This window comes from Panthera leo, chromosome D2, assembly GCF_018350215.1.
Source record: "Panthera leo isolate Ple1 chromosome D2, P.leo_Ple1_pat1.1, whole genome shotgun sequence".
Taxonomy (NCBI): domain Eukaryota; kingdom Metazoa; phylum Chordata; class Mammalia; order Carnivora; family Felidae; genus Panthera; species Panthera leo.
In genome coordinates this window covers 51,017,121-51,305,478 of record NC_056689.1, presented here as the reverse complement: position 1 = coordinate 51,305,478, position 288,358 = coordinate 51,017,121, and the positions used below count along the sequence as shown (strand labels likewise).

General features: G+C 41.6%; 1 protein-coding gene and 1 pseudogene across 8 annotated transcripts; one reads left to right on the top strand and one right to left on the bottom strand.

Moving 5' to 3' along the window:
• Nucleotides 1–70,007: 70,007 nt before the first annotated feature.
• On the bottom strand, nt 70,008–193,594 carry PCGF5 (polycomb group ring finger 5). Of its 8 annotated transcripts, XR_006194744.1 has the most exons (11): nt 142,119–142,344; nt 139,770–140,063; nt 122,039–122,135; nt 113,733–113,788; nt 113,559–113,618; nt 110,920–111,068; nt 91,910–92,008; nt 88,953–89,042; nt 81,592–81,651; nt 75,637–75,758; nt 72,877–72,963 (listed from the first exon to the last, which is right to left on the bottom strand). XR_006194744.1 is itself a non-coding variant. In XM_042909005.1 (10 exons), exons 2-10 carry the CDS (start codon nt 139,879–139,881, stop codon nt 75,711–75,713), a joined length of 771 nt encoding a protein of 256 aa, XP_042764939.1. In that variant the 5' UTR covers nt 139,882–140,063; nt 142,119–142,344; the 3' UTR covers nt 72,946–75,710. The 8 variants fall into 8 exon arrangements, 7 of the variants coding, with proteins under 7 accessions (XP_042764938.1, XP_042764939.1, XP_042764941.1 ...); XM_042909005.1 differs by having other exon boundaries at nt 72,946–75,758; XM_042909002.1 differs by lacking the exons at nt 72,877–72,963; nt 75,637–75,758; nt 142,119–142,344 and adding exons at nt 80,755–81,220; nt 193,524–193,594.
• An 8,080-nt stretch (nt 193,595–201,674) lies between these two features.
• Nucleotides 201,675–202,735, top strand: LOC122201823 (annotated as a pseudogene).
• The last annotated feature ends 85,623 nt before the right edge of the window (nt 202,736–288,358 follow it).

Below are 288,358 nucleotides of genomic sequence, written 5' to 3'. Positions count from 1 at the left end.
CATTCTCAAGATTTTATGTGCTCTTATATGCTGGAAAATCTGTGTATTTATAGCTCCACCAGATCCTATGTTATTATTTGGGAGGACTTCTCAATTCCTCTGATAGTCTGTAATTTCTACCAAAAGGTTGATGTTGTATTTTGAAACATTTCAGGTTACCTACATTTTATATATAAGTGAGTTGTTTCTGGGAAGAAGTATGTGGGAAATAAATGAGTTACTGAGGAAAGAATAGCTTTGAAAAAAAATTCAACTGAATTCATTTATAATTCTGCTTTATATTGTTTCTCTTTATTTTCAAAGTAATTCTGTATCATCATCAATGCTTTCTTATATTCTACTAGAATGTAAATTCTATGAAAGTAGGGTGTGTTTTTTTTTTTTGTTTTATTCATAGATAGACTCCTGTACTTCTAATGGTGCCTAACATAGTTAGGGAATTCGTTAAGTATTTGTAGAATAAAGTGAATATTTCTCATCACCATCTTGGATTTCAAAAATTCTCAAGTTGCTCTTTTTTAGCTTCTCAGAATATCTTATTTTAGATTTCATCAAAATGTAACTGTCTTTGCCCCAATTTCTCTTTTTGCTGATAATGGCTTGGCCAGTAATCCTTTGTATTAATATATTGTAAGAGTTGATTAAGAGTAGTGATTACCAGAATTAGTCAAGAATTGACTAATAATTATTTGGGGAGCCTTGGGTAAGTCACTTAAATTTTCTGGATCTCCATTGGTTCATCTGTAAAAGGTGGTTTAATGATGCCTTTATCTTTCAGACTTTGGTTTGGATCTAATAGCATAGCAAAGAGTTTAATGGTTAAAAGCAAGAACTCTGAATCTAGACTCAAATCCTAACTTTTCTACTTTCTAATTGTATGACCTTAGGCAAGACATTTAATCTTTTTATACTTTAGTTTCTTCATATGCAAAATGGAGATATTTATAGTACCTTTCTTTTAGAATTATTATATAGATAAAAATAGTCAAAATATGCAAAACACTTAAAATAGTGCCTGCCATATACAGAGTAACTCATAATAAATGTTAGGTTTTATTATTAAAGGTAAATCACATTTGGAAAATTGTGAATGGCTGTACAAATGCAAGGTAATTAGATCTCCATTTTAACACTGATGGTTCAAATTAAAATAAATGACTAGGGCGCTTGGGTGGCTAAGTTGGTTAAATATCCAACTTTGGCTTGAGTTTGAGCCCCACATTAGGCTCTGTGCTGACAGCTCAGAGCCTGGAGCCTGCTTTGGATTCTGTGTGTGTGTCTCTCTCTCTCTGTCCCTCCCCTGCTCATGCTCTGTCTGTCTCTGTCTCTCAAAAATGAATAAACATTAAAAAATTTTTAAATAAAATTTAAAAAAAATGAATGACTAATACTGACATTTTACACTCTGTGATAAGTTAGGGGGTGAATGATTTGGCATTTCTTAAATTACAATTTATAGTTGGCTATGATTTCCATCCATTTGCAGGGCTGGCCTGAGGTACCTATGTATCAGGGCATAAGTTGCAAATTTACTCACAATGATTTTGCCTTTCTGAGTTCTGTCATCATCTACTGATGTGATTTTGGACAAGTCAATGAACTTATTTAACTCATAGTTTTCTCCTTTGTAAAATGGGAGTGATAACAGCTTATTGCCTTTTTCAGAGATTACTGAGAGGTCCAATTGAGATATTCATTATTCAAATATGAGGTAGTATTATCCTTTTGTTTATTCTCCTTGAGATTTTGATAGACCATTAACTCTCTTATTCTACACAAATAGTAGGCTGTTGGAGGCTGTGCAACTTTAGGTGTATCCTTTTATAGACTCAGATATATTTTATTTTTCTATCTAGACTCCTCCATTATACAAAGTTTAAACAGACCCGATTAGCCATCCAATAAGCTAAGGTTCAAATTCAAATGTACAATATGAGCAATGGTGGTAGAGGAGGGCTTTTGACTAGTCAGTTATTCAGCCTTAATGGCCAATCTCAAAGCAGCTCAGTGTTTGCAAATGGTCAAGTTGGTTTCATTGGTTGTTCTCTAAGTTTAATATATTAAGCTTCTTAATGGATTAAAGAACTTATATTCACGTTATGGGCCATAAAAATGAATATTATAAAGTTGGAAAACTGGATGTAAAATATGCAAAGAAATTCAGAAAACATTTTCATTTTTGGTCTGGTTTAAGTCCTGGCTAGCTTTTGCTTTTAGCTATAAAGGAATGACTGGTATTGGATTATGCCTCCTGTGGTAAACAATCATAAAACTGGAAAAAATATATGCAACAACTATTGTTAAACATTGGAAAACGGGCATTGCAAAGGATGAGGTAAGCCTCACCTCGATGCAATTTTTTTCCCCGGGGATGTGTTCCCAAACATGGTATGAAAAGCTAGGATCTGAGAAGAGCACAGTCATAGTGTTGAGGAAACATAGATCTGAGTCTGGGGTATCTGAAGCAACTGGAATCTGCAAAGCAGGGCACCAGAGAGAAGCTGTACAGAGTAGGTAAGAGGTTTGGGAAGGAGTTCTCCCTGAATTCTTGGCCAAGTACTGCACTGTATATACGCAGGGCAAGACTACACAAGGCTCACCAGAGAATTGCTGCACAATTGCTGTTCCAATTATGGAGCAGAAATAATAAAGGTTGAGCGGGACTGGGGGATGTTGGAGATCCTACACAGAGTCGAGAGACACCATTAACATCTTGTTAATACCTCAAGCATCCAGCTTTGAGACAAGAAAGGCCACATCTTAGAAGTACCACACCTTAGAATAAAGCCTAGTTTCTCAACCTTATCTAAAAAACAAAACAAAACACCTAATACCAATCCTCCACAAGACCAAGTTGAGGGTTTTTTTCACAGATCCAATCCAGTACAGTGAAAAGCCAACCTACACAAGTTCAAGGTGATCAGCCAGTAGCACTGCCTACTAGATCTGCCTCCTAGCACAAAAATAAACACGCTTTTAAGAAAGATAACAAAATCTAGAATCTCTATCATGAACAATACCCAATATATGGTAAAAAAATTCCCAGATATGCAAGGAAACAGGAAAACATGGCCCATAGTTAAGAACAAAAGAACTTAATAATTACCAACTCCAAGATGACTCAGATGTGGGATTCACCAGACAAAACTTTAGAGCAGGTATTATAAATATCTTGAGAGAAAAAGTGAAACTATGGAAAAGTTAAAGAAAATTATGTCTTAATGAGTAAATAGCTAGGGAATTACAGCAGAGAAAAGGATATCTATCTATCTATCTATCTACCTATCATCTATCTATCTACCTCCAAATAGAAATTCTAGAATTGAAAAGTAAATAACTTCTCTAATCTGAAGCGCAGAAAGACAAATTTATGTGAATAAAAAAGATCCTTAGGAAGGTGCCTGGGTGGCTTAGTTGGTTAAGCCTCTGACTCTTGATTTTGGCTCAGGTCATGATCTCATAGTTTGTGAGTTTGAGCCCCCCATATCTGGCTCTGTGCTGAGAGTGAGGAGCCTGCTTGGGATTCTCTCTCTCTCCCTCTCTCTCTGCCCCTCCTGCATGTACTCTCTCTGTGTCTCAAAATAAATAAATTTGAAAAATAAAAGATCCTTAGGGAACTGTGGGACAAATGGTCTAATATACATGTAATAGAAATATCAGAAGAAGACATAAAGAAAGGCACAGAAAAATTTTTGAGTAAATAGTGACCAAAAATTCCTGAAACTTAATGACAATTACTGACTTAAAGATCTAGGAAAGAGGCAAACTTCCAGAAATGTAAATATAAGACAAATCACACTTAGACATATTGAACTGCTGAAAATCAAAGGTAAAACATCTTGAAAGCAACCAGAAACAAAAAGTATATTACATAAAATAGAATATAATAGAATGGCATGTTTAAACAAACAAAAAGGAAACAAAGAAAAAGCCCGTCAACCCACAATTCAATATCCAGTGAAAGTAGTTTGCAATAAAAGAGGATGAAATAAAAACATTTTCAGATAAATAAAACCTTAGAGAATCTATCACCAGCAGACCTACTCTGTGAGAAATCCTAAGGGATGTTCTGTAGGCTAACAGGAAATGATATAGAAGGAAACTCAGATCTGAAGGAGGAAAAAAGAGCCACAGGAATAGTAAATAAAAGGATACATTTATTTTTTTAAGTTTATTTACTTATTTAGAGAGAGAGAGAGAAAGAGAGACAGAGCACATATGTGTGAGCAGAAAAGGGACAAAAATAGAGGGAGAGAGAGAGAGAATCCCAAGCAGGTTCGGTGCTTGCAGCATGGACCCCAATGCAGGGCTTGAACTCACAAACCATGAGTTCATGACCTGAGCTGAAATCAAGAGGGAGATGCTTAACCAACTGAGCCACCCAGGCACCCCAATAAGACGATACATTTAAATGACAATATTATTTTTTTCCATAATCCTTAAAAGCAAAATTAATGTTGTAAGGGGATTTTATAGCATTTGTAGAAGCAAAAGATATGACAGCATTAGCACAAAGGACAAGGGTGGATGAATAAGTGGAATCATATCTGTGTACATTTGGGAAGTTTATGTAATGTTTATTACATTTGGGAAGTGAAAAGTGGGAAATGAAAGGTATCAGGTGTAAATTAGGAAAGATAAAGTAGGAAATGCAAAGGTCAGATATGAAGTGTGAAGTTTGAAGTACAGTATGGACTTTAAATAGACTTTGTTAAGGATGCACATTGTTAGCTTTGGAGCAACCACTAAAAATTCAAAATAAAAGAGATATAACTAAGAGCCCAATGGACAAAATACTAAAAATATTCAATTAGTCCCAAAGAAGACAGAAAATAAGCAACAGAGGGACAAAAACCAGAAGGGGCCAGTGAAAAACAACTAGAAAGAAGATATGTTAAAATCTCATGGATCATTTCATTAAATGTAAATGAGCTAAACTCCAATTAAAAGGCAGAAATTTTCTTGTTGGATAAAAAAAACACAACCCAGTATATGGTATCTATAAGAGACATACTCTGAATATAATGATATGAATAGAACAGAAAGAAATAAACCATGCAAACAGTAAGAATAAAAAACTGGCATTAATATATTAATATCGGATAAATTAGACTTCAAGACAAAAAGAGAAGAGAGAAAGAGGAGTAACTCATCAAAAAGTCAAGTGTGTATGCATCTAATAATAACTTCAAAACCCATAAAGTAAAAACTGAAAAACCAAAAGACAAAAACCAAATACACAAACCCACAATCATAGTTGGTGATTATAATATCCCTCATTCAGTAATAGAATATAGATAAAAATTAGTAAGCGACACTATCAATCAAAGGTACTTAATTGACATTTACCAAGCACTACACCCCCAAATTACAAAATACTCATGCTTCTCAAGTGCACGTGGAACATTTACTAAAATACCCATCTAGCGACCCATAAAGTAAATCTTAAGAGAAATTTAGAAGAATTGAAATCATATACAGTCTCAAGCAACAGTGAAATTAGAAATCAATCATAATAAGCTACTAGAAAACTCCCAAATATTTGGATTTTGAAAAAGCACATTTATCAATAATTAATAGCTCAGTGAAAAAAGCACAAGGGAAATTAGAAAATATTTTGAACTTAATGGTAATGAAAATATAATTATCTGAATCTGAAGCAGCCTCCAGGCTCTGAGCTGTCAGCACAGTGCCAGATGAGGAGCTCGAACTCATGAACTGTGAGATCATGACCTGGGCTGAAGTCAGACGCTCAAGCAACTGAGCCACCTAGGTGCCCCAAACTCTATTTCTTAATAGATAATTGTTTACACTATCTACGTATTTTCTATTATGGTACAGCAGGATTTAACACACATAATTTACTCTGCCCCATGCTTCCTCTCCTCCTTCCAGTAGAAACATGTCACAAGTTTGTTTTTTTTTTAAAGAATATTGAGTATTTTTAGTGTTATGACCAAAATATCATTTCCTGCTGAAACATAATCAGAGTATACCATGGTTTTGTTTCTTTCTTTCACAACTTTTTATTAGCTCTGGCATTAATAATTGTCCAATTCTTATCATCTGTTTCATTTTCTCTGTATCTATTGCTAATGCTTCCCACTTGCTCCACCAGCCTCTCATAATAATTTTCTACATGGTAAACTTCTCCCCTGGAGCTTCTATTCGTTTGCAACTCCTGCTCTTTAGAATGCTGCATTCACTATTGCATTCTGGGGTTTCTCTTTCCCATCATCCAGAGAATTCCTCTCCCCTGTCTTGTGCGTTGGATCCTAGGAAATTTTGAACCTCATATAATACTCTTCTTCAGTTGCTTTGTTGTTTTGCTGGTGAGGACATTAAAGAAGCTTCCTGAGAAAGAATGGATCATAAGTAATTTTGTTCGTGTTGCATATATCTGTAAATTTTATTTCATTTTCTTGATTTATTGATGAACAGGATATAGAATTTTAGTTGGAAATCATTTTAATTTGGACTTTTGATAACATTTATCTATTGTATTCTAGTCTCTAGCATTGCTGTGAGAAGTCCCAAACCCTTCTAATTTTCATCCTGTTTGTATCTTTGAGTTTTTTGAAATCTCCATTTTTTGCAATATCTATTTTAAAAAAAACAGCTTTATTGAAGTATAATTGACATGCAATGAACTGTAAAAGTTTAAAGTGTAGAAATTGATAAGTATTCCTTATGTATGCTCATGACACTATGACCACAATCAAGAACATGTCTATCGATTTGGATACATCAGATTGGAACATTTGAAGTTTTCTTGTGCCCTTGTATCATCTCTCATTTTTGCCTCTTTGCTACCTCCCTTCCATGACTCATATCCAGAAAACCACTCACCCGCTTTCTATCAGTATAGATTCTTTTGCATTTTCTAGGATTTTATATATAATGGATTCAAAGAGTATGTATTCTTTTTTGCTTGGTTTTTCTCACTCAGAATAATTATTTAGAATCACCCATGTTCTCACATGTATCAATATTTCATTCCTTTTTATTATTCAGAAGTTTTTTTTATCGTGCACAGCTAATTCTAGACTTTATATGGAAATGCAAGTGAGCTGAAATAGTCCATTTGTTTTAGACAAAGAGCAATGTTGGAGGACTTATACTATTCGATTTCAAGACTTATTTACAAAACTGCAGTGATCAAGAGAACATGGTATTGGCATAAAGGTAAACAATTTGATAAATGGAATAGAATCAAGATTCCAGAAACAGACCCACACATATATTGATTTTCAGTAAAGGTAAGAAAAGAATATTCTTTCAACAAATGATACTGAAACAATTGGGATATTCATATGGACAAAAACGAACCTCTACTGTCACTTCATACCACACACACATATTTATTTTAAATGGGTCATTTATCTATATATAAAAGCTAATGTAACTTCTCACAGAAAACGGAGGAGACTATCTTCCTTATCAGGGTATAGGCAAAGATTTCTTAGATAGGATATGAAAAGAATAAATAGTAACATTAAAAAAAATCTTATATATACATACACACACACACACACACACACACACACACACACACATATATATATATTGGATTTCATCAAAAATTAAAAATTTTTCCCTTTGAAAGATTCCATTAAGATGACAAAAAGGCAAGTCACAGACTGGGAGAAAAAATTCATAATACATATATCTGATAAAGGATTATATCCAGAATATAGAAAGAACTCTTACAGGTCAATAAGAAGAAGACAACCCAATAAAAAATAAGCAAAAGATTTGGATACTTCCCAAAAGAAGGTATACAAATAAGCCCGTAAGCACATGGGAACTTGCTCAAAATCTTCCATCATGAGGGAAATGCAGAGCACAGCTACAGTGAGATCCTTTTACAAATGTACCAGCATGATTGTAATTAAGAAGACTGACAACAGCAACTGTTGGTGACGATCTAGAGCAACTGGAATTCTCATGCATTGCTGGTGAGACTCGAAAATGACACAACCTCCTTGGGAAACAGTTTGGAGGTTTCTCATAAAGTTATTCATCCACTTACCAGCAATTCCTCTTGTAGGTATTTACCCAACAGAACTGAAAGCCTATGTCCACATAGAGCTGTACACATTCGTTTTAGCAACTTTATTTCGAAGAGCCAAAAACTGGATATATAATTCATATGTCTATCAAGAGGTGAATGGATAAACAAATTATGGTGTATCCATATCATAGAATCCTTTGCAGCAATAAAAAAGAACAAGTATCGATACTTGGAAAAACATGGGTGGTCTCAAAAACTTAGGATGAGCTAAAGAAGCCAGGCACAAAAGATATATCATGTAGAGTCCATCTATATGACATCGTAGAGGAGGCACATTTCATCTCTGCTGTTGGATCAGTGTTTTGCTGGGGCCAGGGAAGGGAGAGGTGATTGCTAAGAGACATAAGACAACTTTTAGGGATGATGAAAATATCCTATATCTGTCTTGATCAGGGTGGAGATTACAGAAGTGTATACATTTATCAAATCTCATTGAGATGTGCCCTTAATATGAGAGCAGTTTACGTTATGTAAGTTACAGCTCAATAAAGTTGATTTAACAATTGATATGGTCACTGTATGGTGGGTTGCTGTCAGGTGGCATTTCTACTCTCGCATAATTTCTCTAGTTCATGTCACCCACAAATCCAGGCAAAGGGGAAGGGGAAGCAACATGACAAAGGAAAAAGAAAAAAAGAGAAACTAAAGTTAGTCGTTTCTAAATGCCCACTAGCTTAAAAATACAATACTATGTTTCGTAATTTTTGAAGGGTAGGAAACGGCCATTGAATGGTGATGAAGTTAGTTTATTCAAGTGAATTTAAGAAAACTCATTCTGGAAATGGAAAAACTAGCATCTGATCCTGGTTTGTACCATCACACAAAAAGCAATAAAAACGTGGATTGTCAATTTTCTGAAAATTAGAAGGCATCTAAATGCATTCAATGCTAAAAATCTGTTAATTAGAGTTGGCTCTTGATAGCTTACCAGGCTGTCCTCCCCTGGGCTATCATTTTATACACATGGTTCTGGCAAAGAACTCAGAGATGAATATCAGAGGTTAACAGATTTCCTGTTTATAGAATGTGAAATACGTGGGGATTTAAAGCAGTTGTGTTTTATTTACTTTTTATTTTTATTTTTTTAATAGCAGTTAATTTCTTTTTAAAAATTTTTTAAATGTTTATTTATTTTTGAGAGAAACAGACAGAATGTGAGTGGGTTAGGGGCAGAGGGAGAGGGAGACACAGAATCCAAAGCAGGCTCCAGGCTCCGAGCTGTCAGCACAGAGCCCGACGCGGGGCTCAAACTCACAAACCGTGAGATCATGACCTGAGCCGAAGTCAGACACTCAACTGACTGAGCCACCCAGGCGCCCCAATTTCTTTTTTTTTTTTTTAATGTTTATTTTGTTTTTGAGAGAGAGAGAGAGAGAACATGAGCAGGGTAGGGGCAGAGAGAAAGGGAGACAGAGCATCCAAAGCAGGCTCTGTGCTGATAGCAGATAGTCTGATGCGGGGCTCAAATTCATGAGCAGTGAGATCACGACCTGAGCCGAAGTTGGATGCTTACCCCACTGAGCCACCCAGGTGCCCCAGTGCAGTTGTGTTTTAAAGGAGGCCTTTTAGAAGTATAAGGGAGTGAGTCTAATGGAGGAGATTTCAGAAATGATGGGGGACAGCGAGATGGGACAAGTTTTCTATCACCCTTGTCACCATATCACCTGAAACAAGATTTCTCCCCTACGCAGGCCTGAAGCTATTTTTCTCAGCTGACATACAAGTTGAAACAAACAATGCATATTTTCTTGGGAAGATTCAGTTGTAAAGAGGTCTTAGATCTTACTTTGCTACACTAAAAAAAGGTGTGGGGGGGACTTACAAATGAAAAGAATTATCAGACAAATCAACCAATTAAAACGCATGACCCTAATTATTTGGACCTGATTAGAAAAAACAAAATGTAAAAACAAAAAATTATGGGACAGAGCAATTGTGGATAATTAGATAGTGAATGATATTAAGAAATCATTAAAGGGGTGTCTGGGTGGGTCATTTGGTGAAGCGTCCGACTTCAGCTCAGCTCATGATCTTGCGGTTCGTGAATTCAAACCCCACGTCAGGCTCTGTGCCGACAGCTCAGACCCTGGAGCCTGCTTCGGATTCTGTGTCTCCCTCTCTCTCTGTCCCTCCCCTGCTCATGCTCTCTCTCTTTCTCAAAAGTAAACATTAAAAAAAAAATTTAATAAAAAAAAGAAACCATTAAAAACATTTTAAGCACAATGATGGAATCTGGTTTTGTGTTTAAATGCATCCTGACATTAATAGATGAGAGGACAAGACATCAGTATTACAGCTTTTGGAGCGTGTCCTAAACAAGCCCACCAAAAGAGGATTAAGAGCCCCTACAGCTTTTTACTCTTCAGTTTGGGAATTGCCTTATGTCCTCCTCCCTTTTCCTTCCCTGCGTGATTTTCACAGCTTGGATCTTACTTGGCCTTCTACCTGATTCCCTCTTTGGTGCTGAATCCAGGTGGATTTGGTTAAACTCTGGTGCTTCCTTGGCATGTTGTTTTCAGTATGGACTCCTACATGTCTCCACACACCACGACCACAGGTAAGTGGCACTATGTCCCCCAATCTTGCTAAGCCTCATGGGTGTAACACTTTGAAAGGAGTGCCCAGAGACCCTGTGGGAGGGGGTAGAAAGAGTCTGATTTAATTATGCAGTTTTTACAGCTGATCATCAGAATTGGAAAAGTGAGAAATTACGGGCACATTAAATGCCACCAAAGCAATGGATGAGCAATATTACTGATCCCACAGAAAAAAAAAATCCTGAAAAATGCTAATTCAATTCACTTTCTAGTTACAGTTTGTATTTCAGCAGAATGCTATAAATTGTCATTCTTTAAACCACAGTTTAAGTAATACGATATTTTTAAGCTGCAGGTCATGTCCCTTTAATGTATTGTGAAATTAGCTTAATGGGCAGAAAAATGCACTTATAATAGACTAGACCAGGTCTGAATGGAATACAATAGAATGAAAATACGAAAATGAATCACCTATAGTAAAAGTGAATTTTTTTGTAGAACTTTTTTTTTTGCATATGTGTGTGCACACGTGTGTGTGTGTGTGTGTGCACACGTGTATGTGCTGTGTCAACAATGTAAAAATCAGTTTCTTACTGTGGTCGTTGCTTAAAAAGTTTGAAAACCCCTAGGTCATGAAATTTGTACATAAAATATATAAATTAAAAAAAAAACCTCAAGGGGAGGAAAACAAGATAACTCAATGAAAATTTCTTTCCAACCAATTTCCGATAACCGGTCACCTGAATCAGGTAACTAAAGCTATACCGAGCCAGCCAGTCAGAAATCAGAAATAACCAGACAGAAGGAAGAGGATACTAGGTGTCACGTGATCTGTTGTTCTTCTTGTGTGGTTTTGCTTATTATGCTTTTCCATGGATTTTTAAGGGCCCTATGCACTTTTGTTACTTGATAACTGCCATTTCCAGCCTGGAATTTGTCTGTCTCTGGATGTAGCTATTGTGACACAGCCGAGTGGAAAGATGAATAAGGCCACACAACTTTGCAGTCGGTCCACCCAGGGCCCAAATGGAGAATTCCGTCCCCCCCCTTCCCTCCCCCACCCAACAGTTTAGGTCATGATATGAACGACGTGAGAGGACATTAGTCACTCAATCACACACGGAAGCAGCAACAACCAAGGCTCCTACAAGGCTGGCTTATGTGGCAAGGCCATATTTGGCCAAAGAATGTGTGCCCTTTGAAATCCCAGCAGGCACATACCTACAGATTCTCAGCTGATGAAAGGTGTGTCTATTCCTGCAGCCCCAGGATGGAGCAAACAATCTTCACCTTGCCAAATTTTTCAAATACAAAGCTTCTAGTAAGAGCTACAAGATTTCATAATGCCTACACACCTAGAATTTTTTTAATTTTTAATGTTTATTTTTGAGAGAGAGTGTGGGAGCAGGAAAGGGGCAGAGAGAGAGGGAGACACGGAATCCAAAGCAGGCTCCAGGCTCTGAGCTGTCAGCAAAGAGCCTGATGCGGGGCTTGAACCCACAAACCGTGACATCATGACCTGAGCTGAAGTTGGCCACTTAACCTACTGAGCCACCCAGGCGCCCCATACACACCTAGAATTTTTTAATTCAAATACTCTAAAGGTTTGTGGTACTAGCAGCCTCTCACTCTTGTCTCAGAGCCTCTGCAGGCTGGATTTGCATGTTTCCATCCCAGAAGAAGTAAGTCCTATTACAATAAAGAGCCCCACTGATAAAGGGGTGACTTCCCCAATGGAAAGGCATGTTGAGAGGGCATAATTAAGTCAGAGACTCTCTCTAAGGATGAGATGATCCTTTGGGAAATGAAATGTTCACACTTTGACTGAGGGGGTCAGGAGGGACCACATTCAGATAGAAATGATAAGAAATTTAAAATGTATTTATAAGATGTTTCACAATGGGATCTAACCGGTGGTGCATTCCTGGGCATGGAAGAAGCCAGGCCTACCATACTGAAAGCGGAATGAAGGGGAGCTTGGAATGGCTCTCCGAGCAGTCACCAGTGATTCATCTGGAAGCACAGGTGGGACCCAGAGCAGAAGGCAGAGGATGCAGTCCGTGTGAGCACCGTGTGTTCCCAAGACCACAGGTAGCCCCAGGTCCAACCCAACTCTGATGCACACCGGGACTTTGCCAAGCTATCTTTTCTCAGAGAACAGAGTCTGCTCAGGTTTATGTTCTTACCTCATTGCAAATTTCAGACGAGGTGACAAGAATGGTGTCTGGAGCTTTTCCTGGCAGAGAGAGTATTTCTCCCCTCCACTCTCCCAGACCTTGTTTTCCCTTTTTACCTCTCTCTGCTCCTGTTTCCCAGGGTAGGAGCCTGGCAACGGGGAGAGACTGAACTATGTTCCAATCCAGCCTCCCTATTTGCTTGCTAGGTAGCAAATCATTGAACTTCTCAAAGCCTCAGTTTCCTCAGCAATAAAATGGAGAGATAATACCCCTTTAACTTATAGGGTTGTGTGAGGATTGAGATAGTGTACGTAAAATGCCTTGCAAACATTCAACACTCAAGGTCAGGGGTTCTCAACCTCAGCACTTTTGACACTTTGGCCAGATAAGTGTTTGTTGTGGGGGGCTCTCTTGTGCATTTTAGGATGTTTAGCAGCACCCCTCGTATCTGCAAATGAGATGTCAGTAGTACCCCACCCCTTTGGTTGACTTCCATCCTGTTCTCCTTTCTCTCTGTCTCTCACTTCCTCTCCTCTACCTTCCTTTACTCCCCCAACCCTCCATTTTGGGAAAGCAAACTTCCCCGTTAGGAATAGCCCAGATGGCATGGAACTAATTAATGTCTCCAGCAAATAGCCAGAGAGAACCTGAGGCCAGCCTGAAGCCAAGTGAGTGAACTTGGAAGAGGAAACTGTTGCCCTAGGCAATACCTTGATCACAGCTTTGTGAGTCATCCTGAGTCAGAGGCACCCCGCTAAGCCATGGCCAGATTCCTGCTCCACGGAAACCCAAGATACTAAATGTGATTCTTTGAAGCTGCTACATGTTGTGATAATGTGTTAGGCAGTGATAGATCACTAACACAAGGACCAACAGTGTATCAAGTAATATACTGGTTGCTGCATTGGGAGCAGATGAAAGAGATGGGAGTCTCTGTTCACCCAGAGGTGGCTCCACAGGGCAGGCGTCCATGGCATCATTTCATTGCATTGCATTGCATTGCATTGCATCTTTCTTCTCCTCTCCTCTCCTCTCCTCCCTTCTCTTCTCTTTTCCACATACACATCCATTGCATTAGGTCCATTCAATATGTATTGCTTGTTTGTCCTGAACACATTCAGTGCTCTCTCTATATATGATCTTAGAATTCACAATCTCTTTACCTTTTTGTAGGGCTGAGGTTTACCTTTTAAAACGTGTATTAGGGAGACACCTGGGTGGCTCAGTGGGTTAAGCATCTGACTTTTGATTTTGGCTCAGGTCTTGATCTCACGGTCGTGAGATCAAGTCCCACATTGGGCTCTATCCTGGGTGTGGAGCCTGCTTAATATTCTCTCTCTCTCTTTCTCTGTCTCTCTCTGTCTCTCTCTGTCTCTCTGTCTCTCTCTCTCTGTCTCTCTGTCTCCCTCTGCCTCCCCCCAACTTGCACTCTCTCAAAAAAAAAAATTCAAACAACTCTCCACGGAAGGGGGGGCAAAGAGAATGTTAAGCTAAATGTCCATTGTTCTAAATTTATCTCCCAATTTTATTCAATATATATTTGTACATTTTTCTTGGTTATCATCAGTGCTATACTATTTTGTGTTCTCCTTTTCCTTAATGTGTTTTATTGCAAAAGTAACAAATAATTGATATAAAGAAATTAAAATAATACAAGAAGACATAAAGAAAAAGTATGCCATTTACCAGAATTAATGACTGTTACCAAGTTTACATGTATCTTTCTAGATAGTTTCCATGGAATATAATATACCACACAAATAGATATATTTTTTTATTGCTGAAATTCTTTGGTTTCAAAGGATAAGAACAAAAGCAAACTGACTTAAGCAAAAGGAGAGACCTAACTGGCTCAGAAACCCCAAATTTTGGGGGAGTAGGATTGGGATACTTACTTCTGGGATGGAGTAGAATTGGCCTTCATAATGATTGAAACCAGGACTAGAACATCATCAGGAATCACTTTTTTGTCTTTCATCTCTATGTCTGTTTGCATGTTAGCTTCAATGTCCTACCTTGAGTTCTCAATGAGTCAGGAGATAGGACCATCAGTAGCTCCCAGTTCTGAGCCTTAAAACTTTGTGACCAAAGAGGAAAGAACATTGTTCTTTTGACTTGAAAAATCCCAGGGCATGTTTCTACCTGGTTCACTCTGTTGGTTAATCAATCACTCTAGATAGGGACATGAGATATCACAAGTGGCTCAGCTGGAGTCACATGCCCAACCCATTGCTGAGGAAAGTGTCTGTTACTAGAAAAGGCAAGGGAAGGATGCTCGGCAGCCAAGAACAATAGATATTCATCCCATTTTTTTAATCCAAGTAGGATCATAACATGAATATTATTCTCGTATGTGTTTTAGTCAGTAAATTATGTATCCTGTGTCTCTTTCCAAACCAACATATATTATGATAAACTTATCAAACAAGATATATTCAATAGAACAGAATTATGAAACTGCTTTGGTTTTCTCTCCAATCATGTCTTTCCATCATATTGCATGAAATCTCTCTGACATTTCTGACCCTCAATGATATCTTGAACAGATCTTATAGCTTTCTGACCACTTTCTATTACTAAAATGTCTAGAGTAGTCTAAAACTAAATTTCACATCCAATTTTTAAAAAATTAAAAATAATTTTTTTCCTCATCCCATATAATGTTTGTTTTCTTCCTCAAACCCACCAGGTACAGGGCAGACCTCAGGGAGAGGATGTGAAGTAGAGTGTGGGTCACCTTTCACTTTTTATGCCCTCCTATTTCTTTCATTGGGATGAGAAGGAGGGAGAATCAGAGAGACAAATGTCTCTTATTTATAGGATTGTTACAGGCTGAATTGTGTCCCTTTTCAAATCATTTGTTGAAGTCCTAACTTCAGAATGTGACTGTATTTGGGAACAAGGCCATGAAAGAGATGGTTAGGTTAAAATGAGGACATTAGGGTGGGCCCTAATCTAGTCTCACTGGTATCCTTATAAGAAGAGGAAATTTGGGGCACCTGGGTGGTTCAGTCAGTTGAGCGTCTGACTTTGGCTCAGGTCATGATCTCATGGTGTGTGAGTTCAAGCCCCACTTCGAGATCTCTGCTGTCAGCATGAACCCGCTTCAGATCCTCTGTGTCCCCCTTTCTCTGCACCTCCCCCACTCATGCTCTCTCTCTCAAAAATAAATAAACATTTAAAAAAAAGAGAAGAGGAAATTTGGACACACAGAGACACCAGTGGCTCATGTGCATAGAGGGATGATGATGTAAAGTCAAGGAGAGAGGTCTCAGAGAAACCAATCCTATAGGCTCCTTGATCTTACACTTCCTGCCTCCAGAACTATGAGAATATAAATTTCTGTTGTTTAAGCCACTTGGTCTGTGGTATTTTGTTATGGCAGCCCAAGCAGAGGAATACAGTGATGATTGTTGGGGTGTTCAGATGCTACTCATTGTATTCTAAAGGCTGCCTTGTTCATAGGTCACATATGTGGCTTCTTCAGTGGGCTCCCAGAAAGTTCTCCTCAGGGCACAGTTCTTTGGTATAGAAAATATTCTGGAGTTCAACTTTTTGCAATTCCCTCTCAGTTCCCACCCAGGATAGTTCATGCTGCAGTCTCATGTTTGAAGAGGGGGAAAGGGGAGATGGGGGGAGAGCAGTTCTCTCCTGGTGACCAAGCCTCTTGTAAAGGGTACCCAGTAAGGTGTCTGGAGTCCAGCTACATTCCAAAGATCGTTTCACTCTCAGGAAGCCCACATGTCCTTGTCACGCCCAAGAGTGGATAGGCAGACTGCTCCGTAGCTGTGGTCTCCTTGCCCAGCTCAGTCTCCTTTTATTTCCTGCTCTGATAGACACAGAGGACAAATGAGCAGCTCTACTGAATAAGCAGCTATGCAAACAGAAAGTAAAGTGTGATGACCCCTCTCTTGCCTGCACCTCTAATCTCTATGTGTTTCCCCTTACTTAATTCTTTTGAGGGACAGTCCCCTCACGAGGAAAGAAAGAGAAACCATACCACTTTCCACAAGCCTGACATCTGAAGACTGAAAATTCTCCTTGAATTTGTTTCCCAAAGTGGTTTGCATATATATGTATAGGTTAGAGGCAATTATGTGCCAACAGTTGAATAGCTGAGCCAATCTAGCTGTTTCTTATCTGCTCTGAAGAGGTACCTGACCTCTAATTACTTCAGACACCCTTTAGACAGCCCAATCTCTAGCCAATTCTGAAAAACAGCCTATTACTTGTCAGTTTCCTTTAAGTTTATTTTAATGACTTGCATGCATTAAAACATAATTTATTTAACTCATCCTCTGCTGATAAACATTTGGGTAGGGCCCAGATTCTTGCTATTGCTTCAGTGAGTATACTCATTATTTTTGTGAACATGTGAGTGTGGGTATGGATATGTTTCCATGGGCTAAATTCCTAGAGTTAAAACTGTTGGGTGAAAATAGATGAGCACAATTTTTTTTCCATACATTATACACTAAGCTCTTACATTATTGTAAAGTAAAATTGATGTTTTTATTTTGGCATACAGTTCTATGAATTTTTAACACATGAAGAGATTCATGTAGCCACTGCTATAATCAGGATTAAGGACTTGAACTCCCAAACCATGAAATCATGACCTGAGCTGAAACCAAGAGTCAGACTCTGAACCCACTGAGCCAACCAGGTGCCCCCCATGTTTTTTATTAAACAGTTATGAACTAAATCATATAGTGGAATAATGTGTAAGCACAGTGCAAATAAGAATAATAAAACCTATACCCTTATATCTGTTCCCCAATTTAAGGTCTAGAATAGTATATGCCCTTGATACCTTGTGTTCTCATCTCTTAATGATATCCCCTCTTCCTAGGCTTGAGGGTGCCTCTTCAAACCAAAATTCTTTAAATGTTGTTTAATATTGATTTGGGAGAGGGATAGAATTGTTTCTCTGTACTGAAAACTGAATTACTCAGTGGTGCACAGATTAATGCCCCCCCCCCCCCCCAGAGACATTCTAACCTCTAGGATTTGTGACAAGAGGAATTTTGTAGATGTGATTAAGGACCTGAGATGGAGAAATTATCCTGGACTATCTGGATAGGGTGGGGGGCTCAATATAATCACAAAAGGTTTTTAGAAGAAGGAAACAGCACCAGTGTCGGGAAAGGAGACATGATGATGAAAACAGAGGATGGGATCATGTGGAATGATGTGGAATGCAGGCAGCCTCTAGAAGCCAGACAGGCCTGTCATTTACTAATGATAAACTAGTGTTGTTTCAAGCCACTAAGTTTGTGGTACTTTGTTACAATAGGAAAATAATAGGAAAGCAATACACTCTTTATCTATCTTTTTAAAAATGTTTGTTTGTTTGTTTAGAGAGCATGCATGTAGTGTCGGGGGGGTGGGTAAGGGGACGGGAAGGGGCAGAGAAAGCGGGAGAGAGAGACAGCCTACAGGGGTCTGATCCCAGGAATTGTGAGATCATGATCTGACCCAGAATCAAGAGCCAGACTCCTAACCCAGATGACCCACTTTATCTATGTTTTTAAAAAGATTTATTAAATTCTCTAAATATGACATTTAAACATTTTAATTTTAATACAATTTCAAGTTTACACAGGAGTCAAAAGAATAGTATAGGAAACACCTTTATTCCCTTTACCTAGATTCACCAATTGTTAATATTTTGCTCCGTTTGTTTATTATTTGCTCTCATTCTTTCCCTCTCTATTTTTTTTTAAATTTGAAAATACTTTACAGACATTATGATTCTCTATCCATAAGTTCTTTTCTGTGTATTTCCTAAAAGCAGGAACTTCTCTTCTGTAACCACAACACAATGATCAAAATCATAAACTGTAGCTTTGATGTAATACTATAACCTAAAATTCCTATCTATATTGCTCCCAGGGCCCCAGTACTGTTTCTATAGTGATTACTTTCCTTGACCAAGGATCCAATCCACGAGCATGTGTTGCATTTAGCTGTCATGTCTCTTTGGTCTCTTGTAATCTGGAATCGTTTCTTCATCTTCCCTTATCTTTCATGTTTTTGACAATTGTGAAGAGGACAAGCTAGTTATTTATAGGAGATTTTTATATTTTACTTTGTCTGACATTTCCTTGAGATTCAATTTGGGTTATGCATTTTTTTGGCAGAAACCCCACAAATGTGATATTGTGTCCTCCTCTGTGCATCACCTCAGGAGGCACGCAGTCAGCTTGTCCCATTATTGATGATGTTAATCCTCTGTACAGTTACTGTTTCCCCCTGTGTAATTAATAAGTAACCTGTAAGGGGATACTGTGAGTGAGATTACCTTCTCAACCTTATGAACCACCATGTTGATTCTAGCCTTCCTTATTTCCATTTTTTAACTCCCTTCTTTAAACATTGAGAAATCTGGATTCCATGGGCTAATATGATATTTTAACCTATTTGAGATGGTCTCTCATCTCACTATTTTCCCATTACTTACAACTCAGGGTCATAAGTCATTCATAGTCCTTATGAAAGGACATAATTTATGCACATGCAGTCACAGATCCTGTTCAAATTATGTTTAAAGTTTCTTTTTTGGACTTTTGTGTTGCCAAAAATTTTTCCATTTTTCTATAATGTTACTTTCACTTTTACTTTTTTATTTTTTGGGGGGCAACTTATTGAAATAGAAAAGGTTTATATTGTATATAGAAGGTTTATAATTTAAGTAATAAAATAAACCACCTTTTAGTTTAAGAATTTCAGCTGACCTACAGTCATTATTACCCGGCAGGTCCCATGGTTGGTGGCACAACTGATTATTCAAGTTCCAGAGAATATCTCAAACATAACCAACACAGGTAACTCTCTGTGTGGTAAATGTTTTTCTTTTTTCCACATGAGGGCACTTTGACTTCAGTGGCAAACATGACACAGACTTCTGATTGATTCTAGAGATGTCTTAATGACTATTAGTGATTGCTCTCGGGAAACTGACTGGCCTGCACTTCTCCCTAATTCGGGTTCAGGTTGGGTCAGCCTTGGGCAGAACTGAGTTTTCTAAAGAATCATCTAAACTGATCGGTAGTTTTGCACTTTCTGGAGATGATCAATTTAAGATCAGAATCCACTATTTAGTATTCTAGCTTGACATGATCAAGGACAGAAGGGCCAGGGAAGACAGTGGTCATGATAACATTTGATTAATGATGATAACATTTGATTAATGAAGAGTCTCTCAACTATGGGAAGAGTTGTTTTGATAAGAACATTCTGTGCAGGAGAGGATAGCCAAGAAGAAATATCAATGTACCATGAACCCAAGAAACATCAGAAAAAGTTCATAAAAGTATCTGACATGCATTCCCAGAAAAAGCAGAGTGGTTATACAGATGGGGTTGGCCCTAGACAGACTTTGGTTTGAGTCCTGGTTTATTGAATGACTTTCAATGATTTGTTTATTAAATGACTGGCTAAGCTGCTTAACCTTTTTTAAGATTTAGTTTCCTTCTCTATAAAATTGGGATAATAAAGGTGCTTATATTACATGATTATTGTGAGGATTTATTAATATGTGTGCCAAGCTCAGTACATGTCAGCTGGCTATAACTGTACAGAGTCTATCCAATAAAGTGTTTAATTTGTCAATTCTTAGTTATTTGAGTATCAAGAGAAAGGGTCAAAAGTGATTGCTCTTTAAATGGCAAGGTAGTCTTTAAAACAACAGGATCATGACTAGCAACCATGTGGGTAGAGAGAATATGTGAACATCCTAGTGGTGATGGTGGTAGCTGAAGAAATTTTGTCACCTCAGTATAGCACAATGGACTTACTATGATGTCGTATATTGTGTGGACATATCCCAGAACACAGTGAGCAATACCCATTATGGCATAATTAGGTGAATATTAATCACAGGTCTTTTTTTTTTTTTGCAATAGTTGGTGGAACTGTGATGTCTCCAATATGTAATTACATAGGGAAATGATTAGGAAATGATGGTAAAAGGGAAAAATCAGGATCCTATGGCTGACACCCTTAATCACTATCAGTAATTAGAAGGCACATAAATTCAGGTCAGAGACCCTGCCTACATCCCAATAAAGTACAACCCATGGGCACTGAGCCTGTAGACCTGGTGTCTGTCCAGTACTTTAAATCTGGGGACTGTTCTTGTTTTTGGCCACGGTGGTCATGTTTCCTCCCAGCTTAGTCCCTGAGCTTGGTCTCTGCTATATATTCTCAACACTGACTTCTCTAGTGTCTACAGGTGGCATCCACCATTGGTCTCTGAAGCCCGATGCTCCATGCTTTAGGTCTAGGACATCAGACATGTTGAAAGGGTATCTGGGATTTGTAACTTCTCCAGGGGATATCGAGAAAGGATGGCTTGTGGAGAGAGACTTCTGGATCAACAGGATCACCTCAGGCCTTGCCCAAGATGCAAGATGGGTCCAGATCACTGGACTGAGGGATGGCCATACTCTAGGACTTGACTGGAATCTAGGACCCAGGGCCATAACTCAATATGTCTTCTTTGGTTGCCTGCTACCTGGATTTTAACTTTCTAGCCAGATCAGTCAGTTATACAAAGCAGATTCAGCTCCAGCCCACATCTGAATAACAGACATTATCATGTACGCTTGGCAAAAACAGAAGCGTGAAATGTGAGTCAGTTGTTTTATTCCACTTCCTGGTGGAGAGAGACAGTTTCTCATCCCGTGTGAATCGAGTCATTCAGGAAGAAACTCTATTCCAGAAAATTATTCAGACAGCGATTGTGGCTGCTCCCAATTAGACACAGGCTGACTCAGGAGGCAGGGTCCTGACATGGTGGGAAGGGGGTGTTACCCAGCTGTTCCTGACCATCATGCCAGGCTGGTCTCTTACTCAGTCTCCTCGCACCTGTATTTCTTCCTGTAGCTAATTATTCCAATTATAATTACTGCCTATTTTAGAGTAGCACAACCAGTTTTTGCTGTTATGTACACCCTACCCGAACACACATGCTCTCTTTTAAGGAGGTGGATTCCAGCCAATGGAGGGCATTTTCTTTGCTGTGCCCGGATATGATGCCAGTGAGAGAGGCTGGAGGCAAACTCAGAAGCAGAGCTGAATTGCTCACTGTGATGGGGGTGGGTGTGGGGGGCAGAAAAGAAAGTTCCGGAGTAGGAGAACATACAGGAAGATGGAGACACAAGACAGCAAGGTCCAGAACTGCTTCACAAAGGACAGAGAAAAATGCAGGTTGGAGATCAGACACATCCTGAGAGAATCTGGAGTATTCCCTGAGGTGCGTAACCACAGAAACCAAACCCCTTCCTTCATCTCCTATACAGAATCTTGGTCAACACTTAACATCGCTCATTAATGCTTTCGGTGCATCGAGGATTTTCTATTTACTTACTAGAAAGAAGACTGATGCTGTGTCCAGTGTCAAGGTTAGCAGGAGTCCAAAAAAAGAGAAGCTGTTTGCAGGGACAGTGACATTGGAGTTACTTGTATAATTACAGTATCTTTTCAATGCCTGTTTCCCTGACTAATCTATAAGCTCCAAGAAGATAGGACTTACATCTCCTCTTGACACAACCCCAGTGCCTAGCACAGCATTGGCCAGTCAGAGGTGTTCCAATATTTGTTGGATGAATATACAAATGGATGACTCCACTCGATGGCTCCATACAGCTTCTGATCCCCAGCTGAACTGAAGTCTACAAGACAACGTTGCTTTGTCCCTTTGCCCAAGTTCTGCAGGGCATCAGATCGATGCTTTGATGGATGGTGGCTCTTAGCAGCTTTCAGGGCAGTGCTTTTAGAAAGTCGTGCCTCCATCCTATTAGGTGGTGCTGTTGGCCGACAGCATAACTGAACACTACATGTGGGAAATAATACAAGCCATCAAGACACCCACTTTATTTACAGTGGAGGAGGCCAATCTGATTTCCATAAGTATTAAAGTCACAACACTGCTCTGGGATTTTGCACGCTGACTTATAAGGAAAAAAGAAAAAAGAAAAAGGAAGGTCTGCTTGAAGAATTGCCTAAGTTCTTTCCCTGTGATGCTCTGGGAACTCCCATTGTGAAGAGGAGTTGAACTCTCAGTTGTACCCAATCACGACACTTAAGAGGGAATATAAAGTATATGGAGTTGCAATAACCTTCCATTTTTTTTCCTTAGGCTAAAACAAAACGTATCCAATTGAGAAGGAAACTCTACAGTCTGCAAAGCGTCACTAAAAAAGAATGGTATTTTGAGTCAGAAGATGTGGGCGGAAAGCCCAGCTCAACCACTCACCAGCTACACAAGTTTGGAGAAGTCAATCTGAATGCTTGGAGCTTCAGTTTACTCATCTATCCGATAGGAACATCACTATGATGTGTGTACATGACATGTTGACTCAACAGTTTTGATGTGGCTGCTTTGGCTTAGCCATTTTCATGTGGCCTAAAAAATAACAAATCTTTTACACTTTACTTTTTTTTTTTAAGTTTTAAATCAATGTGTTTATGAGAACCTTTATCCCATTCCTGCGTTCCACTCCAAGCCTGGCCCAGCACAGAAAATTGGGAGTCAAAAGTGAATCAAAAGACTATGATATGTGCTACATACAGAACTTGAAAATTAAGGGGGAAAATGATTGTTTCCGGGGGAAAAACTGCTACTTATTACAAGAAACCAACAGCAGCAACTTCCATCTACATGAGTAGTGACATAATTTGTATGAGGGGAGCTTTGTTTAGGAAAATACATTGAAGCTCCCTTTGGGAGTGGGTTTGGTCTGAAAGGAAGGGGAGACAGAGAGAGAGAGAGAGAGAGAGAGAGGGGCAGGAGGCTGAATTTCTTTGCAAAATAAATTAAGGAAATTGTGGGGTTTCTCGGGAGCAGTCTCAGAGACGGAAAACAAATGTAGGGAGAGAAGGGAAGAGACCCAAGACGGTGGCAAACTAAATCCTAAAGAGGAATTGCCTGTGACAGAGAAGGGCAATTAGTCTAGAGGTGTTCCAAATCTTCTTATTTTAGTAACTGATTTTGTTCAGAAAGCAATTAATAGAAAGTATAATTTTAACTGTATAAAACCAGTAATACCAGAAATGTGGGAAGATGAAAAATGACTCTCTTGTTTATCTGCCTCTTTAAAATTCCAGGCCCCCTTCCTTTTCACAAGATGTTCCCCATCAGTGAACATTCATTTATCACAATATCCTATTTAAAGTCATCTCCCAAATTCTCTGGTTCACTTTGTTCTTGGTATATTATGTATATGTAGGATTCATGTTCTTACTTATCTCTCCGTATTTCTATTTCTATTTTGTAATTGTCACCTTTTTATCTCTCTGTGCTGCATTGTTAGTAATTTGTTTAAATGTATCCACTAGTTCACTTATTCTCTCTACAATGCCTAGTCTGGTATTTAAACAGTTTTTCACTTTTAAGAGTTCTATTTATTCTCTTTCTCTCTCTTTGCCTATTCTTTTCATATCCTATTGTGTTCTTTCATTATGATGTCTTTATTTGTTTTAAGAATACTTCTGTTTTAGCCTTATAGATGGCTCTACAGGTGGTTCCCACTGAAGATGGTTTGCCTTAATGATTTTTTGACTTTATGATGGCACAAAATGTTATGCGTTCAGTAGAAACTGTACTTCGAATTTTGAATTTGGATCTTTTCCTGGGCTGGTGCGCTGCTATATGATTCTGTCTTGTGATGCTGGGTAGGGGCAGTGAACTTGGCTCCCAGTCAGCCTTTCAATCATGAGGATAAACAACTGATACACTTAGAAAGATTCTACATCCATACAGCCATTCTGTTTATCACTTTCAGCATAGAATTCAGTAAATTACATGAGATACCCAACACTTTATTATAAAATAGGCTTTGTGTTAGATGCCTTTGCCCAACTGTAGGCCAATGTATGTGTTCTGAGCATGCTGAAGGTAGGCTCAGCTAAGCTATGATGTTTGGTCGGTGAGGTGTATTAAATGAGCTCATGACTTTGGATACTTCCAACTTATGATTGGTTTATTGGGATATAACCCATCATGAGTTGAGGAAGATCTGTACTTTCTCCAGATCTTGAAAATGCTGCTTCTCCTGTTTGTTGCTTCTGCCAGTTCTCCCTCGTGGTAGATTGTCCACTTGTATCATTTGTGATGTCTTTACTCTGAAGTTATCTTAGTTTGTTTAGAGGTGCTGATTCCTCTGTGCTCTGAATTATACACATATTCCTTCAGAACCAGTTTGAGTTTGCTTATGCTTCAGTCCCAGTGGTTTTACAAATCCTAGACCAACTGTAATGTTAATTTATCACTTTGTTTTCCTGCAATCTAAGGGTAGTAAAACTTTGGGTCTTATACCCTTAGGTATGTGTATGAGCTTTGATTTCTCATGGCTTATGTAAATGTTTTCCACCCAGTGTTCTGGTTACCCTCAAGACTCATGGACACTTTCCCAGGATAGTGGATGGCGGTTTTTCTAGCTGCATTTTCATGATAGTTTTTCAAATTTCTCAGCTTGTTTTGCTAGAGACATGTTACCAGTTCCTTCTTCACTTGAGCTGCTCACACACATAGGCTTTTAAAATTATTTCTTAATAAAAACAAAAGATAAACAAACAAAACTTAGAGATATGTTCCCGTAAGGCTTAATTTGCCTGTAGTCTTCCATGGGTCTCTATACAATTTCCACCATTCTCCTGTTGTCATAATATGGAACGAATGCAGATAAACCTAAATTTCCAACCTTGATTTCCATGGTAAAGCCTTCTTCTATTAACTGAGTTTTAAGAGGTGCTGGCCCAGTTGTAGTCAGTAGTCGCGAGAGCAAACTGAAATTTTCTAATGTTAAGCAGTGGAGGAAGAACATCCATGTGGGGAAGGAATTTGGAAGCTTATAATTAAAGTCCCAAGAGATTCCCCTTCCTTTTGCTAATTACTGTTGCTACCACCCTCCTGACTTAGCAGGTGGCTGCTGTCCTTCATGCGTCTCTAGGTCGTTTAAAATGACCTTCACTTAAAATGGAAGGGAAAAGAAATCAGGGACATAAAATGGAGCTAGGAATGAGGTTTTTACAAGAATGCATACAAAGAAGTCCTCACGCTCTTGCTATGGGAGGGACCTAAATTTGTCTCTAAGCTAGCCAATTCAAAGAGGGAAACATACTTGGTTACGCATTTCATAGTGACTAAGAGATAAAAGCAAATAAGGTGGCCAACTGAAGCTTGGGGTACCAATATATAAGGAGAGCTAATGTGAGGGGGAAGTTGAAAGAAGTATTTTGATATGTGTCTTAGTCAGCTTGAGTGGTTATAACAAAATACCATAGACTGGGTGGCATAAATGACATTTATTTCTCACTGTTCTGGAGGCTGAGAAGTCCAAGATCAAGGTGCCAACAGATGCAGCTCTTGGTGAAGACTCACTTTCTGGCTTGTAGATGGCCACTTTCTCCCTATATCTTCACATGGTGGAGAGAGAAAACTCTGGTGTCTTTTCCTCTTATAAGGGCACTAATCCCATCATGAGGGCTTCACTGCCATGATGTCATCTACACCTAATTATCTCCCAAAGATCCTACCTCCTAATGGCCTCACACTGGGAAGTTGGCACTTGAACATATGAATTTGGCAGGGTTGGGGGACACAAACATTCAGTCCATAACAATACACTACTTGGAGTGAGGAATATGAGACCCCAAAATTTATGCTTGGGAAAGAATAAATACCACACTGCTTTTAAAGGAGAATGGGTCTTAACAGATATTTTGTTTTGTTAACTTAGAGTTTGCAAGTTTGGGGCCAGAGCTGAAGAGACACTAAGAGCTACTCCTGTGGTCTTTTCCTGCCTTTCTCCCATATTTTACTTATTCTTCTCTCTAAATGAAAGTAGTGTTTGCAGTGGCACCAAGTTTTATTTATTTATTTATTTATTTTTAATTTTTTTTTTTTTTTTTTTTTTTTTAGGCTGTATGGAGAATCCACATTATTTCCATCTAGGTTTGTTTTGACATGAAATTTCTCCCGGCACAGGCCCTTTCCTGTGTTCCTCGCTAATCCTTTTATTATGTCCATATTTGCTTTTCTCTTCTATTTTTTATTTCTGAGTCTCTCAAACCTTCCATGTTCACATTACTCCTTCTTGTCACCCCATACATAGGGTTGAATAAACAATTCTTTTCATGAGTGGGACAGCTTCACAAGAATGCCATGAATCAAGGGCAGGGCTGTCAAGAAGTGGGTGATGTGGTCTTGGGAATTCTAGCCCAAGGCAGAATTTTCTCCGGTCATAAGGAGCAATTAGGTTGAGTAAGAAATAATTTACTTTCCTTCTTCAATCTTCATTTTCATACCTGAAAAAAAAAAAAGACTTGAAATAGATGTAAACTTTCTAAAATGCTGTCTTCCAAAGAAACTTTAAAAGGTAACCTAATAGATAAAAAGAGAGTTGCTATATCCAAGTGGAGGTTGTGGTTGTGGTAATGGCAGGTGCTGTCTTCTTCCCTTCATTCCCCATGAAACCCCAGAGCACCACTGCAGATTGCTCCAACTTTAAAGAACAAAGTTGGGAAAGTGGCCTGGGTCAGAGATCAGCAAATTTTTTTCTATAAAGGGCCATGTAGTAAATATGTCTGCTTTGGGTACCATATCATCTTTTTTTGCAAACACTCAACTCTGTCATTATAGCATTCAAAGGCCATGGACAACACTTAAACAAATGAGAGTGACTGGATCTGGTTCACAGGTCATAGTTTGCCAACTCTTGGTTTGCAAAATCCCTTGATGACTTTTGAGGTTGTTCCAAATATGTGTATACACATCATAGATTTCAACACAGATATATGCATTTTGATTTATCCAAGGGGGAAACAACATGCATACAATTAGTCAGTTTTCAGAGGACATGGGTAAGTCTTCTTCTCATCCTACTTTGTCTCCATTGAGGCTGCCAGTTTAATGAGCCTGGGTATCATCTTCAGTAGAATTTCTTCCTGAGTCTTCCAGCAGAGGGCAAAAGGAGATTTTTTTTTCCATCTGTTTTATCTCAGCAAATTCACACTAGCCTGGATTTGGGGCTAAACTTTTGGGTAATGTAGGCACTGTGAAATGACATAGAAATGGCACATGTGATAGAATTAGTAGACAAGAACATTTAAACACTTATAACTGTATTCCATCTGTTGAAAAAATTAGAGGAAATATTGAACATAAGCAAGAAAGGAAGGATAAAAAAGATGCCCAAATCAAGATTTTAGACATGAAAATTATAATGGCTGAGGTGAAAAAATGCACTGGCCAGTAATAATGGCAGATTAGACATAGACTATTGGACCTGAGGACACAGCAATAGACATAGTCAAAATGAAACACAGAGAAAGATTAATAAAATTGAGAAAATGAGTGAAATATCCGACCAAATAAAGCGGTTGAATATTTGTGGAATTGTAGTCTCTGGAGGAAGGAAGACAGAAAAGTATTTGAAGTAATGGCTGAAAATTTTCCAAATTTGATGAACCAGTAAACCCTTACATCCAAGAAGTTCAACCAACCCCAAGTACAAGAAACGTAAAGAAAAATACACTAAAAGCACAGTAGAATCGTAGTGCTTAAAACCAGTGATAAGGAAGAAATCTCAAAAAGCATTACGAGATGTTTTTAAAAAGATTCATAGACAGAGGAACATAGATAAGGATGCCAATACATTTCTTGTTAAAAAATGAATGCGATAAAACAATGGAGCAATATCCTCAAGTGCTTTAAGAAGAAAAGCTTTGAAAGTAGAGTTCTTTGTTCAGGGAAAATACCTTCCATGAAGGAAAAATAAAAACTTTTCAGGCACACAAAAGCTGAAAGAATTCATCACCAGCAGACTTGCACTATATAAAGTGTTAAAAGTAATCCTTTAGGCAGAAGGGAAATGATACCAGTTTGAAATCTGGATCTGAAAAAAAGGAATGCAAAGCTCTGGAAATAACTACATTAGTAAATGTAAAGACTTTTTTTATTATTATTCAAAATAATTAGGAAATAGTCTACTGTTTAAAGCAAAAATAATAACAATGTATCATGGAATTTATAACACAAAGAAGTAAAATGTAAGACAATAATAGCACAAAGGCTGAGAGCGGAGAAAGTATACTGTTATAAAGTTTTTATACTATACATAAAGTCATATAATATCACTTAAAGATAGACTTAACAAGTTAAATATTTTTTTTTCCTGTAAGACCTAAAGCAACTACTAAAAACACAACAAAGAATTATAGCTAAAACACATTTTACAAACACATTATTACAAACACACACAGGACAAATAGAAAACAAATAACAACATGGTAGGTTTTATCCCATCTATAGCCATAATTACATTAAATGTAAATGGCTTTAATACTCCCAATTAGAAGTCAAAGATTATCAGACTGTATAAAAAAGCAAGACCTAGCCATATGCTGTCTATAAGAAACCCACTTTAAATATAGACACCTGAGGGGAGCCAGGATGGCTCAGTCAGTTAGGCACTTGACTCTTGATTTTGGCTCAGGTCATGATCTTGGGGTTTATGAGTTCAAGCCCGGTGTGGGGCTCTGTGCTGGCAGTGCAGAGCCTGCTTCAGATTCTCTCTCTCCCTCTCTCTCTGCCCCTCCCCTCCTTGTGCTCTCTCTCTCAAAGTAAAGAAAATAAACATTAAAAAAAATATATAAAAAAAGATAAGCTCTTGAATAGGTTAAAAATAAAATGATAAAAAAGATATATAATTCTAGCATTAACAAAAAGAAAGCTGAAGTAGTTATATATGTATCTGACAGAGAAGATTTTAGAGCAAATTATATTACCAGGGATAAAAAGTGTCTTTTCATAATGACAAATGTCAAGGGACATATGCTAATGAACCTGGTAACAGAGCTTCAAAACCCATAAAGCAAAAATTTATAAATTCTGGCCAGTACACTAGCCAAAAACAATACACAAAAGGAAAACATTATCCAGAGGATTTTCCAATATTTATTTTCCAATATTTTCCAAAGGAAAAATATCCAGATTGGAAGGAAGAAATAAAATTTTCTTCACAGAGGACATTATTGTCTCTGTACAAAATCCAACGGAATATACAAAAATCCTACTAGAATTAATAAGTGAGTTCAGCAAGATCAATAAGCAAAAGTCAATGGTATTTCTATATCCTAGCAGCAACTGGAAATTGACGTGATAAAACAATACCATTTACAATAGCATAAAACATAAAAATGTCTGACAAAGGATACTCAAGACGTATAAAATAAAAAATGCAAAACTTCTTGAGAGAAATTAAAGAAGATCTAAATAAATTGAGAGATATATCATGTTCATGGGTTAGAAGACTCAATATTGATAAGGATTCAGTTCTCCCCAAATTGATCCAGAGATTCAGTGTAATTGAAATAAAAATCTCAGCAGTCTTTTTGGTGCAAATTGACAAGCTGCCTATGGCAATTCTGCCTTTGGAAGGTGGGGAGAGTGGAAAAGAATGACAACAGGGCACGAGAAAACATTTGGAGGGTGATGGATACTATATACATTATCCTGATTCTGATGATGGTATCACAGCCTGCAAATTTAAACATTTATCAAATTGTACATTTTAAAGATGTATAGTTTGTTGCATGTCAATTATACCTCAATAAAACTGTTAAATGTCATAGTATTTGGAGAATTACTAGGAATTCGTTAAGTGTCACAGAAGAGTCATTGCAATCAATTCTTTTTATTGAATCTATAAACTCTCAGTTCTAGAATTCAATTTAAACTGCAGTAATTTTTTGGGGCGCCTGGGTGGCTCAGTCGGTTAAGCGTCTGACTTTGGCTCAGGTCACGATCGCACGGTCCGTGAGTTCGAGCCCCGTGCTGGGCTCTGTGCTGACGGCTCAGAGCCTGGAGCCTGTTTCGGATTCTGTGTCTCCCTCTCTCTCTGACCCTTCCCCGTTCATGCTCTGTCTCTCTCTGTCTCAAAAATAAATAAACGTTAAAAAAATTTTTTTTTTTAATAAATAAACTGCAGTAATTTTCAACAGGGCACAGACCCTTGGGATGGAATGATGCAGTTAGCTTCCATTGTCTGTATGTGTCCAATGTCACTTCTTCCCTTTTTCTGTTAACAGCATCCCCTCCTCCTTTGGAGAATCTTCCTCTTTACGGTTACCCATCTATGAGCTTGTGGTAATACTACCAATCACATTGCCTTAGCCATAGGGGTCGTGTCAACCAAAGCTAGCCAGTTGTGGTGCCCTATCACTTTTCATAGTCAGTGGTCAAAGAGGTTGATACAAGACTCAAGAAACACAAACCCATCCTTAGGAGATTTAGATATAGATTTGGATATGAATAGACAGAGATATCAAGATATACTGAAGACAGATGACAGAAGCTTCCCTTGCTTTTCAGGTCAATAGCTTGATTTTATAATCCAAGATTCAACTGTGGGAAGCTGTATGGAGGAAGCATGATGACATTAGGAAAGAACTTATATATTCACTATCTCATTGTACGTATATTTTGTTACATCCTTACTATATGCCAGTTACTGGCCTAGGTGTTGGGAATATAGTGGTGAACAAGCAGAGAGCAGCACACTTGATGATGAATAAAGAAAAGGAAAGTCTAGGTGGCACTGAGATCTTAGGTCTAGTCCTACCTGAGATCATATCCATTTTGCTCTTCCCAATCACATAAAGTCATTAGATTTTCTCTTTTGCTAAGATGGAATTTGTTTCTGTTTCTTGCATGTATAAGACTCTGATCAATGTAGAGGGTGAAAAAATACCTTGGCAAGAGTATAAAAAGGGCAAGTACAGTTTGAAATGGTATATTAAATATATGTACTTTTTTTTGTAATTCAAAACACAGAAAGTGGAGCTTAAAAAAAGATCTCAGCCAGTGGGCTGAGATACATATAATGGAGAGTGAGAGCATAATGTAAACCATTGTTTTTTATTTTTGTGTGTTTTTAGACATAGTATTTAAAAAAATTTTTTTTAACGTTTATTTATTATTGAGAGACAGAGAGAGAGAGAGCATGAGCATGAGTGGGTGGGAGGGCAGGCAGAGAGAGGAGGAGACACAGAATCGAAACGGGCTCCAGGCTCTGAGCTGCCAGCACAGAGCCCGATGCAGGGCTCGAGCCCATGAACTGCGAGATCATGACTTGAACCGAAGTCGGACGCTTTACCGACTGAGCCACCCAGGTGCCCCCACATCATCTCTTTCAATCCTCAAAACTACTTCAAGGGAGGTAGTAATAGGTTAGGATCTTGACAATGTCAAATAAATAGCACCTGTCTTCTTTACCTAAGTTTTAAATAACCTGGGAAGTAAGAAAAAGCATATAGAAGACAAATATCACTTTTCTTACTGTAAAAGACAAAGTCAGATAATTTTAGATTCATAGGAGAGACAAATGCCTCCTTCGCTGAACCCATCTAGTCACTTGGAGGCTGGACCAGTGCAGACCTCCCAACATGGGAGCTGTGCAAAAAAGACTTACAGCACAGAAGTGTTCATTCCTAAGAAGGAAAATGGTGAATCTGAGCTATTTATTCTTACTAAATTTACTCAGATAAATCATTCACCTCCCCCTTAGAGAAAGGCCAAACACATCCCTGCTTGAGCTCCCCCAACTAGGAAGAAAACTTTGAGATTGGGGAAGTGTTTCTGAAACATAGTTCAATTTTACAGATGAGGAAAATGAGGCTCAGAAATGCCAAACAGTTTGGCCAAGAGCACACATTTAATAAGTGACAGAACCAGAAATCAAGGTCCAGTTGACCACTGAGTCCATTTCTTTCCAATACACTCTTGACTCTTTGTTGTACTTTAAAATGTTTGTGTGCAATTCCACTTCTAGGAATTTAGCCATACACCATCATAAGTGCACAAAGATTTCTCTAGAATATTTGCTGCAGGATTTTTCAGTGAAAAAAAGTAAAAGCAACTCAAATGACCTTCAACAGGGGAATCATTAAATCAATTATGGCACATCCACAGAGTAGAATGCTTTAGAGCAATTTAAAAAAAAAAAACCAAGGACAATCATCTCTGTATTAAAAGGGGAGAAACCTAAGCTATATTTAAGCAAAAAGGCACATGACAACAGTGTGTGTAGTGTGGTCCTCTTTGGCTAAGTTTCAGAAGTATATACTTACCTATACATAAAACATTTGTGTAGAAATAGAAACGTAATAATGGTTACCACTGGGTGGTGGAAGGAGTAGTGGTCAGAGTGCATTGTTTTCCACTTTATATATTTTTTATAGGTATTTTCCTCTTTTCTTTTTTTGAGATATATTTCATATACCATAAACATCACACATTTACAGTGTACGATTCAGTAGGTTTTAGCATATTTACAGGATTGCAAAACCATTATCACTTATTTAATGTTAATTCCAGAATATTTCATCACTCCAAAAAGGGCATACCCATTAGCACTCATTCCTTGCTTCCTCACATCCCCAACCCTAGCAACCACTGATTTACTTTTTGTCTAAAAGAATTTTTATAATATAGACATTTTATATAAATGAAATCATAAAATGTGTGGGCTTTTGTGTTTGGCTTCTTTCACTTAGTGTAATATTTTCAAGGTTCATCCATATTGTAGTATTGACAGTATTTCCTTCCTTTTTATAGGTGAATAATATTCCATTGTATGTGTATATACCATATTTTATTTATGCATTCATCGGTAAATGGATCTTTGAGTTATTTCCATTCCTTATTGGTTATAAACAATGCTACTATGGACATTTGTGCACAAATTTTTGTGTGGACATATATTTTCAATCCTCTTGCGTATCCAGGAATGGAATTGCTGCGCCATATAATAACTCCACGTTGAACTTTTCGAGGAACTGCCAAACTGTTTTCCAAAGCAGGTGACCAATTTTATATTCTCTCATTTTTGGAGGATCATTTTGTTGGGTATAAAATTCTTGGTTAACAGACTTTTTCAGCACTTTGAAAATATCATGCGACTGCCTTTTGATCTCCATGGCTTCTGATAAGAAGTCATTATTAGTATCTCCTGTGTGTGTTGCATCACTTCCCTCTTGCTGCTTTCAAGATTCTCTTTTTGTCTTTCAACAATTTGATTATGATATATTTAGGTATAGATCTCTTTGAGTTTATCCTACTTGTAATTCGTTTAGTTTCTTGGATATATAGGTTAATATTTTCCATTGAATTTAGGAAGTGCTTCTTTGAAATATTCTTTCACTCTTTCTTTTCTCTCCTTTTGGGACTTCCATTATATATATGGTGTTATGCTTGATGTTGTCACACAGGTATGAGGCTCTTGGGTTTTGTTTTTCTTTTTCACTGTTTTCTTTCTGTTCCTAAGACTGCATCATCCCAATAAGCCTATTTTCACATTTGCTTATTTTTTCTCCTAACAGCTCAAATTTGTTGTTAAGCCTCTCTAATGAATTTTTCATTTCAGTTATTGTACTTTCCAATGCCAGAATATCTCTGTGTTTCTTTTAAATAATTTCTATATCTTTAATTAGTGTTCTCTATTTTTATTGATATTTAGTAAAATATACTTATCATCTGTTCCTTTAGTTCTTTAAACATAATTTCATTTAATTTTTTTGGACATATTTTAAATAGCTAAATTAAAACCTTTGTCGACAGGTTCCAACATCTAGCTTTCTTTAGCAACAGTTTATCTTGAATGCTTTCCCCTTCTGTGTATGGGCCAATGTGTCTTTGCATGTCTGATAATTTGTCTGCCTGAAACTGGACATTTAAAATAATGTAACATGACACTTGAAATCATATTTTATCCTTCCCCAGGGCTTGTTGTTGTAGCTGTTTGCTTGTATAGTAACTTTCTTGAATTAATCCTGTAAAGTCTGTATTCTTCATCATCTTTGGGCAATGACATCTCCCCTTGGTTAGTGAATGATTAACCAGAAGTTTCTCTACCTGGCTGGAACCAATAAGTCTCCCAACTTTTGCCAGTGGGGTCTGTGTGTGTTTTAAGGAACAATTTTAATGCTCAGGCAAGTAGTTTACAGTTCTGCCTTAGTCTTTACTTCCTGCTTACAAAGATCTTCAAGATCAACTAGTGATGAAAGCTTAGGCTGGGGCCTTCTTAGGTTTATCCTGGGCATATGCAAGGCCCTGGCGTATGTGCAACTTTACACATGTACATGGCTTTCTTGATTCCCAAGAATGTGTTGGAGCTTTTCAAAGCTCCCAATGGACATCTCATTCCCCACCTTTTCCTTTTAATTTTTTTTTATCAGCTTCTTGTTAGCTCCAATTGCTATTACTGTCTTAGGCAACTGTATTGTTAAACAACTGTGACTGATTGCTATCAACACACACTCCCAGGAAAAAGGCTGTTTGAAATGAGAGAGGTCTGAGTCATGTCAAAAAAAAAAAAAAAAAAAAAAAAAGACAAGCCTTGGAAATTTGGAACTGAGCATTTCTAAGGAAATGAATGACAGTTTTCTAAGAAAGGTGTTTTTGGGGAGCCAAACCCATTCTGCCTCTTCTAGGAATTGGTTTAGCTGCTGGTTTTCACCATGTTTGGGGGAGATCTTTCTCTTCAAGTCTTCTAAGAGTTTTGCAGGGGAGAATGAGATAGGGCAAATTAAAATACCACACATCTTGCTGTTCTTTCTGAGATTCAGCCATTTATCTTGAAAGAACGCTTTTTGGATTGTTGACAGTCTTGGGTTAATTTCTAGAGTTTTGAAAATGTTGATTGTGATAATTTTTTTTGCCAGTGTTCTTTGAGCTTTTATGAAGGAGCAAATTTTTGGATGTTCTTACCCTACCATTCCTGCTGATGTTGTCCTCGGTGGTATCTAAACTTTTTAAAAATCCATAAACATGTATAAATTTAAAATCAAAACAAATAATACATCAAATAAACAAAAATATCAAATAAATGTTGGCAAGGTTCTAGAATATTATAAATACTGTTTCTCTTTCTATGTAAGTTGGGAGTAGACAACAAACTCTAATGCTTGGAAGGTAGTTGTAGATTCATGTGCCTCAAACATAGAGTTTCCAGTTAGAATATAGGATTCCCAGTTAGAATTGAATTTCGGATAAAGCAAATAATATTCTAGTACAAGTATGTCCCAAATACTGAATGGGATATAATTATACCAAGATTTCATTAGTTACTTATCTGTAATTCAAATACAACTGAGAATTCTGGGTCTTGTTTTCTTTTGCTAAATCTTGCCACCCTACTCACAAATAATACAAGTTCTGGGATTGCAGAGAATAGGAAATTCTTCCGGGCTCATGTGTGGGTCTCTGGGAAAGTTCTCAGAGCGTGTCTCAGTTGTCAGCTAAAGCCACTGTGGCGTTAAGAGAGCCACTGATTGAACATTGGCCTGAGGACAGGTGATTTTCCAGCTGTGGGGAAAAGGAGGAATAATGAGACCAAGAGTAAAGGTGGGGGGGGGAGAGAGAGAGAGAGAGAGAGAGAAAGAGAAAGACAGAGAGGAGAGAGACAATTATCTGGGAAGCTTTCACTATCTATTTTAAAATTTTCTGTGCTACTTGACTATCTTACAGGTGAGCATTCCTATGAATTGTTTTAAAAATTAAACTTTTTTTTTAAATTAAAGTTTGCATTGAAATACAACATATGTAGAAAAGTGCACAAATCATTAGCATGTTACATCTCAATAAAGTCTCATAAATGAATTCTTCAATTTGTGTTATTTAAAACTATACTCATGTTTTAACCAGATTTGAGACGGAGCATGTGGAGTTTGAAACCCATTTTCCTCTTGTGCCTTTCCAAGGATCCTTACCTCTCCTCTTAGAGATCTAGCTGCCTCCCCAGCCCCCAGGATTTCACTAATCTAAGTCACTAGAGTATTGTTTTTCCTTTCCTATTATATATCAACTATCAAATGCTGGTTTGACTCATGATCTATCTTGATATGGATGTGCCCTGTCTCCTTAATTTTATTGTGATTTCCTTGTAGGAACCAAGTGTGTTTATCTTTACACCCCCACACCCCAGCATTGTGCTCAACAGTTTACTGAGATTTGAATGATAATGGTGATGACTGGCATTGATGCATAATATATAGAATTAACTCCTTAGGTAGTCTTTGGATTGTCCAAGCTTGATTCTAGTTGAATCAGAGAATTCTTCCTGAGTTCCTTTTAGCCCTAGGATTGTTTTCTATTCTTGTGGGACATGAGGCAGAGCCATGGGTTTGAGCTGCTCCTAAAATACTTCCTACATTGTTGCCAATGCCAACCTCCCATCTTCCCCCAACCTCACATGGGAAGATTGTTTGTGATGAAGCAATAGGCAATTTCCAAATACTTGAGGCTTATTCAGAAAGCTTTGTATCCAGAGAACTAAAAGCTCCGGACCAGTTGAACCCTTAGATAATGAGGGTTCCAACTCTTGTTTGATTTTCAATTTAAAATGATTTCAGTAGGCTTTCTTACCACAGCGTCCCTGTGCCTTTAGAAGATAAATAGCCCTAATGAAAATGCACTAAGAGATTTTTGTCTTTTTTTTTTTTTTAAATGGAGAGGGATATTTGTCCTGAAACTTCTGAAATTTTGTCTTGAACTTTTAAGATGGTTCTTTTTAGTTTTGTTTTATTTTCATATAAATTTACCCCAAGTTTTATTCTGTTCTTATTCTCAGATCCCTCACTGCTATCAGTATAAAGAATACTGGGAATTGTGTTATCTCTGGGAATTGCCCCTCAGATATTTTGCATTTATTGAAACCAGAGGTTTACCTCAACCCTGACTGTATAGAATACCTTTCCAGCTAAGAACTGGGGAAGAAGCTCAGGGATGGGGCATTTTCAGCACAGTAATGCAGAGGCTGTGCTTTGCTGTTGTTCATAACCCATTATATGCACACACCCCCCAAACACACACACAGGAGAATTTTTCTTTCACAGGGCTCCTTGTCTGGACACATCTTTCCGATCAGGTTTATTCCATAAATCAGGGGTGGGGGGCCTTTGCTTCCAGTGATAAGGAAGAAAGTCTTTCATAGAGTTGTATTGTTGGCTAAACGCTTCTAACTCCAGTGGAAACCGGCGTGGCTTTTCTATAGAAACACCCAAGTTATATTCGTTTCAATCTTTTTAAGAGCAACAATACTTCCTACATATTCCTACAACCTCAGGAATCAGGCTCTCTGGATCCAAGAACATCTCTGGAATTTAGCAACTCTGTGTCCTTGTGGTGAGTCTCTTAATCTCTTCTGTTTCCTCCTCTATAAAAAGGGGACGATACAGAACCAATTGCATAGAATTGTGGTGAGGGCCAAAAGGAATACTGAAGTGAAACACTTAGCACCCTCCAGGGCACACAATGAATTAGAAGGTCAACAGATGGTAACTATTGTTTTCACCCTATTTGCATTCCTGTTCATGACCGTGGAGTTTTCAAAGTTAAAGAAGTTCAGAGAAATTCCATAGTTACAGAGAACTATCACCAAATCTTTGAAACCTCTGTCCTTTGCAATACTCGTATTTCTGTTCAGGCCTTACCGTTTTACCAAATAGACTGCAGTTACGTTTTCCCACTCGTATCCCACAAATAAGACCCTTCTCCATTTCTTGTCGTCAAATATGGTAAAACCCTTCCAGCAGAAAGCTAGGAAGAAGGGTTGGAAGGGAACAAGACCAAAATAAACAACCTTTGTCTCCTTTCCAAGTATTTCTGGCAACTCAAGACCAGTGTTAATACTAGTTAAACTGAGTGTATTCAGAGAGATACAGGGAAATGCTTATCTTCACACTGAGTTGAAATTTTCATCTCAGTAGGGAGTACACACATGAAACACTGTGACATTAGGGTGAGCTGCTGGTGCTCTCCCAAGATTGGCCTTCATGTTAAAAGAGACCGAGGAGTTATTGTAAAAGCTTTTTTTTTTTTTTAATCTGCATAAATTCCAGGCAAGATACACCCTGGGGGTGAATAGAAATAGTCTGAGTCAGGGGGCAGAGAGTATCTTTGTATGACCACAGAAGTTAAATGTACCAACTAATATCACTAACAATAACTAATAAGCACCCCTGGAAAATTTTCCCAAAGGTTACCCAGACAACAAATATGTAACAAGGCTTATGACATATGGCCCAGCAGGTGCGTGAAGTCTGTCACATCCTAGGGCAATCATCCCAGATGAAGAAACCAATGGCAACCCGCAGCTCTTACATATTCGAGTTTCTCATGCAATGAGCAGTGTTGTCCATTTTGATTCTAATGGTTTTAGTCCGTCCTTCATTTTGTAGAAAAATTACTTGTTAAGGGATAGCCAAGATTGACTCTGATGAATTTTCTCTTTGGATACTTTTCCAGTGGATACTTGGCTCTTCACTTGCCATCTTACAAAATTGTGAGAAATCAATGAAATTGTTGACCGTGACCTGTGAAGGCTTCTGGATTTATGGTTAGAAGGCACATCAAAATGCATAATAAATGGTATTGCCCACAGTTGTGCAGTGAACAACGTATGCAGCTGTACATGATGGCCCTGGGTGATTTATCTGTTAGTGAGTTTGAGAGAACTGAGTATGTGTAACTCAGCCCCTTTCTCCTACTTAGTTGGGATCTGCCTTTCTGTAGAGAAATCCTCTATGTTGTAAATTGTACAAGGGTGACCTCCTTTCACCAGAGGCCTGCAGATTTCCATCTCTACCTGTGATTGAGTCAGTAAGTTTAATTCTGGGATACAAAATTAGAAAGCCCTCTTTTGCCACAGAGCTAAACCTCATTCTCTGAACAACTTGCTCCTTTTGGCCTTTATCTGGCTGATTCTCATGTCTTTTCTCAGTTGACTCAGAAAAGAGGTAGAGAAAAAGACAGTAATATTTACCGACCCTTTAAAGCCCCAACCTTCATCATTTATTGAACAACTGCCATGTGCCAGTCTCTCTGATCACATCACCTTAGTCCGTCCTCACTATGCCTGTGAATTTGGCATCGTTATCACCATTTTACAGAAGAGTTAAGGTCAGAGACATTCCGTGTCTGTAAGGGGTAGAGCTGGGATTTAGGCCCATAGCCCTCCGATTCCAGAATGCACCTTCTTTCTACTCTGCTGTGGTTTCCAAATAATTTTTAAGGGTAGCACTTTTTTTCCCCCTAAAACGGAACTATTTCAAGCCAAATAAGTGAGACAGAAAAACGGAGGCGCTCTGGCTGTCCTGTGGATGGGGGCTCAGAGCCACACCCAGCTCCGTCTCCCCCCCCTCCGCCGGTCGTCTCCCTGGGTCGTCCAACGCTGCCTTTCCGAGTAGTCGGCAGACAGCCGCCTCTCTGGATTGCTAAGGGATCTTGGCGAGGAGGTTGCTCAAGCCGGGCGGCCGGAGGGGGCTGCTGCCAAGAAGGGGGTTACACTTCTGAGTTGTCAGGCCCAGGGACACCCACAGGGAGATGCCCACCGATCAGGAGTCTTGCTGGGAACCAACCTCCTGCCTCCTGTGCCCTGCGCGCTGGACCGCCAGGCTGTGAGCACAGCTCAGCTCTCCTTTAGGTGACCCTCAGGTCAGGCTGCGCCAACCCCCGCACCCCTCCCCCCCCCCACCCAAACGTGGGGTGTCCTGAAGGGCCCACAGCAGAAAGGCGCCCAAGCTTCAGAAAGCCTCCTCCTCAGCCACAGGTGGATGGCAAGGGGAACGAAGCAAGGAGGAGCAAACGGTCCCGCGGGTGCTGCGTCCCTTTTGAGCGAGTCAAAGCTCTGAGTTACGAACCCTGCCAACCCGTGGAAAGATCTGGCGGTGGGGAAAGGTTTCCCACCACGGCCTTGGCTGGAGGGAGTATTAGGAAGTTTGGACTCATTGTCGCGAGATCAGTCGCGGGGACGCTGGAGGGGGTGAAGTCAGCTCTGCGTCCCCGCCTGGGGGCAGAACTGGCTTCAATCACAAGATATTTCTGTGAATTTTTTTTTTTTTTTTTCCTTCCGTTCCTTTCAGAGGAGAATAATTTCGGAGCCTTTCTAGTAACCAAGTCTTTGTTCAGTAACTGAGAAACATCACTTCCCGGAAGCCTCGAATAATCACCCTAACAGACTCTCCTCTTAGTTTTTGCATTTCTTAATTAAGGAGCGACTGCTTCCATTCCAGAAGTCCTTTGTGATTTTAATTTACATGTTGATGGGTGCTACGTTTGCAAGCTCTGAAGCTGCTCTTACTTCTGGGCTGAGACAGTCGCCGATAAATGGTGCGCTTGTATGTCCTCGTGCATGCTTGGTCTGAACGTCGACAGAGGGCTCAGCTGCCCCCTTCAGGAATGGGAGGAAATTTCTGGGGTTTTCTACAGTCGGAATCCTCGATGTGGAGCAAACTGTCCCCACATTTAGTGGTTTAAAACGATCGCGATATTTTGGTCGTGATTTTGTGAGTCAGATGGAGAAATGTTCTTCAGAGTAGCCCTTGCTGGGGTCTTTGGAGTGGTTGCCATCAGAGGTCCGCAGGGGTCAGTCGTCCCAAGGCTCCGGTGAGCCAGATGTCCCAGGCGGCTCCCACACAGGGCTGACAATGGACTCTGGCTGTTGACGGGGAACTCAGCCGGGGCTGCCCAGAGGCCCACAGGTGGCTTCTCCAGCACGGTGGTCCCACCTTGTCGGGCTTTTACGTGGTGGCAGGGGCAGGCTGCCCCGGGGTGAGCCTCCTAAGAGAACCAGGTGCAAGCAGCAGAGACTTTTCTGGCTTAGCCTCGCTAGTGATTTTCTATCACTTCCATTGCCTCCTATTGCTTACAACCAAGTCACCAAGAGAGGCCCAGGTTCAAGGGGAAGGAACGTAGTAGACCCCCGTGTCTTGGGTGTCTTGCTAAGAAGAGCGTCAAGAGCTTTTCACGTACTGAATACATTCTCTAGAATAACAGCCCGAGGAGAATTAGACTCCTCTTCCCTTTCATTGGTTTTCCACCGAATTAAGTCCTGAATTTCCCCTTACTTTTGTCCCTTTGTGCCATACAAAAGAAAGACATTTTCTCGGGCTTTCCTTTTTGGCCTTTAAATTCTCAGTTCACAGAGAGGAAAACAATGTATCTCCGCTATTTATTTATATATTTATTTATTCATTCATTTATTTATTTCTTCTTTCACGTGGCAAAGGATGCGCTCAGCACTGTACCGGTCGGTAGAACGACAAACGGGCGCCGCCCACAAGGAAGGCCTGATCCGGCGAAGCAAGAAACAGCTGTGTGTTTTCAGTCATTTTACAGTCATGGGCGTGCGACTCTCAGTAATAACGACTCTTCCAGCGGTGAGGACAAAGTCGTGGGAATTGGGAGGCAGCAGTTACTTCTGAGATTGAGGGAAGAAGGAAGGAGAGGCAGGGTTTAAGGAGTCTCGTTGGGGCCAATCATCGTGGCTGTTTCAGGCCGAGACCTCACAGCCACCTGGCTCAGAATCAGGAATTTAGGGTGGAGAAAGAAAAATGTAGAAAGAGATTCATTCTGGATTTTTTTTTTTTTTTTTTTTTTTTTACTTTCTGCTCTCTGCCTGCAGGTCTGCCTGGGAGGGAATGGATGTGAATAGACAATATCTGACAAGAAATGCAAGACTCCAAGTCTGATGAAGCTATAAAAGATTTCAGATATACAAAAATCTGGCTTTGCCACGTCCCGCTCCTCTTTGCATTGTTAGTAAACTGCAAACAACTCAGTGTGACCAGTGAAATGTCTGAATGGGCATGTCTCTTTCCTTTCCTTTTTTTTTTTTTTTTTTATTGTTTAATCCTTTATATTGAGTGAGGCAGAGAGAGGGAAAGCGCTGGGGAGGGGCGGAGAGAGAACCCCAAGCAGACTCCACACTGTCAGTGAAGAGACCAACGCGGGGCTCGAACTCACGAACTGAGAGATCATGACCTGAGCTGAAACCAAAAGTCAGATGCTTAACTGACTGAGCCACCCAGGTGCCCCCACATGTCTCTTTTCAGCTAGTCATCGACACAGTAAGTACTGTTGAGCCCCTGCCATGTGCCAGGGACATGCCAACCATGAGGGATGAACTGGCGAACATGATATACTGTAGCCACCTTGCTTTTGGCACATGGCTGTATTTTGGATAAATGTGCTGAACTTGTATAAAGTAGTAGAACTGATTAACATTCAATTCAAAACCGGATAGGAGTATGCACTTTGGGTAGGGAATTTGACTGGGTTTGAATAATGTCAAAAACTGTCAAACCCATGTGTGATGAAAATTATGCCACTAGAACCATGTGGTGAGTCCCAGGATGCTGGTGTTAATGCTGGGAACACTGAGACTTTCCAGTCCCGTAGGATTCAGTGTGCCTTCCCTGTACGCATAACATGTTTCCGGGTTAGATGCTGGCTTTGATAAGAGTGCTGAAAGCAGAAAGTTCCATGGGGCACCGGCACCAATCTTTCTCCCAGGGCTCATGGAGGAAAATGAACTGGCCATTAGTGGAACACTGATGAGCACAAGCATCCTTCTTTAAAAAAACAACAACAACAAAGTTTTTTCTTTATTTTAAGAGAGAGAGAGATTGAGAAGGGGGGAGGGTCAGAGAGAGGGAGAGAGAGAATCCCAAGAAACCTCAATACTATCAGCACAGAGCCCGATGCGGGGCTTGCTCCCACAAACTGTGACATCATGACCTGAGCCCAAATCAAGAGCCAGATGCTCAACCGACTAAGCCACCCAGGTGCCCCAGACAAGCATCCTTCTTAAAACAAAAGCTAACTGGGGCGCCTGGGTGGCTTGGTCGGTTGGGCGTCCGACTTCGGCTCAGGTCATGATCTCACGGTCCGTGAGTTCGAGCCCCGCATCGGGCTCTGTGCTGACAGCTCAGAGCCTGGAGCCTGTTTCAGATTCTGTGTCTCCCTCTCTCTCTGCCCCTCCCCTGTTCATGCTCTGTCTCTCTCTGTCTCAAAAATAAATAAATGTTAAAAAAAAATTAAAAAAAAAAAAGCTAACTTAGACTTTGTGTCGTATTTTCTAAAAGAGAAAAATCCCAGTGAACAAAGAAACCCTGTTATAGTCCCCTTCCTTCTTCGGCTCAAAAGAATGATTCCCCTCTTTTATTGTAGGAAGTGTATCTTAATCTGTTTTCAGATGTATATTTTCCATTGTTTGCTGTGACTCACCTTGTTTTCAGAATGTGGATTCAAATCCTTTTTCAGAAGGGTGGCTTTTCAGAAAAGCCTCCCTTTGCTGTAGATTCTGAAAGAATATCTGGAAACGTGGAGTGGGCAGAGAAAACTGGAGTTCATTCATGCATAAAGAGGAAAAATAAAGCTGGTATTTCAAGAACTGAGGTTTGGTAGTACGTGGCTACCGCTGGTGGTCAGCTCCTTGACTTCTTCCTATATGAAGCATTTATACATTTTGTAACGGCAAAAGGCATATTTCAGAATTTCTGAGTCTGAGGTCTTTTGACCCAATTGTCACTTGTTGGACCTCAGGCTCCTGATCATCTGCTTGTAGAGAGTATAGGATTAGAGGTAATGGTAGGAAATTTGGGGATATTGGCATGTGTTGTCTATTTCTTGCAGGCTTCCAGAAAGAGAAGTCTTGGGGAAAAATTAGATGAACAGAGGCTTGCTTGAATGCAAAAAGGGAAGAAAATAGAGTTTTCTTTTTTTGATATTTTTACAATTTACATCCATGTTAGCATATAGTGCAACAATTTCTAATATAGACTCTTTCGGCTTGTAACCTGCAATCTAAGTTGACTTTAAAGTTAGAAATTCCAATTTGGTCCAAAATTGATCTGCCTTCTCTCCCAAAAAAAGGTAGGGAAGAAAGAAATGTAGAAGGAAATAAAACTGAAAGGGTTGAGACCAAAGCAAATGTGATTCCCCACACCTCCCCTTAATAGCCCTGCTCACATCTTCATAAGAAAAGAGGCACAATGTGGCTGAGATGTGCCTGGGAGGGCTGGGATTCCGGTGCTGCCTCCTCTCCCCACCTCTGCCCTGCTCCCCCAACCAGCACTGGGTGATTGTATCAACAGTCTCAAAGTGAAGGCCATGCAGCTTTGGGCTTGAGGTGGGAAAGCACAGAGAAGCATTGTGAGGAGACAGGGGTTGTGGGACACAGAGACCTCATTCAGACAATATCATTGGCTAGTACTGATCCCTAGAGTGAACCAGAAGTTATTTCCAAACTCGGTTGATGAAAGTCTGGGACATTCAAGCCCTAAGGTGGTCCTGAGGCTATAGGATTTGTACCTGTAAGAAGTGGGCTGCTAAATCCAGCAGATTCAGGAGAACATCTTCTTCAGTGATTATCTCAGAGGTGGCCATAAAGGCCAAGGAGGCAGGGGAAGTCCTCCAGGAGAGCAGAACCAGGGATGGTGGGATTGGCTTGGTCATGGGAATTATATTTGCTGTATCTGTCCTGCGGGAAATAATATATGCCTTAGACCAGTGGTGACAGTTTTTATTGGATTTACCTTGTTTGTTCTCAATGAGATTAGGTTATGTTTACTTATGGAGGGACTCTTTGTATTTCGTGGTAGTATGAGCATGTTTTGAATGATGCGTTGAACATGGGGTATGTATAGATGTTGGAAAGCCAAAGGGGTGGACTGTGGAAGACAATAGTTGGGTTGCTGGCAGACCAGTGATCTTCTCCTTTCCTTTGTTGCCAGCAGGACCATTGTTTGCTTGAAAGTGACTCAGGCAAGAGGACTCTATTCCTAGTTTTAGGGATAACACTGCTGTTATAGGCTAAGTGTAGTAATCCCATTCCCTCTGACTTCTGCCATTGGTTAGTTTTACCAATGGGTCTGAATGTAATTCTAGCTGATGAGTGAAAGGGCCGGGCTATGCCGGCCAACTCCATCTTGTTCTGTGTCCTTCACCTTGACCACGCCTCCTCCCCTTGAGTAACTGCCCCCCCCCTCACCTGCCTAACAGGACTCGGACCTTTCCCCAGCCAATCGGCTGAGGCCACAGCCATTACCTCACCAACTGCCCCTAGGCCCCAATAAAACCTTTGTCCTTTTGAAACTCGCTCTCTCTCCCTGGTATCTCACCACTGCCTCAGTGCAGGTAGGGGATTGAGCTCGAGCTAGCTCGAATAAAGGCTCTTTTGCTTTTACATCGGACTCGGCTCCCTGGCGGTCTTTGGGGATCATGAATTCTGGGCATAACAATGAGGAGTGGTAGGTTTCTGAGGAAGGTTTCTTCAGAGACAAAGAGAGAGGGAGGACGGCAGAGAACACAGCTTCTTTTGCTGCTGGAAGTTGTTTCTGGACATAATTCCTGGAATAGCCTCAGTCTCCTTGGATCTGTGGGGTGCTCTCCTTTGGACAGTCTGATTCAGAAAGAACCCAGGTCCCTATCAGTTTCATTGAGTCTACTTAACCTAGTTCCATATTTCTTGGGATGGAAAATAATAAATTTTTCAAGTTGAAAAAATTTTTTTTTATTTGAGAGAGAGAGCACAAGTGGGAGAGGAAGAGAGAGAGAGAATCTTAAGCAGAGCCTGACGCAGGGCTGCATCCCACGTGCCTGGGACCATGACCTGAGCCAAAATCAAGAGTTGGATGCTCACCTGACCGAACCACCCAGGAGCCCCTAAATTTTTCCTAGTTTTAAAACCAGCTGAAGTAGGGCTTGTAATTGTTTGCATTCTAATTCCCATGGAGCATAAGGATGGAAAACTACAGGACTGATGGCAATTATATTCAGAATCTGTAACTCAGGGCCGGTGAAGGAAGGGCTGACAGAAGGGCCCTGTGGATAAACTACTGTTTCCTTGCTTGGTAAAAATGAGGATACTGTTGTCTTCCAGAAATTACGACACAAATTGCAGTAAAGGGTTATTTGTCTTGAGAGTCACCATACTCTATTTCTGAAATAAACAATATGCAGTCTGATTAGGCTTTTGGAAGGGTCACTTCCAAGGAGAGCTATGCCATGTTTTTCTTTTAGAAGCTCTTTTCCAACCAAGGAGGATAGGAGCCAGGTCATTTGTTGTTTTCTCCTCCTTCATAAAAAGGAAGCAGCCCACGTCCTCACCTGAGCTGAGGGGGATAATAATCTCAATAAAATTTTCAACTTCTCAAGACCAGTTTCTCTCTGCTGCGAAGTTCCAGGCAGCTTGCCTGACATAGCTCTTTCGCCATCGCAATCCACATGTCATCGGGAGAACAAACAGCCACTTCTGCTAAATGACCCCATATAATATCTGGTTTCTTTATGTACGTAAAAATCAGATTTAAAATTCAAAGCTGGGGGTACTACTCAGCAAAGAATGGACTACCTCACATGCATGGATGTGTCTCACGAGTGAGACAGAAACCAGACATGAAAGAGAACATGGTGTGTGATTCCTTAAAGTACCAATGCAGGCAAAACTAATCTCTGAGGTCAGAAGTCAGAAGAGTGGCTGGCTATCTTGGGAGGGGGTATCCTGCTGGTAGTGGGGTACAAGGGGGCCTTCTGGGTCACTGGAAAGGTTCTGATTCCTGATCAGGGTGTTAGTTACATGGGTGGATATATTTTGTGAGAAGTCGTGATTGCACAGTACTTTGGTGTGTGTGTGTGTGTGTGTGTGTGTGTGTGTGTTATAATTCAATTAAAAAAATTGCTTAAAAAAATTACAAAACTCACCCTTCGAGGATATCTACTGAAATCCATATGTTTAAAATTAAGAAAAACATGAGGCAGCAGAAAATGAGAAGTTAGAGCTACGGCTTGATTTCTGTTTTGTATTCATTTTACTCACCCGAAAGCTGCTCAAACATCTGCTTTGGTCAGAGCTGTTGTAAAAGTGATGGAATCAAAATTCCAATCAGCTTTATTTCAAAGGGGATTTGACGGAATCACACAGTCTAAGGAAATGTTGAAAAACCACATCTGGGAAAGAGCAGGGATGCAGACCAGTCTCAGGAATGACCAAAGTCAGGTTCTCAAAGAGCAGGAGGACACTCTCCCTCGTCTCTGCTGCTCTGTCTGTAGGTTGTCAGTTTCCTTCTCTTTGCTTGCAGACTGGATAATTGCACGTGGCCAGGAAAAGTGTCCAACTTTGTGCTGTGTACCTTCCAGCTTTGGTCACCAGAGGGAGACTGTCAGCGTGGAGTCCAAAAATTCCCAAGCATGGGAGTTAATAGCCCACTTTGGATTGAGTGTCAACTCTTGTACAAATGAACTGTGATTACTTTTGGTGGGTCATGTAAACACACACACACACACACACACACACACACACACACACACAGTAGCTCCCACGAGAGACATGGATGGGGTGAGTGGCAGTTTCTAACAGAACAAGTATGGGCAGGCAGTCCTACAGATCTTCAGTATATTGGTTTCCACAATAAAATGGCACTTCTATAAAGAATAACTAAGAACTAGATTAATTATCGAACATGCAAATATTGTTTCATACTTGTAAATATTTTCCATTCTTTTTAGCAAATTTGTTGAGAAGGCAGGCACGGTGTAGAGGTGGTTGTGATTTTCCTCTTGGTTGTTGTGCCAGAGGGAGCCTTGTTGTTCGGGATTCCTAAGGATGAGAGCCTCTCTTAGATGCCGAAGGCGGGACAGAGCAGACACGAAGCCTGATTCCTGTGCACCAGGAAGAATGGCTGAGGATTCTTTAAGCTGGCATTTCTGATCCTCTTCTACGCTCCAAGCCCTCTGCAGGTGAAAGGGTATGAAAATTCAACACCTGGTTTCCTCTGGTTTTCTTAGTCTAACCGGAAGCTGTTTGAATCCTGCCATTGTCTCAACCCATTTGCACAAACCCCAGGAAAGTTTCTTTTTTTAGCATTGGCTGGGAAATGTCCACCAAGTCTCTCTTATACCCTCTGCCTGTTACAAATAGCACATGTAGCGACATGATTGCCAGGATTGAAGGTCCGACCTGCTAACTGTGTCCCCTAACAATGGAGTCACTCTTTGTAACCCTGTCTCCTCATCTATAAAAGAGGAGTGATACTAGCACGTAAGTCTCAGTTTGTTGTGAGGATTAAGTGAGGTTTTGTGAGGATTTACACCACCAGCCCTCTGCGCTTGACCTGGCCTAGAGGGCACTCAGTCAATGTTAGCTATCATGTGATCTTAGCATTGCTGTGTCTCTCTGAAGTCCCTGGTATTCTGCCTTTTTGTTTGTATGTGTGTCTTGTGCCTATTAGACCATTTGCTCCTTGGGGCAGGGGCTGAGATTTACCTGTCCTTGTTTTTTGGTTTTTTTTTTTAATGTTTTATTATTTATGTATTTACTTTGAGAGGGAGAGCACATGAGCGGGGGAGGTGCAGAGAGAGAGGGGGACAGAGGATCCGAAGTAGACTCCATGCTGACAGCAGACAGCCCTAGGCAGAGCTCCAAGTCACAAACCGTGAGATCATGACCTGAGCTGAAGTCAGATGCTCAACCAACTGAGCCACCGGGGCGCCCCAAGATTTACCTGCCTTTCTAATACCCTTAGCAGGAGCCTGATGTCTCAGTGAACATTTGTGCAATTATTACTTGGTACTTTATAACTTGTGCAATTATGACTTGCAATTATTAATTGGCTGTGTGTGTGTGTGTGTGTGTGTGTGTGTGTGTGTGTGTGTATGACCCCTAGTGACCTCTGCTTCATCCTCTCATTCCAGAAGCCAGCAGCTCTGCAGAAGGACTTTGCATACAAATGCCGTCAGAGTCACCCAAGCTGTGCCACCGCAGGGCACATGGGCATCTGCACACTGGAAGACAGGAAACTGATACCTTCCTTTCGTGGGCTTGTCTAGTTAATGGAGGTGATGGTGATGGTGATGGTGGATGTGGAAGCCGTGGAGACGTGGCAGTCAAGAGCACGGAGTCTCGAACTTGCGTGCATTAGAGTCACCTGGAGGGCTTGGTAGAACACAGATCGCTGGGTCCCGCGTTAGTAGGTCTGGGGTGGGCCTGAGAACCTGCATTTCTAACAAGGGTCCAGGTGATGCTGATGTTGTTGGCCATGACCACACTTCGAGAACCACAAGGCAATCAGAACAGTGGTTCTCAAGCCTAGCGCTACATGAGAATCCCCAGGGAACCCCACCAGAGACATATCAGAATCTCTGGGAAGTGGGTCCCAGGCTGTATTTCAGCCTTCCAGATGATTCCACTGTACATCCAGAGTTACGACCTGTACATGACATCAAGCAAGACAAATGGAAAATTTAAGGGGCAGAGATAGGGGCCTGGAGAGAACCTTGCACCTAGGGAGTATAGACTGAAATTCCTGTATGTCAAAGAGTCCGTCGTGATGGGTACTGACTGCCAAATAGCGAAAGAAGCCCCCCCCCCCCCCCACGTATCTGTGGGGGCTCAGGTGTTGAGAGTAAGGAAATTGTTCAATGAGGTAGTTTCCAAATAGGTGCTGGGCACACGCAGCTGTGGGGGACGCCACCAGTGAAAACACTTCGGCCTAAGTGGGAAGATCTGCGCCGGCCGCAGTTACCGCTGAACGTGGTAAAGACAGAGAGAGCTCTGGTCGGGCCCGGGTCACTCTGCCCGGACTTTGCTAACGCAGACAGGGCTCCAGCTCGGAGACCGGAAGGATTGGCCCGAAGTCTCCGCACAGGCCTGTATTCTGGCTGCTGTCTGAAAAGGTAGCAACTTTGGTACCGGTAAGTTTTCTTTTTTCTGTTGTTAAGTTTCTAAATGTACTTCTTTGATGGAAATGTATCTTTAGTGGATTAACAATCATCTACGTTTATGGTGCACTTACATACGTTGAGGTGCTTTTCATGCGTTATTTTACTTAACCCTTCTGAAAGCCTGTGAATGAGGTACTCTTATTATTACAGTTTTACAGGAAACTGTAAAGGTCACGTATTTAGCAAGTAGCACAACCAAGATTCAAACGCAAGTTCAGGAGTCAGGGGTGTTCCTGACATCAGCAGTGCTCACAATGGTGTGGTCTGGGGGCCTCTGGGGTCTTAGACCCTTATGGGGGGAGGGGGATCAATGAGATCAAAACTTTCATCATAAGACTAAGGAGTTATTATATGTCAGTTTCCTTCTTACAGAGGAATTTTCCACAGAATATGTAATGGATGATGAGAGTTTTGCATGTGTAGTTATGTATTCCTGTTTTAAATTTTTCTCAGCTTTAATTCGATAACTTTTGACTTCCCAAATCGCAAATCAAATTTGAAAAATTCTCAAATTTAATACGATAGCTATTGACAGATATAACCCGCAGACACAAAAACTCCTTGGAGTTCTTGATACTTTTAAGAGTTGTGATGAAGTGTCAAGAGCAAAATGTCTGAGAACTGGTCCCGCTTCCGTGGTGAGTGAGATCCCCCGCCTGAAGTGCCGCCCTGGGGGGACTTTGGGTACCATCCAGCCCAGCTCCGTCATTTTACAGATGGGGAAACTGAGGCCCATATTCACGTGGCTTGTCCAGAGATCACACAAAGGGCAACGGCAGAACTAGCACTGGACCAGCTTCTATACTTTTTGATTCTATTAAAAGACCCATTCACTGAGGCATAGTCAACATTTTAAGAGCAAAAAACTGATTTGGAACAAGCAGCATCCAATCCGGCAGAGAAAAAGGAGCTCTGAGGAGCTGTACGCAGTAAATGACTTGCATAGACAGAAAGGAGCAGGACAAGGTAGTTATATCGGGCCAAAAAGCGGTTGTTTATTGCAAGGCTACTTGCCTTTAGGGGATGGCAGGAGTCTATCAGGCAGGTTTCCTAAGTAGTGTTGATAGGCAAGTCCTGATGGACTGGTTTAAGATTCCATTTCTGGGAGGGCTGAAACTAATTGGGTGCCTTCGGTTTGGTGCGTGGGAACTAGCATAAGGGACTCCAGTTTGGGCCTGTTGGCTTGTCTTTTAACAATTTACACCCGTGGGCTTGTGACAAGGAGACGATGTAAAGCCTTTGTTACAGGGGTTCTTAAATTACTAGAGGCTGCTGGAAACACTCTCATGCTTTCCGTGGCACATTCTCGCTCCACATTCTCGCTCGGTAAGGAGCCTGACCTCCTAGTGGTTTTGGAATCTCTCCGTAATGTTCATTGTGTTCACCCGCATTTCTCCTTTCAAGTAACGGTCCTTTTCTCAGAACATTTCAAATGGAATCAACACGCATCAATCAGTGCGGAGTGGCAATCAGCAATCAGCCCTCTATTCATTCAGGCTGGTGACCCAGAGGCTCCCTGTAAAAGCAGCTGGGCGGCAGGGACACCGTGTGGGAGGCCTGGCCTCACTGCTACCTGCTGTAACCGGCTTTCAGAGTTCTTTCCCTTGGGGATACAGATGCCTGAGATAGAGAGGATGAGGTTTCTCATTCTTTCCAAAGTAAACGGGGCCCACAAATTACAGCCATGATGAAAGAACTTGGGTCTGATGAGATGGACATGTTTATCACCGCTAGAGTTAACGAGCAGGAAATCAGGTGCTCCCCTCCTAGTAAGCACCTCTTTCTTGCACGCCCCACCCCTAAAGCTGGTGAGGTAGGGGTGGGGGGGGGGGAGAGGTGCATCCTCTTAGTCTTCACCCTCCGGATCCACCGGCTTCCTCCCAACTTGCCCCCAAGGCAACACTACTATTGCGGGCTGATGGCGCCCCCTGGAGGCCAGTGCGGGGAATCGTGTGACCGGGCGTGGCAACCACCAAGGCCTTACCCCGCCTCCCAGGTCAGAAACTTGGCCTGTTCTGTCTCTTCCCGAGTATATTACACACGTTCTCCCTTCCCCACGTGTGCACCAGTTATTTCGGGTGTGTGTGTGTGTGTGTGTGTGTGTGTGTGTGTGTGTGTGTGTGTGTGTAAATTCCATCTCCCTTTTTCATTCCATTTGTGTTGCCCAAATTTCACTCTAATCATCTCTGACAAGACTCACAGGAGCGTTAGTGAGATTACCAAAGGAAAGAAAGTACTGGCTTTGAAGTAAAATTGGGTGCAGACAAGAGCTAATCCCACAGGGCTTGATCTGGGTGCCGCCGCGCAGGCACCCGGGTGAACAGCCGTCTCGGTGCACAGGACTGAGGGGTCTCCTCGGCTGCGGGGCTTTACGTGCTAACACTGGGCAGTTCTGGGAAAGCTGGGACCTTGGTCACTGTACTCCCAGGATTCCGGGGCAGTGCTGGGCCTTCTGCAGAAAGGAGAGGCAGAAGGGCTCTGAGAGAGGCCGGAAAAGAGAAAACAAGCAACTCCTGTAAATTCTGGGAGTTTGGGGGACACCCATGCTCCCACAGTCAGGAAGGTGTGGCCTTGACTTACATTTACGCTGGCCTAGTACTGACTCCCTTTTCGAATCTCTCATAGTCAAATTCCTTAGACAACATAAAAGCAACTCAGAATTTTTGCCAAAGAAACATGAATACTTTTTATTTATGTGCGTTTTGTGTCATTCCTTATGACTCTAAATAGCTTATGCATCTCATAAAGCTAAAAAAAAAAAGGAATGGCTACTTTTTTGTTGGGAAATAATTGACATATAACATTAGTTTCAGGTGCACAACATAATTCAATATGTGTATATATGCGAAGTGACCACCACAATAAGTCTGGTTAACACCCATTACCGTGCGTCGTTACACATTTTTTTCCTTGTGATAACATTTTTTAAGACTGGCTCTCTTAGCAACTCTGAGATACGCAGTGAGGTATTGTTAACTACGGTCACCATGCTGTGCATTACATCCCTAAGACTTATTTATTTTATAACTAGGAGTTTGTGCTTTTAGACTACCTTCACCCATTTTACCCACCCCTCCCCCTGGCCCACCAATCTATTCTCTGTATCTATGAACTTTTTTTAAAATTTTAATTTTAATTTATTTTTAGACTTCATATATAAGAAAGATCATGCAGTATTTGGCTTTCTATGTCGGACTTATTTCGCTCAGCATAATGCTCTCAAGGTCCATCCATGTTGTAAAATGGCAAAATTTCCCTTCTTTTTATGGCTGAGTAATATTCCATTTTGTGTGTGTGTGTGTGTGTGTATGTATGTATGTGTATATACATATGTATATATATGTATACATATATGTGTGTGTATACACACACACGCACACACACACATATACACACCACAGCTTCTTTATTCATTCATCCATTGATGGATACTTAGGTTCTTTCATGTCTTGGCTATTGTAAATAGGGCTGCAGTGAACATGAGGGTGCAGATATCCTTTTGAGTTATTTTCATTTTCTTCAGATAAATACCCAGAAATAGAATTACTAGATAATATGGTAGTTCTATTTTTAATTTTTTGAGGAACCCCCATCTGTTTCCATAGTGGCTGTACCAAATTATATTCCCACCAACAATGCACAAGGATTCCCTTTCTCCACATCCTCACCAGCATTGTTGTCTCTAGTCTTTTTGGTAATATCCATTCTAACAGGTGTGAGGTGACACCACATTGTGGTTTTAATTTGCATTTCCCTGGTGATTAGTAGTGTTGAGGCTTTTTTCATGTACCTGTTGGTCAACTGTGTGTCATTAGAGAAATGTTTATTCAGATCCTCTGCCCATTTTTAATTGCGTTATTTCTGTGCTATTAAGTTGTATGACTTTATTTCTTTGCTATTAAGTTGTATGGCTTCCGGGGTGCCTGGGTGGCTCAGTTGGTTGAGCGTCCGACTTTAGCTCAGGTCATGATCTCACAGTTGATGAGTTCAAGCCCCGTGTCGGGCTGTGCTGACAGCTCAGAGCCTGGAGCCTGCTTCGGATTCTGTGTCTCCCTCTCTCTTCCTCCCCCACTCATGCTGTGTCTCTCTCTCTCTCTGTCAAAAATAAACATTAAAAATTTTTTTTTAAAGTTGTATGGCTTCCATATGTATTTTGGATATTAACACTTTATCAGATATGATTTGCAAATATTTTCTCCCATTTGGTAGGTTGTCGTTTCATTTTGTTGATGGTTTCCTTTGCTGTGCCTTTACTTTTAGTGTTAAATCGAAAAAAAAAAAGATCATCGCCAAGACCAACGTCAAAGAGCTTACTGCCTATATTGTCTTCTAGGAGTTTTATGGTCTCAGATGTTACATTCAGTCTTTAATCCATTTTGACTTAATTTGGGGGTGTGGTATAATGGTCCAGTTTATTCTTTTGCATGTGGCTGTCCAGTTTTCCCAACACCATTTATTGAAGAGATTGTCCTTTCCCCGTTGTATATCCTTGGTTTATTATTCAAGAATATATAATTATAAGTTACAATTATAAATCCGAATTGTATGTTCAATGTGTTTTCTCTGTCATTAATTTACTGTATGTGCATGGGTTTATTTCTTGGCTCTCTCTATTCTGTTCTCTCTCTCTGTTTTTAATGCCAATACCAAACTGTTTTGCTTACTATAGCTTTGTAATATAGTTTGAAATCAGGGAGCGTAATGCCTCCTGCTTTGTTCTTCTTTCTAAAGATTGCTTTGGTTAGTTAGGGTCTTTTGTGGAGTCATACAAATTTTAGAATTTTTTTATTCCAATTTTGTGAAAAAGTGCCATTGGAATTTTTGATAGAGATTACACTGGACCTGTAGATAGCTTTGGGTTAATGGCTACCTTTTTACTGAACACTTGGATGTACTCCTTAGAAAAACACTGACTTTTTATTATACCTAATTGATAGGTAAGAAAACTGAGTCTTGGGCAGATAATTTGCCCAAAGCAAGGGGCAGGGAAACATTTGCACCCAGGTCTCTCTGACCACCAAGCTTGTGTTCTTAACCACACATATTCTCCTATCAAAATAACATACTGCTTGAAATTGTATAAATATCTCCCTCTGCTCTCATCCCAGTACTTTTTCCATAGTCTACAGTTCATTGCCCTCCAGTTTCTTGCCTGTGGCTTAAAGTTTTGCTCTCTGATCAGTGCAAATATCCCTTGTAAGTTACCCAGTCTGCCCAGAGAGATCAGACTTGAGCCGAGTGTTAGGGAGGCCTTTGGAGAGAAGCCATATATGCTGGCTGGTGCTGATGGGGCAGGGGAATGATGTCTTGGGAAAGGACTCCAAGTACCTTATGGGGCAATGTTAGCTATAGCACTTGGAGAAAATTACAGATTTTATCCGATCTGAATTCACTTTTTATTCCTTTATGTTTGCTATGTGTTTCCTGGTCCTTGACACAAATTCAAATAACATAGAACAGAATGAAGCTAAAGGTGGAAATTTCTCTCTTGCTTTCTCCCCACCTCAAATCACACACCTCATTTAATTTTCCTGTAAATATTTCCCTTAAAATAAAATTCCTTCACATCCTTTTCTACTTCTAGGACTTATTCTTATAAGCTTACTTTGTAAAGAATATTTAACTTTCACCCATATGGGAGGAGGTTGCATTGAGCTGCTGCTGCTGCAGGGAAGGGACAAGGGAAAGACAACAGTTTTCTCTTTTATAAAGAAAAACAATCAGAGATTGAGTTGGAAATTCTTTAAGCTGTTAGCATTTTATTTCCAGTAGGTTCTAGAAGTTAAATTAGCAAATTACCTTTTTCTGTAGTTCTAAATGGGAAATAAGTGTGTTTATATTCTTCCATTAAGAATTCATTGAGTATCTTCCTGGTTGGCCATAGCCAGACTGTGTACTGACCTCTCCAGTAGCCTGTCGACACAGGAAGGAAAAAATCAAAAACACAGCAGTCATGGGTTCTTTGAATGTCATGTGCGAGACCCAAAACTATTAGGTCCAGGTGATATGGACAAACAACCTCATTTCTCCTCCCTGCTTGTCAAAAGGTAGATCCACAGTGAGTTTTCGGGTACCGTGACCTGACCAATTTCTCTCTCTATGCTGTGGCCCCCAAATGTTAGGAGTGCCTCTGTGGAGAAAAGGGGAGAGAGCCCATGTGTCCCGAGATCATGCTTCTCCTTTGCCCTGCTGTATGTTCTGCAGTAAAGCAAAAGGCAGGTTGAAAAGAAACTCTAACCCCAGAACACTGTTCAGGGCATATTTTTGCAGATTTCCTCCTAAGCTATAATCTGTTATACTTCTGTGGGTTTTTTTTTTTTTTTTTTTAATTCTTCTAACTAGCTTGGTGGTGAAGCAGCTGTGACCTTTGAATGACTGAGCTTGTAACATGACAACACATTCTTTGTTACTCAGTGTGTTCTTTTTTTTTTAGCTCTTATTTTTTGAACGGATCAACTTTGTTCCAATATCAATGTTTCTCTTAAAACTACTCATTCTTGGTTACTTTGAAGTGTCCTCACTTGAAAACTCTGAGCGTGTCAGGGTTTTCCACACTTGTAACTGGGGGGACGTTGTGGGTTTTCAACTCATTCGTGGGGAAGAGGCCAACCTTGATTCCGGACCTATCGCAGGGGTGCAGAGAATTTCAGATTTCTCAGGACCTGATCAGTTTCACAGGTAAAGACACCCAGCAGGAAAATACATGGAAGGCCGCTTTTGTGAAAATGCAATTTTCTTTTTTAAAAATAGATTTTTCATTCATAAAGAATGGGTATCGAGTACTTACCATGCATCAGGTACCATTCTAGGCATGGGGGTGGGGGGTACTACACTGAAAAAAGATGGACAACGTTGCTGACCACGTGTGGTTTACTTATTAGCAAGGACAGATGATAAACAAATAAATATGTTATTTATATTGTTGGAGTTCTAAAGGTAGAAGGGTAACATGTTTTTGTCACAAATTCAGATAATGCAGAGTAGTATAAAGCAAGAAATGAGGTCTCCTTCCCAAGCTTCCTCCAACTTCTTCCTGACACGTAACCACCGTTGTGCTTTAATGTGTGTCCTTCCAGATTTTTCTCAAGTTCAGACAAGCACCTACTCATATATTTATTGTGGGTGAGGGATCATGATGTACATATTGTGCTTTAACTTTGTTCCTCCTTGTCAAGATATTCTATGCAACTCTCCTCATCAGGACCTATTGTGTTCTTCATGGATTTATTAATCCATTCCTCTATTGGTGGTATTTATATTGTTTGCATTTTCCTGCCATTACAAAAAATGCTGCACTGAATACCCTTTTGTATTATATCATTTGCAGTGGTAATAGTATTTCTATAAGCTAGGATCCTTCAAACCAGCATGTCTGGATCAAAGGCCATGCATATTAGGTTGATTTTTCTGATGGTGAAGTCATTTGAAAGTCACCTAGGAGAGAGAAAGGAAAGGATAGGTGAAGAGTCATAAGAACAGAATATCTGGAAAAGCATCTCTTGGTGAAGAAGAGGAGAGTGTAATTAACCACAGAATGTAATTGTCCAATCTTCTCTCATGAATTTCTCATAAATTCCACAGTTGGACCAAATTATCCGATCTGAACACCATGAAATTACGGTTGACCCTTGAATAACACAGAGGTTAGGGGCACCAGTCCCCCACACAGTCAAAAATCTGCTTGTAACTTTTGACTCCCCCTAAAATAAGTAACAGCCTACTGTTGACCAGAAGCCTTACCAGTAACCTAAACTGTTGATTAACACATATTTCTGTATACTGTATACACATATGTATGGTATACCGTATTCTTCCCATAATACCTAAATTTTCTTAATTTTTTTGGATGTTTATAAGCTATGTGGTTCTGCAAGTTTTTTCAAATTGTTGCACCTGTCCAAAATTTTTCTAGTGCATTTATTGCAAAAAATCTGTGTATCAGTGATCTCTGCAGGGCGGCCCATGGTGTTCAGGAATCAACTGTGGTATCAGATGGTTCTTATTTGCCCTCACTCAGACAGCAGCTGACCCTCGAACGACATGGGTTTCAACTGCACGGGTCCGCTTCATACGCGGATTTTTTTATATAGTTGTGTAAATATATTTTCCTTATGATTTCCTTTTTGAAATTATAAAGTATTTGAACTTTTTTAACGTTTATTTTTGAGAGAGAGAGTGTGCATGCAAGCGTGAGTTGGGGGTGAGGCAGAGAGGGAGACCCAGAATCCGAAGAAGGCTCCAGGCTCTGAGTTGTCAGCACAGAGCCCAATGCGGGGCTCGAACTCACGAACTGCGAGATCGTGACCTGAGCTGAGGTTGGATGCTTAACCGACTGAGCCACCCAGGCGCCCCCAAATTATAAAATATTTTAATATTATAGAAAATTATGGTGCATACTAAACCCAACATTTGTTTTGCTATTGTCCTGTTTTATCAATTCTGATAAATCTTCCACATTTTCTTCAGAACATGTTTACAAAATAAAATAGTGCTGAAATGGTTGAAAACTTTGCATCCCAACTTTGCTTGCAAGAAGTAGTTATCACCTTAAATTTGTGTTTTATTACATTTATACAAAAGTACATATCTCATCACAGGTCTGTGTATTCCAAAATGAAAGTATAAAGTTATGCAAAACAACATGACATAATTTTCATTTTTGCGAATACTTCTCTGTAATGCTTCTTTTAAAGTTTTATTTTGAGTGGGTGAGTGAGCATGAGTGGAGGAGGGCAGAGAGAGAGGGAGAGAGAATCCCAAGCACCCCTGTAATGCTTTAAAAATTTTTTTTGAGTATTGTTAGCACACAGAGTTATATTAGTTCCCGGGATACAATATAGTGATTCAACAAGTTTATACATTATGCTGTGTCCACAAGTGCAGTTACCATCTATCACCGTAGGGTATTTCCTTACGATTGTCTTAATAATGTCATCTTTTCTCCAGCCACTTTATTGTAAGAATATAGTATATAATACATATAGCATACAAAATATGTCCATCATCTGTTTGTATTATGGGTAAGGCCTCTAGTCAATAGTAGACTGTTAGTAGTTAACTTTTGGGAGAGTCAAAAGGTGTACACAGATTTCTGACCCTGGGGTGTTAGTGCCCCTAACCCCTGTGTTGCTCAAGGGTCCACTTGATATGTTTTATGGAAGCCCAGTAAACACTGATAAATTCAAACCGTCAAACATGTATTGAATTCTACCGTCCATAACACTGAATTTATTTCATTCAAGCATTCAGTAAATATTCCTGGAGTGCCTTCTGTGTGTCAGGCACTGTGCTGAGCCCTGGAGATGCCACAGGGGATCCATCAGATAATATCACACTTAACAGGCTAGCATGGGAGAGAGCTATTAAACTCATCCCGCAAACATTAAGTTGCCCCCATTACATAAGGTATCTGATACCTACCGGAGCTGGGAAGAGCCCAGCCGTGGAAGTCAGGAAAGATTTCCCTGAAGTAGGTTCTCCCGAGTGGAACTGGGAAGGGTTGGTTCATTAGGTAATGATGACTAAGCTGAGCGAAGTGTTGTTGGGAGTTACTTAGGTCAAGGGAAGGGGAGATGTGAGCAAAACCTCAGTGATGGGGAGAAACTAGCAAGGCTAAGGGGCCAGGTATGTCTGGATTGACCTTGTAGATCGTGACTGTGATATTGCAATTTATGTGTTTGGTCTTCATCCCTGTTTTTGGCACAGAGCCCCCCTCCCCCAAAATTATTGGAATTTCCTAAACGATAGGAATGATAAGAGAGTCTTAATATTCATAACCCCTTTCAACCACATCTGAGTTTGTTAATAAGGTGACTTTTGGAAAGCACCTGAATATGGTGGTTGAAGCACCACCATGTGGTTGAAGGGTTGAAACTTTCAGTCCTACCCTCCAGAGAAAGGGGCAGGAGGTTGAACTGATAACCGATGGCCAATGATTTAATCCGCCGTGCCTATGTAAGGAAGCCCCAGCAAAGCCCCGAAAGGTGGGGTTCAGAGAGCTCCCAGGTTGGTGAACCTGGAGAGATCTGGGGAGAGGGACATGCTCAGAGAGGGCATGGAAGCTCTATGTCTGTCCCAATACTGTGCCTTTGCAACTCCTCTCTCTGGTGGTTTCTGAGTTAATTCCTTTTATGATAAACTGGCGATTTAGTAAGTAAAATAGTTCTCTGAGTTCTGAGTCACTCAATCAGATTAATTGACCCCAAGGAGGAAGTTGTTGAAACCTCCAGTCTCTGGCCAGTCTGTCGGAAGCACAGGTGACACTCTGGACTTGTGGTTGGCATCTGAGGTGGGGGGTAATCTTCTAGGACTGAACTCTTCACCTGCAGGATTTGACACTATCTCCAGGTAGAAACCTCACAGTTGAACTGAATTGTAGGACACCCGGCTCACGTCAGAGAATTTGTTGGTGCGTGGGACTCCCCTCCACCCACATGCACATTGGAATTGGATTAAGAATCATTAATGACCAAGTGGAGGCACAATGAGGCTGGAGAGGTAGGCAGAGCTCAGAATATGTAGGTCCTCAGAGGCCATGTTAAAGGATTTTGATTCTCCTAAGACCAATGAGAAGCCTTTAAAAGGCTCTCAGCAAAAGTGGGGTAGGTGTGGAGGATAGGGAAACATAGTCAGATTTGCAATTTGTAAATAGTGTTGTGAAAACCGAGCATGGGCACGGGACGGGGTGTTGGTGAGAGCCACTATGGGGAGCCGGAAGAAAAGGCTTTTACAGCTATTCAGTTGAGAGAACATGGCGGATTAGACTATGGTGACGGCGGACTAGATGTGCACCACATTGAAGAGATATTAAGGAGGTAGACCTTCTGGGGTTTGTGGATTTGATGGAAGAGGATTGTGTCTAGGATGACCCCAAGGTTTCAGGTATGGGGGACTTGATAGATGGTGGGAACATTGACTGAGTCTGTGAGTACTGGAAAAGGTGGTTTGGGGAGAGGGGACTTTACATTTTACTTTGAGAATGTTTAGTTTGAGATGTCTTCGAAACAACCAAGAGGGACTCCCGGGTAGGCTATTGGATATTTGGCTCAGGAGCTCAGAGGAATGATGGGGTTTGCATGTCCTTGGAGCGGATGGGGTCAGCGAAGCCGTGGGCCCGGGTGAAATCACCCAGGGAAGCAAGTTAGGCTGACCGGAAGAGAGAACCCAGGCCCAGTCTGGACGTCTGTCGGTTAATTAAAGACACAGTAGAAGAGGGAGGCATTTGCAGGACCCTGAGAGTAAGCGTCTCCGTAAATATTGCAGCCTAGACATTCCACCTGTCTCCCCTTAGTCCCTTTCCTGCTGGCCAGAGAGGAAGAGAGAAAATCAGGAGAGTTGCAAGGGAAAGCCAGGAGAAGAGAAATTGTTTTCAAGAAGGAAGCAATGGTCACCGTTGTTTCATTGTGCTAAGGGGACAGATCATCCAGGCACTGAAAAAAAAGTTAGCCTTTACCTGTGTGCCTAGGCACTGTGTCCTGTGTGAGATGGAGGGGTGAAGATGTTGAAGGTCACCTCACCTTGGCTCCGTCCTCTTTTATAGATGCCCCTGGTGCCCTTCTCTTTCCTCACCATTCCCCGCTGAGCAGTCCTAATGGCCCATATCTCTCCTAGCACGGCCTCCCCCCAGCCTCCCACCTTAGTCATCTTATCTCCCTTTTCGTGAGGGGGGCTCTTCCTCCGTCACAGATTACCCTCCTACTGTGGTTGAAGTTGCTGGATAGATCTTAGCAGCTAAGCGTGTGCTGTAAGGTCTCCCCTTTGGAATAGAGAACGCCTGGCAGATCCTTTTGTGTGCATGGCCCAGCACGGTGCTGGGCACACAGACGGTGCACGAGCCACGGTGGTTAAAGACATAGGCTCTGGAATGTGACAGACCTGGGTTCAAATCCCAGCTCTGTCACTAGCTTTGTGATATTAGGCAAATCACTTAACCTCTCTGAGTCAGAGTTTCCTCCTCTGCCAAATGAGGGCCATCACCACACCCCGAACAGTCACTATGAGGATTAAATGAGCTAACCCGTGGAAGGGGTCTAGCGCAGTGCCTGGCCCAGGTTCCACTCTGAAGAATCACAGCAGCAGTTTTTGCTGCTGTTGTTACTATTTTTATTTGATTTTTTTTTTTTTTTTTTTTTTTTTTTTGGGGGGGCTGCTTCTAGCTTTTCCAGGAAGCACTTGGATTCCAGATTGGCAGTCTAATTTGTTCTCGACCTGTCGGCTAGGGAGGCACTTAAGTCTAAAATAACCTGACCCCTTCCTGCATTAGACGCTTTTCTCCATGCTCTCCCTGTGGCCTCTATGCATCTCTATCCCTGCTCTGGGCACACAACATTATAATCTACTTATCCACGTGTCTGTCAACTTCACCGGACATTGAGATCTTTGAAGGACCTGGTACTAACACAGTACCTAGCACATAAGGAGTGATGGCTCCTGACTAATTAACCCTGAGCGTTGAGCAACCACACAGACACAGCCCTAAATTTGCAGGGTTTGAAGCCAGAGTGCAAATGGAGGCCACAAGGCATGTGCCAAAATATCTTAGTTATTTATAGCGTCTTACCACCCAAGCCAGCCTCTGTTCTCACTCAGGACCCTGCAGACGGATCCCCAGAGGATAGAAGAGGCATTGTTCCCCCACGCAGTCCTGCTCTCTGTGAGCTTGAGTGGTTTCATGGGTCCCCTGGGGCAGGGGGGGCAGAAGCTGGGTACTGGCCCGGGCTCCCACGTTCTCTGGACCCACTGGAACCCGCCTGAACCCAGGATGGAGACTGACTTGTCAGGATCCCCAGGGAGCCAGGGCCTCCCAAAACTATTCGACCCCAGCAGAGGCGAGGGAGAGGACGCCGCTGTCCGCCGGGACACTCACTTGGGGGTGATCTGGGGCCTGTGACTTTAACCAGGCAGCACCCCCCTTCCGTAGTTCCCAGGACAGAGACCATGACCCTTCCCCCCAGCATCCTGTGGCCGGAGAGACCAAATCAGATGGCATGTTCCTCTCCGCTAATTCCTGTTCACTCATTTGGTCCTTGAACCTTCAACAAAGTTTCCTGAAAGACCAAAAAAAAAAAGAAGAAAAAAACCTCCAAAACGTGTTGTGGAGCTTGTGATGTGCAGGGCTTGCTAAAAGGCAGGCACGGAGCAGGCCCCTTCTTGCCCCAGTGTAGGAGAGCCAGTGGGAAGGCACCTCCTTCATCTCCACTAAGAGCAGCCTGTGTGAGTTCAAAGTGTGGGGGAGTCCCCGCCATTCTCCAGCTGTGCCGGGGGCTGGGCCACAGGGCAGAGCCACATAGACTGGCTTGTCTGCTCAGGGAGCTTGTGGCCCGCCTGCGGAGACAGATGCTGCACAGGTCACTGTAGCTGAGATGTGTTCCAGGAAGGGAGGCCCAGGGCAACGGAGCCACGGCAGAGACCAGAGAGGCCAGGTGGCTTGCCTGAGGTCACACAGCTAGTGAGTGCCGAGCTAGAAATGAAGTCTTCCTTCGTTATACTTCTGGATCCCTTCTCATTTCCTTGTCAGCACCCCACTCAAGCCCAGAGCTCTGGGGCTGCCTCAGGTGCAACCCCCCCCCCCCCCAGTGGCAGCTCTGAGATGTACCTTCAGTGTGTACATTTTTTTTTTAAGAAAACAGTTTGTTTATTTTGAGAGGGGCAGAGAGAAGGAGAGAGAGCATCCCAAGCAGGCTCCATGCTGTCAGCACGGAGCCCGGTGCGGGGCTTCATCTCGTGAACCAAGAGATCATGACCTGAGCCGAAATCAAGAGTCAGACTCTTAACCGACTGAGCCCCCCAGGCGCCCCTCAGTGTGCACATTTTTAAGAATCAGCAGGCAATCCTGTCCTTGGGCTGTTTCCATCTCCCTTCTTGATCAGCACCCTCGGGAAAACTTCGCAGAACAGCCCTGCCCTTTGGCTTTTCACCCAACTGCTTCTACGTGGGGAGTTGAGAAGTAAAGGCAGTTTGAAGCCAGTAGATTGTATCGACCAGCCCAGAACAGCTGGCACCGAGTCCACAGTCAGGGAGCAGAGCCCTCTGCATTGTGGGGAATCAGCACAACCTAATGCAGGACTTGCTTGTTCCGACCTGGTCCCCGGGTGGGTCACTGCTCTCAGTGACCAGGTCAGCCATCTTGGACTCTGGTGGTTCAGGTGGGATTCGGCTTTCCCTTCCTTCGGCCGTGCCCTCTGCTCTCAGGGGGCCGCTGTTGGAGAGCCTGGCCTGGGCTGGCACCAGGGCTCAGTCCCTCAGTCTGGGGGGGTGCACTGCAAGGCGGGGTGCAGGTGGGTCTCTTTCGATCTGCTGGTGCCATTCAGAGCTATATTATGGCTGGACAAGATGACCAGGAGCAAGCTGTGTTCTCTTGGGAGCCTGGAGAGCCTCTGTTCCTTGGGACATGAAGGGCATCAAGTAGAGGGAAAGCAGAGGGAGGAGTCTGCTTGTACCCAGTGACCATAAACTGGCCAAGGCTTCTGGTTACCAGGTGGGCCATCCTTCACCGGCTGCAGGAGTCAAAAGATTTAGGCAGAGGTCTTCTGGGGAGTGAGCTGGGCTGTGAACTCCATTCCTCAGGGCAGAAAGGTGGTGGGCGCTGGGCCCTGCCCCCAGGTCTGGTGAGGGTGGGACAGCAATAGCACCCCATGGAGGCTTGTTGTGTGTACTGTGGCTGTGGGGACATTTTGCCTGGAACTGACACACACAGAGGAATCTAGAGGCCAGAGGCTGTGACTCTCAGTCCTGAGGCATCTAGACTGGGGAGAGAGGGGAAGAGAGAGGGAGGGAGGGAGAGTTACTGCCAGGCTGGTAAGAAACAGAGTTGTCTTTGACAGTGGGGTGGTGTTGCAGGGCTGTTCAGGACCCCCTGAGGGATATCAGCTATGAATATCAGCCAGGAGCCATTAACGAGGGATCCCGCACTAGATGGCAGCCTGTGAGAGGAGAAAACTGCCCGGAATAGAAGGTGAAGGCCACCAGGAGCAGCCCACTGAAATCAAGGCATGGCCCCTGGCAAAGCGAGTGGTGGCTGAAAGGTCCAAGAGGGATCCTCCAAAGAACCCAGAGAGATGGCCGGGAGAGGGAGCTTTAAATGTCAGGCCCGGGTGGCGTGGAGCTGGCTCACAGCCCGATCTGTTGTGCTGTTTCCCACTCCCAAACCAGAGAGGGCAAGAGGAGGAGGGAAATCGACCGCCCTCTATTTCTGGAAGGAAGGTGACTTTTCCAGGTCTCGGTGAGGAACAGAGAAGGGTCATCTTGCAAAGAATGTTGAAGCATTGATTAATATACTTAAGTGGACATTCTGGTTTCTGACTTAAGACAGGGTTTTGGGATTTAAAATGCACCAAGAAAGGTGTGGGGACTGCTGATGTTTATCCAGTGGAAGGGGACTGGAGAGACACAAGTAAGTTGGTTGCAGTTACATCGTGTGAGTTCCGCTAGTGGAAGGTCACATTTGCATCAGGGCCTCGGGCACCTCTGAGAAGAGACGCTGCCATTTACCCTCTTGCAGCTCCTCAGTGGGACCCAAGCGGGCATCGGGCTGTGTCCCTCCAACCCCTGTGACAGGACAGGGTTCCATAAGGGCTGGGGTGGAGGGCAGGCGAGACCGCCCCCAGAGAGGGAGGTTGGGTGATGGCTCCTGGAGAAGCATCTCCGCAGGTGCTGGAGGCTGGGCCTCGAGGGCTGAGTAGGGGCCTCACTGGACAAGTCTGGGCGCTTGGCTGGGAGCAGGTCCCGTGAGAGTCCTGGTGGCAGGCCCTGGACTGGGCTGGTAGAGAAGGCTTTTCGGGATCCTTTCTGTCCTTGCAAACAGGACCGACCTACCTCCCTGCTCCCGTCCTCTGCCCACCCCAGGTTTCCTAAGGAAGAGTGGGAGCTCGGACGTGGCCGATGCTCTCGGGTTCCAAGGTTTCTCCCCATCCTCTTGTTCTGAATCCCCCACCCCCATCCAGAGCTTCACCCAAGACCTGAAAACTTAGGTTACAATGAACCTGGGCCCCTGGGATGGGGCGGATGTGTGTAAAGAAATCTGCTTTTTGGGGCACCTGAGTGGCTCAGTCAGTTGAGGGTCTGATTCGTGACTTTTGGCTTAGGTCATGATCTCATGGTTTGTGGGATCGAGTCCCACATCAGGCTCCATGCTGTGAGTGCAGAGCCTCCTTGGGATTCTCTCTCTCTCTCTCTCTCTCTCTCTCTCTCTCTCTGCCTCTCTCTGACCTTCCCCTGCTCGCATGTACTTGTTCACTGTTCATTCTGTCTCTGTCTCTCTCTCTCAAAGAAAAAGAAAAAAAGAAAAAAGAAACCAGCATTTCTTCTGGCCACTTAAGTTCACCTCAAGTGCCACCTTCTGTTTTTCTTACCTGCACTACTGCTCTGGGCTTTTAACCTGTTTCCATTTCTGTTCTATAGTCCTATACCCGTAACACTCTAGTCTCTGCAACGCTCCCAGAGTGATAATTTTAAACTATAAAAAAGATGTCAATCCTCTGTTTAAAATCCAATCTCTTTACTCTTGTGCTCAGAGTGAAATACAAGCTTCTAAACGGGGCCAGATGTGTCTACCGACCCGGCCTCTGCCACCTTCTCCGGAATCCTCTCTCCTTGCTCTCTGCCTTGTCGCTCCTCTCTGGCCACACCGGCTTCCTGCAGCTGGCTGTGCTGCACGGAGCCCTCCATGCTCGCTCTTGCCCTCAGGGACACGCTTCCCCCTGCACTTGGCCTGGCTTGCTCTACCCTATCTTTCAGGTCTCAGCATAAACATCATTTTCTCAGAAAAGTCTGGACCTTGCATTCTTACGTGAACACTGCGTTGTTTTTTTTTTTTTAATTTTTTTTAATGTTTATTTTTGAGACAGAGAGCATGAACGAGGGAGGGTCAGAGAGAGAGGGGAGACACAGAATCTGAAACAGGCTCCAGGCTCTGAGCTGTCAGCACAGAGCCTGATACGGGGCTCGAACTCCCGGACCATGAGATCATGACCTGAGCCGAAGTCAGATGCTTAACTGACTGAGCCACCCAGGCGCCCCTCTGTTTTATTATTGTGTATTTATTTATTGTGTATTCCCTATCTCTCTATTCCCCATACTGGAGGCTCCATTAGTGTCAAGGGTGGCACTTGTTCGGCTCACCACCTACATCCCCGCGCCCCGCACAGCACCTGGTACACGGCAGGTGCTCAAACAGTGTGTCGAACACAGGAGTGACCTGCCTGCTGTGTCGTCTGAGGCACACACTGGCTGGCAAGTGTTTACCCTGTATGTGGGCCATCCCGGAGGGGCTCTGAGGGCCTGAGCACAACTTCCCTGCATGTCTCAGCCCTCAGACCCAGGCCATGCCTCTGAGAGCAGAATCCCCCTCGGACAAAGAGGTCCTGTGTTGGAGACCCAAATACATTCTGTGGATGGTGAGTTATTTAGACTCCCTTTCACACCATTAAAATTGGGCCAAAATAGGTTTGTTCTGCTGATTACATGGGTGTGAGAGAAAAGGAAGACATCTGTAAAGTGCCCACTATGTGCTAGATTCTGTGCTGGATCCTTCATGGATTAGCACATTCAGTGGGAATGAGTTTTGTGAGCTACCGTGGGATTGAAATAGCTCTAGGTAAGCAAGATGTGAGGTTTTTTGTTTTTGTTTTTTTTTAAGTTTATTTATTTTGAGAAGGCAAGCATGTGATCAGGGAAGGGGCAGAGAGAGGAGGAGAGTGAGAATTCCAAGCAGGCTCCGTGCTGTCAGCGCAGAGCCCGATGTGGGGCTTGAACTCACGAACTGTGCGATCATGACCTGAGCCAAGATCAAGAGTCAGGTGTTCAACTGACTAAGCCGCCCAGGTGTCCCAAGATTTGAGTTGACTGCATTATACTTGCAGCCAACGGGGAGGACACAGATGTAACCCAGGTTGATCTGCACGCGAGCACATGGGAGAACTGTCCCTGTTCCTTCTGGGGTCGCTCTGAGCGCCAAGGCAACTCTTCCTCCACAAACCTATGGGGTGAGTTGGGGCGGTTGTGCTTTACCCTGAGGAAAGAAGAGACTCGGCTGGGTTAAGTAAACTGCCAAAAGTTACACAACAGTGACCCTGAATTTGAACCCCGGTCTGCGGGCCGCCACATGGCTCTCTGAAGGGTGTCTTCCCGTGTTCCTGTGTGGAAGCCCTGTCCCCCACTGCCTTAGAATGTGACAGTCTTTGAGATAGGACCTTCGAGGGGTGATTAAGTTAAATGAGGTCATGAGGGTGGGGCTCTAATCCAATCAGTTTGACTGGTGTCCTTGTAAGAAGGGGAGGGACACCTGGAGACTCTGTCAGTAGCATTGCCTCTTTCTAGAATCCGGATTCTTCCACTGTGGTTTGGTGGGTGCCAGTTACGTGGGGTGGGTGTGTCGCGTGGGCGTGGGGCTATCAAACGACGGCTGTCAACATCCCTCCCGATGCTCACGATCTAGTGGGAGGAAAAACGCCCATGGCTGTGCTTGCGCTGGGAGCGCTGAGTGGTAGAGAAGAGGGAGCGGGTCCGGATATGCCCACCTGAGTTGCTGGATCGGAACTGGGCTTTGTAGGAGGCGCAGGGCTTTGGTGGGTCGGAGCTAGTGGTGATCATTTGTCGCCTGTTTCTCTCTCCTGGACATGATTCTGCGCTTGGCTGTTACGGTGGCGGTCACGGTGCCCCACATTCCGTGGCAGGGGGTTGGGTGCCCGGCAGGGTTCTGTGTGGTTTCCAGCCAAATACTGCCTGCAAATCCCCCGGCCACGTAGAAAGCAGGGGCTGACCCCGGCTTCTCAGGCCTCGTGGGAGTACAAGACTTCTCCACACCTTTCTAAACCAGTGGGAAGATCAGAGCGGAGCCTGTGTTGACAGAACGCTTCTAAGAGCTGGAAAACCGTGACCCCTTTTGTCACACGGAGGTTTGCCAGACACTGATCAGCAGGTCACAAACCTGGTTTCTCTTCCCTTTGGGACGTGGCTTAGCCGCGTCCCCCCGCCTTCCCGGAGGCCTTCGCCTCAGCGAGGGGGGGCTGTGGCAGTGAGTCCCGGCCAGTGACACGTGACGGAAGTAACCCGTGCCGCCTTTCTGAGCGCTTCCCACGCACGGGGCTCCGTGTTTGTTCCCATTCTGCAACGGCCTCGGAAGGAAGGAGTCCAGCCTTGCTCAGCGGATGCCACTCCCCAGGTCTCGCTGCGTGCCCGGTGGCGTCAGGGAGCACCACGGTGTCAGTAACAGGAGACAGGGCTCAGGCACCACGGTAACGACGGGAAAGAGAGCGGAGTCACCGCAACCTTCCGGACCTGAATGTCTGACGCGAGCCCAACTAGAACTCCTAGGGCGAGAACCTACGGATGTATTAATAAAACAAAACTGTTCTCTAACTGGCTGAGGACAGCAGCTTTCAATTCACGTGGGCCTTTCTTTGACAGTTCCTTTCCAAGGGTTATTTCGATTGGATGAAGCTAACAAAATAAATTGTTCTACAGTGTGCGTGTGTGTGCAGGCCTCAAGTATCACTTGGGGACACAGCCCACCGTGTCAAAACTAAGCAGCTCGAGAACCTCTAGAGAAGATTTATGATCTCAGATACTCAAAATTGTCATAAAATTTGCCACAGCAGTAGTTAACGGAGGCTGCGGTCTACAACCACTAATATTAAGGATGACAGGCAACAAGAAATTATGCAATCAGAATTTTAATAACAAAGATACTATTTTTAACATGGTCAAATATACTCGGCTAAGTCCAGATTTTAAAAAACAAAAGAATCTAGCCCAACGGTACAACCATACAGCTTTATACAGAACATTCCATAGATCAACAGAAAATACATTTGAGCACAAAAATAAAAATATTTAAAGAGAATCTCTAAGCAGCATTTTATTTCTGCAAAACAGACATATATCTTGTACTGATTAAATATCTACAAGTGCTTTTCCTTTACAAAAATACATATATTCTTAATAGACGAAGTCATTAACAATGACCTGGTAATCTTTCACTTCAATTTGAATGATTTATAAGCTAAATCTTACAACCACAAAAAGGTTTTTATTTGTATTAAGATGTTACCACTTTTGACAAAAAAAGCTTAAAATATTTTATATTTCAAAGGAAAATTAGCAACATAACTATACAGTATATCCTGTGACGGTCTTGTCTGACGGGAGGGCTACTCTATCAAACTCTGGTGCTTGCTGTTGTCGCCAAGTACAGGAACGCAGCTGAAGGCTGGCGCTCTCCCACAAGCTCTCGTCGTGGGCCACAGCTTCGTAAGGACACTTAGGCCCCCATCCCCATTCTAAAAAATACAGCAAAAGAAAACCGACCCCCCAGAATGTGAGGCTGATCCCATTACATTTCTAACGTGTAGAACTTCTGCTCCAGTGGACTGAGGTGCAGTCTAGGGATAGATGATCTGTTTACTGTCTGTACAATGTGCCCAGAAATATTTAATCTTCGTCTGTACTAGATTAGTTTCTTATTCCATGAAGCTCTGCAAGATGGAAGAAAACTAGACCCAGTATTTTAACAGATCTTTCATTTGATTCTATATTTAAAGACAATTAAAATTAAAAGGCAGTTCTGAATAATGTCTCAGTACTGAATCCTAGGAAAAGGGGCACAATGAGTATATATATTTGAATGAGCATTTACAATAAATTATTTTAAAGTTTCATAACTTTCTGAAAAGGAAGTGCTGAAGCATTTTAATTCTATTTGCAAATACAGTTTAAGGATAGTGAGTAAATATACCATTTGTGAAGGCTCTTCCCTAGGAAGAGAATCATTTTAAATTATTGGGAAAATACCTCTGTTTTAGGAAAAAGAAAACCATGAAAACCCTGTAATGTAGAAGTACATTTTAATGACCTTTCAATCTGATGTTTTTCCATCAAAAATGCTACAGACCTAGGTACGCCAAGTGAATCCAGAACTGGATGGTGTTTTTGTGCTTTCAAAGGGTTTCTACATCTCGAGTATATATCATCTTTTTTGACTTTTCCATAGACCAGATCTGGCGGGCATGTTACATGCCTTACTGTTAAGGATCTATGTCTTACAGTATTAATAGCGTTTTCACGTTTTTGTTTCTAATCCAAAAGATTAAAGTTATGGCAAACGGATTCATTTTTGCAATTTCTACAACCAACATCTTACTGGTATAAAGCTTAGCCGGAGGGAAGATTCCTTGCGATAAACCAGAGTATGTGGCAGACTGCATCCAAGGAGGTTGACCCAGTGGCCTATCAGGCTGCATCACGTGAGTTTGACCTCCAAGGTGGCCACAGCGTAAGCTCCCAGGGAGAACGGCGGATGGGCAGTGCCTAACTTGATGTATATGCTCTTGATCTGGGACTTATTTTGCCAAATTTGGCTGTATGGCTACATTCTAATCACAATAAGGTAATCACTAAGAAACAAGACAAAGAGTTGCTTTTTAAGAAAAAAAAAATCAGCCTTTATGAAAACTTTGCTTTTGAATACAAAAAAAAAAAAAAAAACAAAAAAAAAAAAAACCCCACTTAGGTAAGTCCAATAGAATGTACTATTTCTTATACAAGTAAGCATGTCAGCACTTTTACCAAAGTCTGTCTGTAATGAAATTTCTCCTTTTACTAAGAACCCAGGAACCAAATAAGCATACATTTCGTTTATATGGACTCTAATGAAGTGAATTAAAGAGCTTCTCAAATTAAACTTGAAAATCTCAATTTCAATATTCTCTTCAGAGGATGTATTTCTCCCACTTGCATCCAAAGGGGGAGCTAATTGTGGTGCTTTATCTCTTTCTCACCTTTGAGGATTTCCTAAGCCCTGTCACATGGTGCTGGAAAAACAAGGGCCATTATTGGAGAGGAAGTGTGCTCTGATTATTGCAAGAAAAACTTACATTTGATTGATCTCACCACAAAAATCAGTTTAAAGCCTTTCTTTGGTGATATTGTAGCAGTTAAGGTTACTTAAGGTTATTGCCTAACTATATAAAATTAAATTGCAACCTAAAAAATTCCACCCTCCGAACTGTTAAAACTGTCTCTCTAGCATGATTGTTAATCAACAGCAGAATGTCTTTGGTGATCTCTACTTCTTATGAAAATCTTTCAAAAAGAGATTACTCTCACTTATGAGTGCCTATTTGGATATAAAACCATTCATAAGAGACAGGTACAGAGAACTCAAAAGTTATGCAGCAAATCTAAACAGAAATGCACTTTTAGCAAAAGAGGCACTTTCTCTTAAATATTTCGCTAAAGCTAAAGAGTTGACAATATTATATAACATACTTTTCCCCCTTCAAGAATCACTTAAATTTGGATTTCGTTTTAGTGTATAACGTAGTCGAGCATGGGACAGATTTTTCAATGGATAAATAATACACTTTTCTAAAAGTAGTTAAAAGACCTTACCCAAAGTACCCGCACCCCAGACTGAATGACCTTATCTTACCTCATCAGTGAGCCTTTTAGTTTATTTTTTATACCTCTTAAAAGTATTCCATTCATCTAGAGAAAAGGCCATATTCTGATTTTTCTGTTAACTGATGTGATTACTTCAGTTAAAGTGGTCTGTATGAACCACAGTCCTTCTTTATATCCACGCTTCCTTGGCCCTCTTATATCTCTGACATCCTAGGGCAGAGAAAAGCGATTACAAAGTCCTTTATGGAAGGTAAAGTTCTTTCGGTTTCTTGCTTAAGAGACAACAGATTTAAACAAATTTAATTGAGTTTTCTTCTCCAGTTTTGCAGATTCAGAGGATTATTCCTACAGTTTACTTATGTAAGAGCTTTATTAGCACCCTAAGTTTATAAAACTAACTGCAAAAGTCACCTGTATATGTTTCTTGTATCTGGTTTCTTGCAAATTCCTTAAGCTGACTTAGGGGATAATTAGTGTATTGCTCAGACATGAAAGCAGTCCCATACTTAGGAAATTATAGCTGAACATACCACAAGAGGTGGGTTGAAGAAGTCTACAGTTCTGAATAGTAATGCTGTATCACTCAGGACGGTCCCAAACTGTACGTTTCCCTAAGTGCTAACTGATGCCCTGCTTCCCCTATGGTTTCCTTTCACATGTTTTGGCACATATTCCACTGCATTTCCATAAAAATGTTAACATGTGAACAGTGAATAAAGGAATTTTACATAAAACGATTCTCAATTCCATAATTGCTTCCTACATATTTCCTTGGAAAACAGTAAAATTACATGTGATGAGGCAGCAACAGACCCAACTTAAAGAGCTCATGTGTCTAAAACTCACTGAAGGCTCTAAGTTTTGGCTGGGGACCCCAAAACACACAGGTCTCGTTTGTGGTTTTATTTTAAAATGCACTCTCAATTCATTTTGAGTTAGTTAACTTCCATATGTAAAACACTATTTTAATCACTGACCTAGATGTGACAAATTTATAATATTAGAATTTCCTAGGGATGTCAGGGAATTGGATTTCACAGCACAGCAAAATAATTTCTGTAGCTAGAGAGTAGATGCTGTTTTTGGTTGAGTGTAATGGTCTGTTCTAACCATCTTGAAAGAGTTCACAATAATCTGCCTTTTAAATTCTGCTTCTGAGTCCCTCCAGGCACAAACAGAATCTAACAGAATGAAATTAAGAAAGCACTGCCATAACCTTTTTCACAAAAGTCCAAACAATAACAACAGAAAACTCTGATAGAGACTTCCTGACTTGAAACAATGACACATGAAAAGGTAATTTAGGAAGCTTCAGCCTTTTAGAGTGTGAAATGCATCAAGATTTAGCTGTATTTTGTATGTGTTTTTTAGAGTTGTACAATGTTTTATTCCTAAGAAGCATTTTGAGATTCAGAAGGCATTAATCCGTGATACATTTTACTGGAAAATGTAGCACGTCTACAATGTATACAGTATAAAAACTATGTGTGTAACACACAGATTGTGCTCGTGTCAGATTTCTAAAACAGTGTTTCCTAGCTTTCAAGACTTTTACTAAGTTTCGGAGGTTAACTTGTTTATTTTGAGGCAATTAACAAAACTTAATTTCCAAATAAGTTTTTTTGAAAACAACTGTCGATTTAAAGGTTTAAAACGAAGTTCTTCACATAATTTCAGGTAATGAGACTTTCTCTGACTTGCAGACTAATCTCAAAATGAATGGAAGACTTAACAAAACTGCAAAATCAAGGACATTATCCCAGCTCTGGCCTTAACGAGTTTATGTATAAAACAAGAATCCCATTTCCCCCTGCTGACTCCAGGATCTAAAATGGAATCTCCTCCAATCATTAATTTGGGTTGGCATGTTCACCTACTACCCTGCAGTTACTCTATTAGACGCATGTGGTTTGGAGCTGCGATAGGTAACAGTTTTAATTTATAATTGCCTTGAGACTTCTAAAATCCATAAAATAGCTAATGTTATCTGCTCTAAAAATCCTAATATTTAAAATCATCAGAACCCTCTGCATGCCACAATGACACACACCTAAGGCCAACTTAAAAAGAGAGACATTCTACTCATTAAATGAGAGCCACAATAGAATGACGCATACGTAGAACGGGCTACACAGTGATGTTTCACGAAGCAGCACCTGCTCGTCATAAGGCATTACGAAAGACTGACCTTGCTGATGCAGTAATTTTGTTAGAAGTAAGTGTGGCCAGCTGTCGACCTTTCCAATGGTTCTGAATCGGACTTCAGCGGTCCACCCGGTCACACACACTTTCAATCTGGAGGGCTAGCGTGCCTCCTTGTGCAATGGTAGGTAGACCACACAGCTGGAGGACTTAACATGTCTACAACTATAATGTGCTCTAATGACGAGAATAATTGGAATTCTTCCCCCAAAGTCTTGCACACTCAAAAGTGAACCTATTTCACACAGAAAAAGCTTAGAACAGGACCGTGGCTCAAAAACCACTCTTCTAAATACTTTCCCATACAAAATAACTTCAAGATATAATAATTATTTCTTGTACAGTACTCTATTTAAACAAAAATTAATAAAATATTAAGTATGTGAAAACTGCAACACCACACAGATTGAGTCATAGTACTAGTGTAATCAAACGTTAGAACGGTCTTGGAACAGGCAAGCAAAATATCTGGGAGGCTGAATCATGGCTGCACCCGTAGCTGATTGCAACCACGACTTGTACACTGAGACAGCACAAATACCGTATGCGGATGATTCAGTAGCAGAATGGCACTTGGTTCACTCTTAATAGAAACAACATAAATGCAACTGACAATTTAGAGACAGACAATGGCCTTATTTGCATGCTGAAAATCTGGTTGTGTCCCTCTCGTCCACACACCGTTCCCTGTGCGATCTGCTGATGAGTAAACAAAGAGTGCAGGAGTCATCTCCGTGGGATCTAGGCCCCTTGGTCTAACCGAAATCAATTCTTGGTCGATACTGCAATACCATGGGGTAGGACTATAAAATAAAAACATGATGATGAATAAGACTGTGTTTATATGAAAAATGAAAACAATATAGATTACATACAAAAGCCTTTAAGAATGCAGGATTATTATTTACAATATTTCCTAGTACTACTAGTGATTATGACAATTAAAGACTAGTTACCATTAAAATGCTTTATTTTTAAATTACCATTATTTTTCTAGAATCAGGCAAGTTTTCTCTGATATGTAACAAAGGTCAAGTTCAAAGGCTCACGAGGTCACGCTGGCTGGGTATGAGTCGTACGAAAGTAATAGGGAGGACTGAAGGCTCTGTGCCCTGCTTGAAGGTGTTCGTTCAATCAGGTACCTCGTGGGGCTGCATTCCACCCAAGCTGCTGTTTGTGAGGGCCCACTGAGTCACAAATTAACAGAGACCTCTTGCTATGAATCTATGAAACTGGGGTAGTTTTCACAAATCACATTTGTTTTTGGTAAGTTTGACACTTTTTTTTTAGCATTGAAACTTTAATGGTCCTTTAAAAACTGGAAAAACAAGTAGCGAATTGTTACATGGAACATTCAGGTTGCTACCTCCTTTCAATAGTCAGTTGATACTATTATATGTTCTGGGTGGACACACAACTGAAAGGTATGGACTGTTCTTCATTGCTGTGACTACAGACAAGGTATCCCTACAACAACAGACTAGAGAGGAAACTACTTCCTGGGCATAGAAGGCATAGGCCACATTGCCACTTCAGTATCTGTTTTCACCTGCTATTTTACCTTTTCATACAGAACCTAACATCACAAAGTCTGGTCTGGAGAACCAATGGTTTTCCCTTCCCGAAAGCTTCAGATTCCCCCTTTTAAGTGAAATTTCATCGAGAAGCTCCTTTTATGAAACCAAGAAAGTGCTGAGACTGTCATTGATGGTTCCCCTTCATCTCAGTGTAAGTGGACACAAAAATCCAGGCCACGAAATTGTGTACTCTTTCATCCAGGTGAAAGGGGTGGGCTGAGGCTCTATAATCCTAAAAAGGACTATTTCTGCCCGTATAGCTAGGTTATATCCTGAGAAAACTCCTCATTGGTCTTCAGCCATTCAGCTCAGGATGGGACTGGAGGTGGGAATGGAAATTTCTAGGTCTTGCTCTTCCCAGCTGAGGACGTAGGGGGATGCCACCACCAGTTCTGAGGGCTGGAGTAAAAGTCACAGTGTCTCAAGATTTCCACGGTCTTAAATCTATTTTGGTTTATATTTTGTTTACTTGGTTTTATTTAAACTTTGTTCCCTCTGAATGACAATATCTGGGAGAAACAGGAATGTGCATTTTAAAAAACTCCCTGGGTCTTGTGAAACTGAGCCAGCTGTGGAGACTGCTACCCAGACTCCCTACCCTCTGCAGTAGGGTAGGATCTACTTCCTGTTCTGGCCCAGCCCACGGCTTGCCCTCCCTCCGCCACAACAACCTTCCTAGCTTTGTTCTCCATCCCGGACTCTGTGGAGTCTGCACGCTTTCTGCAAATGATTAAGGCACTCATTCTAGAATTCCTTCATAACCTATAGAAGAATCCATCAGCAGTTCTACTGGGACGAAGGCAGAGAGGGAAGTAAAATGGCTTGTCAGTGGTCAGGATTTTCTGGTTTTGGTTGAAAATGGTTTGCTTTCTCCAAGTAACCATTTGTGTTTGTTCTATGATGACAGCTGAAGTTTAATCTTACTGAAGTGTTTTACAATGCTGGGAACCACTAAGATCTACTTTAAGTTCTATTTGTATTTCAGTTTGCTTTCTGAAGTAAAACAGCGCTGTGCTTAGTACCAGGGAATGTGGCGCACCACCCCACAGTGTTGAGTGACTGCCCCAAATGGGCCTACTTGGAGAGTTGCTAGTCGTCAGTCTCATCATGTGCTAAAATAAAAGCTACTCCCACAGTATCCATTTCAAATGTGATAACTTTGGAAAGTGATAAATCACATCGACCTTGACTGATGTACTGCTTTTCGTAAAAAATCTTTATCATAAAAGTGAATGTGGTTTCATGATAGATTTGGAAAATACAGAAAAGCACCAAGAAAAAAGGAAACTCACTTAAATACCACCATCCAAAGATAACTACCATAATTATTTTAGCGTCTATCCTTCTGGTCTTTCTGTCTGTATACATATTTTTTTTTCAAGACTGTAATCAAGCTACACATATTGTTTGGTAAATCATTTTGTCCATGTAAAATTTTAATTTCCATTTAAAAATTCCGTAACTTATTTTGACACCATTTAATATCCTTGATCATTTTTAAAGGAAGAACATAATAGCTTTGTAGAAAAGAATCATAAGTTACCAAAAAATTTCCTTTTGCTGTATATTTTAGTTAATTCCTTTTTTTTTTTAATTTTTTAATGTTTATTTATTTGAGAGAGAGAGACAGAGTGCAAATAGGGGAGGGGCAGAGAGACAGGGAGACACAGAATCTGAAGCAGGCTCCAGGCCCTGAGCTGTCAGCACAGAGCCTGAAGTGGGGCTCAAACTCACAAGCTGTGAGATCATGACCTGAGCCAAAGTCAGATGCCCAACTGACTGAGCCACCCAGGTGCCCCCCCACCTTTTTTTTTTTTTAGCAATTATAGATTAATCCTGCCCCAAGGATCAGGGCTGGTTCCTAGAGTGGAACTGCTGGTTCAAACAGCATAAATACTGGAAGTTATTCTATCTTTACGTTTCCAAAAGAAATATAAATGCTCATTCTTCACTGGTCTCATCAATAATGAGTACTATCTTTTCTTCCCTCTTAATATGGCAATTTAATAAGCATAAAATAGTATTTTATTTCTTCTAAAGAAATTAACCATTTTTGAATGCTGATTAGCCAGTTTTGTTTCCTTCTTTTGTGACTTTCCTAAGGTCTTTTGTTCATTTTTCTATGATAAGTTGAACTCTGTCTTACAGATTTGCATGAATTCTTTCATGTATTAAGGCCATTAAACCTCTCTGTGTATACTGCAAATATTTCCTTAGTTATGATATTTTTGCCATGTACTTTTCAATATTAACAGTCAACTTGCTTTGTCTTTTTTTCCTTTTGTATGTACAGTGAAAAAGGCCATCCCCACTCTGAAATTATTCAACTATATTTCTTCTTGATCTTTGATGGTGTCTATTTTAATATTTACCACTTTAAGCCATGAAAATCTCCTATAATGTGAGGTATGAACTGAATCTCCATCACCACCACCAAGTCTCAGTAAAATTTATTGAAAACTAACCCTACTAGATCACACCCTCCCCCCAAAATCTATATCCCGAGTTCACCGATTAGCCCTGCCGACTGCCAAATACTGTCTCCGGTCCAGCCCTGCTGGCCTCCTTGCAACCCTCAAACAACCAGGTATGACCACTCCTCCAGATCTTTCCACTGTGTTCCCTTGGCCTGAAGCATCCGATCCCAGATACACACATACCTATTTCTCTCACTTGCTTTTGATCAAGAACCTCCACCTCAAAGAAGTCTTCCTTTGGCTATCTTATCTAAAATATTCTACTTCCCTACCTTAATTTTTCTTCTAACACTACAAATCTGACTCATTTATTCTTCATCTGTTACCGTCATTAGAGTGTAAGCTCTGTGAGGAAGTTGTTCATTTTCACTTGTGTCCTAAAAGAGTACTTGGGCCTAAAAGAGTACCCAGTGCATAGTTAAGTGTTCAGTAGGTATTTGCTAAATAAATCTGTTTTCTTCCACTAACGTGAAATACTCTCTTTACAGATTCATATAATACTAGAGTCTGTCCCTGAGCTATTCTTTTGACTCATATGTCTGTGTTTAAGTCAGTGCCCTATTTTAATTACTTCAGCTTACAAATGCATTTTAGGATGTGGCGATGCACATGCCCCCTGATTACCCACCGAAAACTGTGACAGACCAGAAGCACTGGCTCGTACTTCCTGGTGAACTTTAGAATGACTGATTCTGTTAAGTTAAACAAGAATCTGGTAAAAAGTGTGTTTGGAACTATATCAAACTTGATAATTTAATTATGGGGAGAAATGACATCTCTGTAATATTTAATTTACTATTTAAATTTCTTGTGTGTGAAGTGGCATTTTGGTTATTTATGAGGAAGTGTTTGATCTTAGGAAGTATATGCTGAAATATTTGGTAGTCAACTGTCATGATACTGGCAATTTACTTTCAAATAGTTGCACAAAGAAACAATAGACAGAATGATAAAGAGATTAATAAGATAAGGAGAAGGGAAGAGAAGGAAAGAGGGAGCATAAAATGTAGCAAAATGTTAACTGGTAAAATCTAAGCACAAGTAAAGGATATTCGTTTGTATTATTTCAATTGTTTTGTTTTTTGGAAAACTTTTAAAATAAGCTGGTAGGAAAAACTGGGACTTAGTGAATTTTATCAAATGCCTTTTCAGTATCTACTGATGGTTTTTATTTGACTCTTTGTGTGTGTATATATATAAAATATGTTTATATTACATAATATATATTCCTTCCTTCCCCCCAATATTAAGCCATTCTTCCATTTCTGATAAAAATACTATTTAGTCTTGGTTTATTATTATTTTAGTATATTACTTATCGTCTTTGTATTTGTATTCAAAATGAGATTGATACTGGTTTTCTAGTTGGGGGTTTTCTGTCAGTTTTTGGTATCATAATTATGTTACTTTTGTAAAATAAATTTGAAAAGAATTCCATCTTTTTCAATAATTTAAAACAGTTTACAATGGGAATGATCTATTGCTTGAAAATTGGAGAGAGCATGACCATCAAGCTATTTAGGCATCCTTTGAGGAAGTAATTTTTGAATAATTATTTTCTTTCATGGCTTACAGATTTAAATTTTCTTTCTTCGTGGGTGAATTTTGGTCCACTGGTATTTTCCTAGAAAACTGTCCATTTGGTGGAATTTAAAATTTTTTTTTAATTTAAAAATGAAATAGTGTAAAGAGTATACACATAATATTTTCTTGAAATAAAAAAAGTGATAACTTTTCCCTTGAAAACTTGTAGCTGAATTTTGGCTAAAGGTGCATCCTGTTAATCACAAGTTCAACTCTGCGACAGGACCATATAATCCATAATGAAGTGTTGAAGGAAGAAAAGGGAATTTGTGAGGATTTTTAAAAATCCGATCTTATTCCGGTTCTTCTCTGATACTTCAGATGGGAGTTTAAGAACATCTTTATTTCTAAGGAACAGACATCAGTGCCAAGAATGAAAGCATAAAACCACACGTGTGGGAGTTACGGTTAAAGGCAGAAGCATCACTACAACTCATCATCCCAATAGAAGATGTACTTTTATTAGATAACTGGAATGTGCATCTGAGGAGAGTCTTTGTCAGTGCGTTTTAAAACTTGTCCACTATCATCTGTATTAAGTGACCCGAGCAAGCTCACAGTTACATGTGGCTGTTGCCGCTGCTGAGCCTCACCTAACCCGGCGTTGCATCTTTCGCTTGTAGGGGACTGATTAAAACACAAAAAACAAACAAACAAAAACTTCCACAAAGAAGTGTTAAGTATGGAGCAGAGATCCAATATGGAGCAGAGATTTCTCAAGGGCTGAAACTAGTAATTATTGAAAATTTCTGACTCCTAAATAATGGCCTTAATATTTATGATTTCATTTTTTAGTTCTGTGAAATTAAATAGATAATGCAAGATAACTAAAATAATGGGAAATTTGGGGACGTAAATTGAAAAATGACGTTTTGTAGCTCAAATAAATATTAGTTTGGCAAAGTGACATGTCTTAGAAACTTGAGTTTGGGATGAGAGCGATCACCATCTTGGCGGGCATCGTCAGGGTCATATGTACAGTCGTGAGTGCCTCTTACCTGATACAAAGGGCCATCCTGAGAGCAGACTTGCGAAGCTGAGCAGTTCAGACACCGAAACTGCGGAGGAGATGAACTCATCAGATAAGAGGCATCCACAACTGGATACATATTTAAAACTGATTATTTAAACTATCTTAACGTCAAACATGAGTCAACATGATTAGTTTAAGTAAACACTTTCCAAAATATGGTAGTTGTTTTTGGAAAAAAAAAAAAAAAAGATTTTAAGAACTTAGTGGCTGGTAAAACGTAGCTTGAAACAACTTTAGTATCTAAAATATCAGTTTTGTTACTATTCTGCAAATATTTACCAAAATGGTGGCTATCCTTTCCATTTCCTCTTCAAATAATGATTTCTGGGAAAACCCTCACATCTTCAGTCCAGGAGGGGTATTCTCTTTCTTCCACCCCTTCCTGTGATTGATCTCGCTTAGCTCTCCTTTCCACTACCCGTGAAAGGAACACTGCTTAAGGACCTCAGGAACTCTGAAAGGGGCATGAGCCTTGCCCCAACCTGTAAGAGGTCCATTTTACGTATTAGGTTAGGCTCTTCATGTTGCTCAGATGAGGTGTTTAGTCTCTGTCTCTATTTTAATAGCATGAGATTGTGAGCTCCTTGAGCGGCATACAGCAGCTTCTCACAGAAGGTTTTGTGAGTAAATCAATGAATGAACACATCTTAAAACTACTGAGTGGATTCATTTGTAAACCTGCTAAGTTCTAACAGTTTAACCATTCATATTTAAAGAAAGAAATCATTCCCAAATCTTGATTTTTCAATACTGGGTTAAATACTTATTAAACGTAAACATTATAATTGAGATTATATACTTTAAACTTATGTATATATGAGTTCAACATTGTATGTCTCTTCAAAATGGGGAAAAATGCATAAAAAATATGTGAGGTGTAAATTAACCAGGATAAATCTAGCCAAAGCAAGCCACCTTTTTGAAAGAATATTAAAGTAAGCAATGATTCAAACAAATGTATTGGTGGCCTTTTAAATAAAATGTTAGAAATTATCCATTTCCTCAAAAGACTAGCAATTTTTTCCAGAAGTGAGTTCTTGACTTTGTGTCCAGGGTTCACCAACATGCTGTAAGGATATGCCCTGGCAACCTTCCCTTTTCACTCTGGAGCCCCCATGCCCTGGCCTATCAGACCTTGCACGTCCTCAACTGTGCCGAGTCCCAAACAGCATTTAAGGGAAGAGTTCAGGTAAAAAGAGGCTATTTCACTAGAGTGATGATTATTTTTTCCCATTAATCTCTTTTGGTACCAGCCATGAAGGATGTTTGTTTTTCCTAAAAGTGCTTAATAATGCAAATAACGCAAAGTAAGACAAATGTGGTACAGTAACTGTAGGTACGTCCTGGCAGGGGCTTTTGCTACAAGACCTAAAATCAACCAGGATCATCTGGGAAAGATGGGCTGTACTGAGACTTAGTATTCAACCTACCCGAGAAAAGGAGAGCAGGAAGAACACGAGCTCATGACGAAAGCTGAGGCCGAATGGGAAGATAGGAATAGTAAGTAAGCTCTCAGGGATGAGAGGAGGAGAGAGAGTTACAATAATAGTAAAATGTAAGATACATAAGCTATTCGTAAACTTACTAACATTTATTATGTCAGGCATTCTGCCGTACTTTATTACATGGTATTTCATTCTTACTAAGACATTTCGAGACAAGTATTGTTACTCAAATTTTAGGGATCAAAAAACTGAGTCAAAACTAGGAAGCAGAACACAACTGGGAGGAAATGGCTACAACACATATGACCAGAGATTTATTTCTGGAATTCATAAGGAGCTCTTAGAAGTTAGTAAGGAAAAGACAAACACCACAATAGAAAAACAACAAGGCAACTGATAAGAAAAGAAACTTCACAGAAGAAATACAAAATTGATAATATGCTGTGTTGGTGAGGGTGTCAGAAAATGGGCACTCTTGTGTATTACTGGTAGAATTATACACTGCTAAAATCTTTTAAGAGGATAGTTATTATCTACCAAAAAGTTAAATATGCATACTCTTGTAAATCCCACACCTGGAATCTAACCAATGAATATGCTTGCACATGTGTAAAAAGATCTATGTACTGGAGTAACTATTGCTTGTAATGTTAAAAAAACCTCGAAAAAGTCTAAATTTCCACCAAAGGAGTGTGTTAATCAGATTATGCTACAGACACACAAATGGAATACTATCAATGTGGTATAAAGAATTGTATCAAAGTTTGTTGATTCTCCATAAGACACATCATCAAATGATAAAAAAAAGTTGCAGAAGAGTACATATGAGTCCGTTTATGTTTCAGAACTGTGACGAACCCTGGATATTATAACAGGATCATGTATTATTGGTGATTAGTCTAAATAACTAAGTCCCTTCTAGATTGAGATCAGATTCTGTGATTCTATACCCTCAATTTACAGATATGGAAGCCACAGGCAAGCCAGTGGTCATGGATCACGTTTCCTAAAGTTCTATTACTCAAAGGATGGTCCAAAGATCAGATGCACTGGCATTCCCTGGGAGCTTGTTACAAATGCAGAATTTTGGGCCCCACCCCAGACCTACTGAGTCAGAATCTGTATTTTACCAAGATCCCCACATGATTTCTATTCACATTAAAGTTTGAGAAGCACTGGCTTTTAAAACAGGTACATTTTCTCCCATTCATAAGCAAAAGATGAAACACCAATCCTGAGTATAACATCTTCAGGCGGCAGTATCGTTATGAACTGAAAAATCTCTTAAGGATTTGCTAAGTGCAACCAGATGTTTGATTCCTAATGATAAAAACCTTTTAAAAATGCATCACACTGAAGAATTCAGAAAGTGCTAGGACTTGAGAAAACAGACCGAGTCTGAAGGGGAGCTGCCCCAGGAGGAAGAAGCGGCACCGAGGCCCTGTGGCACCGGAGGTGCGCTGCAGCCCTGGAGAAGCGGAGGCAAAGCTGGCTTCTCTGAGATTCTTCCTGGGAGTCTAGATGTAGGTCTAAAGTCAGGAGGTGACTGGAGTAGGACTGGCCTTGCCTGAGGCAGAAGAGCCAGGGGGCAGGGCAGCATCCCGTGTGAAAAGGGAAGACAGCCACAGGGTTTACTCAGAGACCCAGGAGAACATAGCCCTACGAGAAACACCCCACGGCACTGAAGAGAAGAAAACAGTTGCCAAGATGCCAATTCTAGCCAAGTCAACCTAAAAATTTCTTCCAGTGCCAATCACAGTCCCATTCTAGAGCTCATCTGAAAAAACAAATGGGTAAAGCGAGCCAACACAATTTTTAAAAGGGTAATAAGGAGCAACCTAGGATAGAAACAACCTATTTGCCTTATAAATTAGTCTGAACTTTATTCAGACTTATCCCAAAGAAAATGGACAACTTAGGGGCTTTAAATTAGGGGTGGTATGTGATCAGATTTTTATAAAAACTATATATGATGTGTAATGTGGTGCAGGGATAAGACCCACTCAGAAGAACAAAACAATGTCCAGGAACACAATGCACATACCTGTGTGTGTATAAACATGTACAGGTAACATCTGCATAGATAATGCTGACAGCTCAAAACATGGAGATAAAGTATGGATTATTCAATGAATGATATTTTTGGCAAAAAAATCTTAGAATAATTTAGTCTTAGTCTTGGTTTATTTTTTTTAATAGAAAATTTTTAAATGTTTGAGAGAGCGAGAGAGCACGTGTGAGCTGGGGAGGGGAAGAAAGAGAGGGGGAGAGACAGAATCCCAAGCAGGCTTTAGGCTATCGGCACAGAGTCCGACACAGGGCTCCATCTTGTGAACCATGAGACCATGACCTGAGCCAAAACCAAGAGTCGGTTGCTTAACCGACTGAGTCACCCAGGAGCCTGAGTCTTACTTAGCCTAGTGGTAGGTATGTGTGTGTAAGGAAATAAATCCCAGGTAGATCAAAATATTGACCGTAAAAAAGTACCAGAAACAAGTAAAAGAAATCACAAGGTAGGAAATCTGCTGACCCCAGCAGGAGGCACAGCCAGGTAGCAAAAGCAGATCATGTGAACTTTTCAGACCGACATCCTGGCATCCCGCTGGCAGTGGAGGGGCACTGATGGGGACAGAGTGGGGGCAGAGATGGGGACAGATGTGACTGCAACAAGTACACTAGTAGGGGCTTGATCAAGAAATGACTGTTTTGTTGCTTATTTTTCCATTCACTCCAACTGTCAGAATTCACCAATTATTATTATAATAACTCCTCATTAATTGGAACATGAGCCAAAATTTAAAATCTGTTTAACAGAAAACAAATGGGAAATGGAGATCCAAATAAATGAGATGATCTTTAGGATATATTTTGTATAACTATTACCTTATAAAAGACAAACTCTGCATTTAATTTATTCTTTGAACAAATATTTTTTGAGTATTTGTACTACGCACTGCTCTAGCTACTGGAGACTCAGCAGGGAACAAATAATCATCCCCATCCTCAGATTACATTTTAGTTGGGGGACAAATAATAACATAACTAAGTGGCATAGTGTGTCAGATGGTATGAAAAAAATACTACGGAAAACAGTCAAACCTGAAAACGGATTAGGAGAATGCCAGAATGGGAGCGGTGGTTGTGATATTAAGGAAGGTCAGAGCCCTCACTGAGAAGGTGATATAGAAGCAAAATTCTTTTAAGTGAAGAGGGTAAAGAAAATAGGTGGATACCTAGGGTGGCAGGAGAAAGCCTGGCATGTTAGAGGAAACAGGAGTGAGTGGGGTCAGAATGTGATGACCAACGGAAAGTAAAGCATAGGATCAGAGAGATGTCTGGGGAAAATTATGGGGGTCAGTATCTACAGGTCCCTGGAAGGACTTCAGTTTTTATCTAAGTGAGATTAGAGGTCACTGGAGAGCTCGGAGCAGAGAAGGGACATATTCTAACTTGTTTTAGGAGGATCGCTATGCCGGCCAAAGACAGTACGTGGACCCCAGGTGGAGGCAAGAGTGGAAGCATGGAGCTCAGGCAGGAGATTTTTACAGATGTTCTGGAAAATGGTGACAGTGGCTGGGATGAGCGTGGCAGAGTGGAGGTAGTAAGATATAACTGGAGTCTGATGATGGTGTTCTGATAGCAGAGGTCACAGAATCTGCTAAGGATAGATGAAAGAAAAAGAAACTAGTGAGGACTGACTTCAAGGATTTTGGTGTGAGAAACTGGAAAAATGGGATGACAAATTTTGGAATATTGAGATTGTGAAGACTGAGGGGCAAACAGGCTTGGAGGAGAGCAAACAAAAAACAGGGCTGTCGTGCTGAAAAAATTAATTGGGCTAATACATTACTTTACCATTGTACTAAATATAAAATGTGGTTAACTTTTCTATTTATTGGTTTCGTTTTTACTGGAATGAAAAATCATAAGGTACCGAACCATTTTTCCAAGCAACTTTTATTAAAATATGCCTTAAACAACCAAGGAATTTAAACTGTCAAACACGTGTAATCAGAAACATAACTGTAGTAAAGACTGATTTAACTGATGGTCTATTAATATCAATTTCTATGCATTAGCTCCTTCACACTTTGACATTAAAATAACTGGCAGTGTGGGCGACTGCTGGGAAGGGGGTCGTGTGAAGGACAAGTGAGTGCTAGCAGAGGTCTTGCAGTGGATGACTTCTTATATCTCTTCAACCCTAAGGCAAACCCATTCATAGTGTCTGAAAATCATTAACACGTACTTAAAATGCCCAATGACTTATCAAAGAAAGAAAGCTGCAATTATATCGTTACAAAATTATATGTACTATCACAATGTCTAGGCCCCAACTGTGCTGGGTAAGAAAGAACTGACTACCTCTGTTTAGCTGCACCTGGGACCCGAAACACTTTGGCTGGAAGGATTCAGTGAGGGTGATGTATGTAGAACCATTTTAAAAAAAAACAAAACTATAAAATATCCTCGAAAGTCAAGTAGTAATTTACCAAATACAAAGATAATTAGATTTGGTTTTTAAAAGATGAGGCTTAGAGAGGTCTAATATGTTTTTCTAGGGCACACAACTCTCTGGTGACTGGTCCTCAAACATCATTTCTTCTTCCCGGTCATGAGAATTCCACCTCAAAAGGAAGATTGTACCCAAGTAGGACTCAGAAAAAAAAAGTCTGACCTTAGAAGTTAGGTGCTTCGTTTATCATTATATCAAGACATTTCTGGAAAATGTAGCCAATTATCCTATCCATTGAACAGAACACACAAAAATGATTTTTTGGGGTCTGTTTCATTAACGTTCCATAGATGTTTCCAATCCACACAAGTATGTTTTTGAAGCACTGGAATATGGCAACCCTCATTATATTCAGATTCTGTATCACTTGTCCTTGACTGAGGTTATGTTTCTTTAGTATTCTTTCATAACTTAGGTTTTCACAAAAACGTAATAAAGCCTAGCTTATTAGAGAGATTAAAACTACAGACAGTTTAGAAGTATGACATATTATACCATAACCACCACAGAGTCTCGATGTCTGAGAGGACCTTGTAGGTCACCTAGCACAACCTTCTAGTCAATCTCAATGTGGATTCATGTACTCAGATTATGAAGAGAATTTCTGGTAGCATCACTACTACATTCCTCACTGATCTATATCAGTGTCATAATCCCTAGTCCCTCGGATTTCCATAATATCAATGTAATATATAACTCAGGTAAGATATGCTTGAACCTTCTCATTAACCCTAAGCAAAGATACATTTCAAAATATAAAATTCTCCTTTGGGGTTTCTTGGATTTTTCTCAGGTTTTCTCCTTTTAAATCATTTCTCCCATATTGTCTAGGGTCTAACTCACAATAGTCTAATTCTGGCATCAGAAACCACTGCAAACTCACTTACCCTTTGTTCCGATTTTACACTTTCACGAAAAGGAGGTACCTGAAAAAAAGGATAACCTAGATTCTACCCTATCAGTTCCTTCTAGCACAACCAAAAAATAACATCAACCATTAGACGTACTAATCATGGCAAAACTTAGTCTCCCCACTCAACTCCATATAGTTAGAAATTCCCGTATTTTACCGGGGTTTAAAATCATGTACATGCCATCTTCTCTGTCTTGAGGTTAGCAGAGTTCTGAACATATTTAGATGGGACTTTTAACTCACCTTCAATATAACAAAACCATATTTAACACAGACCTTGGTCTTGTACTTGGGACCAATTAGCATGGAGTAGCTGGGCGTAAACAGTAAAAGGAATCAGTTTCTTCTCTTTCCCAAGCTAGTTTTTTTGTTTCTAAGTAATACTGTTAAATATGAGTAATAAAATGACATAGAACTAAATATACACATAGGTAAATATAAAAGCAATTTACGTTTTCGCCTCTTAGTCGCCATCTTGTCATGTAGATGAATTCCATAGTGTGATCCTTCCCCATAATTTCACCATTGCACAGCACATCCAACTTTAAAAAGAATACAGATCCATTAACGTAAGTAGTTCGTGTCTTAAACTTTTTTCCAAATTTCAAAAAAAGATTCAAATAGTTATAAAAAATAGAGGTATTATCCATTATTTAAAAAGAGCATTGAATATTTTTATTAAAAGCACTGGTCCATCTCATAAGTATTAATTCAGATAGAAGTAACATGAAGGACTGCTTGTCTTGTCCCACATACCTGTCACTCAAGTCTATACACATAATTTTGAAATACAGTGTAAGATTTTTTTAGTCCATGTCTCTGTGCACTTACAGGTTTAGACATATTTCCAGGATTGTCTCTTACAGAATGAGGAGGAACTGTGGAGACCTCACAGCACCTGGGGCTTATGAGCTCACCTCTCAGAATCCTTTCACCTTCCCAAGATTTAGAGGACTTGCTTTCCTCTCATTAGTTTGTATTCCAAGAGGGTAAATGAATGAATGTGGATACAAGATTTTTGGGGACGTCAAGGCATATGAGAACTTCTGGTAATTACCTGTAGCTAAGTCGACAGAACAGTTAGGACCACGCCACAGGCCTGTGTCTTCTAGGGCTCTCTGGCCTGTTTTGCTTGGTTGGTAACTTGCATAATACTTCCAGGACCCTCTTCTCACCTTGCATCAAACTTCAAAAAAGGTTGCGTGTTTCAAAGCTCACTTTTGCTCTAGAGTTGCAGGAACCAAACAACCCCCCAAATCCTTAATTAAGAAGGCCCCAAGAACTGTGGCTATGATTTGCCAATTCAACAAAACATAAACAAACATTTATCATAGGCCCCCAAAGTAAAACATTTCAGTTCTTTAGCTATTAAAAGCAGACTGATAAGAGTTTAATTTAAAGTGTGGAAAGGGGGAAGAAGAATGGGTTTTAAATAATTCTGTGTTTGGCTAGATAGAGATTAGAGAGTCCTGAACTTTAAAAGTCTAAAATGAGTAGAGTTCCAATTGTATTACACAAATGTTTAGCTAAATTATATTGATTTTTTGATGATTTATGGTGACTTACATGGACCTCAAAATGTTTTTTAGACATTTTTAAAAAGACAAAATAGTTTTTTTTATTTTTTTAAGTTTATTTTATTTATTTCAAAGAGAGACAGAGAGCACAGGAGGGGCAGAGAGAGGGAGAAAGAGAGAATCCCAAGCAGGTTCTTCACTGTCAGCACAGAGCCTGATGTGGGGCTTGAACCCACGAACTGTGAGATCATGACCTGAACTGAAATCAAGCACCAGATGCTTAACTGACTGGGCCACCAAGGTGCCCCGATGATTTTTTTTTTTTTTTAATCTTGCCTGTAAAATAAACTCATAAGCAAAGAAGTAAAGAGATTTAGGATGCAATCCCTAATTCGGTATGCTGCTTCTGTTGTCATTTACAAATGAAACTATCTCCCCCAATGAGCAATGCCGTTGCAAAAGGCTTCAGCTCATAAGTATTTCATTACTACATCACCCTATATGCTAAGACAGCAAAATAAGGGAGGAACCAGTAAATCCTTCTAAAAATCACAGGAAAAGTCCTTTACACTGGGATAGACAAGGAGCTGTCAGTGGACTGAGTCTCCTCCCTTGCTGTTTTCTATGGAGAGAGATGATAAGTGCCGGCAGTAAGACTGTGAGAGAAATCATCCTCTCAGCTCTAACAACTTCCTGGAAACTAGAAAATAATTGAGTCACACCTAAAAGTAAGGAAATAAAACTGCATGTGGTATTTTGTAAGAAGATAATAAAGTACAAAAACAGTTTCATTTTCTATTTTCACTGTTGTATCTATAAATTGTTATCTTTTACTTTACCAAGTACATAGGGCTTTGATTAACTCTCATACTTTTTTTCCCTAATGTAAAAGTTGATGTCTCTGGAAATGTTTTAATATGTGTGGGACCAAACCACAGTAAGAATTTTTAATCCATAGATTAATTAGTTGTCTGAGAGAAGTTTTTAAATAAATTTAGGATCAGAGGCTTCCTCATAATATAGTCTTAATACCTGTCAATGCCTATGTTCAAATCCTATTTTATTTCTACTATGATAAACTATTCATATTAATATTACTATACCTAAGCCTGAAGAACTATGTTGCCTTTGATGTCTTTGTTTATACAGAACACTAGTTTGGTCTTTAGTTTTTTCAGAAGCTATTCTCAGAACCCAAAGGGGAGGAAGAGAAAATTAACAGAAGTTGTAAGACTGCCATTTGGGCAGGTGAGAAATGGTAACCGTATCTCATTATGTTATAGCTGTAATTCTAGCATCTTAAACATTCTCTAAACATTGAACACATTACAAGCTGTGCTGTGATCAATATCAGGGCAATTTATCTCTCCTGTAAGGAAACTGGTAGACCGCATTTATGCAGATGCAATTACATTGGTTTTACCTTCTGCTAAACAATATCACTTTTGCAAATCACATAATTAAAGGAACACTATTTGTAAAATCCTTTTTCATAAAAAGACAATGTTTTACATTCTGAAAAAGAAGTCTATAAAGAATTGGTAAAACTGGATCTCAAAGGTCTCAGATTAAAAAAAAAAAAAAAAAAAAAAAAAAAAGACCCTAAAGCATGTTGGCATTAAAGTCCAGTTAGTTGAGATATTTATTTTTGGATCACTTAATATTATTTAGGTATCTCCTCTAATGGTAAAACACTAAATGCATTTGTATGTTTTAGTCAGGATGTTAACAAATACACATTACATAAACAGAATATTACATTCTCAAAATTAATTTTTAACATGAAAATAACCCAGGTTTCCACAAAACTATTGTTAATTTTTACTTCTTTTGTTAAAATTTTACTTCAGATTAGAATTATCAAAATGATCAAGATTGTGTTGTTAACTTACCTCATAAGAACTTGGAAGTTTTAGTTTTAAACTTAAAAATTTTTTAATAGTTCCCACAGTTACACGGGTAGAACATCGAATGAATTTCTTCATTAAACCCTAAAGGAAACAGATTATTAGTTAAAATATATCTTGTAATGAAACCACAGGTGTCATTTTCCACTATCATTTTGAGGATTTTCAAAATATATTCTGAAAATGTTTCAAATTATACTCTTTAGTACTACTAAATAAAAAATGTTTCTAATTCTTAGATACTTACATGGTATTCTTCAAGAATGTACTATTATGTACACTCAGAAAATCCTGGGAAATTGAAAATCTTCATACCTCTAGACATGTCTAGAAATGTCTAGAGGTATGCAGATCGTCAATTTGTTTAGTTAACAACGCATTATGAATTTAATCAAAAATAAAGGTCGCAAAAAGAATATAAAATATTTTATTAAAGAATGTCACTTCTAAAAGAATTAGGGATATTTTTTAAAAGTCTCATAAACTTTTAAATATTTTTTAAAAGAGCAGTGATCTCAGATGGGGCCATAAGGAGCCCCAGAGTTCAGTAGAGGCCAGTCAGGCCACAAGATCCCTAGCAAGTAAAAGTCATGTGGAACGGACTCTGGTTCTGGAGAAACATGTCCCAGTCAGTGTCTGATGGGCTGTGACTACTTTACTGGAAAAACATGTTCTTTGTACCTGGATTTTTCTCATTTTATTAGCAGTACTGACTTACTCTTTTAGCCTGAACATCACTAAAATATACGAACCAATCCAGAACGAATGCTCAAACTAAAATTAGTCAAAATGAGGTGTGGAGACATGATAAACACGAACCAATGTGTGAAACAAAATTACATCTCCAAACCTTAAAAGTTTTCAACAGTAAAACAAAAACCAGCAACTGACTCTTTTAAAGGTATAAGGTATTACTTCTACTTATATATACAGGATATTCTTAAATTCACTAAGCCCAAAGTAGAGCCATCCAGTCAGTATGTATTGTTAGCAAATGTGTTCCTGGCAAAATATATTTCCTAGCAAAGACCAACAGAAACAAATTTACAAATAATACTTGGTCACTATTTAGATGGTAAAGTAACCATTAAAAGAAAACAGAAGTCAAAAGTTACATCTAAAGCAAAACACACACTAGACATTTCAAATGGAAAGACTGATACTCTAGATAGCGTGAAAATGAAGGGATAAATATTCACATAGATCTTCCCTGTTATCTATTCCCATCATCTAAACTACCCCAATGTTTCCAGTCTATTGTTCCAAACGGCTTATAAAGAATTCTTGGTACATTTTATAGGTCCCAGTTAAGTTAGAGTAGAATGTGAAGGTACTAGAAGACCCTCTAAGTATATTATCATCTTCAGAGAATCTCAGCTTGTTAAAATAACCTACAGAAACGAACACGGCATCACTACTTTTTGGAAATTGTTAATAAGGAGAGAGCTGTCAGAAGAGTTAAGAGAAGATTTTAAAAATTAGGCAAAAGCTTGTTTCTGGAATTTATAACTCAATAAACTTTGACATTATTCTCTAACAAAATTCCAGCCTGAATTATCTAATATTTGATTTGTAAGTACTTAGAAAATGACAATATAACAATTATGCATTCTCCCTCTACAGAAACATTTTACAATTATACCAAATTAATCTTGCTGTTTCCTAGATAGGTACACCTAGAAACCGCTATACAGACCTCTGAATCAACAAGTAATCAACACGTTTTAAGAGAGGCAATGATAAGAGTGCTGAGTAGATGACCAGGAAGAGATGATCCTAAGAGCAGTGCATCTTCCCGGCATTCCCTTTCAGAACACACAGAAAATGGAAACATCTGGACTACACACAGGGGGTTAACGGGAGACTGCTGGCTGGGAGAGCAGCTGTGTAGTCAGCTGCTCTGGTGGGATCAACATTTCAGGCTCCCCTGTATATCTGAAGAAATATTACCTTTCTCTTGCATGGCACAATGCCTTGCCTTCTAACCTGCTCCCTAAACTCAAACCAGAAGAGGAACAGTTAAAAAAAAAAAAGGCTCCTTTCTGCTTCTAAGGTGGTTACCCTAGAGGCACTTTTACTTTTTTTTATCTCTTTGTTTTAAAAGATGTAAGAGACTAGATTTGAAATTGGCTAGTGGTCAAAATCATGAGTTATACGGGTTTCCAGTTGTGTAGAATACAATGCAACAAATTCTAGTTCTTATGATAATGATTATTTGAGGTTATTTTTTTAAACCCAAACCCCTGTTTCTTCTGTCATCTTCGGAATGGTAGGGCTAGTATCTTCACCAGCTAAAACGGCTATCAAGCTTGACTTTGACTTTTTTTTTTTTTAATTTGTAACTAGGTGTGGTGATGATGGATATATATACTTTTAAAGTTTTTTAAAGTTTATTTAGAGAGAGAGTGTGAGCAGGAGAGGGGGAGAGAGAGAGGGAGAGAGAAACCCAAGCAGACTCCGCACTGCCAGCACAGAGTGTGACATGGGGCCTGAACTCACGAACCGTGAGATCATGACCTGAGCCGAAACCGAGAGCCAGACACTTAACCAACTGAACCACCCAGGCACCCGACTTTAACTTTTTTTTAAATTGAAATTCAAATACCATAAAGTCACCATTTAAAATGTACAATTCAGTAATACCAGTATATTCATGAGGTTATGCAACCATTACCATTATCTAATTCCAGGGCATTTCATTACCCCACTAGGAAACTTACTTATTAGCAGTCACCACTCCTTCCTTTTCCCTAGACCTGACAAAAGCCAATCTACTTTCTGTGTCTATGGACTGCCTTTTCTGGACATTTCATAGCAATGAAATCATACAATATGTGGCCTTTGTTTCTGGCTTCTTTCACTTGGCATAATGTTTTCAAGGTTCATTCATGTCCTAGCATGTTACAGTATTTGATCCTAGCTTATAGTTTATTAAAAACTATCCTATTTTCCTTTTTGCAAAAAAAAAAAAATTTACATGCATCCTAGTGGGTGTGAAGTGTCATGTGATTTTGGTTTGCACAGCCCTAATGACTAATGATGTTTAGCATCTTTTCATGTGTTCATTGGCCATTTGTACATCTTCTTTGGAGAAATGTCTATTTAAATCCTTTGCCCACTTTAAAAAAATGGGTTATGTTTTTGTTGATTGGTAAGAGTTCTTTATATATTCTAAATACTAAAGATTTATCAGATACCTGATCTGCAAATACTTTCTCCCATTCTATATGTTGTCTTTTCACTTTCTTGGTAGTTCACAAATGAGATCATGACCTGAGCTGAAACCAAGAATCTGACACTTAACCAACTGAGCCACCCATACACCTCCCCCACCTTTTTAAGTAGGCTTCATGTGAAGCTCAAAGCCCAGTGTGGGCCTTCAACTCAAAACCCTGAGATCAAGAGTTGGATGCTTAACTGACTGAGCTACCCAGGGGGCCCTGATAGTGTTCTCTGAAAAGCACAAAAGTTTTTACTTTTGATAGAATCTAATTTATCTATATTTTTTCTTTTGATGCTTTTGCTGATGATATCATTTTTAAGAATCTACTGCCAAATCCAAGGTCATGAGATTTTATCTCTATGTTTCTTCTAAGAGTTTTACTGTTTTAGCTGTTACATTTAGGTATGGGTCCATTTTGAGTTAATTTTTGTATATGACATGAGGTAGAAACCCAACTTCATTTCTTACATGTGGATATTCAAATGTTCCAGCACCATTTCTTGAAAAGACTATTCTTTCCCTTGAGTTAGCTTGGCCCTCAAGTAAAAAATAAATTCATAATCGACACATGTGTTTATTTCTGACCTTCAATTCTCTTCACTGACATATATATATACCCTTTGTCCAGTACCATACTCTCTTGATTACTGTAGTTTTGAAGCAAGTTTTGAAAACGGGACTTTGAGTCCTCCAGCTTGTTGTACTTTCTCAAGATTGTTTTGACTATTCCAGGTCCCTTGGATTTCTATAAGGGAAATAGGATCAGCTTGTCAATTTCTGTAGAAACAGCAGTTAGAATTTGGGTTAGGGTTTTCACTAAATCTGACCAATTGGGGCAGGACTGCTGTCTTAACAATATTAAGTCTTCTAATCCATGAACGTGGGATATATTTCCATTTCTTAGGCCTTCTTCATTTCTATTAATGTTTTGCAGTTTTCAGCATATAAATCTTATGCTTTCTTAAATATATTAAGTATTTCTTTTTGATACTATTAGTGGATAAGGGTTCCAATACATCTGTCATCCTCTACATCCTCACCAACACTTGGTATTTTCTGTTTTGTTTTTGATAGTAGCCATCCTAATGAGCGTGAGGTAATGTTATTGTGGTTTTGATTTGCATTTCTCTGATGATTATTATGTTGAATATTTTTTCGTGTGTCTGTTGGCCATCTCTATGTCCTTGGAAAAATGTCTATTCAGGTCCTTTCTCCATTTTAAAAAATTGGGTTGTTTGGTGTTGAGTTGTTTAAGTTCTTTATATATTTTGGATATAAACTCCTAACAGATACATCATTTGCAAATATCTTCTCCTATTCAGTAGGTTGCCTTTTTGTTTTGCTGGCAGTTTCCTTTGCTGTGTCAAAGCTTTTTATTCTGGTATAGTCCCAACAGTTTATTTTTGCTTTTTCCCCCTTGCTCAAGGAGACATATCTGCAAATATGTTGGAAGAATTATGTCCAAGATATTACTACCTAAGTTTTTTTAGAAAACATAGAATTTTATGGTTTCAGATCTCACATTTAAGTCCTTAATCCATTCTGAGTTTTTGTGTATGATGTAATAAAGTGGTCCAATGTTATTCTTTTGCATGTAACTGTCCAGTTTTCTTAGCACCATTTATTGAAAAGATGATCTTTTCCTGATTGTACATCTCTGTCCCCTTTGTTGTAGGTTAATTGACCTTGTAAGTATGGGCTTTCCATTCTGTTTCATTGATCTATGTGTCTGTTTTTGTGCCAGTATGACACCGTTTTGATTACCATGGCTTTGTAGTAGATCCTGAAATCTGGGATCGTGGTGCCTCCAGCTTGGTTATTCTTAAGATTGCTTTGGATATTCAAAATCTTGTGGTTTCATACAAATTTTAGGATTATTTGTTCCAGTTATGTGAAAAATGCTATTTGTATTTTGATAGGAATTGCACCTAAATCTGTAGATTGCTTTCAGTAGTATGGACATTTTAGCAATATTAATTCTTCCAATCCATGAAAATATCTTTACATTTGTGGTATCTTCAATTTCTTTCATCAGTGTCTTCTAGTTTTCAGAGTATAGGTCTTTCACCTCTTTAAATTCCCTAGATAATTTATTATTTCTGGTACAACTGTCAATGAGATTGTTTTCCTAATTTCTCTTTCTGCTACTTTATTATTCATGTATAAAAATGCAACAGGTTTCTTTATATTAATATTATATTAATTTTAATGAAACTTTACTGAATTCATGTATTCTATAGTTTTCTGGTGGTTTTCCATATATAGTATCATTCATCGGCAATTAATGAGTTTAACTTCTTCCCCATCAATTTGGATGCCTTTTATTTCTTTTTCTTGTCTGATTGCTCAGCTAGGATTTCTAGTACATGATGAATAAAAGTGGTGAGAGTGGACATCCTTGTCTTGTTCCTGATCTCAGAGGAAAAGTTCTGTTTTTCATCACTGAATATGATGCTAGGTATGGGTTTTTCACATATGGCCTTTATTATTTTGAAGTATATTCCCTAAAATCAATGTTGTTGAGAGTTTTTATCGTGAACAAAGGTTGTATTTTTTGTCAAATGGTTTTTCTTAATCTAATGAGATAATTGTGGTTTTCATCCTTCCTCTTGTTAATGTGATATTAACACTGATTTGCCAATATTCATCCACCCTGTAATCCCTGGAATCCCACTTGATCATGGTAAATGATGCTTTTAATGTATCATTGAATTCAGCTTGCTAATATTTTATTGAGGAATTTTAAATCTATGCTCATCAGGGATGTTGGCCTGTAGTTTTCTTTTTCTGTAGTCTTTTTCTGGTTTTGGTATCAGGGTAATGCTGGCCTCATAGAATGAATTTTGAAGATTTCCTTCCTCTTCTATTTTTTGTAATAGTTTGAGAAGAATAGGTATTAACTCTTCTTTAAATGCAGGTAAAATCTGGGGCATCTGGGTGGCTCAGTCAGTTAAGTGTCCAACCTCAGCTCAGGTCATGATCTCACAGCTCCTCAGTTTGAGCTGCACGTCGGGCTCTGTGCTGACAGCTTGGAGCCTGGAGCCTGCTTTGGAATCTGTGTCCCCCTCTCTCTTTGCCCCTCCCCCGCTCGCACTCTATTTCTCAAAAATAAGTAAGCATTAAAAAAATTATTAAAAAAATTTAAATGTTTGGTAGAATTTATCTCTGAAACTATCTGATCCTTTGTTTTTTTGTTTTTTCAATTCTGTTACTATTAACCAGTCTGTTCAAATTTTTTACCTTTCCCTGATTCAGTTTTGGAAGACTGTATGTTTTTAGAAATTTATTCATTTCTTCTAGGTTGTCCCAATTTGTTCGCATAGGATTTTTCATAATATTCTCTTATAATTCTTTGTATTTCTGTGGTGTTCGTTGTTATTTCTCTTTTTTCATTTCTGGTATATTTGAGTCTTCATCTTTTTTTTCGTGATGAGTCTAGCTAAAAGTTTATCAAATTTTGTTTACCTTTTCAAAGAAACAGCTCTTGATTTCACTGAGTTTTTTTTTTTTTATCTCTATTTCATTTACTTCCACTCTAATCTTTATTAGTTCCTTCCTTTGCTAACATCAGGCTTTGTTCTTTTTCTAGTTCCTTTAAGTATAGAATTAGATTGTTTGAGATTTTTCTTGTTTCTTGAGATAGTCCTGTATTCCTATAAATGTTCCTCTTAGAACATTTGCTGCATCCCAATAATTTTGGATAGCTGTGTTTCCATTTTCATTTGTCTCCATGTATTTTTTGGTTTCCTCTGCAAGTTCTTTAATGACCCAATGGTTGTTGAGTATCATGTTGCTTAGCCTCCATGTGTTTGGTTGTTTTGTTTTTTTTTTTTTTCAGTATTTTTCTTGTAATTGGTTTCTAGTTTCACACCATTATGTTTATTTTTTTTTTAATTTGAGAAGTCCTTTTTTCATATTTTAGTTATATTTTAATATACAGTGCAACATGGGTGTCAGAAGTAGATTTCAGTGATTCATCACTTACATACAATATCCAGTGCTCATCACAAGTGCCCTCCTTAATACCCATCGAACGATCTAGCCCATCTCCTACTTTCCTCCTTCGTCAACTCAGTTTGTTCTGTATTGTTAAGAGTCTCTTGTGGTCTGTTTCCCTTTCTACTCTTTTTTCCTCCCCCTTCCCATCTGTTCATCTGTTTTGTTTCTTAAATTCCACATGAGTGAAATCATATATTTGTCTTTCTCTGATTGACTTATTTTGCTTAGCGTAATACATTCTAACTCTATCCACGTTGTTGCAAATGGCAAGATTTCATTTTTTGATGGCTGAGTAATATTCCATTGTACATATATACCACATCTTCTTTATCCACTCATCAGTTGATGGACATTTGGGCCCTCTCCATAGTTTGGCTGCTGTTGATAATGCTGCTATAAACATTAGGGTGCATGTACCCCTTTGAATGTGTATTTTTGTATCCTTTGGGTAAATACCTAATAGTGCAATTGCTGGATGGTAGGGTAGCTCTGTTTTTGGTTTTTTGAGGAACCTCCAGACTGTTCTCCAGAATGGCTACACCAGTTTGCATTCCCACCAACAGTGCAAGAAGGTTCCCCCTCTTCAACATCCTTGCCAATGCTTGTTGTTTCTTGTGTTGTTAATTTTAGCCATTCTGACAGGTGTGAAGTGGTATCTCATTGTGGTTTTGATTTGTATTTCCCTGATGATAAGTGATGTTGAGATTTCATGTGTCTGTTACCCATCTGGATGTCTTCTTTGGAAAAGTGTCTATTTATGTCTTCTGCCTATTTCTTAACCAGGTTGTTTGTTTTTTGGGTGTTGAGCTGGATAAGTTCTTTATTGATTTTGGATACCAACCCTTTATCAGATACGTTGTTTGCAAATATCTTCTACCATTGTGTAGGCTGCCTTTTAGTTTTGTTGATTGATTCCTTCACTGTGTAGAAGCTTTTTATCTGATGAGGTCCCAATGGTTCATGTTTGCTTTCGTTTCCCTTGCCTTTGGTGATGTGTCTAGTAAGAAGTTGCTCTGGCTAAGGTCAAAGAGGTTGCTGCCTGTGTTCTCCTCTAGGATTCTGATGGTTTCCTGTCAAATTTAGGTCTTTCATCCATTTTTAATTTACTTTTGTGTATGTTATAAGAAAGTGGTCCAGTCATTCTTTTGCATGTCGCTGTTCAGTTTTCCCAACACCATTTATTGAAGAGACTATTTTCCATTGGAGTTCTTTCCTGCTTTGTTGAAGATGAGTTGGCTGTATAGTTGTGGGCCCATTTCTGGGGTTTCTATTCCATTTCATTGATCTATGTGCTGGTTTTTGTGCCAGTATCATACTGTCTCAATGACTACAGCTTTGTAATATAGCTTGAAATCCAGGATCATGATGCCTCCAAGTTTTGTTTTTCTTTTTCAGGACTGTTTTGGCTATTCAGGGTCTTAAGCGGTTCCACACAAATTTTAGGATTGTTTGATCTAGCTCTGTGAAGAACACTGGTGGTATTTTGATAGGGATTGCATTAAATGTATAGATTGCTTTGGGTAGTATAAACATTTTAACAATGTTTGTTCTTCTAATCCATGAGCATGGAATGTTTTCCATTTCTTTATGTCCTCTTCAAAGTATATAAATCAATTAATGACAAACACCCAGAAACCCAATAATGATACAATAATAGTAAGGGACTTTAATACCTCACATACAGCAATGGACAGATTATCTAAGCAGAAAATCAGTAAGGAAACAATGGCTATGAATGACACATTGGCCTGCCTGGATGGACTTAACAGATACATTGAGAACATTTCATTCTAAAGCAGCAGAATACACATTTTTCTCAAATGCACATGGAACATTCTCCAGAATAGATCACATACTGGGTCACAAATCAGCCCTGAATAGGTACAAAAAGATCGAGATCATACCATGCATATTTTCAGATCGCAATGCTATGAAACTTGAATTCAACCACAGGAAAAAATTTTGAAATCCCTCAAATACATGGAGATTAGAGAACATCCCACTAAAGAATTAATGGGTTAAACAGGAAATGAATGAAGAAATAGAAAAATACATGAAAGCAAATGAAAATGAAAACATGACAGTCAAACCCTTTGGGATGAAGCAAAGGCAATCCTAGAGGAAAGTATATAGCAATTCAGGCCTATTTCAAGAAGCAAGAAAGGTCTCAAATATACAATCTAACCTTATACTTAAAGGAGCCAGAAAAGGAACAGCAAATAAACCTAAAGCCAGCAGAAGGGAAATAATAAAGATTAGAGCAGAAATAATATAGAAAACAAACAAAAAAAACCCCAGTAGAACAGATGAATGAAACTAAAAGCTGATTCTTTGAAAGAATTCACAAAATTGGTAAACCCCTAGCCAGACTTACCAAAAAGAAAAGAGAAAGGACCCAAAGAGATCACAAACAAAAGAGATCACAACCAACACCACAGAAATACAAACAATTATAAGAGAATAATATGAAAAATTATATGCCAACAAATTAGGCAGTCTGGAAGAAATGGACAAACTCCTAGAAACTCACAAACTACCAAAACTGAAACAGGAAGAAATAGAAAATTTAAACAGACCCATAAACAGCAAAGAAATTGAATTTGTTATCAAAAATCTCCCAACAAACAAGAGTCCTGGGCCAGATGGCTACCCTGGGGAATTCTACCAGATATTTAAAAAGAGTTAAACCTATTCTCAAACTGTTCCAAAAAAATAGAAATGGAAGGAAAGTTTCCAAACTCCTATGAAGCCAGGCAGCATTAATTCCAAAACCAGACCTCACTAAAAAGGAGAATTACAGGCTAATATCTCTGATGAAGCTGGGTGCAAAAATTCTCAACAAGTTCCTAGCAAATTGAATTCAACAGTACATTAAAAGAATTATTCACCATGAGCAAGTGGGATTTATTCCTGGATTGCAGGGCTGGTTCAGTATTTGCAAATCAATCAGTGTGATACACCCCACTAATAAAAGAAAGGGTAAGAACCATATGATCCTGTCAATAGATACAGACAAAGCATCTGTCAAAATACAGCATCCGTTCTTGGTAAAAACCCTCGATAAAGGAGGGATAGATGGAGCATACCTAAACATCATAAAGGCCATATATGAAAGACCCACAGCTAATACCATCTTCAATGGGGAAAAACTGAGAGCTTTCCCCTATGGTCAGAAACAAGACAAGATGTCCACTCCCACCATTACTATTTAATACAGTACTGGAAGTCTTAGCCTCAGCAATCAGACAATAAAAAGAAATAAAAGGCATACAAATTGGCAATAAAGAAGTCAAACTTTCACTATTCACAAATGACATGGATGGTACTATATGTAGAAAACCCTAAAGACTCCACCAAAAAAATTGCTAGAACACATGAATTCAGCAAAGTTGCACGATAAAAATCAGGAAGAAATCTGTTGCATTTTTATACACCAATAATGAAGGAGCAGAAAAAGAAATCAAGGAATCAATCCCATTTACAGTTGTACCTAAAACAATAAGATACCTAGGAATAAACCTTTCTAAAGAGACAAAAGATCTGTACTCTGAAAACTATAGAAGAGTTATGAAAGATAGTTTCATACCATTATGATTGAGAAAGATGCTTGGTATGATTTTAGTCTTAAGTTTATCAAGACTTGTTTTGTGGCCTAATATGCAGTCTGTCCTAAAGAATGTTCCATGTGCATGGGGTGCCTGGGTGGCTCAGTCAGTTAAGCGTCTGACTTCAGCTCAGGTCATGATCTCACGGTTTGTGGGTTTGAGCGCCGCCATCAGGCTCTGTGCTGACAGCTCAGAGCCCGAGGCCTGCTTCAGATTCTGTGTCTCCCTTGCTCTCTGCCCCTCCCCCACTTAGTGCTCTGTCTCTCAAAAATAAATAAACGTTAAAAAAAAAAAATAATGTTCCATGTGCACTTCAAAAGAATGTGTATTCTATTTTTGGAAGGACTACTGTGTGTATGTTTGTTAGGTCCATACTTAAATCTGTTAAGTTCTATATATATCTGGTCTGATGTGTTATTCAAAACCATTGTTTCCTTGTTGATTTTATGTCTGGATGATCTATGTTAAGTGTGATGTTAAAGTACCCTGCTATTATTGCATTATTTTCAATTTCTCCCTTTATGTATGTTAATATTTGCTTTATGTATTTAGGTTCTCCTATGTTCGGTGCATAGATAGTTATAATTGTAAATACTTTTATTGGCTTGATCCCTTTATCATTATGGTGCCCTTCTTTGTCTCTTGCTACAGTCTTTGTTTTAAAGTCTATTTTGTCCAATAAAAGTATTGCTATCCTGCCCTTTTCTTTTCCTTGCTTCCATTTGCACAGAACATCTCTTTCTCCCCCTACACTTTGGTCTGAAGTGTGTGTCTCTTATAGGTACCATATAGATGGGTCATTTTTAAAAATCCATTCAGTCACCCTACATCTTTTGACTGAAGCATTTAGTCCATTTACATTTAAAGTAATCAATAGGTATATACTTATTTCCATTTTGTTAATTGTTTTCTGGTTGTTTTATATTTCTTCTCTGTTCCTTTCTTTTTCTTCTGCTCTCTTGCGGTTTGATGGCTTTCTTTAGCGTTCTGCTTAGATTCTTTGCTCTTTATTTTTTTTCTGTGTATCTATTATAGGTTTTTGATTTGTGGTTACATTTGGCTCATATATAACATCCTATGTGTACAGCACAGCTTGGATGAGCTTGATGATCTCTTAAGTTTAAACACATTCTAAAAGCATTAAATTTTTACTCCTTCCTCCACATTTTATGTATTTTACACCTTTCTATTTTATGTATCCCTTGACTAATTTTTGTAGATAGAACTGATTTTACTACTTTGTGTAAAGCAATACAGGTTCCCCCTGCTTTCATACTTTTCTTATTTCTAGTTATGGCCTTTTTTTTCTACTTAAAGAGTTTCATGTAGTGTTTCTTACAAGGTTAGTTTAGTGGTGATTAAATCTTTTAACTTTTTTGTCTGAGAAACTCTTATCTCTCCCTCATTTCCGAAAGACAAATTTTCCAGGTAGAGTATTCTTGGCTGTAGGTTTTATGTTTTTTCCTTTAGCACTTTGAATATATCATGCCACTCCCTTCTGGACTGCAAAATTTCTGTTGAAAAATCAGCTGATGTTCTTAAAGGGTTTCCCTTGTATGTAACTCAGTTTTTTCACTACTTGTAAGATTCTTTGTCATTACTTTTTGCCATTTTAATTATTACCTGTTGTCATGTGGACTTCCTTGGGTTCACCTTGTGAGGGACTCTCTGTAATTCCTGGATGTGGATGTCTATTTCCTTCCCCGGATTAGGAAAGTTTTCAGCAATTATTTCTTCAAATAAGTTTTCTGCCCTCTTCTCTCTTCTACTTCTGGAATCGCTATAACATGAATGTTTTTATACTTGATGATGTGGCAAATTTCCCTTAACCTTAATTTTTATTTTTTATCATTTTTTTCTTTTTGTGTTTCAGCTTGGTTGCTTTCTATTACCCTTTCAGATTGCTGATCCATTCTTCTGCAGCCTCTAATCTGCTGTTGATTCTCTCAAATGTATTCTTCATTTCAGTTCCCATATGCTTAGCTCTAACTAGTTCTTTTTTATATCTACCTCTTTGTTAAAAATTTCTCAGTGAGTTCCTCCACTCTTTTCTCAAGTCTTATGAGAAACTTTATGACCATTATTTTGAACTCTTTATCAGGGATGTTTCTTATCTCCATTTCATTTAGCTCTTCTGTGATTTTTTTTTTTTTTTTTTTTCCATTTGGGACATATTCCTCTGTCTCCTCATTTTGTCTAACTCTCTGCTTCTATGTATTAGCCAAGTCAGCTATACCTCCTGGTCTTGAAATAAGTGGTCCTGTGTAGAAGAGGTTCTGTGGTGCCCTGTAGCACAATAGAATAAGGTGCTCCAGGGGTGTCCCTGTGTGGGCTGTGTGCACCTTCCTGTTGTGGCTGAGCTGTGATTGCTGTGGACATGCTTGTGAGTGAAGCCGGTCTTCAGCCTAGCTGACCACAATGACCCACTTCACTTGCCGTGGGCACACTGTGCAGGGTTTGTTCCCCATGCTGTTAAGAGGTCTGTCTGAAGCTGTCATGGGCTTGCTGGTGGGTGGAGTCAGCACACAGGCTAGTTGTCTTCACTTAGCTGCAGGGAAATGTGCAATGATGGGCAGGGCTTGATTCTTGCATGGCCAACTCAGAGGCTTGGCTGCAGCTGCCATGGGCTCACTGGTGGGTGGGGCTGGTACTGAGCTTAGCCATCTGCAATTAGTTTCTGCATCAGCTGCAGGTGCACTGACAGGCAGGGCTTGCTCCCTTGGTAGCCAGCTAAAAAGCCTGGCTGTAGAAACTAAGGGTGTGTGGTTTGTGGGGTTAAATGTCCCCCTCTCCAGAGCAGGAGTCACTTTGGAGTGGTGCCAGTCCTGGCTGGGGTTGCCTATTGGGCACGGCAGGGCAAGTGCCACTTTGGAGGGATGTCTGCAGAACTGAATGTGTCGGGTGGGGCAAATCTGCAGGGGAATCCTGGGGTGCGTCTTGTGGTGCTAGCAAGGTAGATGTAGAGTGTCAGAACTGGCTTCTGTAGGTGTCCAGCTGCCTAGGCTGGGAGAGGGCAAGAAATATGGCACCTGCAAGCAGTTTTGTTCCCAGAGAAATCTTCTGCAGGTCCCTCCCCTTCTGGTACAGATCCTAAGATTAGTCAATAAATATCCTTCGTGTATACCTCAAATACTTTTCAAAATGCTGTGTGCTGTGCTGTGTCTCAGGGCACGTTATTTAGAGAGCCAACACACTAAGTGTGGGGACTTGGTTTCCTATCACCCTCTGGCTCTCCTAGGGTTAAGCCCCACTTATTTTCAAAGGCATTATAGGGACTCATCTTCCCAGTGTGCATCCCCAGGGCTGGGGTGACTCATTAGGGGTCTAATCCCCTTGCTCCTCTGTGCTTGTGATATCCCTCTTGTCTGTGGTTAGCATGGTTCCCAACAAAATCTTCACTCCTTTTACCCTTTTTGATGTAGCCTTCTTTCTATGACTAGCTATGGAAGATCTGTTCTGCCAGTCTTGAAGTCAGTTTTAGAGTTAGTTACAATCGACGTAGTAGCTGTCTTGGTGTGTCTCTGGGACGTGGCAAGCTCAAGATCCCGTTTGGCCCTCAGCTTTGCTCTGCTCTTACACTTTCATTTAAATGTTTACAGATGGTTTCTTTTAGTTCTATGTACACATTTAAAATGGATTACTTAAAATCTATATCTAGTAATAAGTCCAATGTCTGGACTTCTCCAGGGGCAGATTTTTTTTTTTTTTTAATTTAGAGTAAGTGTGTGAATGGGGGAAAGGGTCAGGGGTGGAGGGGAGATGAAGGAAGGAAGGAAGGAAGGAAGGAAGGAAGGAAGGAAGGAAGGAAGGAAGAGAAAGAGAGAGAGAGACAGACAGACAGACTGACTCTACACTCAGCATGGAGCCTGATGCAGGGCTTGATCCCATGGACACTAGGCTCATGATCTGAGCCAAAATCAAGAGTCGGATGCTCAAGTGACTGAGCCACCCAGGCGCCCCTTCAGGGACAGTTTTAATTGACTACTTTTTTTTTTGCCCTGTATATGAGTTGTGCTTTATTTCTATTCATCTCGTAATTTTTTGTTGAAAACTTGATGTTTAAAGTAATATAATGTGGCAACAATGGAATCAGGTTCCCACCTGCCTCTTAGGGTTTGTTACTGTGTCTGTATCTTGCTGTTTCTCTTTGTTTAGTGACTTTCCTAAACTAATTCTGTGAAGCTGGTATTCTTTACAGTATGTACCCACTTAAGTTTCCACTTCACGGCTGGCTAGTGATTGAACAGAGATTTCCTTATACACTTGGAACCAATAAATCTCCCAATCTTTGCTAATCGACTGTTTGAGGGCACACCTTCAACATTCAACCAGGCTGTTGACAATTCTGCCTTAGTCTTTCACATCCTGACTCTGTACAGAGCCTCAAGATCAGCCAGAGGTGAGAGCTTAAGGCCTACTTAGGTCTTTCTTGAGCATGTACACAGTCCTATCTACATGCTTAAAATTGTAGATTGTTAGAGCTTTTCAAAGTCCCTATAGACTTTGATATCTATGGACCTCTTATTCACCAGCTTTTTCTTTTAAGCTTTTTGGTTGTCTATGGTTTGCCCCAAATGTTAGCTATACCTCAGACAGCCATGAAGTTAAAGTATTTGTAATTGGTTCTGAAAAATGCTCCACCCTTCCCAGACCACAGAGGTGTTTTCTACTGGGCAAGCTCCGTATCAGGTCTAATATGGACAGCCTTGTAAGTGGGGTATTCGAGGAACCACCAGTCTGGTCAAATAGTGATAATTATTTGGTAATTCGGCTTTGAAAGAGCTCCACCTTTGTTTTGTCCCTTTGGTGCCTGAGAGGTTGCAGTGGAAAAGTGGGCTCTTCTTTTTCAAGGCTACTCCTGAGCTGGAGAGCAGGGGATTGGACTAAGGCAAGTTAAAATGCCACAAAACTCACTGTTCACACCGTTTTCTTGATTAAATGCTCCATGGGCTTCTGCAAGCTTTTGAGAGGTAATTTCTTTTCTTTCTTTTTTTTTTTTTTTTTTTTTTTGGCAGTTTTTTCACTGCTTTTATGGAGGAGTGAATTTTTGAAGGTCCTCACTCTACTATTTTCACAGTCTTCCTGCTCCCGACTTTGATTTTTGGGATTACAAAAACAGCAGGTATACTATATCAACTGTATGTGCAACTACATCACCCCCACATTTGAAAAGCACAGCCTACTCCACAGAAGTGAGGTGGCTGAGAAGGCTATCAAGAAACACAGACAGGGTTTCTTTGCCTTTAAGGGGTTTACAATCTAGTCTGAAGGACAAGACATATACTCAAAAGATAAAAGTATCAGTACCTGAAAACTTCAGGAACACAATAAATGCTGACTGGATAAATAACAACCTGAGTTATAAATGCAAATCCTACAGAATCTCAGAGAAGGGATTGAGTAGGGTTGAAAACTGCATCACAAGAAGGAGGTCTCTGCTTGGGTCTTGACAGAAACATAGCAAAGTGGTGAAATGAGGCAAGAACGTGCCAGAAAAGGAAGTGTTTCTCAGTTTGAGAGGGTTTTAAATATTCTTAATACGAGCCTTTATGTATTCTGGATGCAAATCCTTTGTCAGATATATGGCAATAATCATTTGTCTTGAGACGAGGGTTCACTCATAAGTATAATGGGAGATAAACTTATCAAGATGGGGTTTAGTTAGTGGAAGGCCCTGAATGCTAACATAAGTGAGACTTGATTCTGTAGGCTGGAAGGTGGCAAACGACGGCCACAGACTTCAAGCCAAAATTACCTATTTTTGTAGGTAAGGTTTTATTGGAACACAATCATGCCAGTTCATTCACTATGGTCGAAGGCTGCTGTAGTGCTACAATAAGTAAGCTGAAAAGTTGCAAAAGAGAACGTATGTCATCTCTCCTTTTGTATCTTTGTTGGGAGTTCCACAGAGCCTAAAATATTTTCTATCTGACCCTAATATTGGCCATGACTCTGGCCCACACCTTCAGGCTATAGCCTCAGCCCTGGATGATAAGATTGTTTAAAAAAATCTAGGAAAAAGGTGAGCAGCACTAGATGAGGCAAAGTTTTCAGGACTTACGGCTTGTTGAAGGGAGACAGTAAAAAGTGAGAGATGACTCCAAGGTTTTGAACTTGTAGGACTAGGAAAAAGATGGCAGTCCTAACTGAAGTAGAACGTTTGGAGTAAAGTTAGGTGAAAGTATAATGAATCTGTCTTTAAACATACTAAGTTTCAGGTGTTAGTGAAACTTTCAACCGGGATATTTAATAGTCAGAGACTTAATACTTCAACATGGGAGGGATAACAGAGTTGGAAATGGGGATTTAAAAGTTCTCTGTAGAGTTGAAGCCACAGAGAATCGTACTGAACTCCTAGGATAAATCCAGAGAAAGGATAATTGAGTGGAAGACTAGTATTAGGAGATACTCACATATATCAAGTAGAAGACTGGAAGAAGTGGAGACAGTGGAGGAAGGGCCAGAGAGGAAGGTGGGAATCAGGGTAGCAAAGCAGAAGTCATAAAAGCTGTGAAAGCTGTTTTATGTATAGAAGGCACAAGGATGAACAAAACTCTAAAAAGGAAAGAGTGAATGGATAGAGGGTCAACTGGAACGGCAGAGTGTCAAAGTTGTCAAAAGAGAGTATCAAGGCAAGGGGTAATTTTTCAGATGAATCTCTAAAATGCAGTGCTTTATAACTTTCATACTAGAAATCCTACAGGAAGTAGACTTCACATTTATTTATGAAAAGATATTCAGCTTTTCTACTGATTTAATTTTCATTACAAGACAGTAACTCGTGTCAGACAGCTAAAGGATGATCACAATCGCTATTAAGAAGAATCTCTTAAAAAGAGGATTACAGAAATGATTGGCAATAAGAGAGAAATGTAAGGTTATTAAAAAGACTTACGAAAAGCAAGGAGTGCTGCACCAGGACATAAGAAACAACAGAGAAGCCTGGAAGGATAAATAGGTCTGGTAACCACTTCTCTAAAGACTGCTGCTGTTGATTACATGCCTTGTCCAACCAGCCCCTCTTATCTAAACCCATTATTTTATTATAACTGTTTGGCTGCACGCGTAGGTCCTAACTAAAGTTCCCTGAGTGAAACATTTTTTTTCTTATCACTTATATCTTCACTGAATCCCCTTGCTCCTACATACTCTCTGTTGTAAGATGCTAGGAAAACTTAATCTGAGTTGAAAATTATTTGTTTTTAATTTCCTAATAGGAAAATATCATTAAATGTATTAGTGAAGAATCTAACCCACTCACCTACAGATTTAAACAGAGCAAGTAAGTAAAAGAAAACAAGAAACAATGAATACAGATAGGTATTTGAATAAAATATGGAGTATAAAGAGAGAAACAATATTCTCAATCACTGATATTTGCTAGGACAAATGGACAAAAATATATTTAAGAGCTAAAGTAGTGAACATTTATAATGAAAAGGGAAGTGCCTTGCAATAAAAAAGCAGAAAACAATATTTAAACAATACCATGTAAAGACCAAAGAAAATAAATAAAACTGAATAGGGTGTTTTAAACTCTTCAGTATATACATTTTTTTTAAAAAAGTTTGAATTAGAAAATACAGGGAGAAACAGAATTAGAAACAGAGATTCTACAGGAAATGTCTGGGAGACTTCAGGAACTTTAAAAGTTCGTAGGCACTTTATGACACCCAATTTTACTTCAAAACTAATTATATTATGTATGAAATGTATTAGTCATGTCATGGATAGCTTTTTGAATTGCAAATAAAAACAGAAAAATAGGAAAATGAAGAGGGTATGAATGAAAGAGTTGGAGGCAGTGCCCATGATGTAATGATGGGAGTCTGAATTGGTTACTACACATAAGAAGGGAGAAACAATGTATATGAACTCCCAACAAAAGTATAAAAGGAGGTAACAGAGAAAAGAGGCGTGATTCTTGAAATTAGCCACTAGGTGGTGGCATTGGCCCAGGACTGTTCAGTTGTGAAGGCTGGAAATCAGGCGCCTGGAGTAAGCAACCGTGTCGTCCCTTGTAGCTACGAGACTGTGAGAGAATGACATTCTACTTGATAATGTTAACAAAAATTTTGAAAGCAAACACCAGCTAAATTCATCAACAAATTATCAAAGGTTTACTATGAAATGATTACTAAAAAATATAACTTTGCTCATCCACTCACCTTTACTACATTGTCTCCTGACTGTCCATTATTTCGTAAACAATCTAGACATATAGCAATTTGTGGGTCACTTCTGTGATAGTCTTTATCATCTTGATTTTCATCACCTTCTTCATCTACTTTAGGTTTGTCAACTTTTGAAGTATCATCTGCATAATTTAAACAAAACTAAGTTAGATGGAACTCAAAGTTGATTTTAAAGTTAAGCAACAGTATATTCATCATCAAAACAAAAATGTTTAAAAGACATTTCTTAGTTTTTGATTGAAGAATAACTAAAAATTGTAATATCTTTAAAATGTTCCAACCAATTCAACAATGGAGATATTTTTAAAAAGCCATCAGTGACTCACTGACATGGCTTAAAATTTCTAGACTTACTGGGGACATCCAAATGAAAGATTCAGGACTAGCTATATCTGGCCACAAAGATGATCGCAATTGGTGATTAGATCACTTAGAAAAAATATTCCAACTTCTATATACATTCAAATTTGAAACTAAGTACTCTTTTCAAAATATAAAATATTCTTTGAGTTCTCAACATTTCAAATTATTAAACAGTCATAAAATCAGTTAGTGAAATGAGTAGAATGAGTTAGCTTTTGAAACATGTATGTAGCTGTGTAACATTAACAATCCATTAGGGAAGTCTGGATAGCATACGTCGTGTTACAGACAAGTGTATTTAGCCTATGAAATACCTGCAGCCTACATTGCAACTCCATGTGCTGACTCCCTTATTTACAGAGTCCCTTTAACTCTGTGGTGGATATGCATTGTGCTAGGCTTGAGGGAATATTGAAACTAGAGTGTTATCATCCTCACCCTCATAGTGGTCAGGGTACAGGAAGAGATACAGGCAAGTAAGGAAAACAGACAGATGGGAGAAATATGATAAGGACTTTGATGGAAGAGGTAAAAACAGACTATGTGGAAACATGCAAGAGAGGTAATAAATCCAAACTTTGGGGTGAAGCAGAGATTCAGGGAAGATTTCCAGATAAACTATCTCTAAGCTGAAACCTGAAAGAGCTAGCCAGTTAAGCATTACAGTATACAAAGTCCCAGAAAGAAAAAATGACAGAAAAAATGACTAAAAAAAAAGCTCCTCTTTAATGACTAGTAACAGCATCACAGTTATATCATAAAGGGCAGGTGGGTTCTCTTTCTTCTGCATTCTTTCTTCTACATATTTATATGGAGCCCAAGTAGACAGGGTGGGTTTTTATGAACCGACCTCCCAGGCTCCAAGAAAAGATCCAAATTCTCTACCCAAACTAAGAGCAAACATTGTAAAATACTTTAAAAAGAGAGAGAGATGGGTAAAGGGAGGTCCACACACAGGAGGCTGTGGTCCTTTGTGAGTCTTGTAAGATACAGAGTCATCGACTAAACCTACTACGTAAAAGCTTCTGATAACAGTCCCTTGGGTTCCTGCCCTCTTGAAAAGACAGTCAAAAATTGGAACATTTAGTCAACTTTAAATTATTTGCACTTTTATTAGAGCACTACTGTCTAAACTGCAATGTACACTTGGTAAAACAAAGCCTTTAGCAAAGTCTTTTTTTTTTTTTTTTTGTCTGATTTGGCTTCTTTGCCCATTTTGTTGTTATAGATAATAAGCCCTTACTATCTTATTCCAGTCATTGAAAGCTATTCTCAAACCTCCCCTGCTTTGGAAGCCAGCCTTGAACAGTTAATAAAACCATGATCCTCAGTTTACAGATGAAAAGAGAAAGAGAGCATTTCCTCACCCATACTAATGATGTATAATTGACAATCCTATGATCTTAAGGGAAAACCAAGGGTAAGAGACTGAGCTCACAATGAGCCTATAAAAACATACATCCTTAAAAGATTTTAGTGGTATTCAGGCTCTCCTGAAATAAATATCATATTAGAAAACAATGGGAAAGGATCTAGTTCCTTCTAATTTCAGGTATGGTGTACTTTTTTTCCCCCCCTTTGTGTGAATTATACATACTAAAAGCCTTTTCTCTGCCCAGTAATGTTTGCTATTTTGCTGACATTATTAAAAATTACTGATGGCTGAGTCTCCTGGGATCCAAAAGAGAAATTTGGACACTCAGCATAAGTGATGGAGAAAATCCCCATAAGCGACTAGAAATATTTTTTAAATCCCCAAATATACAAATCTGTATCATCTGAGTTCCACCTATAAAAACTTAATTCCAGATTATCAGAGCATAGAAAGACCCCCTATTTTGGCACTCAGCCACATCTTGGTTCCTTCTCTTACTAAAATAAACACATAAACTAAAATAAATAAAACAGAAAACCCCTCCGTGTTTAGCTGCAGACTATGGCTATTAGAGTTTCCTTCAGCTCTCCAGCAAATATTGCTATAATCAGTAGTCAGTTTTTAGTCTTAACTCCCTTTTCTCTTCCCAAAGTCCAATTTCCTCTATTTCCAATTACCTTCAACTGCCATAACTCCAGATTTACATATATGTATATAACATCTCATGATTTTATGTAAAAGGTTCACAATGTAAATAAAGGGGTACATGAATTTTGTACAGGATAAATTTGAGCTTGAAGAGATATTAGTTCACCAAAGCTACATAAAGCTAACCGATTTGAGAGATTGTACCAGAGAAAAAAGAAAAAGTCACCTTGTCCATTTTCTTGAGGCTTATTTTTCTTCCAAAATTCAGATTCACGCTCAAGTTCTTCTAATTTAAAAGAAAAAAAAAGTATAAGAATAACAGAAACAATCACAAAATCTTTAATAGAAATGCTGACTTCACAGAACACAAAAATCTGCAAGAAGCCAAAAAGCAACTTACGTTCTCGCAGTCCAGGGACCAGCTTAAATATAATTTCCTCTAATGTATTATCCAACCTTCCAAAGAGGAAAAAAGAGAATATACTAACAATGAAGATATCAAAATCCAATATGTAAAGAGTTTGAGATCTGTATCTTACACGTATTGCAAAATTCAGAACATACACAATTTTAGCACATCCACTATACCAAACTCCTCTGCATTTAGAGTGCACCCATTTCCAGCCTTTCCCACAGTGTCAGATCCATGACAAAAATGGTCCCAGAGTCCCCAGCTCTCTACATCTCCACTCTCTGATCAGGACTCTGAAATCCCTCCCTTGATTAAAGGATGGCATCTATTTCCCCATCTCAACAATCTATATGGGCTAGCCTTGAAACGTGCTTAGGCCAACGGAATGTGGCCCAAATGACACTGTGCTGGGTTCTGAGCCAAAGAGGCCTCCTGTGCTCCGTGCGCTCTCTCTCTCAGAATCCTGCCATCATGAGAACAAGTCAGGAGGACAGGACACCACGTACGAGCCAAGCTGCCCTGATGAGACCACTTTTGACTCATTCATTCACTGTGGTCTTCTGAGTGAGTCCAGCCAAGACCAGAAGAACCACCTAGATCTATGAACCACACAGGACTGTGAGGAATAACAAACGCTTTTATTACTGCTTTAGGCATTAAATTTAAGGCTCGTTTGTTATGCAGCAATAGCTGATACACCTGTTCTCAAACTCTCTACCACAATTCTGGCTCTTTGCTGTAATGGAAATGATGTCCATTCCTTTCTTCTGAGCAACTTAGACCTTTTAGTCACTCTGTCTTCCTAGATAATACATGTAAACACTTATCTTGACATTTTTCCTGTTTCCTTTTCCTGCCATGTAAGAGTGAAATGCCTCCTTTCTATGACTGTTTCTTCACTCTCCCCCTGCTCCAACAGCCCCTCTGCTCCCCACCCCCACACCCTGCTCAGCAGCATCGCTCTTCTAGGATACAAATATGGACAATCTTCTCACATCTCAAAACCCCCAAACCTTTGCTTAATCTACTGTCTTTTCAAGCTGTTGGCAGTTTCTCAATATTTTCTTCTAACTGGAAAAGTCTGAAAGCATAATCGATGTTAGTTCTGCCCCATACTCTGTGTTTTGTTTCTTTTACTCTCCTGGACTCCTGGAATCATCCATAGCTTCCATAGTGCACAGGTTTAAATTCTTGTTTTAGAATTACAGTTTAAAGTTTTAAAATGGTTTTTAAAAGTCATTTCTCTCTTATATTGCAGCTTGATACTGTTGCCAGATACTGCCTCCTTGAAAATTCCCCCTCCTGGTTTTCCTTTTTTCTCTCTACTTCTCTTTGTCCCTAAGTACTTTCTTTTCCCGACTACCTCGCAATTTGACTATTCTTCATTGCTGTGCACTCTTGACCTCTTCTACAGGGCCCTGACTATCACATCCACTCTGTGGTTGAAAGCTAACATCCAGGCAGATTGTATGTGCACGTGTGTGCATGTGTATACACAAACATAGATGCATATCCATTACACTTCTCTGCTGAGCTCAAGTTCCATTTTTCGAACTGATGTTGAATATCTCAAACACCTCCTTTTGCTCATCAGTGTCAAGACTGTCTCATCTATCCCTCAACAAAATACTGAATACCTCTCTCATTGTCTTACTTTTTAAAAATGAAATTTAGAAATGATACTATAGCTCTCCCAAACAGGCTCAAAATGCAAGAATTATCTAAGCCTTCCCCCACCCCCCTCACAATGCGTACATTGACTCACCAAGCCCCACTGGCTGCACCTTCTCCATGTCTCTCCCACCTGGTCTTTCCATACCTCCCATGCTCCCACTGTCAGTCACCACCCTACTTAGAAGACAGCACATAACTACTTCTCTTTAAGTTGACATACTCTTAGTGAATTTTCCTTAAGCAGTCACTTGACCATTATCTGCCTGCTCAAGGACTGATTTCTTCCCACCAGCTGGTTTGAGTGTTTATCTAACTTGAATCCAACCCACAAATCGTAACTGGTGTTACTCTCTTACTGTCTCTCTTCTCTAGCCAACTGGCTTACTTAACTATCCCTAAGAATGTCTTGTCAATTCCCATCTGTTTTCTCCCTCATGCTCTTCATCCTGGCTCATACACTCTTTTCTTGCTCTCCAACCCAACCAATGTCACCTTATTCTTCAAAACTTAACTCAAATACTAACTTGTTCACAAAGTTTTCCCAGACTATTTAATAGAAATAGTACTTGAGAAGCAGTATTTTTCTTGATTTTTTTTATCAGAGTACTATATACATGGGTAAATATACACATAATTGTATATATACACATCTATTATATATACATATACCTATGTGTATATATACATATATACACAATTATACACATTATACATGTATGTACACACACACACATATATACACACATACACATACAATTTCCAAATAAAACTTCCCCATAAAACTTATATTAAAATACAACATTTTGATGAGCCACCCTTCCATTTCTGATGCTCACAACTGAGGAGGCAGCCACTTTTAAATCCAACCTGTTTCTTCTGGTAGCCACGCCTTTTCTGCTGTCTAGATTCTTTTGACTTCCTTTTATGGAAAATAAAGATTTGGTTCTCTGCTACCATCTTGCCAGCCCCCTTTCCTCCAAACTACTCTCATCTCCCTGATTTACTCTTATTATTATTTTTTGGTTTAATAACCAGTTTACATGGTTATATAAATATTTGCAGTGTACTCTGATTATAGACATCACCTCATGCAACTTTTTTCTTTCTCTAAAGCTAGTAATTGCTTTCTTTTCTTCATTTTCTAAGTACCTATTCCCAAATTCTTACAAGAATTTGTTCTCACTGTTCACAAACAGATCCGGAATCAACGAGTTTCATTTCTGTTCCCCTGAGACATCCCTCATCAAATTGATGCCCTCTGTCCTCCTATCAGTCATTAAAACCACACCTTTGCATGTACCTTTGATTTCCCTGTCTGTCCCTCTCTCACTTGCTCAAAATTATTTAGTACAACCACAACACTGGCTAAATCCAACTATCCATCAACTCTGTGCCTGCATCCGTGGCTGGAAAAAAACACAACCACACCCCTACAAATTCATAACTACAATCCAAATGTTCTTTTAAAGTTGTTAGGAATCCTACTTCCCTTCCCTAGTCAACTTATTCTCTCACTTTCCTGGATTCACCGTTTTTTCTCTCCTCAAACCATTACACCCCCCCTCTCCATCCTTCCTCTTGGCCGATAAACATTTCCTCCTCAATGAGAAACCTCCACAGACTCTGACTGCCGTATCTACCTACAGTGTCTGTACCCACATATACTCCGCCCTCCTGCCTGTTGCTACACATGACCTGTCAGTGCTCCTATATAAAATCTGTCTCCTCTCTTATACTAGGAGATTCCATTCCCTCTCATCTATCCAAGAACATTGTTTCACCAGTCCCCCCTCCACCCTACTCTCCTACATTAACTTTCTGCTGTCTATTGGACCATTCCCTTCAAACATGCCATCTTTTCTCCTGTATCAAATCAAACAGAAACCTTCTCGACTGTATTTCCCCTAACAGCTACTGTCCCATTCTTTCCTCCTATTTGTGGCAAAACTTTGGAACAGTTGTCCATATTCACTGTGTCTAATTATTCTTTCTCCCTTTCTCTCTTGAAGCAATCCAGTTAGGTTTTTGCATCATGGCAATACTGGAAGTGCTCTTGTCAAGGCTGATGACCTCCATGTTGTGAAATCTGAGCATCAATTCTGTCTTCACCTTACTTGGCCCCAGGAACAACATCTGACACAGCTGATCGTTCCCTCTTCTTGGATATACATTCTGCACTTGGCTTCCAAGCCACACTCCTGGATTTTCCTTCTATGTCAATGGCTGAACCTTTCCAGTTTCCTTTGCTGGTTCCTCCTCCTCTCTCTGATCTCTTGGTTTGCTCCAAGACTCAATCCTTGGTCCTCCACTCTTCACTATCTATATTCCCTCAGGTGATCTCATCCTGTCTCACAGTTTAAATACCTTCTATATGCTGAAGACTATCAAATATTTATCTCCAGCCAGACCTTTCCCTTGAATCATAGATTCGTATTTCCACCTGCCAACTTGCTTTCTTCTCTGAAATGATTAACTCAACATGTCCCAAACCAGACTCCCAATCTACCCCTCCCCCAAAGCTGCTCCATCATTAGTCTTCCCTGTCCCAGTTAGTGACAGCTCCATTATTACAGTTCCTCAGGTCCAGAATCTCAGGTCAGGGTCTGCTCTTCCTCTCGTACTCTAAATCTAATCCACCAGCAAATCCTCCTGGATCTTCCTTCAAACTATATCCACCTCTTGCACCCTCTCGTGCACCCTCCGCTGCTACCGTCTCTTACCTGGATCACTGCAATTGCCTTCTAGCTGCTCTCCCTGCTCCTACCTTTGCCTTGTGATGTACAATGTATTCTCAACATGGTCATCAAAATGATTTAAAACAAAACCAGATCATGTCCATCCTGTAACCAAAACCTTGCAGTGGTTCCCCATTTCACTCAGAGTGAAAGATAACGTGAAGTAAGTAAAAAAGGCCTTTTTTTACAGTGGCCTACGTGGCCCTTAGGCTCCCATTGTCTCTCTGCCCTCATCTCCCACTATCTTCTCCCTCCCTCACTGTTCTCTGGCCACACTGGTCTCCTTGCTGTTCCTCAAACAAGTTTCAGGAGCACTCCTGACTGAGGTCCTTTGCACTGGCTTCTCCCTTTATCTGGAACAGGCCTGCTTTCCCTAGATTTATACACGGCTAACTCCCTCCTGGCCATTAATTCTTTGCTCAAAGCTTACCTTCTCAACAAGGCCTATCCTCACCATTGTAATTAAAATTGCAATCTGTCCCTCTCTTCACACTCCTGATCCCCCTCACCTGCAGCACCCCCTCCTTTTTCCCCTTTGTACTTTCTAGTATACCATATAAGTTATTTATTATACAGTTTGTTGTCTGTCTCTCCCCACAAAAATATTAATCCTACAAGGGCAAAAATCTTAATCTATTTTGCCCACTAATGGACGTCAAGCACCTAGTACGGTGCCTGAACACAGCAGGCATTCAGTAAATATTTGAATGAATGATTCCTCATAGAGTACTCCATCTTCCTTCTACCTTCTGTATCCGGTAGAAATAATTTTAAATTTTCTAGTAGGCACAAGAACAAAAGTATTTTACATGTTTTGTGTAAAAGTAATTCTAATAAGGTTAATGCATTAAAATATTTAACAATGCGCTTGTTTAGTAACCTGAATTTCCTTGACAATAAGGTTCCGTTTAATGTGAAAGTATTCATACTGTTGCAGTGTTCCATTTAAGTAAAACTTCAAATTCCTTTCCTCAGGTGCACCAGCAAAATCCCAAGTGCTCAACAGCCACATGTGGCTAATGACTACCAGACTCTACAGCATGGACACAGACTTGTCCAGGCCTCCTGCACAACTGCCATACCCCTTCATCTCCCTCCTATGTTAGACTCCCTTCCTCCTTGGTTTATGCACCAGCACATCCTCCAGCAGCCTCCTGAGAAAGTATGTAGGAGAAAAAATTGATACCTGTGTAACAGACACAATGTTACCTACTGAAGAAGACTTCATCCCTCTTTCTTCTTGCTAACAAAATATGATTATGTTCTGGCAGCAATATGTCCAGCCTTAGGCATAAATGAGAATTTACTAAGGCACCTGTAGACCCACCCCGCCCCCACCCCCCAACTCCTTTACTGAGGGTTTGCATGTTTCCTAGTGTGGAAGCTGCTGAGGGTACCCTTTGGTGAAGATCTTCTGCCTGCCACCTCATTCTCTTGGGTCTGCTGGACCATCACTACCATCAATCTACTTTCCAATTCCCATTTCCAATTCCCATCACTTCTCATCCTTTCAACAAGCATTTACTGAGAATGTATTGCGTTCCAGGAGTTACCCCGAGGTGCCAAGAATACTGAAGTTTTCGTTCTTATCATTTCTGTGAGTTTACATCTTTAAAGTTGTTCCTTTGTAGAATAATTTTAGTGGGATAGGAGGGAAAAAAATCTATAAAGGATATCATTAGATAAACTGACAAAACTGGAATATGGAGGATAGATTAAAATATTATGCCAGTGTAAGCACACTGTGGTTATGCAGTGTGCATAATATCTCTAGTCTTAGGAAATACATACTAAAGTAGTTAGGGGTAAGGGGCCATGAGGTATGTAACTTACTCTCAAATTCAGAAAAAAACAGAGCAGGCATGCATGCACGCACACGATAAAGCAAATGAGATAAAATGTTAACAACAGACTAACCTGGGTAAAGAGAGTACAAGTCCTCCTTGTACTACTTTTGGGAACTTTTTGTTTTAAATTTTTTCCAAATAAAAACTTAGAAAAAAAATGTGCTATCATACTTCAGCCACGGGAGTACATTTGATTAAATGGTGACTGGACTCCTTTGGGTATCTAACAGTCAAAACCAAAAGTTAATTTTTCCTCCAACACAGCACTTTAAAATGGAGTAGGTAATAATTAACTTTTGACACAGTTTTTGATAAAAGCACCAGGAAAAAATTTTAGAGAAAGAGTTTGCCCTATTCTTCTCTGAGTGACTTAAATCAGGGTTTCTTGACCCTAGTACTGTTGACATTTTGGGTTGACTCTCTGGTGTGGGAGGAGACTGTCCTATGAATCACAGGATGCTCAGTAGTGTCCAGCCTCCCTAGCCTCTACCTACTAGATGCCAGCAGCACCCACCCAGTCCTGACAATCAAAAATATCTCCAGACATTGCTAAAAGTACACCAGGGGTGGGGATGGGGGGAAAAACCATTGGTGCTTGAGAAGCACTGGTGTAAATCCAAGTAGGAGAAGCCCTGCTCAGGACTACAGGCCACAGTACAAGAGTGTATCAGAAACATCTGGAAGGTTTGCTAATTAAAATGGGCTCCCCTCTCCAGTTTCCGTTTCAGCAGGTCTGAGGGGGAACCAGTCACTATCGTTTCCAACAAGATACTAATGGTTTGGGGACCACACTTTGAAAACCACTAGGCTTGACATTTACTGATAGATAAATTACTCCCAACTACAGACACGACAATAAAATTTAAAAAAGTCTTGGGGCGGCTCAGTCGGTAAAGTGTCCGACTTTGGCTCAGGTCATGATCTCGTGGTTTGTGAGTTCAAGCCCCGCGTCGGGCTCTGTGCTGACAGTTCAGAGCCTGGAGCCTGCTTCGGATTCTGTGTTTCCCTCTCTCTGCCCCTCCCATGCTCATGCTCATGCTCTGTCTCTCAATAATAAATAAAGGTTTAAAGAAAATTTTTTTTAATTTTAAAAAGTCTGAGAAGACTTGCAAATCCAGATTTACAGAATGATGGCAAACATCACACACATCATGAGGGTTACAGAAGGGCTATTTAGGGAGTATCTAGTACTGTTTTTAGATGTGTGCTTCCCTAAGATCACACAGGCAATCTGTGGTGGAGTTAGGGCAGGAAAAATAGGAAGAAAATGGGTTAGGTGGTAAGGACACTGGGCTTGGGAAAGGATATTTGAGTTTGCTGAAGCCCTAGGAAAAGCTATGTCACTTCTGTAAGTTTCAATTTCTTCATCTGGAAAAAAAAAAAAAAGAGTTTAGGATCTTATGGACTACTTCCAGCTTTAAAAATAAAGAATTATACCTCTTTTTAAAAAAAGTTTATTTGGGGGTGGAGCAGAGGGACAGGGAGAGAGAGAAACCCAGTGCAGGACTTGAACCAACGACGGTGAGATCATGACCTGAGCCGAAGCCAAGAGTCGGATGCTCAACCGACTGAGCCACCAAGACGCCCCTAGGATTACACTTCTTAAGTAAATGGTAGTCTAAGTTTACATAAATGTTTGTATACTTTTTGATATAATTAGAAAAGTAACAGTACCGAGGTCAGTTTCCCTCACTGTTAGGTCTGCCCTCTCTTCCACTACCATGTTGCTCAGTAAAAGCAGAGCATGTGTGGAATATTAAAACACCAAAAATAACTACATCTAAAGTAGCTATGAGATAAAGATATAATTTTTAATTTGGAAATACATTTCTCAAGTATTTAATATACACAGCCTTATTTTTAAATTCCTCTTAATAAAATGCTTTAAAGTGAAACAAAATACTTTGAACGAAAATAAAAAAATTCATAAAACCTATATTAACTGAGTCAAGTGCCAACAAATATTATGATGCACAATAAAACATATTAAGAGTTTATATAATTTAAGTTAGACAAACTATAAAATACACTTACTTACCTCAACATTTCTAATGGATTTGTCTCATGCACTTGGTTGCCACACCTTGGACAATCATTGCTGTCTTCAAAGTGCTGGACAATACAAGTCTTACAGACTAAGAAGGAAGAAGATGTTAGGTTGAAACATATCATTTGAACTTAAATCAAATGTAATTAGAAACAGTCCTTAAAAACTGCCTACTATGGGTAGAATACCATTCTTTTACCAAATTTTATAAAACCTTAAAAAAAATTTTTAACACCCAAATAATAAAATAAATACCCAACTGAAATGAAGCTTACAGTCAACAACATAAAAAGTATATACTACTTTGCTGATTGCTTTTCTTAAATATATTCACAAACCAAATAATTTGTTCATATTACTATGAAAAAGCTGGTGCGTTTACGTAAACAACAGTTTTCTCATTTACAGAAGGAAAAGAAGCACAAACTGGTAACTCTGCACTTCTTTTGAATGCAACATAAATAGTTCTTAATAAAACTTGAGAATTTTCAACACATCTGAAAATTCCCAGGACAGGTGGGGAGTTACAATGGAACTGCCGGCCGTGGCAGAGCCTGGTGAGTCTGTGCTCCCAAGTGCCCTAACTCCACGGAGCACAAAGTATACAGGTAGTGGCATCAAGTCGGTACAAAGGCATGAGCGTTAAAGTGGAAGAACTGAGAAACGGACAGGTGTAAGTAAGATTTTAAATAAAAGTTCTAAACAAAGACAACAGAAATACGATTTGTGGATTTTTGGCCACAAGTCCATATAGCCTATGTTTCTTCTAACAGTACAAATCTTTCTGGCTATGAATCTCTCTCACCTTTTCCCTAGGTTTCTATTACCTACTATGTCAACTGTTTTGCCCAAAACCCTTAAACATATTTATAGCACCTAAACTATAAAAAAAAAAAAAAAAAAAGATCTAATTCCCTGTCTCAATACCCCCTCCTCCATTTTATTACCCTGTATAATCAGAAATTCTTACCCAGTACAGATCAGCTCCCCAAGCTCCCTTTTTCAGCTCCACTACAAACTACTACTTTCCCCCCTCCTCATGCCTCACACTAACTAAAAGAAGTAAAAAGCTTATGTAAACAATTGATCAAAAGTAAACACTAGGATTCCTCCCACTGAGATTAGGTCTGAAAATTCAAGCATCTCACATACGTCGGTCAGGGCATCAATGGTCAAGGAAGAATTCTACTAGGTCTCTAATTTTAAAGTCATTAGTACATATATAGAATGATATCTTGGTACTTCCTTTCACTTACTCATTGATTCAATAGACACCGAATGCCATGCATCGCACTAGGAGTTGGGGATGCGGGGGCAAACAAAACAAAGCCCAGACCTTTACAGAGCTTGTATTTTCTTTGGACAGGCAAGCAAAGGATTTTAGTAATAAGTGATATTTATATATAAAAAAAAAGTAGCTAGAGTGCTAAGAACTATCAGAGTGGCCAGGGTAGGGCTTTCTAAGAAGATGACATGTGAGCAGATATTTTTTGTTAGGTAAGTACACCTGATTCCCATATTCTCTCTTTTTCCCAGCATACAGCTATTAGGACAATACCTCTTCAATAAAATTCTCCCCAAATTTGGATGAGAAAAACAGTATCGAAAAACCTTAAAAATAAAAGAGCTTAGATATGAATACTTCCTCTGTCTTCCAAATCCCTTGGCCCCAAGAAGGTTCTAAATGTCTTTTAAAAAGTCAATGTTTGGGAAGAAAGGACTTTCTTGGTAAGCTATATTAAAGTGGAGAGCAGAGAAGCTGAATTCTTTCAAAGCTTGCTAGTATTTGCTCTTTTCCCAGGGACACAAGATAAGTCTCTGAAAGTTGGGAAAGAAGCAAAAAAAAAAAAAAAAAAAAGACAGATAAGAGGCAAGAATGAAGAGTATTACAAAGCCTGATCCTATCCTAAATCTCTGATCCGACCCTGGAGCTCTGATCCTTGTGGTTCAAAAAGGTTTATCAAACTCAAAGAGTTCAGGAATTCCTGGCTGTCTACCAGGAATGTCACATTTTATTTCTACTGAATGAGTGCTGTTTTAGAGGGATGCAGAAAGCCCCATCAGGAGGTGAATTTATTTTTCACACCAACATTTGAGATAAAGTACTTTATTCTACTTTTGAATACGAAGAAGAGGTTTCCACAGGCCAAGTTACCTGCCTACTCTAATGAATGGCAGCACAGAGACTTGAATCCAGGTTTTCTGATATGAAATCACAAATTTTAAGTCAAATTTTAAAGATTTTTTTTAACTTTACAGAGGAAAATACCAGGTGTACCAGGCACTACCCTAAATGCTTCAACCCTATTAATTAGGTAATATTATTAGGCCTCTTACAGCTGAAGAAATAGAGTAGAACTTTAGCATAATTTGGCAAAAATCATAGCGTCAGTAAGTGTGAAAAGCCAGGGTTTGAGTCAAGAGCCCATGTGCTTAACTAATGCATGTCTACATGATATAGTTTCTTCTGATTTTATTTCTATGGACCTATCATACATAGAAAAAGAATGCCTTACCACTTAATTTGGAAACCTTAAAAATGTCTATGTATAGAATCAGATCTCCTTTTAAGCTGAATATTTTGCACAAAATAGCCCCTTTAATAGATTATTTATTCCTTAAAATAAAAAAAAAAAACTCTAGAAAATACATTTCCTACATGCTTTTAACAATCGCTTAATAAAGCACAACCTTATATGAATTAGAACCTGAGAAAATCCAGGCCAGGATTTTAGCAAAACTGAAAAAAGTAAAGGGAGGATTTACTTTCCCTTAGATGCTTAAAAAATCCATCATTACAAAACTGACCTCTCTTAGTATATCATTGTTTATATTAGTTGGAAAATACATTTTAAAAATATCTTAAAGATTTAATACCAAGCTTTCTAATTAATTGCTCAACTGCTGTACTGGTTAAATCAGCGAGTCTGAGAAAGATGTTGAAAAAGTCCCGGCCCATGGTTAAGACTGTGTATGGAGACCAACTAGAGTTTTCACTCTCACCAGCCCCTCTATGGACAGATGTTCTAGCCACAAGAAACACCTGGGTGAGAAAGGGAATCAGGCTCACCAAAGATATCCCCAGTTGGAAAACACTTAAATAGCAACAAGCGCTAACATTTCCTGAGCCTAACCAAATATCAGGCTCTGGGCTCAAGGCTTTGTGTGCATTACAGGATGGACTTTTACCACCCCCTTGGGCAAATGAGAAATGCAGTACTGGAGAGCCGGAGCGGAGCGGCTGTCTGCAGCTGGTCCCTAGAGCAGACGACATCCATCCTCAGGCCGTGCAGCCCCAGGCCTAAAATCCAAGGCGCCACACACCAAATCTTAATGTCTGTAACACTTGGTCCTTGACCTAAAGATTTCACTTAAGGTATTTAAGAGTTTTTTTAACTGAGGCTTATATTTTGCCCAGCACAAATAGCCTTAAACTTCTGCCTAAAGCTTACTAAGCAAAATTTTTCTTTTCACCGTTTCTTGTATTTGAACTAGGTTGTTGCACAAACAGAGTAAAAATCATTGTATCATCTAAAGCTGTGGTTCTCAGGGTGCTTAGGTGGCTCAGTCAGTTAAGTGTTGGACTCTTGATTTTGGCTCGGGGCATGTTCTCACGGTGGGTTGGAGCCCCACACTGGGCTCAGCACTGACAGCAGAGAGCCTGCTTGGGATTCATTCTCTCTCTCTCTCTCTCTCTCTCTCTCTCTGCCCTTCCCCTGCTTGTGCACACCTGTGCTCTCTCTCAAATAAATAAACATTAAAATTTTTTTAAAAAAGAGCAGTGGTTCTTTTTTCTGGGGTATGTATATATGTATATACGCGTGTGTATGTACATGTATGTGTGTATTGTATGCGTGCATAATATGTATACTATGCATGCATAATATGCATACATATGAATATGAACCATAAAAAAGAATGAAATCTTGCCCTTGGCAACAATATGGATGGACCTACATGGTTAGTGAAATAAGTCAGAGAAAACCAAATTCCACTTATATGTGTAATCTAAAAAGAAAAAAAGGGAACAAATAAAACAGATTGATAGAGAACAAACTGATAGTTGTTAGTTTGTTACAAGGGGATGAAGATGGGGGGGATGCATGAAATAGTTAAAAGGGATTAAGGACTACAATCTTCCAGTTATAACATAAATAAGACATGGGCTGTAAGGTAGAACATAGGGAATATGTTTATATAATATGGTAATATATATAGTAATGTATATATAGTACAGTAATATATATAGTAATACAGTCAATATTACTGTGTCAACTTTATATGGTGACAGATAGTAACTGGGCTTATTGTGTTGACCATTTTATAATGTAGGTAAATATAAAATCACTATGTTGTATACCTGAAACAAATATAATATTGTATGTCAATTATTCTTCAATAAAAATACGTTTTTTTTAAAGTAGTGTTCTCAAGTCACCACAATCACCAGTGAGATTTTTTTAAAAGATAGATTGGTGGACCACATCCAAGACCAATTAAGCCTGAATCTCTGTGAGATTAGCACCAGAGATTTTAACCTTGCAAAGCTCTCTCACTGAGGCAGCCAAAAAACAACCAGGAAATCCTGACCAAGGATTCATTCAGAAGTTACTTTCTTATTCACCATAAGGAAATCACTGTCACAGGACAAAACGCAGTCAAAAGAATATGGGATTAATTCACTCTCCCCATAATGCAGATCTACTTGAGAACCAGGTAGTACACAACACAGTTGTTCTAGATAAAAATGATCTTGCAGCAGACTGCCTGGAGCTGAGTCCCAGTTCTCTCATTTGGCAAATTACTTACTTTGCACTTCTATGTACGAGGAAGATAGCAAAGGTTCCTATCTCACAGGGTTCTTGTGAAGATTAAATGAGATAGTATATGCAAAGTATGGAAATGCGTGTCAGAGAGCTTGTAAATATTCAGTACATGTGAGCTACCACTATACATTGATCAGTGGATGAACATAAAATGAGGAGGAGGAGAATCGGAGTAATTGAATATTGAACGGCATCAGTTTCATGTGTCCATCTTAAATACCAGACGACCTTGCTAACGAAACTTGAAATGTCTATCATGTATTGGGATCAATCCTCTGTAGCCATTTCCACCCTAGAGAGTCTTGCAATTCAGGTATGATATTTATGACACACTCCTTCAGCTGAATGGGAACTGCCTATCTCTGCATGTGTGATATTTCTTTTTCTGGGGTGGAGGTTCCAAGATTTACCAACATTTCTCCACTACACACTCCTTCCTAAACTTTATATGTTTAATATAATTCCAGCACAGCCCCACTTGCCTAGGCCTTACCTTGTTCTGTCTCTTCCCAATCACTTTGCACATACCTGCTCTGAAGCACTGTCATCTGTTGATTTCACAGTTTATTCAAGGGCTATCTATTTTACTTTATTTTCAAATTCTTGAGGGAGAGAGTTCTTCACAACAGGTACAAGGACCATTTGTTGTTGCTATCTTAGATATATGGTCCACCCACATCTCTTATGTATCACAGAGGGCTAGCTTCCCAGCTTTGATGACACAAACTAATCTGCACAAATTTCTCTTCTTGAGCAGAGTCTGCTATCACTGATAATAAAACAATAATATTCTTTTCTCTCATGTCCTTGGTGTAGTCATTCATTAGTAATGCCGTTTATTGAACGTGATCAAATGCTGACTTCCTTTGTTAAAATCATCTGAATGTGTTAGTTTTATCTGTTAACACAGAAGCATGTTTTTTCTAGTTTCCTTAAACACATCACCATCTTTATATACCCTTCTTGATAGCACTCATTTGATACTTTTTGCCTTTGAAAAATTTATCTATTATCTGCTAACAGTCTGGAAGTAAACCGTGGTCATCTGCAAAGAGAAGAGGCATCAGTTTCCTGCTTTTGATGCATACTCTTATGTGTGAAACTGACAGTTTTTAGAAAGTTTTCCAGAATATCTGCCATTTGCTTCCATGAGATGGTATCTTCTGGTTTTACTTCCATAAGGAACTAATAAACATCTTTATTTCTCTCATGTCATACATAGCATATTTCTTTCAAAGGCCTCCATGAGTTGTGGTTTCATGGTGAACACTAAGGACAGCATTCCTTTCTACTGAGCAGAATGCTTTATTATCATTATTATCTGGCCAGGACAGAGGAACAGGTAGCAAAAAGAATTTTCTGAACAGGATCAGGATAGAGTCTTGGGATTTAAGCATGGTAGGGGGATCTCAGACCAAGTAGTCCAGGAGATCAAAAGGTCAGAAAGGCTAGAAAGGGTACCCCACTTCCACAGAAAGGTTTAAGGAGTCAAGAAGGACTCCAAGGTCAGGGTAGAGTCTGGTAGTTCAGTCAGTGCAGCACTGCCCTCGTCCCCCTCCTTATCCATATAAATTTCGTGATCAATCAAAATAATTATACTTCCTCATTCATGCCCTTGAATAGCTCTGCTCTCTTCTACTTCAGTTCTTTTGCCTCTTTTTTTCGACATACTTGGTTCATTTAAACTATTATACCCCCACAAAATCCACCTCTCTACATACTCTGCTTCTACAGGATTACAGTGGGACACTGTGGGACAAACACACGCACCATGCTGACTGGTCTCTCCCCTTAAACTCATGACCGTGAACGTCAGTGGGTCGTGCATCTGCCCCAAGTCCGTTACACTCTTTGCTAATACTTCATAACTTCTCCCCTGCTCAAATCCCCAACATTTCCTTCCCCATCCTCACTATCCACCGATGGCCTCGCTTCCTTTTTACTGAAAGCAAAAGGGAAAGAAAAAAAAACAAAACTGAAAGAGTTCATACCACATCTGTTTACTTACTAGCATCTTGACTTTGTGCTCTTGCCTGTTTCCAAACATTCACGTGTCTATCTCACGCCAGTCTCTGCCTGTGGACTAGATCCCCTCCCAATGGCCCAAGAACACTGTTCCAGTGCGTCTCCCCTTTCACCTACATTAGTCTTTGCTGAGATTCCCGTCAACATGCAAACATATTATTTCTCCACCTTAAAAAAAAAAAAAACCCACAAACTTCTGTTGACTCTACTTCCCTTGTGAGCTATCACTCCATTTCAGAGGTACCACACTTATTCTCCCCAGTTCCTCTCTTCCCGATTTTTTTCACCTTTTCTTTACCTTCATGAAGGTTAAATACTTACATAATCATACTACAATCATCAAAACCAGGGAGTTAAGAAATTTCCAGCCTTTCATATCTATCCAGACTTTCACTCCTGACCCCTCCACTGATCAGCAGGACGCGCGGTGAGCCCAGCGTCCTCCTACGCCGCCATCTTCCCTCTCTCTCCTGTCCTATAGTATTTCTGACCCCTCCACTGAAACTGCTTGATGAGATGATCTGTGACCTCCAGGTAGCTAAACCTAGAGGTCTACACTTCAGTCCTGTCTACCTCAACCCTGCTGACTCAGCTGACTCCTCCTCCAGGTGATGTGCAGTCTTCCTCCTACCTCAGGCCTCCTCTTCTCCTTCTCAGCATCCCCGGGTCAGTCCTTGCCCTTTTTCTCTATCTACACTCCCTCCCTCGGTGCTTCCATTGTTTACATACATCTATATGCCGATAATCTCTGGACTCCTATGTCCACCTCCCAACTCGGTATCTCTGGATGTCTCACAGCTGTCCCTCACAGCTTTTTGTTCAATTTCCAAAAAACAACCACTTGATCTCCCACCCTCAGTTTGTCCTACATGCTTTAGTGACATCTTTATCCTTCAAGTTTCTCAGGCCAAAAACCTTGAAGATATCCTTAATTCCTTTTTCTTGTATGACCCACCATTAGTTCATTAGCAAATCTGGCTCTGCCTTCAAATACAAGCAGAATCTGACCACTTTCACCACCACCACCCCATTGGTGCAAGCCATCACCACCTCTTGCCTGGCTTATTTGCAATCATTCCTAACGGGTCTATTTTCAACAGGAGTCTGAGTAATGCTCTTAAACGTTGTTAGATCATGTTATTCCTCTACTCAAAACTCTGCCTGAAATGGGTCTTGTTTTTCTCAGAGTAAAAGCCAAACTTCTTAAAGTGGCTCTACAAGAACTGTGCACTGTGCCTGTGGCCCACATCCACCCCATTACCTTCCTCAACTCTCCTTTACCCACTGCCACGTGGCCACACTGGCCTCCTGACCATTTCTCAACATGGCAGGCACACGCCTGCCTTAAAGCCTTCGCTCTTGCTCTTCCTCTACCTGAAACAGTCTCTCCTCGGATATGTGATTGGCTAACTCCTTCACCTCCTTGTCCATTCAAATGCCACTTTCCTTTTTTTAAATTTTTTTAAATGTTTGTTTATTTTTGACGGGGGCGGGGGGAGACAGGGAGAGGGGGACGGAGAGAAAGCACGCACACAAAAGTGAGGGAGAGGCAGACAGAAAGGGACACACAGAATCTGAGCTGTCAGCACAGAGCCTGACACGGGGCTCAAACTCATGAACTCATGAACTCATGAACTGTGAGATCGTGACCTGAGGCGAAGTCAGATGCTTAACACTGAGCCACCCACGCACCCTTAAATGTCTAAATGTTACTTTCTTAATGAGGTCTACCCTGAACACAGGTTTATTTTATTTTATTTTTTTTGAGAGAGAGAGAGAGGGAAAGAGAGCGAAAGAAAAAGGGTCAGAGAGAGGGAGAGAGAGGGAGAGAGAGGGAGAGAGGGAGAGGGAGAGAGAGAGAGAGAGAGAGAGAGATAGAGAACCTGAAGTAGGCTCCACACACAGAGTGGAGCCCAACATCGATGGGGCTTGATCTCACAACCATGAGATCATGACCTGAGCCTATGCTCAGCCGACTGAGTCACCCAGGTGCCCCCAGGCTTATTTTAAATTGTAACATGTCACTGCCCAACTCCCTTTACCCAGTTTGACTTTCCTTTTTTCTAGAGCACTTACCACCTCCTACTACTATACACTATGACTTACCTATTGCCTACTATGCTGCCTGATGTGTCCCAGGTGCCCAGAATAGTACCTGGAGGAGGAGGTGCTCGGTAAATATTTGTGAAATAAAGGAGGACACAAGGGTTAGGAATAATAAAGGGAGCCAGGATTTTAGGGCCTATAGTGTCCTACTGTAGTCAAGTCAGAAATCAGCCTGCATACTTAACTAGAGCAAGGGAAGAGATTCTGAGTTTACTAGTGATTTTTTTTTTGACAATTAAAAAGAGTTAATTCAACAGAAATTAAAATCTATTTTAGTTTTCTAAAATACAATGATCATTTTCTGTTAACTGAATAAAGAAATGTCAGCAGTTGAACATTCTGAGAGAACAAAGCTTTGTCTATTGGTTTTAAATTTTTTGATACAATATAGTAGCCTGGTAAAAACCAATCGGGGCGCCTGGGTGGCTCAGTCGGTCAAGCATCTGACTTCGGCTCAGGTCATGATCTCACAGTTCGTGGACTCGAGCCCAGCTCAGAGCCTGGAGCCTGCTTCGGATTCTGTGTCTCCCTCTCTCTTTGCCCCTCTCCCACTCATTCTCTCTCTCTCTCTCTCTCTCTAATGAAGAAACTTAAAAAAAAAAAACCAGTATGTTATAAAAAATTAGTAGTTATGAAAAGTCTTCAAAGTATCCAAATAGAAATTGTCTTCTGCCTTTTCTACATGTTTGGACTGTACTTACTCATAATGGTTACATTCAACCATTGTGTTCAACTCTTAAACATACCAGTACACTAACCATGATTTCTAACTCTGAATACTTACTTATTTTAGGGTACATATTTTTTTTTCAATCCGTCACTGATCACAAATGATTATGACCTAGATATAATTTATTTTCAGAAGGCAATATAAGACAATTTCATTTTTAAATTTGTTATCCTTAGTTTTGTCTTTTAGTGTCCACTATGATGCTCTGCTCAACTGTTTAAACATTCTTTATTATCTCATGCACAGTTTCAAAAGCTAAAAGAACCATAAATTTAATGATTTTTCTTTAGCATTATTGCTAGTAACACCTAGATTAAGACCCATAATTATTTTCTTATTTAAAAAGAATCATCAAAATGAACACTATAATCACTTTCATAAATGAATGTCTAGTTTCTGCCAAAACATTGTTTGAAACATGTAACATCAGTATACCATTGACCTCACCTCATTTCTAGTACAATCCTGAAACACTGTACGTGCAACCTGTTGAGACTTTAAATATAATTCCTAATTAGGTCTTTGATTTTTATTCTAAGAAAAAGTCTTGCCTCAAAAAATTGAAATTTATAAAGAATACCTTATTGGAAAGTTCAGTTTATATCTTTCCTTCAATATAATGGCTATTTAATATTAATAAATTAATAAATTCAGATGATTGGGTACATCATGACAGGTATACTGTCATGCAAACATAGTTGGGAGAGCCGTGTGTGTGAGCTCATGTGCACGCGTGTGCGCGCTCTCTCTCTGTATATACGTATATTTAAATTCACCTCTTTGCTTAAAGAAGCTTCAGAAACAAAGCCAAGCAGAAAGAAGAAAAAATAAAATTAGGAAAATATCATAATTTATTATGAAGATATGCCAGAGTCAGATGTCCAGGATTCCAAACCCAGCTCCAGCATTTATCAGCTTCGTTACTTAACCTTTCTGAGTCCTATTTCTGTGAAAAAACACTGTGATAAAATCTGAAATACTCTCCCCTCAACCGTTCTCACAGCTTGCTCTTTCCTATTATTTTGGTCTCTGTTCAAATGGTAAGTCCCAAGAAAGACCTTTCTCTGTTTTATTGTTTCTCAGAGCTGTTGTTATACATAGCATCTGAAATTATCCTGTTTACTTGCTTATTGTCTGTCTCTCCAATTAGAACAGAAGTTCCAGGAGGGTGCAGACTAGGTCTGTCTTGTTTATTGCTGTGTTTCCATTGGCTAGAATAATGATTGGCACAATGTAGGTGCTAATAAACATCTGTTGAATGATTAAATAATACCACCTAACTTGAGGGGTTCTTGGGAAGATTGAATAAGATAATAAATGTAAAGCTCATGACCCCAAATACAACAAACACTCAATAAATAATAGCCATTAGTTTAATCTTTTATTAGCATTTATTTTAATTATGGTGTGATTTAATTGCAGTATGATTACAGACTGCCTAGTTGAAGTATGCTAGTATTATAAAAGTCTGGTCATGAGCTGTGCTTTTCAAAATAGCACATCACAGAATCACCTGAAAGCTTGTTATTACACATATTTCTGGCCTTGTCCCCAGAGATTTTGATTCAGCAGGTCTATGGTAAGGCCCAAGAATTTGCACTTTTAACAAGTTCCCAGGTGATGTTGTTGCTGGCAGATGGAGACTGCGCTTTGGATATAGCAAGTGGATGTAGCCTAAGATTTTCAAACATCGAGTATGAACATATCAAGAAATCTCTGTACCTTAAAGTACTTATATATTTACGATACTTGTTCAAAAACAATAAATGGTTGGTTATACTTAAATTTTACCACCTTCTGATTGTGTTGTTCCTTCATTTTTACTTATTACCACATAAAATCACCAAGTCCATTAACTGTCACATCAACTATACTTAATTATCAATTAACCCTTCTTCTTTGCATAAGTTAAAAACTAAGTACAACAACACTTTTCCAAAGAATTTGTTCTCTGTGCAGGGATTACTGCCACAATCTCTGAAAGGGCACAAAGAAGAAAGCTTTCCTTTCCTGTACCACAGATTTCTATGTCTATAACCTTCTTTTTCTCCTGGGGAAAGAATCATCACTCTTACAGGGGCCGCTAACCACAAGAGAGTTAAGAACCAACGCACTGTATTCTCCACATTTTAGCTGCCGGAACAAAGCTCCTTTGTTCTTAGTTGAAGTGAAAAGTCTTTAATTTTAAGTCAACAACCTATACAGCCACAAGCAAATACACCCTAAGCAACCTCAAAAAGTTTCTGAGGATCCTGGTGCAAGAGACAGAGCATCCTTTAATCTAGAACTGCCAATCTCTGGTCCCCAATCCAGTGTCTCTCTCTCCCTAAGACCCACGAGGCTTCCCCCTAAATTGCAGAAGACCGTTTTTCAAAATATGTAATTCCTAATTGACATTGCCTACGTGCCTTTCAAGCTACCTATTACTGCGTATGAATCTCTGAAAGAAAAAACACAATAAAATAATCAACAAATTGGCCATTTATTTATTCATTTGATCCTTTATCAAGCACCTAAGTACCAGGCACTAAGGTACACGTAACCCAAAGCTACCTATGGTAGCAAGTCGGTGGCATATCTTGGAGGAGATGAGTTTTAAAGGATGTGCATCTGCTCACCGGGCATATGGGTGAAGTGCCTTCTAAAGCAGAGCACACTGCTGAACCAAGTATGTGCCTGTATGTGCAGTAGGCAGTGAGGGAGGAAGATGTGGGCACGGCTAAGTAGTTTCAATTTATCCCGAGGCACCTGGGTATCTCTAAGAAATTCTGGGTCAGCTGATGAGTGAGCAGTGAAGACAGTAAACTGTTTAAATGATCATGCTTTGACACAGGTTAGAAGTGAGTTGCAGAGACTTTGGGCAGAAGTAATGAGGGCCTGAACAGTCACAGGGGGGTGGCAGTGAAGGGACAGATTTGAGAGGGATTAAAGAGAGAGACCAGACAGGACTTGGTCCCCATTCTGTTAGGGAGGGTAAACAGAGTCGAGTGTGGAGCTTATTTCCTGCTGGAATAACTGAAGATCAGTATCCCATTCACTCATTTTTAGACATGCTGAGCTCCAGATGGCTTCAGGACATCCAGGTGGACACCAGGAGGATTTTGAAGCTCAGAAGAAAGGTTTATGCCAGAAATAAAGATTGGGAGACATCAGCACATGCAGCTGAAGTCCCAGAGTAGGTGAGCTCACATGGAAAAGAAAAAGATCCAAATACACACGTAGAATTTTTTTCTTGGCTTATGAGAAGTTTGCTTGATAGAGTTTAAGTTCTAAATCAATCTTTTTTTTTTTTTTACCACTCTACTCCAGTGGCTAGCAAAGTGACTGACAACTAAATATTTTAAATAATTCAATAATTATTTGGAGGGACGTTTACTTCCTTAAGTTCTGGGTTATTAAAATGATCTCATAGATCTGCAACCATGGTTAATGTGGATTTAGCTCATCTAGCATGAAGTGACCAAAGATAAAACTCATTTGTATGTTAATTTCCACCTAATTTAAAAAATTTATCTTTTTATCAAGTGTCCTTGGCCTGCTTTAGAGAAGTGGTGTTAGTAGGTGAGGTACAAACCTACTTAAAAATGGGGGCTTTTGTAAGCTTTGTCTGTCTGTCTGTTTTGGCAATTCCTTGCCCAGAGCCTGGGACACAGCCTGCCCTGTCACCTCTGCCTCCCACATCCTTCTAACTGGCTTGCCCCTTTCTCTTTCTTCCACACAGCTGGCGTGCTAACATCGAGGGCTGCTGCAGTCACTTATCATGCTGGTTCTGTTGGCCCTTCTTTCTACATCAATAGGGAAGCCGGGCAGTGTTAGCTCCAGAACTTACTGGGAGAATGGGAGAGCATCAACCTATCTGATCTGAGGAGGAGAGACAAAGAGGTGAAATGCATTTGCAGAGTATCCCAAAGGAAAAAAGTAACTTCATGTATCCATATGACAGCGGGGAGCATCATGCATGATTCCCACCTCCCGCCCTGCTGCATGCATTTCCACCCCAGCCAGGCCCAAGCTTACTCACATCTCTGCCTGAGAAGGCCAGGGCCTATGGCTTTAGGAATTTCAAAAAACATTCTAGTTTCTTATCTTGCATGCCATTCTGCTGCAATATCCCGACACATACCTGCTATTATATCATTCCGTTTCATTAGTTTCATTGCACTTATCAGCATCCAAATTTCATATATTTCTTAACTTGATTACTCTGTCCTTCCTCATTTGACCAGAAAGTCCAGAAGGGCAGATTCCATGTCTGGTTTTACTCATCAACGGTAAAGCTCCATTTATATATTTTAATTTTCAAAATTCAAGTAAGACCAGAATCTTATATCATGAATTTTCATAGTAAGAACTATTTTTTTACCCATTCTTTAAAGAATCACAAAATCATAGTCTTTGTACAGAGTTATTTTAATAAGATATTCTTTCTATATTCTATCAGTCAAGATAAAAAATATGATGATGTACTACAGCGTCACTTAACATTTCTCACTTTCCTCCTGTCCCATTTGGCCATCTTACTTTTATATTTTATACTATCTCAAATCACAGCATCATTATATCTGACCCATATAATACATTAGAAAACTGGGTAAGGGCGCCTGGGTGGCTCAGTTGGTTGAGCGTCCAACTTCGGCTCAGGTCATGATATCACGGTTCGTGGGTTTGAGCCCCGCATCGGGCTCTGTGCTGACAGCTCGGAGCCTGGAGCCTGCTTCGGATTCTGTGTCTCCCTCTCTCTGACCCTCCCCCTGTTCATGCTCTGTCTCTGTCTCAAAAATGAATAAATATTAAAAAAAAAAAAAAACTTATTTAAAAAAAAAGAAAACTGGGTAAGATCAAAGACCCAACCAATGACTGAGAAACGCTGAGTTGCAGTATTATCTTATTGTTACAAATAAGATACTTTGCAAATGGGATAGTTTTTGCCTACAAGCTCCAATATAAATACAAGCAAAATAGTACCCGGAAATCCAAGGACCAGAAAGTGAATAAAGATGAGTACTACAGGATCCTCAGCTCTCCAGAAACACTGGGTTGAGTATCTGACTCCATCATTTACTCTATTATTTGGTATTCTCTGCTGATGATAAAGGCCACATTTATGATTTATTTACCACTGTCTTTTAATCCCACTTCTGCCACATACATTCTCTTTCAGCAAAGGGGCTTGATGATGGCCAAGGAGTTTTTCAGGCCAGAATGACTTGTGCTGTTAAACTGTCACTTACCCTTTTAGACTTTAAACTGCTGTTGCAAACATAAACATAGCCCTTGCTTATAACATGACTGTTTATACTTCTGGAATCTTTTGTTTTCCATCTCAATTTAAAATTGGGATTTTATTATGTCCCAGAGAAAATTTTCTTTCAGAAAAACAGATATAAAATCTGCATTAGAAAGGCAGAAACTGGAGAATTTGTGCTTTCTTCTTATCTCCCAGATTTGGCAGTTTTTGCTGGAGAAATCCAAATATGAAAATAATGCACAAATGTTAGAAGAAGTAAAACAAAACAGACCGTGGACCAGGTCCGGGTACCATGCTTGGTGTAGTGGGAAACATGTAAGTAGAAGATTGAGTCCTTGCCCTAGAGTATTCACATTCTATTGGCTCTTCCTCCAAAATACATCCACAATCCACTCTTCCCCGCCTCCATTGCACACCTCATTACCCTGGTTGAAGGCCCTATAATCTTTCAGCTGACATGCAGTGATAGCCTTCTGATTGCTGTTCCATAAACCTGCCAAGGGCATTCCCACCTCAAGGCCTTATACTTGCTTTTCCCTCCATCTAGAATGCTCTTCCCATATATACACAGAGCTCAATTCCTTCAGGTTTGTGTTCAAATGTCATCGTATCAAAGAGGCCAACCCTGACACTGTATATAAAATAACCCCATCTCTCCTATCCACAACCCTTCTTTATTTCTCTTCATAGCATTTATCATTATCTTACATGGCACATATTTATTATTAGTTTCAGCTACTCGAATCTAAGCTTCTTGAGAGCCCAGATGTTTGACTATCCTGTTCACTGCGGTATCCTCTGTGTCCAGAATGGACAGTGCCTGGCACACAATAGGTATTCAATAAATATTTGTTCGATGACATTTAACTGGTAATTATTCAAGTTAAGTAATGATACAGGGGAACAGCAAATTAGTATTTCAAGACAGTTCATAGTTAATTGCTAATTGAATAGCATAGGCCAGTAATACCCAAAGGTAATACATATCTCCATCACTTGGAGAGGTTTTCCAAAATACACATACACAGACCTCACCACAACTGATTCACCAAATCGCTCTAGGTGGAAATCTGAGCATATGTATTTTATTTTATTTTTAATTTTTTTTAATGTTTATTTATTTCTGAGACAGAGGGAGACAGAGCATGAGTAGGGGAGGGGCAGAAAGAGAGGGAGACACAGAATCAGAAGCAGGCACCAGGCTCCGAGCTGTCAGCACAGAGCCCGACGCGGGGCTCGAACTCACCGCGAGATCGTTACGTGGGCTGAAGTCAGACACCCAACCGACTGAGCCACCCAGGTGCCCCTGAGTGTATGTATTTTAAACAGCTTCTTAGAATGATTCTATTTTGCTTTTATTGTGGTACACTATATATTACATAAAATTTGCCATTTTAACCATTTCCAGGTGATTCTCTATTTTGTACCTATCTAAAACTCCTGGTGTAGTATTATGTCAGTTCAGTAGCAGGAGAACAGGTGAAAGGGAGGATCTTAGAGCATGAGCTTTGGAGGTGAATAAGGTTCACCACTCATTAGCTGTGACACTGGGCAAGTTACTTAACTCAAGGTTTCCACACCCACAAAATGAAGATAATCTCTATACTCTCTCTTTCCCAATATCCACTCCAGACTGTTTCAAGCAAAGCTAAAATGAAATCAAGTATATAAAATATATATAAAAAAAAATATATATATGTATGTATGTATATATATATGTATGTATATATATATAATATAAAATAAAGTATCTATTTGGTGCACACAATAGGCATTAAACTAGAACTTACTAGAATTACTTTCACTGAAACAGGAAAACAGTTTCATATGGGCAGAAACACAGAAAGTATGTGGAATCCTGGCATAAGTGGCTAGAACAATGAAACTTCTACTGATAGGCCAGGTGAGAAAGAAACTTGACAGGAGTTCCATAGACATGACCATAGTAGAACAGAGGTTTTCAAACTTGATCATGCTTCCAAATCACCTAGAGGGCTTATTGAACACAGATTGCTGGGTCTACTCCCAGACCTTTTGATTCAGTAATTCTGGAGTGGGGCTTGTTAATGTGCATTTCTCATAAGTTCCCAAGTGATGCATAGGCTGCTGGTTTTTTGGTCAAAGGGTAGAAAATTTCAGTTCAACAAGACGAAGAAGTCCTAGAGATCTGCACGGCATACAGCCTATCGTTAATATTACTGTGTTGTACGCTTAAAATTTGCTGAGGATAGGTTTTATATTCAGTGGTCATATCACAAAAAAATAATAACAAGAGCATGGGAGGAAACTTTTAGAGGAAATAGATAGGTTTATGACGTATGGTAATGATTTCATGGGCATACACTTATCTCTAAACTCATCAAGTTGCATACACTGAATATGTACAGCTTTTTGTAAGTCAACCATACAATAAGGTCTTAAAAAGCCAATGAATTAAAGCAAGTATACCCAAACAAAACCTGTGAGATTAATTCCTGCAATATAATTTTTTTAAATCAAAAAACTAAAATGGTTCGCTTTTCAAAAAACTATATCCAATAATATGTTCATGGTTTTTAGAACATGAAAATTAAACAAAAGTCAACTATTACATAATAATACAAGAAAAATTTCATGCCCCTGGTATCTTAATGACAAATTCAATCCTGAAAATAGATTCAGAGTTAATTCTTGGAATACTCATTGTTTTGAAAGCTAAAATCTAGATAAAAACAAAATGTGGTGGTTTTAAAAGAACAAGTGTAGCCCATAACTTCTGAGGCATAAATGACAAAAAAGAATACTCACAGGTATGGAGGCATTCTGTCACTGTGGTTGGCTTGATCAGGTACCCTTTACAGATGTAGCAGGTGATATAAGGATTGAAATCTTTCACCAAGTGTTTCCTTTGGGTAGCCATTCGTGGTTAGCTAGGACTGGCTTTAGTAGTTCAGGCAAAGAGGGGTAGTAAGCGGATGAAGTCTGATCCCAGGAGCCGGCGTGGAGTTCCCAACTGGATGTCCTGAGGCATGAGAACTAACATCCAGATTTATCATGAGATCGCTGGTCATCACTCCTTTTGGTGGTTCTGCTTTCCCATCTCTGTTTCCACAGTAATTTTAAAAAGATAAGAGAAAAAGAGTGTCAAATTCCTCATACGGTATTAATAACATATTAGCAGCAAGTGTTATATGCTCCAAATTGGGTGTATGGGTGAACAGAACACTTCATTCACTGTCACATTAATTTGTAAACCTGCTATGGTGTCATTCAGGAAAATGACAAATTCATCCAATCCTGGAGCCTTAACTCTCAATTCTACACGTGACACCCAAAGCGGTTAACTCCAGTTTTGATATCTTTACCTCTTCAGTAATGCAGTTTAACTACCTGCTTGACTTCTCTATTAGGAGTCCTTTCTAATACGAGTTACAAGATTCAAAATTGAAATCATTATCCTATCAAAATGCTTCCCATTTCCATTTTGTACCCTGCATCCAGTCAGTGAAATCAAGTTGATGTCCTTTTCTGTTCCATCCATAGCCACCCTATTTGAATAGTACCTCTCCACCTGCAGTCCATCTTACATTCTACCAGATTTATTTTATTCTATCACATTCGGGTCCTCTTTTCAAAGATTGTCAGTGTTCCCTCTTTACAAACAGACAGACATTTAAATTCCTTAGCTTTCCATACAAGACCTTCACAGGCTGACCTCAGCATACCCTTCAACACTTTTCTTCAGGCAAAGTGAAAGGATCTCTCATAGTCCATTTTGCAGGCTCTATATACCCACTGTCCAACAAGCCCTTCCTCTCCTCTAAATCCTACCTGTATCCTTGGAAACCCTTCTCCAAAGTTATGCTCAGTGTACTCTCTTCTCGGGTTTAACCCTTACTACTCTCCTATTACATCTTTCTTTTAATTTAATTTATAGTTCCATTCATTCTTTATCTCCTCTATTAGACTGCAAATTCTTTGATAGAAACTGGTCACATTTAGTAAATGTATAACTTGGGCAATGTTATTTATCCTCTCTAAATCTCAGTTTTTAAACTATTAATGAAAAGAGTGCGCGCGCCCTAGAGTGGTAAGGATTAAATAAGACCATATACATAAAGCTAGCACACAATAAGAACTGAACGTCATTAACTTTTTTTCCAGAAATGTTTAGCACAGTTGGCTGGTCCGTGGAGTTGCTGGAAAAAAAAGTTTTAAAGGTTTCTTACAAACAAATGTGTTCTAGGAGAAAACAGCATGAAGGAAGGTACTGATTTCCTAAGTTAATCCTATAAACAGGAACTTTTCTCCTATCTTAGCGGTTAACTCACAGGTGAGTATAAAGCAATGGGAGAGGTAAAAGGCATCATTCCATTGACACATCGCCATTAAGAATGTGCAGTTACAGGTTCTGGGGGTGTCATCCTAACCGCTCAGGAGAACTGTGTCGAGGGTGTAACACAAAGGGAGAATAAATAACAGCCGGCCGGGGCGGGGGGGGGCGGGGGGCGGGTCTGGTCTGCGGCCCTTTATGACCTTCCGCAAGGCATTTAATATCCGTGCCTGGGTTTCGGCTTCTCCTGTACTCATTGGGACTAAGGGCCTTGCCTTGTCCACAGGTTTGCCAGGAAGCTCCAAAGTTAAGAGAAAGTCTTCTGAAAGAGGAAATGCACGGTCCCGATCTCATACCACCCGAGCCACAGAGTCCTGTCACCACGACGGTTAAAGGAAGCAAGTATTTGCAGTGACGGGGAGGAAGGGAACTTTTCCGCGTCCTCCGGCGGGACCCGGCAGCACGGCCCGGGGCGGTCCAAGCACAAGTCCGCCCCGCCCGCCTGGCAGGTGCGCGGGCCCGGGCCCGGAGGACGCGCCGCTCGGGCCGGGCCGGGGCTGCGCCGGGGAAGACGCGCCGCCTCTCCCGGGGCCGAGCGCCGGCAGCTCGCCGCCCTCTCCGCGCCCGAGGCCAGGACGCGGCCCCGAAGCCCCCAGACCCTGGCCGGACACCCCAACCCCGGCTGCGAGAGACTCCCGGCTCCAGGCGAGGCCGGCCGCGGCAGGTGCCTGGAGGTGCCGCTCCCGCCCCGGGCGCAAACTTGGGCAGGGAGCGCGGGGGCGGCCGGGGCCCCTCGGCCGCTCTCAAGCCCGCCCAGTACCTACCCCGCGGCCGCCGCCGCCGCCGCCGCTCCTCGCCCGCCAGCGCGCCGGCCTCAGAGGGAAGGAAAGTGAAAGAGAAACAGCGCCCGCCGCGGCCTGGCCGGTCCCCGCGCCCCGTCCGCCCTCCCCCTGCAGGCGGGAGCGCGCCGGCTCCGCGGGGCCACTCGGCTCGGGCCCGATAGGGCGCGGCGGGCCTCGGGGCCCAGAGCCGGTGCCGCCTCCAAGGGCAACTCCACCCCCTTCCAACCGCCGGCGCCGCCGGCCGGCCACGCCCCCGGCCACGCCCCCGGCGCCACGCCCGCAGGCCACGCCCGCCTGCCCGCGCTCCTCGCAGGTGCTGCGGCCTGCCGCCCGCCCTGGCCTCCTTGGCTTCAGTGCGACTCGCAGCCTTGGCCAAATTTCATCTCGGTTCTTCTTCTCGCCACCCCTCCCGGTTGTTTTCATCATAACAATGTCTGGTACATTTTCCCTGGTGCGTTTAAAAGCAACGGTCAGTGCTGATAATGAGTCACCCTGTGAAACTGTCTACTCAACTGCGTCTTCCCCAAGCCAGTCCCACCTGCGCAGCAGTGGGGACGAAGACATTCCTTGATTTACACCTTATGTAAAAATCACTAACGAACTTACTACTCTGGGGTGGGGATCGTGGACAAGTGAGCAAGGAGCGCGGTGGGGGCGGGGGTATTAGCAGAAAGGTAAAGAGTTACTACTATTTTCAAGGTTCAAAACAAACAAAAACCCCAGTTCTCTTCGTAGTGGCTTTGAGACCTGCAAGAGACCACTTACTGCAAAAATGTATTCAAAACCATGCATTAAAGGATTCCTTAAAGTCATTCAATCCTATTCTACTGCATTCCAAAAATTTAACAAATTTCTTCTACAACCACTCGTTTGCTAAACATTAAATTAGACCTGGTTCTTTGCTTCTTAGAAGACTGCAACCCAGTAATCCTACGGTGGCAGGCAAATCCGTGTGGTCTCCACCAGTAAAACAAAAGTCAAAGCGAACATCCCAAAGGTAATCAGCAAAAGGTGGCTTCAATTTGTGCATAAGAGGGAAAGGTGTTGCAATTACATCATCTTTGCTTCTGCAGAAGTGAGAGCAGTGGGGCTAGGGAACTGACAGTTGGGGAGGGGCGATTAATGCAAAGTTATTTGTTTGATCTCCTGTTGACAGGACTAACCTTCCTTATCACCAGAGGGACAGACTGTGGAAATGGTTCTAGTGGCCAACAAACCCAACAACCACCGGTCCAGCAACCATACAGGTGTTCAAAGATCTATTTCAAATGTGAATACACCATCACCAAACAAGTAGACAAAGACAGCTTTTAAAAATATCCAATTTGTCATAAAACTTATGTAGAGTGGACATAACATTTAAAAAATACCACTGTTAATATTACAGCAGGAGCAATACATTTTCTCAAACAGCTTTCAATGACATTTTTATCATCCTTACAAGAACCTAAAATATATATGCCAATTTCCATGCTAGGATCAACTTCAATAAGTCACAGCAATCACAATGGGCACATTGGTCAAATGACTTTAGAGCGGAAGGATTACTTTCAAATCTTTCATCTTAGAGACAAAACAGATGAATATGTGAAAAGTCGCCCTATTTCAAGTGCATGTAAAACATGTAATGGAAAATGTATATACACACACACACATACACACATATATGTATATGCACTTGTATATGTATGCATATGTATATGTATACATATATGTGTACATATATGTGTGTGTATACACATATATGTGTATATGTGTGTGTGTGTATGTGTGTGTGTGTATACACACACACACATACACACATACACACACACACATACCACTTACTGAAGGTCCAGGGGGGCTTAAATGTGACTGGTGGTCAATAGTAAGTGGGGTTAATCAGCATTCCCTGAGGAAATGAGCTTGAGGATGGATATTAGAAAGGCTTCTATTAGCAATGGAAGAGGGATGATGAACATGCTAGAGCAGTATTTGAACACGGATGTAGAGGTGGCATTGCCACAATCAGAACTACAAATGGTGGGCTTGGGGGTAACAAAGAATTACAACCTTGGTAAGGAAATCTGTGCCTTGTGTACCCAGAGGTAGCACACGATGTAGTAAAATGCTTGGTGGTGCCTCCTTTCCCTTCTTCAGCAACCACCCACCTTTCCCAGTCCAAGAAAAAAAAAATGCACATATGAAAAAAATAAGAAAAAAACCTCAAACATTTGTCTGGTTAAAAAAATTAGTATCAAAAGAAATGGTAAGAGAGAATGTTACAAAGAGACAAGTTTCCTGACCTACGTGTAGGTTCTGAGCATCTAAACATAGGACTTTCAGTGGCTGTTTCCTTTTCTTCCCTGGGAATACTTGCCAGTAACTTACCTCTTAGTTCTTTGGTTCTGACATGGGGTTGGAACAAACCACAGAAGCTTCCATGTGAGCAGGTGCTCTGATAACAAATCTCAAGTACCAGTGAGACCCTCAAATAAACAAAGGCCTGGAAGCAATTGGATATACAGGACTGGGGGGGGGAAAGGCAGATAAAAGAATCATCGCTGAGAGTCCCCTTATCACTAATCTACTTCAGCTTTCTCATTTTACAAACGTAGAAACCAAGATCCTGGGAAGTGGCAAGTTCGTAATCACAGACCTGCTTTTGGTAAAGCCAACACCTAAACAAAGGTACCGGTTCCATATCATTTACATCTCTCAAAGGGAATTTCCTAAGTCCAGGATTTTAGGGGAGGTTTGGTAAGAAACAAATGAGCTTACAAGAAAATAAGGAACAAAGGGAGAGAAGAATGGATGAAGGGAGAGAGGGGAATTACTGCCGATATGGCATGCAGGAGGAACTGCCACTGGTGATCTCCTATCAAAGAAGCATCATCCCAAAGCAATGACTTGCTTCATTTCATCATTGATCCAGACTCTTCCGGGGAACCACAGATGGCTCCTGATAACTCTTGGAACTATTTGGAGGTACCTGTATATCTGACAAATGTTTTCATTACTTTATATTTTATGTCTAGATTTTTATTTCAGTCAAGGCCCGGTAATGGATAAGTAATTCTATACTGAAAAGTTCACATTCTGTCCTTGGCTAATAAATATATTATCAATGATCTGACGTTTAATAGCATAATGTTTAAAAATCGGGTTAGAACTTTATTTACATTTCCCCTGGGATATTAAATAAGATGGCTTTTTCATTATTGTAAATTATTTTATCTACCTAAGTATGCTATTTAATCGTTTTATACAGAATATCTCTAACATAAAACTATCCTCTGTAATCTAAAAGTCTTCCTACAGAGATTTTAGGAAATATTCAAATTGAATGTCCCCTTGGGACATTTAAAATAAAATAAATAATAAATAAAAATAATAAATAAAAATAAAATAAAATAAAATAAATGGGACATATAAAATAAAATGTATTTATTTTATAACCATGGATATTACAGCTCAAAATCTATGATTACCTAAAATCAGTGACAGTGGAATGAGAGGGGAACAGAACTGAAGGACTTCCAATCCCCCTCAACCACGTCTCTTTTCCTGTTAATGCAGCCCTCCCTTATGATCAATAATTGTCAAGGACTCTCTCTACTAAATGCCTTTGAATCCTTCCACTTACCCTGGTTGAGATTACTACCATGTCTACCTTCCATCACTTCAACGAACTCTTAGAAAGCTATGGCTCTCATCTGTCAAACCCTTCTCCACAGCATAACCAGAGGACTCTCTAACTACAAATTGGATCGTGTTGCTCCCCAGTTAAAAAAAACAAAGAAAAAACACAACTCTGTTCTTAGGCTAACCACCCAAACACTTAATAAACCCATCCCAGATTCCCATTCCTTCTACAGCCTCTCCCTTGAAGTCTAGGCTGTAGCCCTAATGAACATTTTTACCTTTGAACTACAGAGGTGGGTCTCCTTTCTTTCAAATGAGCATCCTGTCCCAGTTCCCTCACCCCTCCCCACTCTTGCTAAATCTGGTCAGCCCTTGTTTATCCTTTATCGGGAAATCTCAAAGGCCACTTTGAGGTTTATCGGGAAATCTCAAAGGCCACTTTCCAAGACACCCTGAAGGTGCTGAAGAACTTCCATGATATACATACACCGCGTACCTACATGACAACTCAGCTTATTCTCTCAAGTCTCATAGCACACTGTCTTGGGTTACCTGGTTGACATGGCTGAGCCCCCTTCTGGATCCATTGCTCGACTGTGCTTCACTAGCACTATGGATGGCAAATGGTAAGCATTCAAATAAACACTGACTGAAAGCTGAATATTTGTAGGCACTTTAAGACCTATTCTGTGTACTCTTTCTCTGGTTTCTTCCTGGAGGGACCTTTCCAAAGATATGTTAGGCATAATCCCTGCCATCTAGGACTACTAAATGAATCACAACAGGCAACAGAGACTTATCCACAAGAAACAAGTAGGGAGCAATACACCAAATTTACTAATAAGGTGTTAAATGACAAAAACTCCAGCTGAAAGAGGCACTGCTATTGGAGGTCAAGAAACTAGTCCTACATGCTTATGACTCTACCAGCAATAAATACAGCAAGGCAAAATACCAAAAGCTATGGATATGAAAAATAAATGAGAAAGCCAGGGGAAAAAAGGGAAATTAAGTCAGTATGCTAAAAGTGAGTACAAATAAATAGCATTAGGTATAGGGACAAGATTAGTCTGTGAAACACAGTGCAACTAGCTAAATATTTTAAAGTGCCTTAAATACACTATGCTAAAGAGACAGACCGACACAACTTGTTTTTTTCCTCTTTTGAGAGGCAGAAAAAACTAGCTGTATTTTCTTTACTGCGATTTCAACAGTTGGCTAGAGCAAGTTCCATTTATACTGGAAGAACAGAGATGTAGCTAAAATAGGTACAGACTATAAGGAAAAGCTGCATTTACTCCAATCATCAGGGCTATGGATATTTTAAAACATCATGACAAAACCACAACTGTTATTTTGGGAGGTCAGATTAAATCCCTGAGGATTATAAATGGACAAGTGACTGACATGCAGAAACTAAGAATATTCCATCAAATCTGAATGTAGATGATTCTAAGTTAGGAATGATTATAGAAAAGTTAGAAAAAAAGCCCTACCAAAAAAAGATATGAAATTCAAATGGGGCAAATGCAATATGAAAATTTAGTGATATAAACACTCAAATACCAGAGGAGACTAGGCACATGATTTGAAAAAGTCCTTATTTTACAGGTAGCTGTGGTTGGGAGGAAGGGACACTAGACCTAATAAGAGACCTTGATTTTCGGTCAGGGCAAGTCACTTAACTTCCCTTGGCTTCATTTTCCTCCTATAAAAACTAAGATTAATATTATCATCTTAATCACTGGTCTACAGGGAAGATTTTCTTCATATACTTCTGTGTTATTATAATGAGCATATAGAAGATTAAATGAGATGGTAAGTGAGAAATGTTTTTTAAATTATAAACCATAAAGGACTATAAACATGAAAGGTATAAGTGGTAATCTTGTGGGCCACCAGCACTGAACAGTACCTAGTAATCTTGTCCCACCCAGCAGAGGTCCTGATGCTGAGATATATCCAAAGAATGTTTGTAGGATGAATGAGACACTTCAGGCAAAGCAACGGATCTAGGACACAGCATAAAGTAAGGCACGCAATGGCCACAAAGTATTCCTTCCTCTGAACTCAGTATTTCTCCCACCCAATGTTTAAAAACAAGACGGGAAACCCTAAATATTTCACACTAAGCAATTTAGTGACATACAAAGAAAACTAAATCCCCAAATGTTTAATAATTTGGTATAGTCGAACATCTCAGAGGTATGTGTTAAATCTTTATTCACTCCCCTCAAATGAAGGGGTAGCAGAAATTTAAGGTTTTCCACTAAAATGCAAAATATCCGGGGGGAGGGGGTCACAGTTAGGCTCTTATGAGCCACCTCTTAAGCTATGGGTTCCCAGCTCACCAGGATTAGTAGAAGGGAGAAAGGCCATAGGAAGGGAGAAAGGCCAGGGAAGGACAGGAGGCTTTAGTTATTACTTAACACTTTAGCAGGATATTAACTGTAACACTTTGCTGGCTGGGAGGTGGGGGAACCAGTAGGAGGAAGGAAAGCCTAACTGCAAGAGGAGGAAAGCAAACCGCCAAAAACAACCTTCTCTCTTGTACTTCACACAATTCTGTCTTGGATCAAAAACAAAAACAAAAACAAAAACACTCTTGAAAACAAAGGCAAATTGGTATGTTCACAATGTCTTCAACTATTCAGAATTAATGACTAAGATGCTGATTACTTTGTGTTCAGGTGTGCAGGAAGATAAGAGAACATTGGCCTAAATTAAAGCAAGGGGACATTAGCTATAAGACAGATATTCTTAATTCTTTACCTTCCGGGTGATAAACCCCACAAACAGTCTCAGAAGCCATGATAACTTGTGATAGTTCAAGAAGAAAGAAATGATACATTTGTCTTCAATGGTTTCTTAATTTCTGTCTGTTGAAATGACTGGAAAAGCTTCTACCAGTTACCAAAACTTCCTGATATCTTCTTGATGAGAAGCTGAAAAAAGCACCAGCATCTAAGCATCTTAGACTAGATGATGAAGGAGAATGCAAGATGGTTCACAGCAAAGTGGTTAACAGCATAAGCTCCGTGAGAGCAAGGCTTTTTGTCATGACTGCTGTAGCCCTTGAATCAAGTCTAACACATAACAGGCTCTCCTTAAAGATTTGTTGAATGAATGAATGGACAAATGAACAAGCAAATAAGTGAAATCTGACTTTGCACTCAAGAGTGCCAGTGTTCAAATTTTGGCACAGTCTCTTCCTGGCTATATGTCATAGGGCAAAGAACTATTCTGTGTCTCAGCTTTCCCATGACTTAAATGGATATAATAAAAGCACACATTTTAGGAGTTTTTAAGGGGATTATAGGAGACAATTCAAGCAATGCACTTAGTAAGCAAACGAATGCTGACTTAAGTTTAAGAATTTCAGATCTATACGCTTCCTTGTTATTTAGACAAAACAACAGTAAAACAGAAGACAGAATTTAAGGCCTGATGACAAACAAATACTTTGAACAAATGCCTTGTACAATTTATTTGCTTTTCAGTCACCTAACTTTCCTGCCAGTTGCCCTTCCTTGCCCTGGAAGAATTTTAAAACAAGCTTACTCTCTAAGCGGCAAATGAGTAAAATATGAAACTCACAGCTTCTATTACTCAAGATGAAATCAAGAAATAGGATGTGCACAGAAGTCTGAAGAGTGTTATGAACACTCAAAATTCCAACTGAGTGATCTGCATATAGTCTTAGGGAGGCAGAACTGAAATGTGACAGTTAGTAAACTAAAAATCAATTATAGTTTACCTCATCTGGAGTAACTTTATGTAAATAGACAAAGGATGATGAACAAAGGGCAAGATGTGACCTGTGTGTAGGCAGCTCTGTCTAGGACAGGGAGACACTGAATCTGGCAAACTCTGAAACAGTCACCAGAGAAGCATGCTCTGATCCTACCCAGCAGTGGTTCCTAAGACCTGAATTACCACCCTTCATCTTTGGCGCTGATTCCAATGCCCACAAAGTTACTTTCTAAGTATGCATTTCTGTTCTCCTATACAAAAATTCTGGAAGCAAATACTTGAACCGTAAAATTAATATTTGTGACTATTGCACTGTAAAGTTTAAGATCTTTCTTTTTTACTGTAACTGACTAATACCATGAATGACATTGTATTAAGTTCTTCATAGATAGATCCTAAAAGGTGCCATTTTAGAGTTGGGGACATGAAGTAAGGTTGGCCAGCTTACCCTGGGCCAAGTCAAGTAAGGGGTAAGGATAGAATTTTCTTGTTTCTGTAAAGCACATTTCCTTCAATTAAAAAAAGTTATAGATGACCCAGTCACAAACGGACAACTATTATATGATTCTACTCATATGAAGTATCGAGAGTAGTCAAATTCATAGAGACAGAAAGTACTGTCGTGGTTGCCAGGGACTAGGGGGAAGGGGAGGGGAGAGTTAGGTTAATAGGGACAGAGTTGCAGTTTAGGATGGTGAAAAAGTTCTGCAGGGGCGCCTGGGTGGCTCACTCGATTAAGCGTCCGACTTCAGCTCAGGTCATGATCTCACGGTCCGTGGGTTCGAGCCCCGCGTCGGGCTCTGTGCTGACAGCTCAGAGCCTGGAGCCTGCTTCGGATTCTGTGTCTCCCTCTCTCTCTGACCCTCCCCCGTTCATGCTCTGTCTCTCTCTGTCTCAAAAATAAATAAACATTAAAAAAATTTTTTAAAGAAAAAGTTCTGCAGATGGATGATGGAGATGGTCGCACAACAATATGAATGTATTTAATGCCACTGAACTGTGCACTTAAATATGGTTAAAATGGTAAAATTTGTTATGTATATTTTGCCACAATAAAAAAAATGTTAGGGGAAAAAAATCTTTGTTTTTTTAAAAAGAAAAAGTAAATCACAGCAAATAGTTAAGACCCTTGGCAAATCACTTCATGAGCCTTGATCTGCCCATCTATAAAACTGCTCTAGACTTGGGCTACATAATCTCTAATGACCCTTAAAGTTCTTCAATTATATGGTTGTACAATTTGGAAGCATTACCTAGAGCAGAGGTTGGCAAATTTTATCTGCAATGGACAAGACGGTAGATATTTTAGGCTTTGTGGACTACATGGTTTCTGTTGTAACTCCACTCTGCCTATAGGGTAAAAGCTGCCAAAAACAATATGCAAATGAATGGCGGCAGCTATGTTCTAATAAAACTTTATTTAAGAAACAAGCAGCAGGGGCACCTGGGTGGCTCTGTCAGTTAAGCGACTGACTCTTGGTTTGGATTCAGGTAACGATCTCGAGGTTTGTGAGTTCGAGCCCCACATCAGGCTCTGCGCTGACAGCGTGGAGCCTGCTTAGGATTTTCAATCTCTCCCTGTCTCTGCCCCTCCCCCATTCACGCTGTCTCTGTGTCCCTCAAAATAAATAAATAAACTTAAAAAAAAAAAAAAAAAAAACAGGCAGCAAGCCAGATTTGGCCTTTGGGACTGTTGTTTGCCAATTCCTGACCGAGAGCATATATCTGTGAATATGTATAGAGGATAGCAGTTAAAATTCTTCTGTGTCCCAGGGTTGATAATGTTTACAATTCCAATAAGCTCTTGTTTTAGTGTAACATTTTAATGTTATGATTTCTATTTTCCAGGCAGTGAGTAGAATGCAGTGGCTTAACTACCAAAAGATGGTGGTATAATCATCATCTTCATCACCACCAACACCACCACCATCAACAGCTCAGAGAGTTAGAAACTATCTTTCATTCTTTGTAAAGGTTTACCATAATCATGGGGCACCTGCGTGGTTCAGTCGGCTAAGTATCTGACTTTGGCTCAGGTCATGATCTCATGGCTCCTGGGTTCAAGCCCCGTGTCAGGCTCTGTGCTGACAGCTCAGAGCCTGGAGCCTGCTTCAGATTCTCTCTCTCTCTCTCTCTCTCTCTCTGTGCCTCCCCCGCTCATGTGCATGTGCTCTCTCACTCTCTCTCTCAAAAAACAAAAAAAAAATTGGTTTTTAATTTAAAGGTTTATCATAATCTGATCTTTCTCCTATGTCACAGTGGAGAAAATCTACCAACAAAGAGAAAAAGAATATTAAATAAACACATTCTGTCCTGTTTGCTGAAGAGCAGACTTAGTCTCTCACCTCTGACTTCAAGACACCATATAGTCCCAGTGGCATTTAAATAAAAAATATTTAAGGGGCGCCTGGGTGGCTCAGTCGGTTGGGCGTCCGACTTCAGCTCAGGTCACGATCTCGCGGTCCATGAGTTCCAGCCCCGAGTCGGGCTCTGGGCTGATAGCTCAGAGCCTGGAGCCTGCTTCAGATTCTGTGTCTCCCTCTCTCTCTGCCCCTCCCCCGTTCATGCTCTGTCCCTCTCTGTCTCAAAAATAAATAAACGTTAAAAAAAAATTGAAAAAAAAATATTTTCCCATTTTACCTGAGATTCTAGAGTGCTGATTTAAGAGAAAACACAGGGCTTCAAGGGGTAAGCTATCTGCTTACATACTTAGAGACAGTGCTGCAAGCTAGCCTGACCTGGGCAAGTCACACTGCAATGTGTGTGTATGTCACCGCCAGACTCCCTGTGGCCAGCTTCGGCAGCCTGGATCCTGGTCTGAGAAGAGGCCATGAAGGACCAGGTGGGAAGAGTTCACCATTCCATCTCCTTTGAAGAACAGCAGCTCCAACGAGAGAGGGCACATTTATTTACTATTATTTTAAATGTTTATTTATTTTGAGAGAGAGGGAGAAAGTGTGCATGTGCATAGGGAGGGGCAGAGAGAGAGGGAGAGAGAGAATCCAAGCAGGCTCCATGCTGTCAGTGCAGAGCCCCAGGCAGGGCTCGATCTCATGAACCATGACAGCATGACCTGAACCAAAATCAAGAGTCGGTAGCTTAACCAACTGAGCCACCCAGGCAGCCTGAGATGGCACATTTAAAATGAGGATACTGTGGGAACTAGATCTGGCCTGACAGCCTAAGGAGAAGGAGGGATGCTTCTATTCCTATGATGCAATTGATAGGTCAAGATGATATTCTCCCCCTCTAGCTTTTTTGGATGACTGTTACAGGCAAATCAAGAAGAATCTGCAAAAAGGGTAAGAGTTTAAAGTACTTTTCCCGTAAGTCATCACAACTGAGGTCCATTCACTACCATACTGCTGAATTACAAGAGGAGGCTTTGCTATTGGATCATTTGAATACTGGCATTTTAATTTACTAAATTAAGAAACTGCAGAAAAATCAGAAGAGAGGTAATTACATGTATTCACTTAATGCTTTTTTTTTCTTCCCCAATAAGAAAATTACTCTTTTTATTAAAGGCAACCTGTCCCTCTTTTTTCATCACTACAATAGCAGATTGTGCAGAAGCAGAACATCATAAATAAGGCTGAATGGTGGTCACACAGAAAAGAGGCAGATGAATATAGAACACAGAACTCTCTTATCAGAGATATCAGATCGGGCTCCTAGGCTCAAGTCATGATCTCACGGTTTGTGGGTTCAAGCCTCATGTCAGGCTCTGTGCTGACACCTCAGAGCCTGGAGCCTGCTTCGGACTCTGTGTCTCCTTCTCTCTCTGCCCCTCCCCGACTTGTGCGCGCTCTCTCTCTCTCTCTCTCTTTACATAATTTATTGTCAAATTGGGTTCACTTAACATTTTTCAAAGGTAAGTTTTGTCAAGAATTGTTGTTCTTGATTTGAACAACTTACAGTGGTACTTCACTTCCTAAAAATTTTGGAAGGATAATGCTTATCACAAATACTGACAAGGAGGTTAATTGGAACTTGATAATTATAAATTAGTAGATCACCATTTCCTTTACAGTATTTCCTGAACAATTTATTTTTTAATCATTTTTTTTAACCAGTGAAGTCTGAAGTTTTAAGTGGAGTACTCATTTCTGCTAGAAAAGGAAAGAATTTCTGTAATTAGAAACTGAACTTATAGGCATAGGCATGAATGCCTGCATGAAGACTTTACGTTATGTAAGTTAATTCACGTTAGAAGTATCCAACAAGAAACTAGTCATTGATAAAATTGAATAAATAGAATTCGTTTTAAAAGTTAAAAAAAGTTGGGGCGCCTGGGTGGCTCAGTTGGTTAAGCGTCCGACTTCAGCTCAGGTCATGATCTCGCGGTCCATGAGTTCAAGCCCCGCGTCGGGCTCTGGGCTGATGGCTCAGAGCCTGGAGCCTGCTTCCGATTCTGTGTTTCCCTCTCTCTCTGCTCCTCCCCCGTTCATGCTCTGTCTCTCTCTGTCTCAAAAATAAATAAACGTTTAAAAAAATAAATAAATAAAATAAATAAAAGTTAAAAAAAGTTTTAAAAGTTAAAAGTTGTATGATACTACAATGCCCATACCCAACACCGGTGTGAATGCTTCACACTTCTGTACCTTGTTTCCTGACTTCGTGATCTTTATATGTCACATTAAACACAAACCCTTAACACACATGTTAAGGATACATGTTAAATATTACACACATTTATTCTAAATGCCTGTTATGGGTTGAACTGTGTGCCTCAAAAAGACATGTTGAAGTCCTGACCGGGGTACCTGTGTACGTGGCTTTATTAGGAAGTAAAGTCTTTGAAGGCATAATGAAGTTCCAAGGAGGTCATACCAGAGTAGTTGGGCCTGTAACCCAATAGGACTGGTGCCCTTGGAAGAGCAGGAGAAAGCCAGGGAGAACGCCGTGTGCAGACACAGATGCACAGAGAAGGAGGCCATATGACGACACAGGCAGAGACTGGGGTAGCGGCACCACAACTAACACGCCATAGGGGAAGCCTCCTCCAGGGAGGTTTCCGCCAGAAGGGGGGACCACGGCTCAACTACCTCTGGGTCATAGAATTTACGGACACTGATCGAGTTTACGATCACGGCTATGGGAAATGGGAGAGAATTTGTCCAGGCACATATAGAAGAAGAATACAAACAAACAAACAACGCTTCCCACAAAAAACCAAAACCAAACCAAAATAAACAAACAAACAAACAAAAAAACAAAACCCAGCAGCACTGAGAACCCAGTTGAATTGGATAACACACTTCTAGCGGTACAGATTTGCAGACAGCCATGGTGGTAGAGAAGCAGCACAAATGGATAAACGGACCGGCCCAAAGGGTAAAGGATTGTGGACACAGTGGGTAGAAGGAAGGAGCTAAGAGAAAGGTCAGGATGATCACACCGGGGGCTGAAGAAGACAAGGAAGGGAAGGGACCCAGACAGGGTTGGCTGGACTAAACAGAAACGGAGGGGCAGTGAATACCCACTTCTATTAACGTACTTTCCAAGCATATAAGCTAGAATATGCTTATTTTAAAACCAATTTATACTGTACTTAATTCTAGACATTCTTTTGGATCAGTTCAAAGGAATCTGATATAGGTTAATACTTAAAATACCTGGCATAGAACTACTCTGTGCTATACAGAGCTAAGCAGTTACAGAGATTACTTGATACGTATATACATAAACATACACACATATATGTATTTGAATACACATATGCGTAGTATATATTAAAGACTGCACGAGCAAAGAACTAGAGAGATGTGCTTCTTCAAACGTACAGTCACACTCATTTTAACTGATTATCTCTTTTCTTTTGTAAGGCACAAATATCGTCAAGACTAATCAACAACTGTACATGTCAGTACACACTGGGCATTACACTTGGAGCGCTGTACCTGAACTACCAACATTTATACGCCCTGACTCCTGAAACCATTTTTAAATTGCACAAAAGAGCACTCCCGACCATAGATGGGACCATCTGTAATATTCAGAATCAAAATATAGACAAGTAGCACTTAGGAAGTAAAACTCACTGTGATAAGCAAAAATGTAAATGTTTTGTAATGCTATCCTTTGAAGATTCTGTTTCTTCATGAAGCATAATGCTCATGCTGTACATTTTTTTCATACAACTTGCCATCATGACGGTAGGGCCAAAGTGCAACTTATTCATACCTGTACAAAGACAAGTTGAGTAAAAACGCAAACTTCTGACTAGATGAATTAAACTTACTTCAGGCTAAAAACCTGATGGTTAGAAGAAAGAAAAGCTTCAAGGAAAGGTCCAAAACAGAATTCCTGTCTTTATAGAGAGGCCTGCCTTCCATTTTCTCGTCCACCCAAAGTGTAAATACGACAAGCAGAATTAGCATGCATGAGTTACGGAAGTTAGGCGCTGCAATTCTTACAGGGATATTCAGAGTTATTTTCCATTTTGATTTATTCAGATTCAATTCTCTATCTTATCCCTGTCAGCACAGCAGCCTCTGGGTACACACTATAAAATATTAACCAAAAAAAGAGCAAGCAAATAAACTTCCAGTTACCTCTGGCTCAACAATTCACTTCCTCTAACTGACCAGCATTAGGAATTCTCTGTGGTTAGTTATTCAGGGACATTGCCAATTACTCTCACCAAGTCATTTTTGAAGGATGAGCAAGCATAATCATTCCTAAAATCTGTGAAATGGAGATGCAGTGGAAGCAGAAAGGCTTTGCCCAGCACATCACCCTGTACCCTTTCCTGTGCCTTCCTGTGGAGGCTGGAAATGGTGGGGACAGCTCTAAAATTCCATCTTCAGCTCCGTCCAGGCGGGAGGCAATTCTACCAAGCCTCCAAGTTTCAGTCCTGTACCAAAGCTTTATCCTCTATCAAAGTCAGCTCTCTAAGGCATAGCTGCCACTACTTCTCTCCCTTGCCAAGAACTAATGACGTCATAAGCCTTACCAAGTACCCAGAACGGTGCCAAGCAATTTGTGTGATTATCACTTCTTCTACTCCCAACAGCAACCCTGCGTGATAAATAAAATCACTGCCCTCATTTTACAGATGAAGAAGCAGTGGCCCAGAGCTTGTGGGGCAACGGGATCACAAAGCTGAGGACTGATGGAGGCAAGGGCGGAAGCTAGCAGAGAAGGTCCTGGTGCTGCTAAAACCACGTTCCGGACTACTCTGCTTTGTGGCAGCATAATACCCCTGGGACCTGGACCCAGACAAGCTTTACTACCTTATCTCTGCTCTTTCCAACACAGAACCTTTACGCCACAACCGGACCAAGCTCTCGCTGACCCACAAATACAATGTGAATGCCAACCTCTAGCCTTTGCTTACACTACGTGCCACTAAACGGAATGCTCTCCCTCCTTCTGCTCCTTTTCACCATCCATGAAGGCCAATGGCAACTACACAGCTTTCCAAACTGTTCCTTCTTCCAACCTTTCTACCTTGTTGGAATCTCTGTTTCCTGAAACCTGTGCCCCTGATATTTAACTAGTTTAGTGTGAGTTTTAATGTTTTGTGTTTATGTAGTCTGTCAGGTAAGATGGACACCTGAAGGCATGGACAGACGGGGCCCAGCACAGGTCTGTGAACCTAGCAGATGCTCAGTAAATGTTGACTGAATTTATATAACCTCTCTAGCAACATGGGAAGTAAAATTCATGCAGCTCATGGTCATAAAGTAACACTCTAGAAATCATCTCAAGACTTTTTGGGTAAAATTAAAGGCACATATTCACTTCCAGGGTATTCTTCAACCTAACAGCCAATTTCTCCAGCTAATCACATCAACTAAGTTAAGGCATTTCTGTGTTTGGATACAGAGAGTCAGTGTATGCATATGTGTGCGCATAAACAGCCAGGGACAGACATTCAAGCAATGTTCAAATACAGCATTAGAAACATAATGAGGGATCCAAGTTTGTTGGAATTAAAATGATGTTTTGAAAAAATTGATAAGATGGGAAATGGAAATAAAAGGCACTCAATTGGCCTTTTTGCTTTGGATCATTTAACAAGCACTTCCCAGTACCTACATGTTAAACACTGTTTTGTACATGGTGAAGGATGCTGCCATTGTCCTGCTGAGGTTGTGTGTGTGTGTGTGTGTGTGTGTGTGTGTGTGTGTGTGTGTTGTATGTGTGTGAAGCAGCTCACCCAAGAATTTTTCAATGCTAGAATGAGATATTCCTCTACATTTGAAGGAGAGAAGAGGTGAAACTTCTCTCCTACTTACTGCCATCACCAGAATTCAGTTTCCAGAAGTTATAAAGATACACAGAGATCTGAGTCAGAATCTGAAACATTTCTGGTTTTCAGTGATTTGTTTTTTTAAGAGTAGCTCACAAGAAGGGCACTGGGTGGCTCAGTCAGTTAAGCATTTGACTCCTGATTTCAGCCCAGGTCATGACCTCATGGTTTATGAGTTCAAGCCCTGAACTGGGCTCTACACTGATGGGGCAGAGCCTGTTTGGGTTTCTCTCTCTCCCTCTCTCTGTCCCCCCCCCCCCCACTTGCTCTGTTTCTCTCTCAAAATAAATAAATTACTTAAAAAAAATAAGTAGCTCACAGGAGAAAGGGAGAGACCCAACAGCAGAAAGCAGGTGCGGTCTAATTGGTACCAGGTGCCTAGCATTTGAGGCACTGATGCAGCCTCTCTGCTTTCCACAGGGCCTTGGCACCTGCCATGACCAAGCCCCTGAATACCCTGAAAGTGGCCTGCACAGACCACAGTTCTTCTGGCCCTGACCTTCTATAGCAACCACTGACCCTCTGTGGGGCAATCCATCTATTACCAGGCTAAGTCGATTATACTGTTTGATCCTAGAAATCTTCAGGTTGCATCCTCTAACAAAGAAAACACTAAAGTTGCTTACTTGTTGGTGTATCTCACGAGATTTTCAGGTTAGCTTTTAGACGTAATGTTTTCATAGTGGGGCCATATTAAACACCCTCTATAACATATGTTACTCAGAGAGGGGGAATAAAATCCCCTGTAGCCCCACCTAATTCAATGGACATGTTAGTATGTGCTGTGACCAAGAACAAGATCGCAAGAGCTGTAGCACTTTCTTTTAGAGAAGGAGGCTCTGGGAGCAGACAGATTGTTTGCAATAAAGGTAAGAGTGTCCTGCATCCCTTAGTGGGGAGGTGGGGACTGGCCTTCTGAAAGGAAGTGGGCACTAATAGCACTAATTGGGACGTAGGAAGCTGTGAATCATTCCTAAGCCAGAAACTGCCCAAGTTTTACTCAACTCTACTATTATTATCAGCTATCTATTTAAATGCCAGAGACAGCAGAAGATACAAATGGTAGAGATTAAAACAAACATACAGTCAGAAACAAAACATTGACTTTAGTAATCCTCAGCATCCTGTTAAATGAGCTGCTATGTGCCCATGGGTCCCACACTCACTCCCCAGCAGTGATTAGCAGCACACACACTCAGTCCCTAACACCAGATGGCCTCGGATTTCGGACACATCCTCTGTAACCTCCGCAGGGGGATTCCCTCAGCTGTAAAGCTCTCTTCTTCTAAGGAAGATGCCATGCATTCTTAATAGAAGAAAATAAGGGGAAATAGAAAAGTCAGATGACAGATGGGTAAATGAAATCATGCCAAGGGAAGAAAGGATTACTGATTTAAAAAAAAAAATGTAAACAGATTAGACAATATGACTAAGCAATACAAAATTCCATGGACATTTGTAATGTTTATGAATGGGGTGGTTGCAAACTGCAAAGGGCCAGAGTGCCAACCACAATCTATCTAAAAATGGCTTTAAAGGGGGAAAAGGAAATTATTTGAACAAAAGCCATCGAAATCTTCCAATGACAGAAAACTCATAGCTCTTGTGGAACAAAATAAGTAAATAGATAAATATTTATTTTTTGAGGAGGGGAGTTCAAACTGCCTAACTTCCCTGGGTATCAATAAAGTTGGGTCTGACTAATGGAGAACACTGGTAGAGACATCCTCCATGAAGGTTGTCACTATTGTCCCCTGATCCCAGGTGTTGGATCCCAGCCGAAGACAGCTTCCTGAAAGGTCAGGATTTCTAGGGAAATGCAAATGTGAGTGGGAATACAGTGTTTCACATTATCATGATTTCTGGGAATCAAGTAGCTGGGGTGTACCTCCTCTCTCTCCATGCCTACCAGAGCTCATACACTGTTCAAAAGATCAGTCTCTTCCATGCTAATGAGGTGAATTTTATGGGGAGAGCAGGATGTATTTAAAGTCTTCCAGATCAGCCTACAGACTCCTACAACTGCAGTCCACAGACCATCATCATCAGCATGACCAGGGACCTTGCTAGGAATGCAGAATCTGGGGCCCCAGGTGATTTGTATGCAATTAAAATTTAAGAAGCACTGTGAATGTACTAAAAATATTTCTTACTCCTGTGATTAGGTATTTCTCTCCCCACATGTGAGGGATCAATGCAGTGAGGCCATTTCTAGGACAATCCGAACATCAAGATGAATGACAGTAATAAATTATCACACATTGAATTTAAGGAAATCAATGCTTATAATAAGCATGAATCCATGTTTATAATAAGGAAATAAGCAAATGGGTGAAGTGGATGCTCTTCTTTACAATGGAATGTGTAATAGAATTCACGATTTATAAATATATAAGGAATGAAAGAGTCAGGAACCACCATTTTGCAACAACCACTGTTGTCATGGATTCAGGCAAGAATCTCCACAGATCCTAAAACCATTAGGTGAAAGTTTCTTGAGGAGTAGGATATATATATATACTATATATCTATATCTATATCTATATCTATATCTATATCTATATCTATATCTATATCTCGTATATATATATATACACTATATATCATATGTATATATCGTGTGTATATATATATATATATATATCATATATATATCATATATATATACAGTTTTGCAGTTATCTCTCTGCAGATTACTTCTAAATTACAAAGGGAAAACAGTATCCTGACAGTGGAGAATTCTGTTGGACATTTCCTAAACCAAGTGATTAAATTTAATGTCATCAGTAATGAGACCACCTGACGTCAATGTACCTGCTGAGGTGATACACTTAGGAGGATATGAGTCCTGAGATCTGAGATAGGAGATCACCTGCATAATACTTCTGCCAGAAATGCATAACCTGACTCTACTCATGAGGAAATATAAAATAAGCCCATACTAAGAGGTATTTATTTTATAAGACAAATGGCCTGTACTTTTCAAAAATGTCAATGTCATGAAAAACAAAGAAAACTGAGAAAGATGAAAGAAACTACATAACTAAACGTAATCTGTGATTACAGATTATAGTTTTAGGATTGTTTCCTGGATTAAGACTTCCTTCCTGTTGTTACATGTATATTGTTATAAAGACATCATTGAGACAGGTCTGCACATTAGGTAACATTACTATTGTATCAATGTTACCTTCCTAAACATGTAACTGTATCTCCTTTTGAGGTGATACAAACTGAAACATTTAGAGGCCAAAGGTCATATATGCAACCTACTGTTAAACATTGAGTAGTTCAGTGAGAACTGTAATAATATATGCATGTAGAGATACAAAGCAATATGGCAAAATGTTAACAAATAATAAATCTAAGTGAAAGGTATATGGATATTCATTGAGTGTAGCAAATTTTCTGTAGATTTCAAATTTGTCAAAATAAAAAATTAGAAATAGAAAAAAAAAAACAGTGAAAGACCAAAAAACAATTCAATCACAAATGGCCCCCCAACCCACAACCTTCTGGTAGAAGGATACAGAATATCATAATTAACTGTACCCTCTCCCCACACAGAGCAGTCTTGAATACAATGAAATGGCAGGCTGCAAAAAATCCCTCTTTAAAAGATTTTTAGGAAAAATCACTTTTGGGGCTAAAAGCCCACTTTCTGGAAATGCACCACATAATTCTTCTACAATGTGCCATGGCTTGTTATCATCACAGGAAATAGAAAGGTGAGGCAGACCAAGAGCCTGTTCTCACGGAGCTTGCATTTAAGTAGAAGGAAACAGACAATAAACAAATAAATGATGTCAGATAGCAGTTAAGTGCTATAGAGAAAACTAAAGCTGAGAGGGACTGCAGGGGAGTGCTGTTTACAACAGGGTGGTCAGAGGACTGCAGCCAAGGGTCACTGAGCAGAGACCTACATGAGGTGAGGGACTAAACTATATGAGTGTCTTGGGGGAAGAGTGTAACAGGCAGACAGCACAGCATGTGCAAAGGCACGGAGGCACGATCACAGAGTGAGGTGGAGGGTGTAGGAGATGAGATCAGAGGTCGGTATCCCTTACAGGACAGTATCAAGGCCTTCTTGTTTAGTCTGATTGCTATCTCCCACTTCTCCATTTGTCCAGTGAATGTCCTCTGTGCTCTGGCCAGCCAACTTTGCAGTACCACCAGGAAGGGGCCACTGTGGGTAAACAGCTAAGTTTGCTCTGCTCAGTGTGTAGAGCTCCATACAAGCTCCCCTTCTCCATCTCAGGTTATTTCTTCCACATCCGAGGAAACATACTCTGCCTAATTCCTTCCTCCCTTCACTCTCTGTTAACCCTCAAAAGCCTCAGAAATGTTCTCTTTGGTTTGGGGGGTTAAAAAAAATGAGCCCTATCACAGCTGACAAGCTTGAGAGTTGTATTTACAACATCCAGTGCTGGTTTTCACAGAATCATCGCCCTTTCCTGGATGTGCAGTTTTGAAGGGGACTGAAGCACAATAAACCATTGGTGCCATCACTATAAAAAAGTCTTTGACAACACCCAGAAAAGGCTTCAGAAAACTGTGCCTACCTCTCTATTTGCCTTTAACCAAACTCGCTTTTCTTTAAGAGTTCTGCTGTTACGCTACTTGAAGGCAGGGATCACCCTGTTCGCTCTTTTTTTCCCAGTGACAAGCACAAAGTCTGCCACATAAAAGTTCTTCTGTAAATATTTGTGGAACTAGTTTATAGATTAAAAGATTAAAAAGCCAATTTCTGGTTAAGCTTGTTATGAGGGCTGCCAAAATGTTAATACTGTACCTTTCCTATTAACTGTAAATTATTCAGATGCAGTCTGATGCAGGGCAAGCTGCTTGGCACATAGTAGGGACCTTGCCAGGCATTTGGTGGATGGAGGGATGGTTAGATGGACGACTGAACACACATCAGATAGGAGTTGTGAAACCCATCACTTATAATATTTATAATAAATTTTTAGAGGAAAAAAAGTACTTTGAGTTTGGTTCATAGCAATTAGTTCATAAATGAACTTTGGATACAATACTGTCACTTGTAATATTGGTATCTGAGACCACAGGTACGTTTTTACTCACATACTATTGGGGAGGGGTGGCAGAGAGGTGCGCCACATAATTTGGAAACTCAGAAAAAAGAAAATTAATTCACTAATATCCTTTCAAACTATTTGAGAGCAACTGTGCTCAAGAATGGATGACAGAGAATGAAGGAAATAAAGATTCTGCCCAACTTAGTGACTCTAATGAGGGACAGAAATACATTTGATGTTTTAAAAATGATTATATTTAGGGGCGCCTGGGTGGCTCGGTCGGTTAAGCGTTCGACTTCAGCTTAGGTCATGATCTCATGGTCTGTGAGTTCGAGCCCTGCGTCGGGCTCTGTGCTGACAGCTCAGAGCCTGGAGCCTGCTTCAGATTCTGTGTCTCCCTCTCTCTCTGCCCCTCCCCTGTTCATGCTCTGTCTCTCTCTGTCTCAAAAATAAATAAACATTAAAAAATTTTTTTTAAAAATGATTATATTTACAGATCTAATCTCACTGGACTGGAAGGACTAGGGTACTAAATCTGTATTCGTTATAATTTGGTTTGCCCACAAAATTTTAAAGAATAGTTTTGGGATGCCTCGGTGGCTCAGTCGGTTAAGCGTCAGTTAAGCTCAGGTCATGCTCTCTGGTTTGTGAATTCGAGCCCCGTGTCAGGCTGTGTGCTGACAGCTCAGAGCCTGGAACCTGCTTTGGATTCTGTGTCTCCTCCTCTCTCTGCCCCTCCCATGCTCATATTCTGTCTTTGTGTCTCTTAATACTAAATAAATGTTGAAAAAAATTTTTAAAAAGAACTGTTTTTAGAAAGATTACAAATTTAATACATAATATATCCAATTACATATACATAATATAGATATTCAATTTAAATACACTGAACACACATTCTGAATTTTACAAAAGTCTTCACTGCTGGCGTTTTGTGAGAAAGAAGTTAAAACTTGTACAGTTAGAAAACTTTTAACATTGCACCCAGATAAAGGCAGTTTGTTACATTTCTCAAACTTGGTGGCCTACACAGCACTAAATCAATACCCAGAGCACTCATTTTCAGAACCAGAAACTGAGGCAGTTAACAGGGGAAGGAATTTGAGGAGGAAGAGAGAAAACAAGGACAGAGCAACCATCAATTGGGACTGGGGGAAATTTTGCTATGACAACTAATTGCTTTTATTCTCTGAGCTCTCCCTCTTTGTATTTTTTGGGGGTTCTCATGCTAATCATCTCCCAAGATTTTTGAGAACCAAAAGTGTGTCTGGATAGAGATGGCTCTACCATTTCATATCAATTTATTTCCGATGTTGGTAGTTGCCAAACAGGCTAATTAAACAACATGACAACCAACGCTGTAGAGAATGGAGGGGTTTGAGACGGAGGACCATGAAGAGAACTTGAAGGGTGTGCTGTGTCTCCATGATTCTCACCGCTGGGGAAAGCCCCAGACTACATCTCTAGCCACATTCAGCATGTGGATTCAGCAGGAATTGTCTATGATCGCATTCTAAATCATTTTATAATAGAGTGTATTATAGAAATATAGAAATATTTTTGCTGAAGGCCTACTGTAGATCAGGTACTGTGACAGGTGTCTGAGAACAATGGTAAATTACACAGACATGACCCTTTCCTCAGGGAGCTTATATTCCAAAAGAATTAAATATTAAACAAATATCTGTAAAGTAAATACTAGTTAAGGGTATCTAAGACAGTTGAAAGCAAACTTCTAACAAAAGGAGGAGAGACTAACATGAGAAATTTTTCATGAAAAACTTAGGATCACATAACGTAAACAATCCAAGTGACCTTAAAGGTCACACATTAAATTTATTATCCAATCCTGGCACCCTGTCTAAGACGTCCCTAACAATACCTCTCTTCTGTACTGCAAAACTAGTCAGAATATTTTATAAGGAGTAAAGAGTGGGCAGGAATGTATGTAAATGAAACATTATATTGGTAATTCTAAAACATTTCTTTATAAAAGAGAGTAACTATTTAAAAATGCCTTCTCTAAATTTAACACTATTTCATTTGTAGTTCCAGTTCCATAAAATGGAACATTTTTACAATTAAAAAAAAAATTTTTTTTTAGTGTTCACTTATTTTTGAGAGAGAGAGCACACATGCTCAGGGGAGGAGCAGAGAGCGGGAAGACACAGAACCCAAAGCAGGCTCCAGGCTCTGAGCTGTCAGCACAGAGCCCCACGTGGGGCTCGAACCCGCGGACTGTGAGACCATGACCCAAGCTGAAGTCAGACACTTAACCAACTGAGCCACCCAGGCGCCCTGAACATCTTAACAATTTTTGATGTCATGCTCCACAAACTCAATCGACTACAACAAGCAGCAACTAGTTGTACAGTCACATGAAAACTATAAAAGCATTACATCAGCTTACACACACTTCAAAAATGTGGATCTTACTGAAAATATTAGATTCGCAATTAAACTTACCCTAAAAGAAGGTTTAAAATTTTTTAACTCCTACACTTGCTTCTGTTCTTCACATGATGCCTTCATTAAAAAAATAAAAGACATATAAAATATACTCCAATTTTGAAATTACAATGAAAAGGAAACAAAAACGTTAGGGAAAGTAAAAAAAAAAAAAAAACAGTAAGAAAGAAAATTTCCATTAATAGGTAGTTTATTTGTTGGCATATAGTTTCAAGAAGTTAAAAATGTGACTTACACAAATATAAACTGAACATTTGTCAAATATTTATTTCAACTATTAATGAGAAAACCAGCAGGATGATACATCTGGTTCGGTGAATATATGAAAGACTGGAGTATATACATTCAATGAAAGAATACAATAAGCTTTAAAAAATAGTTTAGATATAAAACTAGTTAATGTCCTATAGGTCAATAAAACTCTAAACTTTGGGGATTATCTTCTCCATCAGACAAATAATTTGCAAGTTATCTACAATTAACATCTAACTTCATAAAATCTGGGTCTCAATCAACAGCAAATAGTAAGTTACATAAAGGTATGTTTCCCTAGAGAATGATGTGATCCTTGGCTGGGTATGTCTGACAATATTCCAGTCTAACATGGAAAGGGCATGCGTCATCCTTGTGCCTTATTCCTAAGTACTGGATAGTTTTTCTTACGACCTGGATATGCAATAAAACCTTGGGTATACAACACCCTCGTGCAAGGGTTAGTCTTGAAAGTGACATGCTCTACAGACCTTAATTTAGACCTCGAAATGCTGAGTACTAAGGGGCACACTGATGGCTGATGGCTGAACAGTCTCCCTGCCCCCCAACCAAGGCTGCAAAATCAGCTTATCCACTTCCCTGCTTTTTAGCACATGGTTAGTCTCTATTCTTCTATATCAGAGAATCTGCTGCCTATCATGTGTTGCTTCTACCAACACATTTCTTTTCTGTTTTTCTTCCTTTGACAGTATCCCTTTGTATGAATACTAGTCATATCTACCTTTATTTCCTTTTACTTTATGTTAAAGATTTTATCTTTTAAGTAATCTCTACATCCAACATGGGGCTCAAACTCACAATGCGGAGATCAAGAGTTTCATGCTCTACTGACTAAGCCATCCAGGTGCCCCAATCATGTCGAGCTTTTAGCCAAAAAATATCTAACTCCTTCATCATAAATACATCGAAACGTTCTAAGTCAGGGTTTAATAATAAACACCACGTTACGCAGTTTCAATGGTTAATCCCTTTGCCCATGCATTCCTTGTTCCAAAATTAAGAGGCACATTGCAAATGTTTATTGTTTAAGATTAACAACCTCTACTAACTGAAAACCAATTGAGTAACAAGAAGGAACTTTCTAAAGGCTTCTAAGGAGTCAATATAGTAAAAACTTCCGGCTCTATATTACATTACACGTATACATTACATGTTATACTCAGTATCCTTCATTTAGAACCTTAATAATTAATGCTAATGATGGCTCTGACACAACGTGCCAGGCACTGTGCTAATAGAGGCTTTACAAATTTTATCCAGTTTAATCCTTATGACAATCCTGTGAACTGGTTTGTGTTAACCCCATTTTTCAGATGAATAAACTGAATCACAGAAAATTGGTGAACTTTCCCCAAATCACAATGGTGGTGGGAGTCAAGTTCAGGTGATTTAGCTTGAGAGCCCATAGGCTTAACCACTATGCTACATCAAAGAAGACAACAGAAGAATTCTAAAAACAGGTATCTTCACCATCATCATCATCACAACAGCACTTACATAGCATTTTTTTAAGATGCAGGCATTATTCTAACAATGGACATACAAAAACTTGTCTTTGTCTCACAATAAACATATGGGGTAAGTAGGATTATTATTCCAAATTTACAGAAGAAAAAATTGAGGCAAAGAGATGTTAAGTACTTGCCCAAGGTCACTATGTTAAAAAGATGCAAGGCTGGGGGAGAAACCCGGGTAGTCTGGCTCCCAAATCCAAGACCCTCCCCGAAGCCATGGTGCTTCTTGCAACAATTTAAAAAGCAGAGTAAAGTAAACAGTCCTAACTCTTCAGAACCTCTGAGGTTGGAAATCACCACATTAAAGCACAGAACCATAACTAAATGTTCATTACTATAATCAAAAATCATCAAGAACAGATTAAAAGGTTTTCACTCAGCCTTGTTAAGAAGGCAAAAAAGTAACACACTTAAACAAAATTTCAACCAAGATGAGTTTCTAAAAAAATGTTTTTCTGGAAAGCTAACTCAATACAGAACAAATGAGGTGTTACAGTAGCTTTTTAAAATCCTTCTGTAGAAATTGTTTTTGTTCTCATAGCTTTGGGGTTTCTCAGAATTCCCTCAGGGGCTGTGGGTGGTTGAGGGAGGAGGGGAGAAGACAGGACCTTGCTTCCCCACTCCACCTTCAAATGAGTAGCTGTGTTTATATATTTAACATACTGGGTTTCCCCATAAACTTTCATTTTGATGGGACCTAGGCTCCCATGAGAACTCAGTCTGAGTGGGCAGCCCTTCTCGACCTTATAAAGCCTTCCCCATCACTTCCCCCAGCATCCCAGAGGCTGTACCTCTCACGGCATGTCTCTTCTCGCTTCTTGAATCTCATGCCCTAATAACTTTCCCACTTGACCTTACCTTACCATTCTTCTCTGTCAACAATTATCACAACCACTGCCAACGTTTATCAAACTCCTTCCCACATGGTAGGCTCTTGGTTCAGTGTGTTTGCATCAATTATTTCATGAATATGCTCTCTATGAATTAGGTTCTATTACTGTCCCCATTTTATAGAGGAGGAAACTGAGGCTTAATTTGCCCACCATCCAGTGACCAAGAGTGATGGAAGCAGGATGAAAAACTAGACGGCCCACTCCAAAGGCCCCTGACTCGTCACCAGTATTCTACCCTGCCTCTCAGTCCACATCAATCCATGTGCAAAATTTTGACAGAGACTCGTGCTTAAAAACAAACAGCAAACACACAAACAAACAAAAAACCAAGAGGCGCCTGGGTGGCTTATTCAGTTAAGTGTCCGACTTCGGCTGGGGTCATGATCTCATGGTTTCTGATTTCCAGTCCTGCACTGGGGTCTGTGCTGACAGTGTGGAGCCTGCTTGGGATTCTCGCCCTCTCTTCTCTCTCTGCCCCTCCTGTACTCCTGTTTTCTCTGTCTCTCAAAATAAATAAATAAATTTCAAAACAAAACAAAGAACACCTTTCCTTCTGAGGCAGCGATTCGTAGCAGCTTCCCAGCATTGGCATGCGCACCACAGCTTTGGACACAGTATCATCCGCACACGTTGCTGCAGATGCCTGGGAACTTCTGTGCTCTCCCCGACATGCGTGTGTGCTTGGCCCTCCAGTTAGACTGTTTCTCAAAAAGAGGGACTATGTCCCCTGCTCTTTCTGTCTCTCGCTCCCTCCTATGTCCTGAAGGCTCACCTCTACATGTGGCAGGCAGCTTTCTGGGAACACCTGTGGCTTTTCCTCTGGCTCCAGGAAGAGGCTGGGCCCACTCACTGAGTGAGCTGGGAATGCAGGGAAGTTAGTGCCATCCTCTGTCAAGGATGGATGGGGCAAGCTGCTGAGCAAATACCCCAGCTTCCTTGCCCTTTACAGAGGGCAACTTGAAAGCGTGTGCGCTGTTCTCCCGAGTTCCCCTAAGGGACTGAGCTCTAGGCGCCCACGGAAGTCACTCTTTCGCAAATGCACCTTTGTTGCCTTCCTTCTCTTCCCTGTCCCACTTGCCCACTTCTGGGGAGAACCTCTCCAATAAACCACTTCCTCTTCAAAACCCTGCTTTAGGGTATGTTTCTGGGGAAACCAAACTGAGATTTCCTCTCCTTTATTACTGCATTTCTCCATTCATTAAACAAGAAGGCTGGATAGAGGATCTCTATGGCCTCTTCAGGCTCCAATATCCTATGCTTCCAGTTGAAATAAAGCCAATTTCGATCACAAACTAAAAGTAACAGTGGAGGTTACTTCTTAACGAAAACATTGCACCAGATCCTGGAGCTATTGCTGCACTGCACCTCCGTTAATGTGGAAGGAGCTGAGAGGCACTGCCCAGATTCCCCTTCAGTGAGGTCCTCTTAACATACTTGCCGGGGGTGCTGTTGGCCTCTACAGGGATGACCTCAGCTGCAGGGGTCCTCTTTGCTCACGGTCACACACTTTCCCAAGGTGGCCAACATGCAATGACTGAGGGATACTGGCGGGTAAAGGCCTGACCATCCCAGCCAAGTCAAGACAACCCTGAAGAGCCATTCTAGCTCCAGAGAGAGATGCCCATGGGGCTGACCAAGGTTGTCGCTGGGCCTGCACCACAGCCCAACTTCTCCTTCTTCCCCTTCCTTCCTACCCTCTAATACACATTCTGAATGCCAAGCTCCACCTCAGAGTCTGTTTCCCGGGAAACCCAACCCATGACAATCACATTTTAAATTGTGTTTATTATGCCACGAAAGTCATAGACTTTTGAACTTGGCCTGTGGAAGCAGGGATGTTCTTTTTAATGCTGTAAGACCAGGAAGCCAGAGACAAGGAGGGAAAGAGCTATTTTTTTTTTTTAATAAAATGGGAATGAGGCAGATATAAGCCAGTCATGTATGAGATGCAGTTTCGGTTTCTGAACAAAAACAAGAAATATATAAAAGGTCAGCATAGTCAGTGAAACTGGAAGCTGAGGACTCAGATGAGGCAGTCACAGTGGGTGATGAGAGAGAGAGAAGCAAAACAAGAACGGCCTCGCCAAGGAGGAGAAACAGACTAAACATACCAAACACACCCAGTCAAAAACCATGGGGTAGAAATAATCCATCTCAAAGAGGGCCCTCTATTTCAAGAGACTACAACTAATGCATAAGAGGTATTATGCCATGGTATGACAAAAGCAAGTGCCATCCTGGGAATTCCCACTAATTAAGCTCAGGGTTGGATCACTGCTACTGAAGAGGCCAGGGAGAGTCCCATGGTACTGCCCCTAGGGGGGCCTTTGCTGAGAACTCTCCAACAACACTGAAAGTCAGAGAGGGCTCTCCGACCACAGGCAGATCTGCCTCTTGAGAGGAAGCCCGTGATGCTGTTTGGCCTATGGTGGTGCCCAACTGGTGGCATCCAGCCACCTCCTCTGCTGGACTGTGACCTCCTGGACAGTACAGAGTGCAAGGGGTGGGTAAGGAGGGTGACTAAAACTTAAAACAAGGAAGGCATTACTGAGAAGGTGACGCATGAGCCAAGACCAAAAAGAGATGAGTAGTTAGTCTTATGGTTATCTGAAGAAAGAGTGGTGATGAGCAGAGACGTGGAAGGGCCACTAGCAGGAAGGATGCTGATGCCCAAGGAGCAGCAAGGAGGCCAGAGGGACTGAGAACTGAGAAGGCGCTGAAGTCAGGGAGGATAATGGCCAGATCATGCAGGGCCTTTTGGGCCACCATAAGACCTTCTACGTGGGGAAGATGGGAAGCCAGGGAAACATAACTAGCTACAGCGACAAGCTCTGACACTCCTATTCCCTTCTCTGGATTGATTTTTCTCCATAGCACTTCTGACTATCTGACAAATTATATGTTATATACTTACTGGCTGTCTCAACACATTAGAATCTGAGCTCCATGAGGGCAGACAAATTTTGTCACCTGGATTCATTGCTGTAGACTACCCCTCTTCTCCATGGCCACACCAGTGTCTGGCACTTAATAATCAATATTTATTGAATAGATGAATGGATCGTCTTGAGGAGAAGCTGAAGATCTCTTTTCTAAATGGCAATATGAATCCAAATCCAAACAAGGAGAATAATATTTCTGCTTCCTCGGGAGGTATGTGTTTAAATCAGTCCTGTAAGGCCAAAATACCAAATAACTATTTATTAGCTCTTTTAGGCACCTAGGCAAGGCCCTAAAACCAAATATGTTTCTAATTTCTAAGAACCGGATGCCTAGATGCAGGAGGAAATGACAAAAGCATCAACAGTTTGGGAGGGAGAGGTTTTACATTTATGGAATTCATTCATTAAATACATATTGAGTGACAGTGTCTATGAGATGCTCAATAATGAGGTTTAAAATGAATAGGATTGGAGGGTGCATGGGTGGCTTATTCGGTTGGCCAACTGACTCTTGATTTAGGCTCAGGCCATGACCTCATGGTTCATGAGTTCAAGCCCCATGTCAGGATCTTCTCTGACAGCGAGGAGCCTACTTGGGATCCTCTCTCTTCCCCCCTCTCTCTGTCCCTCCCCTACTCATACACTCTTTCTCTTTCTCTCTCTGTCTCTCAAAATAAATAAACTTTAAAAAATGAAGGGTAAAATGAATAGTATTTCAGAGCCACTGGCTTTCTGGGTGCCGTAGGCTGGCAATTCTCAAGGCAGGAGGGAGGAAGTTGGGGTGGGGGGGTGGGGTATTTCCAAACTACACTAGTTCCCAACCTGTCAGCATGGAGATTCTTCTTTGAAAATCACTGACCTAGACAATTTTCAGGGGTGCCTTCTGGATGTAAAAATGTTTGAGATTCACTGGTTTAAGAAAATGTGTCCTTTTTATATACAAAAGTTTTCAACATACCAATAGTTTATGATCCAGAAAGTTTTTTTTAAATCAGTTTGTGTGCCTTTTCATAATACTTATGTTTTCAGATCAATCCACAGACTCAAACATAACTAAAATGATTTACATGCATAGTGGGAAAAAGGGTGTAGGAAAACATCTCTGAAATTTAATGAACACAATGAAAATGTGCTGATGCTGGGAGGAAAAGTGAGGAGGGAATGGGGGTGGCAGAAAGCTGTCCAGGAGGTGCTGAAGGAGGAGTCAATCAAGGGGCCCGAGGTTCCGTTTCCCCTCTGGAAGCAAGGTTCCCACACACTCCTTACAACTATTCGCCTTTTTATCACTAAATTTAGAAATTCTTTGTGGACTTACATCAGTCGTTTACCCTCACGGGGTCTCCCTGTTTCACTGTAAAATGGGGGCTATTTTACAAATCACACCTGCCAGGAGTTAAATAATAGAATACATCCAGCATGTAGAGCTCAATGCTTGGACCTCAGTAAACTCTCAATAAATGTCAGCAATTGTGATGATAATACTGCCCATGAGACCTTATTTTCCCAAGATGTGGCACTGACATACATGTCCCATCCCATAGGCTCTACTTATAGTGTGATGCTCCCCCAGAGAGAGGTGGGTCTATGATCCTTCCTCCTGAATCTGGGCAGGCCTCTGACTAGGCAGAAGTGACCCTCTGTGACTTCCAAGACTAGGTCATAAAAGGTGATACAGATTTTCTCTGATTCTTTCTCTTTTGGGACATGCTCCTTGGGAGCCCTCAGTGGCCATTAGCAAGTCTGTTTCCCATGATGCTTCTGTGCTGGAGAGACCACATGGAGACATCACACAGGGTGAAGAGCATGTTCGAAGAGCCCAGGTGTCCCAGACCCGGCACCATATAAGTGAGCACACCTTAAGGTGGTCCCAGCCCCCAGTCTTTGAGCCTTCCCTCCTGATGCTGAGCGGAACAGAGGCCACCCGGCCGACCACGGTCTAAGTTCCCGACCCAAAGAAACCATGAGAGATAACAGATGATTGTTGTTGTTTTAAATCATTAAGTTTTGGGGTGGCATGCCTCTCACCATTAGATAACCAGAACACTGCCAATCAACTCCCTCGTCTCCTTCTAATACAGCAACCATACCAAGTGATTCTTCTGTTTAAAAAGGATTCAAGTGGGGCTCCACCTCATGCGTGGGATAAAAAGAACCCAGAAGCTCCTCAACAGACTGTGAGATGTGAAGGCAGGGACTGCGTCTTGTCCACCAGTGACTTCCCAGAGCCCCAGCAGCTCCTTGTCTAGCAAGTACCTTCACTGGGCAAGAGGAGCCACACGACATGGAAAAAAGTACACGGGAAGATGAATGATGAAGCCATGCACCCAATGAGTAGAAACTTAGCTCCTTCCAGGTGGACCTGGGGATACTGCGGCCAAGTTCCTCTCATCTCGTCTGTAGTAACCTGCTGAGCATTCTGACACAAGCATGGTCCTGTGATGGACTTTACACCCCCTGGGCAACACCTGATCAGGAGGGGACGGGAGCAAGGGATGAAGATGAATTACCCCTCCCTCACTCTGTCTCTCCATCGGGCAATTCTAAGGCATACTCTTGGACCATCAGTCCCCTGTGAGATCATGCCCCAGCTGCCCACAGTGGTGACCAAGTTACTGAATGAACCTTAAATTGGGTTTTCTTCTCTCCTTGTTAAATCTTCCCAGTCCCCAAATCCTGTTCTTTGGGATTACTCCTCAAATAAACAAATTGTCCCTAAACCCTTGTCCACATTCTGACATTCAGAGGAACCCAGGCTAGGACAGTGTTTAAATTTGATTTAGCAAGATATGACTTATATTCAACAACTTAGAAGTATTAATAACCCTTAGAAGGCCAGCTATCTTATAGGAATCTAGGTGCCAATAGAAATGATAAGAAAATAAAGAAATACTGGGCTTTCCTTACATGATTCCACTTGGAATTTTCCTTTAATATTTGGCTTTTCTTTTTCCTTTGGAGGGAGGAGGTATCTAGCTATTAAGAGGCATTTTTCTCCAATGTGTGTGGTGGTATTTACTCCTTTGAATTCATGACCATAAACTTCTAATGGGCTTTTAATGCTGCCAGGTAATCCTGCTACATGTCCCTAGTCTGTTAAATCACCCAAACCATCTTCCCCGTCCTCATTCTCAACTGTTTCTTGTTCCTCTGAGAAAATGGAAGCATCAGAAGAGAACCCCCCACACTCCCACCACATTCACCCACTCTGTACTCTCTGCCTTCTCTACGAACACCATAAAGAACTCACCATTCTCCTATCGAAGTAGGCACCCGACTCAAGCCCTCAGACCATCCTTATTGCCTCCTCTCCTCTGCAGCAAAACTCTTCATTAGCGTTGCCCCACTCTCCACTTCAGCTAACCCAGCAGCAGCATTGGTCACAAGCAACCACTCCCTCCTCCTTGATACGCTTTCTTCACTGACTTTCCAGGACACAGCCCTTTCCTCCTTGGTTGATCGTTCTCGGTGTGCTTTGCTATTCCCTTCTTTCCGTGCCAACTGTTGAGCGCTTTGTCCTCCTCTTCCCAGTCTCTGTTCATTCTACTGGAGATCTCATCCAGTCCCACAGCTTTAAGGACCATCCCTGTGCTTTCAACACCTCCAGACTCATATCCAACTGCTTACCCTGTATCTTCATTTTCTATGGCTGTTGTAACAAAGTACCATGCACTGAGTGACTTAAGGCAACACAAATTTACTATCTTACAGTTCTGTCGGTCAGGTATGGGTCTGACTGGGCTGAAATCAAGATGCTGGCAAGGCTGTGTTCTTTTCCTGAGGCTCCAGGGGATAATTCATCTCTTTCCCACTTCCAGCTTCTAGAGGCCACCTCTATGTGCCTTGACCAGTGCCCCACTTCCTCCATCTTCAAAGTCACCGCATCTCTCTGACCATTCTTCCAGAGTCATATCTCCCTCCTACCACCACAGAAAAGGTTTTCCACTTTTAAGGTTGGGCCCACCTGGATAATCCAGAAAAGTCTCTCTGTCTCAAGATCCTTAACTTAATCACACTTGCAAGGTCCCTCTTGATATCATATTCACAGGTTCTGGGGGTTAGGGTGTGGACATATTTGGAAGCCATTATTCTGCTACCAAACTATGCATCTTCAACTGGATGTCTAGAAGATAAGCTATCCTTGGTGTGTTGAAACTGAACTTGAATTCTCCCCTCCACCCTAGATCTCCTCCACCCACAGCTTTCCACCTCTTAGTTGACAGCAATTTCATCTTTCCTGTTATTCAGGACCTAAATTATAGAATCATCTTTGACTCTTCTCTCTCTCTTATTTCACATATAAGTCACAAAGAAATAGATTTTATTTTCAAAATATGTCTAGAATCTGACCACTTCTCATCATCTCCACTACCACTGGTCTAAGCCACCACCACCTTGTGCCAAGATTTCTACTATCACTTCCTAACTGGTCTCCTGGCTTCTCCCCTACAGCCTATTGTCAGAGCAGCCAGCATGATCCTTTCAACAATTAAGTCACATCAGATCACTTTTCTGATCAAAATGCTGCAATGACTCTCTAGCTCACTTGGAATTATAGCCAAAGCCCTTCGTGGTCTCCATTCTCCACTCCAGTTGCCTTCATGACCTCACCTCCTACTGCTCATTCCCTTGTGCTCTTCACTCCAGCCACACTGGCCACTTGTTCCGCCTCTACCACCCCAAGCGGACCTCACGTTAGCACTTGGCTCTCATTGTTCCTCTGCCTGGAAGATTCTTTTCCCAGCCTGGCTAACTTCCTTGTCCCTGTATTAGTTTTCTATTGCTGCCATGAGCAATTACTACAGATTCAGTGGCTTAAAACAACACTCATTTATTATCTCATAGTTCTGCAGGTCAAAAGTTCTGGTACAGCATGGCTCAGCTGAGTCTGCTGCACAGAGTCTCACAAGGCCAAATTTTAAGTTGTCAGCAGGGCTGCATTCCTTTATGAAGGCTCTGAGGATAAATCTGCTTCCAGGCTTTTCCAGGTTGTTGGCCAGATTCAGTTTCTTACAGCTGTAGTACTGAGGTCCCATGTCCTCACTGACTATCACGGGGAAGCTGCTCTTTGCTCCTAGAGGCTCCCTCCTTCCTTCCCATGCTTTCCATGCCTCCACCCTCCAGCACTGTGGGTTCAGTCTCTCTCATGTTTCAACATCAGCTACATCTCTCTGATTCTAACCATTACTCTACTCTCCAGGGCTCTCTGAGTAGCTTGGGTCATGCACATAGCCAGGATGGTCTCCATATTGCAAAGTCTGTAACTTTAATTAAAGGTTGAAAGTCCTTTTTGCTATGTAACCCATCTACAGATTCTAGGAATCAGGGAGTGATGTCTTTGAGGGCCATTCTGCACTCCACACCTCCTTTCCTGACCATGGTATTTACACTGCAACTCAGCTCTCCACTCATCACCCACCTTTCATTCCCCTTTTCCTACTCAACTTTTTCTGTTTTCCATACCTCTTATCACTTTATAACAAACTGTGTAACAAATACTTATTATGCTTATTGATTATTATCTGTCTTCCTTTGCTAGAAAATAAACTCCATTAGGTCAAGGATCTCTGTTTGGTTCACTGATAGTCCAAAGAGTCCCTGGTAGGCACTCAGTGAATATTTCTTGAATAAATAAACTTATTCTATCCTGAAATATTCTCAAACCCCACTTCCACAGACTGTTTTTAGCTTCAATGGTTTTAAAACACTAATTAGAACAAAGTTTCTTGATTTATGGGGAGGAATATGGGTAAGTATCAAATAACTGCTCTCTTAATATTCCCCCATCTAATCAGCCTAGTTCTCACTAACAGCTCAGTTCTCACTAACCAACTCAGTTCTCAGAGCAATGTTGCTGGGAAAAAAAAGTTGGTTATTTCCACAAAAATAAGCATGCTTTACTTTTATGCCATTATCTAAGTACACAAGTAAAACAACTTTTCTATTTATTTTATAGAAAAAAAATAAATGGACTAAAATCATCCTAGATGCTCTTTAAAAATCTCTACGAATGCCCGTGGGTGGAAAAATGAACTGTTCTGCACCACAAAAAGGACTAAGACTTACTGGAGTTTAAGAATACAGATTGCCATCAGTCAGTTTAGGGCTAGAGAGATGATGACAAAGCTATAAAGAAAAAAAAAGAATTTTGGAGCCAAAGTCATTTTAGAAATCAAATCCAAACTTTATAGGAGGAAACTGAGGCTCAGAGAAGGTAAATGACTTCTCTAATCTCACAGAGCTAGACAGTGATGTGATTCTTTGGATATATATTATTACAGAATATGGTGAAAATTAAATTTCTGTTATCTCTCTAGGCATTGAAAATGTTCATTTAATGAGCTGATTCTCTGCTTCAAAGGGCTGGATCCAGCACAGATGCTCACAGACAGGGAAATTCTGCCCACCAGCACTGTGTCTAGCCCAACTAGGTCAAGATATCTTAGTTCAGGTGGAGTGCTCCAGCCTGGGGACAGTCCCTGAAGGGCATGGCATGGCCATAGACCTTGCAACCTCAGAGTGAGTCCAGGAGGGCCCCTCTACACATCACTGCACTGAGGACAGGCTTATCATGCTACATATCAAGATATTAAAGGGCTTCAGGAAGAAAATGTAATGATATCTGATGAGATTATCTACATGTTAGTAGAGAAAAATAACTGTTACCCAAAGACCTTGAGGACATCTATAAGTATAAATGCAAAAATGAAGGAAAGTGCATATTTTAAGGGAAGAATAGGCAAGACATATTTTGAATGAGGTTCCCACACAAACACAAAAGGCAGCAGGAACTGATGCGAAATAGTTTCTAATTTACCAAATCACCACCTTCTGCTTTATGAATACCTGCAACAGGAATGCAAAAGAGCATAATAATTCAGATCTATATTTAAAACAAGAGACAAGAGCTTGTTTGGTATTTCTTCAGATAATCTTTCATTCACTTTTGAGCACTTGGCATCAAGAAAAAAAATCAAGAAATCGGTTTATTATGGCAATGTACACAGAGTGACTTATTCAATGGGAGAGCATCAATGTTGTACAGAAGGAGAAAATAAGTCTATTTTTGGAATCACCAATCAACTTTCCTCACCATGGTTACAGGCCATGTTTCATAACTTTCCAGAATCACAGATGATTCAAAATGACCTTGGTAATAATTTAGACCAAATCTCATATTTTATCCACGGAGAAACTGAAGCTTAGAGAGGTGGTAAAGATCATCCGACAACACGGCCCCTTCATGGCACGTCACAACAGAACTCAAGTCCCCTCATTCATAAGGAAAAATGTGAAACCATTACCTCAGAAAAAAGGTACCTCTTAATTTCTCTCTGGGTTTTATTCATTTGCAAATGCTATGAAATTGTTTTGGCAGTTAAAATCTCCATGTTTCTACATGATTGGGGAAAACCTTTTCAAAACTACATTTTTCTACTCGTAACTTCAACGCAACTTGAAAATATAGATGTGTTCAACCTGTTCCCTGCTAGCCAAGGGGGCAGATAAGCCACGTGTATTGTACAGGCCTCTACGAACTCTTACTTAATATTTATTCATACTCTTTGGTCTCTAACTTTCCTCCATTTTTATGTAGTTCGTGTGTATATATATATATATATATACACACACACACACACACACACACACACACACACGTGTACATACATGTGTATATTTGGACAGATCTTATTAACTTGGATATTTGGTACAGGCAGATCAATTAAAAATTAAGGCAATAAAATTTTTCATGTCATTTACTATTAAGTGAAATTCATTTTTAAAATGACCCCCAATCCAAGGGCGCCTGGGCAGTTCTGTCAGTTAAGCATCCAGTTCTTGATCTCAGCTCAGGTCATAATCTCATGGTTTTGAGGGCGAGCCTCATGTCGGGCTCTGTGCTGACAGCACAGAGCCTGCTTGAGATTCTCTCTCTCTCTCTCTCTCTCTTTCTCTCTCTCTCTTTCTGCCCCTTCCTCTCTCTCTTGCTCTTTCTTCTCTCTCAAAATAAATAAATAAATATCTTAAAAAAATAAAATGACCTCCAATCCAGTAGGACTTCACAGAGAAAGCTTATATGAATTCATCCAGCATTTATTATACGTGTCTACTATGTGCCAGGCACTGTGTTACGAATTGGAATCTCAGAAGACTGTGTCCCTGCCCTTGCTGAGCTCACAGCCCAGTAGACCCAGGTATGAGCAGGTGGCGTAGTAAGTGCAATTAACAGGGACTGGTCAAGGGAACAGTGGGGGCAAAATGGAGGACGGTGATCACATACCACGGGAATGAAGGGAGAATATCTGGAAAAAGGAGAATACTATTAACTGGGGTTTCTCAAAGGAGGAGAAAGGTTGTTCTGGGTAATGAAGATACGAGGAGTATTTTAGATGGAGGACCCGACATGCACAAATACAGAGACAAAAAGTAGAATGGCTTAGTCAAGGTGCCACTTCCTGTGCATCTGGAACCCTGCAGCTGTAGGCTAACTGGTCTCAGTCTATGTCCATCATCCCCCGTCAGCAACCACACCTCATGGGCCTCATGCCATCTCCTGTCCCCCTCTCCTAAACCACTCGTTCATGCCTTTCCCTTTCTCTTCAAGCCTCCAATACTTCCTCCCCAGTCCTCAAACTCAGTTAAGGAATGCATACACTGCCATCCAGAGAAGTGACAGGGGATGAGGGCAGAGAAAGGGGAGGGCCAGGTCAGAGGCTCTACATGACACTCTGGAGATTTGAACTTTATCCTCAGACAAAGGAGACCCATAGATTTACCTCCACGAGAGAGAAAGCGGCAAGACTCAAGGGAGTGAGGTCCAGGGAGGAAATTAAGGTGAATGAGAAGTAATGACAATCTGACTGAAGTCAGGAGCTATGAAGCAGACAAGGTAATGTTAAGGAAATAAAATCAAAGGCCTACTTTATGATTGAATGGTGGGGAGGTAGAGGAGAGGATTCCAAAGTTTCAGCAGCACAATTATACTTAACTTTAACCCACTGGTTTTAAAGCTTATTGTTTCCAAGAAATTGTAATCACATAATTTCAATGTACATAAAACTATATTATTTGCTTCTAGGATCATCCTTGTAATAATAATAAAACAACAAAATTTGAAGTGGGCTAAGGCCTATGAGTTATGAGCAAACTGAATCATTAATCTGCCATTAGCATTGGAAGCTCCTGAGAATAACAGTCCCTTCATCAGAATGCCGTCACTGAATTTTTTAGGACAAATTAGGACCTAAAAGTGAATGCATAGAAAATACTCTAAATTTTTCTAAATAATTGGCAAAGGAAAAATATAAATACATACTAGAATTCTGGCTATGCAGGAACTTTGCAAGTACATATATTTATAGACAAACATATCCATAGAAATAGTAAGAAGTAAATTTATAGACTTCTCTGAAGAAAACATAAAGCATCAAAGTTTATAACATACTTTTCCCCAATCTCTTACTGAAAGGATGGAGAAAACAGAAAGATCCGCTAAATGAAGAGACCCCAACTTTCCATTTGTTCATCACTTCAAATATCATTTTGGTATCAGGTGACAACTGGATTTCAATGAAAAGGCCACTTTTTTTTTCTTCCTAGATATGTCCTCCTCTGATAGCCACCTCCACCTTATCTTCAGGAACCTAGCAATCCAAGAGGAATCTCTTCTTCATGGACTGTATCCACAAAGCAAGTGAATCTACCTCATAAAGGCTATATAAGGTGCTTCCCAGATTGCTACAAAAGTCTATCCATGAAGATCGTTACCTATGAGTCACAGCAAAGGTGGGCAGAACTTCTAACGGTGGTTCTCAACCCTATTTGTACATTAGTGTCACTTGGGGAGTTAAAATACACATGGACACACACACGTGTATATCATGTCAGGGCCCCACCGTAGACCAGTTAATTCAGAATCACTAAGGATAGGTCCAAAAGGCACCCAGGTGATCCTCATGAGCAATGAGGGCTGAGAACCACTAGCCAGGATCTTGCTTCTCTACCTGTGGTCTGCAGACCAGTGGCATCCGCTGGGAGCTGATTAGACATGCAGAAGCTCAGGCCCCACTTGAGATCAAGTGAATTGGAGTCTGCAATGTAATGCCATCCACAGTGACGTGTGTACACAGTCAAGTGTGAGAAGCCCTAGTCTAGAAGTCTTGCATCAAGTGGGCAAGCTCTAAATAAGACTTATTGATGAGATGAACCCATCCCTCACCTTAAAGATCATTCTTTGGCCTAGCTGTATAAATGTACTAAATGTGAAGTGATCCCTCAGACACCAGCTAAAAAGCTCTCTACATTGGACAGAATGCTAGACATAAGTCCTACTACTCTATGGAGCAGGGCATGAAATGCCTTACTTGATGGGACGTTACCTGACGACTTACTTGATGTGAAATGACAAGTAAGTCACGGACACACCCGATTCACAGGAGTGGTTGAGTCCAGGGAGGCAGGGAGTAGGACTGGGGAAAGGTACAAAGGAAACCTCAACTCTCTGTAATTACTGATATTTTTCTAAACTTCAAGTTAGTCAGGTTTTTTTTTTAAGTTTCTCCCTGGAGTCTGAAATGTTTCTCTCCTCCACACAACAAACATTTCTTCTTTTAGATACACAAATCCTCTGTCGTCAAAGATCCAATGCAACAAGACCTCCACCCTTGGGAAATTATGTAATTTTTACATTCCTTCATCTCTTGCTTGCTAACCCCTCTTCCAAGAATTCCCTCACAGAAAACTAGAGAGCCATGAAAATTACTGTCGATTCCAGGTGCAAAATGGAAATGCTGCAATTGGTGGACATCTGGTAGACCACAGCTGGGAGAGGCAGGGGCAAAACCCAAGGGAGGTAAAAGAACTTGAGGGGAACCTGAAGGTACAGCTCATTTACCCCCAAAAGGCAACACTAAAGGTACAGAAATAACAAAATGCTATTAAGTTCAAATTTACTTGAAGTTGCGCTCCAAAATTACTCCATAGGAAATTCAAGATAAGGTCATCAATTTAAGTAGTTTCTACAAAATGAAAGGAAATAAATATTGGCTCTGTGTGCAGCCACTCTCCTTACTTATGGTCATCCAAATGACCTCTCCCATGTCTCTCTTTCTTTCCTCCTACTCTTCTGACTTAAAATAGACCGTATCAATTCAGAACTGGGAGAGAGGGAAGATCTGACTCAAAGCAGAAGCAGAGAGACAGAGAGAGAATAAGAAGAATACAAGAAACACTGAAGAAAGCAACAAAGGTGTTTAAACTATTTGACTAGGAGTTAGCCTGAGCCACGTATCAGAAGCTGCTGGAGTTCTTTTAAAAATGTCTCCTTCCCAGGGGCCCACCCAAAGCCAAATAAATAAGAATCTTGGGTTAAAGGGAATCATGTGAGTTTCTGAAAAGCTCCCTCAAATGATTCTGAGACAGACTGAGGGCTGGATTCCTGAGGGCTGGAATCCCAGTTGTGACGGGGGATTCCAACATCAAAACATCACTTCTTAACTTTTAATGTTTATCTTTTTTAACCTCTGGATACATGTAAATCATTCCCTAATCCACTTACTGGCATCACACTAGTTTTTTCTTACCAATTTTATTTCTGTCTGGGGCATCTGGGTGGCTCAGTTGGTTAAACATCCGACTTTGGCTCAGGTCATGATCTCGCGGTTCATGAGTTCGAGCCCTGCATCGGGGTCTGTGCTGACAGCTCAGAGCCTAGAGCCTGCTTTGGATTCTGTGTCTCCCTCTCTCTCTGCCCCTCCCCTGCTCTCTCTCTCTCTCTCTCTCTCTCAAAATTAAATAAACATTAAAAAAAACTAATTTCATTTCTGTCCATCTCATATAGATTACTTTAAAATTCATATACTACTACCATGTTCAAAATGAAAATACAGCAGTAGCCTGTCTTACCTCTTCGTCACCCCCAAACCCACTTCCTAAAGGTAAACTACATTTAAAACTTCTAGCTATCTCTTCAGATATTTAATTTCATATTCCTAAATCCACCTATAAATCATAAAATAAGAATGAGGCTGTACAAAATAATCATCAGAGAATAAGAAACAGATATTAGAAATTAAAAATCAGATGGCAAAAAAAAAAATCATTGGAAGGAGAAGATAAAGCGGAAATAAAAGCAAAACGATAGAAAAAGAGAAGAGATACAATGAGAGGATCCGTTCAGCAGGCATTACATCTTACTAGTAAGAGAATATATAGTCTAATTGGATTCAAGAGTAAGGTCCTAAAAAGCTGGTTGCAAGTTGCAGACTCATGGAGTTGAGGGAAGAGGGTTGTTGCCTGGTGGGTTCACTTTAGGAAGACTGGGTAGTAAGTCAGTGTTTTCATCATGAGCCCTCAGATGTCGGTACCTGTACTGTAGGTCTTTTCCCTAGGGCTGTTCTTTACATCCAGAGAAGAGTCCTTCAATATCCTACCTGCGTTGGTCATCACCTTGCTCTCCTAGGACTGGGCAGGGGGAAAAAGAGCATAGGGTCTCACTGTTTAGTATGCTGAATTTCATTACATTCCTCTGTTTTCATTGAGCATTTCACCCTTATCCTCTTTTTTGCCTGGTATCTCTAAATCCAAAACCGCTAATTTACTTCAGCTTCTCCAGAGACAAATGTCCAGTGCCCAGCAAGGATTTCATCTTACCGCACAGGATGGGGAAAGTCACCTGCGGCTCTGGTTCCTTTCACAGGCTTGCAATCACTCCCTTATTTTCAGCCCCGTTCCAGAGCCTCTCATTCCAGAGGCTTTCTGGGATTCTGGGAGATTAACTGGCTGTTTCTTCCCAGGATCTACTCCCAAATTCCTTTCAGGGCACTTGAGTACCAACTTTCTCCACTGCACTAAGTCCATTGCCACAGGTCTGTTTGCTTTTCATCCTCCAAAACCTTGTTGGTGTTGCCCATCTGCTGTTGCCTCTTGTGTTCACCATCATTACAGTGGTGTTTTGGCAGGACTGACACTAAACACATGTTCAGGCCACCAAATTCTAACCCGAAGCTGCCATATCCAAACCTTACAACCACAGAAACTGCCCCAAAAGATGAGCCTTTTTTTTTTTTTTTTTTTTTTTTTACCAATTTTCAAACACCCATAGCTTTTGTTTTTATACATACACCAGATCAGCTAAGATATTTTTCCAATTAACGTTTATCATCATTTTCTTTTTTTAGTCATAAGAAAACCTTATCCGAAAGAATCCTTTTCTGGATACCACAAAAGACTTTTTGTTTTTAAATGTTTATTTATTTTTAAGAGGCAGGGGAGGGGGAGAGAGAGCGAGCAAGAGAGCATCTGAGCAGGGAAGGGGCAGAGAGACAGGGAGACACAGAATCTGAAGCAGGCTCCAGGCTCTGAGCTGTCAGCACAGAGCCTGATGCAGGGCTCAAACCCACAAACCACGAGCTCATGACCTGAGTCAAAGTCAGATGCTTAACTGACTGAGCCACCCAGGTGCCCCGAGACTTTTTTTTTAAGTTTATTTATTTTTGAGAAAGGGAAAGAGAGCATGAGTGCCCATGCAAGCAGGAGGGGGGCAGAGAAAGAAGGAGTGAGAGAATCCCAAGCAGGCTCCACAATGTTAATGCAGAGCCCGACCTGAAGCTCAGTCCCACGAACTGAATCATGAGATCGTGACCTGAGCCGAAATCAAGACTTGGACACTTAACTGACTGAGCTGTCTAGGCACCCCTGGTTACCATAAAAATGTTTTATTTATGGACTCATTAATTTAGTCTCAAACCAGCAGAATTCTAAATACTAGATTATAATTGAACAAAGAAAATACAGATATTTCCTGCAATAAAGCTGTTTTTGTTGACTCCTTGTGACTTCAAATCTAGCCTATGGTGACCTGAATTGAAAGGTATTTGCCTCAATGGTCAGGTATTTTCCAGGAAGACCTTGACTACTGTCAGTCATCATAAATACTGGAATCTTTGCTGTCTGGCTTCTAAAGACAGGCAAAGGAGGGATGATCAGAAAGTTTAAAAAGTAATTAAGCATGAGAACTTTTCTCACAACCAAATGATCACATTTTCTTCACTCTCATCCCAAAGACACAAATCTGAAGACTCTTAACCTGAAGATTTTTATCTTTAGGCTGAAAACCCAGGACTTGTCCTAAACACTAAATTCATAGTTATAGAAATAAGAAATTACTATAGGGTAAAATACCAACATTGCATTTTTTATCTAATTCCACTCAAAAGGAGACATACTGGGGCACCTGGGTGGCTCAGTCAGTTAAGTGTCTGACTTCGGCTCAGGTCATGGTCTCACAGTTCGTGAGTTCGAGCCCCACATCAGGCTGTTTGCTGACAGCACAGAGCCTGGAACCTCCTTTGGATTCTGTGTCTCCCTCTTTCATCCCCTTCCCCACTTGTGCTCTCTCTCTCTCTCTCAAAAATAAATACACATAAAAAAAATTTTTTTTTTAAAGGAGCACATATTGCCTCCTGCTACTACTTATGACAGCCCTGAAAAGAAAACCAAGCATCTAACAAAAAAGGTTCCAATAGGGGGAAAAATTAAATTGTTCTATTTCTCGAGCTGGTTGGTAGTTACATGGATGTTCACTTTTTAATAATTTATCGAACTGTACATTTTACATTTCAAAAGTTTCATGTGATATGTTTTGTAATAAAAATTACTTTTTTAACAGTTAAAAGAGAAATGGATAAAAAGTCAAACTTCATTTGTCATGAAACACCGTGCTATAATCTTACTTGTCTAAAATTATCATGCACACTGACATGGAAAAGGGAGAAAAGTCATCATGATTTACCTTAAGTGCCTAGACTGGAGTTTCCCCAAATTTCAATAGTTATTGTCAGATGAAGAAACTGAGGAACTTAACAGTTAATTAGTAAGGTTACTAATAGTGATGGAATTAGCACTAATTCCAAGAGCTGTATGTCCAGTTAAGGGCTCCTTTAACACTTTACGAGGAGAAAGAACTTTCCACTTTTCCAAAGTTTTGAATTTAAAAACAGGATATCAAAGCTGATGGTCTCTGCTCTGCTGTCTGTGAGTTTCCTGAGATCCCCAGGGAGGAAGCAGAGATCCACCAGGTATGGCTGTGAAACTGATAAATGAAGGGTGGTTCTTAGTTATTTCACTTACTTCTAGTTAGTATAAAAATGCACCTGCTGCCTCAGAAGTTACTTTAACTCAAATGCAAATAAGAAACCCTCGAGTGGTTAATAACCTCACGTTCAAAGGGAACAACATCTCTTTCCCATTCACAAGGTTTCCAAAGGAGGGATATTCCCTGTCCACCCCCATCTTCTTGCCCTACACCATATTCCTCCCCATAGAGGTGGAACAGTTCATTTGGTTAGTACGTGACAACCGTTTCCCAGTTTTCAAATGGACAGAGTTTTTCTACAAAAGATATTAAGCGTAAGAGATTCGGCCTCTTTCTCTGTTTCTCTAGCTGGACAGTGAAAGGCAGGAACCTGGGTAGTTCTGCTCTGCAGCCTCAAATTTTGTTCCAAAGCCTACACCAGGTGGAGATTGCACAAGACCATGTTCACCTTCACACCACGCTATGTCTTCCCATCTAGACTTCATCAATAATGAAGCAAATATTTTGTCTACCTGCTGAAGCGCGTATCTGTTTTTTAATTAGTGGGGAAGGGCTGGTGCTTTCCATGGGTCCTCCTCAAAGACGCCACCACTGCCTTCGGGTTAGAAGTCAGAGGACATGGACCTGACCCCACAGATCTCAGTGGGTTCTTCTGCCCACAAACACTGGTGTTTTAACAGCAGTATGTAAGCAAATTGAGTGGTGAGGAAGCTTTCTAAGGTTTTGTTCGGTGGATACTTTAATTACGTCTGCCCTAGAGGGCAATATTAAACTGAGATTTAGGGATTCTGGTTCCTCCAAGAGCCAACCCTTCCACACACATCCGTGATCTGGGGCAAGACACAATCTTTCTAGCCTTTGAAAGACTTTAGCTTCCTCATCTTTTGAAGGAAGGGATAACTTCCCTATTTTTTAAGGTACTTTCCAACTCTAAAGGGCAGAAAAGGCTTTAATAAATGTATTCTGGGATTTTAAAAGCAGACGTTGACATTGTATACCTGGGCCTCACAGTTCCTGAAGGTCAATGACCTTCCACCTCATGGCTGGGGCACCTCACCCTTCTCAAGCTCAGTGACATTCTGAATTTACATCATCACTCAGAACTGATCCCCCCCATAGCGACAAGACACTCTGAAAGTTCCCCGTGCCCTCTGCCACCAGCCACACAACCACCCCCTGCACATCCTCTCTTATGTCTCCCTCCCCCCTTCCCTGCTGAACCAGCCGCTACCCTTTAACCCATTCCATTCTCCTGACTGTTGCCCACTGTCCCAGACAGTCTTCCACTCTCTGGGAAGTCTCTACTGTGCCTCTCTACTCCTGTGCCTCTCTACTCCACCAAGGGCCCAGATGGAATTGGCAGTGCCAGTGATACTCATATCACCACTTCCAATTCTCTGAGCACTGCTGGAGAGAGTCAGGGAGACGGGGAAGATTCCTTCTACCACTGGTCAGGCCCAGCCACCTCTGGCTCCCTATAGCGCTCAGATGTGCAGCTACTCCAAGCTCTTCCCCTTCCCCCTCTCCCAACTTTACCCCTCACTCCCAACTTACTTTGACCAAATCAACTAGCCTCCTCTGTTGTTGCTCTTACTTCCCAACAGAAGGCAATGGATCCATTTCGGATCCAGCCACCCTCCCTCCCAGCTCCCAACTTCCCTTTCTAAATCTTTTTGCCTTTATGTAACCTCTTTTCCCCTCTAGGTCACATCTGTTTTTCCATGAACAACTATCTGTGCCATGACCTGGGCAATCAAATAATTTATTTTTCAAAAAAGGACCTTCTTGTAGAATGAAAATGAGGATTATTTGTCCAGGTATTTGTAATATCTGTCCAAACATTATCCCATAAATAAACTGGGGTAACAGGTGTGAACTGAGACTGTCCTGGGTGATCCGGACATACAGCCACTGTCTCTTGCTCCTACCACCGCCCCCCCCCCCCCCCCGACTACTTGTGGAGGGCCTGGTGCAGGAATCACCTTCCCACTCCCTCTCCTGATCTTCAGTCCCTCCCTCTCCACTGGACAGCCACCACACTCTCAGGCCTTTCTTATGCTTTTTAGTCACTGGCCTCTCAGATTTTCACAGTGCAATCATAGTTTACCCTCACTCCATTTCCTTCCCATTCAGGGACCCCTCAGGCATCTATCTGGCGACTTATCTCTGACTTATCTCCACTGCCCAACTGACTCCATCCTCAAAGGCTGCTGACAATGGTCTCCCAGATGCGTCCAATGGCTTCTTCCCAGTCTTTGATCCTCCACCCTCCAACCTTATCAGCCTTCGCCAATCTTCCTCTCTCACCTTTCCTGACCCAGTCCTTTCCTTGTTCTCTTGCTTCCCTCTTCTCAGCATCCTGACAGCCTCTTTCTGTCTCCCTCCAAGCGCACAAATACTGGTTTTTCCAAGGCTCTGCCCTGGCCTTCTCACCCACACCGTGAACCCTTCTCACAACTTAATCCCTTCACAAGGATGCCCCAAATCTTCCTCTATTTGCAATGGTCCACAGGCACACAAATGTGAACATATCCAAATGCAAACTTATCGCCACTTCCATTCATGAGACAAACACTTATTGGTTGCATTCTACTACTAGCAGGTGCCTTTACTAGTGGTTCTTCTTGACTATTTCAATTCCTGCCATTGCCGTCCAGTCCCTCCGCTTCCATCTTTCATTTGTCCCTCAACTCCCTCATGTAATTAGTCAACAAGTCCTGTCGCATTCACTTCTATGGTGTCACACCCAGCCCACCTGCTCCCACCCTAATTTATATTCTCTGTTGCTTCTCTTCTGGAGAGTATTTTAATAGTTGCCTAACTGGACTGCCCGTGGCTCCTCTGATTCAGATTAATTTTCTTAAGGCATAGCTTTAATCACATCACCTCCCCCACCTTAAAATACCTTTGATGGTGATATACTGCCTGCAAAATGGGCTCCTCAGCCCAGCATTCAAGACCATCACAGTAGGGTCCTAGCCTTGCCATGCAGCCTTCTGGCCGACTATCCTGCCTCCAGGTTCCTCACCCTTCAGCGTAAGCATGTCCCTCTCCATTTCTAGATATGCTCCTACATCCTTTTATTCAGGTCTTAGTATAGGCTGGTTCCCACCTCTCTGCCAGCTGAAGTCTTACTAATTGTTTAAGGCCTTGCTCAGGATGCCTGAATTCGGTCTTATTTAAGTTTTTCCTTCTCTGAAATCACAAATAATTTTCTTTGTGCCTCTCTCACAGTTCTTCCATGTAATATAGCCTTTGGTTACCTCTCCTATGCTCCTTGCATGACTCTCAAACCTCTCAAGGAAAGGGTGCCAAGGCCTGATTAACCTGTATACTCCTTATACTGCTTTATATATAGTAAGCTGAGAGGCTGAAATATTCAAGTTAACTTGGTATCCATCATATATCATGTGATATATGAAAAGAATGAAATGTATTTAATGAAATACATTACAATGAAATGAAAATGTATTTAATATCATCAAAGTTAATTATGCCAAATTCTTAGGAAGGCCTAGAAACAAACCATTTCTGCTGTTGGTTCAAGGATACATGAATGTTAGATCAAGGATATATGAATCATTTTACTAACTTTGCAGGAGAACTGTGCATTCTTTATTGGTTCCTTAAACTACAGACATGTACAGAGATAGACCAGATCTTAGAGAACATTTAATTCCTCCCCAAACCACACCTCCCCCTGCCCTTGTCCTATCCCAACTACCAAGGCTCCAGTTGAGAAAACAAAAGTTTTGAGAGAGGAAGCTGTTCCCATGGTCACATAAATCAGAAGTCATAATTGTAGCCATTCCATTTATTAAGGACCTAGTGTACATCAGACATTTTACAAATGCTATCCAGCCCCATGACAATCCTTCGAGGGAGGTGGTACTACCCCCTTAGAAGATGAGAGAATGCTCAAGAAAAGTGAAGTAAGTTGCTACAGAGGGCCCTGCTTATTAGGGGCAGAGTTGAGCTTCAGCCCTAATTCTATTTGGCTGTCAAGTCTAGGCTTTTCTAATTGGACACTGTGGCAGAGGCAAGACCTACCATATGTCTTGACTCCTGTCCTACTGTTTCTCCAGTGAATAATTATGCCAACTAAGCAAGCACACATACTTAAAAGTTGTAAGTCATTTTGTTTGAAACTGGAGGCATGAAAATTAAATAGTAGCTTCATTACTATGAAAGTTCTAAGGTTAATAACTGCCAACATCCTGACTCTTGTCAAAAAACTTCTCCAATCTGGAAGAGAGATATGTTTTCCTGCTTTTGCAATTCATAAGTACATTCCTTGACTTAAAACACATTTGCCCAACCACATTCAGCAAGTATTTTTGAGCTCCTAGATGTCCAAGGCACATGGGAGGGCACAAAGTTGAAGACGAAACAGTTTTACTTGGAGAGTTTACAAGCAACAGGCAGTCAATGTATTAATGGTAGGAACCTCTCCTCCCCTACTTAGGGGAGCTCTGGTTAATTTAGGGACTTCCCACAAGAAGTCAAGACACTTAAGTTCTAATCCCTGCTCTGCAGCCTTGGCAAGTCTTCTCGCTGTGTCTCAGTTTCCTCAGCAAAGGGACTGGTACAAAGGAATGAATTGTGCTAAGTAGTCTCAAGGTCGCTTCTAGCTTTAAATTTCTATTATTGCCCAGCTTACTCTTGAAATTAGATTACACTTTTGAAAGCGATCACAACTACTGTCAGGGAAAGGGACCTGCTGGGTGCCCACTCCTCTTTAACTTTGGGAGTACCGAGTTCTAAAAACATTGCTACAAGAGTAAAGCTGAGTAATATCCTTGCAAAGTTTACCATTTATAATAATAAAAAGTACACTAAAGTTTACCCTCTAAGGAGGTAACATTCAGCACTACATTTGAATTCTTCCATTGCATCATTGCCTGATTACAGCTTTAATTCTTTACAATACATTTAAGATGTTTAAAATATTTTAAGTATCTTCTCCTTCCATCTACTCTTCTGTAGAGTTATTGACATTAACGACAACAAAGAAGAGAGATACGGCCTCTTGTATTCACTTAGTTAAACTGAGACTTCATATTAAGTGCTACTTCCGATGGACCTTCCCAAGCTTCAGCTAATGCTGAAGTTGGTGAAAACAGCGGGGAGGGAGGAATATAGAACTATGGGTATTTAAAATATGAGTTTTAAAACATATAGGCCTGTGGGAACTTGACCTTGTTGATTCTGTTTCAATATCCTGCACTTGTTTTCAATTAGCACAGGTAATGTTTTTAAGCACCCAGTCTTCTACGGTAATATGCTTTCTCTTGACAAGGCTCCCTGTGCCTTATCTTTCTTCACACTCAGCATCTTAGGATGTGATGCTCAAACGCATCTTGTGCCATCAGTTAAACAAGCACAGAGGAGGAAATGAATCAACCAAAAGAAAACTGGAAGGAAAAAAAAACCAAAAAACAAAACTGTGCCATCTCAGTGCCTTGCTCATAAAAGGCATTGACTTTCAACTGTCAAAGATAGCCCTACCAAGAAACGAGGAAAGAGAATTTGTTCATTCGCTAGTCAACAAATACTGAGTGCCTAGTATATGCCAGGTACTGTGCTAGGTGCTAGAGTTACAGCGGTGAGCAAAACAGGCAAAAATCCCTGCCACAGTGGAGGTTACACTCTAGTGCAAAGAGACAGGACTTAAAGAATACCTAAACAAAACCACTTCAGATGGCGATGAAGTGCTCTGGAGAAAATAAAATAGGATTGGGTGTGGTTCCTGGGGTGAGGGTGAGAAGCTATTGAAGATGATCAACAGGGCCTTGCTGAATACATTCAGGACGTGAGTCCTGAACGCTAAGAAAACTTGACTCTGAATCCTACAAATGTGGAATGAGGTGGGAATGAGTCAAGTCAGTCTTTAAGGGTGGTCACAGTGGCTCAAAGTTCTGTATTAACGGCAAACTAAGTTCCTTTTTGGTTTGCCTTAAAAAAAAAAAAAAACAAAAAACAACAAAACCAAAGCCTAAATCTTTAACTGGGACTTCTACTTAGGGGCCACTTGTTTTTCTTTTAAGATCCACCAACTTTTCAAGTTTGTGCTAATTACTTTAGCGGTACTTAAGTACAGGCGATGACTAGAAGGACTCCTTCAGAACCCAGTACCTCACCTGACACCATCCAAATTCTGAATGAGACAGGACCCAGCCTTGCAGCGAATCAGCGCTCCTCCGCCGACTCATTAATGCAGCCAGGTGGAATCCTGTAACCTTTCCAAGAATGGGAAACGAGCTTCGGGGAATCTGGGGAACCTGACACCCCAAAGTTCCCACACGTTGAGGCAGGGGCAAAAAACAAGCCGCCGCTCTTTTGCATGAACTCTCCCCCGCCCCTCCAGGCGTCATCGCTGCAGAAGGGCCGCTGTCCCCGGGTCGGAGGCACACTGCGAGTACGCGCGCGTGTGTACCCCGCATGAATCATCGGCGCCCGGGTCCGCGGGCGATGATTCATTCACCGCCCTGGAGCTCACGGCCACACGTTCCGGGCGTACTATGACGGCCGCACACGCAGCTTCCTTAATATTAAACAAATGTTTCAAAGTACGAATGCCCGGAGCCAGAAACGTGTAGACCCAGGCGAGGCGGCGGGGAGGAAACGGCACGTTTCGGCCGCTGCCCGACCGTTCCCGGGGCCGGGAGGGGAGCGGCGGGCACGTCCGCCCGCCCCTTGGGCCCCCCGCCCGCCTCCCGGGCCCCCGGCACCCCCCCAACCTCGGCACGCGCGTCGGCGGCGCCCGCAGGGGGCGCGGAGGGCGCACAGGTGGGTCCCCGCCCGGCCCTGCCTCCCGCCCCTCCCCGCCACTCGACGAAGGCCGACGCTCCCTCGCCAACGCGCCTCCCGCTCGCCCCTTCCCTCTCCGTGACATCTTATATAATAACCCGAGCTAATCAAAACGGAAGCGACGCGCGCAGCCGGGGCCCGTCTCGCGGCCGGGGCTAGATGCTCGCCCCCCGAGCCCGCGGCCCCCGAACTAGGCGCCCGGGCGCGCGGCTCCGGGGCGGGGGGGAAGGGCCCGAGCGCCGCCCCGGCTCGTCCCTCCTCACAGAAGGCGCCGCTCCTGCCGGTCCCCGTCAGGAAGCCGCGAGCGTCACAAACTGCGTCAGCTTCTTCAAACACATTTCATGGTCTCCCTCCAGCCCGGGAGCCGGCTGCTCCCGAGGCGGGGCCGCGGCCGGGGCTGGAAGGAGCCCCTCCGGGGAGGAGAAAGTTCCTCGGGGCCCTCCCCTCGCCCGCACCGCGCCCGGCCCCGCCGCGCCTCCAGCCCCTCTCCGCGCGACGCCCGCCCCGCCGCGCAGCCCGCCAGCCCGCGCCAATGTCAGCTTGGGCAACTTGTGACCCCCGGGCGCCGGGCGGCCCCCTCCCGCCCGCCGGGCTCGCCCGGCGCCGGGGGCCTCCCCCTCCACTCCCCCCGCCGGCCCAGCGGAAAGCGGCGACGCCAGAAACTTCCCCGGGCCGCGCCGGGCGGGGAAGCCGCCCGGGTCCCCGTGCATCGCCCTTACCTTGCTCTCGGGAGGCCACGATCCGGGCGGGCCGCGCGGGGCGCGTGGTGCGCGAGCGCGCGCGCGTGGGGCGGTAGGTGAGGGAGCCCGCGCCGGCGGGGGCGGGGCGGGGCAGCGGGGGTGCGGGCGGCGCGGGCGGGGGCGGGGGGGCCGGCCCGGCGGGCGGGCGCGAGGAGAGCGGAGCCGGCGGCGGCGGCGGCGGCGGCGGCGGCGGCGGCGGGCGCGGGGCGAGCGCGCCGAGGGGGCGGAGGAGTTGCCGTGGGTTTGTTTACGCATTGCTGCCCGGCTCGGGGCACAGCCCGCACTCCCTGATTGGACACAAACTGGGGCACAGCCTCTCGCCGCCGCCCGCCAGGCCTCCTCGAGCAGCCGCCGCGCAGCTCCCGGAGCGCCCTGCCCGGCACGGCCCGCGGCGGCGCCCGGGCCTGGAGGGGACGAGCCGCGGCGGCCGCGGAGCCACTCGTCGGCCCAAGGCTCGCCATCGCCCACCTGTAGTGGCCCGACCTTGGCAAGGAGAAATTCGAAACTTCTGAGCTGGGGACTTCGTGTCATTCAGCTGGAGAAGGGGCACTTTCTCCCCCCCCCCCCCCCCCCCCCCCCCACGGAGGAAGCTTGCCCTTGAGTGGATAGAAAGCAGCGGCTCAAATGTGCCCCTTCGGCGATGGTCAAGCCGAACCTTCCTCTGTAAGCTATCCCTGGGAGCTCAGTTTCCTCCCGGGCCTTCAGCTTCTCGGCTTGTATTCTGTCCTCACGCAGCATTCAAAGTTGCCATCCCAGGAATGACCTTGCCTCATGATGCCTAAGATCCCAGATGAGTCCCCATGGCCTCAACCCCCGATTCCTCAGCCTCAGAGTATTCCACACCTGGGCCTCCACTTGTCGGTCTCCTCTCCACTGACAACCCTCACCCCCAAGACCTTTGCCTGCAGACAACACCTTAGGCGCCCCCGTTCTTTCCAGATGGATTTTGATCCTGCTCCGTTCTCTGCCACAAACCCAGAGAACCCTGTAGCTCCCACAGCTTGTCAAACCCTCGTGGACACAGCTTGTCTAGCATCTCCTACCGTCTCTGTGCAGTCTCCACCAGCCGGGTGCAGAACCCACCCCTTGTGGCCGGCACCAGTTTGGCTTGAGGGTCAGTCATGTGCCTACTCTGTGCCCCCAACCAGTCTGTGGATTCCTTAAGAACAGGAGCCTGGTTTTAACAGGGCCCTGGGGATGGGAGAGATGAAAGCTGTAAGAATAAAATTGTCACTGAATGTCTGCAGCTCTGCTGGTGCCGGAAGGACTCAAGAGAGTCTCTATCAAGAGGGTCTCCTGATAGTCTGCAAACCTCATCTTGCAAAAAGCAAATACTTCCAAAACCCGAGAATGCCCTCCATTTCCCCTGTGTCTCTGTGTCTTTTCCCTGCCACACCTAGCTATGTGCCCTCTATACTCTTAATGGGCACCTGATAACCCTTGGGGGAGTAAAACTGAGATGTTCCCTAAGCTAAAGCTCAAGGTGATTAAAGTGAATATAGTAAATCGTGAAGGAATAGACATGAATGCCCAGGAACCCAGTCATTTTACAGATAATTCCTGGGGCTAAGAGTCCCTCAACTCTGACAGCTAGTATGGATTTGCCAGTCTCCAGTCGAACACCAGAGAAGTAGACCCAGACCCTCCCCGACTCTTGGGATGGCTGGATTTCTTTCTCTCTTGAGATTCACTGCTTCCAGTCCCACTGGGAAAGCTGTCTTTGAATTCTGAGGGTAAATCCAAGTGAAAGTAAAGTTTTCTTTCCCAGGCAGTTCCATAGTGATGATTTAAGGCAGCAAATTAGTTACAAACGTGCTGAAAGAACTGGAAGTGCAACCAGGGGAAGGTGAGGCAATCCTGAGATTAGCAACTGCTGGATGCATCTCTCCCCTAGGGCTGGAGGGACAAAGGGAAGAGGCTGCCGGAACCTTGAAGGTCTTGCCCAGTGCGAGCTGAAGCCATGAAGGAACTTACAAAGAATGCTGAAGATGCCTCCCATAGCAAAGAAATCCCTCTCACCCTCCAGGGCCACCCAGTGGTAGAAAGTAGAAGCCAGGGGACAGGATGACAGAGAGCAGGGGTCAGAGCCCCTACAGTGCAGATCAGAGTAGGGAAAGGAGGTGGATCAGAGAGCACAGTGGCAGGCCACTGACGTTCCGGGCATGGGTGCAACATCTGGTTACCCGGGGGACTCTTCTTTCGCAGGGATTCTGCAGGAACAAAGCACACTTTGTTTCTGATCCCCAGCACTCCCTTCCTCCTTCTGGTCCCTCTTTGCCCTTTTGCTTCCATTTCTCCTTCTAGCTTCTTCTCTACCATAATTCCCTTATATTTCCTTTTTCTCTCTTATTCTGTGGCTCCCATTTTTCTTTTTGGGTTCCAGTATACTTCCTCCTGACTTCTCTTCTCTCCATGGAGTCTCTGCTCCCCTCTTTGTCCTACTCCTTCCTGAGCAGGATGGCAGCCTTCTTCAGCATGAAGGAGATCAGTGGGTTCCTATGGTAGGTCATGGAATCCGGACCTATCGTATAGTTCCCCTCCAGACACCGTGCGAGGCATTTCACATATGTGATCTCATTTTATCTTCGCCTCACCTGCTAGCTGGGCACCCTTGAATAAACTCCGGTGGCTTCATCATTTTCCATCAGAGGGAAGGCTTTGCTAGTACAGGTCACCAACGTCACTGCTCTTAGCTTTCCTCCTCTGTTAGGTGCCTCCCTCCCCCCTTTCTTTTTCTTATCCCACATCTCTTCCTTCCACTAGCTCAACTATTTTTCCTAAATCTCAACTCTCAACAGCCTAATAGATCTGTACTCTAAATTGGCATTTCAGCTGACTTTGGCAGGGTGGGGAGAATTCAATAAATGGAGATTGAGGAAAAGCATTCTTCGTGGGACAGTGAATAAAATGGTCCAGTTTGAATGAATAAAAGGTACAGGTAGGATATAGGACCAGATTTCAAATATTTGCCTTTAGATTTCAGCTAAGACAGACTACGCAGAAACAGAAATTCACCTTAAGTATATTCAGCGTGTGTATAATTCATATAATTAGAATCATAATATTTTAAAGCCAGAAAGAAATCAAGACCTTGTCTTGATTTGTCCATTTTTAAGTGAATGAACTGAGGCCCACCAGGCTTAGGTAGCTGGAGTATTGCGGTAGTTAACCACGGACATTAGAGGGGTGCCTGGGTGACTCAGTCGATTAAGTGGCTGACTCTTGATCTCAGCCTGGGTCATGATCTCATGGTTCATGGTATTGAGCCCCACATTGGGCTCTGCACTGGTGGCATGGAGTCTGCTTGGGATTCCCTCCCTCTCTCTCTTTCTTTCTCTGCCCCTCCCCTGCTCATGTGCATGCACATGTATGTACCTTCTCTCTCAAAAAGGTAAATAAACTTTTTAAAAAAGCAAAAAAAATGTGGACATTAGAGTTTGAATACCTGTGTTCAAATGCCCACTTTGACAAATGTTAGGTTATTTGACCTTGAACTTATCAGTGTTTAAGATTCCTCATCTATAAGATAGGAAAATGATAGAATCTATCCCAGTGGGCTGGTGTGAGAATTAAATGTTCTTACAGGTAAAACACATAGCACAGTGCCTGGCACATAGTCAGTCTTCACTAAATAGAGGTGAATATTATTATGATTTCCCACGGCTATTTGGCTGGTAAATACCGGAGTCAGAAATGGTCCCCAAACCTTTTAAGCAGTAATTGAGTGTTCTCCCCATTTCTTAGAAGCCATATCTTAGGATGCTGTCTGTGAAAATATGGCGGCTCCTCTGGCCTGGTGTTCTCAGTTATCCTCCTGGCTTCCATTCCTCTACACCTCCTGCTATCTGCTCTGCCACCGGCCTCAGCAATCCCACGATACAATCAGTATTGCATCCTGTGAAGTTCTGGGTGGGGGGCATGAAAAATTAGCAATGGGCACATTCCACGTTAAGCAATGTAGTTTACCAGTTCTGATATCCTCAAATTTTACTCATTTAAATTTCAAAGGACAAAAAATAATTGTTGAATTAAAGGGGTTTGAGTTATCTGTCATCCTGCAGCCTGTAGAGTGTCAAACTTACCGGCTTAAATTTTGATGGTTCCTTAGAGGAACTCACTGGGACCAAGAAAAAGCCTTGGTTTAAAAAGTGAGTGTCCAATCCTTCAATAAGTTGTGATGGAAGAGAATTTTCTTTCTCTCTCCACCTTTCCTTTCTGAGTCTCTGGCCCCACTTTTCAAAACTCCCCAACCCCATGATCTTCATGTAGTTCACTCTCTGAAATGAACCGTGTTACTCACCTTTTTTAAAAAAAAATTTTTTTTAACATTTATTCATTTTTGAAAGGCAGAGAGAGACAGAGCACGAATGGGGGAGGGGCGGAGAGAGGGAGACACAGAAACAGAAACAGAAGCAGGCTCCAGGCTGTCAGCACACAGCCCGATGCAGGGCTCGAACTCATGAACCGCGAGATCATGACCTGAGCCAAAGTTGGCTGCTTAACCGACTGAGCCACCCAGGCGCCCCATTTTTTTTTTTAATCTCTCAGACCTAGCTTGGTATCTGGGGCCTTCCAGGTGCCCACATGCTGTTGAGTGGACTTGAGCAATGCCACATGTACCGAAAGGATGCCCTCTTCCTCCCCCTTCAAATCTTTCTGTCTTCAGTTGACATCCTTAGCTAGTTATCAGCCTGTTGCACTAATTCACTGGAAAGCACGACAACAGCTGAGTGTGAAATAAATCTGCATTTTACAACATAAACTACATTCAAAGAGGGGTATTTTAATGGTGTAAATCCAGGCAGTATTTTAAGAGGGGTGGGAAGACACTTTTGGGGGCAGCTGGACTTTCCTAACACCTTTGCATCACACCGCACAAATAAATAAAACCTCTCATATAAATAAAAGCTCTTTGACTTTCATTGTAACACATTTCACTTCAGATTTCTTAGGCTAAATTGTAGATGGCCTCCATTCTGCATATGGCTGTATTAATTATCCTGCCTAAGTCATTTCCTAAAAGGCACAGTTTTCTTTAATCTTTAAAAAAGTTAATCGTTGTCCATTTTTCTCTTTTACTTCAAAGCTAGACAAAGACCCAATACCCTGACCACTCACTGACCACTATACCAAAGACTGCTACATAGAGAGCATTTAGTAAATGGTAGTTATTTTATTATTGTTATTTACTATCAGTGTTACCACCGTAAAGAGAGTAGAAAGCCTCATCTTTGCTTTCCTTCCAGACTTCTTTCAGAAGTAGGACTTTAGCATCACTTTAGGAGGAGAGGATAATTCACAGAAATCCAGTTTTCCGGGTACCACTTGCTTTTGCTTCTGAAAGAGAGGCTGGAAGGATGGTTAGGGTTAATTGTGCTGCTGGGGGCCTATAATCAGCCGGGCACTATCCATCCCTAGCCTGCCCTCCATAATATTCATGATAAAATGGGGATCACACAGGCAATCTCTGGCCCAAGAATAGTTCATAATGACAGGCCAAAGATTTGTTCTCTGACTGTGCTTACAATTCCTTTAGGGCTTTCTCCTGGATGGACCAGAACATTCTCTGTGTCTAGCTCTGTTTGTTTTTATGCCTCAGACAACAACTTAGAAAAGAGAATCTCCCCAGTGGCTTCCCAGCAAATAATTCTTTTGGTCTCGACTATAGTACTTCATTTCCTTCCCTTAGGACACTTTTTGCACCATGATCATCAAATGGTGTGATTTAACCATCTTCTTCTCTTTGATGATGCCAAAAACAAACAAAATCTCCCATTACTGGTTTTGATGTCCTTTTCTGGATAGGTGTTCTTCTATGGTCCACTGTATTTCTGCATTGTACTTGACTTACCAGGCTTTCCCTGCTCCCTCGCTTTCCTCAAGTGTCTATTACCCCCTGAGCATCTGGCCGTTTATATTTGAACATCTGGTCTTTTTGATTCATAGCAAAAATTGACTTTGGCCTTCTAATAATGAGATTTTTCAAGCATCGCAGAATCATAAAATGTTAACGGTGGAAGGACTTCTGCAGATAACAGAGGCCGATCGATTCCTTTTATAGTATAAAACCAAGACCCAGAGAAGCCAAGTGTCAGATGCAAAGCTACACAGCCTATGGTGGGGGAAAGCTAGAACCGGACCCAAGACTTCTGCTTCATTTTTTTCTTGTGAGTTGGATTATGATCCCTGGAAATGATACTATGAAGAATTTATAAGTGTCTTCCTCCAACATGTTTACCTTTTCATGTAAGTGGTTTTCCTAATACATTTCCAGGAGGCTCCGAGAAATAAGAATTCCACAAGTGAAAAAAAATGCAGCCACAGGAAGGCATGACTTACAGAGTTGGGACTCAGTGATGATGATGACGACGACTGACGATAACCAGTTCTCACATTTCTATGCTGTCAGTTCTACTATTTTGTTCTCTATAGTCCCAGCTATTTCTGGGTTTCAAGCCTTCCGGAAGCCTAGCTCATTTAGCTGAGGGTGATGGGTGGGTTTTCAGGAGCTGCCTTCCATAGGAATGGTGATGACTTCAAATAGTTAGAGATCTACCCCTAAGCACACATTTGGAAACTTTTCTAAAGTTGAGGAGGTGTGTTCCTAAAATAATGCCAAGTATTGCATACAAAAAGCATTCCCCGGTCAGGCAATCTGAAAAATACGAAATGAAACAGAATTAAAGAGCTTAGGGTCAGTTGGTTCAATTTTACCAGAATTCACAGGATCTTTAAAACAGTAATGTGAATCCTGAATTTCTAAGGGAGGGTGGTGACATGTGTAGAATTTCCCAAACATATTTGACCATCAGATCATTTATGGGACTTGGGTAACATGGAACAAACTTTAGGAAATGTTAAATATCCTTTGAGGTTCAATTAGAGTCTATGGTACTCCCTTTATTCCAAAACTATCTGTTTCAAATGTTAAGATACCTTTCCCTGGGGTTTGTTGTCTTGGATATAATGACTTACCCTGTGCCTCTTCTTCTCATTATTTATCATTTTAGGACCCAGGTGCTATTATTTCTCAGCCTGAATTTCTCCACACAGAAAAAACGTAGTTCATTTAACTCTGACCTCATACCTGAGCTGCCCAATTCCTGTAATTATTTTCAACTGTCCTATTCTTTTCTATAGTTTTCAAGGTGCAGGGTCAGAAAGGTAATAATAATTGTAGTAATTACAAATAGCATTTCTGAGTGTGTGCAGTGGGCCAGATATTGTGCTAACAGCTTTACATGTAACATCCCATTTAATTGTCAACACAACCGTGTGAGGTAGATGTTATGGTTTCCATTTTACACATGAGAAAACCGAGGTGAGCTTAAGTAACTTTGCCCAAGAGGGTCCCAGCAAAGGAGGGGAAGCTGGGATTGAACCTGTGTTCAACTCTGAAGGATTCCAGGCCCCTGCCCTTCCAGTGTTCGTTCTGTTTTTTAATGTATGCGCGGCCTTCCCAACCAGAATCCTTTAAGAGCAGTGGCCACACGGTCCAGACCACAGTAGAATCTTCTGTGCTTGACACAGCACCTGGCATGCTGTAGCCAATACTTCCTTTGAAGAGGAAAATTAAGCAACTTGCCCAAGCCACTCAGCTAGTCAACAGTGGACCTAAGATTTGAACCATCTCCCACACCTTACGCATCATGGATTTCCCACAAGAACCATGCTCTGTGTACCAAGTGAGCTCTTTTTCCCCTTGGAGGTCACATTCACCAGGCTTTTGATCATCCCAAACAAGGCATTTTATGCTCCCATTCACTCTACCCCACCCCCCTACCTGCCACCTGTAACGCATTCATCCTGCCCTCTCCCAAGCAGGCTGTGGTTCTAGACCTAGGGAACTAAATGGCTAATACCCTGGTAAGCAAGAAAGCACTTTTATGGTTCTTGTATGCTAATTTTGCCGCAGGTGTTCTGACATTGGTTGTTCTCAACCCCAGACTTTGCATTTGGAAGCCCTTCCAGATGTTGAAATCTTTCGGTGTAAAATGAGAAGGCATGCGCGGCCTGGAGGGGGTGGTGGGGCACCCGCCGTGGCCCCGCTTCACCGTTGGCTCCACGCATGGTCCCAGCACCCCACTGAGTGCCTCGGACACCCCTCACCCCCAGGCCGTGGGACGGTGGATGGCCGGACACAGCTGGGCAAAGGCATTAGCGGAGGTGTCTCTTTCCTTGACCGTGGCCTCTGCAGCCGTCAGGCTCAGCAGCTGCCCCAATGTCTCCCCAGTTGGAGCCCGTTTTCCTCACTTGGGTTTCCTCCAGGCTTCAGCATGTCAGATTCGAATGGCGCAGCTGAGCATCCCCACAAGAAGGCCAGGACATCTCAGTACCCTGGCTCTAAAGTGGAGCAAAGCCAGGTCCCCAACGAGAAAGTGCCTGGCCGGTCGAATGGCCAGAGTACAAACCTGTTGAGGACACTGCTGGCTCTGTCTTGGCCCAGCCCATGTGGGCAGACCCTGCAGTGGGGGAAAGGAACTTCTTTCCTAAACTCAACGAAAGGGATGGGCATGTTGAAAGAAGGAGCCAGAATGGCTTGTATGAGCTTGAAAATGGCAGACCCAGAAATCCTGCAGGTCAGACAGGGCTTGGTTGGCAGAGGGCTTTTAAGGCCGTGGGTCCCAAATCGTGCCGCAGACCCCATCTCAACCAGGTGGAAAAAGGATGGCACGGGAAATAAAGTTACCCATCCTGTTTCTGAGAGGAGCATCCTGCAATTTGTAGCCATCAAAAGGAAGGACCGTGGAGAATGGGCCATCTCAGGGGGAATGGTGGAGCCGGGAGAGAAAATTAGTACCACGCTGAAGAGAGAATTTGGTGAGGAAGCCATGAGCTCCTTACAGAAATCCAGAGCAGAAACACAGGAGTTGAAGAAACAACTTCACAAACTATTCAGCCAGGAACACTTTGTAGTCTATAAAGGCTACCTGGTTGATCCTGAAACACATAATGCGTGGATGCAGACGGAAGCTGTGAACTACCATGACGAAACGGGTGAGGCGATGGACGAGCTTCCTCTGGAAGCCGGTGATGATGCCAAGAAAGTGAAGTGGGTGGACGTCACTGATCAACTCAGGCTTTGTGCCAGACATTCCCAGTTCATTCAATTTGTGGCTGAGACACGAGGTGCCCACTGGAGTGAGGGCACGTGTCCCAGGTGCCGTGAATACCGACTTGGAGTCTCATGAAAGCCGGGGGCCTCCAAATGGACCTGGGGGATGAGAACTCCCACTGAACAGGACAGGGAGGGATCTTCTTCTGGTGATTACTTACAAAACTGTTCACGGTATGAGGGCTTTGTGTCAGGGAATAGTATCAAACACAGGAGATCAGGACCACAGACTTTTGGGTTTTCCAGTCAGAAGAAGAGGAATATAGTCACCTGTTGTATGCGTTGTATACATGACTCTTAACCACATGATTCAACCAGTGCTCTTGGGAGAATTGTAGATGGTACAAAGATAACTTCTCACCAACCATAACCTCTGCTTTTCAGCTAGCTTGCATTTGTCACTCCTTTTTTTTCTCCTGATGTGTTAGATTGTGGTCTGATCTAATGCATAACCTGATATTTTGCATAACGTTTGTTTTTCAAATTGAGCTTTATGTGGTTTCCTATTCATTGTTTTCAAGAACGAAAGCTCTCTGGTTATCCGTGTGTTTAGGATCTTTCATTTTGTGGGAAAGCTTCCTTCTTTATTTTATTCAAAAGGATCAAGTACTTACAAACCAGAAAAATAAAATGCAGTGACAAAATGAGCTTACTATCTAGCACTCTGGTTATCAGAACTATTTCTGAACAGAATGGACGAAGCTCAGGACATTTGTTTCCTCTCATCTTAGAAGACCCTGTAAATGTGAATTCCTGTTGCGAAGAAGTCTTTGTCAGGAGATGTATGTAATCCCAGCCTAATAAAAATACAAATCATGCTTAACTTTTCTCAGTTGAAAATATATATGTATATGTATATGTATATACACATATATACATACACACACACACACACACACACACACATATATATATATATACACACACAGAGAGAGAGAGAGAGAGAGAGAGAGAGAGAAGGTTTTTAATAGTTTGCAAACCCAGAGATACTCCCCTGACAATCAAGAATGAGGGGATTCCAGGGTTGCCTGGGTGGCTCAGTCGGTTGAGCATCTGACTTGATTTTTGGCTCAGGTCATGATTTCACAGTTTGTGAGTTCGAGCCCTGTGTCGAGCTCTGCACTGACAGTGTGGAGCCGGCCTGGGATTCTCTCTCTCTGTCTCTCTCTGCCCCTTCCCCCCTCAAAAAATAATAAACAAACATTTAAAATAAGAATGAAGGGATTCCAGTAGCAACAAATAGGTCAGAAATACATTTCTTTCCTTTCTTGTCACCTAAAACAAGCCACTTAGCGTTATTCGTATATAACACAATGCACGGAAAATTAACTCAAACCACTGCAATGAGCTTTTCATGGCTAGGGTGGAAAAGACTATTGCAGGTACTGATGACTACATAAGGAAACACTTTGATAACAGTAGCTAACACTTCTATCCACTTACTATGTACCCACACTCTTGGAAGTGCTTAAGAGAACACCAGGGTTCTCTTATGTCACAGGTTGGGCTCCCTGGGGAGCAGTCTCTGAGTGGGAGGGAGATCATTAGCATTACAAGATGTTTCTTAGGGACCAACTCCTGGGGGAGGGAGGAGAAGGAAGCAGGATTGGATAGAGTGAGACACTAAAGTTGAAGCCTGGTGAAGGCATCAGCCAACTCCACCGGGAGCTCTGGAGCTGAAAGGCCCTTCTAGCTGCCCTGAACTGGGAGTTCACGCCTTCATACCCCTGTTGACCAGCCACTGGACACGGGTTGCCCCTGGAAGGAGGTGTGACCTTAGGAGAGACAATTTCTTCAGCCAAGGCAATTGCCAAAGAGGGCTGACAGCTGAAGTCCATCTTCTGGTAACACTCCTAGTAGTTAAGAAGGAGAATCTGGGAAAGGGGAGGGGGCAGGCATTACAGGGTCTACCACATATTGTTATCCCAGCTTTACAGATAACATAACTGAGGCACAGAGAGGTTATAGAACTTGAACCAAGTTGTACAACCACAAGTAAGTGGAGGTGGGAATAGAGCACAGACTGTGGGATCCACGGCTTACCTCCTTGGCCGCTATACCACAGTCCTTCCTGTAGTTACGCTCTCAAGAGTCCCCAGGTTCCCTGTGCACTGCTCCTCTAAAAAAGAAAAGAAATGACCATTATATCTCTTCCTAGATGCACATTTGGTCAGAGTTCCCTTTTCTAAACCTGAAGGACATGGGCAGGGTCTCTACTGTTTTTCTCTTAAAAGATGTTGCATTGGGGCGCCTGGGTGGCGCAGTCGGTTAAGCGTCCGACTTCGGCCAGGTCACGATCTCGCGGTCTGTGAGTTCGAGCCCCGCGTCAGGCTCTGGGCTGATGGCTCGGAGCCTGGAGCCTGTTTCCGATTCTGTGTCTCCCTCTCTCTCTGCCCCTCCCCCGTTCATGCTCTGTCTCTCTCTGTCCCAAAAATAAATAAAAAAAAAACGTTGAAAAAAAAAATTAAAAAAAAAAAAAAAAAAAAGATGTTGCATTTACACGGGTGATGATGATTATAAAAAGGTTCACCCCTGGATGCCCAGCATCGGTTCATGTTCAGGAACAAATTTAATACATTGCTTTTCTTTGTGAATTCTATAACTGCTTGTTGATGGGACCATTTGTCCTATATTCCAGCAACTTTTTCCAGGTGAGGCATGCTCCCTGTCTATTTGAATAATTGAGGTACCTGGTTGGTCAAACATATTTTGAATGTTCGTCAACTTATTTTTTTTTTCAAAATGTAAGTTCCTAAAAGAAAATACACTTATACTTACACACACACACACACACACACACACACACACACACACACTAATCATTGCAAAAAAAAAAACTGAAATAAAGAGGGTCTAATGTCTCAAATTTAATATATCTAGACCAGAATTCTTGATTTTTTTTCCCCCAAGAAAACTATTCCTCCATCATTCTTCCCTGGTCATTGGCACCAAAATCCATGCAAAGTTGCACAAGAAAACAAGGAATTTTCCTAGATTCCTTGCTTTTCCTCACTTCTCACATCCAATCCATCTGCAAAATTTAGCTCCATCTCCAACAAATGATATCCCAAATCGTTTACTGCTTTCTGCCTTCACTGACCCCCCCCCCCCCAATAAAGCCACCATCCCTCGTCCCCTAGACTACTGCAAATGCCTCCTCACAGGCCCCTCTCCTTCCACTCTTGTCCTCTTGCGGGTCAATTTCCACCACCACCCCCCCCCAAATTAAATGACATCTTAAAGAATGTCAGTCATATGATGTCCCTTCTCTCTCAAAACCATCTGATGGTTTCTTTTTTCACATAAACTAAAACACAAACTCCTTACCCAGGCCGACCTGTTCTGAATAATCCCTGCATTCTAGTCTGACCTGGTCATGTTCCCTCTGGGCCAGTCTAGCCTTTCTCTTCCTGCTTCATATGTGCTTCTTCCTCAAGGCCTTTGCTTTGCTTTTCCCTGCCTAGAATGTCCCTTCCATATCTGCACCAAGTGGGCCTCTTAGGTCAGTCAGGTCTCAAAGGATACGTCCTCAAAGAGAGTTTTCGGGGCCACCTAATCTAAAGTAGCCTACCCAATCTGTTTTTACTCCCTCATCTTGTTTTATTTTCTACGTGGTATTTAGCACCAGCTGAAATTATCTTGTATATTTCTGTCCACTTACGAGTGAGTATAGGGTTTTTTTCTCTCCTATTAACTGCTATATCACCAGTATCTAGAATAGTGTGTGGCAGGCATGTCCAACAAATTATTTGCTGCTGCTAACAGTTTTCTATATACTCTTGTCTTTAAAATACAAATGCAAATATAGATATAAATATAAATAAATATAAATGTGATCACATTACCCTTGGTCTAACTTTCTTATTTAAAAAACACTTTGTCTTGAAATAATTTTAGACTTACAAAAAAGTTGCAAAAACAGTACAGAGTTCTTGTATAATCCTTCACCCAGGTTCTACAAATGTTGAGAACTTACCTACATAATACAGTTATTGAAACTCGAAAATTAACATTGATTTAATATTTTTTTACTATTAATTCACCTATAGATCTCATTTAAAATTTGCTAATCATCCCACTAATGTCCTTTTTCTGTTCTAGAATCCAAGGATTCCACATTTCGTTTGATTGCCATGTCTCCTTTATTTCCTCCAGACCTAGGAAAGTTCCTTGTTTTGTCTTTCATGACCTTGACAGTTTTCAAGGTGCTGACCAATTGTTTTGCTAGAATGTCCCACAATTTTGGATTATTCTAACATTTTCTTAATTTTTTAAAAATTCTTTTATTTGTTTTTGAGAGAGAGAGAGAGAGAGACAGAGTGTGAGCCAGAGAGGGGCAGAGAGAGAGGGAGACACAGCATCTGAAACAGGCTCCAGGCTCCAAGCTGTCAGCACAGAGCGGACACGGGGCTCAAACCCACAGACCATGAGATCATGACCCAAGGTGAGGTTGGACACAACCAACTGAGCCACACTGGTGCCCCTAAATTCTGTATTCTAAAATGGCGCCTGTATTCTAAAATTTTCTTTTAAATTTTTTAAATGTTTATTTATTTTTGAGAGAGAGAGAAAGAGAGAGAGAAAGAGAGAGGGGAAAAGTGTGAGCGGGGAAGGGGCCCAGAGAGGGAGACACAGAATCCGAAGCAGGCTCCAGGCTCTGAGCTATCAGCACAGAGCCCGACACGGGGCTCAAACCCATGAACCTCAAGATCATGGCCTGAGCCGAAGCTGGATGCTCAACTGACTGAACCACCCAGGTGCCCCTAAAATTTTCTTATAAACAAGTTGAGGTTGTACATTTTTGGCATGAATACTATAGATGTGATGTTGTTTGAAAAAATGAAGATGTATTTTTCAGTGTAATCACTAGCATATATTAAATAGTATGTGCTATATTTTATTTACAATGTTTTTAATTTATCATTTTATTTACAATTTTTCATGCCCAATGTGGAGCTTGAACTCATGATCCTGAGATCAAGAGTTGCATGCTCTACCAACCAAACCAGCCAGGCCCCCCAGTATATGCTATATATTGAAGTGTCACCATCGAGTTTCCAACCACCTTGTACTACTTTTAAACAACATTTTTATATTTTTATGCACATACACGTGCACATACATACACATATAATTGAATATACGTATTCTAACCCTCCAGCTCTTTCTCTGTAAGAGAAGGTATCCAGGAAGCTCTGGATTTCATTCACTATACTCTCTCTCCTCCTTCTTGAAGTTCATGAAGTGACACTTGAATGCTGTATTATACCACTTTGTCAGTTACCTATTTCTACCAAAAAAAAAAAAAAAAAAAAATCCTGCAAACTATCCCAAAACACTGGAGCCTAAGACAAAAACCATCTAGTTTATACGTTTGAAGGTTGACAATTAGGGCTGAGTTTGACAGGGTGGTGTTTTCTGGTCATGCCTGGGGCTCGCATCTGGGAATTGGGTGGCTTTTGGCTAATCTAGGATAACCTCAGATAGGATGATAAAAGAGAATCTTCTCTGCACCTCATGTCTCCCATCCTCTATCAGGCTCATCCAGATATGTTCTTATGACAATGGCAGGGGAGCCAAGATCTAATGGAAACATGGAAGGATTCTTGAGTCCCAGGCTCGGAACTGGCCCTGAGCCATTTCCCTACATCCTAATAGAAAAACCAAATCACAAGGTCAACCCAGATTTCATGTGTAGGGAAATAATTCGACCTCTTTAGTGAGAGGAAGTGGCAAGTCCCCTGTCCAAGGACATGGATACAGAGTCATGTGAAAAATTGAGACCATCTGAGCGCTCAGTGATCCCACATCTATTGTGGCTTTTTTCCTCTATCAGTTTTATTGAGATACAATTCACATACCATATAGCTCACCCATTTAGAGTATACAATTCAATGGTTCTTACGATATTCACAAGGTTGTGCAACCATCATCACAATCACTTTTCGAACATTTTCGTCACCCTTTAAAGAAACCCTGTACCTTCTTCAAGATGCTTTCTCTGACCCCCGTGCTAAGTTAAACCTTTATTCCTCTGTGTGGCCTTGTGAATACTGTTCCACTGCAGAGCCCTTTTACAATTTATTTTTGTTGGGGTCAAAGATTGTACTCTATTCATTTTTCCATTCCCAGCGTCTAGCACAGTGTCTGATTGACAGTAGGTGCTCAATAAATATCTGCCAAAGAGAATTGAAGAGACTCCCGGTTTTGCCAGTTCAACCCTGCAGTTTGCCCATTGCCGTTTCTCAAGCCTCTGGCAGAAGCCCAAAGTATTTGTTTGTACTGGCGCAACTTTCAGTCACTTTCCACACCTGAGGACGGTTGGGCAATGTTCACGTTGGTGAATCATTCCAGTTGCTCTCAGCATGCTGCTGAACATTTCTTTCTATCAGGGTCGTTATCAAATAAGATGACAAACTATCAAAAGTAAAATCATGGGGAATGACAAAGGAATAGGGCGAGGAGGTTTGTGTCATCATTGGCTGAAAGTTTGGAACACACCGTCCCCGTGTCCCTCCCGTTTCCTTTCTAATAACAACGGGTACTTTACTCTGTGCCCGGGACTGTGCCTGCATCGTCATTAATGCTTTCTTATCAGGATCAAATGAAACATTTTAAGACAGTCTTTTCCTAAGCCAAGATAGATCTATCTGTGGATGCCATAGACACCACTTCAAACCAGCAGCTTTGTGAGAGCGGAGGCTGTGTTCTCCCCCTTTCTAGGCATCTACTGTGGCTCGTCTGTATTTAATAAGATCTCGAATGAAATATAAAAGCCAAAAAACATTTATCATGAACTAATTTAGCGTGAAGTAGGGAGTCAGATACAAGTAAAAGCCATTTTATTCAGCTCTGATGGGCTTTAGAATGCTAAGTTTACATATGGCAGTACACTTTCTAGGTGAGAGAATTTTTGTCTTTCGGGCCGTTCTTGAAAGATTTTGGTAGGATGTGCTTTAAAAATGGAAGATTGTCAAGGCTTTCCTCGTGGTTACATGTGCTGTGAATGTTAAAATCACAGTTCAATGTGGTAAGTTTTGCTCCCAGATTTGTCACTAACTGGCTGTAGGAACTCGGGTAAAGTTGCTTCACTTCTCCAAATTCCTTGTAGCTTATAATTCTAGAAGTGTTAAATTGACAGATATGTGCAATACTTCTATACATATGTATCAAATGTGTATGGACTTACACATTTATAAATATTATACATTTATAAAAAGCAACTTTTCCAAAACAGCAATAAGGATGTTTCTATGGGAGAAACCTGAATCCTGTTACAATGATCATTTCTTTTAAAAAATAGTTTAAGAAAATTGGTTTATTAGTGACTTATTTCTACTTAGCAATATTGCCTCAAACACATAGCTTAAGACAACACACATTTATTATGTCACAGTTTCTGTGGATCAGGAATCTGAGGACAGCTCAGCTGTTTTAGGGTTTCAAAAGGTCACAATCAAGGTGTCGGCTGGGCTGCAGTCCTATCTGAGGTCTGACTGGGGAAGGATCTGCTTCCAAGTTCGTGTAGTTGTTGGCAGTATTCGATCTGTTCCAGATTGTCGCACTGAGGGACTCAGCACTTTTCTGGCCGTTAACCAGAGGCTGCCCTCAGTTATTTGCCAGTTGGCTCTCTTCTCGGCCAGACTACACCATGATAGCTTGCTTCTTGCTTCTCCAAAGCCAACAGGAGAGAGAATTTCCTCACAAAATGGGTGACAGTGTTACATAATACCATATACATGTACCATCACATTTGCCGTATTCCATTGGTGAGAAGCTGTATTCCATTGTTGACAAGCAAGACACAGGTCCCATCAAGGGGAAGGGGTCACACAAAGCATGAGCACCAGGAAGGTGGGATCAAGAGGACCACTGTGGAGTCTATCTGCCACGATTGGAAAACTACAAAATGTATGTGAGCAGTAGAGTAGGGTGAAATTCCAGGAGCCACACCATCCCCAAACAAGCACACATCTAAACCTTCCAACAAGGGAAGCACTCTGCTTCTCTCCTATCCTCCATTTTGGAAAATGCTGCCATCCAATGCAAAGCCTTTAAACCCGAGAGGTATCCTTGGCTCTTGGCAATCTCTAACCAGCCCACTCCCAACCCAATCCATCAGTAAGATATCAAACACGACCCTTCTGTCTATTTCCACTATTTCCCCACCATTCAGTTACCAATGTCTTTCCCCTAAACATGGTTTGACCACACCTTTCAACTCGTCTTCCAGATTCCACTCTTGCCCTTCCTTATGATCCACTCTTCATACAACAGCCAGAATGCTTTTCTTAAAACAGAAATCAGATCATGTCATTCTCCCGCTTAAAATCTTCCATTAGCTTCTTCATGAATGTGAGTAAAGTTCAAACTCCTTTATCTGACCTATAAGACCCTCCATAAACTGACCTCTTCTTGTTTCTCCTCTGTTCTACTATATTTCTCTTTATATATAACAGCATTGCTAATTTGTTTAATGACATAGTTCAGATCCTATAATCTAAAAATAAATAAGGTTAGTATTATTAAATCTAACATAGAATATAATGTCACTTGAACAGAATAAAATAAGTTTTAATAAAGCTAAGAATTTGAAGCTAAAAAGTTTTTGAATTGCTAAATATTATTTAGCAATTATGGCTTTATGGGTGATGTATTGCATCACATATCAAATAATTTGATCCAAAATGGATATCTTAAATTAGATGTGCTTTTGAAATAATATAAAATCCAAACTTAAACTACTAATATATATTGAAGCTAAAATAAGAGAATGTGTTTATCTACAAAGTGGTGAGGTTTTTTTTTTATTTTGGGAGGGGGTCAGGAAAAATTTATTATATATGTGGTTTATTAGTTCAGCTTAATCAAATTTGGAGTTATAAAATCATGTTAATAATAAACTCTAAAAATATAATTACACATTCATACAAGTTAGTTTTCTTACATTTCTTATTAGTTAAAGCCAAGAAAATTCACTTTCTAATTATGTGGGTCTGGATGATTCATTTATCGTTGACTACCCAAGCCACCTGGGTGTGTTCACCCAGATTAATTAAATCTGAATCCTGCAGCTCGGTAGCTGAGTGAACTTGTTCAGTACATTCAAACTTTCTGAGCCTCAGTTTGCTCATAAGCAAACAGGGATAGCAATATATACTTGTCAGAGTTATTTTAAGGATTAAATGAGGCAACATATTTATTGGCACACTTTAGGGACCCTGTATATGTTGTTCTCTCTTTTCCATCGTTGCTTGGCTGATCAATCTGAAAGTACCATAAATTGATCTATTTTCTATTTCTATTCCCCTTATGTTAGACCTGGGTTCGACTTGGGCAGAAGAAAAGAATTAGAAAAGCATCATAAAGGCAGAATAATTGAGGAGCGGCTGACATAGAGAAAGAATGAGGCGGAAGTCACACAGGAGTCTAAGATTTCAACTGGACGTGGGAAGTTACCCAGGAATGCTGAAGAAATTTGCATTTATTTGTGGATAGGCAAATCACAGACCATGACATGACACTTTGGTAAATATTATTTACATATTGAATCATCGATACCACTGTATCCCTCTCCTGCATCTTGAGTATAATGGGTGTTAATTTGAAATAGAAAATCTGTGTGGTTTGTTCAGGGTATTTTAGAAAAATTGTCAAATATTCAATGTAATGTGAATTTGTTACTTCTATTTCTCACCAGAAGTAGTTGTTTTATCAGATGAGTATTATTTCATTATTATTTCATTTCCAGAGCAACAGGGCCTTTTGAATTTTTCAGATTTCTTTTGGGAGAAAAGACATTGCAGTTACTTGCAATTTAATGAAGAAAATTCTTTTATGGCTTCTCACTTTGGGATGCTGTTAGATTGTGTTGGCATGGTGTAAGGAGAATCTTATGAGTTCTACAAACTCTTGGTGGTTTTAACTTTGTCTTAGATTCTAAAATATCACTGTATAATTTTTAGCAGGGAGAGGCACTGTTTCATTACCTAGCCTGATTTGCTTGATAACCTACCACAACAAACTCAACGAAAACTCTGTCACTTTTCTTTTTTAACCCTGAAACCAATAGTTTATTCCTTGGTTGTGCAATAATGGAAGATATATATTGATCTCTGCCCAGTTTCTGGCACAGAGCTCCTAAAACCCTTATAATTTCCTAAGTGAAAAGAATACTATGAGCATCTTTTGTTCTAATGAAGTGACCTTGGGTGGGGTCCTGGATGGGTCCTGGATGGCGTCTGGTCACCGGAAAGACAAAACCATAATTAGAAGCTAGGAATTTTCAGCTCCACCCCCTCATCGTTCAGAAAGGAAAGAAGGGCTGGGAGTGGAGTTAATAATTGATCACACCTATGTGAGGAAGCCTCCATAAGTTCCCAATAGTATGGGGTCTGGGGAGCTTCCAGGTGGGTGAACATGTACACATCAAGAGGGTGACATACCTTAACTCCACAGGGACAGAAGCTCCTGTGCTCAATTCACTCCCAGACTTCTCTTTATGTATCTCTTCATCTGGCTGTTCATCTGTATCCTTTATCATATCCTTTCATAAACCAATAAACATAAGTAAGTGTTTCCCTCAGTTCTCTGAGCCACTCTGGCAAATTAATTGAACCCAAAGAGGGGTTTTTTTGGAACCTCCAATCTATAGGCAGTTGGTCAGAAACAAGGTGATAACCTGGGCTTGTGACTGGAGTCCGGAGTGGGGGATAGGACTGGGTGTGAGAGGTAGGTGGGACAGTCTTGTGGGACTGAGCCCTTAAGCTGTGGGATCTGAGCTGTTTGCTGATAGATAGTGTCAGAATTGAGTTAAATTGTAGGAGACTGGGCTGGTGTTGGAGAGACTTGCTTGGAGTGGGGGAAAACCACATATTTGGTGACCACAAATGAATTTTGTGTGAGTAGTAAAGGAGAGTCAAAGGGAAGACTCACAGCAGGGAAGAAAGGGTTTCTTTCCCTGCAACAGAGGTAGACTGAACTGAAATTTTCAGTACACAAAGACCCTCAAATTCTCTTTCCTTTGACTTTATTGACAGGTAGGGTGACCAGCTGTCTCAGCTTGCTCAGGACTGTCCTGATTTTAGCACTGAAACTTCCATGTCCTCGGAAGACTCTCAGCCTCGGACAAACCAGGATAGTTGGTTACTCTATCAGGTTTGTTAGGCAAAAATGTTTATTGTGGACCCACTATGTGCTAGGTATTACAGTTACGGTGTTGAGCAAAACACATACTGTCCCTGCCCTCATGCAACTTAGAAATCTGCAACTAGTCCATCCATATCTCACGGTAATACAGCTAGGATGATTAAGCAGACAGGGTTAGACTGGGCTTTGACCGTGGCGATTATTATTTTTTCGAATTTAATTTTCCAGTTGGTTACCACTGTTCTGTAGGAAAGTCCTATTGATTTCTGGGTATTCGTTTTGTATTCTGCCACTATGCTTAAATCTCTTAAACTTGTAATATTTTTTACATGTGCTTGAATTTTCTCTATTACACAATCGTATTGTCTGTGAATGAAAATTTGTTTTCTTTCTTCCTAATTCTTTCATATCTTATTTTCTTACTTTATTACACTGATTAGGACTTTCAGAATGTTATTGAATAGAAGCAGTGATAGTAAACATCCTAATCTCACTTTAAAAGGAAAATTCTACATTTTATCTATTAGGTGTGTTTTTAAGAAGACAATCATTATAAAATTTCCTTCTGTTCCTATTTGCTAAAAGTTTTATTAGAAATCACTGTTGAATTTTATTGAGCATTTTTTCTGCATCTATTAAGACAACTAGAAACATTTTCTCTTTGTTCTGTTGATAGGATGATTTAAGTGGCAAATCCCATATATTCTTGAGATAACCCACGTTGTCCATGATTCTATGTTTACACATGGCACATGATTTGTTAATATGTTATGTAGGGCTTTGCATTTGTAAGGTATAATATGAATCTAAATTATTCTATCTGATACTGTCATTTTCTGGTAAGTTCTTGTGTATCAATTAGTTTTTGCTGCATAAAAGAAAGAAACAAAAAAACACTTCAAAACTTAGTTGCTTGAAATACAAACATTTATTATTCTGAATGATTCTAGGTCAGCTATGGGTGGTTTTTCTGATCAGAGCTCAGTCAAGTGGCAGCTTGGCTGGGGCTGGATGATCTGAGATAGCAACAAACATGTCTGGTGCTTGGTGGGATGATTGATTTAGGAAGCCTTGGTTGACAAGGCTTGTCTCTGCTCCATATGGTCTTGAACCCTCTAAGAGCCTGGCTGAAATTGTAATCTTTTCACATGGTAGTTTCAGGGTTTCTAAGAGCTGCAAGGAAAAAACAAGCCCAAATATGCAAACATTTTCCAAGTCTCTGTCTGTGTCCCATTGGCCAAAGCAAGTTACATGGCCAAGTCTAAAGACACATGAGAGGATAACACAAAGGTTGGGAACTATGGTGGCCCTTTTAACATCTTGACTCTTCCCTAACTCTGAGACGGTTCTAGGGCTTCCAAGGCCAAGGACCAAGAATTTCTTACAATCACTTTCCATCACTCTATAGCCTTGTGAACAGACAAAACCAAGACCTCTTTAAGCAGCAACTGATGTGGAGAGTGGCATAAAAGTAATATTAAAGATATGCAGATAGCAGCTCATAAAACAATACATGTACTGTAGTGCTTAGCATTTGTCCCTCCTTTCTTTCAAGTGCCTATCGGGTATCTATTATGTCTTAGGCATCGTGCTAGGAGTTGGGATAGAATGAACCCCCATAGCTAAGAGGTCGGCAAACAAAGGGACAGAGAACTATCAGGCTACAAAAAACTCTTGAGGAAAGCCAGGGGTGGACACATAGAAGAGGGTGAAGCATCTGTGTGAGGAGCAGCATGATCGGTAAGAATTTTAAAATCTTGTTATTTTGGCGTTATCTATAAGAAATGTGCACGTACACAATTGGACATACAAGATGTTAGCTGTAGAATTGCTTGAAAAAAAGAAAAGATTCGAATAATATACCTACATATGGGTATATAAACGATTATACAAGTTATCATGCATTCATATTATGGGATACCAAGAATACCATGAAGAGAAAAATGTAGGGTTACATGAACCGACATGGTACAACAGTAATATATTATTATTGGTAAGAATTCAGTTGTAAAATAATATGCAGAGTATAATGTTATTTTGTTAAAAATCTGCATGTGAACAATAGTGTGTGTGAGCACGTGCGTGTGCGTGTGGAAACAGAAAAGACACCAGATTTGAAATGATAACCATCTCTGAGAAATGAGATCAGTGGGAGGGTACAATGGGGACCTTTTTTACTTTATATATATTTTGTGTACAATTTTAATTTTTGAAGAAGAACATGTATTACTCTGATAATGAAAAAGTCTTGCTGGAAAAGCATTAACAAGAGGATTGAGGATTGGTGTGGGGGCCTAATCTGAATGCTAACCTCAGAAATGCTGTAAATAGCCAGGCAGTCCCTCAAGACCCCCATTTGCATGGGGGACGCTGTTCCTGGGATAAATGCTGAAGGGACTTTGAAGCTGTCAGATTTTAGAATACCTTGGCCATGTAGCTCAACAGACAGGAGATAAAGAGCTTCCCAACCTCTGGGATCAGTATGCCTCCGGGAAGGTGAAATATTTATGGTGAGGAGAAAAAAAATCATACGTATCAGTTCTCAACACACGGATGGTGTGCCTCTGAAGTCGTATCTCCCACCTCCCCCCTGCTTTGCAGGGCTTTCACCAAACCCCTCTCCTGACAGGGCTAAGGAAGAGACAGGCCATCCTAAGAGCTTGAAAATAACTAATCAACCTTTCTGAGACCTCAAAGACTGGGTAAAAGTATTGTCCCAGCTTCTAGAACTTTTCTTCAGTGATGACAATGAGGGCAGGAGAGCCCAGCACCAAAGGCACTGGAAGTCAAGGCCACAGTATTGCGGTGGAGTGGGGTTCCAGACACGTGTTAGAAGAAGCAGTGAAGACTGACCACAGTTGAAGAACCCACCAGAAAGGAATACACCGGGAAGTACAGGGTGTTGGATATGATCTCTCGAAGCGGGTGGATGCAAATGCCCTTGCACTTATAACCCTAGCCTCACAGATGCCAAGACTGGTGTAGCTCAGGGATACAAGGGCTGCACCATGTGGGTGAAGGAGAACCCTAAGGCAGAGTTGCCTTCAATAATTTAGCTATGGTAACGGGAATCCTGCTGCCCTCCCAACACACTTGGTTAGTGCCCGTTGGAGTTAACTCCTGTCTGCCTCTGTCTCCCCAATTAGGCTGGACTCCTGGGAGTTCAGAAATCATGGTGTGTCTAGTATTTTATATTGTCTTTCATATTTCTATCCCACAGCACTCATTTTATTGTACACTCTGGACGCATGTTTATTAAATTGAATGATGAGTCTGAGCTGACAGTTTACAATAAGAAGGGAAGCTACACAATTAGACCAAATAATAATAGCCAGGGACTTACCCTCAAGACGGATTTATAGAAATAAAGAGTCTGGGACAAAGAAAAAAAAATTTTTTTTAAGCTAGCCTTTAAATCCACAAGGAAAGGAATACATTGTATTTTGTCCTGAGTGGTGGTCAGGAATAGCTACAGAAAGTAGCTGTGGGGGAACTGTTACATAATAGTGACAACATGATTGAATTCGGAATCTAGAGGGAGAGGAAAGGAAGAAAAAAATCCATCAAGATGCTTGATTTTAAAAGGGAAATAAAACCAAATTGCTACATTGAAATAAATACCTGTAGTTCATTTAAAAAAATAATACAAAGACTTTAAAAATACCTTCTTGAGAAATGAATGTCACCAATTTTGCAAATTAGCTGTTAGAGGAAAAATCATATGTTGTTCACCAGAGCAGTAAACGAAATCGCTGGCGGTAAGAGGGTTTCGTGGGAGAAGGGAAACATTCCACAAATGACAGAAACAGGAAAGCATATAACTTCTGTCAGATCAAACTCATATCAGAAATTAGGCAGAAATTCAAGGATCATATAGAATAGGGAATACCATTTTAATATGAGCCATCTCTGAGTGGCTAGGATTCTACGGGATGAGTCCCTCAAGCTGCAAGATCAAGGAATACTGAATCAAGCAGGAACTGTTTGGGGAAATGATTCTGTAAAGAGAAATCATGCCTGAAAAATGCCACAGGAATCCTCGAGGGGCTACACACGTCTACAGCAAAGGAAACATATGGATGTGGTTGATATTGACTATTATCAGCCCCTTACCACAGTCAGTCCCATTGTTGAAACCTTGTGAAACTGAGGGCAACGTTTACTCAAGGGCAGAGAGTTGTTTGGTGACAGAAAGCACATAAAGCAAAATGGGTACCTTTTAGGGGTAGTAAGTACAGAGGGAACTCCTCCTCAATATCTTTATGAATGATCTGGAAAGGCAAATCTTCCAAATTTTCAAAGAGCACTAAGCTCCTCGGAGAAGCGAAATATAGGATGTTCTTCAATCTTGCCATGTGAGCACCATAAATGCCACCATTAACACCAACTGGGAGCCTCAGTGTAGGCAAGGGTCAGATAAGACGCGTGGATAAAAAATAATCCAGTTTATATTTTGAAGATGCTGGGCTTATACCTTAAAGATGTAACTCCCTGTTAGTCATGTTGGTAAGTTGTGATCAAAGAAGAAAACCTACAGGTTGAGTTATCCCGGACCAGCAGTTCTCAAACCTTTTGGTCCCAAGACCAAAAGGTTAAAATCTGAGGATTTTGGGGGCACCTGGGTGGCTCAGTTGGTTAAGCATCTGACTCTTGATTTCAGCTCAGGTCATGAGCTCACGGTTTGTGAGATCAAACCCCATGTGGGAATCAGCACTGACAGAGTGAGTGGAGCATGCTTGGGATTCTCTCTCTCTCTCTCTCTCTCTCTCTGACCCTCCCCCCCCCCCCAAAATAAGTAAATAAACATTTAAAAATATACCATTTATAGAGGATTTCAAACAGTTATTTATTAGCTCATTTTGAAGTTACAAGAGACTGGCACGTCTGGGTGGCTCCGTCTGTTAAGTGTCCAACTTCGGCTCAGGGCGTGATCTCGCGGTTCGTGAGTTCGAGCCCTGCGTTGGGCTCTTTGCTGACCGCTCAGAGCCTGGAGCCTGCTTTGTATTCTGTGTCTCCCTCTCTCTCTCTGCCCCACCCCTGTTCTCACTCTGTCCCTCTCTCTCAAAAATGAATAAACTTAAAAATTTAAAATTACAACAAACCCATTACACATTAATATAAATAAAACAATTTCAATTAGCTACGTTTTCCAAATTAAGAAACTAGTGAGAAGAATGAAATTATTTTTATATTTTTTTGCAAATCTCTTTAATGTATGATTTAGGAGAAAAGAGTGGATAATTATATTTGCTTCTGCATTCAAGCTCTTGTAATACTATTTTAATTAAAGTAGATGAAGAAAATCTGGCCTCGCACAGATGAATAGTTGGAAAAGTTCTATGTTTTCATAGTCTTTTTAAGGTAATTATGGATATTGCTAAGGTAATTGTGGATACCACACTAAAACTCACCCAGTGGTGGCTTTTTAGAGGTTGGTCACATTGTGGAATCTGAAACCATGTTATCTTTTCATGTTCTGTTATAGTAAAATCCACTGATTTACCCTGTGCTTTGATTTTTTTTTTTTTAAATTTAAACCCCTGCATCATTTGTGTAGCATAGTGAATTATTCATTTGGAAATTGTTGATTGGCTGAATTCGGTAGATCTTTCCAATGTCGATGTTTCACTCTAGAATAGAAAACAACGCTGTTCATATTACCCTGGAACTCATCAACTTCTTTAGGCATTGAGAAGAGGTCCAGTTCGCAGTGAGCGACACGAGTTTTCTGAAATTGTCATTTTTGTTTGAAAATGCACATTTTATCATTGGCAACAAGTACTGTCAGTTCTATTTCTTTGAAGTGATGGGCTCACTTTCTTCATTTTGGAGAAGGTATCTGTCATGGCCATTGTCTGTCATTCTTTCAAGTAACATGTTGCATGAAGGAAGTGAGCGTAGCACAGAATTCAATTGCATGAGTGTTTTTCCTCAAGACAATCTTCATATTTATCATGCAGACATTATTTATGTGGTTCTTATTTCGCTACACAGGATATTAAAAACATATGTTCCCAAGGGTTCAAACTTAATAAAGTTAATCATTTTTGCTCCTTCATGAAGGACATTCTTAAGTGAAATTGCCTTTTTTAAAAGTTTATTTACTTATTTTGAGAGAGACAGAGAGGGGCACAGAGAGAGGGGCAGAGAGAGAGGGGGGAGAGAGAGAGAATCCCAAGCAGGCTCCACACTGTCAGTGCAGAGCCCGATGTGGGACTCGAACCCACGAACTGTGAGATCATGCCCTGAGCCGAAATCAAGAGTCGGAAGCTCAACCAACTGAGCCACCCAGGTGCCCCATCTTTTTTTTTTTTTTTTATTGCTGCTGTATGGTGGTGAAGAATACAGTGAGCCCTGCAGCTAAGCGAACTGTGGTTTTACCTGCTGTCACTTTTGCACCCTCAGTGCTAATCCGGGGAAGTATTCAACTGCATGTAAGTGCATGCAGGAATGCAAACAATTTCTCAGTATTATTATGGAAACAGTTTTTACTTTGCTCACTCCCTGAGAGTGAGAAGAATGAAATTATTTTTATATTTTCAGGGATCTCAGGGTCACTGGAGTTTGTGGACCACCCTTTGAGAACCACACTCTTAGAGGCCGATCCCTGAATACATTGTCTCACCTTAGATAGCCAAGGAAATGCTTTGTGTCATCAGCCTAATATTAGAAATTAAATGCAAAGTATTTCATAAAAAATAATTAAATACCTGCTTCTCTAAAAACTTGACTCTCTGTAGCTGAAATACCTTTCTTTGCACATAAGGAATATCATTTGGAGATTAGTAACTGTAAATATTCAGCCTTGGAAGAACCACTTATCAGAGAAGAAGACTACAATAATTAGGATCTTACTTTGGAGAGAGGGTTTGTTTAAAGTTTTAAGAGTCATGATTTATTTTGATTGGTATTTATCAAGCACCTGTAGAATTACACGGGTCATATAAAGAGGTATGTATCCAGGTTCCTGCTCTTATAAGAACTAGAGTGTCGTGGGTGAGGCAGGCTATATAACTGCAATAAAGGAAATGAGAATCAAGAAATAAATGGAGATGGAAGACAATAATATCGGAATCAATGTAAGGCAACATGTGATCCAAAGCCAAATGAGTGGGACCGATGGCCAAACTCCTTCAGTCCTGGGTGTATTTCACCAGTCCTCCCCCTGAGCTATATCTCACTGGCCTATAGCCAAGGGCCTGCTACACCCCACTCTCCCAGTGCTGCCTCCGGTGAAATCTAGACCAGTAGGATAGAAAGAGATTTTTCCTGACTGGTGTGTCAGAGTAAGTTATGGAGCGTTTGTTTGTTGCCACTGTTTTTCTTGGTGTTCCTGGCCTCTATGGTGTTTGCAGGGCTGTATTTAAGAGGCTGCTTGACATGACGCTCTTTTCTGTGATTTAGTGAAAGCCCAAGCATTTAAATTGAGTGGATTATACCAAGTGCTATGTGTGGTGTTATAGACCGAATGGTTGTGTCCTCCCCAAATTCGTATGTGGATACCTAATCTGCAGTGTGACGGTACGTGGAGATGTGGCTTTAGGCAGGCAAGTAGGTCATGAGGGCGGAGTTCTTGCGAATGGGATTAATGCCATTATGAAATATACCCCAGAAAGGTCCTTTGACAGAACTTTGTTCTCCATGTGAGAACACAGTGAAAAGATGGTCCTCTGGGGACTAGAAAGCAGGCTCTCACCAGACACTGAATTTGCTGGTGCCTTGATCTTGGACTTTCCAATGTCCAGAATCATCAGAAACACCGGTTTGCTCTTTAAGCCACCCAGGCTATGGTATCTGTTAGAGCAGCCCAAATGGACTCAGACAGGCGGGAAAGGAAGAAGCCAAAGCAGGTGAGAGGAAATGATTTCTGAAATTGCAATGGGGCTGACATTGGCGAGGAAGACCCAGGAAGGTGGTGGAACCACGGAGGGGTTGGCTGTGGGGGCTCCTTGGGAGGCTTCCTTCTGCTTTTAATTGACTGACGTTTATGTGACGGTATGTGACCGCTACATGCCAGGTTCTGTGTAGAAGACAGCCCTTAGCAAGGATGGCATCGTACTGCCTTGAGGACCCTCTTGAACCGTTTCTAAATTTTGCTGTTTAACTTTCTCACTATGCATGTCTGTTATTACCGTTATGATGGCTAGCAGAAAACTCCCTCTTATTGATTTTTATTTATTTTGAGAGAGAAAGAGAGAGAGCGTGCACTCACACCCTTGAACGGGTGGGGCAGAGGAAGAGGGAGAGAGAGAGAGAGGGAGAATCCCAAGCAGGCTCCATACTGAGTGTGGCTCAATCCCATGACCCTGGGATCATGACCTGAGCTGAAACCAAGAGTAGGACACTCAACCAACCGAGCCACGCAGGCATCCGGAAAACTCCCTTTTAATACCCTTCGTATTCCACAGTAGCTATACCATGTTCCCCACCTAGATGGCAACCCCCATATTGCTTTCTGAAGTATCTTAGATTCATACAGAGTTGATAAGCTTTTGGAGATTGAGGAAAAGAACTTAAGATCACTCTAAGATTACCCTGAAGTTCAACCAGGAGGGTTCAGAGGAGATAAAGTTTAATGCCCCCAGTGCTGAATACAAAGGAGAAAATGAACAAAACCAAAGCCAGGTGCTTCCCCAAGTGGAATGCTCTGAAAAGATCCAAGTCAAGGCGGGTCTTCAGGCTGTGGAACAGCAGGTATGTCGAATCCTAATCAAAAATTCCCACCAAGGTTCTAGTTCAACACTTGGTTTATTTGTCAGTGTGATGATGAGATGTCTCAAGCCAGGCTGCCCTGGACCTGCCATGGGCTATGAACAGCACCACCCTAATGGGAAGAGAAGTAAAGGTATGAGGACATGAGGAGAAAGGGGGAGAATGAGAGAGTAGAAAAAGACAAACAAACAAGCAAGACGGAAGGGTAAATGCGAGAGATGGTTTTCCAGGGCATGTGCGAAACTCAAGCTGAACCTGGTCTCTCTTCTCACATCATTCTTGCAGCTCTCTGCGGGCTGAATATCTGCTAATCACCCAGCCGTGGATCCAGAAGGCCTTCTCACTCTATCGGCTAACTCCATTCACTGACCCCATTAGGGGCTTGTGTGGCCCATTCCTGGTGGCATAACTTGGAAAACTAAGGGCCTTGTCCAAAAAACTAGGATTCATATGTTTCTGGGCATGTCTGGAGGTGGTGGGCTATGGGAGTCCGTGGCATCACATGGGCGTCCTCTAGTATGATGGGAAGGAGTTTTACTGAAGAAAGAGAGTGGAGATGTACTCTTTTATTTCTTTTTAGTTTCACTAATAGCTGAACACCATATACAAAGCCTCTTGGTGTGTATGTGTGTGTGTGTGTGTACGGCAAAAGTTAGGTTTGAGGATTGAAAATAAAAGTGGACACCATCTCATGATATGGAAAGGAGAAAGGGGCAGAGGTGGAATATCTGGGGTGTCACCGCAGTCTGGGCAGCCGCCAACAATGGGGAAGCAGTAAGGAGCAGAGATTGTCCAGGAGGAAGGTTTCCATGAACCTGTGAGAGGCCGCATCCTCTGACTTCCGGATCTCTGGGGGGAGAGAGCTGAGTGGAAAGGAAGCCTGCGAGGCCTGAGCAGTTCCAGGATCCAGCTATGAATGTGGTGGGGACCTCATTGTGGGAGAATTCTGGAGAGTCAGCAGGAGGAACATAAGCAGTGGGGAGCGGCGTGGGGCAGGATGTGTGGAGCAGTGTGAATATTTATTAGCGGCTCAGCAGGAAACAGAGGGCGCACTCAAGTTGGGTCTTTAACGAGAGTTGAACAAAGGTTGGTTTCCACCTCTTAGGGAATGTGGCAGAAAGGGTGCAGGGCTCTGCAGCAGTCACAGTGGGGACCTTACCACTACCAGGCCTGAAGACACAAGGGGAGAAACCAATTATCAGGACTTACAGAGAGAGGAGTAACAGGGACAGGTAGCTGTGGCTTTTGGCCAACGCTGCTGCCCTCAGTTTCTCTGCTGGCCTACACCCTGCCTTGAGGTTGGCCGAATCCAACGGATCCCAGAGGACAAAGGAGGCTGGTGATGCAGACCCGTATGCGTCAGTCTACCATAGCACAAGGCAGAGGAAAGAAGAGTGTAGATCTGGAGAAGCAAATGGAAGATGGCAGCACAGAGAACATTTCCAGGCTAATCAACATGGCTTTATCCCCCCCTGCAGTGAGGCTCCACCTCCCATATAGAAGAACAGAGAGAAGACTGGGGGTGGGGGGAGGGGGGCAGCAAGCTCAGGAATGATATCTGGCATGGTTGTGATTATTATTGTTATTATTTGTAAAAGAATTCCACGGAGGAGGGAAAACAATTTCCCTCTACGCTTCTGAGTTCTTCGCCGAGGCCCCTAAAATACAAGAGGAGAAGTTTGTCAACACGTATACCTCATGTATACATGGATGATTCTTAGACAAAAATAAGTTACTCCCTGAGGTGGCTTTGAATTCAGGCCTAAATACCCTGTAACAGGGAAAGGGGTGGGGGTATGTAGGCCTCTTAGGGGAGAGTAACTGATTTTTAGGAGAGATGAAGAAGACCTTAGAAAAATAGGAGAATGAGGGGCGCCTGGGTGGCTCAGTCGGTTGAGCGTCCGACTTCGGCTCAGGTCACGATCTCGCGGTTCGTGAGTTCGAGCCCCGCGTCAGGCTCTGGGCTGATGGCTCAGAGCCTGGAGCCTGCTTCCGATTCTGTGTCTCCCTCTCTCTCTGCCCCTCCCCCATTCATGCTCTGTCTCAAAAATAAATAAACATTAAAAAAAATAAAAAATAAAAAATAGGAGAATGGTATGATAGCTGGGGACACAGTAGAAGTCCCCTTCTACTGTCCTGTCCCGGGATAACAGTCAATCTTCCTTGCTGATGAAACTGCAGGTAGGGGCCTATGACAATGGAGCTGCTTCTGGAGGATGAGTCTTTAGGCAGATAAGGGGAGTTCAGAGAGAGTCTCTCCCCACTTTTGCTGTTTTTTAAGTGCCTATGGCTCAAAATAATCAATGTGCCAAAGCAGCGTATTTTGGGGTGCTATGTCCTGAACTCCTTCAGTCATATGTTGGTGTTTCATATTCTGCTACCTTTCAATGGTTTTCCTTTTAATCTTTAAAAAAATGCTTACTGTTTATAACTATAAAGGAAAGACAGTTTTATTGCAGAAAATCTGCAAAATACAGAAAGATATAAAGAAGGAAACAAGCCACAGCAGTAATCCTATCACCCAGAGGTAATGACCACTCGCCTTTTGGGGTGCATCCTTCAGTGGTTTTCTGTGTGTGTGTGTGTTCATGTGCAAAAATGTATACGTGTGTTTGTGTTATGCAGCTACAGGTTGCTGAAAAGATAATTGAAAGAATTACAATATTCGTGATATCTTGCAATTTCTACTTGTAGGCATGTGTCAAAAACTTTGTGTTGCTACCACTTTTCTTTGTAGCCTTAAGGAAATGAAGGAACAAATCCTGACTCCACTTGAACTGTTGGAGCTGTGCTTGGCTGCATCAGGCTGTAGGACTGATGGGTCCAGCGTGGCATCAAGGGGGGCACGTATCAAACATTCGTAAGGGTAGAGAAATAACTTTAAGAGTTTCCTCACAAATAGGTTTCGATGATATGTACATATATATCTTGGTTCCTGAATAATTCATTTTTTGTAAGTATCTTTTTCTTTTTGAATAATTTTGTAGTTTAAAAATTAAGGTCTATCCCATGTACTGGTTATATTCTGTTCTTTTCACTTGCCATTACATTGTGGATATTTTCTTGTGTCATTAAATATTGTATGGAAAGTATTGTCTCCCTAACCACGATCCCCGGAGGGCGACGACCTTGATTATCACATGACCCTGCTCACCTCTCAACCCTTGAAGTCATAGCTGATTGGACCAGAGATAGGCATCAGACACAGGGGCGGCAGGAGGCGGGGAGGCAGGGGGCAGGGAACCATAGGTCCAACTATGGCAAGTGATGAGTCTTTCTCTCAAGAATTTGGTCTGAGGGACACAGGCTGTGATGAACATCTTGTTCATAAATTTTTGTGTATGAGTATGGTTATTTCCTTGGGGCACATTCTTGGAAGGTCAATTACGCAGTCAACAGCACTGGCAACATTAAATACCTTGATAGATGTTACCAAGTCACTCTCCAGGAAAGTTGTATGAACATCTCCATGCATTGTAAAAAGCCTTGCTGATGTCCCCTTTCCAGTTTGCAGTAGGATAGAAATGTTAATTTATTTGAGAGCTCATCAGTGAACACAGTTTTGATAAAAAGATGGTAATGAAAGCCCACCAAGGGACTTGGTCACACTGTGTTTCCCTGTATTGTTACGTGTAAATTAAAAAAAAAAAAAAAACAAAAAACTTTTAGGGAGTCCCCGTTGCTTGAAAGGTCAGTTTCAAGTAGCTGCCATGGGATCTAGGTTGGGGAGGAAATCTGTGGCACTAGGAAGCAAGAAACGGAGTGTGAAGATGCCCTTAGTAAGGAAGCAGGCAGGATTTGACGGATATGTTGGGAGAGCAAGGGGGCAGGGGCCATCAGCTTTCCCTGAGTTTATTCTTTGCCTCTCTAGCAGAATCGGAAGCATCGAAGGGCAGTCCTTTTTCCGTTGCAACATTTAGCACAGTGGGGGCACTTAGCAAAGCTATTTTTCATTTTGTGGCTGAGGAGAAGCAATGAGATGTTTAAGAGGAAAGAGAATTCTGGTGACAGGGTCTGAGGCCTGAGCAGCCTCGCTGGTACCTGCTGTGGAATGGAAGCACAGGTTTTCTGATTGCTGGAACAGGAGTCATAAACTAGGGCCCACAGACTGCGAGCAAAAAAAAAAAACCCGGTTCTTGTCATTCTTAATAGTTGAAAAAAAATAAAAGAAGAGGAAAATCGTAGTATGATAGGTGAAAGTTTTATTCCAGTCAAATTTCAGCGTCCAGAAATAAAGTCACTGGGCCGTGGGATAGTTGTGACAGAAACCATATGGCCCACAAAGCCAAATATTTGCCGTGTGGCCCATCAGAGAAAAAGTTTGCCCACCGGTATGAGAGAGGAATAGTTTCCATTTCCTGAGTATTTATTGTGTGCCAAGTACTATAGAGATAATTTTACGTGCGTTTCCTCATTTAATTTTGACAACTCTTCGTATTGTTAAAACATAAACTGAGCCATATTTAAAATTTTTAAGAGTTTGTTTGGGCAAAAATCAATTTGAATCTGGCAGCATCCAATCTTGCAGAGAGAAAGGGGCTCCGAGGAGCTGTACGGAATGAAACAAGGCAGTTAGTTACACCAGGCAAAAAAGCAGGTGGTGATACAGTAAGGTTACTTTCCTTTGTGGGATGGGAGGGGCTATCAGGCAGATGACCTAACCAGTTCTGATCGGGTGATTCCTGACTGGTTTAAGACTCCATTTCTGGAAGGGCTGAAACTGTAACTGAGTTAAGTCTCTACTTGATGACATGCAGTTTACACAAGTGACTCCATTTTGGCCCTATTGTCTTATTTGTTTGTTTGTTTTGGTTTCTTAATGTTTATTTTTGAGAGGGAGAGAGAGAGTGTAAGCAGGGGAGGGGCAGAGAGAGAGAGGGACAGAGAATCTGAAACAGGCTCTGCGCTGACAGCAGGGAGCCCCACATGGGGTTCAAACTCGCAAATCGTGAGATCGTGACCTGAGCCGAAGTTGGACGCTTAACCGACTGAGCCACCCAGGCGCCCCATTGTCTCGTCTATCACACTGTGAAATAGTGGATATATCATTTATCCCTCATGTTACATCTAGGAAAGCTGAGGTTTTCAGGAGTTAAAACTTTTCATACCTGTAAAATAGGGGAGCCTAGTTTCAAAGCCAGGTGTCTGACCAGTGAATCGGAACGTTTAATTGTGTAATCTGAAGAGTGGTCAATGGACATCTTTCTACAATGCTCTTCAGGCTTTCCTGTCTTCTCTGATCACTTTATCATGCCAAATCTGTACCTTATATGGAACACGAAAGAACATGGAAAATGTCTGGTACAGCCCCTGTCACTGAGTAGGCATTCAATAAACGTTAGCTAATACTACTATGAAAATATAATGATTAATAGCGAAGTGGCTAAATGACTTATTTTGTCCCATACCTGATAAACTGTAATTAGTTAACTCAGGTCAATTCCCTTTGCCTGTTTCATGCACACGCGTGTTCAAACACACACGCATATACATATATACGTGGGTACCTGTGTCTTCAAGGGCTTTATCTCAAGGAAAGCTTTTTCCACCATTTTGCCCCTTCCAAACTGCAGAGGGGCACTGTTTTCTCGCTTCTTTCAGGGTATCTGTTCCTTTTGATTTCTATTGTGGCTCTAATTTCTTCCAGCTGTGGCTGCAACGCCTCCCCTCCCCCCTACGTTCTCCCTCCACCACTTCCCTGATCCATCTCCCTTCTAATCTCTTTGTCAAACTCAAAAGGCTTTCTGTCCCAGGAAAAAGGAAGGCTTTCAGACTCAGGAGGTTTGACGTGCCCATGAGGCCATAAGTGGGGCAATATAATGACGGCATTACGTTTTTGACATTTAGATGCCTTTTATGAGCCATCTAGCTTTGTGAGCTCTGTTTTTTGTAATCAGAGATTCTTAAAGGTGGGAGCGAGTTTATGAATCATTTAAGTCAACCTCTTGGCTATTGTTAGTCTCTTCTAGTACATCTTCGACAGATGGGTACCCAGGTTCGCTTGGATACTTTCAGCTAGTAGGGGGTAACTATCTCCCAAGGTAACCTGTTCCCTTGGGAGAAACCCCATTGTTAGAAAGTTAGAAAGTTTGCTACTCTGTTACATCTAATCAGCAGAGCCAAATAAAAGAAGTCTACTTCTTCTTCTTCCACGGGACACTTGTTCACACGTTTGCAGAGAGTTATTATGTCTCCCTTGTGCCCTCCCGCACGCATGTTGGTTTCCAGTCCCCATGCAGTCCAGATGGCTGCCCCCTTGGTAGGCATTTATTGTGTTGTCATGCGTTTTCAAATCCCCTGGGGTAGCACTGGACAGAAGGCACCTGACGCAGTCTGCCCAGCGCCAAATATGATAGATTTGGAATATCCGCATGGCCTTGCAGGTTGGGGTAAAAATTAAGGCAAAATCTGGAGAGATATCCAGAATCTAATTGTATGTCTTATTACTGATTACAAGAGTTGTGTGTGACCCTAAAGCAATCACAAATACGTGGGGGGGAAAAATTGGACTGTTCTGTTAAGTACAAGGGCTTTTAGAGTTAGAAGAGAAAAAACACTTCCCTTGAGAACCACACAAATGCAAAATCCAGTCAAATGGTCAATTTAGGTAGGAATCACAAACATCTGTGACAAGAATAAAAACGAGGTAATGTATGAAACTTGAATCCAGGGAAATAGGTTACTTTTCCTTTCTTCTTCCCCTTCTACCCCATAAACCCTTTGAAGTTATGGAGTAATTTCCATAAAAACTAATTGGATTCAAAGCATTCCATCCAGCTTTTCCAAGAAGCAAATGCAGACAGCGGCCCACTGAAATCTCTGGTCATTTGTCATCTCATGCAGAAAAGGCCACTCCCCATATTATATTAGAAAGTAAACACCTAAACTGTGCAGTAAAAGTAAAATAGTTAACTTAAGGGTTAAACCTTGGGAAGATTTAAAATTGTGTAACATGTTTTAAAAATTAAAACCCAAGATATTAATCTTTTTATATCAAGGAATCGATACATATTTAGTATTTACATTTGAAATATTTAGAAATTGTTTTGAGAGGCAACCTTATTACTCCAGTTTCAAATGTTTAGGGTCGCCTGGGTAGCTGGGGCACCTCGGTCGGTTGAGTGTCTGACTCTTGACCTTAGCTTGGGTCTTGATCTCAGGGTCATGAGCTCAAGCCCCACGTTGGGCTCCGTGCTGGGTGTGGAGCCTACTTAAAATAAAATAAAATAAAATAAAATAAAATAAAATAAAATAAAATAAAATATGTAACTGAGGATGTAACTTAGACTTACGATTTTAAGTGCAAATCTTACTAAGTGTATAATAGTATTGGAACATTTAAGAGAGCTTGAGTCATGTTTATAAATACAATTTATTTTTATTATAATTACTTAAGCACTTGGGAAGTTTTGTCTTCTGTTAAGTGAGACATTAAACAGTTTTTTTTTAAATATAACGGACTATATTAAATTTATAAACATAGTTTAAATGTCTTGAGATCTTAACATTTATAATCAGGGCCAAGTATTATTCAAAGTTCATTTAAAAATGATTGTTAAATTTACTAGAATTAAATGATAGGGTTTGTAAGTTAAGTTCAAAGCTTAAGAACTAGAGTTTAAAACTACGTATCTTAAAGCATTGTATTATTTTAAAACCAAAATCAGCCCCCTAATAGTCTTCAAAGATCACTTCACTTGATCTTGTCTTAGCCTCCTAGTCTGGGTTAGGAATTTCAGCCCAGACTGAAAAAATCCCGCCCGTATTAAGCTTGCAATCAGTCAGTTGGCCCCTGATTTCCTTCTGGATTTTTTTCACATGAACTACTGACAGTTTAAGGTTACCTACTCCTCAACTTGCGTAGCTGACATTTGGGGCATGGACACAGAACTTTGCTATCAATTGCCATCTTGTTGGCTAGGGACCATTATCTCTTCCCCATTAAGATTCAACGTCGGCTGACTGAGCGCCCTCACTCTCTCTCACCAACTTAGTCTCCTGTACTAACCCTTCTGGTGATGCTCAGGTCATGGGTAAAATGCTCAGCCCCCTCCACATTTGTCCAAGGCACAGTTAGTTCCTAAGGCATCTGTCCTTCCTGCTCTCCTCTTTTCTGACTTCCTGTAGCAAGTATGGTCGACCAATCATTTTGTCCCTAAGTTGCATGATAGCACGCACTGACGTAACTCTCCCTTCCAAGCTGTTAGCTCTGGCAGGGTGAGGGACCGTTAGCACATAGTTAGTGGGTGATCAGTAGGCATTTGTTGAATGAAAGGACTTCCTCGGAAGCACCATTGCACACAATTTACATAACTGCCTGTATGCAGATACCCCCTCAACCGTACAGAAGACTGACTTCTCAGACACTTGCTAGGGCATCTCTCTAAGTATAGCAGTTCATATCTATTAAGTATTTAAAATATGTGCCAGACACTGTTCTAAGTGCTTTCCTTGCACTAAATCATTTGTTCTTCACGTCTCTGTGAGAGAGACACTACTATTATTTCTCTTTAGTCAAGGAGCGGATGTGTAATGTTACTCACACAGGTAGTAGGTGGTGGAACGCATTGAGATCTGAATGTCGATCATTTGGCTCCAGGATTTGCACCTCCCAGGATGCCCAGACAGAAGCTTAAACTCAAATCATACAGAATCTTATCACTGGAAAAACCTTCAAGTATCCTGCAGTCCCAGTGATCTCCAATCTGGAGCATTTGTATTTCTAGGGGAATGGGAAGATTTTTCAAGGGGTGCTTACCTATGGGTGTTTGAAGAGAGTCCATTTTCAGATCCAGAATTTCTGCATTATTATTATGAAGCTTGATCTTTTTATTCAGTTTGATCTGCCTGAGAGGTGGCTCATTTTTCCACAAAAAGAATGACCTGGTCCTTGTTCACCTACAATTTTACTTGGGTGCCTTGCTCTAAGTCGTAAAACCTCCTGGGCACCAAGCCAAAGGGAAGCCTTAATTGGGGAGGGCACCAGGAAGCCCAGGACAGCCAATCTTTGGGGGAGCATTTCTATGTAAGCATTTCTGGTTAATTGCCTAAAAAGATAGAAATGTAAGAGGCTTGTCCACCATCCAAAACTAGTTACTGGCAGAAGTGAGAGAAAGAAGCTTGGTGTCTAATCATGGAAGGAAAGGACACATTTTGACAGAGAGGAGCCGAGAGGAAATTTCAATCAGAAGAGCGGTGCAGGGGAAGTTTAGAGACAGATATCAGTAGACCCTATGTCAGAGACCTACAGATTTGCTAGTCTAGGTCTGATCTTTGGAAGAATGAGAAAACGGGCTTGTTCAAGGACAGTGAAGGGATTTGGTACCTATCCTTGAAGAGACGTAAAGCTGCAGTAAACTCCTAAACAGAAGAGTCCTAAATGCTTTAGCAGGAGAACTGAGTGGGATGGAGATCTTAAAGGAGAATGTTCAGGAGACCGCTGCAATAATTTAGGGGTGTCGTGTAAGTGTCTTGATCTGATAGAGGCTGCAAAACTGGAAAAGAAAGAACAGGTCTGAATGAGGGTGCAGAGAAAAAAGCCAACAGGACTTTGGAGTAAATATTGAAGGAAGAGCAAATATGGCTCCCAAGAATGAATCATGAAAGAACAATCATAGGAAAAGAATGTGGAATTGGTACTGGAAGGACTGTAACAAACAGTATAAAGAAAGAGGGCTTGTATCTATTTTCAGATGAGTTCAGGTGTCTGTGTCAAACAAATCCTAGACACTGAAGGAAACTGGAATTGTAATATAGAGCCACTGTCAGAAACCTCTGAGAAAGCACAAGGAACACATTAGAGATGAGGAGATGTACCCCCTTTAAAATCGAGGTGGGAGCAGTAGCTCAAGGAAGAAATGGATCCATAGAGTTGACATTGATCTCTGAGCAAAATTCTGGGTGTGCATGCCAGCAGAGAGGCTAAGAAGCCAAGCCCTAGCATCAGACGGACTTTAAAGGAGCAAATCTCTGTTCCTCCACTTAGCTGTGAACGCGGCACTTAACCTGTCTGAGCCTCTGGTTCTTCATCTGCAAAAGGAGATGATAATGACCACTCCATGGGGCTGTAGTTATGACGTAATGAACTCTTGTATGTAAAGTATTCTCTACAGTGCACTGTGGAAGGAAAGCATTCAATACGTTACAATAATTACAGTTACAATCTCTTAACTACATCACGACTCAGATGACCGGCAAAAGCGTGGAAAAGGAAACAGGGATAGTCAATCAGTCATTCATTCTACAAATATTTATTGAGTGCCTACTAGGGATCTTTCCTAGGGAGAAGAGAGAAGATATAAAAAGGAATGGTGATTTATATTCTATCTGAAAAAGAAAGATTCGGCTTATTCATTAACTATTCCGAGTTTCCATTACTGGTTACACTGTATACAGTTCTTTCTGCTTGATCTGGCAGGGCGGTTGTAATTCTGCATTTTTGTGTGTGGCATTGCAATCTATCTGTTGCCATGGAGAGATAAAGTGAAAAGAAGGCAAACCCTGGCTTCAATACAAACAGTGTCAAAGAACAAATATAGAAAAAAAGTAATGAAAACAAATGGAAAAAGCAAAATGGCTTTCTGCTTGAATGTGTATATGACAGCATGAAATCTCTTTTGTCACCAGGTAAAATAGGAAACAGAATCGATACCCCATATTTTAAGTATTGGTTTGAATTCATATTTTTAAATGCGTTAAACTAACCACGAAGATATCAAGAGCAGAATGGAGAATACATTAATTGTAAATTACTTCTGTACTTTATTTTCCTACATGGTTAGAGCTAATTTTATAGCCAGTTATACTCTGGGAACCCAACACCTGGGCTGCTTGAATTGTAAAAACGGCATAAGGATGTGTGGTTCCTCTTCGTTTAGACTTGCAAAACACAATTTAACAAATGTTAGTTATACCGTTTAATTTCACTCTCTCTTGCTGTAAACACACACCCTCCCATGGAAAGGCGTAGTCCAAGAAATGGCATTATCGCCACAAGGCCGTCAACGTTTATTAAGCACCGACCACGTTTTGTGCATTTGCAATGTATTATTTCACTTAGTGCACACAACAAGCCCAAGAGACAAAGAAACAAAGGTTCAGAGAAGCTGTGTGATTTGCCCGAGATATCACTGCTAGGAAGACGCACTTCAGGGATTTGTAACTCGGGGCTTCTGACTCCAAGCTCGGTCTCTGTCCACTCCACGATGTTTCTTCTTACCAAAGTGGTTTAGAGGAATCAGGTCTGGGAATCAGGAGACCCGGTTCTCATTCCTAATGTTAAAAGCTATGGGAGAGTGGGGCCATTTTCTTATTTGTGAAAGAAAAAAACTGGAGAGCTGTCGTACTTGGGCTCACCCTATGAGCCCATCCACAACCCTGTGAGCTACACCCAGAGGTGGATTTTCTGTGAAGCTAATAAAGCTTGAACTTCAGAGACCCTCACCTGCGTGGCTCCCGCGAGTACTCCTTGTTGCAGGCAACAACCAGAATGTTCTAGGTAGAGAGGAAAAGCCAGGTTGCCATTAGGAAGCAATGCTATGTAAGCATTTCTGGTGAATTGCCTGAAGAGATCTCAGAGGAAGGGCACTGAATTTCTATGATTCTAGGACTTCAAAGTCTAAATAATATGCCCTTTTCGACTTAAATTGTGTTCACAACTGTTTACCCTTTTTTCTAAAGAAGCCCTCACATATTGTGTAAGCGTCAGAATGTGTCTCTGTGTGGGGTGCTGTGGGGCAGTAGGAAAAGTGACAGAAAAAGAAGGGAAACTAAGGCAGGGGGCTTCAGAAGTCTCCCTAAGCTGCCAGGTGCCAATGAGGCCGCTGGCTTGCTTTGTACACTCACAGGTTGGCCTGGAGGTTGTGGCAGTATATGCCCTCCTCGTCCTTCCTCAGACACCTGATCGACTACTTTGGACAGCTGCTATCCCAACGTAGAAGTACCCTGATACGTCACGCATGCCCATTGAGCACCAGCTCACGTCTTCCCTGAGTAGAAGTCTTTGATTAAAAATACCTCATGGGGCGCGTGGGTGGCTCAGTGGGTTGAGTGTCCGACTCTTGATCTCAGCTCAGGTCGTGATGTCATGGTTTGTGAGATCGAGCCCTGCGCCAGGCCCTGCGTTGACCGCGTGGAGCCTGCTTGGGATCCCTCTCTTCCTCTCTCTGCCCCTTCCTCGCTCACAGTATCTTCCTCTCTGTCTCTCTCTCTCTCTCAAAGTAAGTAAACATTAAAAAAGAGAGAGAGAGGGAGACAAAATAAAAAATACCTTGTAAAAAAATCTAGAAAGCCCATTTGGTCAGGACTGCATGTGGAAACCTTCCAGAGACAGCGGCAAAGAAAGGCCCAGAGGCAGGGGGCCCTGGAAAGGCAGGATGCCTTTGAGAATCTATTTTGGCAGCCTCTCCAACTTCTAAAGAACCAGTTGACGATCAAGATTCCATTCAGCGAACTCTGCCATTGGCCAGACCACATTTGTGAGCACGTCCTACTGACTGCGGCCGTTCTCATCTCCTGCGGTTCTCACTTCACAGCAGGAACAAGTCACAAGCAAGCGTGGGCAACAGATTCTCAGATTACGTCCGCGTAAGAATCAAAGCAATAATCCGGATAACTCAGGGCAGAAAGCTTACATGTTGCATTAACCTTGCTGATAACTTATTTCACACATTTTTCTCTTTGAAACGTCCTGATAATTGCTCCCAACATCTGCTCCACTTGAAAAGGCAAGAAATGATCTCAGAGTTCCTGTCCCAAGAGGTTCAGCCCCAAGAGCTAGACTGGTTGAGGTAGAAGGAACCTTTTCAAGGCATGCTGCCTTGTTTCTTGGGAATCCATCTTGATCTTAGGCAGACTAGAGCTTGCAGAATTTGGATGCCGACCTCGAGTCTGTCTTCTTTTTCCCACCGTCCTGAGCACTGCCCCGCCTCTGCCCTGATATCCGGCTGCAACAGTCTTGGATGCTTCGGGGCTCGGTTTCTGCAGCCGAGCCCTGGAGGCTCCAAAAGGGCTGAAATGCTCTGTTTTATCTCTCTAGACACACCAGCGCCATCCAGTAGAACTTTCTGCTGTGGCAGAGAGGTTCCATGGCCGTGCCGCCCAGTGTAATAGCCATTCGTCGTATCTGGCAGTTGGGCGCTTGAAATGGGGCTAATGTGCCTGAGGAGCTGAATTTTTAACTTTATTTAATTTTAATTATTCCAACTGAAGTAGGCTCATGTGATTAGGGGCTGCTACGCTCGACAGTCCAACTGTGGGGCCTCAGATTGCGTGTGCCTCGAGCCTGTGCGTGTTTGTGGTTCTGGTTTTCAGAACCCAGATCATCAGGTAGGTGTATTAACACACTGGGGATGTGAAGAAATTGGTGGTATCAGACTTCCCATGAACATCTGAAATGGGTCACTTTGCCTTTGTTCTGTAACCAATATTAAAGAGCGAAGGGAACTCAAAGTTATGGAGTGCCAACTAGGTGCCAAGCACCGAAAATATATAACAGTGTGTGTGTGTGTGTGTGTGTGTGTGTGTGTGTGTGTGACAAAAGTATCCTATGACCTGCTGCCTCTCCAGGCCCTTGACAACGCCTGTGAGGCTGACAGGAATAAAGGTTGGGATGCTGGTTGAAGAAATGAGGCAAGTAGGGAAAGGCGTCCACCATGTTACCTGAGGAGGAGCTTCGGCCTATGGGGATGGGGGAATGTGAAGATGTTTGAGAGACAAGTGGAGGGCGTTAGCCAGGGAGGCAGGACTGTTAGGGAGAGAAAGAGATGACAGACTGGGGCAGCTGCCGCCCGATGTGGGACCTTGGGGACTTACTTGGGTCAAGGGTTTTAAGGATAATTACCATGGCACTTTCTAGACTATGTCCCAGGCACTGTTCTTTACATCTAGTAATGCATTGAATCCTGAGACTCTAGGCCTCAGCAGTACAAAAAGATGGCCCTCCAGAATTCCAGACCAGTGGAACTGGATGTTGGGACAGGGGTGAGGGTGGTGGTCAGGAAAATAGGAGGGAGGAAGAGGTCACACACAGACCATGCATCTAAATTCCACAAGCTCTGTCCAGCCTACTTACAATTGAGATATGTTTCCAGGAAGCAAGGCAACCGGCCTCGAAAAGATTTGTTCTATCTTGGCTGTTCTATTTCTCGTAGTTTCTAGGCCTCCGAGGTAAATACCATTATTACCTTCATTTCACAGATGAACAGACTGAGGCAGAGACAGGACCTACAAACACGTCCAAGGACACATGACTAAGAAATGACGGAGTCAGGATTTGAATGTAGGCAATCTGACTTTCAAGTCCATGGCTGAGTCGGATGTGTATTGCCATTTGTCGGCCATGTTTGTCACCTTTGAAGAGACCTCAGATGTACATTTATACAGATATACATTGCTTTCCAAGGTATTTTTGGAGATGATTTCTATTTTCTCTGAGTATGATGCTCTGGTGTCAGTTCTCTCTGAGGCCCATCCGTGATCTCCCAACAGCTCCAAGAGGTATCTGTGACTAGCCCTATTTCATACATTCGGAGAGAGTAAATTACTTAGCCAAAATCAAGTCACAAGGATTTCAAGAAAGGTCTGTTGACTTCTCATGTTCTTTCAATTATACGGATGTGTTTTGCCTCCACAGCTACACCTACAGACCTGTCTTAGCTTTAGAAAAAGTCGTTGATTTTTTTTTTTTTTAACCTAAATATTGAATAAGCGAGAAGACGTTGAGGAGATTCGACAGGAAGGAAACTGGCCACAGTCCTATCCTGGAGCTGGCAGTCTCTTCCAGGGTCACTCCACGTTAATTATGAGGGATGAGTCCCAAGGCAGCAAAGGCAAAGTGCAGATGGTTTGCAGAAAATGAGATTTGTGAGAGAGGCCAATGGAATTGGGTTCATAGATTTTAAGCGTGTTTCTCAACTCTTTCTTCCTACCCAAGAAACGGCTGAGGAAGATTTAAAAAATACAGATATCCATATATTATTAATCCCGATCAAATAAGACACAGTGATGCTTCTGTAAACTCGCTTTTTATATCAGGATTGCTTTCACTGAGCAATACACACTACAGACCCAGCTTCTAGCAGCAGGCCTGAAATGAGCAACTCTCTTAGCGTAGGGACCGGGATGAGAAGAGACAGGTGTGCACAGGACCACAGCGGGTGACATTTCCACAGCTGCCCCTTAGCAAAGCAGGTGCAGCTTGACTGTAGGCTGAAGCCCTGGGTTCAAGTTCTGGTTCTGGCCCTTACGGCTGTGTGATTTTAACCATGTGAATTGATTTTTCCAAAACTTGCATTTGCTCATCTGGAAAGTGGGGGGTTGGGGGGCGTTTTTGCTACTTTACTACAACCTGTTGTGTGGAATTGGTTTTGCAGATTTCAAATTAATGATTGCCAAATTACCCTGGCATACAGCAGGTGCCCAGTGGCTTTCAATAAATCTGATTCAAAGATAAACTAAGAAGAAGATCTGGAATGAAAATGTCCGTTAGACGCAGGAATGTGCCATTGGGAGAAATGATGAACTTCACTCAGGAGATTTTAAATAATTTGTGATTTTCCTGGCACTCAGTACTGTCCTCTACTTTAAAGTTTCCTTATAATTAAAGAAATTGGCCATGATATTATTTTCTGTCTACAGAAAAAAATCAATTATAAGACATACCTTTCATTTTTAAGGGATTTTTCATCAACTTTTATCAATGAGTAATTATATTTCTTAATTGCACAAATGTCCATCAAACATGATTCCTTTCAGATACTACAAAGCATTGGGCATTTCCTGAAAAGTCTGTTATCTGTTAAATGGCTGCCATGGAAATTCTTTTAAAGGCTGAGTTAAAACCAGACCTGCATTAAAGCGCTTTAGAAGTATCAACAGAAGAGCTAATTAATTCTCTTCAAAGATGTTAAAATAGTTTAGAGTTATGACTGTAGCATAGAAGGAAATGAATGACTGTCGTTCTAGCAAGTAATTACTCCCCCTGCAAGTAGAGGGTAAAGTTATAGAGTGCTAATCCTCCATCCTTTATGACAGAAACCCCAAAACGTGCAAGTGGGCACATACATTCTTGGGTTTCACTCATTGAACAAAAAGGGCTCCTGAAACGGAGTAATTAATTGTCCTTCTCTTTCGGATTGTGGTCAGCCGATGTCCATGGGCGCCCACCAGGAAATTTCCCTGTTTTATTGTGAATTTTTGCAAGAAACACAAGGGATCCTTTTCCAAAAGAGCAGTTGCATTTAATAGGCCCTGAGCGTGCTTGCCCACGATTCCCTGTGAGCCCGTCTTAGGGCTGATAGAGTTGCTAGTCAACTTTAGTCAGTAGAGCTCTAGTCGATGATGATGACATCTGTCAATTTTCTCTAAACCAACAGGGCAGAGCTGGTTCTGCCTATTAATAAGCCTGTTCAGTTGCCTCAGTTTCCCTACTATGCTTAGGAGGAGGCTCAGCAGCAGAGACTGAGGTAGGCCTCCATCAGAGTCATTCACACCAGGTGCTGACGATGGGCCCCGTGGTAATGGCGGGTGGGTGCTTTCTTTCCCAGGCCACATCACAGGATCGATATTGCTGCATTTTCTCCTACCAGTTCAGGGTCAAGTCGCAGCTCAATGACAGATCGACAGTTTGGAAAGAAGTTGATTTTGATGTCAGACATCAGAGTGGACCTGCCAATTCCCAGCTGTGTGACCTTGGGAGGGTGAACTAACCACTCTAACCCCAGGTGTCTTTAGCTATTGGAGAGTGATAAAATCAACTTAATGTAAGGATTAAGTGAGATAATACATTTATGGCACCCAGCACATCATAGGCAGACCTTAAGACAGAAACCGAATTTTAAAAAATTTAATTCTTGCTCCTGATGGTCTCTCGTTCAGTGATGCATTCGATTACAAAAGGTTAGAGAGTGTAATAGGGGAAGCTGTATTTCTGCAGAATAATTGAACTATACCAAAGCCCCAATGAACAGTTCCTTAGAAAAGCAGTTTACAAAACCACGTACTTCTTATGCTTGTTATAAAAACACATATGTAACATACATAATCACATTAATGGGAAAAGCCTTGGAGAATATGCAATCAGAGATTATCAACGGTTCCCTGTATGTGTGGTGAGATTTTATCTTTTTGCATAAATAGATTTTCCAATTCTTCTTCAATGAATATGCATTACTTATGAAATTAAAATCCATTTCTAAAACCATTTTGTAGTACTTAAATGGCATCGTTCGTTTAAAATATACCTTTATCCCAGTTCGCTCTTGCGCATTAGAACACTGACATGCTTGGTACCCCTGGACCGTCCTCTGGGCACAGAGTGGCCGGTGACCAGGCCTGTGTCCTATGGTTGTGGGTCTGAGACTAAGGGAGAAAACGAAGGGAGAGTGCTTTTCTATCCTGCTAAGTTGGGTGGGGGGGATTGCATTGCTGGTTGGAGCACTGACAGAATATTCAAGTAGCAAAACAAAGGAACTATTCCTGAATAGCATCAGTCAGAAAAGCAGAGGCTAACTCAACGAATGGTTTTCCAGGCAGGAATCTATGCGGAAGACACGTCTGTAAAGCGTGCAAGGGCAGTGAGTCAGGTCTGCTACCGCCAGGTTTCCCCCCGTATCTCTACCTACTTTATCTCAACAGGACTGCCCCCTCCCATGCATTACCACGCCACTCCACACCTCCAGATGCGCGCGCACACACACGTACACGCACACGCATTTCCGTGTAGTTCAAATCCTGTTCACAGAAGACGAGTAAACCCACCAAGATATGAGGACCTCTTCCTGGCCAGGTTGGAATAGGTGGAGGATCTTCCTGGGGAAATCTAGGGGCTGAATGGAAAAAAGGAGAATTCTAGACTCGGTTGAGAAGAAAAACAGAGGTCTGAGTCAGGGAATAGGTGTCCCGGTATTGTGCCAGTGGGCCAGCCGCGGCTGAAACAAGAACTGTGTAGCCGCGAGGCCAGAAGCAGGCAAGACGGGGAGCCTGACCAGACAGAAGCTAAGTGGGTGATCAGTCCAGCGCAAGGATGCATTCACGAGACCTTCACCGTTTGAAGGTCACCCCCCTCACCCCCATCCCTAAGCTTGTTTCCTCATCCCAAAAAGGCACATGATCACAAGACCTCCCAGGGCTGTTGGGACGATTCAGTCAGATAAGACAAGCATGTTAATGAGGCCTGGTTTAATGGCATTAGCCCTATGGGGCTGTCTGGCCTGGGAGCTTAAAGGCAACAGAGGGAAGGGAGCCGTGGCACCTCAAGGGGGGATGGGCATGCTGCCCCGGATCCAGGCCTTTCTGTAGAGAACGTAACCGCAATAATAACACAGAATAAAAAGCCTTGTTGCCAAACCCGATCAGCAAATATCAAATTGTGCAGGCAATTCTAAACAGTATCCGTGATAAAACACTCCTCCCAGCTAGGGAGATCTGCTCCCCCTCCACACCCCGTCCCGCCCCACCCTAGCCTGCAGCACACTGCGTCCTGAAGACACAGTTCCTTAGCAAAGGAACCCCGGGGTTTCTCACCACCCCACAAGGGCTGCCACTGGCCGGCTCCTGGGAGAGGAGAGAGGAAACCGTGCCCCGCCCCCCAAGAGATCATCGGTACAGAGCTCCCCCAGATGGATCAGCATCTCCCCCAGTGACCGGCAACGGAGAAGAGTCGACACGTGCAGGCTCCGCTTCCAGTTCCTGGTACCATTAACAGCGAGGCTTGGTCTCCCCTGGGTGTGTGCGTGTGTTAGGGAAGGGGAAGGACGGGGTACCTGCCACACAACAATCTCTTTTTTACCCAGAGCCTTTCTGCCAAGTTCTCCCTGTAGTCCCCCTCTTCCCCCTTCCTGCCTGTGGCTTCTTCCCAGAAGTTTGGGGCTCCCAGGTTCCCAGAAACTGTCTTCTGGTGTATCCGCGGCTCCGTCACGCTCTGCAGAGACACTCAGCAAGGCCTGGCGTCTCAGCTGGAGGACGAGGACGGATGCTGGGCCGGGAAGGGGAGACAGCGCGGGTGGCAAGGGGCTACATGAAACAAATGGACAAACAAAACAGAAACAGACTGATAAACGCAGAGAACAAACTGGTAGGTGTGTGTTGGGGTGGGGGGGTGGGTAGGGAATAGGTGAAGGGGATTAAGAGAGGCAGACTTGAAGTTATAAAATAAATAAGCCACAGAGATGAAAAGTCCAGCCTAGGAAATACAGTCAATACCGTAAGAACACTGCATGGTGACAGACGGTGACCACACACATCTTTGGTGAGCACTGAGCAACGTATAGGATTGTTGAGTCGCTAAATTGTACCCCTGAAACTAACGTAATATCGTATACTGACTATGCTTCAATTAAAAAAATTAACAAAACCATTTAAATCAGGACATAGAAATTAAATGGACGAGACTGGCGGGTATCAGAGGAGAACTATCGTAGAGCCTTTCCCACTTGTTTGAAGTTCTGGCCCTCTCAACAGAGCATTCATTTTCCTACTCTTGGTGGGACCGCGGCTACAGGTAAATAATTCTACTACTTGTGTTAGAAAAACAAAACACTTGGCTTCTGCATTGGGGAGAAAATCGGGAGGATGTGGGACACCGTAGATGGAAGGAAGCTTGTCCCCTTGCGGAGGTGCTGACCTCTGATCACCACTCTGGATTCTGGTTGCTACAGGAATGAAGGTGCATTGAGGCCCGGGTCCTGTTTTGATCAGAGAGCCCAGAGGTCTGGGCTGTTCCTTGAACTCTTCTAATATTTGAATGTCGGTTGAATTACAAACGGGTAGCAGCAGCACTGGAGGACCAGAGAAAATAGACCAGATGTGGCCCTAAGGCCACTCGTTTTTGATGTCTGCATCAAACAAAGCTTCCTCTTTGTTCCCCAACGGAGGCAAGATAACAATTTCCTGTGTAGGCTGTGCCTTCCTGGAGTGGGTGCTGATGTCTCTCTTCTGAGGGGGTGGTCATATCTCAGGGCTGCTCTCGGGAGATAACCTCCCCGAGCAGTCCCGTGCTGGCAGCCCCTGGGGAGGAGTCCAAGGCTGCAGATGGTTATGCCATTTTCTGCATCACTTCCACTCCTATCTGGGTGGAAAATCCTTCTTGTCCTGAAGGCCATGGCCAAAAGACAGCTCCAGAGTGTTTATTTACAAGGGATGAGGGTTGTCCATCTGGTTGGATGGAAGACGGGACCTGAAACTCCCTTAGCATAGCACTTTGTATCAAGATTGAGAAAAGACTGTAAAAAGAAAAAGAAAAGGCTGTCCTTATCAGACTTTGAAAAGAGTGTTCCCGGAGGTCATCGGAAAGTCCCCATGTCCCCAGTGGAAATGTTCTTAGGATCGGATCAGTACAACTGTTCACACAAAGGCATCCATACACGAGGAGGTTTTATTTTTGTGTCTTTCTCAGGAATAGTTGTATTACGGCAATTTTTTAAAGCCAAATCTTTATTAGTGAAATGCTGATCATCGCACCCTCTGTTTAAAATCCTGTTAGAATTACGTACAAAGACCTAAAACCATTTTCAACCAGTTTGGTCTGGCCTCTGCTTGCCTCACTGCCCTTACTTCACACAACTGGTCCTTTCCCTCAAACTGAGTTTGTTGTTGTTGTTGTTGTTGTTGTTGTTGTTTTAGTTCTGCGAGTATGTTACACCCTGTCCGGCATGTCTTTATTTGGCTACCCACCCTGCAGGCCACTTGAAATGGTCGCTTCCTCCCTAAAGCCCTTGCTGTGCCCATCCCCTCCCACTTCTCCAAGACTGGGCTGAGTCCCCTTCCTGTGTACTCTTCCTAATCATACAGTTTAATTGTATCCTATCATGCTGTTGCAGGTTGAATTCCCCAGGAAGCAGAAGCAGCATTGTAGTTAGGCATGGAGAAGACTGGGAAGTGACACCCATGAACAGAAAAGGGGAGTGTCTGAGTTTCCTGTGGCTGCCACAGCAAATCGCCACAAACTTGGTGGCTTAGCACAACAGCAATTTATTCTCTCATAGTTTCAGAGGCCAGAAATTCAAAATCAAGGTGCCAGCAGGGTGGCATTACCTCTGAAGGCTCTAGGGGAGAATCCATTTCTTTCTTCCAGCTTCTAGGAGCCCTAGATATCCTGGGCTTGCAGCTGCATTGGTCCAATCTCTGCCTTCACGTTCACACTGCCTTCTCTGTCTCTCTCCTCTGTGTGTCACTCTTATAAGGCTACATGTGGTTACATTTAGGGCTTGTTGGGGAGGATGAACTTTCCTATACCCTTCAAGGTTCTTTTGGCTGGTCTAAGAAATTGGCATGAGACTGATGAACAGGGAAAATCAAATCTAATCATGTACACACGGGAGCTCCATGAGACTATGAGCCCCACAGGCAGTCGGTCAATTGAGGCATATATGCCATCCAGAGTTAAGGAGCAGGGGGTAAGGGTCTGGGACTTCAAGAGGAAGGAAGACATTCACAGGAAGATGAAAAAGAGGAAATGTTTGGTAAACAAATGTTTGCTGGGCCATACAGAAACAATAGGGACATAGAGAGGAATTTTAACAAACAGTGAAACAGCTACGTTCCTCCCTGTCTACCACACCTAGTTCATATTATACTGTAGTTGTCTATGGTGACAGCTCCCTTCCTGGAATGGGTCCTCTATCTACATTCTCTCAGGCAGTTAGGGGGAAGGTCAAAAGTTCTTCTTGAGCCTGCTGTTTCTTAAAAATAACCAGCCTAAAATAATCCACATGCCAAAGAGATACATTTTGGGGTGGCAAATTGTGCTCCCTTACAGGCCCATCTGGATCATCCAGAATGGTTTCCATTCATGACTTAAAATTCCTTAATTTATTCACCTTAGCAAAGACTCTTTTTCCAAATAAGGTAATTCTTGCAGATTCCAGGAATCAGGATATGGACACACATATTTGGGGCGGCAGGGGGGGATATGTAGGGACTGCAGGAAGGAAACAGAATTAGATAGGGAGGGCTTTCAGATCATGATGCAGGCCTCACAAAGTCCCTCCCCGCCATCAGGGATCTCTGGAGTGAGGGCTACCCATCAGAGGAGTTATGTATTGGACGGAAAAGACTAAGGCTATACGACCAGTTCTTGTCTAGGGGCCACCCTGAGAAAAGAATAGCCTTGACCGGAAAGCTGAGGTAGACTCTAAAGGAGCTCACAGCTGAAAGTGGCCAGCTAACCGCAGTCCTCACAGCCACACGATGAATTCTTTCTTGAATGGGGGTCTGAACAACACATCTGCATATCTGCCACAACCCACCTCTTACACTGTGCAAGGGGCAGCATTCCAAGGCTCCGGGGGGCCTTTTCTCCTGACAGGAAACGTAAAAGAGGAAGTTAGCGGGATGGACTATAGCTCCTCATTGGTGAAGTTTGTCCTGGGGCTACAACTGGTACTCATCATCCCTTCTTTCATGATCCATTCTGAAATCTTGTCCTCAGTGGCCATCTTTCCTGGTCTAGGTAGCCTATCCAATGCTGAGACTTGAACTTTGAGCTCACGTTAACTATTCTTTCTCAAGCCAGGACTGCAGCTCTTGTACATTCACGGTCACAGTTGGTCCAGAGAGTACTAAGAGATCCCCAGGCCCATCCGCTGGGTTTCTCCTGCCCCCATTGTGTAAATGCATCACCTCCTCCTGATGGGCACAATCTACACTCCTGACAAGATGATGGTTCCTCTTCTTGCCTATTGATCTCTGGACACAAGAAGCCCATAGTGCCCATGTGGCAACCATAGCTTATAGTTCAACAAGACCCTTGTGGTGTCCCTAGTGAGAGTATATCCTCTTTGGGTACCATTCCTAAACCTGCAGAACCTGGAGACGCAGGAATATGGAGTATAAAGTCCCCCAGTGGGTCACTGGGAGTGATAGTAAGTGAGGCAATTTCCGCGACTACTCTTTGGCTCCCCAAGTCATGTATTCTTCCTAATTGGAACCTAGTATCATATAAAGGTCTCTGCTTTAATGTGTATGTTGTGTTCTGGAGGATGACACCCCATCCTCCTGGGCTATTATTGCCTCTGAGCTGGCTTATCAGAATGGCAGCTTCTGGGGAGTGGGATATGTGATACAACCAGTGAATCCCATGGTCGTGGGCCCATTCCCACACCTTCTGTGGTGTAAAGTGAGTTCCCTGGTTGGGTGCTATGCTGTATGGGATTCCATGCAGTGGGTCAGGAAGTCTGTAAGCCTCTGGATAGTGGTACTGGCTGAAGCTCTGTGAGCAGGCAAGGCAAATCCACATTTAGAATACATATCTATTCCTGTGCAAAGGAACCACTTCCACTTCTAGGAAAAAAGGAACCCGGGTAGTCAATTTGCCCACAAGTAGCTTGGTGGTCTCCCCTAGGAATAGTAGCACACTGGCAGCTCAGTTTTTGTCTCTGGCTGTTGGCATATTGGACATCTATAGGCAGTGGTAGCTAGATTAGCACAGGTAAGTGGAGGTCTATGCTGTTGGGCCCATACACAGCTTGAAAGGCAGGCTTCTGAGAAGGCTACCAATGATCCCTGCCTTCTGCTATTCAAAATCTTGTGTAATCTCCTCTCCTTGTGTGTGGGTTGGACATAGTGACTCACTTCTAACAAACAGAACACAGCAAAAATGATAGGATGCTACTTCAGAGATTAGGTTATAAATGACTGTCACTTCTATCTTGCTGTAATTCTCTCTCTCTCTCTCTCTCTCTCTCTCTCTCTCTCTTTCTGGCCTCTACCTTGTTCACTCTGATGAATCCAGCTTCCATACAGAGAGGTCCATGTGGCAAGGAAATGAGGCCTTTAGCCACACAACCTGTGAGAACCTCAATCCTACCACTAACCATATGAGTAAGCTTAGAAGCAGATCCTTCCCCAGTCGAGGCTTGAAATGAGACCACATACCTGACCTTGATCAAAGCCCATGATCAAACACCTTGATCAAAGCCCATGAGAGAAGTCAGCTAAGCCATGCCTGGATTTCTGGATCTACAGACACTGTGAGATAAGAAATATTGTTGTTTCAAGCCCCTAAGCTTTAGGCTACACTTTTAGTGTGCCCATGTGCCAGGACAGGGATGGCTGCTAACAAGGCCTAACTGACCAAGATAAACTGAGTCACTTTGTCTACCCGGTTGTTTAATGCCTCTTCCATGGTGGATGTTCTTTGGTGGGCATTCACATATAATGCAAAAATGTTCATAGTTTGTGCTCATTCCATATTTTCATCCATCTACCTCTATCCTACTCTAGACAATCTTGTTCAGTTTACCAATCTTTTTTCTTCCAGTTCTGTGCCCAACAAGCCAGGCCATTTGCCACTGCCCATGAGTCCATATGTCTTCTAACCTCAGGCCAGTTCTCCTTCCAGAGTGGATGAGTAGGGGTCCTGCTTGCAGCGCTCCTTCCATTGTCATTCAAGGCTTGAGTGAGGTTTGTAGTGCAGTTGCCATCTTTTTTGGTTTGTACCCACATACTGAACTAACACCCACAAATAAAGTGTCCTCAGTGACCACTCACAAATAAAGGTCAGGCTTTTCCTTCCTCCTTTAGCCAGCCTTAAGGGATCACCTACATAGCCATAGTTATAAGCTGAGGTAAGGACATCTGTTCAATTATAATGGGTGGCATGAGTTCTGAGATACCTGTTTAAACTTGCTTGTGCAGCTAACCTGTGCTTGAGGTAGCCCGGACCTGCTGCCGAGCCCTCTTTTTGTTCTAGGCCCTACTCAATGATGGCCCAATCTATGGGCCAGAGCAGTATTTCTAGGTGTGCAATATGTTGCCCCCAGACTCTGAAGAAACCTACCAGGCATTGTGTTACCTTGTTTTCAGCAGGGATGCAAGGCACAGAAATTTGTCTTTTCCTTTGGAGTGTCTACCATAGTCTGAACCCAGATCCCTAAATGCTTTACCAAAGTGTCAGGTTCCTGAATCTTCCAGGATGTGTCTGTCACTCTCTGAAGCACATCTGTCTTGCCAAGGCTTCCAATGTAGTAGTCCCGTCTTATCATGTTATCAATTTAATGGGTCAATATTGATATTATATCAATATCAATGTGATATTCTTCATATTATCCAGATGGTCTAGATCTCTTTGGCCTGTATTATCACAGCAGGCAGGAGAGTTAGCATTGCCTTGGAGCAAAACTGTAAGTGTATGATGTTGCCCATTCCATTCAAATGTGAACTGTTTTTAATGGCCTTTTTTGATTGAGAATGAAAAGCATGCATTTTTCCAAGTCAGTGGTCACATACCCCATACCTGAGGCCATATTTATCTGCTCTAGCACTGGTGCTATATCTCATTCAGCAGATGTGATCAGGGCTACTAAGTTGCATTTGTAATAGTCTCTAGTCATTACCTAGGATTCATTCAGCTTCTGTAAGGGCCAGACTGGGGAATTAAGTGGAGATATGATATGGACCACCATCCCCGCTGCATTCTGAGATCTTTAATCTCCACTATTCCCTTCAGGATGCGATACTATTTTTGATTTACTTATTAAAACTAGCAATTTGGGGGCACCTGAGTGGCTCAGTCGGTTAAGCGTCTGACTTCGGCTCAGGTCATGATCTCAAGGCTCATGAGTTTGAGCTCCGCGTCAGGCTCTGTGCTGACAGCTCGGAGCCTGGAGCCTGCTGTGGCTTCTGTGTCTCCCTCTCTCTCTGCCTCTCCTCCGCTTGTGCCCTGTCTCTCTCTCAAACATAAATAAACATTAAAAATTTTTTTTAAAAACTAGCAATTTCTGAGACTTCCACTTGACCTTCTTCCTTATGATAGTGCTTACCCAAGAGACCAAGGACCCAATGTAGGAATTGTATCAACTGTCAATTATAATCATCTTTTGAAAAAAATGTTTATTTCTGAGATGGAGAGAGACAGAGCATGAGTGGGGGAGGGGCAGAGAGTGAGGGAGACACAGAATCAGAAGCAGGCTCCAGGCTCTGAGCTGTCAGCCCGACGTGGGACTCAAACTCACAAACCGTGAGATCATGACCTGAGCCGAAGTCGGTCGCTCAACTGACTGAGCCACCCAGGCACCCCTATAATCATCTTAATTATACATTTGGGATCAGGAAAAGTGACCACTATGTGGATCCATGGAACATGGATCCAAATTGCTATAAAGCCATTTGGTCAGGAGTCCATTTATTACCTTACACTTATGTTCTCCCACTGAAAACAGGGGCCCATGATGGTGTTTCAGTCTTTAGGCATCAGTGACAATTCAGATCCTGTGTCCAACAGTTTGGGGAAGGCCTGATATTTCTTTCTCCAATGCATAGTCAATTAAGTAATGGTAATAAGGCTCTTTGGGGAAGGACTTGTGTATCATTACAATGTATACTTCTCCTGGTATTGTAGAGTCCTTCTTCCTAGAGATCTAGCCAGTTCTCAGCCAACAGATTTTGAATCTGAAAACTGGCTCAGGTGTGGCACCTTGGCAAGGTTATCCTGACTTTGCACTGGTGAAACCGCCCTCAACCTTCTGCTCATTCATTCTTCCTCCCTTTGATTATATATATTTAACAGGCAGTCTAGTTGGCTGCCTATCCATTCTGTTCCTAGGAATGCTGAGTTCTAGTCACCGTCCCCATGACGGTGAGGTTAGGCCCTCTTGGCCACCGCTCTGTTCTTGTCAGTTGTCATGATAATTACAACCACCTGGCTTCCGATGGTTAAGTACCACCACCTGGCCTTTGGAGGAGCCCAACATCCCCATTGCTATCAGTGAGCCAAGTTCTGTGACAGACTCTCCTATTGTCAACCTCAGAGGAAAAACCTCAGTTCATGATGCTGGTCATGTTCCCCTCACCAGCACATTCTCAGTGGCCTTGGTAAATGGTGTATCTTCTGATTGGCCTTCTGGCCTCACGTAATAAACTCATTCCTGCAAGCCCACTTTCCTGAGGCTTTTAATTTCTTCCCCTATGTCTGCCATGGCACTCAGGCATTTGAGCCTTTCAGCACGGGTTATCATTTTCTTCAGGCTTCTAGGAGCCACCCTAACAGCAATTTTGTATTGCTTCTTGGAGTGTTTCCTGTATCTCAAGAGAGTGACCCAAGTCCAAATACGCTCCATTATTCAGACTTAAGTTCTAGCCTTCTTGATCAAGCACCTAATCTCATGTAACAGCTTCTTATGGTCACTTTCTTCCCTTAACAGGCCTAGCGTATTCCTGGCTGGGTTAAGCTGTGACTTAACCCTAATGGTAGACATGATGTCCAGGAGAGGAAGAGGGAAAGCCACCTGCCGTATTTTGGGGGAAAACCCTCGGTGTCATTTTTCTGCACAAGCAATGTGCTAGCTCTTCACTGGTCGAGGCAAGCCAGCCCTGTGGGCTCAGAAGGTTCAGAGGAGTCTAGGGAACCTCCCATGTGCTGTGTCACAATCTCAGGTTTTGCAAACTGCGGTCTGATTTTGGCACAACAGCCCTGCTTTGATTGAGCATTGAATGGTCTTTGAAGTTTTAGTAACTGATTAAACCCTGTGCTTTACTTTCAGCTTTTCTGCTCACTCACAAGAAGAGGGCTTCTTTGTAGAGACTCCCTCCTTACTTAGTTTTAATTGCTAATAGTTCTCAACTTTTCAGTATCCTCCTATAGGATATCAATGCAACGTAGTGATAATCATCCAATTCCATTATCTTTATATGTACAAGCCTCAAACTACATTTCAAATGCTTGAATCGGTGCATTTTCCTGTGTCTAAATGCCCTCCCAGCTCGCCATTGGTGAAACTTTTAACAACTGGACTGCCAACTCATGCCAAAGGCTACCTCCGCCCCACCTACCACCAGGGGTAGGGAGTGGTCTTCATAATCAGCTGGGTGTGAGCAATACTGTCTCCAAACCTTTATCTTACCACTGGCTTTCTCAGATCACTCTTGGCACCAACTGTTGCATGTCAAGTTCTCTGGGAAGTAGATGCTGAAATGGAATTAGAAGTGCAAAGTATTTATGGAGGACTAATACCTATGAAAGGAAAACGGGCCAAATCAGGATTATGTGGAGAAAGCCATCAGACCAGGATAAAGACATGACAAAGCCCCACCAACCCAGTAAGAGTTCTGGAGCAAAGACCACCTATTAATACAGTCTGAGGTTGAATGGAAATGGGAAGGTCTTTGGACCACTGTCTTGCTTAGTCATTAGCTGGGGACGGAGGTAGGCAGAGAAAATATAGGATGTTCAGTTAAATTTACATTTCAGATAAACAATGAATTTGTTTTAGTGTATCCCGTGCAATATTTAGGAAATACCCTAAAAAATATTCATTGTTTATCTGAAGTACTAATTTAACTAGATGTCCTGTGCTTTTATTTGCTAAATCTGGCAACTCTAGCTGGGGGTCACCCCAGGAAGTGCACGCTCTCAGCTACTGCTGCTTCGTTCGGTCATTGTCTGGATCATCCTGAGAAGAGTGTGACCTCAGTTTGAAAGCTGAGGAGGCCCTGAAGGTACTAAGTGCCGGAGGCTGTCGGCTCACTTTACTGCCGATAGATGGGCAAGTCCTTTCTTGAAGGGAGAACTGGGCAGAAGATCTCTGCCTCTGACATGTTTATTTTCAGTTTAACTGTTGTCTCCTGTGCTAGAGGTAAGCCCAGTGAAGGTGAGAAAGTGGTCTCTCTGTATTGTTGTGTCTCTAGTGCCTAAAGCAGTGCTTGGTTCACACAAGATGCTCAATCATCACTTGCCAGATTGAATTGTACTTAAGACTTCAGGGATCTGAGGGTATTTGGGGAAGACAGAAAGAAGTCCTCTTGTTCTGTCTCTAGAAGCACACTCTGAATTTCAGCTGACCCCTCGATGGCTTTCCATGCTGTGTGTGCAGTGAGCAGAGGTGAAAGAACAGCTTTAAGCTGTAGAGTCTGAGTTCACAGCCACTGAATTCTACATCAGAGCTAATTATTTGTGGAATTAATTAAATGCTTTCTAAGTAAGTAAAGAAGGCTCTAATTGAGGAATTTCAAGAGAGGCCTTATACATCAAGGTAGGTATTTGGTGCTAATGCCAAACAGCTAATGTCGTGCTGTTTCTCTCCATGTATGTGTCCCACATGGGGCCCCAACCTGATAGAACCGGAACAGAACTCAGTATTGTTCATTCTAGTACTGACTCTCTCGCCATATCTCTTGTATCATATAAGCCAGGAATCCTTGTCCCAACTGACTCCAGCATGCATTTTTTAACCACTGAGTAAGTTCTGCAGATTCCACCTCTTTGCCTCTCTCAAGACCATCTCTTCCCTCCCTATCCTCACTGCCACTTCTGTGGTTTAGATCTTCATCTCTTACCAGGATAAGATTATGCCAGTTGGCCTCCCTGCCTTCGGTGTAACCCTTTCTCCAATCCATCTTCCACGCTATTCTCAGGCAGTTAGGTATAAGATTTCAGATAAATCACATCAAATCAAATCATGTTATTCTCTGTCTTGAAATCTTTCAGTGGCTCCCCTCCTTTGGGGGTCATGTCCAGACTTCATCTATTACTCTGCTAGCCAGCAAGGTCTCTTACTCCTCTTTTAAGTGTGCGGTTGAACGAGGTCACACTCTGACTTTGCCTACTTCTGACTCTCCGTGGATGATAGGATAAAGTCCAGCCCTCTGTGCGTGGATTGCAAGGCCCTCTGCGATCTGGACCTGCCTTCATTCACGTCATATCCTCCCTCACACTCTCTGCTGTGGCTTACAGTCCCGTAAATGCATCGTGCTCTGTCGTATCTGCCAGCCTCTGTCCAAATGGTTCCTCAACCTGAAGTTACTCTTCCTCTACATTTCCTGTTACCTAGATCAGCACTGCTCAAACTTTCACGTGGCACCAATCACTTGGAGTGTTAAAATTTGGATGCTGATTCATTAGGTCTGGAGTGTGGCCCCAGATTTTGTATTTCTAAGGTGCTGCTTGTGGTTGGTCCATGGACCACACTTTGAATAGCAAAAGCCTAGACTGCTTGTTTTTCAAACCCTAGAGAAGGGTTATCATCTCTCTGAAGTCTTTCCTGAACGTTCCAGGAAGAACTGACTACTTTTTTTCTTCCTGCACCTATAGTTCCCCATGACTTTTGTCAAGGCACTGGTGGCATCGCATTGCATTTTTCACTTAATGCCTATCTTCCTCTTCTAGACCAAAGGCTCTGTAAGGGTGGGAACCATGTCTTCATCCTCGGATTGCCATCCCTCAGCACAGGCCTAGCATATAGTTGGCATTCAATAAAAGTTCATTGAATGAGAGTAGCATCACCCTTAGAAAACTAAAAAGCAGATTTACATTTAGGATTCCCTTTCTCCTCGACTCTCTGATGGAGGACTTAAGTATACTAAAATAGAATCCTTTGGCTGCAAATACCCAACCCAAATTTGCTTTCTTAAACTGGCTCAGGTAGCTGGGAGGGAGGGACACTGCAAAGCTCACAGGATTGAAAAAGAGATGAACAACTAGCCTTCAGGGGGGCACGGCACAGAGATGCCAGAGATCTCAGACACAGGGACCTGATGGCCTTTTTCTTGGGAGGGGCCATCGGTTGACTTGACCTGAATTGCCTTCTGCGTGTCTTTCATTTCTGCTGGTCTTTGCTTCTTTTTCTGTTGGCCTTTTAACTTCCTACTGCAGACAGGCCTATTCCAAGCTGTCAGGCTCTGGGCCCTCAGAAGACTCAATTTAGCATCACTGCGAAGAAAGCTCTTGCACCCACCCCGTGGCCACGGCAGAGTGTGTGTGTGGGGTGGGGGGAGGTGGAGCTGAGTGGTGAGAAGTAGTGTGTGTGTGTGTGTGTGTGTGTGTCCATGTGTGTACGTGCATGGGGGAAGGGGGCATAGGCAACAAGGCCTGTTAACAGAAGAACTGAAATGAAAATGTTCTGCTTTACAAGGAATAGCTTCTTTAGTCAACTAAACCACCTACAGTTCAGAAGAACTGTTGTCAACCTGGGGGGGGATGGGGAGGGAGACAGATGTAGGGAGGTGACAATCCTCTTCTTCCTTTTACCTCTCACTCGTGGTGAGTACTGGAGCCCTGTGTTTGGAGCATGGAACCAAATTTCCATGCACGTCTGTATCCTCTTAGGGTTGGCAATCCATCATCGTCTAGGTTGCCTTCAGTAAGTAGCATGGCCTTACTTTTGAATCACTTACTAGCTTTGGTTTTCTCATCTGTAAAGTATGACTAATAATAATACCCACCTCACAGAGGTGTTATGAGCTTAGCATTTATTAAGCTAAAAGCAAGCATGCAAAGCCAGGGCCATGCTCCTGCTTAGAGGTTCTTAGAGGTGAAGTAAGTCTTGCCAGTCATAGAGTAGGATTTTAGACAAAGTCTGTCTGATTTCTGCGCTTTTTCTTTTTTTCAAGTTGGCTTATTTATTTATTTATTTAGGCAGAGAGAGAGAGAATCCCAAGCAGGCTCCACACTGTCCGCACAGAGCCTGACACGAGGCTCAAACTCATGAAACAGGAGATCATGATCTGAGCCGAAATCAAGAGTTGGACGCTTAACCAACTGAGCCATCCAGGCGCCCCTGCACTTTTCCCAGTAGAGCAATAAAGATAAGTCCCGTCTCTCACTGGGAGGAGGAGGGAGCTGTAGTGAGAAAGGTGTCCACCAAGAACCACACACGGTCATTCTAGCATTACAATGAAATCTTCGCCTCTAAAAGAAACTACAAATGAGGGTATACTCCTGGGAGTATAGGTTGTTTTTTTTTTAAATACTGGAAATAGTTTACCTAAAAGAAATGCTTCCCCATAAAAAGGAAACAAACTAGCAATATTCCACATTTTAATGCGGAACGATTTGCTCTGTGGTTGTTCTGTTACCAGTTGTAAAACTCGGAGCCCACTCCCTCCCCCATGTCACTATCTTATACCAATCACGTGACTGGCTCAGGAAATATAGGCTAATATCAGCCAGAGCACACACATAGCTAGCAGGACAAACTGGTGGCTAAAAAGAAATAACGTGATGCATACTTAAACAACTGAGGGAAACTTGGTTGGGGGGGAGGGGTTATCCATCCATTTATATTCACCCCCTCAGGGCATTCTTCATGTTCACATGATCTATATACAAGTAATATGCTGTTCTTCCATCCCTCGGTTCTTCTGTGCTTCCAGAGGACAGTGGCATGGCTGGTTCCCTTTGGCTAATAACCCCATCATCGTCTTTGTAGCTAACTTCACGATCAGAACAAACAAAACAAAACCCACCCAGGAAAAGGTAAAGAAAACAAAACCCACCAGTCCAGAAATGTTTTCTTTCTCGAACCCTGAACCTCGTTCTAAGATTATTTTTACACATTTTATTTTTTTTGTTTTAAAGCTTATGTATTTATTTTGAGAGAGACAGAGAGTGTGAGTGAGGGAGGGACAGAGAGGGAGAAAGAGAATCCCAAGCAGGCTCCACAGTGCCAGCGCAGAGCCCAATGTGAGGCTTGGACTCACGAAACTGAGCCGAAACAAGGGTCGGATGCCCAACTGACTGAGCCACCCAGGGCCCCCCTACGCATTTTACATATTTTAAAACCATTTTGTCTTTGCCATTGTCTTAATCTCAGTAGCCATACAGGAAAAATACATTGAAAATGAACACATACATCTCTCTTAAGTTCCTTTAGCTACTCCGAGACTGCTTCTGGAAACGTCTAAGCTGAGTAGTTGGTCAGTGTGACTGATGACTGAAAAGACTCTTGAGTTCTTGCAGAAATAACAAAAGTAGCCACCACACCCTGGGCACACACAGGTGCCAGGCAGAGGCCAAATTCTTTATGTGTTTCAACTCATTTGATCCTAGCAGCAATCCTACGTATCAGGTAAGGCTTTTTCTTATACCCATTTACAGATGAGGAAATCAAGGCCAGGTGATCCTGCCTAAGGTCATCCATCTAGTAAATAGGGAGCTGTGATTTCAATTCATACAGCAACAATGAAAGAATAGTTAGTACTTATTAAGCCCTCATCATCTTCCAGGAACTCTTAAATGCCCTACATGTATTAACTCATTAAAGACGCTGCCATATTAAAATGGCCTTTGGTGGCCAATTTTCTGCTTGGAGAAGTGGAGGAGGCCATGCTCGGTGCAGGGGATCAGGATCTCTGAGCTTGTTTCCAAGTGGAAAATCAGTATGTCTGGAGGAGCAGGGGCCTAAGGGCCCAGAAATTTCGGTCAATAACGGAGCAGCACAGACGTGTCTTTGGCTGCTACAGGACGTCACTGACCCTTGTGGATGTTAAAGGCCAGTGCATACCAGAGCTGGTTATATTTACACAGTGGGCTAAAATTAGCTGGCATGCTCTCCTGGCAAGCAGGAGGATAGAAGTCTCCCATTTTATCTAGCGATGCTAATTTTGGCAAAACCAAAAAGGGTCCTTCTGCTGTTCTCAGTGGATAGGCATTCAACAACAATAACATCCTTTTCCTTCCTCTTCCTCTTCTCTAACATTTTAGGAAATTTCAAATATAAATCCAGGCTGACTTTGGGTCAGGACAGATACTCACAAACAGAAGCCTAATAGGGGGTGCTTTAAGAGGAGAGTTGAGGCACTCTTCTGGGATAGAAGTGGAACAAAAATAAAATAACAACATGTGCCTGGTTATTTTCCATCAACACTGGAAGAGCAGTGAACTTAGAAGGGCACCAGTTGGAGTACTGGCATTGTGAGTGCAAATGGAACATTCAGGGGAAGGCTGAATGAAGGCCCTAGGCTCCATGGTAGAAAGAGAAAGAGAGAGAGAGAGAGAGAGAGAGAGCACAGCTGGGGAGGGTCAAAGAGAGAGGGAGACACAGAATCTGAAGCAGGCTCCAGGCTCTGAGCAGTCAGCGCAGAGTCCGATGTGGGGCTCGAACCCACAAACCATAAGATCATGACCTGAGCTGAAGTCGGATGCTTAACTGACTGAGCCACCGAGTGCCTCTAGATCATTTTTAAATCCTACAGTGTAGGTATGTCAAATAACTCCCTCATTCTTGACATTCTGTCTCCCCAGTTGTCCTTGATTCCCTCCTCAACTCTTCCTTACCCTCATATCTTACCTATCACCCACTCCCCTCTACTGGTGAATTCCACTCTTTTTCATAGTCCCCTACTCCTCTGGCACTTCCCATGTCATGCAAATTGCTTCCTTAAATTTTAACTGGATTTTGTTTTAAGTATGTTGGGCAATAAAATTAGGTGATTAATTCAAATTTTTTATTTCATTTTATCTTTCTTGTTGCCTTATTAGTTATAATTCTTTGCTTTGTTATTTTAGTGATTACTTTAGGGTTTATAGAATTCATCTTTAACTTAACAGGGTCTACATTCAACTGATATTATGTCACGTGGTGTATGGCATAAGAACCTTAAACAATATACTTTCATTTCTCCTTTCCCAGACTTTGTGATATAGTTTTATACATTTTACACACATGTGCACACACATACACACACACACACACACATAAATCCATACTACATTGTTATGATTTTTGTTTAAACAATTATTAATTAAAAGAGATTTAAATAATAAAAAGAAACCTCTATGTTGACCCATATAGCTACCATTCCTAAAGCTCTCCTTTGTGTACATCCATATTTCCATCTGGTATAATCTTTCCTAATTTTTCTTATAGTATGGGTGTGCTGATGATGAGTTCTTTTGTATTTCTTTTTCTGAAAAAGGTATTATTTTACCTTTGTTTTTGAAAGATATTTTTTCTGGGTATAGAATTCTAGTTCAAAAGTTTTTTTTAGTAATTTAAAGATGTCACTCCATTGTCCTCTCAAGCACATTGTTTCTGATGAGAAATCTGATGTTATCCTTTTCTTCGTTCTGCTGATTTTCTCTGTAACACCAAGCCTGAGCAATTTGAATATGATGACCTTGGTGTACTTAAAAAATATTTTTAATTTTATTTATTTTTGAGAGAGAGAGAGAGAGAGAGACAGACAGAGCATGAGTGGGGGAGGGGCAGAAGAGAGGGAGACACAGAATCTGAAGAGGCTCCAGGCTCTGAGCTGTCAGCACAGAGCCCGATGTGGGGCTCGAATCCACAAACTGTGAGATCATGACCTGAGCCGAAGTAGGATGCTAAACCGACTGAGCCACTCAGGCACTCCAACCTTGGTGTACTTTAAAAGAAAATTTTTTGTGCTTAGCATTTATTGACCTTCTTGGATTTATGGGTTTATAATTTTCATCAAATTTGGAACATTTTGGTTATTATTTCTTCAAATTGTTTCTGTTCCTCTCCTCCCTTGGGGATTCCAATTAAACTTATATTACCTTATTTGGATTGGCCCAGAGTTCACTGATGCTCTGCTCATCATTAAAATTCTCTTTCTTGCTCTATGCTTCATTTTGAATAGTTTATATTGTTCTGTCTTCAAATTCACTAATCTTCTCTTTTGCAATGTCTGATTTGCCATTAATCCCATCCAAAGTATTTTTCATCTCTCACATTGTGGTTTTCATCTCTAGAAGTTGGAGTCCTTTTTAAAAAATCTTCTATGTCTCTAGTTCTTGAACATATGGAATGTAGTTATAATAGCTGTTTTAATGTCCTTGTCTGCTACTTCTAACACCTGTATGAGCTCTAGGTTGATTTTAATTGGTTGTTTATTCTCTTCATTACAAGTTGTATTTTCCTGCTTCTTTTCATGCTTGGTAATTTTTTATTGGACACCAGACACTGTGAAATTTATTTTGTTGGGTGCTGGATATTTTTGTATTCCTATAAATACCCTTAAGCCTTTTTTCTTTCCTTCCTAGGATCTAGTTAAGAAATAGTTTGTGCCTGGGATTCACTTAGAAGTACTTTGATCTTCTTGGCTTGCTTTTAAGACTTATTGGGCAAGACTGGAGCAGTGCTAAGTCAAGGGCTAATTTTTCCCGCACTCCAGAAGAATCTTCTGTGTACTTTACCAAATGCTTCATGAATCATGAAGTTTCCAGTCTGGCTTGTGGGAACAGGTATCATGCCTATATGTATGTGATTCTTGGGCACTATGACCGCTAATCCTCTGGGGCGTTTCTTTCCTCAGCCTCATGTAGTTTCTTCACATGCACACGCTGATTATTATTCAGTTGAATACTCAGAAGGGACTCTCTTAAGATTTTCAGAATGCTCTCTGCATGCTGCTTTCTCCTCCCCAGGGTTCTGTCTTGCAAACCCCAGCTGCCCTGGTCTCTCAGACTCTCAGCCCCATCCTCAAACTCAGGAAATCTATCGCACTCTACCTGTGTCTTCGTTACCCCTGAACTGCAACCTGGGAAGTCTCTTAAATGAGTAAGCCGAAACGATCATTATCTTGTTTATTTCCTGGCTCTCAGGAATCCATTATTGCCTGCTGTCCAATGTCTTGAAAACTTACTTCGTATATTTTTGTCCATGTATTTTTGTTTTATGTGGGAGAATAAGTCTGATCTCTGTTCCTCTGTCTTGGCTAGAGTCAGAAGTTCCAATCTAATGTTAAGATATTTCCAAGACATAGTTATCATGGAGTTTACATGGCTATGAATTATCTCAGGTGAAGGTCTGAAGGAGCCTTTGGCAGCATTCTTTGGGGAGGGCAACCAAGGATGGTCCCAAACTCCTCTTTCAGAAGACTAACTTTCTCTGTACAAGCCATTGCTCTGTTGTACTCATTCTGAGCTAGGCTTGGATGAAAGTGGTGCCTCAGCGGAGCTGCGGCTTTATTTAGAAGCGGCAAGTTACTGTAGATTTATAGAGACACTCTCCCACCCACCTTGGGAATTTAAAGGGAATGATAAGATCCAAAGACCATCAGCCGGCTTCAGTCAGGAAAGCTCCAAGTCATTTCTGAGGTATTGAACTATAAGGGCTAGAAATTCATAGGCTTTCGAGCCAAGATGAGATTCACATTCAATGTAAATAAGAATTAGTCTGTGATTCTGCAGTTTTGCTTCCTGACCTGGCACCTTCTGCAAAAATAGAAATGTCAGCGCCTGGTGGTGGTGGAGCATGCCAGCTGATATTGTGACCCAAAGGACCAAGAAGGCGCTGGCTCCACAGCCAGCTGGCAGGCTGCCATTGCCAATGGGAAAATCATTCCTGTGTGATAAGACGGCAACAAATGCTTTCCCTGTGGCTGCGATTAAAGCAGGCTCTGCATTATGACAACAGTGCTTCGAGCTTCGCATAGCAGTCATTTTTGCTAAATATTCATATGCTTATTTATACTCTCCCGGCCTTGTCTGAAATCAGGGAGTTTAGAATTTCAGGCACAAACTATTTCCCTTTTTGGGAAGAAAAATTAGTGGACACAGGCATGCGGGAGTTGAGAAAGGGAAAGGTGGATGATTCCATAATCCATCTTTGGAAGAAATGCTTATTTTCTTTGCACACTTGGTAGAAAAGAGTTGCTAATTGTGTAGGGCATGTAACAGTATAAGCTCCAGTCCCAGGGGGCTGTATTTTTCCTCGCCCAGCAACTCATAAATGTGCGTTGAATGAATGAGTAAATGAATGAATGATCTATACGAATGTGCATTGTCCTCTAGGGCAGAGACTAAAGGTTGTCTTTGTAACCATAGTGTCTAAGCAGCGTTCCTGGCACATATAAGGAACACAAATGCATGTTTTGGGGTAAGTTAATGAATGATAACAGGAAAGGAAGGAAGAAAGAGAATATGGGATAGAGAGGGAGAAAGGGAGGGAGGGGCTTAAGAACAGACAGCTGGGCTGGCCACGCTACTCCCTGGGACCAGCGCACCTAGCCGCCAAGGAGAAGCTTTATTTCTCTTCTCCAGCTATTTGTTATACCTGCTTTGGGGCCGTAAGATCTCAGGCCGTTATGGTGAGACTCTCCACAAGCTGGTAGCCCTTTGTGACTTGCAAAGCCTCTCAAGGGTGTCCAGGTGGCCACGAGGAAATTTCAGTGTTTTACCTTGACAGGGATCTCATCCCTCCAGGCTAGTCTGATTCCTGTCACTTCTGGTTCTTCTTGTGCCCTTCCCTAGCTGAGGATGGTTTGTACGTCTACGAAAGGGAGAGGGGAAGAGAGTGAGATGCTGGAAGTCAGCTTCCCTATGAGTTCTCTGGAAGGCCCACCAGTCAGCATCTTTTGGCTTCCACATCCCTTCCTACATTCTCATGGAGCTCTGTTTCTGCTTATGTCAACATAAGAGCTTATGGGCTTAAGGCTTCAAGGGTTGAAACGAATACTGAAAGTTTACAGCTCCTCGGCAGGATTATGGAAGGGGAATATGGGCATTTAATTCCCTCTTATATTGCCCTGGTAAAATCAATGGAAAAATTCTCTTTAGCTTCTTCCTATGTGTAATAAACTCGGGACTAGTCTGAGAATCAAGAGCCTTCGTCTCTATCTTATCTCTGCCTCCAACTAGCTGTGTGAATGTGAGGGAGTGGCCTCCCTCTAGGCCCTGCTTGCTCAACTGACTAATGGGAAAGTTATGCTGTAGGGTCTCTAGAGTCCTTGCTGGCTGTGGCTCTTCTGCAATCTTCTGTGATCACCTGTCTGATGATGCTCATACCCTGGAACTCACTGCGCCAAGAGGAGCTTGAGATGGAGGGCACTCTGGGAAACCACTGTCCCCAAGCTACCCTATTTGTTTGCATCAAGCTAACTCGAGGAAAGAGAAAGGTAGCCTGGTGGACATCAGAGGCATAAGAACTAAGGAAAAGATTACTCAGTCCCAGAGCCATAGTCCTTTGAGACCATGAAAGTTTCTCCTGCCTTGCCTCCCCCAGTCCTCCTCACTTGTCGACACTAATACCTTCCCTCCACGAATCAGCCTTAGCTGGTCCCTGAGCCAAGGCAGGGATTACCCTCACATGAATACAAAATCCGGTGCGGCTCTTGGTATAATAATAAAAAATGAGGATGAATCCAATTGAATCCATACCTACAAACTCACCCGCATTTCTGTATTTTCTTTAAAATAATATTAAATCTATCTCAGAGGCCCCATCCTTCCAAGCTAATGGGAAATACGTGTTAGTTTTTACTGAGGTTCCACCCGGATTGCCATTGGGCAAAGGGTTCCTGGTTCTTCTGATGGTAGAGTGTTAGCATGACCCCTTTGCTAATTGACTGGTTACCGCTAAGACCTTCTTTGTCCCAGGCCTAACGACCCCTCACATCTGCATCTCTGTTGTCCCATTCACGGTATTCTATGATGAGACCCAGAGCCAGGGAACCAGGGTCCAGCCTTCCTGGGGCAGCAGACAGTCATTCCCCTTAACACTTTCTACCTCCTGGGATTCTGCCAGAGAGTGGGCTTAGGGTTCCCACCATTCAGGGATCCTGAAGACCTCGGTCCTCTTCTCTGGAAGAGACCTCTCTTTCTTCTTGTTCTCAAGCCCCTCCTCAGTCTCTCTTCATGGTCCTTCTCTCTTCTCCTCCACTGGTCCCTAGGATGTTGTCCTCATCTGCATGACCAGAGCTGCGTGAGCTCTATGTCTGTGACCCAGCCCACATAAAAGAGAAGGAGAGGAAGCCCAGGACCCGTAACTTATCTTTTAGAAAATGATCTAGAAGTTCTCATGTCATTTGTACTTCCAATCCACTGACCGAACTAATTCATAAGACTACTCATGGCTGCAAAAGAAAAAATAGTATTGGCGGGGACGCTAGTACTAAGAAGAAGGAAATAATATATATTGGGGACAATTGGGGCCATCTGCTTACAACATAATGGAAAATATAAGAAAAAGACACCATAAGCTAACATTTTAACATGTTATCTTATTAGTCTCTTTAACAGCATTATCATTCCCTTCTCATTATCGAGGACCAATTATACGTCTGTCACTCTGTGAGATTTACATGCACATAGTATCTCCAGTTCTTTACAGTAATTCTGCAAGGAAATTTTAGCCCTTGTATTATCCGGGGCTCTGTGGTGTCTTTTTATTGTATATATTGAGAGACGTGAAGTTACTTCCCTATATGATTGGAGATTAGGGTTAGCCGCAAGAGAAATTTGGATGAGATTTGGAAGGCAAACAAGGCCTCAGCCATTTCTTTTTTTTTTTTTTTTAATGTTTATTTATTTTTGACAGAGAGACAGAGCATGAGCAGGGGAGGGGCAGAGAGAGAGGGGGACACAGAATCAGAAGCAGGCTCCAGGCTCTGAGCTGTTAGCACAGAGCCCGACACGGGGCTTGAACTCACAAACCGCGAGATCATGATCTGAGCCAAAGTCGGACGCTCTACTGACTGAGCCACCCAGGCGCCCCGGCTTCAGCCATTTCTATACAAGGCGCAGTGGCAGCTCCTCCACATTGCCACTGGTCCGCTGCTCCCCTTGTTGGCGCGGGGCAGCATCCAGGCTTCTAGCTCCTCCACTCACTGCTGAATTTTCTCCTTCAGCTTCTCCGAGACTTGGGCCAGGTACGTATGCAGTTCCATGATGAAAGATACTGGCTTTTCTCATAGGTCACTGATGTTAACAAAGTTGAGGTAGTTTGTCCTCATGGGTTCCATTTCAGGGGTTCTAGATTGTCCTTTCTCTCCCCATTTCCTGTCCTTCCATCCTTCCTCCCTCCCTCCCTCTCTCCCTCCCCCTTTCATTTCCTTTCCTTCCTTCCTTCCTTCCTTCCTTCCTTCCTTCCTTCTTGCCAGCCCTGCTGATCTGTATCTCTGGTCCAACATCAGACATAGAGGCAACAGCCTTATATAAAATTCTCCAATACAGCTTATCATTGTAGAAAGTCAAAATACTATAATAAATCCCTTAGCCTATAGAACTCACGGTAGTACTTCTCTGACCAAATCCTGACTGATACAGACCCTTTGGTTGCAAGCAATAAAAAGCACCTTCACATAGCCTAAGCATAGAAAGGCTACTTTATTTTAAGGGTGTGCAAATATCTCATGGAACCCAAGGATGGGAAATCCAACGGGTCACAGGGAAGGAGATCTTTCAGAGTGTAACGAACAACAACAAAATCCTTCACTTATCCCACATTCCATTTTCTAGCTTCTACCTCATTGTTGAGCTTCCCTTCAAATAAAAGAGTCGTGTGCATGTCTTCCTGAATTACTCCACTTCCAAGAATTCTCCAACACTTAGAAAACCAGCCTCGAACCCATAATGCCGCCATACTAACATAGTCGAATGCAATGTGCATTTCCACACCGTTGACTTACTGGAACCTTCAGCACTGCTGACGACTTGCTGTCTGGATGGATGCTGTGATGTACTACCCAGAGCCACCTTCAGTGAGGGACTTGTTTCCCCAGCTGCTAGGAGTGATGTAGACAGAGACTTCAGCCGTGAGCCTGTTCAAGGAGGCCCTTAGCTGCAAAGAGCCCCTTGGCCAAGAGCACACTTCTTCTGTGGCTCCCACCCGATGTGACTGATGTGGGGAAGAGTAAAGGCCTGGCTACCCTAGCTGGGTTCTGAACAGCCATTCTACTTCCAGAGCCACCTGTGGGATAATCCAAGGTGCGTTTGGTCCCGCATTGCAGTTCAGCTTCTTTCTCCCTCCCTTCCTTTCTGTGTGTTAGACCTAGAGAGACTCCTTTGATGCGGAGTTTTGTCCCAGAGTCTGCTTCCTGAGGAAACCAACTAAAAACACCTTCCTCTTCAAATGCTCCTTCTCTGGCTTCTGTGATTCTACCTTTTCTTGGTCTTTCTCTCACTTCTATGTCAGTTCATATCTGCTTCTTTTCAGGCTTCCACTCTTCTCGGCTTTTTCTAAATAGGAATTTCTCATTTCTCTTCCCAGGTAAATTTATCCATTCCTGTTTTCAAATGCCATCGATGTGTTCATGACCTCCCCGTGACTTACATTTCCAACCCGGAGTACTCTTTAGGGCTATAGACTTGTAGGTCCAATTTCCTCCTTGACATCTGCACATAGATGACTTATAAGCATCTCAAATTTGATGTTTCCAAAACTAGACTTTTTTCTTCCTTCTGAAATCTGTTGCTGTGCCATAGTTTTCCAACTCAGTAAACTGCACCCTTCCCATGGTCAAGTCAAACAACTAGCTCCATCCATGACTCTCCCTATCCTTCACTCCTGACAACTAAAAGTTCACCAAGTGCTGTCTCTTACGTGTATCACAGCCATGCAGGTAGTACCAAGGTCCCCAAATTTCTGTAGGCTTCCTGCCTCCTGGTTCCACTTAAGAACAGTAAGGCAAGATCTGTCTTGAGGCAGGCAGGTGTTGAACACCTGGGCTTAGCACAGTCATGGACATAGCCTGGGTCAGCTCCCAAAGTGTCCTACTGAGTTTTCAACAGAGGCACAGAGAAATGCAACAGGTCTGAAGATACTTAATGCCTTATTATCACTCTGAAGATAAAACTATATTCCTTATAATGGAATATATCTATATAAATACATACTTTGTACTAATATAAATAATGTACACATCTTTTGCTGAGGGGGGGTGGGGGGGAAGGGTGCTCTGTTTGAACCACACTCCTTAATCCCCGGGAGCCAAGAATAAGAAAATAGTACAGATTTACAGCACCAAAGCAAACAAACAAAAATACAGTGCAAACTTTTTCTGTAAACAACGTAGCGAATCAAATATTTACTGAACATCCACTTCATATCAGGCACTCTGCTAAGTGCTTTGAAGGAGCTCACTGATGAATAAGACATGACTCCTGAATTTTCACAAAACAGTTAAGAAAACGAAGCACAATAAGGGAACAGTTAAGTAATAAGAAGGAATTAAGCATTGAGGGTTTGTTTACACAAAGCAATGCAAAGAAACTACATATTAGGATTGCTTCTAAGCAATGCTCTGCAACTAATAAGTGCAAGGACTGAGCAGTGTGAAGAATCCTCTAGCTGTTCTCAGTCCATATGCATCTAAGTGAACATCAGCACCCCAGCTATTCATTTCCATGGTAACTGGAACATCCAGGGAAGTGATCTCATTAATACTTATCAAGGTAATTAGAATAATAATAGCACTTGTTGAGGCTAACTATGTTTCGGGCATAGGCTACACGCTTGGCTAGTACTATCTCATTTAAATCTCACACCAGTCCTCCGAGGTGGCGACTATTATTACTCAGGCTCCGAGACGGTACATGGCCTCACATGTTGTAAGTGGTGTTAAATGGGACTTGCACCCAGGTCTGTTTGGCCATGACTCACAGTTCAAAGTCAGGAAGGGAAGCTGCCTCATCTCTTAGCACCTCCTTTTGAGAGAAAAGAATGAAGAAAGGCTGAAGGTGAGTCATACGGAGGAACACGCTGGCTGGGGACAGGGGAAGTAGCGTGATTTCTCTCGGGTACATTCCAACAAACTGAAGGGGAGAAGGAAGAGTTTGTAGTCGTGTGTGTTCACACATGTTGCTGGACAGACATTTTTACCCAAAACCACTTCTGAGTATGGGGCTGGTGTGTGTTTCACAAAATGGATAAAGAAAGGAATGTGAAGGGTTGTTATTCCTGACCCTTGGTGGCAGAGTGCACATAAGAGTGTTCTAAATTTTAACGCTGAACCTACAAACTTAAAGAATGTTCCAGAAAATGGAACTCTATTTTCTAAAAAGAGTGAACTCTTCCATGGGAATCCATTATCCTTCCAGCAGAATGTCTTGGGAACCCCTGGGAGCAGCTGTGTGCCGCAGCTGACTTGTACAAGCTTGTGAGAGCTGACTGTTACATTTGCAGGAACTTCTCGAGCAGGCTGACATTCTGTTGGTGTTGGGAGTATTTCACACTACAGAAATCCACAAATGCTATCAATCCCCCAGAGAGCTGGTCGTCAAGTACTCATTAGCACAACACTACCTAGAGGCAACAAAGGTTTTAATTAGCACCCTTTCACCTCCCCAGGGACCTTGGTAGACCTATGGAGGCTTAACGGGAGTAGAGGGGGTATAGGGAAGGAAGATGGAGAGTATAGAAACAGAGTTAGAGTAAGTGCTGATTGTGGTACAGATAGTGAATCTTGCATCTGGCTGCATGTAGGAGGTTACCTGGAGAGCTTTTAAAACATAGACCTCTAGGGGCGCCTGGGTGGCTCATTCGGTTAAGCGTCCGACTTCGGCTCAGGTCACGATCTCGCGGTATGTGAGTTCGAGCCCCGCTTCGGGCTCTGTGCTGACTGCTCAGAGCCTGGAGCCTGTTTCAGATTCTGTGTCTCCCTCTCTCTCTGACCCTCCCCCGTTCATGCTCTGTCTCTCCGTCTCAAAAATAAATAAAACGTTAAAAAAAAAAATTTAAAACATAGACCTCTAGATCCAGTGAAGTGCCCAGCACATTTGACAACTGGAGCACATTAACACCCCCCCTCCATTTGGGGACAAAATTATTTTAATAGTAATTATGCAATGATTGGTAGTTACTATGTCATATAAGATACATAAGTCATGTTATATGTAGGTATAATGTATGCTGTACATTATGTGTATGAGATAAAACAAATAATGGTATATATAAAAACATTTTTGCCTCATTTTTATTTTATAGTTGATAATTTAAAAGAAGACCTTTTAATTTTAAAATATTGTTCAAGGAGCGCCTGGCTGGCTCAGTCGGTAGAGCACGCAACTCTTGATCTCAGGGTCATGAGTTCAAGCACCGCTTTGGGCATTGTAGCCTACTTTAAAAGAGATTATTCAGGGGCGCTTGGGTGGCTCAGTCGGTTAAGCGTCTGACTTCGGCCCAGGTCATGATCTCGCAGTCCGTGAGTTTGAGCCCCGCATCAGGCTCTGTGCTGACAGCTCAGAGCCTGGAGCCTGCTTCAGATTCTGTGTCTCCCTCTCTCTCTCTCTACCCCTCCCCTGCTCATGCTCTGTCCCTCTCTGTCTCAAAAATAAATAAATGTTAAAAAATAAAAATAAAAAAATAAAAGAGATTATTCAATATGATAGTTCACGAATGGAATAAAATGTGCCCATCCCAAAATGTACGTGTACTTAATAATTTACACTCTATTCCACCATCTTAAATTTGAAACACAAATAAAAACTCTAGATGATTACATAGAATGGCAAATTTGAAGTAATTCAAGTTCGGCTTCTTTATCTTGACTAAGACTATTACCATGGGTCATTCTTATTTATTTAGAATGCAGGAAAATGTAGCACTATAGGTATTGAAGACACAATTTGAACCCAAAGCAAGTCTCTGACGTCAACTGTTAAAAACTTTCTCTGGAAATGAATATATGTAGGTGAGACCGTGTTGGGGGACGGCTGAATAACTATGAGTTCTGCAAATTACTTCCATCTACGATATGATGTTCACTAAAGGATTAGTAATAAAAATGTATGATTTGAGGCTTGAGTATATATCACTTACACTTAACAGCAAGTGCTTAGAACTTAGACAAAGAAAATAAAACAAAATAACAAAAACGAAAACAACCAACCCACCCACCAATCAAACAAGATTTTGAAGTATTTTATCACTGACAATGTTTAGAACTGTTAGCACATGGTGATAATAAAAAGCAGGCTGACTTTTAGCTGGTTCTATTATCATTCTTTAAATTCTCTAAAGACAACACGCCCACTAATTGCCTGCACCTGTCCTTGAGGGATCAAGGGTGTATTGCCCTCCTGCCATCTAAGGGGCTTGGATCCCACCTCAAGCCAAAATATTCAGTCTTTTCCTAGAGTTTTCCTAGAGTTTTCCAAACAATGTTTGTCCATTGTCTTCCCTCCTTACTTGTTCTTACCCCCCAACAATCTGAAAAGAGCCTGTTATTAAAAATGTCAGATTTGTAAAAACTTGTTAGATGCTACTCTTCTGCCGGATACCTTCACTGGGTTTCCCATCTCACTCGAGTAAAGGCCAAAATCTGGCTATTGCTATGAAGCCTGTACCGTGTCCTCGCTCCATCCCAGCACCACTGCCTCCGGTTGTGCCTTCTCATTCCTTCCATTCCAGTTCCATTGGCCTCTTGCTCTCTCTCCAACTCATTAGGCATTCCTACCTCAGGACCTTTGTGTTGGCTGTTCCCTCTGCCTGGAACAGTCTTCCTTCAGAAAGCCACATGGCTCCCTCCCTCTCCTCCTTCAAGTCTGTGTTCAAATCTCTCCCCTAGGTGAACTTTATCTTCCTCAATCACACTAACATCATGTGACATGCCTTATATTTAATTTATTTATTTTCTGTCCCCTCTACTACATTTCTGAGGGCAGGATTTTTGTGTATAATGTTTGGTGCTCTATCTCTAGTGACTGGACTGTACCTCGCACCTGATGGCCACTGAATAAATATTTACTGAATGAACAAATGAATCAAAATACACATGGTTAAAATCAAACCATAATGATAATGGTAACAGACTTATTTAAAAAAAAAAAAAAAACAAAAAAAACCACCTCCTTTGCCTCAACTCTTCTTACTCAGTCAGAGTTCCAGAGGTAACCACTTAGAACTTTCTAAGCTATATTTTCTGTGAGTTTAGTCCTAGATCTCTAAATAACACGCTTCTACTTACGCAATCTGCCCCCTGCCATGGTAAAGCTGAATTTGATTCTCTTGCCTTTCTACTTTCCTCACCTAGGTACTTATTTAGGGCAATGTGGTTACTATCACTGTTGTTAGTTCCTTCTTCATGGATGTTATCTATTACAGAGTAGTTACTATTGTTATTTTTAGTTCTTACGTTGATAATTCGTTAACTTAGTTATATTCTGCCAGGTTTCCATTCAACTCTCTGATACAGTATCTTCTGTCTCCTCAGTATCTATGATGAGGACATTAGCTCCTTACTCTTTCCTTCTACTCTCCTCCTTGCTTTCCTCCCAGCTGCCATTGCCTTTCCTGAGGCGGTAGTTTTCATCATCACCACGATGTGACTTGAATTTCATGTCTCATAATGGAAATCTTCAAAAGGATCTCTAGGAGGGTGTGGCTAGTTGTAACAAACAAGTTACTTTAACGGGTCTCCATTTTAAATCTGGGCAGAGACAGCGTATAGCTGGTTGGGATTTTGCCAGGAGAAGGGGGATGGCAGGCCGTGCCTCAGGAAGTTTGCCAGGGCAACCTGTAGTGGTGGGTGTCCCAGTCTTTGGGGCTGGCCTCAACTGGACACATCTGTCACCTGATTCTAGACATGACCTGGGTTGGGGGGGTGTGGGTAGGAGGGGCATGGCTCTCAGGAGAGGACTGTGGTCAGCCAGTTAACCAAGTTCCCAAAACCCATGTGCCAATGCAAGTCTTTCTGAGGAGAAGCAACTGTCAGGTCCAAAGGGACATGCATATTGGCAAGATTAACATACTGCCTCCCAGTAGACAGACATAAGAAACCAAATTATAATCAAAGGTAGCTTGGTGAGCATAGAGTCAAAGCAAGAAGATGAAAAGGATATTAAATCACCATAGACACAGATAGCCTGCTCAACCCTCTCTCAAGGGAGAAAAGGTTCTGCCAATGGGACCATAGTTCATCGTGATCTGTTGTCTGTGACGTCCTTCACTCGTGTTGCTTCCTTTCTATATCTCCATCACTGATGAATCCCCTTTTGGCCAATGGATATTTAAAAAATTTCCATAATTCTCATTACAATCAAGCCTCGTTGTTCCAAAAGTCATTTCCCCTAAGGTGAGTTAGCATATCTCTATTAAAATAATTTTTCTGAGAGCCGTCTTATTTCACTCACTCCCAGAATCACAGCCAGTCACATCACTATTGCCTTCAGGTAAGAATATAATGTCTATTTTCTATTGATTGAAGGCATCCTGGAAATTCAGTATCTCATAAATATAACAAACTGAGCCTCGTATTTCTGTAGTAAGCACATTTCTGAAATGGATGGAGGCATTTCTGCGACAGCCAGAAGACTGGTTGGATGTCAGACCAAGTTCATGCTGGGCCTGAACATGTTTATAGCTGTTGTGACTTAATGATTTAGCACCAGATGCTCTATCAGATCTTAAGGGGAAGTGCACAAGGAATATCAGAGTTAATCAACTATGTACAGGGCTTAGGGTTTCTTTTGAGTTGTTTTCCATTGTATAGAACTCCATAATAGTGTAGCTTATGATACAGAAATATGGAAGGAAGGGATTAGATGACTAAATCTAAAATGAAAACAAAATTAATTACATTAATTCACTTATTGAACATTTGGTTAATATTTACTGAGCACCTACTGTTTACTGGGTCCTGTACTAAATCCTGTAGGCATTGTAAATGATGAACAAGGCAGATTCCAATATCTGACCTCACGGAGCCAACAATCCGGAAGACAAGGTAAAGCCAAACAATAGTTACACAAGTAATTAAGGTATTATCACTGTGAAAGGAGCTATGAAAGAGAAGAGCAGGGGCTATGAAATTATAAAACAGGAAGGACTGATCTAATCTGGGTTAGGGGGAGTGGATTGGAGACGGCATTCATAAGGAAGTGGTGTATGCATTGAGATCTGAAGCATGTGCACGGGCTAACTTGGTAAGAGATTGGGAAGAATGTCTCACGTAGAGGAAACCGCCCGTGCAAAGACTCAGAGGTAATCAGGAACATGGTATATTGAGGGAATTGCTAGGCCAGGATGGGTAAAGCGTATCCACCAAGAGACTTAGATGGGTAAGACGAGCACTGGGAAGCAAATCACAACATTCCTAGCTGGTAACAATTATACCACTTACTGGAGACAGGCGTTATTATTTAGTTCATGGGTATGTAGTTCGGTTACTTTTCAACACGGAAAAAGTCATCATGCTAGTCCATGAGATGGTATATCTTTCAGGTAAACTAATATTTCTATCAGCTAGGACTTCATCTATTTCTTCCCATAACAATTTTAGTAACTTTGAAATAAGTACTTGTGCAAACCAGAGTGCCTGAAATTTTCTTGGTGGATGAATGTCAGTGGGACAAATCATCCTGGCTAAGAAGGGCTTCCTTCCCCTTTTCGATCTATGCCCTTTGGAGCTCTTCCCAGTTATCAAGGCCATCTTTACAGTTCAGGTCTGCCTTCGAAGGATATGTGTCATTTGTGAAAGCCTTTTGCCAAAAGATGAAAAGATCGAAGGAAACAAAGCCTCGATTCCCAAACCACTGGTGGTCTCATTGGATTTTTTCTTTTTCTTTTTTTTTTCCCTCTTTTCAGTTAAAAAGTGTCACCCCAAATTCACTTTGTTTTACGACCCACCCATATCCCTCTTACACCAGGTCTTCCTGTGTCAAATCTCCCTGTACTGACTCCTGCACTATTTCTGGTTTCAACTTTCGTCATTCGTACCCTCCTATAACAATAGGAAAGGGTCTGTTCTATGAAGCTGTATCTAGTTGTATCTATGTGCACGTTATCGAGGTATGAGGGTGTAGAATTATGCGCAGACACAAAACCACTTATGTAGGTGTGTGCACATACACGTGTCAACAAACAGACTCAGGTGTAAGTGTCCCGTGATTATAGCACTGTGGGTCTGTGCCGTCTGCTCTGCGTATCCTATTTAAATTAACTAAAATATAATGTTCAGTCCCTTTGTCGAGTTGGCCATTTGATGCGCCCAACAGCCACGTGAGGCTAGTGGCTACCATACCGAACAGAGCAGATATAGAACATTTCCACCGTCCCCCAAATGTTCCTTGGGTAGTGCTGCTCTAGGGGTCTCTTTTGCTCGGGAATGCAGTTCAGATTTCTGAGTATGGCTTTCAAGGTCCAGACCCGGCCCCTCCTGACCTCTGTCACTGTCTCTCACCATGTCTCCCGTCAAGCACTATTCTTCTGTCCTGCTGAACTTCCCTTGATTCCTTGAGTGCTCTTCGCTGCCCTTACCAGGTTTCCAACACACTCTTAACGCTTGCTAGAATACTCTTTCCCCCTTCTTCGTCACCTGTCTCCTTCCATCCACAGCTTAAGTGTCACTTCCTCAGGAAGTCTTCCCTGATGGGGAGGCTCCGCAGCGAACACCTTATTTTTGCCCTGGATGAAAAACGATACTTAAAAAATCTATTGCTTAATTGCACCCAATTTCTTGCTAGAGTTTAGGCTCTCTGAGGCCAGGGCTATGTGCCTGTGACTATACTGCTTAACTTCTGCATTGTCAGACATGCGGCTTACACTCAGTAGATACGTGTTAAATAAATACGTGGCTGGTTCGTCCATGAGTACATGAGACTGTATCTAGAGCTACGATCTACCTTAGGACAACTCTGTGTTCACATGACACAGGACACAACCAGCGTGCATGCAAAGCAGAAACGGGCACTCAGAGTCCAAAAGGAGACGAGAAGACGGAGAAGGAGAATGACAGATACAGAAGAGGATTCCCTGGGAAGCAGGGCGGAGATTCTCGGCAGTCACTCCTGATACGTCCCCTCAATATCCAGGGAGTCCAGGACAGGCATCAGAGTCCGGGTGGTGGACTCACATATCGATGTAAGTCACACAAACATGTGGCCTGTGCAGTCCTGCTGGGGGCAGGGCGGGGCTTGGAGTTTGGTGGCACGGCCTGTACAGAAGTTGTAGTTTTTATACTTCGCTCCCCCAGAAACATTTAAGCAGATATAATAACTTAGTCTTTAGAAATGCATTAAAATCTCTCGTCCCCTTCTATTTTTAGAACCCCTAAATTCCTCTTTTGAAATTTTTTATTTATTTGAAGAGAGAAAGCATGAGAGTGGGAGGGGCAGAGAAGGAGGAAGAGAGGAGAGAGAGAGAGAGAGAGAGAGAGAGAGAGAGAGAGAGAGAGAATCCCAAGCAGGCTCCACGCCGTCAGCACAGAGCCTGATGCAGGGCTTGATCTCACCAACCGTGAGATCATGACCTGAGCTGAAATCAAGAGTCAGATGCTTAAGTGACTCAGCCACCCAGGTGCCCCCTCTCCCCCACCGCACCAAATTCCTTAGAGTTTCTTTCTTCTGCCCTGTGTCTGTCACTCGGTCCTTTGGTCTCCCAAAGGTCTTCCACACGGACTCCAAGTGAGTCTCACACTCTGAGGACTGAGGTTTGAGTTCTACTCTAATCGCTTTTCTCACAAGAGCAAGATTTCCCCCCTTTTTGTTCACAGAAAGCGAAGGAGGCATGAGGGGTTGAGTGAGCAAAGGTCGGGAAAGAATGCCGGGAGCACCAAACATTAATCATTTTTATCCCATCACATGTAAATTTAAGTTTGTAAGTTAAACATCTACAGAGTTTATCTATGGAATGGCTTTAGTTCCAATGTTATTAAAAAGGATTGAGCTAAAGGATTCTCTTTAGATATTAGGGGAATAGCTTAAGCAAGTTTATAAACTATAGTTCTTATTCTTGCCCTGTGCCCTGACGGTATAGAGTTAACAATGAGGGCTTATAAAATTGGTTCCCTTCTGGGGAGCAGACCAGTCCATGTAAAATGGGTGAGATACAATTCTGTATAAACAAGATAAGGGAAGAGACCGTGCTTCCCACAACACCTGTCACACAGTAGGGCTCCATGAAAGAGCTCAGGGAAAGGAAGAATCTAGTGCAGTGCTTTTCAATCCCGGCTGCACGTTGAAAGCATGTGGGGCCCTTGAAAAAAATATCATTCTCTGCTTCCTACCCTCAGAAATTCTGATGTAATTGGTCTCAGGTATGGCCTGAGCACTGGAATTTTTAAAAGTTCACCAGGTACTTCTATTGCACAGCCAATGTGTGGAAATACACCTGGGTCTAGAGAAAAATTATGAGTCCTTCTCTTATATTTTCCTATGGATCTTTACAAGGTTGCCAAATCACTTTTGGCTTAGCCATGGGGTTGAGAGGTCTGGGGCCAATCAGTTTGAGATAAAAATTTCATTACTCAATTATTCCACTGGATGTGGTCTGCTAGACGTGTGTGTGTGTGTGTGTGTGTGTGTGTGTGTGTGTGTACACATGCGTGCATAATAAATTTCTTCTGAGCCCTTTGAAGTTTCATGTCCCCAGCAGACATGTCCCCCATGCTAAGAAGTTTGGGAGCTTTCCCTCAAGTGACACTGTAGTTTTTCATCCACATCCAAAGCGAACATGGCAGTAATTATTAGCATAAATCAGCAAGCAGAATATAGTAACCGGTACAGAAAGGCTGGCTTGATAGTCCTCAGTGACATTTTTATTTTCATATATCCACTAGGTTCAAGATTTGTTTATTAATTCTGTAGCAGGTTAAGGGAATGGAGGCAGCTGGTATCATTTATTCATTTATATTTTCATTTAAGAGCCATCTGCTGAATGTCTTCTGTGTTCCAAGCTCTGGTTAGGGTTGGGGATATACTGGTGAATAAAATTACACAGTCTCTATCCTCTGTCCAGTAGGAGACAGAGACAAGTGAATGGCCACTGGCACTGAGTTAGAATGCGCAGGATACCATGAGAGCACGTAGTTGGGACATGGTTAGTAGGTTGGGGGTGGTGGTGGGGTAAACGTCCTGGAAAAATTACTTTGGGGAGAATGGCAGCCATGGAATAAACCTCTTGGGTTTCTCTTTAAGAAAGAACTTGCTGTTCAGCTACTGGGAGTGCGCTTATCTGATAGCATCCAGCTGTTAGGGCTGTAGGGATTTGCTCCAGCTTTCAAGTTGAGGCCATGCTCTTCCAGGGAGGAGGGTGATGCCACAGCGATGCCGCTGTGCATAGAATGGAGTGAATGGTAGCAGGAAAAAGAGAAGAAAGAGATATGGGAGGGAAAGAGGTAAGGGAGGGATCACAGCCAAATCATGCAGTCTTGGAGGCCGTCATGAAAATGCTGGCTTCTACTCAAAGTATATGGGGTGAGGGAGGGCATTGGGCAGACAGTGATATGAGCTGATTTAAGTTTTATGGTATCCTTAGCCTCTGACTTTGCTCCAGCCCACTTCCTCCCCTCCAGGCAATAATACCCATCCCTGCAAGGACCTGGAATCTAGCAAAGTGATACACTCTCTGGGTGGCTCCTAGTCTGATAGCTCTGTGCAGTGAGAGTTCCAAAGAAGTTGCAGATTTTATTTCTGACTTCAAGAATGTTATATTCTCAGGATGATATTAAATGTGCTTTTGTGCCCCAAAGTTGTGGAGGTCATCAAGCATCAAGGCCAGGAAGCATGGTGGAGGAAAGTCCAGTCTTTCTAGTGACAAGAGAAATGATTGGTTTTTTATCCTCGGTAAAGGAACCGACATTCCTACTTGTCCTCAAGCTACAATTGCCTTCCCTGACTTGCCCAATCTGGTGGTCAGTGAACTTGGTAGGCAGGTGGCCCTGGAAAGGTCCTGGCTGGTGTACAATCCCAAATTTGGAGCATGGGTATCTATTTCCCATTCTCTGCTTCTTCAGGTTTCCAGGTAGAATTGAGCTGAGCCTAGCAGTAAAGAGTTGGGCTAAAGGGAACTGTATAGAAAAAAATTAATTCTTCCCTGGAGGAATGATTTCTCTGTGTTGAGATCCCGAAGATTCCATGCTTCGTTCCTCATTAATTATTCTTCTTAGAATTTCATTCCCTTAGCTGAGACTAGAGCTGTCTTGAGAAAGCCCATGACTTGGTAGCTTCCTATTTAGCTCTAGGCCCCACACCAGTCCTGGATGTCCTTGCAAAACCACTTTCTAATAGATTTCTTGGCAACAAAACAACTCTTTTCGATACCAACTGTTCCCAGGGAATGCCAGTATCGGAAGATAAATGCTGGAAGTGAGATAAAATCTGTTCTGGTATCTTCTCTATCCAAGAGTCTGAGTTAACCTGGCCTTGACCATTCTTGGCCCCAAATGCTATGACGAGGACAATGATGGTGAACAGTATCATTACTAGGAAAGTGGCTGGAACTGACAATTCACAAGTATCTAGGGTGAATAAACATGTAAAAATATTTAGAATTACTAATAATCAAAGAGGAAAGAGGAGAAGGGGCGTAGAATAGACAAAATCGACAAAATTACAACCAAAATGGCTCACTATAGGCAATTGGTTAAATCTGGATACAACGGAATATCTTAACATTTTCTGTTTATAAAAAAAAATGTTTATGGGCATCATAAAATGTTCACAGGACACAAAACTGTACATTCAAATATGCTCTTAACTTTAAAAATAAAAGCATTTACAAAGAGGAAAATATTAAAAAATAACAGTATTTGTTTTAGGGAGGTATAATTATGGATTACTTTAATTTCCTCCAAATATTTTTCTCTAATTTCCTATTTTCTAAAATAAATGTATAGTCAGGAAAGCCAAATAAAAATAAATTTTAAGAAAAAATAAAGAAAAGGGATATTAAAATCATACGACTCACATTTTTTTCCTATAGTGTAATTTTTACAGAAAAAAAAAACGTTTGAGAAAATACTTTTAGAAAGTCATCTAATGTTGCTGTTGGCTTTTCTTGCAAGAATATGGTGTGATGGCAATAAAACATTTTACATGAAGTTATGATTTAAATGGTTAGGCAATCTTAGTTAACCTCAGGCCCAGTTATAGAGTTTAACCATCCTGTCTCTTTTGGCCACCAATGCTAGGAGAGTGTAGGAACAGCCACTGTCATTCCTTAATTAGTACAAGTTGGCATACTTCAAGGACACAGATCCACCCTCTTCCCCGCCCTCTACCACTTTCAGTGCAAATGGAAAAAAGAAGTGAAGGCTGAAGAATTATTCAGTTAAGATGATAGAAAAGGAGGAAGGAGAGGAGAGTAGGGGGGGAGGGAGCCTTAGGAGAGCATTTGTGAACATCAGAAGATCTGGAAGTGAGGGAAGGCCCATGATGGATGCTGACTGACATCCACTAAGTTCTTCCCCTGGGCCACGCTCAATCCTAAGTGCTTTGCCTAGACGACGCCATTCATTCTTTATGGAACTTCTTGAGGGAGATGTTCTTTTCTCCACTTCACAGATGAGGACGTTGAGACTCAAAGAACTAACTTGCCCAAGATTATCTGTGTTAGTAAACAGTGGGGTTGTAATTCAAACCACCTTCATAACTCATTCTGAAAACATGCACGTATGTGTGTGTGCATGTGCCTGGGGAACGCGCCTTTGCCAGTGGAGTTTTCCCCATCCAGTCACCAGAAGTTTGGAGAGGTAAAGGGACTCCTCTGTGGCCGTGGAGACAGCACAATAACATAAATGACCTAATTATTAGTCTACACAGATGAATTGTAATTTAAACTCAAACTGTCTGGGCAAAAGCTTTGAAAAAGAGTGCAAGCTTTAGGTGCTGGCAGCCATTACAGGAGAAAAGAGAGTCCTGAAAAACAAGAGAAAATATGAAGACGGTACCTGTGAGGAGCTGGTTCAGGAGAGAATTTTGGGGTGCGCTGAGCAGAAAGCGTCAACATCCACCTGGTAGCTCCTGAAGGACCCAGGATGCCCACTTCCCCAGGATCTAGGAGTGGTTTCTGAAAGGGCAGATCCGATGATAGAACTGCCTCAGGACAAGGAGAGCTGAAAGTCTTCAGCTTTTAGAGAGATCTAGCAGCAAATGGGATTGGGCAGAAACATTCAGACTCGGGGAGCCGGACAGAAAATACCCGGGCTAGGAAGGGCTGGACACGGAAGCTTCAATCATTCTGACCCAGGGTCCCTTGAGATTTGTCCCAATACTCCCACATTGTAAAGTCACTTCTCCAAGTCGGTGACCTGAGTGTGAGGCTGACCAGGGTCAACTTGTAGGAAGAGAGATGGAAAATAAACAAGCAACGGATGCAACCCCATGACGGGAGTCTCACAGAGGGTTCATTTCTTCTTTTATATCTTTTTGATTGTTTGTCACAAGACCTGGCACTCCCTTCCACATGAAAGCACTCCATGTTCACTAATGGTAGAAGCATTACAGAGAACGCTCTCTAGGGAAGCTATGTGGTGAGGATAAAAATCAGAACATTTTTATCTCCGATGATCTAGTGACTCATTGTCTTCTGTAATGTTACAATGCTAGGAGTTCCTAGAGGACAAGGCCCATATTTATTTTTTTAAATCTCCCATAGGGCCAAATATGGCATCTTGCTCACAAATATGAGTTGAATGAGTGACACCCAGGTGCCTTTCCAAGGTTGTGTTGGAGAATCTACAACCAATTATCCTTCAGATATAGTCTGGTTTAGTTCTTCCCGGGTGATTTCCTTGGATGTATCACACTGAAATGCCTCAGTCTTCCATTTGCTTCTTATCTGTTAAGTCCCAAGAGATTTTCCTTTGTTGGTTTTCATCTTCCAAGGCCACGTCTAGTCATCAGAGAAACATCCCTGAGAAATGTAATAGGGTTTGCCACCTCTATTTGACGCAGAATGTTGGAGGAGATGGCAGAGCTAGATATGTCCAATAACAAACACAACTCAGTTGCAAATATGTTTACAAATGGGTCACTTTCTACTTTTTGCATGTTGTTATTATTTTTTTTTTTTTTGTATGTCAAGTTGACGCTATTGGCCCTTCCTCAGTAAGACATAGATTTCAAGTAGTTTTTGCACAGTGTGATAGATTGATCTGGCCAGATAGAAAACATAATGGACAGGAAACTAGACCATGGACAGAATCACTGCCACTTCCTGCCAATCTTCCTAGGGGCTGTGGAAATGACATCCACATTCTGAGTTCCCCTATTTGTTCACTATAAGTGTAAATACAGATTAAAGGCCATTTATACTTCTTTTTCTTTTATTAGAGAGTCAAGAATTTCTGGAACACCTACCATGAGCCAGCTATTATGTGATGCTCTTTGCATGTGACCCCTTACCTTTGCGTTATTCTATTTTGTAGTAGAGGAAGCAGAGTTTCACAGAAATTACATAGATTGTCTGAGGCTAAACCGCTCTTAATCAGCAGTTAGGATTTGAATGCAAGTCTGTCAAAGTCCAAATTCTTGCTCTTTCTCCTAAACCACAATCCTGCGGTCACATTCCTACTGGGATGGAAGGACTTTGCCATGTGAACTATCCATCCCCAAATTGCCTTCTTTATGGAACCCTATCAAAGGCTTTTGCAAAAATCTAAATAAGTCATGGAGACCGTATTATGTTTTTCGAAATCTTTATTTTATTCCTCAAAGGACCCCATGGAGCCAAGAGATGGTCAATGGAATTCTCTGCTCATCCCAACTCAGCCTCCCTTCCATTCAGAATCAAAGCCCCCCAAGAAGGATTGAACAGAAGGTCGCTTTTCCATAAGATGCCACACAACTATTTTCTTGCAGTAATGGGACAGGTTTTCCCAACATCTCTTTGAAATCACTCTGAAAATATGTATCCAACAGAATAAACTAGATAAGAGTGTCCAACATGTGGAACATTTATTATCTACCACTCTTTTTTTCCTTTTAAAAAGTATCTTGAATTTATAAAAAGAATATATGTTCAGCGTTAAACACAAAAACAATACAAAGGTACAGAGATATAAGAAGTGAACGTTCTCGTTGGTAGCCCCTTTTACTCACTCGTACCTCAGGAGGTAACATTGGTGACATTAGAGTGAATGCTGTTATTTTTGGCCATGTTTTAACAGCCCGCCCCACCACCCCCTACCTATGTGTGCGCACACACAGAGTTGTGTGACTTTTTTTTTTTTTTTTTACAAAAATGAGAGCACACTCTATATTTCATCTGCAATTTGCAACTTAATACATCACACATAGGTTTTTATGTCTATCATTCATAATTTTGTTAGCTTATCACTCACAAGTGGGAATAACACTGCTTTCCCCTCCTTCACCTTATAAATTTGCTGTGAGGATTAATCATCCATTAAACGAAACTCAAAGATTTTTTTTTTAAATGGCACCTGAGGTTTTGAGATGGCCACTGAAGTGTTATTTTATAGGGAGACACTGCACAGATGAGGTGGTAAGTTCCAAAGAGAGGAAGGACAAGGAAGTAATTTCTCGTTTTCCCACTCTGAATGGGACACTTCGTGATCTGCATATTATAAAAACATGAAAGTGAGGTCAGGCTTGGCAGGGAAATTGCTGGCTACAAGCTTTTAGGACAATTAAGAAACAGCAGGATCATTCTGGCACGAGCTTCAACCAGTTGGCAGAAAAACGCCTCTTCGGCTCCTACGGTGACTGGCAATTCCAAGTAAATGGCTAAAATTGCCTTTCACGTCTGTCGGCAACTTCTTTCTCGAAGTCTTTATGTCTTGTTGAGTTCTCGTTGATAAGGGGGTATCTTCTCTCTTAGGGCAAATCTGATATCTACAAGGATGATTTCAGCTCTAACAGAACAAAAATTCACTTGTTTCCAGGATTAAGAATCCTTGAACCTGTGTTCAAGTCTAGAAACGAAATGTTTCTCTAAAAGTTTTCTTCTTTAAGGCTTTGTTACCATATACAAAGACTGTTTTCTATGATGAGCGCCATAATAATAGACATTCTGAAATATTAAAAAGAGCCCCTACACCCCTGTTATTATCTTTGGTGAAGTCCAAGGACTTGGAACCCTAGGTAGGACATTATTAACTTAAAGTGTCCTTATTCACTGAAATTATAAGCTGTCAATAAATATTATTTTTCTTCCGACTTCAATTTACTGTTCTCTCTGAAGCTACATTTCTCCTCCCCTCCCTAGGACCTAGCAAGAGCATGCCAATAATTGCTTGTCAGCTTGCTGCTGAAAGCCTAAAGCGGAGAGTGTCCACAGCACGATGGTTGAGTGTGGTCTTGGAGCCCCGGTGGCTGGTCTGAAGCCGGCCTCTGCCACATGCTCACTTACAGCCTCCACAAGGTGGACAAGATGATACATAACACCTTCCTCCTAAGCTTATGGAGAAAATCAATGAAGCCACATAATAGAGCACCTAGAACACTGCCTGGGCCATGAAGTGTCAGTTATTACTTTCTTTTTTATATTTCAGGCCACCCTCTTTAACTTTTGTCATTGGAATGAGGCTAGTAGCTATTTAAGCTACTAGGGGCAAATCTCCTCATCTCTTCGCCTGTGTCAAAACAGAAACAAAGAAGAAGAAGACAAGTCTGCTCACTTTCTCTCTTCCCTATTTTAGGTCAAGTAAGGGTGGGGGTTTGGAGCCAGGCTGCCTGGCTTGGCTACTCGCCAGGTTTTACCGTGAGCGAGTTTCCTGACCTTTCTAAGCCTCAGTTTCCTTATATGCATAAGGGGATAACAATCCCCCCTGGTCATAGGGCTGTTGGAAAGATCTAGACGGTGTGAATAAAGTACTTACACATAGTAAGTGCTCTATGAATTAGCTACCGGGTTGATTCAAATGCAACAAACTTAAATCCACCTACTGAGCACTGACTATGTGTCCCCTTTATGTAGGGACTTCGTTAATCCATAACCCTACAAGGAACACTCATCATCTTCCCTTAACTAATGGGGAGGTAAGGCTTTGAAACGTGTAGCAGTGCTCAAAGATAGAAGGCAATGGAGCGGGAATGTGACCCAGGTCTTCTGTACCACGGACTAGCGTTCTTTCCTCTGTACCCCTAGATACCGCCATGCCCCATGAATATCTGATCAACCTAAGACTCCCAGGGTCAATAAACAAGGTGGAGGGATTGTTAGTCTCTGCCTTCTGCTTGCTGTCAGAAACTTTCCCAATTATTTTTCCATGACTGACACATATGTGAACGCACAATATGCTTTTAAGAGTTAAACACTATAACATAGATTTTCCATAATCATACTCTTGGATTCTTTCCCCTCAAAGTTTCATGGACTCTCTAGAATGTCCATATGACCCTGAAAGTTTTCAACCAGGAGAGATTTACCTTTTTCATTGATTCTAAAACACTGAGTTGACTCCTCTCCTTCCTGGAAGCCTTTTTAAGTCATTACAAATAGCATTTATCCTTACAGTTCTCAAGTGACCTTTAGCGCAAACATTTCTTTCTTCTTCCTGGGATGGGTTCTGACATCATTCTCCAGGAACACAAAGGCCTCCACTAGATTGATTTATCCTGCTGAGGCTTGGGAAGGGGTCTCCTCTTCTCTGACCATGTCTTAATTTAAACTTTGGAGGAAAATATTTAACAATGCTTCTCTTTTCCTCGTTTTCCTTGGGGTTGTTTTTAAAAAAGGCAGTTATTCTAACATCTGCTTGGAAAACTTTATTGTTCCCAGTCAGAAGTATGGCTTTGTATCTTTTAGCCAATTATTTCTTATCTTTGGTTACTTCTGCTCTTTTTTAATTCAAATCAGCCGGCATCTGTTCCCAGGATTCTGTGCCAAGGTGCCACCCAGCTTAGAGAAACTAATCTTTGATCTTTTTCTTTTGCTTCGCCTTGGTACCACGTATTAGTTACCGTCCCAAAGTCTCTCACGTTCTCGTGATTCCCTTTGCAAATTTACTTGGGATTTAAAAAAGAACACTTTAAAAGGAGAGCTGTGAAGCTTATTCACATTACATGCTGAACTAAGGTAGCCACAAGCTGTGTGGTCCCTGAGTTTGCTCTCTTCTGCCTGGATGTTGGATGGCTTAATGGGGAGAGACCTGCCAACTGAGCACAGAGCAAAGCGATTTTCACGATTGGCTCTTCCCGTATCCTGGGTCCCTGATAAGTTTCCCAGGTGGCTTTTTCATGTCATGGGCATAATAGTGGAGGCCATCTCCAGGGGTAAAAATTAGCGTCAGGAGGGAGGCTCAGGTCTCTGCCTTACCGAGAACAGTCTCTGATATTTGCAGCTACTGGTCTTCAGCTTCTTGGTGCAGACAGGTCCTCTCTGAAACAGAACTCGCAGTGGTTTTGTAATTTCACACTGACATGGAATTTTGGTCCAACTTTTGAAGAAACTCTTCTATTTATGCATGATGAGTCTTCTGAATCCTAAATCACTGGTACAGGCATTTTTAGAGTGAGAGTTGTATAACTCGTGTAAGTTGGAGTAAAACAGTGCTGAAAAGGGCTGCAAAGGGCTTTTCAATCATTCAGCCATTCAATCAACAAACGTTTGTTTAATGCCTACTCTGTGTCCGATCCTACATTAGACCCCAGCAATATAGCAGCAGGGAAAGCAGACATGAGTCCCATCTTCCTGGGGCTTAGAGCCCAGCCAATACCTTCCGCCAACACAGTAGCAGCTTGAATGTGAGTTGAACTAAGTCAGGTGTAAAGCTAGTCACTTGCCTTGGAGCTACTTAAGAAGGCCGATCCCCAGAGAGAGCCCACGAGACAAGATTCTGTAATTTCCAGGGTGATGCTATCTCCTGGGCATTTTGCTAAGGAATCAGACCGTTTTACCCAGAGCCATGAACGTGCATAAATTAATCCCTTCCCCGTCGGGAGAGCTGTGGTCAGTCTGAAATGAGGGTTGGTGAACCGCTGCCTAGGGGCCAAATTCAGCGCGCCACTGTGTTGGTATGGCCTGCAAACTAAGAATAGTTTTTACATTTTTAAACACTTGCAAAAAATCAAAAGAAGAAGAAGATTTTGTGACACGTGAAAACTATATGAAACTCAGAGTGGCGTGTCCATAGTAGAGTTTTATTGGCACACGGCTGTGCCCATTCACGTACGCATTGTCTACGGTTGCTTTTGTGCTATGGTGGTAGCGGTGGAGGGTTGCAGAGACTGTCTAGTTTACAAAGCCTAAAATATGTATTGCCTGGCCCTTTAAAGAAAATATTTTCTGGCCTCTCATCTGGAAGACTTTCTGGTGCTGTTACTTCACACTGCATGACCACAGTCACATCCTGAGACGCTGAGAGATACACTAAACCCAAACAGCTGCTTCCCTCTGTGTGACATGAAAAAGAGGGAAAGGTATAAGAGAGAGAGAATGGTGCAGGTTCTAATTTTCGTAAGCCACAAACTCGGGTGTGCAAGAAATAGCACATTATTTTCCATAATGAGACTTCACGTGCTTAACGTGAGAACATGCAGTCTTGGGGCGCCCGAGTGGCTCAGTAGGTGGAGCATCCAACTCTTGATCTCGGCTCAGGTCATGATCCCAGGGTCGTGGGATCGAGCCCCATGTTGGGCTCCACGCTGAGCGTGGAGTCTGCTTAAGATTCTCTCTCTCTTTCTCTGCCCCGTCCCCAACTCGCACTCTCTCTCTCTCAAATTAAAAAAAAAAAAATACTCAAAGCACACGCAATCTTATTCATTGCTACAAACCCTCCGTGTTTCTGTCTTTTCATCCAAGTTCAATTCAATCCAAGTGAATTCTGGATGTTCTCTCTTGTTTTCCTTCTCTGCTAGCCTGGGGAACCTAGAGGGCATCTCCGGTTACTGGCATTCTGGGAACGTCAACGACCCTACTCCGTCTGGCTGCTTTCTGCTGCAGTGTCTTTCTGTCACTTCCGTCGGGTACCTCCAAAGTCAAAGAGTGCTCTACAATTCCTGAGCCCTTCTTGGGCTTAGAGAAACTTGCCCTCTTCTGTGTTTCTCTGGGGCTGCTGGAAATAAGTTGATCACCTAGCCTTCTCTGGCCTTGGCAGCCCAGGACTCTGAGAAGGGAACCAGGTCTGTGTGACAACGTTCTTGCACTTAATGACATCCTTCCTTTTCACACAGCCAGCTTCTTGGATGGACACTCCCCCAGGCCTGATCCTGCTCCATGTTCTGTTACAGGGTTAGGCTCTGAGGCCGGCGGGGAGGAGGGAGGCCCAGGTTTCTGCTTGATAGGCCTTTCAGAAAGGAGCCTATTTGTCTTAACCCGGTTCTGTCCCAGCCAGTTCAAGTCAGACCTATCGGCTCTGCTTGATTCAGCAACTTCAGGCTCTGGTTAGGCCAGATGGAAAATCAGTCCTGGAAACACGAAAATGTGAAAAACCAAGGCAGAGAAGGTCATTCACCCCCTCATAAATCTAAACACACTAAGTCCATTGAAGGACTTGCCAGGAAAATGCTATTTTCAGTTTTCTCTGTGGGTTCAATTTATCTTTACTGCTAAGTAGTCAGGTTGAATTAGATCCAGAACCAGATACAATTCGACTCTTTTTCCTTGAAGGGAATTACCCCCACCTTCCTGTCAGGGACCTGGCTATTCCGTCCTAAGGACTGGCGTTTCCCAAGTTAGGATTCATAGAAGATCTTAAAGATACTTGAATTAAGTGCACTTAGGTCTCCCTTTCTCAGATAGATGAACAATCGCTTCTTTTCTGCTCTCATTAAGGATGAGAAAGAGTTACTCAGGATTGCACTTCACATCACTGGGTTTGGTTTTTTGGAATGGCAATTTTTCTGCATCTCATGATCTTCGTTGGCCTGAAGCACAGCCTCATCTATCATCCTGACCATTCAAGTTTAGAGTTTTGCAAGACACGTAATAGAAAAATGCAGTGTGAGGAAGGACACGCCTGTCCAGGCAACTTGGGTGGCCAAATTAACCCTAGTGTCAATGAGGTGGTTGGAATGGGGACTGGAGTGCCCACACCTCCCATAATATTGACACAATCGCGTGTAAAGATAAAACACACAACGTGTTAAAGCATTCCCCAAGCTTTTATTGGCAAGAATCATAGCTCCCGTCCTACAAAGATATGAGCAAGCAGGAGAGAGCATTGTTCAAGTCTGCTTCCCATCTGAATGGCAAAGTGGAAATCTGATTTTCCATATGGAAATGACCTGTTTCCCCACACTGGTTGCATGAATAAAAACAGCCATCCTGAGACAGATCCCTTCAGGACAGAGTGACAGGAACCTCTCCTTCAAACTCCCCGTGGTAGTCTTAATATATAATCACAAATTCTTTGATATGCCTCCCTTCAAGAGGTGAGCCTTAGCTCCCCTCCCCTTGAGTCTGAGCTGGACTTAGTAACTCACTTCTAATGGACAGAATGTGGCAGTTGTGACCTGGTGTCACTTACAAAGATTTGAACATAAAAGGTACGATGGCTTCCTCCTCGCTCTCTCTCTCGGATCGCTCACTCTGGAAGAAGCCAGCCGTCATGTCACGAGAACACTGAAGCAGTCCCATGAAGAGACTCACGTGTGGAGGGACTGAGGTCACCTGCCGAGAACCAATAAGCAGCTGCGGCCTCTTGCCAGCAGCCAAGTGAGTGAGCCATGCTGGAAGCGGATTCTTCAGCCTCAGGGAAGTCTTCAGACGACAGCCCTGGTCAACCTCTTGACCGCAACCCCACGAGAGACCCCGAGCCAGAGCCACTAAGCTGCACCGTTTGCAAACTCCTCACCCACAGAAGCTGTGAGATCCCAAATGTTTGTTGTTTAAAGCAACCGAGTTTTAGACTAATTTAGTACGCAGCAATAGATAATTAACAAAGTTCCCCTTTGATACCATCTCATGTGTGGTGGAAGTGTTATTATAAATGTTATTTATGATGCACACTTTTACGTGTGCTGGTCGTAAAAAATAACCAATCAGCTTTCAAAAGCAACAGGGCTGATAAAAAGAATTACCGTGTTAGTTTAAACCCGAGTTGCCTGAACTTGACCAGATATGTTCCCAGACAATTTAGTGGATATACTCAAATGGTCCTCCATGTAGATCACTTGAGTGGACAAAGAGGGAGTGGGGTCCAGGTTTATCAGTTTCACTTTATTGTAATAGCAGAGTTGAGAGGATATTGTGAGAGTTTTACCATATGCCTGTAAATTCTTTGACACCCCTTTTATTGAGAGTACTGTATCTCTGTCCCCTCCCCTGGAATCCAGGCCAACCATAGGGACTTGTTTCTAACCAGAAGGTACAACAGTCCAGCTGAAGTCTCAGGTGACAGCCAGCATCAACGACTGGACACGTGGGCAAAGACACCCCCCCCCCCCAGTGATTTCCATCCCCTAACCAGCAAATTACTTCCACCTGCCAAGTCACCCCTCAGTTTAAGTCTTCCAACTCGAGGCCCCACCTATCATGGAGCAAATTTCCATGAGCCTAATAAAATGGGTGTTTCATGCCACTAAGGTTTGGGGTAGTTTGTTATGTAGCAATAGTAATCAGAACAGACAGGCAAAACGGTTTTTCTACATCTTTCAAATTAGTTGAGAGCAACCCAGTTTGGAGACAAGAACTAATTAGCCAACTGAGTTGAGGTGATAATCTTTAAAGGACATGACTTCAGGGCAAAAATGTAAGGTTCAGTAGGAGGGTGGCAAGGGGAGAGACCACATGGAAAGGCACTGCATGGTTTTTGCTATGGTGTAGATTCTGTTGCAAATTGCAGCTTTCTGAGGAAAACATTGAAGAGCTCGTTAGGGAGCATGTGTAGAGATAGAAACCGTGAGCGTAAATTTCATCTTTGAGTCTTTTCCCTCGCTTTAAAAAAAAAATGCAAGTGTGAAAATTTTCAAACACGGAGAAACACTCGTGCGTATTCACTACTGCTACCCAGAATTACTCCAAGGTTGACACTTCTCGACATATTTTCTTGGAATCTATTTTGAGATAAGTCAGTGGTTAGACACATTTAGAGCTCCCCGCTCCCACCCAACTCCAATTTATCCCATCTCCAGAGGTAAGTGCTATCCTGAAGTTAGTGTTTCTCCCTTGCTTTTGCCTTTCAGCTATGTTAAGAACAATTAGCTCTGAAAGTTGTCTTACGGTTGCATTTTTGAGAGCTAGTTTTAATAAGATTGCCATTAACAAATAGGTTGATTTGGCTAAGACATTATAGACAAGTGTTTGCTCTATCACTAATGGATTAAAAATCCTAGGATGCATGCTCTCCATCTAGTGGTAAAAACTGGATAACCGTAGGTGCACATATGTCTGCTGTAGAGGAATGAATGCATATGAAGTGACTTCTGTGGACAGGACACTCTTCTAGTCTCTGTCAGGAATATGAAGATGGACAAAACACAGACTCTGGCCCTCAGGGTGCTCACCATCCATAGAATATTTCTCATGTGCTCAACAACCATATAAGGAATATGGAGGCTCAGAGAGGTCAGGTAACTCACTCCAGGTTATACAATGAGTAAGCTGAAGAACAGGGATCTAAACTCTTCGCGGTCTGACTTCCAAGCCTGTTCTTTAAGCTGCAAGGACCTTTAAGGCAAGTACCTGTTCTTTAAACTGCAAACCTTGAGAGCAGTTTAAAACATATTTTTTATATGAAAACAAATAGAGATTTTTTTTATGAAGAATACACATTTTGATGAATTGTAAGGCTTAAAGAAGAGTCTTGAAAGAAATTTCGTCCA

Coding starts and splice junctions, on each gene's coding strand:
- PCGF5 (XM_042909002.1), bottom strand. CDS start 139,881: ATGGCTACCCAAAGGAAACACTTGGTGAAAGATTTCAATCCTTATATC. Junction 113,619..113,732: donor GGTCCCTGGACTGCGAGAAC/GTAAGTTGCTTT, acceptor CTTTTAAATTAG/AAGAACTTGAGCGTGAATCT. Junction 89,043..91,909: donor AACTTCCAAGTTCTTATGAG/GTAAGTTAACAA, acceptor TTCTTTTTAAAG/TTGGATGTGCTGTGCAATGG.